Source organism: Peromyscus californicus, unplaced genomic scaffold, assembly GCF_007827085.1.
Source record: "Peromyscus californicus insignis strain IS unplaced genomic scaffold, ASM782708v3 Scaffold_13__1_contigs__length_99412109, whole genome shotgun sequence".
Classification (NCBI taxonomy): Eukaryota; Metazoa; Chordata; class Mammalia; order Rodentia; family Cricetidae; genus Peromyscus; species Peromyscus californicus.
The window spans coordinates 38,854,562-39,142,919 of record NW_026294424.1 but is presented as its reverse complement, the minus strand read 5'-3'; the positions used below and the strand labels follow the sequence as shown (position 1 = coordinate 39,142,919).

Here is a 288,358-nt window from a genome sequence, read left to right as displayed (position 1 = left end):
ATTTTTAATGAATCATTTGCATGTGGAATCTGGGAAAACAAACTTGTCTGCTTCTCATCAACCTCAGGCTAATGACAGAAGAAATAGAAGTTTCCCAGCGTGAAGTCTTTGACAAGGATGCTGTAGGTAGCAAGAAAGCACAGCCTGGGCTTGACAGCTTGTGACCAGTCTTCAAATACTCTGACAAATCTTTATTGAACCAATCTGGAAACTGACATGCAAACATTATAATCAGTTATTGTACTTTGCTACCTGTTCATTCACATGTATTCTTCACTGAATGTGTTTGCTCTGGTCTTTAGTTTAGAGAGGTAAAAATGATGTATATTGTCAATCTAAGACTAAACAGACACATTGTGAACAAAATATTTTAGGGTGTTATTGATTTTCCAAACTATATTTGCTTTGCCTTTTTTTTTGTTGGCAAGAGTAAATAGATTTTACTATATCTCTGTTGGAAAAATAACAACTAGTCTTGACAGAAATTCATTAGCAACATGTGAACACTTCTCTAGAAGCTCTTCAGTTGCTGGCGAATTTCTGTCAAGCCAAAAGAAAGTCGAGATAATGCGGACGCCTTCCACATTACAAGACAAGACTTGTCATTATTCTGATTTCATGCCAAGCCATGTTCTGGGTAGCACTGTCTGATCTAATGGAACAAAGTGAAGCTAGGGAGGGAAATCAGAACAGAGAAGCCCAGAGGGCTGGCTGAGCCTCATTAAACAGTTTTTTCCCAGTTTTCTTGATCTTGAGATAAAAAGCCTAGCAAGGATTCTGGAAATTAGCAGTTTTCATCATGTTCAAGGCTATTGCAGTTTCCCACGCAGAACCACCCGAGTTGAGCATCCTATGAGGAGGATGGCTGTCATTGCTGTGCACTTCATGTAGCTCTCCTGATCCTCAGCTATCTGGTGGGAGTGTGAGTCGGAGCTGAGTGCTTTGGTCCCTTGATGATGCACAGGAGAGGGCCCTTTGATTGAATACAGTGTGCTACCCACATCTTTCTCTTTTGTGGAGTTTGCAATTATAGATCCCCCTTCTGTCCTACAAGCCACCGCTGAAAGAATCTCCCTAAAACTACTTATTTTCTGGTCAACAATTTGTTGTATTCATGGGCTGACAGTTATCAAAATCTTCCAACAAGGAAGACTCAAGAAATCGTCTTGCCTGACTCTTTCATTAGATTAAAAATTAACCCCTAGAGAAATGAAGTGACTTGTACAAAACTACATGGCAGGATCTTTTCATCAGCCTCAAAGTCAACCAGCCTCCATGTCATCCTCAAGGACAGCTCCACTCAGAGTCCTCAGTGCCCTTATTATGGAGTGAAGATGGATTGTTTCTCACTGTAAGAGTGTGGCTGAATGGGTTCTGGGCTCACTATTGTTTCATCCTAAGAGACTACCATATCCCTTACCAATAGCCCAAGAAAGATCAAAATTCCAAAGTAGAAGCACAATTTCTCCTGAATGCATATCACTTTTACACCACTGGGAAGTCAAAAGACCCAAAAGTTGAGCCATTTTAAGCTGGGACCACCAGTAGAGCATTGACCTGTCCCACATAGGACTACATTAGCCTGAATTCCTCTTAATGGTTGTCTTTTGGGTAGTGGTGGAAATGTGGAGTGATTGCCTGCATGGGAGATAGAGAGGTTGCCCTCTTTCTTTTCAAGCTTGGAGGCATTCCCTACTTTCTTATAGGCTCCCAGACTCGTGTGGAGACAAGAAAAACATAGCAACCAGGTAAAAACAAACAAGGAAAGGATTATGAAATGTACTGTGTCTGTACCCTCACTGCCTGTGGTGGTTTAAATGAGAAACGTCCTCCATAGGCTCATGCATTTAATTACTTTGTCCCCAGCTGGTAGCATTTTGGGGGAAGGTTATGACAGGTTATGGAATCTTTAAGAAATGGAGCTTTTAGTAGAGGAAGTATGTCACTGGGAATGGACTTTGAGATTTTATAGCCTGGCTTTATTTCCTATTCTCTCTTTTGTTCCTTGTGTGCATTTAAAATGCAGTCTCCCTACCTTTTAGCTTCAGGGCCAGCTTTACATTCCCACTTCTGTGCCTTCCTTGCCATGATGGACTTTATCCCTCTGGAACAGTAAGTCAAATAAATCCTGGGCTCCCCTGTGTTGCTTTTGGCCATAGTGTTTTTGTCCTAACAACAGCATGAAATTTGAACACTGTCGCATTCCAATGTTCTGGTCACCAGGGTTTTCCTGGGTTGACCATGAGGAGAACTTAATAGTGAGATGACGTGAAATAACACTGGGAGTAACAAAATAACCATTTCATCACCCACATTGTCAGTAGTCTGTTGTGGAATATTAATTTAACTATGTAAAGATGTGTTTTATTTGTTTATGCTTCATTTGTTTAACGATGTAAAGATGTGTTGCTGCTTTACCTTGCCTGATTAAGGCACCTGATTGGTCTAATAAAAAACTGAATGGCCAATAGCTAGGCAGTAGAGGGATAAGTGGAGTTGGTAGGCAGAGAGAATAAGGAGGAGGAATCTAGGCTCAGGTGGAGAAGAGAGAACAAGGGAGAAAGAGAAGGAGATGCATGGGGCCAACCAGCAGTCAGCCAGACACATAATAGGGCATACAGAATGAAAGAAAGGTAAAATGCCCCAAGGTAAAACGTAGATGAAGAGAAACAGGTTAAATTACATTATAAAAGTTAGTGGGATGAGCCTAAATTAAGACTAAGCATTCATAATTAATAATGAGTCTCCATGTTATGATTTGGGGGCTGGTGGTCTGAGAAAACCTGCTACAGCAGCCCCATATGAGTTTGTTCATTGACCTATCTGTATATTCACCATTATTATGTTGTGTGCCAGGAAGGCTTCAGAAATCAGTAATGACTTTAGCAATGCTGTAGTCACTGTTCACTAAGAATCTGTTTGTGGCCAGCATTCCACTAATTATTTTCATTTCATCATACCATTGATGCTCTCAATGGCTGTGTGGCTGGGCTCCTGATGAGTACCATTTCATAGCTGAATAGCTGGGGCAAGGTCATTGCCCACATCTAGTAAAAAGGAGTAGGCAGGATTTCACGTCAGATAGCCCAAGTCGAGACCTTGTTTTTGGCTACTTTCCCGGCTCATAAGGAGATCACAATCTAGGGAAAGGTACAGACATGTTGACACACAATTTCCATGTAACCATTCCTAATGCAGACATTCAGCACTGACTGAATAACTATTATGAAAGGGGTAGAAAGTGTGCTAGACTTCAATGCTAGAAAATCCAAGGAGACAGCAAGAATTTAGAGTCCTAGGGACCACAGGCCAGCCACCCATGGGGCTCCATGAACAGCTCTTCATTTGCTTCTACATTTGAGTCACTACCAACTTGACTCACGGCTGCTTGATGCCAAGAATATGGTCTATACATGACTGGATCCATAGCCCTAGTACTGTGGCTGCATGTGGGAAACACCCAGAATCTTATGGATAAAATGTAGGCAGAGTGTAAAACACTCCAGATGTATCATACAATTCCCTTCCCAGGATGCTGTTTCTGAGGAAGCAGCTCTGATGCTGCAGTCTAGGGAAATGGAATGTGGATGCTGATATTTCACTTGTAGAGTGCTTGATGCTTGTCCACACGAGGGCCCTGGCTTCTGTAGCCCCTCTTGATTCTAGAATCTAACACAACTTAGGCCTTATTCTTTTGGAGTGTGCACATTTGTGTATATGTATCTGTGAGCATGTATGTGAAGGCCAGAGGTCAATGTCAGGTGTCTCTTTTTCCACCTTATTTTTTGAGACAGGCTCTTGTGTTTGGCTAGATTGACTGGTAGCAAGCTCCAGGAATCCTCCCCAGCACTGGAATTGTAGGTATTTGCCACCATTCTTGGATTTTTACCTGGTGCTAGGGATTCGACATCATGTCTTTATGTTTGTGTAGCAAACACTTTATAGACTGACCCATCACTCCAGAACCTCATCAATAACAACATCGATTTCTAGAATGATAAAATATCAAAACTGCACAAAGGTGAGCCTCGAACTGTGCAAAATCCCAGCTTTGTTCCTTCCTGGGTTTTTGTATAAATCACACAACTTCACACAACTTCAGTTTCCTCATCTCTAAGATGATAGCAGTAATCTATGTCCTTGGGTCTTGGTAAGAATGAGATGGTGGAATTTGATGATGGGTTATGTTTTGGTGCCTGTTTGGTTGGGTCATAATGCCCACATGTAGTCAAACACTATCTTGGATGGTGAGAGTACGTGTTTTTGTGGCTAACATTTTACATGTAAACCGATACACTTAGATTAAAGCAGACTGCCCAGATTCCTACCATCTATCTCTCCTCTACATTTCACATGAATCCTCCTGTGACTTTTGTCCCTTTCCATTTTCACCCACAATGCAACCCACACAGCCATCTGATGCTCCTCTGACACAGTCCTTTGACCTTAGATTAATTCATTGTCACTCACTAGGAACCGAAGGGCTAGACAAAGGCTAATGTTTGACAGAATCCACTCACTGATAAAAACAAACAACAAAACCTGTCCATTGGTTCAGGAATATTTGCTGAGAGTCTGATTGAGACCAAATACTTGTCTAGATATTAAGATCTCATGACAAATGGGCAGTCCCTCCCTCATGGGCCTTATCTGCTGTTTGGTGTGTAGTTTAATTAATTATTTTACTAATTCATTCAATAAATGCTTACTGGACACTTAGTACATTACATGCTAGGGCTTTTGTACGTATTAGAAGTATAGCATAGAATAAAACAAACAGAAACCCCTGTCTTCTTAGAACTCACATTCTAATTAGAGGAGACAGAAAATAACCAAGGACTCACATAAATAGTGTACCACATAGTCCCAAGTGCAATGGGAAGCATCATGTAGACTAAGAGTTTTAGAGTGTATAGCTGGACCTACTGGGTTTGAAGTCAGGTTACACCCTGTGCTAGCTCTAAAATCCCCATTAAACTACAATTTTTCTGTACCATCATGGCCTTACCTGCAAAATGCTGATAGTCACGGCAATTTTTGTTAGAACTAAGTAAGTTATTTAAGAAGTACTTAGGATAGTACCCAGTTGGTCATTAGTAGATGCATACTCAATAAATAACAGCTTTTCAAAAAAAAATTAAAGAAACCATCATCTTAAGATATCCCCAGTTGAAACGTGATGTTGTGAAATGGGCGAGCTTCTTGGATCTAAAGAAATGAGGTAAGATTTACCTTTCTAACATGTTCTCATGCCAAATCCCCATATGTATGGATCATCTACTCAGCTGCAATTGTCCTCTCCTCTTCCAGGTCTTCACCTTAGATGCTTTTGTTGGAAAGTAATTATTAGTTTTAAGAAATGAAATACAGAGCATGGGGAAAAAATTGGCCAACTGCCCTTCCATGCCAATCCCAATTATTTTCAGCAAACCAGTGTGGTGATGTATTGTGTCTCCCCAATATACTGTGCCCCCCAATAAAATTTATCTGAGGATCAGAGGAAAAAGCCAACCACTATATTAGACATAGAAGTCAGGCAATGGTAGCACATGCCTTTAATCCTATCATTCAGGAGGCAGGGATCTGTCTGTATCTCTGTGAGTTCAAGGCCACACTGGGAACAGAGCCATGTGTGGTGGCACACACCTTAAATACCAACACTAGTTAACCATAGAGGTCTGGAGGTCTGTACAGGCAGACAGTAAGTGACAGAGCTGGGCAGGAAGAGGAAGTGATATAGTTGGACAGAGAGAGCAAATGATACAGCATAACAGAAAGGCATATAGGTGTGGGTAGGCAGGAAGTAGCTCTCTTGGGAAGCTGCAGAGTTGGTGAGGTTAAGGTTAGCTGTGGCTTTTCCTATTCCCCTGATCTCTCAGGTGTCAACCCAGATATCTAGCTCCATATTTTTTATGTAATAAGACCATTTAGCAATTTGTCTACAGACCAGGAAAAAGGCTCCCAGGTCACGAATCTTCTACGACTCACTTGAACCCAGGTCATTGCCTTGATGACTCAGAAAATAGAAAAAAAAAACTCAATTTCCTTCATCAGGTTGAGACTTGGCCTGGCCTCTCCCGACTTTCTTGAAAATCAAGTGACACCTGTGTTGTAATCCGAAAGCATGGTTTTCTGAGAATGACTGAGCATCAGTAGCCTGTCTCATAAATCTCGCTGATATGATACTGCATACATTAAAAATTCAACCATATACCACAGCCTCACAATCAAGCACAAGTTTCATTCACATGCATAACCAGATGCCAGGCTTCAAGTTGGACAACACCTTAAACTAGCAAGGCTAGTTTCTTTGGTCAAATAAGAAAAAGGAGACTTTGGATTACACATATCTGATGGGGAGGGACTCCTACCTCTCTGAGTGGTGGACCAGAGCCCATCTTGGAAGCACGGCCTTTCTTGGTACCAGAAAGTCAATAGTAGATGTGAATTTTAGCACAAGCTCTCCTTCCACCCCAGGCACAGTTCCCACATGTGACCCTCACAGCAGCCCCGGGAGAGAGTGGCTACCTTCTCCTTGAGAAACAAGGTGACATACCCAGATTCCCACAGCTAGCTAATAGGAAATTTACACCAAGCTCTGCCTTCAAGTTAGGTAATTAACTGATCCACCTGACCAAAAGTACTCCCTAAATATGGGATTATCAGTGCTAAAATACAGCAGTTCTGAGAAAATTGGGACAAATGGGTGACCCTGTGCTTAGTACAGTATTTTCTGTTGAATAGCTCAAGTTGAGGGCTTACAGGGGCTGCTACTATAAAATAGCCAGACCATTCTCTCACTGCCAGTGATTTGGGGCAGGTAGAATCCTCAGAAACCCAGCTACCTACCACACCACTACAGGGCTGTCCTCTGATTTCAGGGTCCAGAATGGCTTTCTAAGAATCACATCTGTAGTCCAAGTAACAAGAAAGAGGGGAAAGGAAGACAGAGAACCAAAGAATAATTCTGTCTTGTCTCTTGAAGAAGCTTCTTGAAAGTTTCCTAGGACACTTCTACTAACACCATTCACTAAAACCCATGTGAATTTACCCAGCCATAGAAGAGGCTAAATGGCTTTGTTTTGAACTAGAAAAGCATGCCATTATTTTAGACAGAGGTGAGAATAGGTGTTGCAAAATAGTTAAGTTAACAGGCCCATGACTGCCATTGAATCTCCACTATTCAGTAAATATACATAAATGCCCATTAGCATCATCATTATTACTATCCAGGTACATGCACTTGGCTCATAGAGGGACTAACAGGGAACTGCATATGAAAGGCCTTGGTTGAATCCTTAGAACAGAGATAGATAGATGGATGGATAGATAGATAGATAGATATGAGTGATAGATATGATAGATTAATAGATAGATAGATGATAGATAAATAGGTAGATAGATGATAGATTAATAGATAGATAGATAGATAGATAGATAGATAGATAGATAGATAGATAGATAGAATAGAGATATCACCAGGAATGACTTCCCCAGGAGGACTTTGTTCTGAGTGTTCTTGCTCTTAGTCCTTGTGCTTATGAGGCAAGGTATGTCCCACAAAGCATTCTCATAAAGGAGTCATCCAGGCATTTTAGACTATCTGAAGGATCAATAAAATTGTGCTGTTGCTATAGATTGGGGTATATACTCTTTGGAATGATATTTTTGGAGTAGAAATATCTGTGACTTTTATGGCTTAAAATAGCCTATCTTTTTAATTGAATAGGAAATAAGATGATTCTGGGCCTTTTAACATGAGAGAGACATCAATGGTTTTCGATATTAGCCAATGATTATGAGTTGTTATGTTTCTTACCCTGTCTTTATTAGCTTTTATTTGGATCCCAGAAACCCTTCAAAGCAGGCATTGTACAATTTTATGGCGAGTGAAGAAGCTTTTGGCCTGTGTGGTAGAAGCATCCACAAACGGAGCACTGCTGCACTCCACAAGGTCCTCTGCTGCCCTCTAACGCCTCTCTTCTCACTCTCACCCTTATTTTCCCCAGCACATGACAGAACAAGCTCTTGAAAACAATGACCGTCAAAGCCGGGCTTTTCCAACTCTTAAGGCCTGCAGTGTGCACCACGTTCTGATTAACAATATCCAAGAGCAGGGAAGCTAAGTACACTGGCCAACGTCACACTCGTACAGGTCAAATGGAATCCAAACCTGGTCTTACTTGAGCAAGGAATTGTACTGCCAGACAGGAGTGTGTCAGGCAGAGAGCACTGTGTGCTGAGGGATCACAGCACTGAAGGAGTGAGATGATAGGTCAAGGAAGAATAAAATGTGACCCGAGCGTGAGCTGCAAAGACCAGGAGGGCCACAGGCTTCTCTCGGCTGTCACCACTGGTCTTTTTGATGTGCAAGATTGAAGGGATTTCTCATTCTATGAAGGAGAGCCAACTTGGCCTTCAATGTTGTCAGAGTGGTCAGCCACAGTCAGGAGAGCAGGGACCGGATTGGAAATGCCAAGGCAGGCTGCTGAACTCATCATCTTAAGAAATGAAAACAACAGATCTCAAATTCTCAGCTATGGGACCGGAGGTTCTGTCTTTGTCTTTGTCAAAGGACGAGGGATTTGGAAGGGGTCTCACCTGAGATGGAGCCAACTCTGAAAGAAGACATTCTCAGAAGATCGCGGGATGTTTCTCCCTTGGGTGGGAAAGTATTAACCATTGAGGGTGATTCAAAGCCAGTGAAAGATTGTAGTTGGTCCTTCTGGTAAACAAGAGAGCTAATCACTCTTTTTCACTAACATCCCACCCTTCAAGGTCCTAAGGAGTCAAGGTTTCAGCTTCCAATCCCAGCTTGCTTATCAAGGGATTTTCTTAAGAACAAACACAAGCACCAATACCCTTCTAAAAACCAGAACTGATAGTTTCCACAAGTGTTAAGCAGGTTCATAGAAATTTTACACATTTCTTCCTAGAGGACGCTTAACATAATGCAACAGGTACATGTCTACTTTCCTTCCTGTGACTGTGATAAAATACTGTGACTAAAAATGACAGAGGCCAAAAAGGTTATTTTAACCTGTAACTTCAGGTTACAGTTCATCTCTGAGGGAAGTCAAGGCAGGAGCTCAAGGCAGGAACTTGAGGGCATGCTTGCTTGCTATTCCAAGTAGCATTATCTTCAACCAAGAAACTCACTTCACAGGCAAAGTGTGGCAGGAGCTACAGGGGGACACTGCTTGCTCGTTCATAGGTTTATGCTAAGTTAGCTTTTTATATAGCTCAGGACCATCTGCACAGGGAATGGTGCTGCCCACAGTGGGGTAGGCTCTCCTACACCAATTATTGATCAAGACAATGCCCGCAGATATACCCACAGGCCATTCTGATCTAGGGAGCTCCTTGACTAAGGCTCTCTTCTCTCTCATACGGCTATAGGCTGTGTCAAGTTTACAGCTGAAGCAGACCATGACAGTGGGTATTACTGTGACTCCCATTTCAAAGGGAGAATTAGAGCTTGTTCTAAGAAGTAATTCATAGCAAGTGTTTACATCAGACGGATCTAGGCAATAAATTTGAGACTGATCCAGCAATCAAGTATCAGGACCATGCATTACCTGCCATCCACCTCTGTTAATTCTATTCCTAGACATAGCTATTACTGTGTCCTATCACTAAAGGATAGCCCAGTGTCTAGAAAGCAAGCAAACAGTATTTTACCTCAACCTTGGATAGTGGAGCAACTGGGGATGTTATTTTTGCCGGGGTGACTCCCAAATCTGTTCCTTGCCCTCCTGGAGAACCCATAAAATCCAAATAGCATTTAGAATCTTTTATACACCCAAAGTTGCATTCTGCTACTGCAATGGAGGTCTCTGATGGCTATGCTGTATGGAGTGCCTAGTGCAATAATTGATATTTTCTCTTCTTTGTTGGTCTGTTCTTTGCATCAAGTTTTTAAGTGTTGTCTCACACTTGTGTCATTTTAGCAAGAACTACACATTTTGTTATGTCATTATATGACATCCTTAGAGGATTATAGGTGAATTTTCTTCGTAGAGAACAGATCTGCCATTGCAAGATTCTCAAAACCATGACTTAAAAAAAAACTGAAACAAAGACACAGATTTTGTTTATGAACAAATCCATTGTACATCATGGGCATTAGGGGTTTAAAGTTACAACTTTCTGGGTAGCTGGTTCTTGTGTGACAAAGAGGATGAAAGGGAGGAGTGAGAAGAGGAATGCCTTAGGGGAAGAAAAGAAGAAGCTATGGCAAGGAAAGGAGAAGAGAAAGCAGAAGAAAGAAAAGAGACTTCGGGGGAGAAGGCATCTTAGGAAGTGGAGACCTGGCATCAGACCCTGTGCATGGGTGACCAGGCCAGACATCCCTAGGCCTCACAGTTGCTTTAGCTGGGCCTGCTCTGGAGGAAGAAATTGCAGCTTGAGGAGTGGTCCTTAGGAGGACATTATGGCTTGGCACATATATAGAAATGGTGGCCCAGGTTGGATCCTGTTTTTTTCACAATCTGCACCACACATGGCTCCCTGTGGCCTCTGCAGAGGGGTGAGAGTGAGGACCCACTCAGCACAGACTTCCAGAACAAGGTCTGTACCTCTTTTTTTTTTTTATTTTTGACCTCAGAAACCTTGGCCTGCTCGTCCACCGTTGTGGCTATCACATCCTCTTCTGGAGTCTTTGGAGTAACAAGCATGCCCACCAGAGGCAGCCTAGTTAGTTCTACATCAGGAGAAGTTTGGGAAAGACTAACAGAAGGCTGAAAATAACTCATCCAGTTTTTCTGGTGTCTTCTGGAGCCACCTTGATATATTTGAGGCCTGGATGAGTGCCTGTGGGCTTGTGCTTTTTCCTGTTTGGGGGCCTGGATTTGATGGTAGGGCCTGCCTTCATATAGGTTCTTGTTCACGAGGGACTAGGAAGCCAGGAATCTTGATCTGGGTACCTGCAAACTCAGGGAGTAAACGGTGCACAGAGCTGGGCACTGTTTTCCTTGCACACAGGACACATTCAAGACAGCTTCCACTGGGCAGTGGTCAGAGCTCATCACTCCAGGGAGCAGGAAGGCAGTTTGGAAAGTGTCTATGATCTCCTAGTACATAGTCAAATAGGGTACCATAGTTGAGACAGCGGGCACCAGTGATCACTGACCAGAAGGTGAAGGCCCTCTCCTGTTTGGGACAGAAATCATGGCACCTATTCATAAAAGGTACTCAGCCTAGTACTCCAGGTCATTGAGCAAGCTATCCATCCACTCACACCCCGGGTCTTCTTCGAAGTACTCTAGACTGCCAGCATTGCAGTGGTCAATAGGATGGTGGGCTGTATTTAGGTCCCCCAGGATTATCACATGACAGCCAGATAGAAAAGCATCTTAAAGGTCAGCTGCTCAAGCTTCCCAGGATCTGCATGTGGGCAGTATTCGTTGATCAAGCTCAAGGGTTTCTCCTTCCTTTCCCTTGTGCAGATCTTGTGCTGTGTAAGGAAAGCCAGGCCCTCACTATCCAGAGCCTGTAGTTGCTCTTGGGTGAACCCCGTCATGTTTCCATAGCAACCAACATCCTGGTTCAGGGTGACAAGCAGGCCACTCAGGCTTTCTTCAGCAGCCACTGGAGTAGCACGATCCTTACAGAAAGTGGCTACACCAGAACAGTCACTCCAGCTGTGGCTGAAGCTGCAATGGGAGTTATAGCCCTCAACAACAGCCAGGGGTTCCGAGTGCATTTCTGGTCACTTTGGTCCCCTGGAGACAGACAATATCAGCATCCAGCTCTTCCAAAATGTGTCGCAAGGCCTTTGGACAATTACTGGGTACCTGGCATCCCAGACCTTGTAGGGGCCTCCAGTTCTCGTTGATATTCCAGCTTACCACGCTCAACATTTTGATTAACTATACTGTTTCACAAAGAATGTATAGGCATAGGCAAACTGTTGGCCAGAAGTTAACTAGCTCCCTCCTTCCTCCTGCGTTTACTCAGGCGCTCAGGCATTCTCATGCCCCCAAACCACTGGACTGCTCGCAGGGGCTTCAAGTTCAGTTCTCTTTGGTGAGAGATGAACTTTGGTGAAAACAGAAAGGGTGGTGCAGATCCCAAAGAGGAAGGAAAGCTGGGTTGTATATGCTTGTAACCCCAGCATTCAGGACACTGAGGCAGGGGTTTGCAGTGAATTCAAGACCTACCTGAGCTACATAGCAAGACTCTGTCCAAAAACCAGGGCAGAGTGCATGGTGAGAGGAACATCTGTGATGGTCCTTTCCTTCTGGATGCACAAGAACTCCTGAGTTCCTGATTCCCTTTCTCCTCTGTTCAAAAGTCCCCTTGATGCATCAGGTTAGTTACAGCTGGTTTTCCCAAGACTATTACTAAAAAGCAAAACAGTGTTCTTCCTAACACTTAACAGTCAATCAAGTGGAGTCTTCCCAAGACACACAAGTTATAAACATGGGAATTTGTTTTCAAAAGACACAAGCCACTGAAGATATAACTCAGACAAAGCTAAGTAAAAATACGTATTTTGCCCAAATATTTGGTAGTTTCGCTTGTCAGCTGAGAACACTGATTGACATAATTTAGTGTGCATTGCCAGACACACACACACACACACACACACACACACACACACACACACACACACACACACACACCCTTTCAAGCACTCAGCCTACCATTTCAGAACTCTCTTTGACACGATGCTTCAGATACTGTAAAGTCACAAGTCATCACAGTAGCAAAAGGGTGAGTCTAAGGAAATTAGAAGAGACATTAGATCTCAGGTTATTTCTACAGCCCTTGGCCAACTATCATGGAAGACACAGTAGGAGAGGTGGGAGAAGTTTGTAAAGCAAAGTGGAGTGTGGAGAGAGGGTATAGAAGGTCTATGAGCACACAGTAATCCAGCAGTCACATAAAAAAGAGGAATATGTACAACCTTTTGTATATGTAGGCCATCAAGTCCTTAGGGCTGGAGATAGCAGCAAGGTCAATGGTATAGATGCTCAAAGAACTACAGAGAGAATGGATTCAGGGTAGCGTGTTATGGTGATAAAAGGTGGTGGTGGGGGGTAAAAAAGAACACCCTAGCTCCTAAGCCACCTCTGAGCATCATGAGGACCCTCCTCAGCATCATCTGAAAACACTATGATTTGCCTCCTCTGAGATCTCTCCTGGCTTAAAACTTGACCTCAGACGAGTCTCCACGGGCTTGCCTTCCAAGTTGATTTCTATTCTATCCACTCCATCTCGGGAGGGGATGTGAAGGCCCTGTAGTTTCTGACACAAGCAGCCACTTCCAAGTATGTTCGTGAGCAAGGACATTAGTAAATCCCGACTCCAGTAACCAACCTTCACAGTAAGGAAGGCAGAGTCTTCTGTAAAATCCCCAGGTTGCAGGCTGGACTGGCAGGGATCTGGTTCTGAGGACATTCAGTAGTGGGAGCTACTTGAAAGCTGGGACCAATCCGAATCCCAGTTAGAACTGGTTTGTCAGGCCAAGACTAAATTCCCAAGAAGCATGAATAAGTGGTCCAGTTGTCAGTGAGGAATTCCTGTGCTGCCTACCTGTGGCTATAGCCTCAGGAGCTCTTAAAAAAAAAAAAACTGGATCTTCAACCAGTGGAAGACTAAGAGAAACATCTGTGATGCATAGTCTTGGTTGTGAAATTGGCTACATCTGGAATTAGCTAAAACCTAAAGGACTGGGCACATCTTTAAGGGATTTTTTTTTCTTAATTAAAGCATTTGAAGTAGGAAGACCCAGTTCTAATACAGATCTTTGAGGTGGGAAGATCCTTTAATCTGGGCCACTCCTGCTGGCAGCCTAAACAGAGGACATAGAAAAAGGAAGCTTGCTCTCTCCTTGCCTGCTTGCTCTTGCTCTCACTAGCAAGACCATTCCTTCCAGTGAAGGAGCCTGCTTTTTCAGGATTCCAGCATATACTGAAGATGAGCTGAGACATCCAGGCTCATGGACTGAACAACTACTAGATTCTTGGACCATCTGTTGATAGACAGTAATTGTTGGAGCAGCTGGACCACACAACCTGTAAGCCAAGCCATTCTAATAAATCCCGTGTGTGTGTGTGTATGTGTGTGTGTGTGTGTGTGTGTGTGTGTGTGTGTGTGTGTGTGTGTATGTGTGTGTGTGTGTGTGGGTGTGTGGTGTGTATGGGATTTATTAGAATGCAGATATCCTGACTAATGCAACCCAAATTGTCAAGGCTTTGTGACATGTTGCCAGTTTTTATCACACAGTCTAACACCATCTGTGTGTGTGTGTGTGTGTGTGTGTGTGTGTGTGTGTGTGTGTGTGTGTGTGTTTTGCAGGTTCATATGTACTCATGCATGAAGAGGCTACAGAACAAACTCAGCTGTCATTCCTTAGATACCTTCCACCTTGATTTTTGAGAGCATCTTTGTTTGGGACTTGGGCAGTACCTGGCTCCAACATTTATGCTATTTTCAATAAACTAAGCAAATTCTTTGAAAGTATATCAATTTAGTTTTATTAATATCTACTAAACACACTTATTAAAAAACAACTAAAACTTCTCTGGATGTTGAGAAGTAAATAACAGGTTTCTAAATAACAATGGAATAGAGAACTATTTTAAACTGAACAGTAACCAGTGGAGACATACAGAACTTCAGTGCTGCAGCAAAAGCAGGCCTCAGAGGAAAAGTCATAGCCCTAAAATACATGTGTAAGAAAAGAAAACAGGCTGAAGTATCAGTGACATAAGCATCTGTCTCAGAAAGTTGAATGAAGATCTTCAAGAAAGCTAGAAGAAATAAGAAATTTCTATATATCTAAAAATAAAGAAAAAAAGCTCAAATAAATAAAATAAATGAGGAATAAAGATTGGAGCTTTGTAAAACAACAACAACAATTAGTAATCCCAAAGCAAGACTGATCTAAGAGAAAAGTACAGAAAAAAAATTGTCAGTATCAGCAACAAATATGGCTTAACTCAAAATTTAACTCAATATTTTCTGGTTTTGTTTTGTTTTTTGAGACAAGGTTTCTCTGTGTAACAGCCCTGGTTGCCCTGGAACTCACTCTGTAGACCAGTCTGTCCTGGAACTCAGAGATCTGCCTGCCTCTGCCTCCAGAGTGCTGGGATTGCAGGTGTATGCTACCACTGCCTGGCTCATTAACTAAATATTTCCACAAAAATATTTTACTACCTATAAAGGGCACCAAGTATGAGGAGGAAGAGAAATAGGGTGCAATTAATTAGTTTTGAAACCACCCATAAAAATCAGATTTCAGATTCTTTGCATTCAATTTAATACAACATTTGCTGGACAATAACACAGGCTACTATCAATTTGACAGTAAAGGCCTAGAAAAGAAAAAAATACCATACGCTGTGGACTTGGACAGAACTGAGTCAACTCCAGCTCTAACCATGATCCCAGCTCTAACCATGATCCTAAGAATATGACTTTAGGAAAATGTATAGCCTCTCTGGAAGCTCGATTTTCTCATATTAAAAAAGGAAAACAATAGCCAAACTTACTAGGGACGTGTTGGAAGGGTGACAGGTTGAAGCACCAAGCAAGTTCAAGTTCCCACAGACTTGACCCATGATCTCAGGTTTACTTTTTGAATATTTGTAGGGAAAATGCAAAACCATCAAAAAATAAGATCATTCATTTTGAAAAGCTTGACATTTCATTTCCTTTGTCCATTCTAACAGGGAAGGTTTGACCCGCAATTTTTCAATAAAAACAATGTTATCAGCTGTGCTGAGGATGTAGCTCAATGGTGTACAGGCTTCTCTACCATGTGTAAAAGTTCTCAGGTTTGATTCTCAGTTTCATTAAGAGAAAAAAAGAGAAGTTAGTAATATATAAACAATATAAAAGCACCACATGAGAAAGTTAAAATGAAATAACAATATAAAGTTGAACTCTGCTTCGGTGGAGTAATTTTTTTCTTGAGTATTGGTAGTATGCAGTACAAACTAAGCTGGTCATGCAATGTTGCTATCATTGGTTGGGAAGTCCTTCCATCTCTGGTGTTGACATTGTAGTAGAGACCTCTCCCTGACAGCTTCGGCTTTGCATCAGTGTGGTTTCTGAGTTTTTCATCTTGATGTATGCTATGGGAGTGTCTAAGATCCAAATTATTCAGATATTAGAACTACACAATGGATGCTCCGGATTCTTCACACACTGAACAAACCTGACAGGCCTGTAGGAGAGAAGCAAGAAAGGAAATCAAGGGACAGGATGAGGACTGGCGAGATGGATCATAGGGTAAAGGGACTCACTGCCATGCCCAATGACCTGAGAGTTTGGTCTCAGAATTCATGTGGTAGAAGAAAGCACTGATTCCTACAAGTTGTCCTCAGAGGCCCGCATGAAAGCTATGGTATGTGCATGCATGTGCAGATGCTTATTCATACAGTAAATAAACAAACAATAAATATAAATGTAACAAAAAATGTAACAAAAATTTAAGAGGGAAGAGACAGAATGATGCACCTATGTTCCAACTCGTCAATGAAAGAAGACCCTCCTTGGCAACCAAAGGAAGATGGACCACTGAGCATCCACTCACATGCCTCTCCTCAGCAACAACACTGAGAAATGCCTAAGTCAGGAGTCAGTGACTTGACAGTCTGCCCCAATTTATTTGCAGTTCACTTGTAAGACCATAAAAATAAATACCAAGGAGGGCGTGTGATGGAAATGTATGGAGGTGAAAAAACGAGCATGTGACAGCTGATGATCATGAGACAGCAGATGTGGCCACTGAGACCAGGCCCACACACAGTTCCTGAGGATTCTGCTTTCCTCAGTCAGGAAGCTTCCTGATGACTTTTTGGTGAAGGCATGAGACAGCACAGAACTCAGGGACCATCCTTAGGAGGTTTGGATGCCACTGTCAGAGGACCATGCTTCCTCTACACATAGCATGCTCAGGTATCTAACTGGTAAGTTAAAAAGACTGTCATTTCATAAATGTAAGCTAACAAAACCACAGAGTCTGTGCTCTGCATCCTGCTCCTAGTCGGCCGGTACTTTTTCCCGTACAAAGTATCTTTGAATGACTTAGCCTAGTCAGCGGTCTACAGACTTTCTTTATAGTTAATCTTTTCCTTTCTTCTGTTTTTTGCATTTAACTTCTGCAGCATGTTAATGGTTTTTTTTTTTTTCTTGGCAGTTTCCAAAGAACAGCCAGCTGATTGATGGGAAATTCAAGTCATCTGGGAAATGAGCCATCCATCTTTTAAATCTGTCCTTCTGCCTTTGAGATATGGTGGGTGATGTGAAGAGACACAAAATATTCCATCTCTTCAGCTTGTATATACTTCAGGAAGTCTTTTCTCTATGCTTTAGTCTTAGCTGAAGCTATTCCTCACAAGAAAAGCTCCCCAAGTGCTTCTTGGTGAAGGTAGATGTCCCTGCCTGTATCATTGGCCACAACCAGTTACAAACAACGAGGGGGCCCCCAGTTTTGGAGTTAGAGGTGACTTTAAAGATATATAACTGCCCATAGGTTAATGGAAAATTTTTGTTAAGAATTTACATTGGTTTGGGTCTTAATCTAGAAAAGATAAATCTTTGTAGACTGCAATGTGGAAATTTACCAAATAATAGGCATTTACATTTGAATCTAACTAACTAAGGAGATTTCACATGAAAATTTATAGTCATTCACAGACTTTTAAAACTTGGGAGAAAAGTCTTGGTTGGCAAGATATGTTTCTGATCCCCTGAAGCCCAGCAGTAAAGTAAGAAGTGCATCCCCTGAGAGTCATTCAGCTTCTGGGGCGGAGTCACTGCTCAGGGATGGCAGGAAAGGAGGACGAGGATGAATGGGCAGGCAGCCAGATTTAAGCCATTGACTAGGGAAACAAGCTAGTTTTGGTGGCAGGGCATAATGCATCATACATCACACACCACCAAGGCCTGGGAGGGATCCCTGGAGCCCTCTCAGTTCACACAGCTGTTTTGTTCACAAGAAATCAATTACCTGTAGTTATCCTGGCAGGCAAAAGTGATATTCCTTTGGTGCACAATCAACTTCAGATCATTTATGGAGGAGCCTGAGCATGAGTTACTAGGGAAGAAAGAAAATATTCAAATAATGAGATCTTTCAAATTCTCTCTGAGTGTCTTGCTTTCTCTGCATAACTGCTCCTGGGAACAGCATTGAAGAGAGGTGACTCACAAGTCCACCTCTGGGGCTCTCAGGTCAGCAGGAGTGAAGGTATGAAGCAGTCACTGTCCTTTGTGGAGACAGAATTAAAAGACTATGAGGAGGGCTAAGTGCAGAGCAAGCCCCATTCACTTGCTAAGCCTGTCTGTTGCCAGCATGTTCTTGTGATCTTGGATTTCTTCGCAGGCTGATTCATATCCTATCACTCTGCTACAAAGTAGACACATACCTGGAATCTGCTTCGATGTTATGCATCACCCAGGCCTGTAGTTTATGTACCTTTTTTGGGTCCAAATTAAAGACTTCCACACTTCCAAAGGTGCTAAAACAGAAGAGATAAATAACATCACTGACTCCAAGCCAAAGTGCAGGGCATCCATACCTCCTGTCACAATCCAGCCAGTGGGACACCACTGAGTAGAACCTACCTTGACTCCCACCTTTCTTCATTCAACATGACTCTTGGTTACCAGATTTTCAAGATTTGTTTTTCAAGACAAGGTTTCTCTGTGTTACAGCTCTGGCTGTCCTGGAACTTGCTTTAAGACCAGTGTGGTCTCGAACTCACTGAGCTCCACCTGCTTTTGCTTCCTGTGCTGGGATCAAAGGCTTGAACCACCACTGTCCAGCCTAAGATAAGATTTTTAACTATTCTTTGGTAATGATTAATATATCTAAGATACTTGATGTTCAAAGAGTAGCATTGCCAGAGAGCTGGTTACAACCATAGAATCTCTGCTCACTAACACTATTCTAGATTCTTCCTTGTTAGTGTGAATAGCTACCTCTCCTGTGGCAGGGACTTAGCTCTCTGCTATCAGATGACAAGATTCTGAGTGCCCATAGGAAAAGAGGGTCAGAGGAAGACAAAAGAGTTAATACTGCTTTGTTTGTTTGCTTCAATATTAAAACAGAAGAGAGGAACAATTAATAGTGGGTACCTACAGTGCCCAGAGAAAATTAATATGTGTTTCTATTTTCAGAAGTATTTTTGTTAGAGAAAAATTAGAGAACAAAGGCCATGGACGTGATGGAAATTAAGATGAGAAGGAGGCCAGAGATGGGAGGCTTGAGTGTGGACCAATTCAGTCCTGAGGACAAAATGAGAAAATAATAGCTGATGTGCACTGGGGGAGTTTTCATTACGCATGGAGCTCAGCACTGTTCACAGTATATCTCCGTTTATCGCTACAGCATCCTCATCATATCATTTATGTATACAGGGACTCCCAGAGGCTAGGTGCCCGTATGTGTAATGACCTCTGCTGTCTACCCTGTTAAGCCACTACAGTGCTTTGTGACAATGCTGCCAACAGAGGGTGATGGCCCAGGATACTTCTCCTGCTGAAGTGGGATTCTCATTCTTCACAGGGGAGAGAGAAGTGAGCCATTATTCCTGAATAGAGAGGATGCAGACAGGGAAAAGTGGGGAGGCAGGCCAGAGAGTATGGGTGAAATAGGAGGAGAGAATTCAAGGGGAAAGAAAGCTGCAAAAATTATGTGAGACCTCAAAAAGTCAAGAGTGATGGCTGGAAACCATGTAGTGGCTCTTAAGAACATTGGAGGATTTTAGACAAAGGAGAAACCAGACCAAACATTGACCCAGAATAAAAATATCTTCACAGAATACAAACGGTTTGCCCTTTTTAAGCTGAGCTCTTTAGTACATGAAAGAAGACACATCCTTTCGAGGAATGCCAGGTCCAACAGACTATGGTAACTGCAATTAACTAACCCTTGCAAACAGGATACAAAGAAAGGAAAGAAGTACCTGTTTTTGTAAAATGGTTCACTGAGGGACCCGTTGAGCATCACTTGGACCACACCACAGGCAGCTTCTGCAAACTTAAAAAGAAGTCCATCATTATTCTCCAGCAATTCCATTCAAAAGAGTACTTAGTACTAGCGAGAGAGGGAGAGGATAGGCTCTACACCTTCAGCACAGGAATGGTCAATCTATCCAATGGTCTAAGCCATTGGAAGTATGCGCTTTGCATGAGCTCTTGACACAGCCATGTCTGTCTGTAAATGATGCAGAAGTTGAAAGTCTAGAGTGGGAAACAGAGTATCTCTAGAGGAAGGAAAGGAAGGCACTCATCTGGTGTCATGTGTTGTAGAGGCTACATCTTATTTAGCAGAAGCAAGGTGGACAATTTAGGGGTAAGGGAAATGCAATACTGTGGAAAGAGAAACTTAGGTAAGAGACAGGGACCTTGAGGCTCTAAAAAGGCACAAAGAAAAAGGGGGATTGCGTGAAGAACTCGCTCTGTAGACCAGGCTGGCCTCGGACTCACAGAGAGAGTTTTATTTCTTCATGCAACCAATTTTCATCTGGAAAATTTGCTAAGAACTGGAGTAAACAATGTGAACAGAGTACTGTCCAGCTTCCTCTGGAGACAGACCCAGACTTCTGGCACTTAGGTCTCCTTCCGTGACATCTGTGCATAGTACCCAATTCATACATTGTAATGATAGGTTGAACAGCTTTAGCCATCGGTATGAAGATATCTGTGAGAAATGAGAGCTTGGCTTCCCAGGTTCTTCTGGAGTCTTCAGTGATTTCTATCTAGTACATGGCAGAGGGTAAGTTTTGCTCAGTAAAATTCCAAGGAAGGAAAAGCTGGCAGGACAAAGGAAGATATCCTGTACTAAAGATTAGGAAAGAACAAAAAAAGGGCCATATAGGAGACAAAGTCCATGTTCCAAAGAGTAGGTGGGACTCCACCATGTGAAGAAGCTGTGACTGGAAGGGGCCCTGGGCTTAGGAGAGCAGTGGTGTTAGTGGGGGAAACTGTAGTGGATGTTGAAAAGTCAGTTCACAGAAGGCCGTGTACTTTGTTAAGGAAATTGGACTTTAGTCTACAGGTGACCTCTACACCACTGGAAGATTTTGGAGCTGAATTATGAAGTCCAGTGATGCCTGTCTAGCTATGGAGAGAGATGGACAGACCCCTGATCCTTATGAATAATCATTCATGACTCAAAAGAGCGCTGGACCCCACAAGGTAGAATTTTCATGAGTCCCCTGACACAGGTAAACATTGGCTCAGTTGAGGGCTCAAGGTCACATGACTTAGCAGTAAGAAGATCTGGAGATTCAAACCTGTAAGAACAATCCTTACTGTCAAAGATAGGGACTAGTCTGTTTGCCTTCCTCCATGAGAGTCTGGCAAGGACCAAGGTTTGGGTATCACAGTGTCTCAGAAGGCAGGGTGCCTTCGGTCACCCTCATCATTGAACTCTTAGTACGAAGGACTGAGATGGGAGTACAAGAAAGCACTTAGTATATATAAAATGTGACCTGCTGTAGAAGGTTTTGGAGATAGTGTGTCTGTAAAACATATCCCAGAGTGATAACATAACTGAAAAGCATTCTCTGAAAAAGCAAGCAAACAAAAATATGCAGTGTCTCTGAGTTTTCAAAACTTGTAGTAAGTACTCAACAAATATTTGTTGAATGGATAGGTTCTGTTACTTAACAAGATAATAGTATTTTATTTAAATGCGGCAGCAACATTCTAGAACACATATATGTTGATCTCCATTTGATGGAGACAAAAATGAGGAATCTATGGTCAGAATGTCTAAGAAAATTGCCTATTAAAATGTGTCCCCTAAGAATTAGGCCATCTGAATCAACTGAGCAAGGTTCGAATGAATTCACAGAGACTCGAGCAGCAAGCACAGAGACTGCATGAGCCTACACCAGGTCCTCTGGGTATTACTAGAGCTTTCAGATTAGTATTTTTTAATATGGGATTCTAATTACATGAATGAATGAGTCTTTGATTCTTGCACCTGCTCTTGGGGCTCTTTTCTTTCTGTTGGTTGCCTTGTCCAGCCTCAATGTAATAGTTTTCACTTTATCTTTTGTATTTTATTTTGTCATGTTGGTTATCTCTTAGAAACCTGTTCTTTTTGAATAAGAGACAGAAAGAGAATGGATATAGAGGCAGGTGGGGGAGGTGGGGAGGAACTGGGAGGAGTAGAGGCATGGTAAACTATAATCAGGATATACTGAATGAGAAAAGAATCTGTTTTCAATAAAATGAAAAAAAACCTACTTACTACTAAAAAAAAAAAAAAAAAGTGTCCCTTCACTTCCATGCTAATCCTCTGTCTCCCTACACCACTCCACTCCTAAGCCCCCTTGACGTAGCAATTTAGTTGATACAGGGAGGTGAAGAAGAGCACAACTGCATTCATGCAAGTGTTCTACCACTGATCTTATTCCTGACTCTTAACCTGCCATTTAAAAGACATAAGCAGTTTGCTTCTTCCTATTCTCATGTGGTCTTCATTTACCATATTCCTTGTTCTCCCTCTCTGTTGTTGATCCAGCTGGGATCTCCCACTCCCCCAAGAGAGGCCCACAGAAATCCACAAAGATACCCCCACAACAGACTGCTGGCAATGGTCGAGATACAACCTGAACTGACCTACTCTGGTGATGGGATGGCCAAACACCCTAATTGTCGTGCTAGAAACCCCATCCAACTACTGAGGGATCTGGATGCAGAGATCCATGGCTAGGCCCCCGGTGGATCTCTGGGAGTCCAATTAGCGAGAATGAGGAGGGTTTATATGAGCGAGAATTGTTGAGACCAAGGTTGGATAAAGCACAGGGACAAATAGCCAAACAAATGGAAACACATGAACTATGAACCAATGGCTGAGGGGCCCCCAAATGGATCAGGCCCTCTGAATGGGTGAGACAGTTGATTGGCTTGATCTGTTTGGGAGGCATCCAGGCAGTGGGACCGGGCCCTGTGCTCATTGCATGAGTTGGCTGTTTGAAACCTGGGACCTATGCAGGATCGCTTGGCTCGGCCTTGGAGGAGGGGACTGGACCTACCTGGACTGAGTCTACCAGGTTGTTCTCAGTCCTCGGGGAAGGCTTTGCCCTGGAGGAGGTGGAAATGGGGGGTGGGCTGGGGGGGAGGTGAGGGGGGCCGGAGGGGGGAGAACAAGGGAATCCGTGGCTGATATGTAGAACTGAATTGTATTGCAAAATAAAAATAAAAAATTTCAAAAAAAGACATAAGCAGTAAGCAGACAGTGTGAAGTCAAGACTAATGCTCTAAAATTAGGCTGACCTACACTAGGACCTCAGTTCAGCTACTTACCAGTCAATGACCTCGGATTAGTCTCTTTAAAGAAAATTTTATTAGGGAGTTTTTTCACAACGAGTTTTGAGCATATTCACCACTTGCCCAGCTCCTCCCAGATCTACCCACAACCACCACCCAACTTTGTGTCCTCTTTTCTTTTCCTACCCATCAAGTCCTACTTCTATTGGCTAGATATTCATGAATGTTTGGCCTGCCCCCAGAGCATGGTTGATCTACCTATGGCAACACTCTTAAAGAAAACTGACTCCTCCCAGCAGCTATCAGTCAGCAGGAGTTGCCCTGCTAGTGAGGGCACTTTGTGTCCACCTCCCCTCTCCATGCTGAGAGTTGTCCTTAGGTTGGTACAGGTCATGTACATGTTGTTACAACTGCTGGGAGTTCATATGTGCAATTCTCCTGTTGTGTGCAGAGGACACGGTTTCTTGGTATTCATTCACTGCCTCCAGCTTTTACAGTCTTTCTTCCCCTTCTTCTGCAATTAGTCTCTTAAGCTAAGAATATTAGTGTCTCCACCTCTAGTGTGAAAATTTGTTCAATTCTTATACTATCTATTTGGAGAGAGAAATGGGAATGACATAGAGACATGGGACTTGTTGACTGTGAAATTTGTATGCTTCTATGGTTTGGATGTGTGTTCTTCCACTCTCAGCCCCTAAGTCCTAAGTTGGAAACTGGGTTGGTAAGAGCATAAGGGCTCTACCCTCATGAATGACATCAGTACTCTTGTGAAGGGGCTCAGGGAAATTCTCTGGGCATCTTTTGTCTTCTGACATGTGGGGACACAGCAATGAGTTGGCATCCAAGAAACACAGAACAGCCCTCTTTAGACATCAAATCTGCTACCACCCTGACCTGCTGGCACTTAACCCAACTGAGGTCCTTTCTAAATTGCACAACCTTAGCTTTTGGTTAGAGCAGGGCAAATGGACTAAGGCACGTGTATTGACAAATTTGTCTCCATCTTCCACACCTCCTCAGATGTGCACTTCATTTGAATACATAATCAATACTTTGGGGCTTTTTTCTTTTCCTTTCACTGGTTTTTCTTCATTGCGTTCATTCTTTTCCCACTGTGGTCTACTTACAAAGGAATTTTTCTTGCAGAGACACACTAATAGGGAAAAGTAAATAATGCCTGTGCAACTTCAAGTGAAGTTAGACACAGATGTGAGGTGAGCAAGCTAGTGTTTCTCCACCCAGATTCGAGATCTGGAATCCATGAGTAGCTCCCATGTTTGCTTGCTCCTCTATCTTGCCACCTCCAAAGTGGCCATGGTATTCATGATATTCCATACGGTTGTTGTGAGGATAGAGTTCTTAACTCCTGCAAAGGGTTGGGCACATATTAAGTGGTCTACAAATGCAGATTATTCAAACTGTTCCAGAAATCGAATCAATACCTGGGAGTCAGGATTAAGCTAAACCTAGCTTCCTGATAGACACAACCAATGAATGTTATTCACTCATTGGGTATAGGGATTCTTTCTATGAGCTTGCAAAGACTCTGTGGGTGTTCTGAAGTCATGTGCGAAAATCTTCTAGTGTGTATCTCTGAGCTTTTGTTCTCAGCAAAGATTTCCACACTTTCATACCACAAAAAGGGTCAAAATTAACCAACTAGTGACCAGACAGCATCTTCAGCCAAAACTCTAGAATTTAACTGCTTGGAACTTACCTTTTGCGAAACCACTTTCCAGAACACTGAAACAGGGTTGTTGGGGCAGTTTTCACTCCAATGTGGGCAAGAGTCATAGTTCATGTCTAAAACATAGAGTTTATAGGAAACAGTTAAGTAGAAAATGCATTGTACCTTTGGGCCCATTCTTGGCTGTCCAATTACAATGGAACTGTTTTCCAATGACATCTGCGCCAAGGCAGAGGGTGGAGAATGGACACATCTCAACCCAATTTAACTAAGTGTCCCTGAATTCCTTCCAACTCCTTGCCTTCCCCTCCAGATCCCAGACAGGAACAGTGTGATAGGTTTTGACTCATCATTCTGGGAAATGGCAACAGAAGTTTGCCCCAAAGAGACCAGCCCCCATCACTCCCCTGGAGTCCAGGAACACTTAGAGAGAAGGCCAGGCCTTTTCGGTAAGAAGACTCATTCACCAGACACTTCTCTGGTTCCCAGATATTCTCTCCTGGAGAGTTTCCTTCTCAACCTCCAGAAGTTTGGGGGCTCAGGTGGTCTCAGGCTTTCTACAGCCAACCCCATGAAAACAGGCTCAGCCCCTAATGTGGTACAAAGCATAGAGTGTGGATCCATGGATTCTATGACGCTGTTCTCAAGGCCATCTGCCTTAGTATATAAACATTTACTGAGGGTTAGGCTCTGGAAATAGAGGGTTGAATCAGGTGGGAGCCTGGCCTCACATAACATGTGATGTATGGAAGTCAAATAACCAGAGAAAGAGTAACTTGTGTTGTGCAATACCACCAGAAAAAGTTCAGGTTGAATTTTGCTTTGGACAAGAATCACAGTCTTCAGACAGACTCTAAAGAGAAGGGCACCTTATGCAGATGGCATGTGCAAAAGCCAAGAGCTGTGATGAGCTTTGATCGGAGAAAGGAAATGATGGAAGACGAGGCACCTGAAATACAGAGGCCATGCCAAACCAAGGAATTTAGACTATTAGCCTAGAGGTAAAAAGAGATTGTTAGGTTTTAAAAGGAAATAGAGACAGTCACATTTTCACTGTAAGAAAAACTCTGTCGTGTCAGATGGAGACTGACCTAAAGGGGTAAAGAGTCATCAGAATAACATTACAGCTTTCCCAGCAAGAGAGGGTGTTAGTGTGTTAGACTCAGACAGTGCAAGTGGAGATGAAGAACAGATGGGTTACTAGGCAAATAGATTGATCGGCTATGAAGGGAAAAGAAAGAGAGATCACCAATAAACAATGGGGATGACACCTTAAGATGCCCATGTTAAATATCTCAACTATAATAATCAGTTCACCGTGCCTATTTATAACCAAACATTACATTGTCCACCTTAAGTATATATAATTTCAGTTTCAAAATATTTTTAAAAAGTGGCCCAGAGTTATGTTCAAGAATACACAATGCAGAATGAAATAGTACTTAAAGGTCGAGGGGGTCATTCCTTGCAAAAAGAGAGGAAGAGAAAGAGGAAGTGAAGAGGGAAGAGGGAGTGGATGAAAGGGAGAGTGGGAGGGGCGGGGAAAGGGGAAAGCAGGAAGGAGGTAGAGAGGGTAAGTGAGGGAGAAACTAGATTTGGGGCTTACCTCAACAGCATTATAAAATAGTACTGTGGTTTGATACAGTCTGCCTCACCAACATTCACATTAAGCTTAACTCTCTATTGCAATGTGTTGAGTTGATGGGACCTCTAAGAGGAGTTGGAATCATGAGGGAATCTACCCTCCTGAATAGATTAATGACTTTCTTGGGACATTGGATTATTTTCCTCTAGACTGTGTTAGATCTCATAGGATTGGATTGGCTACCACAAAAATGAGCAATAAATAAATTTGGCTTTCTTGGCTCTCTCTTGCTTCCTCTCTTATGGGGTCAATCACTTCCTCCACATGTATACTTCTCACCCCTCAGAGGCCAAGGACAACCCTAAGCTCTCAAGCTGGTATTTCAAGAGAATAGGGATTGCTGTTTTCTAAGAGCCTGACTTGTCATTTAGGGCACCGATGGCATTAGGGTGCCCATTGACCTTTCAAAGTTCCTTGCTCACCTCAAGGATCCATTCCCATGCATCCCGAGTCATCCCAGGTGGTCCAGATCCTTACCAGAAGTGGTGGGGTCTCCACACCACCAGAGATCATCAGCAATGTAACCCAGCAGCGTGTCCTCCAGGGTGAACATCTTTCCCTCGACCCTGGTATACTGATGGGCCAGATGTTTGGATTTGCTCCAAAAGAGAGTCTGAGAAAGAATAAACAGACAATTAATTAGGTCCAAAAATAAATCCAAGGACTGGGATGTGGCTCAACAGTGGAATGAGTGGCTCAACAGTGGAATGAGCTAACATTCGTGAAGCTCTGGGATCCATCCCCAGAACTTCAATCAATCAATAAGTCAATCAATCAATCAATTGATCAATCGACCTTTTATAAATAAAAAAAGCAGAAACTATCAGAGTAAATCACACACACTAAATATTCAGAGAAGTCAGTTTGGTTATTGTCTACCATTGACCTCCTCTGTTCAGGGCACTGTACTTAGTACTCCTCAGGGAGGAGTCACAACAATGTCCAGTTCACTGAAAACAGGATGAGAGGTGATAACTGTGAATGGGTTGGAGGGCCTCACTTAGTTTCAGACATGTGAAATTTTGCTTTAAATACAGACTTTGAAAGAGTTGTACCTCACGACAGACCTTTTCTAGTATATACAAAGGACTGAAAACCAGGCTTCTCTGACCCCAGGGCTTGTTCCTTTTACATTTCACCTGGCTACTTTAAAGCCTTTTATACTTAAGCAATTTCTTTTCACCAAGCCTGAGCTTCCCTGGTGGTGAAATAAAGACTCTGATCCCTGGTTTGACTACCCCATAGAATGGTTCTAAAAAACTAAGAAGGAGAGGGCCAGGAGAGTAAAAACCAAAAATCACTCGTCAAATATAAATCAGCCTTGTGTTACCATTTATATGTCTATGATTATCAGAAGCCAGGGGAATGTCCCATAATTATATAAGTCTGGGTTACTTCTCTTCATGTGGGATGGGGTTGATGCTAGATTCTTGTCTCTGTGTCCCATCTCTCACTGATCTTCCTTCCCCAGATATCCTAAACCCTGATGGTATCCTAGTTCTCAAAAACCCGTCTTCTACCAATACTACCCCACCAACCATATCAAATGATGCCTAATGCCAACGTTTCCTCTCTCCCTGCATCCTAACTTTGGGCCTGGGACCTCTTCCCTTTGGTTCTGATTCTCAATTCTGAAAGTTATAACTTGTTACCTTGTTACAAGGTATGGTTTGAGTGACCAACTTAACCAGTGGTTCATAGTCTTCTCTTGTGATGTTGCATGGATTCTTGGAAACAAATGCTCCTTTGAATGTACTCAATATCTTCTTGCAGTCCTGATCACTATAAAAGGAAACACAGAAAACAGATTTTTAAAATATTTTGGAGAGAAGACTCATCAGTGAAGAGCACTTGCTGCCTGGGATTGGTTTCTAGCACCCATATGGTGGCTCACAACTGTGTGTTCAGTTCCAGAGGACCTGACATCTTCATCTGGCCTCCATGGCCACTGCACATGTATAGTGCATGAACATACATACAGGCAAAACAATGACACACATAAGATAAAAATAAACCTTAAAAATATTTTTGGAGCATAGATAACAGCAACAAATGCTCTTTATCTGGGCATCATATACTCAGGGTCAGCCAGTCCTCTACATCATTCTATCAGATGTGCAGCACATTCCTCTGAGATGCAAACTAGTCTCCGTGCTGAGACTCCGTGAGGTTAAAGTGACCCAAGTGCTGGATAAAATTAAGGAGAAAATAGGAAGAAAACTAGTTTTTTTTCTCATCCTACACCTTATATAAAAGCACTTAAGTTTTCTTAGCGCCTTTAAAAAAGACAAGATTTCAAAACACCTAATAGAGAGGGCTAAATGTTCTAAACACAGAGAAGTCACGAATGCCTGAGGTGATAGGCATGCCAATAACTCTAATCTGGTCATTATATAGTAATGTGTACATGGACCAAAATGCTGTGTTGTGCCAATAAATATGCCCAATTGCTACGTGTCAATTAAAACTTTAAATAAGTAGGGCAATTGCAGTTGGACTTGTTAACGTAGGGCAGGGTTCCACAGTCTGTGCATTCATAGCTTCCCTTGCTCCCCCGCCCCAGCAATTCTGACCCTGGTTATGTTTGAAAATCAGTGGATACAAATGAAAATGTGAAAGGTTAAATAGCATTTCTTTCCAAAGTCTAGACAGAGTAGTTTAAGTTCATCAGCACCTGCCTTTGAAAACTATGCCAGGATCCCATTAGCGATCTCTCTTTCCATACCTTTTACATACACAAAAATAAAAAGTTATGAGGCCATGTACTTTAGTGTCAATCAAAATTTATGGGGTACTATCACAGGCAATTTAGAAAGTAGACGTTTGGCGGCGACTTTGCTTTCAGTAGGGTTTATGCCTTATTTCCAGTAATTAATGCAGTGGCCTTCTCAAGAACTTTCTGTTCTGAATTCCAAATGCTGTAAAGCTCCTCTGCTTTTTCCCTTGGTAGCGTCTGCAGGACTGGAGGCAAAATAAGATGGGAGACTGAGGAAAAGTAAGATCAGAGACTGAGGAAGAGAAAGGTGGGAGACTGAGAGTGTTTTCCACTTGGAAAAAGGCCTGGTGGAAAGAAGTTATCCAGCACTGAGAACCTGCCACATATCAGGCTTTTTCATCAGCAAGCCCTTATTTACTCACCAAAACTCACAATGCTACCAAATTATTTTTATGCTTCTCTTAGGTCTTTTATTCCAGTTCAAATCACAGTAAAGATTCAAGAAACCCCAGGTTAAAACTTGAGGAGAGTTCTTTGTTCGGGAGGGGAGACTGGAGCAATACTGTTGAACCTGACTTGGAAGAGTTGACTCCACTTGGAAGAGTTTGTAATTCGAAGAGAAAAACAAAGGCATCATCTGCCATACATCATAAATACTGTTTTTAAAGTCTTCTTTATCCTTTTTTCATTCACAGCAAAATAAAGATAATGTTAGGATTAAAGTTTTAGGGGCAAACTCCTACACTAACACACTTTAAAAGTGTCTTTTCTTTTCACCAACTAAAACTTTTTGTTGTTGTTTTTCTATCTTTTTTAAAAAGAAAGGTGAGTTTGCCCAGAGGTGTTACTGGCTGCCACCTTTATCATTCAAGCTGAATATGACCCCAAAGTGCTCCTGTCCACCATTTTAATCTTGCAAACATATGGTTCACAATCTTTACCTAAATATGCCCCCACAATGTGTACACCACTTTTTTTCTTTTTGAACTTGCTGTTTGCAGTGAACCTTTCTCCAACCTTATTTCTCAGCTATGCTTGTCTGTCGTTTGCACTCACCAAGATGCAAACTTCCACTTTTCTTATAGTAACAACATTTCTGAGTAGCAGGAACTACACGCATATAACCCCACGACAGTAGTGGCACTGGGTAGTTTCAATTTGGTTTTGAGATGTTGGAATTAAACTCTCAGCATCACACATGCTAGGTGAGTGATCTACCACTGAGATTCACCTTCCAGCCCATCTTGACTATTTTTAAATGTACAGATAAATACAGTTATGCTGTTTTGTAACCCATTCGCATTAACACCCTGGCCTTCCTCTATCCAGCCCCTGGCTGCCACAATTCTTTCTGTTTCAATTTGACAATACTGAGTATCTCATGAAAGTGGAATCTTTATGGTTGACTTTACTTAGCATTATGTTCTAAGGATAGTCATGCTGTGTTTTATCTTAATTAGGGTTACTATTGCTGCAATGAAACACCATAACCAAAGCAGCTTATAAAAGAAAGCTTTTAACTGGAGACTTGCTTAGAGTTTCAGAGGGTGAGTCCATAACCATCATGGCGGGGAGCATGGTGGCAGGCGGGCAGGCATGGTATTGGAGCAGTAGATGAGAACTTACATCCTAATCTGCAAGCAGCAGGCAGAGAGAACAAGACTGGGTCTGGCATTGGGCTTTGGAAACCCTAAAGCTCACGCCTCCAGTAAGACCACACCTCCTAATCATTCCTAAACAGTCCAACTGGGAACCAAACATTCAAACATATGAGCCTATAGGGGCCATTCACATTTAAAACACCACATAGTGTGTATTAAATCTTCTCCCTTTTGAAGGCGGAACAATATCCCATTGTGCAATTATAGCAACATCATTTTTTCTGTTCATCAGTCAGTGGACATGTAGGTTGTTTCTTCTATACATTCTTTTATTCCATATTTTTCTGGGAGGCTGCCATAAGTCCTACAATGTGTCCCAGCTGCTATCAAGATAAACATTTCTGTCCATGGGGCACTTGAACATAGACAAGAATAACACAACCCAGTATTGGAGCAAATACACTTGGTCCTGACCTGAATGCTAGCTCCCACCACAGGGTCTTTGGTTCCGAAATCTATTATCTTTTCACATTCATTATCGGATTAAGGACCACAGAATCAGCTAATACTGAGCATAGGTGTCCATCTCTCATCCTGAAGCCCACTGATGTGAACTCTGAGGTGAAGGAGGCCTGTAAACCTTTTACAATGAACTTTTCCCTCCAACTTTAAAATAATTCCCTATTAAGTCACACACAAACCACAGATAGACTCCAGGGCCAGACTTTGCCAACAAGGTCAAGGAGATGGATAATGAAAAATCTCACTGGGTGGTGGTGGCGGCATCGGCGCACCCCTTCAATCCCAGCACTCGGGAGGCAGAGGCAGGTGGATCTCTGTGAGTTCGAGGCCAGCCTGGGCTACAGAGTGAGTTCTAGGACAGGCTCCAAAGCTACACAGAGAAATCCTGTCTCGAAAAACAAAACAAAACAAAACAAAAAAACAACAACAAAAAAACGAATCTCAGACAAAACAAAGAAAAGATGGCCCACTCTGCTAAGTCCCCTGAGTTCCCCCTTTTTTTTTCTGCATAAGGTACATGCTTTTTAAACTGGAATAGAAGGTAAGAGTATATGGTTTTTCATGTTACCGGAAGAAAATGGCTCCGTTTCATTCCCCTAGAGCTCTTCATTTTGTGTGACTTTTCTAAAAGCCATACCTTACAGGTTCTGAATATATTTTCTGGAAATGATGCTAGACGTGTAATATATTCAAGGGCGTCCTGCTAAGGTCCTAACGAAATAAGGTTCTGTTCTGGTTGCTATGGTCAGTCTGTCTACCCAAGGTCCAGATGACAAGGAAACTGAGTAAGTTCCCTGGTTTCAGACGGAGTCACTGGTGGCAGGCTGGGTCTTAGCTCCTCCTCCCCAGGACAGGAAAGGCATAGGTTGTTTGTGGAGGTGTTGGTGAGAAACAAACAGCTCTGCCCTCAGAGAAGCTGAACAGTGTGACCTCATACCTAAACCGCATCTTAACCTTTCTTCAATTCACTACGAGCAATTCCACAGAACACCAACGTCAGATAAAGCAACGGTAGATTATAATTTGAATACAGACAAAAAGGAAATCACAGACACAAGGAAATGATGGTAGAACCATCTTTGCATGTAGCTGATAGAAGTGATGGCTGCATCGTAACCTGTACCAACCTCAGCTTTATGCTTCCAGCCTGGTGTAGAGAATTTATTAAGATTTCATATCAGAGAATTAGGCCCATCCTGTTGGCTCCTGGATACTGTACAGGTAAAGCCAGCCTCCTTGAATCTTCCCTTAAACTCTTAAGAATGAGCCAGATCCCCCAAGTTTCCTAGAAACCACGCCTGCCCCCACAACCTTTGTTGGGAGTGTTTCCCTTCTTACAGAGAGCAACACCATTATAGGATGCTCCCAGTGGTCCTGGGTAAAGGTCTAGACAGTAATGAACAATCTTGGGGCACTGGAGAATCTAAAGGTCTATGACAACGGGAACGCATTCACGAGTACGTCAACTGAACAGAAGTTTCATAAGGAGTCTCTATCGGCCTTTTGACTTGCGGGAACAAAGGTTTTTCTGGCAGAGGAGACTCTTGGTCTGAGGGAAGTTTTTTTCTTCCCTTCCAAAATGGAGTCTTGGAGGCTTGGCATAGAGTAAGTTAGCCCACATGTCAAGGTCAGTGGTGTGCACTCCTCTTTTCTACCCCCCTGCTCCTAACTTTACTACTCCCATAACCATAGACCACTGATTACAGTTTACCCCTCATGTCTCCCCTTTCTGCTAAGTTCCTCAGAGTTGGTTGGTTCCTAGTGGCCAAAGGTGGAAAGCAGCAATAGAGGCAAAGAGGGGCAATCGTGACCATGCCATTACGCTCCCTCTGAGCTAGATGCTGCACAAGATGCCAATGACTTGTGCTTACATCAAAATCTCACACCAGCCACTGAGAGGGGATTCTAGTCTCATAGAAGTAAAGAGACCAGAGCTCAGAGCGGCTTAGCCCCTGTCCAAGGTCAATTAGCCAGGTCCAAAACTGCCTTATAGGCCATATCTTGCTCTTTTTCATAGACAATGCTGCCTCCCATAGGAAAATCAAAACTATGCAGCTACTTTCCAAATAAAGTGGTTCCTAGAAGAAAAGAAAGTTATGATCCCTTGAAGAGTTGTGTCTCTAGATCACAGGAGACATTCAAGATTAGAACTGGGCAGTCATTTCTGGATGCTAGAATACCATGAGTCGGGAAAGAAAAGGTAAATCTTATCCTGATGGAGGGACACACACACACACACACACACACACACACACACACACACACACACACTCACACACACACACACACACACTCACACACACACACACACTCACACACACACACACTCACACTCACACACACACTCACACACACACACACACACACTCACACACACACACACACACTCACACACTCACACACACTCACACACACACACTCACACACACACACACTCACACACACACACACACTCACACACACACACACTCACACACACACACACACACACTCACACACACACACTCACACACACACACTCACACACACACTCACACACACACACACTCACACACACACACACACACACACACACACACACACATATATATATATATATATATATATATATATATATATATATATATATATATATTTGACTGTTAAACCTGGTTTTTATACGGACAGCCTGCACTGTATCAGAACTCTTTTATCACCGTTCTAAATTCGTACCACTCCCATAATAACCACATTTCCACCTTCATAATGTGCCACTCCTGTGGGAGGCTTTGACACCCTAAACCCCCGTTCCTTCGACACGTTTAGCTCTCGAGGAGTAGGGATGCACAGTCTATGAATTCAGTTATCTGGTCCACCAGGTCATGCTGTCTCTGCTCAAAGAGAAACTGCAGGCTCTCTTGAATTGGAGGCCACTTCAGCCTCCTATTTAGAGGAAAGACTGCCACCTTGTGGGCGAAGTGAGTGACTGGTGAGACACACGGAAGCGATGCGTTCCTAAACAGGGTCTTAAGGAAAAAGCCCACAGAATCAGCTAACCAGGGCTCATAGCGGCTCACAGAGACTGGAGCAGCAACCAGGGAGCCTGCATGGGTCTGACCTAGGTCCTCTGTGCATGTGTTATGATTGTGTAGCTTAGTTTTCTTGTGGGACTCCTAACAGTGGGAGGAGGAGCTGTCTCCGTTCCTTTTGCCTGCTTTGGGGATCCTTTTCCTCCTACTGGGTAGCCTCATCCAGCCTTAAAATGAAGGGATTTGCCTGGTCTTATCATAACTTGATATGTCGGTTTGGTTGATATCCCTGGGAGGCCTGTCCTTTTCTGGAGGGAAAAGAGGAGTGGATGGGGGGAGGGAAGGTGTGTGTGTAGGGGAGGATTAGGAGGAGAGGAGGGAAGGGAAACTGGTCAGGATGTAATACATGGGAGAATTTAAAAAAAAAATGGCTAAATCACAAAGCTGGAAAACACTTAGTTAAAATCTGCCATGTGCTCAGTGCAGAGGGTAAACCCAAGAACAAGATAAAAACTATGAAAGTTATAGAACATGCTAGAAAGCTACAAGTTCTGTGTGAACATGGGGGGAAATGACTAGGATGAGAGTGGGGGGTGGGGGGGACAAGCGGTGTTCAACATCCCATAAGGTGGGGACATTAGATGGCACGGAGCAAAGCATTGAAGGAAGACAGAACCTGAGAGCACTAACATCCAAGTAATAATGTTCTGGACAGAAGGTCCTGGTACCTGATGTGTATGACGAAAGACGCCTTTTGGTTGGAGCAAAGCAAGCAAGGAGGAGCTGCTGGAAACAAGGAAGAAGTAAATTTGACCTTCAACCGTGGACTTCTATGTATGGTAGAGTTGCGGGCAACGGTGGACTTTGTGAACAGGAAGTAGAAGGCATCACTTAAGTTAGAAAGAATTCTCAGTTTTCTTTGCTGGCTGTAGTCTGGAAGGAAGTGGGGACAGAGGGAGGTAGATCAGTACTGCTGACAGGAGCTGACTTTGCACCATCGTGGGGAAAGGGAAGATATTGGTCAAGGTGAGAAAAAGTAGCTGGCGTGGTGATGCATACTTTTAGTCCCAGCACTCGAGAGACAGAGATAGGAAGATCTCTGAGTTCAAGGCCTGCCTGGTCTACAGAGCAAGTTCCAGGACAGCCAGAGCTAACACAAACGGGGAAAATAGAGGAAAAGAAAAAATAAGGTAGGAAAAAAGGATATATTCCAAGTTCACTGTGGATTTCTGTAACACAAATTTCAAAACAGTCTTAAAAAACAAACAAAAAACAAGAACAACAACAAAAAAAACCCAGAGCCAGATGAAAGCTGAAAGATCAAAGAAACAGAACAAGCCACAGCTAACCTCACCTTACCAACTCCTCAGCCTCCAGAGTGAGACTTCCTGTTTATTCACACCTTATATATCTTTCTGTGCCCTGCCATCTTATTTCCTTCCTAGTGCTGGGATTAAAAGCATGTGTGCATCTCAAATACTTGGTAGCAAAGGCACGAGATCTCAAGTGCTGGGATTAAAGGCATGTGCCACCACACCTGGCTTTGTTTCCAGTGTGATCTTGAACTTACAGAGATCCAGACAGATCTCTGCCTCCCAAGTGATAGGATTAAGAGTGTGCGCTACCATTGTCTTGCCTCTATGTCTAATCTAGTGGCTGGCTCTGTCCTTTGATCCCCAGGTAAGTTTATTAGGGTAAACAATATATTGAGCTACACAATATATCACCACAGATTTCTAGTGGACTGCGTATATGGTGTTGAACAAATTATCGAGTCAGTAACTAGAAGACTTGTGGCTGAAGTACTAGAACGATGGAGTGGCCATCAACTGGAAGAGAGTTTCCAGAAGAAGTGGCCTTGGCTACAGGTTCAATTTGGGATAGTTGGAGCTTGACATGCCCATAAGACATCCAAAGGAAGTCACAGAACACAGAAATGGGCATGTAACAAGGACAAAGAAGAGACAATGATGGACTCAGTAGAAGGACTGAGTTTTGAGGCATGCCAACATGAAGACACTGGCAGGGGAAACATGGATGACATCAAAAAGCAAAATGAAGGTTGTGTGTGGAAGGGAGTCGAGCTCTGACCTGCTCCCACCTTTCAAAGGGTTCTTGGGTGGAGGAGAAAGGAATGAGGAAATGAGAGAAAGATGGAAAGAGACAATAAGAAAGACAGAGACACAGGATAGCTTCTGCAGGGCCCTGGGTCAATACCCAGTCACCCCAGGCATTTATTCAAAAGGGTTTTTTGTACAAATGCCAAGGGATGGAACAAAAGATCTCCCCCTATCAAGATCAAAGCACAACGTCCACCCAAGTGTAGATCTTCAAAACACCTGGTAAACACACCTATGACCAAATCTTCCCATTATGCAGCCCTTCTGAGTAAAGCAAGCCCAGATTCTCTGACCCTGAGTAAGGTCTCATTAGATAGTCTCTGTGGGCCACCACAGTTGTGACACATGCTAAGTGAACACAATCTGTCAGCACGAAGGAAGTGCTCCACAGTGACAGGTCCTCCCGATATCAAAAGAAGAAGACTGAGACAAGACCATTGCAAGTATTGGAAAGGAAGCTCTACCAAGAACTGCATCATTTCTACATGTAATGGCAGGGGTGGAGAGGATCTGGTTCTTCCATTTATGTCAAATACTGTATCTTGAGAACTTATTTGGGAGAGCACTACTTTCACTTAAATATCATATACATATGTCATGAAGAAAGCAACAGGTCCAAACCCATCTTCCATGTTCTCATATTCCTTGCCCATTTCAAAGCTTAGCATGTTTTCTCTTAGGATAATAAGTAAGTTTCCTTACCAGTCACTGGTAGGAATGAAGCCTCAAAAAGCTTTAGGCTTAGCAATTCTACGACAGTCATTCATAACATCTTCAAATTCCTGTATTCTCTAAAACCTATTTATCATTTTCTCTTATAAGTTCCCAATGTCTTCCGGCTAGAGGTGGTGCATGCCTTTAATCCCAGCATTCCAGAGGCAGAGACAGGTGGATATCTGTGAGTTCAAGGCCAGCCTGGTCTACAGAGTGAGTTCCAGGACAGCCAGGGTTACACAGACAAACAACAAACAAACAAACAACAACAACAATTTCCCAGTCTCACAAATTTATACTTACACTGTACTGCCTCGACCTCCCAAGTGTTGGAATTACACCATATCAAGTTTTATGGAGTACTCAAGACAGAACCCAGGGCTTAGTGCATATTAGATAAGCATGCTACTAAGAGAGCTGCATCCCCAGCCCATAGTCTTGTTCTTTCTATGATAGTATCTTAGGAACTAACCCTTGCAGAGATGGCCACAGTCTCTTCTATGAGCAGTATCCCAATGAGTTTGTCACCTTCCACTGGGCCCTGCCTCCTAAAAGCTTTCCCATCTCTTACATCACCACAATGAGGGCTAAGCTTTGAGCCCAAGTGCCTGGACGATATACTCAAACCTTCTCTATTCCCTTTAAAACATTATCCTTTAAAACTATATCCAGACCTTTAAAACTATCACCAGCACCATTCAAAATAGTTTAGCGGTTTCTCAAAAAGTTAAACAGTCATCTGCCATTTGGCCCAGCTCTTTATTTTTGGATATTGCCACCCCCAGAAGAAACTATATGCCCATACATTAATTTATACACTAATATCCAGAACACCTTCATTTATTATATTCAAAATGTGAATATAAGCCAAATGTCCATCATCCAAGAAGTTGATAAACAAATTGTGATATATACATACAGTTGACTTAGTAATAAAAAAGAACCAATCTTTAAAATAAAGTATGTGTATGTACATGTGCAAGCATGGTATATGTATGTGTAAAGTATATACACATGTGTGCAGACACATGCACTTTTATGGACACTCACAGAGGCTCAAAGAGGACAAGGTGTCTTGTTCTGTGACTCTCCACTTTATTCCCTAGAGACAGGGTCTCTCACTGAACTGGAGCCAGGCTTATGGCCAGAAAACCTCATTGACCTCTGTCTCCACTCCCCAAAGCTCTGGGTTATAGACCCTAGTGAAGCCACATCTAGCTTCTCACACACGTACTGGGATCTGAACTGAAATGGGCCATGGAAGTGGCATTATCAACCCTGGGTTAAGTGAAATATTAATATGTAGCATTCGTATAACTGATTACACACCTGAAGGTGAGGATGAAATTATTTTCCTAATTTCACAATACGCAAAGACAAATTCCAGATAGCTAAAGGACTTAACTGTGAAAAGTAATAGATTAACAAGTTTAAACCCATGTGACTCTTTATAATGTCACGTAAAAATCCATTCTTAAGTAAGATACAAAGGCACAGCCATAAAAAAATATAATTGCGATGACATTTAGATTTTCAGGATGGAGGGGAACACAAATAAAGTCAAGAATGGAGCCACTGATGGGGAGAATATGTTTGTCATCCATATAAGTGACAAGGGATTAGGATGTTGAATGTAGAAAGATGGGCAAAGCAGAAGAAGTTGGGACAGCCAATGAACGCATGAAAGATGATCAGTTGGCCTAATTGATCGGGGAAATGAAACCAAAACTCCGTGTCACAATTCAAAAGAAAGCTCAGAGTGATCATGCAAAGAGACTTGATTCTGCAAGTTTGAAAATAGATGTCAATGTTTTGTCCCCATGTGATGGGGCGAACACAGTTGGCCCTAACCAAACAGATTTCCTTCACCCTTCTTCTCTGGATAGCATGTCTCCAATGAAGATTCCAAAACGTCAAATACTTTTCAAACCTCCTTACACCTTGGGCTTACACCTTCTTACACCATGCAGGCCACGTCTAGCCAATAAAATTTAAGGAGACATCAGAAGCGTGAAGGAGAGATTCTGGGAAAAACATTGTTGTATGATGAGAAGAGGCCTGAAATGAAGTCCTGTCTCCCTGATCTTCGTTCCCTAGATGTGCTTATGTGAGGACACAATGGCTAGAAACCCTGCAGCCATTCTTTGACAAGAAGTTTGAGGATAAAAGACATCTCAGGAGATGAAAGACTAGAAAGAAAGAGCCTGACTCTTACTGACCCTGGGGTCACCTCTCTTCTGAGTATCTCATTATATATAGATCATACATCTCTCAGGTAAAGCCTGTTTTGAGTCTCTGTTGCATGAAACCCAAAGCCATTTAATTGGTATACCCTGTGTCATGAGTTGAACTGTGTCCCCACAAAGATGTTGAAATCTTTACCCTAGTCTTTCTGAATGTATCCTTACTTGGAAATAAGATCTTTGTAGAACACACACACACACACACACACACACACAACCTTTGGGGTGTGTGTGTGTGTGTGTGTGTGTGTGTGTGTGTGTATTTATGAGTCACTGAGGCATATGACTGGGCTGATATAAAAAGGAAGAAATTGGGGCTAGGGAAATGGCTCAGTGGGTAAAGTGTATGCTATGCAAGCATGAAAACCTGAGTATTCATGTAAAAGCTAGGCACAGCTACATATGTGGAGCAGAGACAAGGACCCCCAGCCCTCAGTGGCCAGGCAGTCTAACAAAGATCCCAGGCTCAGTTAGAGAACTTATCTCACAAAATAAAATGGAGAGCAATAGAGAAAGATACCCAGTGTTGTTCTCTGGCCTATTACACACACACACACACACACACACACACACACACACACACACACACACACACACACACGAAAAGTTAGATGTAAAAATAGACATAGACAGAGAGAATACAATATGAAGACCCCCCAGGGAACCCCTCCCACCCAGCCAAGGATGTCTAAAGATCCCAGGAGCTGGGAGAAGGGCATGGGACAGAGTCCCTCACAGTCCTGCAGGAGCCACCCCTGCCGAGATCTCCTCTTTTGACTTCCAGCCTCCAGACTGTCAAATAGTCCATTTCTGTTGTTGAAGCCACACATATAATAAGTACCTTGTTATAGCAGCTCTAGAAAATCAAAAAGCCAGTGAAAGAAACCATGGCACATTCAGTGACTCATATTTGTGCATAGATAAATGCCATTAAAATTGTAAAATACCCTTCCCTGGGAAAAAAACAGTTAATTCCACAGAAGGAAAGTGTGCAATAAACACAAATTAAGAGCAGCCTGGAGATGATGTTTTCTGTTACCATACTGGTGTTCAGCAAGCTGGGGACACCTGTCAGTCAGGGTGTGAGGAAATGGAAACACTTCCTGTGTCAAGAAGAGAAGTGCCCCATGAAGAGAAACTGGGCATTGTTTTCTTCAAAATAAAAAATGACATATGTCTTAACTTAAATAATTTACTCCTAGGATTCTATCTTAAACATACACACACACACACACACACACACACACACACACACACACACACACACACACACGGACTTTATCCTAGCATTGCTTAGGAATTAGTGCAAATATTAAAACCCTGAAAATGTCCTTGTATGTAAATCTAGCGCACAGTAAATTGATCAAGTGTGGCTCTACTAAGTGTAGAAGTGAGAAGCAGCTGTGCTCATTGTCAAGCACACTGTTAAGTGTGGAGGAAGAGGGAAGTGAGACACACAGAGAAAACCTGTTGAAGAGTATATGCTGCCTTGTGCTAGGTAAGTTTCTAGAAAGCCATGTGAGGAAACAAATGGCAGGATTAGTCTCTGAAAAAAGGGAGAAAGAAATTGAGCAAGATATTTTTGTAATTATTCATCTGTATCTAACTACTTTGAAAACTATGACACAGTCTGGCAAATTTTCCTATTGTGTTCTTGATAAAAAAAAGAGAAGTTCCTAATATTTCATGGACATCCCAATGTGTTTAAAATATTCATGATTTAACTTCTTTTGCTTTAAGACAGTGACAGAACGTACAGGTTGAGGTGCACGCAATGGGGAATGAATCATTTAGTGTACTGAGAATGATGAAAAGCTAACTTGGTAAATGAGAAACATTCAGTTCTTGGCTGAATTGATCTGCTTGGACCCTGAAATTGCACAATGCCTTTGAAAAAAAAAAAGGTTATAGCAAGAAAGTAGGTCCCAAACTACAATTGACTGTCCTTACCTGTGTTTCAGCATCCTTTTGTGGCTTTAAATTTCTATCAGTTGTGTGTGTTTTCTGCCTCTGTCCTTGAAGGACTCCCAAGGAGATTTCATCACTGCCAACTTAGATGCCTCAACAGATAATTCAACTTGTAATAAACTCTTACCTTCAGGAACCAAAATGACCAACTTTACTATGAACTTCACCCTATTTAACCTATGAATACAGAAATGACTTCATAATATTTTATTGTTAGTCATAATAAGAGGAGGGAAGGAAAGGGGAGAGAGGAAGAAGGAGGAGGAAGAGAAGATGAAAGGAGGGAGGGAGGGAGAGAGGGAGGAAGAGAGAGAGAGAGAGAGAGAGAGAGAGAGAGAGAGAGAGAGAGAGAGAGAGAGAGAGAGAAAGAGAAAGAGCAGAGAGCAGTTGAACAGTGTCAGGGAGAATCTGGGTGGTAGCCATAGGAGTGTATCCCTTGAGCATACCTTGGATGAAGTTCTTTCTTCAAACTAAATTAGCCTAATCGTTTCTAAAGATTCCAGGATCAATTATTGTGCTGGTTAGTTTTTGTCAACTTGACACAAGCTATACATACCTGGGAGGAAGGAAGCTTAACTGAGGAATTGCCTCCATTAGATTGGGCCTGTGGGAACATCTATGGGAGGTTTTCTCAACTGTTGATTGATGGGAAAGGGCCCAGATCACTGGGGGCAGTCCCACCCTGGGCTAATGGGCCTGGGCTGCATAAGAAAGAGAGCAGAGCAAGCCAGAGCACAGAGCTCCTCAATGGCTCTGCTTCAGTTCCTGCCTTGATGTCCCTTGTGAGTTCCTGCCTCCCGCAGTAATGGACTGTGACCTGGAAGAGCAAATATTCCCTTCTTCTCATTAAGTTGTTTTTGGTCCTGGTGTTTGTCATAGGAACAGAACTCAAACTAAGACAGTAATATATGTTAGAGTCAGACTTCTCCCAAGTGTGTATAGCCCGTCTGACACATTCTGGCGAGAAGAAAACACCACAACAATTAAAAACAATTTTCATTACAAAATATTTTAACTGCATTGTTTAAACTGCTTAACATGGGAGCAATCTGTTTAATCAGGCATAGGTTGCTTTTGTCCTTCACTTTAAACTTGTACTTTTAAATGGTGGGGCTACCGACTATTTAGGATTCTAACTGGGGGTTAATAGGTTTCACGTTCTTCATCTTGTATTTTAAATTTCTAAGCAAGGGAATGCTTCATTTTCATTGTTTGAAAAACATCAGTCATTGAAAGGAATAAAAATAGTCTCTCGCTTGGTTGACTCCATATTTCTCCCCTTTCTGGCCCTTCATAACACATGTGCACAGGAAACCGATTCTTCATCTTTCACTTTGTTTCCTGTTTTGTTTTTTTCTCAGCATCTTAAATCTATTCTTACCACCTACCCCTCCTTTGAGAAAACTGATCTTTTCAATATCTTGATCTGATCAATTTCCAAGTAGTTTCTCAAAGAACAAGAATCATAGTTGATCAATTATGGAGTTATTTTGGCAGAAAATTATGTCCTACTCCACAGTGATTCGGTGAAATAAATCCTTTCCTCTCCAAGTTGCTGTGGATCATGATAAACAGAAAGCAAAGTAGGGCAGTCATATATGGACTCCCCACCTTCCCCCATGTGGATATACCTTGTCTGACACTTTCTCTGTAAAAGAAGTGGTCTTCACCTCAGCTCCCAGACACCTCTGGAGCACAGGCAAGAATTTCTGTGCCCACCCACTTAGATGTGTATTTACCCTTTTTGTAAATATGTTTATGCTTTGTATTTTTAATTAAATAATTCCATTAAATTGTATGTAAGTAAATTAGGTAAGTGACAAATAAAAACTACACTTCCTATGAAAATTAAGGGGTTGTTTTGGTAAATAATGACCGTGTGTGAGTCTATTTTAAAAAATGCTGCACTTGATATTGAAATGCCAGGTGTAATGACCGTTGGACATTACGGATTTCTGGAGGCATTCTGCACTTAGATGATTTCTTAGCCCACTTAAAAGGCTCTGCCTCTCCAATAGCTCCCCCAGTTTCTTCTATTTTGCTTACCAGCTGTTACCTATTTTTGTTCTTCCCAGAAAAATACAGATGAAAGATGACTATGATTTGGATAGATAGTGATAGATGTGGTGGGAAGTGGATGTGCATTTGGGACAGGGGACAGACAAGACTCATACCTGGGTTGTCCTCACACTCACCATATAACCCAGGCTAATCTTAAACAGTGGTCCTTGGCTTCTTAATGATGGGATGAACATATGCACCCACACCAGCCTGGATATATTTTCATAGTAGAACTCATTTCATCAAGTATATGATTGTATATGAAATGTGGAGGGGGAAAAAAAAGAAAGAAGTGATGCCAAGATTTTGTTAGCCGAGTGACTGGAAAATAAGTTGCTATTTCAAATACGGGAAGAATAGAGTGAAACGTATTGAGAAAGGCACCCGACATTTGGATTTGTAAAAATGAGTTTTGTAACCCCCACTGCCATTCAATAGGAAGTTGGGTTGTGTCAGTCTTGGGGCTGTAAGGTTTTGGGTGAAGCTATGAATTTGGAAGCCAATAGTGTGTTGAGAGATGAAGGGAAGAAAATGTTTCACAAGGAGGGTGTGAAGTCAACTCTTTCTAGTGATTCTGATTGGTCAAGAGAGACAAAGACAGGAAACTAACAGCAGGTTGATGAGTGTGATAGAATTGGTTTAAGGTGAATAGATGTGATGCTAAAAAGGACTAAAGAAAAATTAACTCAAGAGCCTCTGGATGACCTTCTTGGTTCCATTCTTGTCTTGCTACTATCAGTTCTTAGTGAGACAGCCAGCATGAGCTTTTCCTTAATCAAGCAGTGACATTCCAGTACGTAGTACTTTCAATACACATCACTGTGGCATGAATCTTGACTGTGAAGGTCAAGAAAGGACCTTGAAGATATCTTATGTCACTTAAAATATAGTGTGCTAACAATAACAATGTCATAAGCATAAAATAAATATGAAACAATTACATATCACATATCCAGAGATAAAGCGACCACGTAATTATATTGTTACTAGGAGAAAGGTTTTCAGTATAAGAGAAATGAAACACAAACATAAAATTATGAATATTAAAGCCTTATGCTTTTGTTCTGGATTGAATCTATAAATGTGAACTCATAACGTTTATGTCTCTCCTTTAAAAGACTATGTCTTCTAGTGGCCAGAGGGATGATTCAGCTGTTAAAGAGCATGTACTGCTCTTCCAAAGGACTTGAGCTTGATTCCCAGCACCCACGTCGGGCAGCTCAAAACTGCCTGTAACTCCTTCAGGGGATCCAACACTCTTTTCTGGCTTCCAAGAACATTGAATTCACATGCACAAACACACACACATAAACACATAATCTCAAAAACTAAAATATTAAAAATACTATCCTCTAGAACCATCCACTAAAGTCGAGAAAAAAATCATGCCATACTATAGTGAGTAGCCCTGAAACACTCTCTAAATTTTGTTTCTATCAACAGTGGGCAGGGTTCTTCAGAATAGTAGACAATCCCATCTCTAGGGCAGGACAGTTACAAGATACGCCCGGAACACTGAGCACTGAGACTTAGTCTTGCCCTGAGAGTGTGCTCTCCTGCCTTGTGTATCAGCGGTCCAGACTCTATGGCCCTGGGAGTCCAGGCCTTCAACAGGTAGCCAACCTGATCCTCTGGATTTTGGTCCCAGATTTTTAAGTGTCATGTTATTGGCTACTCTGGCTCTGAGGCCTCGGACTTGGGATTGAGCCATGCTGCTGGTATCCTTTGGTCACCAGCCTGCAGAGGTCTGCTGTGAGACTTCCCAGTCATCATAATTACACAAGCCACTTCTACTAGCAAATTCCCCCCTTGTCTACCCGTCCACATCTTTTCACTGGCTCTGTTTCTATGAAGAGCCCTGACTAATACGTTTTTCCTGATTGGTAAAGGAGGAAGAGCTAAGCACTATCAGCCTTTCTTTTATGAACTCTCTTTTAGGACAACCAGTAGAGAAACCCCTCTCCTTAGAAGAAATAAAGTAAATACACAGCAAAGGACTCTTCCAGTTAGAAGACAGTGATTTACTAACCCCCGTGGAACTGATCAATCTTGGCCATGATATCAGATGCCACCAAACTAATGCAATGAAAAGTCACTGTGGAACCTGAGAACAGATGGCCCAGGCATACTGCACCCAGCTCTGATAACCTTCAAACTGTGGGACGATGTGACATCATGGGCCTTTTGATGGGATGTGGCAATGAAAGCTACCTCTGTGAGATATTCCTGCTCCGTCCCCAAGTCTAACTGACTCGAACCTGGCTGTCAGTTTCTAGACAGCACTGCTTCTCGAAGAGCATGTTAAACAGCACCACAGAGCCCAGTGAGGTGATGCAGCAGATCGAAGCACGAGCTGCACATGCCTGACAACCTGAGTGTGCTCCATGGAACCCTCCATAAAGATGGAAGGAGAAAACTGACCTCCGCCCACGCTCCATGACACATGTGTACCCATGCATATGTGCACTCGCACACATCATGCACATACATTCAGCAATAATAAATCAAAGCATAAAAATAAACCAATAACACCACAAGAATGTAACTATCCAAACCCAGAGGGTGGAAAATCCTAAGCCAAATGGCCGTTCTGTACCATATACTAACTGATATCTGTAAATGGAGAGAAAATGGTAATAAGTCAAAGAAAACTTACTGTACTCTGTACAGTGTAAAACATGACTCTGCATTAGAACACGTCCAAGTTATATTGTGTCTTTAAGAAAATCCTGGAAGATTAAACACAGGCTGGACATTACTAAAATGTCACCTTGCAGGGCAGCTGCCCTTTTCCTCCCATAATTGAAAGTGTAAACCCTCTTCTACACTCTTTACAGCTCTTCCCACCACTTGCCTACAGTGTACATGTTCTTGTTTTGTTTCATGCCTACCTCTGCCTGAGAGACTATAAGTTATGGAAACTAAAAGAATCCTGTGTGTTTTGTTCACTGTTAGAAACCAGAAGGATCTGCAAGAGTTCAGAAACGCAGCTGGCCCTCGGTACATGTGGCTGCCACTCTTGTGAACGGAAACCACTGCAGATTGAAAATATTCAGAATAAGTTACCTCTATACCAAACACATATACATTTTCCCTCTTGACATCATTCCCTGGACTACATGACATAATAACAATTAATGTAGCATTTGTGTTGTATTAAGTTTTTAAGAAACCCAGAGAAGACATAAAATATGAGTGACAAAGTGAAGATTATATGCAAATATCTCAGCATTTATAGAAGATTTTTTAGCACGCAGATTTTGGTAGCCTTCTGAGAGTCCTGGGAATCCTAAGACCAGCTCCCCATAGGTACAGAGGAATGACAGTATTCATGAATAAATGTTACAAAATACTCAAAACTTAGAAGGAAGACCAAATTAAGCCTAAAGGATAGACAGCATTTGTTTGCAATGTCATATTGTAGTGTTGCCATAGTTAGAATATGGTCTGTGTCTGTACTCCGAAGGGTTTCCATGCTGGGAGCTTGGCCCACCATGTGGCAGTGTTGAGATTGTGGGACCTTTAAGAGATGGGTCCTCACAGAAAATGTTTAAGTCATGGGTAATCACTCTCAGAATAAACTAATCCTCTTCTGAAGGTAGGAGTTAGTTCCTGTGAGGATCTGGTGTTCCCTCTCTAGTCTCTGGCTTCCTGTGTGACTGAGAGATATCTTCTACAATTATCATCACCATGATGCCGCCTGCCATGCTGTGATGTAGCCAGAAAGTCCTCATCCGAGCCCAAGAGCTGCAGCACCATGTTCTTAGACTTCTGAAATTGTGAGCTGAACTTTTCTCTCCTTCATCTATTTCCAGACATCCTATACTTCATTATACTAGTAGCAACAAACTAAGACAGGTACTGTTGGAAAGATTTACTCAAAAGACAATTACCTCGTGAAACATGGTTTTCTTTCCTTTCATATGAAGTTATAGCTCCAACCTTTTAAGTTAGAGGGCAGTCTGTCATCCTTGACTGTTAGAGATACAAATAATTTCTGTGCAATAAGATAATCATGGAGTTTCTGCTTCATACTGCCTTCTAGAATATTAGCTAGTTTTATGTCTGCCCTATCTTATCTATGTCCAATATTCATTTTAAGTACTAGTGGATACAAAGTGCCTCAAAATATTCTTTGAAGTGAATTTATCAATTTATTGACTTCATCACAAATGAAGATTTAAAGCCAGATCTCTCTGGCTCCAAGTTCTGTTCTAGTTACATTTCACCTGGTCACTTTCAAGGCAGTCACAAATGAATAAATGAATCTCTAATGTGTGCAGATCTCTTTGCTATGAAAGTCACACTCTTGTAGAAACTTACACTTTGAAAAACGGTTCCAGATTGTGAGAAGGTGGGCCGTCTGCTGTTGAATCTTGTGGTTGTTCTAGACTTTTCTCTGATTAATCAGTTTTCTAGCGCTGTAATGAAATGCCTGACACACTCTTACATAAAAAAGAACGGGTTTATTTTGGTTCAGTGGCCTGGCACTTTTGTCCAAGATCAGGAAGTCTTTACCCTGTGTTTGTACCAATTTTTCACTTTCATCAAGACTTAAACAAAATGCTGAGTCTATCAAAGTGCAAACCATAAGAGAAGTAAAATTCTAGAAAACCCAGAAAATTTGAAAAAGCAGAAGCGAAGGATAATTTTAAAAAATTGTAACCTGAAAACAAAGGGATCAGAAAAGCCAGCCAACATGAGAAAGATATGAATCAGAAGAACAGAGGAGAATACTCTCTGGCTGTTTTATCATTGACGTTTGGGTCCAGCCATCTTGATATTGACATAAGTGAATTCAATTTGAAAGGCTTTGACAAAGAGACCAGAATATGATGGACACCATATGAGGTAAGTAGGGGTCGTAAGGTGAATTAGAACCCCACCTCTTTGGCTCTCAGTATCCTCTGTGGCTGTGATGAAGGGCTTTTTCATATGCATGCTGTTTATAACCCTGTACCCTTGCCTGGACCTCCAGTCTCTGCAGCTGTCATCAGAGGCTGACATCCCCAAAATCTATGGGGGAAGCTGATCTTCACCAAGATGGGAGAATCGTGGGATTTAAGTCATATCAACCAGGTCTCTCTCTAGAGACCATCTAGTTCTGTGTGCTGGATCTCCACTCCACCCTCAGGTTCTCTCCTACTTTGCATGTACTCTGAGCACTGACTGTCACATGAACACTTAACACTCTCCCACAGTGCCAAGAGCTATGGTCAGTGATGACAGCCTGTGCACATTCTGGTGACATGTGTCTCTCAGCATGTCTAGGGCCATCTTAGTCAGAAGATAGCTTCTAAGTGTAGCCTTCAAGATAGGGACACTAACGGTGATTCTTCAAGCATGCTCTACATCTGATGCCCCTGGATCAACTTAGAGAGTTGAGTTTCATCTTCAAAGCCAAGCTTTGATACTCATCTTCCCCTGGGGCAGGGAGTGTAGCGCATCCATAGAGTGTGTGCTTAGCACACCCAGAGTCCAGGTTCAAACCCCATGTATATAAGTTACTTTTCTTGTCACTGAGAACAAATAACTGATGTATTTCTTGATTTCCTTTTGAAAACACTTGACAAAAGCCACTTTAAAAGGGAAGACTTTCTTGTGGCTCACACTTTGAGGGCATAATCTATCATGGTAGCAGAAGAGAGAGGCTGGTCACATTGCTTCCACGGTCAGAAAGCATAGTGAGATTAATGTGGGTACTTATCTGGCTTTCTCCTCTTTATCCTGTCCCCAGTCAAACCATTTGGAATGATACTAACCACATTTACTTTGGATCTCCCTACTTCAGTGAAGCCAATCTGAAAACTCCCTCCCAGGGATGCCCAGAGATTTGTCTCCTAGCTGATTCGGTACCCACTCCACCATGGCAGGGAAGGCATGGAGGCAGGAGAGTAGCTTAACCTTTGACTCTGACCAACAAGTAGAGAAAGGGGAAGGGTAAACCAGTACATGGCTGATATTTTACCTCCCTCCCTGATTTTTGTCCAGCCCAGAATCCCAGCCCCTCCCCCACCTACATGTTTAGGATGAGTCTTCCCTCTTGGTTAAAGCTCTCTGGAAATTCTTTTTTTTTTTTTTTGTTTTTGTTTTTTGTTTTTGTTTTTTGTTTTGTTTTTTCGAGACAGGGTTTCTCTGTGTAGCTTTGCGCCTTTCCTGGAACTCACTTGGTAGTCCAGGCTGGCCTTGAACTCACAGAGATCCTCCTGGCTCTGCCTCCCGAGTGCTGGGATTAAAGGCGTGCGCCACCACCGCCCGGCTCTCGGAAATTCTTAAAAAAACAAACAAAGAAAAGAAAAGAAAACATCTAAAGGTACATCTTACTAATGCTATAAATAGAACTTAACCCAATCAAGTTGATAGTGGATGTTAACCCTTTTATCCAGCACAGAGAAACTGGTAGATGAGTTTTGTGAGGATAAGAAAATTTTTACAAAGAATAGAAGGGAAATAAGCAGGTAAGAAAGATAAAAATCAGAAAAGCTGCAGTGTTGAAGAGATGACTCCACTGGTAAAGTACTGGCTTGCAAGCATAAGGACCTGAGTTCTATCTCCACAATACCTGTTAAAACTTCTATCTCCACAATGCCTGTTAAAACCCAATGTGGTGGAGGCAGAGACAGGCAGATGCCTGAGGCTCACTGGCCAGGTAATCAAGGTTATTTAGCAAGCTTGTGGTGGTTTGTATGAGAATAGCTCCCATAGAATCATATGTTTCAATACTTGGTCCCCAGTTGGTGGAGCTCTTTGGGAAGGACTAGGAGGAGTGGCCTTGTTGGAGGAGGTGTGTCACTGGGAGCAGGCTTTGAGGTTACAGAAAACTCACTCCATTACCAGTGTGTCTGTTTCGCTCCACCTCATGGTTGTGTCTCCAGATGTGAGCTCTCAGCTACTGCTCCAGCATAATGCCTGCCTTCATGCTGTCATGCTCCACAACATGATGGGTTATGGATTCTAACCCTCTAAACCTGTGAGCCCTGTGATAGCTTAAATGAAAATGGGCCCCCTGTGCTCCAGATGATGAACTCTTGGGAAAGGATTAGGAAGTGTGGCCTTATTGTAGAACCTGTGTCACTAAGAGTGGGCTTTAAGAGTGAGATGCACCTTTAGATGGGTTTCAAAATCCCATGCCAGCCCCTCACCCCCACCCCCCCCCAACCCCCGGCAATGCCACCTATGGTTCAGGATATTAAGCTCTCAGGGGCTACTCCAGTACCATGCCTGAACACTTCCCAGTAAGATGATCATGGACTAAACCTCTGAAATTATAAGCAAGCCCTTAATTAATTACCTCCATTTACAAGAGTTGCCTTGCCCACGGCATCTCTTTGACACAATAGAACAGCAACAAAGACAAGCCCCAAATTAAATGCTTTCTTTCCTAAGTTGTCTTGGTTATAGCAATTGCACCATTGCCTCCCTCTTCCACAAAATCATACAACCTATATAGAAGCTGTCTGCCCCCTCCCCCATCCCAGTCTATATAACCCAAACACAAATTGATAGATTTGAGTGTGGTGATATCAGGGAGGTATATTTATTATGGCTTTGTTTATACTACTTGTGATATACTGATTTACATGCCATTTATGTGATTCAACTCAATATTTAGTGCTTATTATATTTCAAGGATTAATCTGAGAGCTCAAAATATATCACTGGATGATAATTCCTAAACTCAACAGGGTAACATTGCAGGAGGCACATGGTAGATTATTTTTCATTATGAATGTAGTTATAGAAGGTTGTAAAGGGCAGTAAAAGAAGTAACAGAGCAATCACAACAAAAGGCTAATAGTAACAGAAACAAGGATGCTCCCATGCAAAATGTGAAGAGCTGAGGGTACCCACCAAATGTGTTATCCCCCACATTGAGAAGTAGAGTTTCTTTCTCCTGCCCTCAAGTCTGAGTTGGCCTTGGCTTTGTGGCATGTGGAAGTGAAGCAATACTAGTTACGAGCCTAAAGATTTAGGAGGACCCAGCAGACTGTACTGCTAGAATGTGTAAACCCTTCAGAGACCCTGATCTAATAGAGAAGGACCATGTGGAGAGGACCATGCAGAGACAACAAAAAGAGAAAGAGAGGCATCTCTGCTGAGCCAAGTTGTCAGTCATGAAAGCAAGGCATCTTGAATGATGGCTTGAGTGATGGCAGACCCAGATGACATCAAGTGAAGCAGGCCCCTAGATTATCCCTGTCCACTCACAGAAGCATAAAATTTAAATGATCCCTGATGTAAGTCATTGGATTGGGAAATGGTGGTTTATTATAGAGACATAGAAAAAATGGCACCTGGCAATAAGATTCTTAATAAAAATAAAAGATCTTGAAACAAGATTTTTGGAAGTGCCATTGCCATACACGGCACACAGATATGTGCTCAAACATATCTGCCTGCTGCTGGGAAGGTGTTCTATTAAATGAAAGTAACATTAAAACATGGACCTGGTAGAAAGGACATCACCCACCATAATTGTGAGTGGGTCACATCTTATCAGGCCTTAAGAAAAAGACTAAGGTTCCAGGAGATAAGGGAATCCTGCCAGACTTCCTTCAGATTAAAGCTATAGCATCAGCAATTCTAGAGCTTCCAACCTGTTGTCCTAGATGGCAGATATTTTAGATTGGCAGCCTCCACAATTACATGGACCAATTCCACCCCTCCTCACCATTTCCATTTCTCTGGAGACCCAATGACATCAGTACTGACACAGGGAGAGACTGTTCATGTTGACCTGATGGACACATGGGAAGTGGTTATTGGAGGCTGGCAGAAAGGTATCACCTTGCAGAAGTGATACAAGATGTTGTAACCCTGTCAACCACAAAAGTAAAGATGCATAACACCCCTCAGGAACCTAAGGCTGTCACAGAAGCCTTAGTTAGAGTAGAACGCTGACAGTCCAATCATTTTTTTTTTGTCCTTTTTAGTTGTACAAGAGAAAGTGCAGACACAGAGAAGGAAGAATTCTTGATTCTTAGTGCAGAATTGAGAGCAAATCCTTCAAATTTGCTATGCTTGAAAATAAAACTGTCATTCTGTATTTCTTGACAAGGGTATCAAAATAAGAAACAACCCCAAGATAATAATGAAACTCAGGACATTGTCAGTAAAATGTGTCTGCAGAACAGAGGTCTCAGTGACGTGGCTGTGGGACACTTTGTGTATGTGTGTGTAAATATTATCTAGAAACATAAAGAACCCCCCAAACATATATGTAAGTAACTCAACAGAAAGGGTGAAGATCTGAACAAAGTTGAAATGGACAAAGACCAGACAAGAACTAAGGCTTGCTGGCAAACAGGGAAACTTAGATGCTGTTTTTCTATTCTTCTCATAATTAAAAAGAGTTTAAGACATTCAATAATGGTCAGATTGTAAGTGGACCCTGTAGACTGATGTGGGAGTGTGAAATAATAAAGCTATTTCAGAAAGGATTTGGAAACATCTGGAATTCAAAAATCATTAAAACTGAAAATAGGTACTGTGGTAGTTTGAATGAAAATAATCCCCACAGGCTCTTAGGGACTTGCACTATTAGGAGGTGCGGCCTTGTTGGAGTAGGTATGGCCTTGTTGGAGGAAGTGTCACTGGAGGTGGGCTTTGAGGTTTCAGAAGCTCAAGCTAGGCCAACTATCTCTCTGTCTCTTCCTATTGTCTACCAATCCTGATGTAGAACTCTCGGCTCCTTCTCAAGCACTATGTCTGCCTGTGTGCCACCATACTTCCCACCATGATGATAATGGACTAAACCTCTGAACTATAAGCCAGCCCCAGTTAACATTTTTTCCTTTATAAGAGTTGCTGTGGTCATGGCATCTCTTCACAGCAATAGAAACCCTAACTAAGACAGGAACAATATCCCATTTTACCCAAGAATTCCATCCCTGGGTGTCTGTCATACAGAACACTCCAGTATAAACATGAAGGTGTTCACTGCAGAAGGAAAGTGGCACAGGAATCGGATCTCGGGCACTCCTGTGCCATTAGTAGCCACACCACTGCCTGGAATACAGTAGGGGCTCAAATGCATTTATTGAATGAATGAATGGGATTGAAAAATTACAAAATGGCCAGCAAGGTGGCTCACTAAATAAAGGTGATTGCTGCCAAGCCTGAAGACCTGAGTTTGATTTCCAGAACCTGTGTAACAGGAAACAGAATTCAAACAAGTTATTCTCCAACAGCCATCCAGGTCCTGTGGCACATGCTCCCCAAATGTAGTAAAGATAAATAATTAAAAATTGGGAGTTAAACTTTTGTCAACTGGAAATGGTTACGTCTACCATATAAAGAATGAGGTGGATTTGCATGTACCAATTTAATGACCACCACGGCCAACTGTTAGTTAACAAGATAACTCAATAAATTAAAAACAATGTTGCTGTGGGATGTTCTGTATGGCAAATGTGTTGCTGATTAGTCAATAAATAAAACACTGATTGGCCATTGGCTAGGCAGGAAGTGTAGGTGGGACAAGGAGGAGAATAAAGCTGGGAAATGGAAGGCTGAGAGAGAGACACTGCCAGCCGCCATGATGACAAACAGCATGTGAAGATGCCGGTAAGCCACGAGCCACATGGCAAGGTATAGATTTATGGAAATGGATTAATTTAAGCTGTAAGAACAGTTAGCAAGAAGCCTGCCATGGCCATACAGTTTGTAACCAATATATGTCTCTGTGTTTACTTTGTCGGGTTTGAGCGGCTGTGGGACTGGCAGGTGAGAGAGATTTGTCCTGACTGTGGGCCAGGCAGGAAAACTCAAGCTACACAATGTAACCTTCAGAACTGGAGGACTGAATTATGGGAATTACGAATTATAATTGAACTGAGTCTACATTTACACAACAGTAACATTTTGGGCATTTACCATGGCAAAATTATCCCTCTTAGTCCTCTTCATTTCTCCAGGTGCTGGGTGCTGTCATTAATGTCCCCATTTTACATGGAGAAAACACACCACCGCACAGATACATTGAGGAGCTGGTCCAAGGTCATACTGCAACAGAGCCAAGACTCAAGCTCAAATGATCTGGCTTCAGAGTCCACATTCTCAGACCATGGAGGATAAGGTGCCATGTGGTCACGTTAAACTTGTTGACTCATTATGCTTATAATTGTTTCTTTTCTGTTTCAAAGGTCTCTCCCTATACATGACCTATAAACTTCACAGCTACTCTTCCTACAAAACATGCATAGGCAGTTAGTTTAGTGGCTTGGGAGTTCAATCCATACAACCACATGTAGACAGTTTACTTTCGGACTCAGTTTGCTTATCTGTAAAGTGCAGATTCCAGTCGTAACTCCCTGTGTGTGATTGTCTTCTGTCCCGTTCTATTTTGTTCCACTCATTCATTTACTGCGATGCTGGGGATGAACCCAGGGCACTGTGTAAACTAGGCAGGAGCCCTTCAGTGAGCTGCACCTCAGCTTGTGGGGTTGCTAAAGGACTACACAATTGGTTTTTTAAAACTTTTTGTTGTTTGGTTGTTTGTTTGAGACAGGATTTCTCTGTGTAGTTTTGGCTGTCCTGGAACTCACTCTATAGACCAGCCTGGCCTCAAACTTAGAGATCCATCTGTCTCTGCCTCCCGAGTGCTGGAATTAAAGGCATGCACCACCTCTGCCTGGCACAATTGGTTATTTTTAAGTGCCTGGCACACAATAAGTACCTATCACTAATCTATTCATATAAAATGTGTGTGTGTGTGTGTGTGTGTGTGTGCGCGCGCACACGCGCGCGCATGTGTGTGTATGTGTTGTGTGATGTCTGAAAAGATGACCTCACAAAATTAACAGGTTAGGCCAATAAGGTAGACCAGTCTTCAGGGATGCTTGCTTTTAAACCCAGTGACCTGAATTTGATTCCCATAATCTACATTGTGAGGGAGAGACCTGATCTCATGACCTTCACATGTATACAGTGAAATATGCATGTGCATATGCACACATGTGGGTGCACACACACACAAAATGAAATAAATATGTCCAATTTTCAATCAATCCTGTTATAAATTTTTAGATTGATTGTGATTTGACAAACACAAATAATTAAATACTTGCTGAATGCTTATACATACACATGAGCAGATAGGTTGAACAGGTGCTTGTCAGAATTGACCCTCCACAGGGTTAATACTAAGTACACATCATGCCAATTCCACACATACAGTTCGCTAAGCGCAGTGAATTACTCAAAATGATTGAACAACCAAGATCATTTAAAAATTTGTAAACAAAATACTTATCTGGACCCTGAGACTCTTCCTACATGAACATTTTCAAATAAGACCAGGACTCAAACCACTGAGCATCTGGGAAGCTTGAGCATCTGGGAAGCTTGAGCATCTGGGAAGCTTGTGCATCCGAAGACAGAATGTGAAACTGGGCATCTGGGCATGCCTCCCCAGGCTGTTGTGCTTTCTGTTTGAGTTCAGATGCCAGTTCTACACTAAGACACCTTGAGGGGATAGAAACAAGTCCTCGTTCCCTTAGCTGCATGCAGTAGGTGGAAGTAGGTATGAGGGCTGATTTCTATGAGCTGATGAAGGCACTGTTCCCAAAGGTCTGCACAGGTTCACCAAGCGGATTCAGCTTATCTGGTGAGTACTATTTCAGTTTTTATAGTCTGTCTTGCTTTGTTTTATTAAAGATCAGGTGTGAAAAGAATCAGGATGCTGTTTGGGCTGGATTTTGTGGTGTGTGTTTTAATTAATTAATGTGTTTATTTTAAGGCTGGTTTCCCTTTGCAACTCAAGCCTGTCCTGGAATTTACAATGTAGCTGTGCAGCCCAGACTAACCTCAAACTCATAGCAATTCTCCTGTACCAGTCCCCTTAGCGCTGGAGTTACACGCATGAACTACCACTTTAGGGTGCTGTTTTATAAAGACAAAGAAAACTCCAGGCAGACATCTGTCCTTTCTGACTCCCTCAACCCCCCCACAGCATGCTCAGTAAGCCACTTAGTCAAGAGTCGCCTGTGAGCATAACTTTCTGGGCATGGACGGTGGCAGATCGAAACCACAAGTCAAATGACACTGTGAAGTCCCTGAGCCTGCCAGTCATAGTCTGTCCCTGCAGCGCAGCTGTGGCCAAGGGTGACCCCAAGGGCCCAGCTCAAGACCCGCTGTGGGAGGCGAACAGCTTTGTGGAGCTCTGCACAGATCAGCGCCCCCATTGCAAGGAAATGCAACCCCCGAGTTGGTGGTGGAGGCGGTGTTCTGGTAACTTGCTCAGGGGACTTAGGGCTCATTCCTATTGGGATTCCTATTGGGCACTGCCCCTTGGTTCCCAGCTGACCCGCAACACAAGATTCTTTGTTTGGGACAGTCTGGATACTCCCCCGCGTGAGCTCCAGCTGGGTCACAGCCTGCCTCCCCGGTGTCCAGCCGTGCACCGTGCCCAGTGTGTGCCTCAAATGCCAACTCACCTCATCTCAGGCCGGAGAATTTGAGTGTAGATGAGACACCGTCCCAGGAAGATCTCAGGAAAGTGCTTCGTGGTAGGCTTCCCTTTCCACACCAGGGGTGCGCGCGGCCACAGAAGTATGCTCGCAGTCACTACGGAGATCAGAACCACCAGACTCACTCCGAGACAGATCTGAGCTGTCCTAGAGAGGCGGCAGCAGGGTCTGTCCCCAGACACCTGGCTAAATTCATAGTTGGCCATGGGGCTCCTGGAGACCGCCGCCGGCTGGGCAAGAAGAGAGCACAGCGCTGGCTGGGTCGGAGCCCGCCCCTCCTCCTTTCTTTCACTTGCCCTTTATATGCTTCCTTTCCCAGCCTTTACCCCTGCTTCAAAGTTCCACAGCGTAACTGAACCAATAAGGCTTTAAGGATGTCAACAGACACTCCAGCTGCTTCCTTCCAGACTCCGGAGCCTCCTTCTCCAGGAGAAGCCGGCACCTTAGCCTCTTCAGGTGCACAAACAGCTTGGGCATACTCCTGGGCAGCACCTTCTGTCACTGGTACATTTGACACTTTGACTGCAAGTGCTCCCTGGAGGGTAAAGTCTGCCCAACTCTCTCTCTCTCTCTCTCTGTCTCTCTCTCTGTCTCTCTCTCTGTCTCTCTCTCTCTCTGTCTCTCTCTGTCTCTCTCTCTCTCTGTCTCTGTCTGTGTGTCTCTCTGTCTCTCTGTCTCCCCCCCCCCCACCCCCGTTCCTCCCTCTCTCCCTCCCCCTGCTCTCTCTCTGTTTACCCAATGGCTAGCAATGAATGCCCTACCTCTACTTGGGAGCTTTTGTAAAATCCTGCCCCAAGATCTTTAAAGTGGCAGTTTCAGTCTGCTCCTCCTCTCTGGAGGTCTCAGTTCAAACCCAGCCCTGGCTGTTAAAGTGCTGTCTAGTTAACTGGCTTCTCTGAGTTAGACTGACTTGAAGCAGACTCACATTCACTCCAGCAGGGTTTGCTATGATTAGATGGGTTGCTATCTCCTAGGTGTTTACATAATCCCTAAGACATGATAAGTGATTACTGAATAAATGTAAGTTATTACTGCTTCCTCTAGGAGGCTGCTGAAGAGATGGGATTTCATACTTGATGTTTGCAACATGTCTCATATGCACTAATACTTCACCCCAAGTGGGAACCCCAAAATACAGTGGCTTTTCCTGCCCCCCCTTCCCAAGAGGACATCTATTACTTAAGCAGAGTCTTGCAACATAATGGATTACACAGGATTTCCGTGGGACAGTCATTTTCCAGGCAGAGGACATATTAGCTGCAAAAAACTGAGGCCAGAAAGCCCCTTGTCCTGTTTTTAGGTGCAGAAAGGCAGCCATCATAGCTAGACTAGAGAATGGATAAGGGATAGTTTTGAAGGTAGCAGGAGAGCAGCTCTGTAAAACAGGAGGATTTTTTTTTAAGTGCATTTCATATTTTAAAATTTTTGCTGCCGTTTTGCTTATTCATTTGGTGTGCATCTGTGCGTGTGTGTGTGTGTGTGTGTGTGTGTGTGTGTGTGTGTGTGTAAGTGGAGGTCAAAGGACAACTTTGAGGAGTCCTTTCTTTCCCTATACCATGTGTGTCCAAGAGGTTGAACTTGGGTCATTAGACCTGACAGCTGCAGAGGACTGTATAGGTTGGGCCATCTCACCAGCCCACCTTTCAGTTTTAAACCATTCAAGGTCAGTGAGTCACCTGATGTGCCAAGAGAAAGGCTCAGTCTGGCTTTGGAGAACAAAGATGGAAACATAGGGACCAGGCATCATGACTTTACCTGCAGAGTAGTAACAGAATGGCAAACTTAAAAATGATCAGACCGTGGAAATGGTTCCAAAGTAGAAGCAATAGGATTTGCCATGTGTTTTGCAAGAACGGGAGGAGTCAATGATACCACCAGTCCTTTTTGGTCTGAGAAGGGATCAAAGGATGGGACCCTATCGCTGGGTATAGAAATATGAAGGCTGGAATGAAGTAGCTTCAGTTTGGGAGAAAAAGTGTAAGTGGAGAACTCTGTTCAGATGGAGTTAAGTTTGAGATCCCCAACAGGAGACACTGAGTTGGGTACAAGTCCAGAGTGATGACAAGGGACCAGTGTTGTAGACCTGGTACATGAGGCTTCTTCAGCTGAGCTTCAGCACAGGCTTGTAAAGAGGATCACAAGGTCACAGAGAGACTGTGTAACAGACAGCAGGCAGAAGTTTCAGAGTCTTGTAGGACATGCTTGAAGCAGAAGCCAGAAAAGTGCAGGAATCCCATCAAAGGGAGCTTGGAAGGGTGACTCCTGAACAAGAGAGAAGAGAAGCTCAGTAGTTCTTCTTGACAAAGCAGAACAGTGTGTGTGTGTGTGTGTGTGTGTGTGTGTGTGTGTGTGTGTGTGTGTGTTGTGTTGTGTGGTGTGTCCAGGCTCATATGTGGGGTGCCCACACAGGTCAAAATAGGGCATCGGGTCCCCCAGAGTTGAAGCTGTAAATGCTTGGATGCTGCCTGATGTAGATGCTAGGAGCCAACTCCAGTCTTCTGCAAGAGCAGCAAACCCTCAAAAGCTGACCCTTCTTCCCATCCTCAAGAGGGAGCATTCTCAGAGAATGGGAAGGGCACAACCCAGCACAGCAGGTCCAAGAGAGTGTGAATGTGGTATCAGTAAGTTAGAGTGCAGTTGCATTCAAAAGGAGAGTTGTTTTGTTTGTTTAACGTCAAAGGGAACAGAGAAATAAAGACCTAAGTGGACCTGCTGCTGGGCATGATTTGGACATGTAAAATCCTCTACAGGTTCTTGATTTCGAACTCTTGGTACTCAGGCCGGGGTGCTATTTTGGAAAGTTGTATACATTTAGGAGGAGGGACTGCGATGAAGGAATTGAGTCACTGGATATGGGTCTTTAGTACTGTGTTATCCCTGGCAACTTCCTGTCCAGTTCTGTGCCTCCTGGTTGGTTATGAAGTGAGCCACTCTCCTAAGCCGCATAATGTTCTACCCAAAAGCATGAGGCCAGGAGATCATGAATTGAACCCTGTAAAACTTAAGCCAAAATGAATTTTTCCTCTTTTCAGTTATTCTGCTGGTTAGTTTCTCACAATGAGAAAGTAAGTAACCCTGGGATACAGGAAAGAGCATCCTGTTCCAAGATTAGACTCTTGCAGCACTTTTGAAGGCTCATCAGCTGACTCACTAGTCCAGTAACACTTGACAAATGCAGGAGAGGGGGAGAGGAATCCGAGGCATGGTGGGGGTGTGGGCAGGAGCTCTGGCCCTCACAAAAAAAGAGGTGGAGAATATGGCTGAGGGGGGTGAGACTTCAGAGGATTTGATGATAATGACAGAAGGACGTTCTCTCCTAATTGTTTCTTCCACATGAAGTAAAAAGAAAGCTCTTGTGGGCACAGTAGAGTACTGGTAGAGACTAACCAGGCTGGGGAGTGGACCAGTTCTCAGGGCGTCAGTACATGCTAAAAGTTCAAAGAAAGGCCAGTTAGTGAACTAGTGTTTGTTTGTCCAACCACACCCACTGCTCAGACAAAAACCGGAAAAAGGACAGTAGCCGCTGGGTCAGTCATCTGCTAGAAATGCCATAACAAGGACCATGTACTGGATGGCTAAGCAAAAGAAATTCATCTCTTACAATTCTGGAAGCTGGAAGTTCAAGGTCAAGGTGTCCGATGGTTGGTTCCTTCTTCGACCTCTCCACTTGGCTTTTAGACTGTCCCTTCTTCTGTGTCTGTGTTAGCTGAGGAGGTCTCTCTGTAACAGCCTGTGACCTAATTTCCAGTTTGTATGAAAACACCAGGTGATGGGTTTGAGCCCTCCCTCAATGATCTCATTTTAATTACTTCTATACAGGTAATGGAGCTGTCTCCACAGAGACACTGGGGTTAGGGCTTAGAGCTAAGAATTGTGGGAGTCATTACGAAACCCTGCAGTCCCTCACACTGAGTACACACTGAGAGCAGAAAGGTTGAGCAAGGATAGGACTTTAATGGTGAGCCATGGCTTCTAAGTCCTACAGAAGCTGAAGTAAGAGCAAAAGGAAGATGAGAAACAGTGAGAATGTGAGAATGTACAAGATGTCACTGCCACGATTCTGATGGGACTGCTGGAATGTCTAAGCTTGTGTGACTTCGTAGGTCAAACTCAACATTAAGTTCCTCCTCCAACCTGCATTCTTCCTGGTCTTCTTTATTTAAGTAATAAGCATCAATATCCTGGACACACAACTGCTCAAGCTGAGAACTTCCCTCTCCCTCACCACACAAAACCCCGGGGGGTGGGGGGGAGGGTTGGTCCCTGTTGTCTGCAAATGAGTCACGAAATATGATGCTCTTCCTCTCCTCTCCAACTCAATCCCCTCTCTTTTTCACCTCAGAGTGGCTTTCAACTCTTTTCCCAAATCCAGCCTGCCCGTCTCCATGCATTCTATGCACCACAGCTGGGGAGGTGGTCCAGATGCCATTTTTTTACAATATAATTTTCCCAATGTAACTGTCTTTCACACTTCCCAGCTTGCTCCAGACACTTCCTACAGCATGTGGGCCCCTCTCATCTCATCCCTCTTCCACAGTCAACTTGGTCCCCATCCTCCATGGCCCTCCAGTGCTTTTGGTCTTCTCTGTCCCCAGGCAGCCCAAGCTCTCCTCTGCCTTTGACCTTCACAGGTGCCCTATGCTGCTGAGCATTCAGGTCTCAGTCTCCGTACACACTCTCCAGGAAACCGTCCCAAACAGAGGCAGGTGTATTAGATTAGATTGGTGGTTGCTGTGACAAGAACAAGAATAGGAAGGCTGGTGTGAGCTTATTGAAAGCCTTGCCCACCATGGCAGAGACAATATGGAGGTAGCATGAGGCAGCTGGTCCTCTTGCATCTTCAGTCAGGAAGCGTAGAGCAAAGAGAGCTAGCACTCAGTTCACATTCTTTTCATTTAGACTGGGATCCCAACCCATAGCATGACGCTATACTTATTTAGGGTGGATCTTGCTACCCCAATTAGAAAATCTCCAATCTAGAAAATCCCCCACAAACATGCCCAGTGGTTTGTCTCCTAGATGATTTTAGAGTCAAAATTAACCATTACAGTAGGTCTCCAAGTTGTGCACTCTCCTAGATGAATAACACAGATGCCAGCAGATCTCCTGAAACAAGACAGATCTCAGAGGCTTAGAAATAAACTACCCAGCCACCAAACACAACTTTGGAGTTTCTTCTAGGCTTCTTTCCCACTAGATCAGGCGGTTGCTAAGGGTGTGGTCAGTAACAATTGATTTTTTTTTCCTCTTTGTATCCTGGAATTCAGCTTGAAGTCCTGAGGTGCTTGTGAAACAAATGAATGCCTGACTCCCTCAGTCTACTCCAAGTATCCATTTTTTTTGCCCCTGAGAACTGGAGTTATTCCCACATGCCAGATCTAAACTACAGATGTGAAAGTGGCACATGAAATGCTGGTCTTGCTTGTAAAACAAAATGAGACCCCCCTCCAACCACAACCATCCCTTTACAAAGATTATTGCTAATTTTTTCAAAGACATGTTTATTTTTTTATTTATGTGTGTGTGTGTGTGTGTGTGTGTGTGTGAGAGAGAGAGAGAGAGAGAGAGAGAGAGAGAGAGAGAGAGAGAGAGAGAGAGAGAGAGACTATTTGTGTTTATGGAGCCTGTGGAGGTCAGAGAGGGCATCAGATTTCCTGGAGCTGGAGTTATAAGATGACTGTGAGCCATCCAAAGTGGGGTCTGGTGTGTGAACTCAGATTCTCTCAAGCACTCTTAACCACAGAGCTATCTCTCTTGCACTAAGGATTGTTTTTGACAATAAATATGATACATGCACATGGAGCAAAATGATAGATGTAGAAAATTATTTTTTCCTTCCTTAGCCTCTTCTTGTTAATGAACAAATAAGACATATATATATATATATATATATATATATATATACACACATACATAAACATATACATGGGCATCCACACATATATAGACAGATCTTCATTATGTCACAAAAGCATAGTATGTTCTCTTTGTTGCTTGGATTTCTTCCCATGCTGCTTACATTGGCAGCGTTCAATAAGTTGACTGCTGAACCAAAATCTTTTCAATGGTCTCTGATATTCCAGTACACCACAGTTTGCTTAACTAGACCTATACTCATGGGCACTTAGGTGATCTACATCTCTGTTACTACATTAAACATTACAAGTATACATCCTTGTGTTAAAATATTTTTCTATATCCAAGTGTATACATTCTCCAGATCATAGACTTTGTGGGTCAAAGGGCATGAAATATAAATATAATTTTGGAAGATATTGCCAGCCAAAAAGATTGTACCAAATGACATGCACGCTGTGTCTAGAATGTGGGTTTCCCGACATTCACATGAGTAAAACTGTTATTTTCAATGTCTTCCTTTCTTGTAATTAATCTTCAATGATTTGAGCAAACGTTGGCTTTTAGTTCCTCTTTCTGTTAATATAACAAACATGGGAGAGAATGAACCCAGAAAGGAGCCTGTAACCCTTGACTTCTGCTAATTCACTTGGTTTGTGAGCACTCTCAGTTTGCATTTTGTCTTTCTGAAAGATGGCCACAGTGTCTGACACTGATACAACATACTTAGAGAAGAAAAATACATCTGCACAAAAACTGTCCATCTCTTCCACCCATAGCATACTGCTGTAATATGACTGGGGCTTGGTTCCCTTCATCTTTTCATCTTTTCAACATGTCCCCATGTTGCGTCTAATCAAATTGAAGTGGGGGTTGATGGGAGAGAATCTACACACCTAAAATGGACACAGTCTTGTTGTGATGGACTTATTTGGACATAGTTAACACACTGAGACTCAAAGCATAGCGTATTACAGTATTCATTCATTCATTTATTGGACAAATATTGAGGACTCACCACATGCAAAGCACTATGTTAGGTGCTTAGAGCCCAGAAAAGGAGCTTTGATCACTGTGTCACACAGTGAAAAACACAGACGTTGTGGTCAGGTAGGAGGGCTCGGCCTTTCCAGCCGATTATAAATCTGTTCTGAAGCACAGATGCCTCTTTTGTATTATGAGATTAATCCTGGGACTCCGTAGAATTCCTTCCCTAGGTACCACCTCCAACATGAATTCAAAGAGTAAGCTCGGATGCTGCAGCAGCTGGGTGGTTGGCACGAGGGACGCCCGTAAGTCCCAGCAGCTTTAAGAGAAGCTTAGAAAAGACAAGCTACTCCCTTAGGCTGTGGATAGCAAGCAAAGCTCGTAGAAGAGGAGGACAGGTGTCTAAACACAGCCTCAAGCAATGGAGTGGATCCGAGGATGCCTTAGGGATGGGCAGAGGAGTTACTCATGCAGGCCATACACAATACTCATCAACATTTTGATATCTCTCTCTTTAGCATTTTTTTAAATTATGAAGCCAGAGGACCATGAAGTCTGCTGTTAAATTGTGTCCCCTAGAAATGACAGCAAAGCAAATAATACTCATGATACTGAAACAATATGACTGCCTAAACAAGACCTGAACAACAACAGCATCGATAGACGTGATAAAATGGAAGGAGGAAATCTCATGGGGCTCTATCTCCAGACAAAGAACTACAGGCAGCTAAGGACTGTCAAAAGAGGGAGAGTTAATTTTCCCCAGGGAGGAACTCCCTACCTGGCTATACAATACAAAGCAGTCAGCCCAAAATCATATGCATGCAAACAACACTAAATAAACTCAGCATGTTGTACTTACATATTTTGTGTGTGTGTGTGTAAAACAATAATAATAATAATAATAATAATAATAATAATAATAATAATAATAATGAAGCTGTGAGTTTGGGAAGGAGTGCGGGGTGGTGGGAGGAGTTGGAGGGAGGAAAGGGAGGATATGATGTAATTATATTTTAATTAAAAAAGGGATTGGGGATTTAGCTCAATGGTAGAGTGCTTGACTAGCAAGCACAAGGCCCTGGGTTCCGTCCTCAGCTCCGGAAAATTAAATAAAAATAAATAAATAAATAAAATTTTTAAAAATAATAAAAATAAAAAGTGAAAGTAGTTATGATACGTTCTTTAACTATACATATTTCTGAATGTGTGTGCTGCACATATAGTCCCTACCGGGCATGTTTCCCCTCTGAAACAGAAGAACCCAGGTTCACTCTTCAGTAGCTCCTTGAACATGAGTGCCCTGTACAGTCTCTGCACCTCCCAGGCTGGCTGTAAAAACATGCACATGAGGAGCAGATACACCTCCTGGGTTAAGTTTCCAGAAATGGGTGGCGCCTCTCGTCGGTCCTCTCACTGGCAGGTTCCTCTAGGACAGGGCCGTTGCTTGCCTTAGTTCACAAACCATCACAAGAACACTGCTTTCCCCAGTACCAAGACAGTGCCCAGCATGTGACTGCCACCCGGGCAATACCTGTGGGAGGAAGTCCTCTCTCACTGCCTAGCTCACAGCACTGGGCTGAGCGTTAGTCCACAAATCCAAGTTCTTCCTCAGTTCTCTGGCTGTAGTCCATCTAATGACAAACACCTGCTGCTGTTCATCTGCTGAAAGTAGAGCAGAGGGATGGAGAAGAAGACGGAGATGCTACAACCAGCTGCGTAATTATCTTTTTCTCCTTCATCAATGATTGCCAGCATCTTAGAGTGTTGAACACCTTGCGAACAATAAAGCCAATGTAGAGACATTTTATGAATGGTGGGTCATAGGGAAGACACCAGAGACCTGGAGTGGACAAGCTGACCGTGCCCTTGAAGAGGATTTGTGGTCCAAAGTGGACGCTTCTGAGGACATTCTTGGGTTGGGGCTCCTGGCAGCTGTGAGGAGCTTTGTGACCTAGGAAAGCTCAGGGCTGATGGTTTGGCTTGGTAGGAATCTGTCTCTTCAGCATGTTTTGTACATGTTTGTGAATCAGGAGGACCATGAAGAGACAGACGCTGAGCTTCACAAACAACAGGAAAGCCTCGTTACTGACCCTATCAGGTCACAACCTTGGCCTTTATTTCTAGCAGACTCAAGAGGACAGCCAATGTTTCTCCTCCCACATCCTGGAACTGAGCAAGGTCCAATCTCCCAGGCACTTTTTTTTTCTAGATTTTCAATGAAACAAGGGTAAACAGGACTTGACACAATGCCTCAAAATATTTCCAGTTCACTGGGCCTCCTGTTCTTCCTTGTAGGATGCCTGTTTATTTGATGTGAGTAGAGCTCAGAGTGCATGAAAGCCAATGTAGCCACTTCCTGGGCAAGCACTAACCTCAGCCTACGTAATTCAGTGACATTTCAGCTCCCTTCTCTCCACATCCTCTCCCTAGGCCCTTGCTCTCCTGAACCTTCAGATGACCCCTTAGATGCACTGCCTGTCTTGACAAGTTGTATGATTTTCCCTTATGGGCAGCAAGATCTTGTCATGTGTTCTCATGCTTACCCTATACTCCCTGGATTCTTGAAAAGATGAACTTGTTCTATGTATTTGGGTGTTTTGCCTGCACATATGTGTTTGTAGTGCCTGGGGAGACCAGAGAGCAGTGTCAGATGCCCTGGAACTGGAGTTACAGACAGCTGTGAGCTACCATGTGGGTGCTGAGACACTGAACCCCAGGCCTCTAGAAGAGTGAGTACTTTTAGCTCCCGAGCCATCTCTCCAACACCCATCCTGGATTTCTGGAAGTTTCCCCTCCTCCACAAGTCTGTGGATGGACACCAAAGCAGTTATTGTTTCAATTACGTCCCTAGGGACTAGACAGTCACAGGTATCTAGCAGGCACTACAAAACCATTAACAAATATACTTCATTGCAACGTTATTTCCCCTTTCTGTTTACTTACTCACCCTATTATTCATTAGCTATTTATTGAGTGTTTACTCTATCATATGAGCTGTTTTAAGTAACAGGTATCCAGAAACCAAAAATATTTAGTCTGTAGTCTAATAGAGGCAGTCATGTCATCGACACATTCAAAAGTAAGCCATACATAACACAGGTGAGGCAGTGAAGAGGGTCAGAAGACCAGCTGAACAGGGGATGGAATATGGAATTGAAAGATTGGGCCTAGAGGACTGAGGAAGGTTTCACAGGGAAGGTAGTATTGGGTAATGATCTGGAGAAGGTGAGGTAGTCACGTAGCACAGACATACAGAGCAGGCAAAAGGTCAGAAGTCAGAAGAAAGCCGGGCGTGCTGAAGGAGCAGCAAGGGGCAACTAGAGGACCCTGGTGCCAGGATCCAGGGAAGAAGAGTGGGAACCAAGAACAGGGATGCCACTGCCTGTGTGTTGGCGGTGAGTGGCAAGCAGACACGTATACAGAGGAGTGGCACCTACTGACTTAGAGTTTATTAGAATCCTTACTGAAAAGCAACAGAAATAGAACCAGAAGCAGAAGCAACTAGATCATTTAAGAGTCTGTGGTGTCTGGATCTCGACAAGAGACGATGGTGTCTAGAACTGGGTTAGCTTTAGCAGATTTGATTAAATTCTGGGTGTGACTACAAAGACTGGCTGCTGGAATAGACAGTAGTGTCAAAGGCAACCATGATTGGGGCTTGAGCAGCTGGGAGGATAGAGATGATGTGAGCAGCTGGGATGATAAAGATGTCGTTTGCTGAGCTGAGAAAGACTGAAAAAGGAAAATCTATTTGGTGACCAAGTTTAGGAAGCCCATGACTTCCACAAGTAAAAATGTTGAGAACACAAACACTTATGCTTGTGGATCTGAGTGAGGTCATGAAAGAAAGACTGACTCACCAGTAGCTGGTCTAGCTGGAGAACTGGGATTTAAACCCATGGTATGGACACAGAGTGCCTGCTCCTCTACACTATGCCACCTTGTGGCTGAGCACAGTGAAGTCTCACACACACATGCACACACCTGGAGCTTCGTTCTAACAACTAAAATCCTAGCATTACCTTTCAGCCCATTTCTGCATCTATCATTTGGTCAATGGCTAGAGTGTGATGGATATGTTAAATAAGAGCAAATCTTATAGCCTGCCCTTGGAAGTGGAGCCCCAAGTGGATTGTGGGAAAGGGAATATTCCCTGGAGGAAAATCAGGTTATGGACACTAGAAAAGGGTGTTCTGATGCTGAATATCATAAAGAGCAGACTCATCAATGTCAAATGTAGGCCCCTCATGGCACATGCGCTAAGTTTACACATTAGCCATTCTGTACACGCACACACAACCCACTTTGAACACCAATGTGTGCCAATGTTTTTCTCAACAGATTCTCTTATAAGATGTTTACTTCATTTCTGGGGATATTTATGCTTTCCATTCTTACATTCACCACCAAAGGTTGAAGGTCAAATATCTTAGCTAGAGAATTCTGGAATAGCTGAGGAGCAATGAATGCACTCTCAGCCTAGTATCATTTCGAAGCAAATTCAAAACAAAACAAAACAAAAATGAAATAAACATCATGAGAAAGTCCCAAATGGAACCCATTTGAAGACTTTGACCCTAAATATAAGTCACTGGTGTTTAAACTCTCATTTCAACCATGAACTTCCTTTTAAGGCAGGTTTTTATATTCACAGCAAAAATGAGCAGCAAATAGGATTCTTACACATTCCTTTATCCTTCCACCCATGGCCCCACCCATGTGAGCTCCACCCATGCCCCCCATTTCTCCCACCCATGTGAGCTTGACCCATGCAAGCCCCTGCTAGACTAATTAATATTCATTATCACTTTATCTGAAATTAGAATTATCTAAGAAACATACCTCTGGATATGTTAATGAGCTGTCATGCATACGTTATAATCACCCCAAGTCTACTGTTTATACTCAGGCTCCGTCCTGTCACCCTACATTCTATGGGTTTGCTGCCCTCTCTAATCTCAGGGAACCATTGTTTTTCTTGATAATTTTCTCTTTTCTGTAATATTACAGTTCAGGTTGTACAATAGGTTGCCTTTTTAAATTTTTTATTTGATTTCCCTCATGTGTATGAATATTTTGCCTACATGTATGTCTGTGGGCCGCTTAGATGCTTAATACTCGTGGAGGCCAGAAGAGGGGTGTAGCTAGAGTTTTCCTGCCTGGCCCACAGTCAGGACAAATCTCTCTCACCCTCCAGTCCCACAGCCACTCAGACCCAACCAAGTAAACACAGAGACTTATATTGCTTACAAACTGTATGGCCGTGGCAGGCTTCTTGCTAACTGTTCTTACAGCTTAAATTAATCCATTTCTATTAATCTATACCTTGCCACGTGGCTTGTGACTTACCGGTACTTTACATCTTCCTTGTCCTGATGGTGGCTGGCAGTGTCTCTCTGACTCAGCCTTCCACTTCCCAGCTTTATTCTCCTCCTTGTCCCGCCTACACTTCCTGCCTAGCCAATGGCCAATCAGTGTAAGAGAAGCTATGCCCAAATTCCCAAATTATATGTAATTTTACTTTGTTAAGGTTAAAACCTTCCTTTTTTTTAAAAAAAAAAGGGGGAAGTGCTGTGGGATGTTCTGTATGGCAAATGTGTTGCTGATTGGTCAATAAATAAAACACTGATTGGCCATTGGCTAGGCAGGAAGTATAGGCAGGACAAGGAGGAGAATAAAACTGGGAAGTGGAAGGCTGAGTCAGAGAGACACTGCCAGCCGCCATGATGAGAAACAGCATATGAAGATGCCGGTAAGCCACGAGCCACGTGGCAAGGTATAGATTTGTGGAAATGGATTAATTTAAGCTGTAAGAACAGTTAGCAAGAAGCCTGCCACGGCCATACAGTTTGTAAGCAATATAAGTCTCTGTGTTTACTTGGTTGGGTCTGAGTGGCTGTGGGACTGGTGGGTGAGAGAGATTTGTCCTGACTGTGGGCCAGGCAGGAAAACTCTAGCTACAGAGGGGGTCAGATTCCCTTGGTACTGGAGTTACAGTGAGTTGTGAGCCACCATGTGGGTTGCTGGGACTCCAGCCCAGCCCCCAGGAAGAGCAGCTAGTACTCTTTAACTACTGAGCCATCTCTCCAGCCCCAGCAGGCTGCCTTTATAGATAGGTTTCAGAGCTATGCGTTTAAGGCTCCCTTTTGTCTTATCCCATCCCACCTTTGACTTTTTATGACTGAAGAATGCATTTCTTTCTGGCATTGTTTGGATATACCACAGCTTATTTTTCCATCATCTATGGTAGGATATCTTGGTTATTTTTTTTCTCCTGAGACTAAAATTTTATCAACATAATAAATTATAAAATCCTGCTTATTTTTATTAAGTAGTCAGTAATCAAAGTAAAACTTAAACTTGTATTTTAAAAAGATACACCTTCTTAAGCAAGGACAGGCTCTGCAGATAATTTTCTTCAAGTTGTAATAACAACTTTGGGTTCATACATAACTGGAAAAATAATAATATGAAGGAAAATTTATGTAACTTCACTCAGAAATAAATAATAGTAATATTAATATTTTGGTGTAAAATGTAATTTCTGGAAATTGAGGCCCTAGCATTCTAAGTTAATATTATAAATGTTGTACTTTCTCTCTAGATGTCCCTCATAAGTAGAACTTTTCATTGTGAATGATCCTGTGTGGTTATTTATCTAATCATCATCTTGTTTTCAAATATTCCCAGTCTTTTGCTGTGCTATAGTTACATCCTAAATATAACTTCCAGCAACTAACCCCTTATAGTTTTCTTGCAGTAATTTTCTGGAATTTTAATAAAAATGCTATTTTGTTGTTAGAAGAAAGGGGACAAAACTTAGAAGGAATTAGGAAGTTTAAAATGTTCAAACTTTTACTTATTAAAAAATCATGCAGAAAAGAAGACATAGCTTGATTTAAGGTACGTTAATTACAAGAGCATAAGGACTTAGGATATGACTCAGTGTTAGCGCACTTGCCTGCAAAGCCTGAGGGTCCAAATTTGACCCCCAGCACTGAACAAAGAAACAGTTAAGAATCTAAAAGTCAGGGAATGTTGAGGATATAGTGATATTGGTAGAGTGCCTGACCACCATGCAAAAAGCCCTGGGTTTGATTCTTAGTACCACATAAAACAGGATATGGTGGTGCACACCTGTAACCTCAGCACTCAGCAGGCAGAGACAGGAAGACCAGGAGTTCAAGGTCATCCTCAACTACATAGTAAGTTTAAGGCTACCTTGTACCACGTAAGAACTTGTCTCAAAATATGAAAAATAAAACCCACAGAAACATTATTGCTGCTGTTTTCAAATTTTTGTTTATTGCAAATGCTTTAATTTTCAGGTATTCCATATAGCAATGTAATGCACCTCTTTTCCAAAATAATGGGAAATAACACCCATGATCCCTGCAGCATTAGTCACAATTGTCAAGAAGCACAATTGAGGTGAACATCAGTGAATGAAGGACTAGAGAAATTGAGGTGCATGTATACAATGGAACATTATTCAGCTGCAAAAAAAGGAAATACTGCTGTTTTTACCAGCACGAAATAATGTAGAGGACATTATGCAAGTGAGATATGACAGGCAAATACTTTATGATCTCACTTACTTGGAGAATCTGAAAATCATTGAAGTCAAAGAGGTAGAGAGTGGGATAGGGGCTATCAGGAGCTGGGGGATGGGGGAGTTGGGAAATGTTGGTCAAAAGGAGCCGACTTTGACTTATGATATGAATGTGTGTTCAACATGGGTGCTGGTAGGCTCACTGATGATTTCATTTTGATAATCACTCACAGTGTGTGCTGAGTCAGCACTTCGCACACCTCAAGTATATCCAGTCTTTGTCTACTAAGTATTTTGTAATAAAATACATTTTTAAAAATAGATAGACAATGCTGAGGCTATAGCTCAGTGATGGCAGCTTGTCTTGTATGCAAAGCCTTGGGTCTAATCCCTACAACCACAAGAAAAAGGGGAAATACACAACATTACACAAAACAGAGTAAAAACCACCATAATTGAAGGACCTTGAGACAATCACATTCATGCTTATTTTTCTAAGTGTGTGTGTGTGTGTGTGTGTGTGTGTGTGTGTGTGTGTATGTGTGTGTGTGTGTGTGTGAAGAGAGAAGCTTACATACAGATATACACATGTTAGAGTTAAATTCTTTTTTTTTTTTTTTTTTTTTTTTTTTGGTTTTTTGAGACAGGGTTTCTCTGTGTAGCTTTGCGCCTCTCCTGGAACTCACTTGGTAGTCCAGGCTGGCCTCGAACTCACAGAGATCCGCCTGGCTCTGTAGAGTTAAATTCTTGTCCTGGATATATAGCCTAGTGATAGAGCACTTGCTTAGCATTTACAAAGTGCTGGTTCAAATTCCCAGTACCATGCATGTGTGCACCCACCCACATACATGCAAGCACAGACACATTATTAGAACTTCCTGAAGGAGTAAGCTTTTGTCTTCTTTCAAAGACAGGGGATCTTGTTCAGTTAAAGTCCTGATGATAATAATAATAATAATAATAATAATAATAATAATAATAATAATAATAATAAAACAATTTGAGATGGCCTAAGTGTAATTACAAAGGTTGGAAGGCAGAGAAGAGAGATGTGGAGAGTTAATAAGTTAGTAAATTATGGGCTGAGAACAAAATAACCTTCATATTCTTGAATGTATGTTAAAACTTTACTTCAAATCCCATCATGAGCCCCTAAGCACCATGACTGCTCACAACTCAACTAATCCAGAAGCAGCAAATGATTCTAGGGGATTGTCCTCCCTTCCTGACCTTCTTGGACCCCATGCTCACGTCACATAATCCCACAACCTTTATCTGTGCCAGTGTAGGTTCAAAACCACTAGCTAAGCCTGAATCCCTCATATCTCCTCTCTTAAAAGTTGATCATAACTCTGGTCCATTGGACGCTTGTCAGCTGCCCTCATCCTTATTCCGGAAGTTGTATAATCATGTCCCTGTACCCGCTCTTTTTATTGCAGATATCCCACGACCTCAAGAGCTTCAATTTAATCATCACAACCAGTGGAACTGGTTGGTGTTTAACCTTGAGCCCAGAGTAACGCACAGAAGATGATGATGGTAAGCTAGCTTCCCTTCACACCATGGGTTCATTGGCTGAACTATAAGTGAAATGGACAAAAACAGATTAACAAGTCCCAGAAAAATATGTAACTTGAATAAAGAGCAGATGGTTAAAGTTTATGTAACACATACTCATTACAGAAAGAGATGGGGGCTTGAGGCTCCTGGGGAAGTGGCAGTTACCCAAGGCATGTTAGGAGAGAGGAGGAAGTATGCCCTGATTGCCTGCCTTGCAAATAAGTCTCCCAGAAAGAAAGGTTGATCTGGACATTGCCCTCTACTTGACACAGAGTTTACCCTTGTACATTTCCTTTACAGATATCTGTCTTCACAAAAGGCAAGCTTGTCAGAACTACTACTATATCTGCAGTTTCTCACAATAACCAGCCCCAAATATGCAAACTATACTTGGGGTATTATATTTTGGTCTCCTATGATCATATTTAAGGGTGATGGGTCCTGAGCATGAGTAACTGAGCACTGTGGAGAAAAAGAATTGGCGGACCACTGCGCACAGAAAAGCTTGGTCTTTGTTGTATTAAGAAACTACCTTCTGTGGGGCAGGGTGCTGATTTATAAAAATAATCCGGTGGATTTACAAAGTGCACACAAGAGCACACACAGACTTGCATAAAAATGGACTTAGTCAGCTTGAGTGGTATGTGGCCACCAACAGTGACTGAAGCAGATGCACAGTCCTCAACAGTGACTGAACTCACCACTTAGTTTTTCTCTTTGGGATTGCTTGCTCACAGTAAAGTTGTCCAGTTTATTGATAGCCAACAGAGGGTTCCAACAAAGAACCGCTCTTGTTTTTACAGCTGGGTGACTCCTGACATAAATATTGTGAGAAATTTCCGTGTCAGCACAGAGCAACTTCTAAGATACATTAACAAGAAGAAATAAAAGGTACAGAGGTTTGTGCCAAATTCCTTCTTCTCTATGTAGGAAAAGATGAAGAGCAAAAGGTGTGTTCATATCTGCTTATATTTTCACAAAGAAACCCCAGATAGGCCGTGTGAATCTTTAAACAAGTGGTAACCAGGGTACATATCAGAAGAGGTAATGAAAGTGAGGCTCCAGGCTGGCTGTGGCTTCCCCAACTCATGTTGAAAGTTACTTGCCATTTAAAGAATATGAGGTGAGACTTTTAGGGTGCGGTGATGTCATGGGAGTCAGTAGAGGTTGTTACTGTGGGAGTTAGTTACAGTCCAGTGTACTCCTGATAAAAGAGAAAGAAAGAGAGATCTTGACTCCTCTTCTGCTGCATATACTGATTTGTCCCTTCTGCTACGTCCTGACATAGCAGAAGTCGCCACCAGAAGCTGATACTGTGTTCTCGACTTTCCCAGCCACCAGAGACATGAGCCACATAATTTATTATTCTTTTGGTATGCTAGTTTTTTTTTTTTTTTTTACTTTTTTTATTTGTGACTGAGTCTCAATCTGTAGCACAGGCTATTTTGGAACTTGCTAGGTAGCCAAAATTAACTTGTAACTTACAGCAATCCTCCTGCCTCAGCCATTTGAGTGATGAGATTACAAGCATGGTATTCTTCTACAGTCACAGACAAGGAACTGAGATAGATGAAATGTGTTTTTACAATGGTTTTTGTCTTTTGACTGTATGTGCATTTTAGCTTTCCAAAAATAACATTGAAGATCACCAGATGTAATCTAAGCAAATCTATTTGTTTATACCATACAATAACAACGGGCTATTGAAAACCAGCTTTCGCTTCCTGTCACTTGGCAAGCTTGTAAACACCCACTGTTGAGAGTTCAGAGACCTGCAGCAGAGTAGATTCTCTCTGGATCGCGTGTGATCTCTTCCTGATATTCACAACACAGTGACAGCTGCTGCCTTCCTCTCGGGATTCCAGCTTTTGCTGCCACCCCAGAGCACAGCAGAAAAGAGGCCCAGTCCAGAGCACAGCAGAGAAGAGGTGATGCAGACACCTCTTCCAAGGCTGTTTGACTTCCCAAACAGGGCCACCAACTGTGGAGCAAGTGTCCGAATACCTGAGCTATGGGGGACGTCTCTCATCTAAACCACCATAATTATCAGTCCGTGTAATTGGAAGTGACACTCAACCAAAGCACCAATATGGTTAATGATTTTGAAGTTCAAGAGGATTTTCTGCTGTTACATGTCTTACAAGTCATGTTACACACACATTATGGCATTGGAACAAATCTGGCAGGTCTGGATGCAAATTTTTGTGCCCCTAGAACCGATGGCTTGAAACAAGTTCTCTAAGAACACTCGACTTCATGCAAACTGCTTGCTAAGACTGAATGTAAAATCTGAAGTGTACAATTAGGCAATGACATTTGTTATTTGCTCAGGCACTATAATTTGCAGTAGAAAGCCCAAACCTCTGTGCTCTGTGATCTGTATGTATTCCAAAAGGCCCCTTTATGCGCTCTTTGTCTGTACCTTAAATTACCAAGTCTGGTGTATTTTTGAACCCACCTTCCTTGTTAATAATCGGTTCGTGGGAAACCTCCTGTGAAGAGTCTGTTTTTGTGTGTGTGTGTCTACCTCATCTGTGCTCTGGAGTCAGATGAGCAGTCTGGTGGCTGGTCTTCTGACCATCTCTCTCACGCTCTTCCTGTCTCAGGAGCAGCAACTGTCAGGTGTGGGCTCCATTGTCATAGAACTCTGCAGCAGAAATAGGTTCAGCTGCCTTGTGATAAAGGTACCATGGACTGCTCTGGCTTCCTGCTCTGAGTGACTCACTCCTCCATTATCTCCCCCAGGGGACTTACTGTCTGTCATAAGGTTTGTTTCTGAAAACATACAACTGACCACAATTTCATCTTACTTAAGGACTAAAGGGGATTTCCTGAGGATCGGGCGTGGGGGAAGGGCATCCCCAAGCCTAGAGACACTGCTCCCTGACTTGCCCCAGTGATGGCAGCCTAGCTGAGGGTGCTGACAGGAAGCATAATTTCCTGTGTGTTGGCTGGGGGTAAAGCAGCAGCAGCAGGGAGCCCTTGCACCTCCACTGAACTCTGCTTACTTTCCTCATGTAGGAAATGGGACCCAGTCGACTAAGCTCCTCATTCCCTTAGGCTGCAGGTCAGCAACCACTTTCTGGACAGGAAATGAGTAATTTCAGTGTCGATGGCTTCCCAGTTTCTGTGCGTCTCATCCACACTGCAGAAAGCATTATTAAATGATGCAAAAGGAAGGAATGTGTCCACATTCCAATCAAACTGTGTTCAGGGACTCTTAAAGACCATAGACTGGTGTTCTTTATACACTTTTTTCAATCATTTCAAGATGTAAAACCCATTTACAGGCTAAAAGGATGCCTCACTGAGTAAAGGTGCTTGTCACCAAGCCTGGTGACCTTAGTTTAATCCCTAAAACCCACATGGTAGAAAAAGAGAATAGACTCCCAAACATTGTCCTCAGACCTCCACAAGCATGTGACATGCACAAACACACACACACACACACACACACACACACACACACACACACACATACACACACACACACACGCGCGTGCAAGCGCGCAATTAATTAATTAAAAATGTAATTTTAAAATAATGAAAGGAAATTGACCTCATAGCCTCCAGGCAAACAAAAGCAAGTAATGAGTAGATTCTGATCGTTGTGGTTGTGTTAGTTACTTTTTTATTGCCATGACAAAGCACCATGACCAAGGCAGCTTAGAAAAGAAAGCATTTAATTTGGGGCTCATGGTTCCAGATAGTTAGAGTCCATTGCCATGATGGTGGGGACCATGGCAGCAGGCAGGCAGGCATGGCACTAAAGCAGTAGCTGAGAATTTACAAAAGATCCACAGGCCTGAAGCAGAGAAAGAGAGACAGAGACATAAACAGAGACAGAGACAGAGAGATACAGACAGAGAGAAAGACAGAGAGAGACAGCCTGAGCCTGCCTGGCATGGTCCTTTGAAACTCCAAAGTTCACCCCCAGTGAACCTTCTCCAACAAGACCACACCTCCTAATCCTTCCCAAAACAGTTCCACCAACCGCAAATGAAGCATTCAGACATATGAGCCTATGGAGGCCATTCTTATTCAAACCACCACATGGGCCATTGACTTATACACTCCACTGTTGATTATGTTTTTTCACTCAACATGGCATTATAAGCTGCTTTGCAGCTTGGGGGATCCCAGCACCTATCACAGTGATTTTTCATGAGGATGTTCAAGGATGTAAACAGGATATTTCAGTAGCTTGCCCCTGGTTAAGGGCCTTGACTCTCTTCTTTTCACCAGCCACCTCTATTAAGAAGAGCACCTATTCTATTAGAATTCTAAGGATCAAGATCTCCTTTAGACCTGGACAAGGGTATCATATCATAAGTATAATGTCATCCCTGGCCTAGCCACTTCAACTAGGAATAGGCCCTAGTGCAAAGTTAAAAATACCTAGCTATTAAATAATTGTGATAGCTTCCTATCGCTATAGTGAAATACTTGGAATAATTAGCTTTTGGAAAGAAAAGGTTTCTTTGGGAAGGCATCATCTATGAGTGATTGGTCTTATGGTTTTGTGCCTGCGGCAAGGCAGGGCACCGTGGAGTACACTGCAGAACAAAGCTGGTCACCTCATTTGTGTTCAGGAAGCAAAAGAGAATAGGGAAAAGGCTGGAGTCCCACAGTCACACTCAAGACCAGTCCCCCTATAACTTAAAGGCCTCCCACTCGGCCTCACTGCTTAAAAATGTCTACAATATTCTAAACATGTCACCCTGAGGTCCAAGCTCTTACCACAGGGGCCTTTTAGGGGGACATTCAGAATCCAAACTGCAACACTAAGAACTGAATTCTAGTCTATGATTTTATTAGTCTACAGCAACTTTATTAGGCAATTCCATTGGAGAAGGGATGACTGGCAGGCCAAATTCAGTGTCATGTCCCTGGATATAATACTACCATAACACTACATAACCCTCCCAAAATTTCTAATCAAAACAGGCAGTAAATTTGGTCTGAGTAAATCTGTTAATGTAAAAATGTTCCATACAAACTCAGCATCTGAGCACACAAAACTTTGCATACATTAGTGTCCCATACACCCTGTTCATTCTGCTCTGTCCTCTGGCTACGTACACCTCTCGAGTCTCCATCACTTTTTTGCAATGCTTTTCTCCCATGATGCTAGTCTGAGCTGAGCCTTCCACTCTGAATCCTGATGCTCCCTGGGCCATCTTCATTACTTACATAAAAAGATGTTAATTGCTAGGTTAACTACCCATTAGTGGATGTTAGCCCCACCTCCCTCCACCTGCTTCCTGCTCATTCTGCTCCTGAATTACATTTGTAACAGCAATTGTAAAAAAAAAAAATAGTGTTCCCTCAGTTACAATTTTTTGTGAATTTGTATTTCACAAAACCCAAACAAGCTTAATGTGCTTTTAAAGCTTGTAAGTGTGAGATTAGTCTTAAATTGTTAAGTTTTAAAACACCATCTAGGTAGGACTAATGTGCTGCATTTTCTAAAATGTGCAAAATCATGCAGGTTAAGTTGGAAGAAGCCAAAGTAAGCCACCCTGCTTTGGTATGGGGAAATCACACACACTGGATCAGCTTTTCAACATACATTTCCCCAAAATAAATGAGCAATTCTCCTGGAGAATTTGGGTAATTTTAGCAGCTGCCACATGACAAAATTTCTCAAGGACAGAATCACATAATCATGAATAAATATCCATTAGAAAAATGATGCATTTTGAATCTTTGAGGAAAAAACCAAACAAACTACAAAATACCAAGAATTTAGCAATACCTATTTCTTACTACTGGGATAGCTTCTCATTTGTTTTACCAAGAAAACAGCTTCAAGTCACTGAGATTGTGTTGGAATTAGCACAGTTCAAACTCTACAACCTGCCTTGCTGGTTATTAATATGGCTCTCCAGAGTCCTCACCAGGTCTTGAAAAGCAGTTTCCCAGTCTCAACAATTGTTCCTCACTGGCCGTCTTTCAGTCTGCCCCTTCCTTGGTGCCAAAAGTCCCCTGAGAAGGGAAAGTCTGAGATCTAGCTTTCAAAGCAAGCCTATTTACCGAGTTCCAGCAACTGCAAAGTCTTCAACCAAGACTCATTCTCCTGGGCTCTGCTTTCTGCCTTGAAGAATTTTGAATAGCCTCCATCAGTGGAGCCAGTTCAGCTTGCCTTGGAGTGAAACGTGACTACTTTCCAAAGTGATGCTTGGTCCATTCACATCCATTCCACACCCTCTGCAAATCTTGACATTAATGGGAATTGAGAAAGGGGCCACTTTAGCACAGGCACGATCCTACACTTCACTGTGGAAATACTCATCATTTTATTTGTTTGCTACGGCAGCTACAACAATATATGGTGTTGAGGGAAGACTGTATTTGTTAGTGAAGTGTCACTAGGACAGAATGCTGTAGGCAATCAGCTTACATCGGAGAAAAGGTTTCAGGGATTTCCATCCACGGTTTGTCTGGACCATCTCTTCGGAACCAGTGATGAACACTCTGATGAAAGCACACGGTAGAAGAGACTTCTCATCTCATGGTAGCTAGGAAGCAAAAAGAGAAAAGAGGTCAAGATCTCAGAATATCCCCTCAAGGACACAGCCCATCTCTCTCCACTAGGCTGTACTCCTTGAAGGCTCCACCACGTCTCAGTGGTGCCAATAGACTGAGGACCAAGCCTGCAGTACATGGGTCAGACGATGGTAGGAAGGCATGCAATTGAGTACCCTTCTACCAGAACCTCTGAGGGCTTCCCTGAGAACTGAAGGCATTTTCACATTCTCAGCAGCTTCACCATCACAGCCCCACAGTTTCCTCATTAGGTCCTTGGGGTCTCTTGCTATCAAGTCTGTTGTGTTTGAGGGAAGACTGTCAAGTGTAGGGAGGCCAGGAAGGGAACCTGGTGGCCAGAGCAGGAACAAAACAAGAACTCAGTTCTAGCAGGTGTCCACCAGTCTCCCTCTTATGCTCTGGGGACTTCCAGAAGCATTTCTCCTTGGGTGGAATGCTTGTCACACATTCACTCATTCAGCATCTCTGCATCATACATCCACTGTGTGTCAGGGTGTTGCTGATGCTGAGTCACGTCCATTAACAAAGATGGTTCCTTCCTACTGAGGCTTGCTGCCCTCTGCCTTGGGAGGGAAAGCAGAGGCCATGGGAGGTGTCCTTGACCAAGCAAGTAATAGGCTCTTTGAGATGCTGTTATGTTGCTCTGTAAAATAGCATCATAATTGCAAAATGTTCACAGGGTTAAGAAAGAAGTTAAGTGGATCATATGTGAAGACGCTTCACCCATACACACTCAAAGTAGCAGCTCACTTGTGTGCTGTTCTGGCAGGTGGTGTCTAGACAACTATAAAGCAATTAGATCTGTAGCAATAAAACCAACCACCAACACTTGTACAGTACTGAAGACGTGCCTCATACTTTTCTGGGTCGACTATACACATTGTCTGGTCATGAGTTCTTACAATCCTTACTTAAAACAAGAGGGACAAAACTGCCTGATGTAAGATGGGGAGGAAGGGGTTAAATAGTAGGAGGTAACCAAGGAGACTGCAGCTTTGTGTCTCCTGACACTCCAATGCTCTTTTGTGGTTAAACAACCTTGAAGCTGAACTAGGTTCTGTATCAGAGGCTGATGCCCAAGCACTTCCCAATTGCAACACAGAACATCTGCATCCTCAGAGAGCCTCTGGCTTCTTTATAATAACATTTACATTGTGGTTTTGAGCCCCTCCCTTGTGGGCTTTTCCAAAGGATCATGGGAAGAATTTCTCCAGTAGCCATATCCAGTCTATCCCTTACTTGAGAGGTGGTAGGGAAGGGAGGAGGCCACCTTACCCTATAAATACACCACTCACCTCATAAGTAATTCTAAGACTTCCTAAAAATCCACAATGCCCAGCCCAATGTGTTAAATGCTTCAGACCCTGCCTCCCACTCTCTTTGAGTGTCAGCTCTGTTTTGTCTTAGCTGAATCGCTGGACTGACTTCATTGTTGTGAGGACTGAGGTGAAGCCCTTACCTGCTAACAGAGGGACAGCAAGCTGTGTCAAGAATGGGGAACTGAAAGAAGGCAAGTGGGGGTGAATGCCCTCCCAGGCACACAGCTAGAAAGGTGGTTTAAGAGCATAGGAGGATGATCCTGAACACTAGACTTAAGAGTATTGTAACACAAATTTTAAAAGGTCTTACTAATTAAAAAAAAACAGAGCCAGATATTGGGGTGAAAACTGAGAGATCAGAGAAATAGGACAAGCCTCAGCCAATCTCACCTCACCAACTCCTTAGCCTCCAGAGAGCAAGCGTTCCTGTTTCCTCAGACTGAAAGCCTCTGAATCTTCACCCAGTAGGGTCTTAGCTGAACTGCTTAAAAGCTCTAGTTCCTGGTCCTCAGCCTCAAGAGAGGAAGTTCCTGTTTCCTCACGCCTTATATACCTTTCTGCTTCCTGCCATCACTTCCTGGGATTAAAGGCATGTGTCTTTCCCAAGCAAAGACATGAGATCTCAAGTTCTGGGATTAAAGGTGTGTGCCACCACTGTCTGGCTCTGTTTCCAGTGTGGAAACTCACAGAGATCCAGACGGATCTCTGCTTCCCAAGTGATAGGATTAAAGACGTGTGTCACCACTGTCTGGTCTCTATGTTTAATCTAGTGCCTGTTCTGTTCTCTGACCCCCAGATAAGTTTATTAGAGTGTATAATATATCAACTACAGAGTATGAACTTTTGGCCAGCTGGTGGTGGCATTCCAGCACTCAGAAGGCAGATCTCTGTGAGTTCGAGGCCATCCTGGTCTACAAAGAGAGTTCCAGGACAGCCAGGGCTGTTAATACAGAGAAAGCCTGTCTTGAAAACAAACAAACAAACAACAACAACAAGAACCCCTAAAACCAAGATCAAAGCAAAAAGTATGGACTTCTGGCTGGCATGTAGCTCAGTAGTAGAGTTGTAGGTTATCTAAGGGCCAGAAACTGAGTCTGTGCTAGGCTGTCATCATGATGTCAGTGCTACAGACATTTAAAATTGTAAGCACATATGAACACACACAGGGAGAACTGACACATTGCATAGGTTAACAGATAATATTTGTTTGTTGTCTTTTTCCCAATTTCTCTATATTGGAATTTTTTTCAAGTGGGCAGTGAACTTCATGTTCAGAAAAAGAGAAACACCACTTTTAGTTTTAGAAAAAGAAAAGTCTTTTCTTTTCCACAGAATCCCAAAGGGCAGCTTCTAATTAAGTCGCAGGTTAGTGTGCTGAGGGTGACTGTGGAAGGCCCCTGTAACCCGGGCAACCTGAAGGATCGAGCACTGTGTTCTCCAAGCCAGCCTAAGACACCCCTTGGACGCTACAATCAGCCTGAGGAGCTGGTTGGTCCCAAGGTAAATTGAGCCCTTTCCTCCTCTTTTGTCTGAGGCTTTAGGTGATACCGAGCTGGGCATGGCTTTCTTAAGAAGCATTTTACAATAAGCAGTGGTGACTGCATGTATCACATGAACCTTCTACCATGAGGTTTTTGTTCCTCTACACTGCCTCACTTCTCACTATCTGTTTTCTTCACCCTCCTGAATTTGACCATGTCCCCCACTTCTATCTGGGCTGTGACTCATCAGTCCCAGAGTGCCCGAGAATAGAAGGAGGGATCCATGGGCCTCCCAGGTGCCTGGGTGTGTGTGTTGGGTATAAAAGCTGGAAGGCATGCTGCATATAACTCAACAAATGCTGGCTATAGTCATGATGATTGTGATGAGGATGAAAGTGGCTGTAGAGGTACCCATCTTTTGACTACTACAACACAACTCAGGGAGCTACTTCATAAAGAAACAAAGTTTATTTGGGCTCAAAGCATTGGGGGTGTCAGGTCCTAGCATCGTGATACAAATTCTACTGAGGGTCTCCGAGTTTGCATCCTATCATGGAGGGAACATGTGTGCATCTATATATCTATGTGCTCTGTCTTAGTTACTTTTCAATTGCTGTGACAAAATACCACGACCAAGGTAACTTATAGAAGAAACAGTTTTGAGGGAGCTTACAGTTTTAGAAGGTGAGTCTATGATCATCACGGTAGGGAGCTCAGCAGCAGGCAGGCAGGCATGGCCTTGGAGCAGTAGTTGAGAACTTACAGCCTTACACAAGTAGGAGGCAGAGAGAGCTAATTGGGAATGGCAGTAGCATGGGCTTTTAAAACCTCAAAGCCCACGCCCAGTGACACACCTCCTCCAAAAAGTCCACACCTCCTAATCCTTCCCAAACAGTTCCAACAACTGATGACTGAGTATTCAAACATATGAACCTATGGAGGTCATTCTCATCAGAGCACCACATGGTCTTTCTCTTTTCCCTTAGAGAGCCACCCATGTTTAGCCATCAATGACCTAACCTACTTCCCAAAGACCATAACTCTGAACACAATAGTTGGATTAATTTCTCTTCTTTTAATATACTAACATAAAACTTTGAGTATTAAATTCCTACATGAGTCCCCAGAGAAAACCACAGGGGTAGCAATAATCAAGCAGCCTGTTGTCTCCTGACATTGGAGGAAAAACCCCTGATTGAGCCTTATGGAGCAAATTTGTGTGTGGATTCCAAAGGGACAGAGTTAGGTAGAGAATGAAGAGAGTCAGGAGTCAGAGAAGGAAGGCTGAGGAAGCTAGAAAGTGATTATATAATTTACAAACATACGGCGGGTGATGGTGGTGTACGCCTTTAATCCCAGCACTCGGGAGGCAGAGGCAGGCGGATCTTTGTGAGTTCGAGGCCACCCTGGTCTACAGAGCAAGATCCAGAAAAGGCACAAAGCTACACAGAGAAACCCTGTCTCGAAAAACCAAAAAAAAAAAAAAAAATTTACACACATACATACACACACACACACACACACACACACACACACACACACACACACACACAGTGAGGAAGGGAGGGAGGAAAAGAGATGGGGAGGGAGGAAGTTAGAGAGATTAGGGAAGAAGGGAGATAGAGAGATGAGGGAGGGAAGGGGGAGAGGAAGAGGGAGGGGGAGGGGGGAGAAGTTGAAGTCTGAGCTGACCCTCCATAGTCCACAGTCATGAGGCTGAATTGTGACTCTCTGCTGAATGCAGTGATGTTAAAGTACGTGGAGTCCCAGGTTTACAAAGAATGTTTGCTCAAGAGGCCACAAGAATTAAACATTGGCCCTGTCTGTGGGTCTCACCCGGATCAAGTGACCTCAGCGAGAAAGGACTTCAGGCATTCAGGGCTGCAGGGTGGGGCATGGAACCTCAGAACTGACTGCCTGGGCAGTTCTCTGGGTCTGCAGGGATTGCTAGGTCTTCCAAGACAGTCTGGGGAGCTCCTGATGCTCTACATGCTACCCTACCTCCACACACCTCCACCCACCCCACCCACTTACCCCACCCCCACATCAGCATCAGGGAACTCTCAGGCCTGCTTGTTACAGGTAGAGAACAGAAGTATCTGCAACAATATTTTTTTAGGTTGCTTTTTTTTGTCTTCTGGAAATAATATTTTAGACAAAATTTCTTATTATAAAAGTAATATATTATAAAAAATTTGAAAAGATATTAAGAAGCCAAAGGTCAAAAATAGAATCACTGTGAGGTTACTATCCAGAGATAACTGCACTGCCCTTTGGATTATTTTCTTTTATTCATTTCCAGTGTATGCATGTTGTACAAACACACGTCCATGACAGGATTTATTACATTCCTATTATATTTCATAACATTTGCATCATATTATGAGTAGTTTTATATCCCACCTCTCACACTCATTAACATTTTCTTATGTGACTAAATGTTCTCTGGAGACAGAGATTTTAAATTTACATCCGGTGAGATTTGCCTCTTCTGATACACAGCTTTAAGATCTTTGAGAAGTCCAGGCTCACATAAGACTGTCCTTGAACCTTGGTCCTTCTCACTGCTCCTTTAATTTAGCCTCACCCACTTCCTCATACACCCGTCCCAGCCGCCCTGGAATCCACTGCATTCCTCTTCTTCCCCATAGCTTTGTCTTTTTCAGAATTCTGTATCTTTACCTTTCAGTGTGCAGCCTTTTGGTCTGGCTTCTTTCGCTTAGCACAATGCCATGTGTATGATTACATACATCGATACTAGTTACTTTGGATCATTGAGCAATATTCCCCAGTACAGATGCACCACAGGTTATTTAACTGTTTATCAGTCAGGTGATGCACATGACTTTTACTTGCTAAATAAATATTCCATCCTATGGATATACAAAACCTCATGCAGCTGGTCTCAACAGTTCCGTGTGTGTGTGTGTGTGTGTGTGTGTGTGTGTGTGTGTGTGTGTGTGTGTATGTGTGTATTTGACATTTTAGGTTGTTCCCTTGTCATAAGTAGTCATTAAAAAGACATCGTTATATATACATCTTTGCATTATATATATACTGTACAGGTATCTGAAGCTCTTAACAAGCATGTATTGTGTCTTTTGGAACAGAAACATACAGAAAATAGAAAATACAGATATTTCCAAAAATATATTTAATTATATGAGATTCTATAACACTCCAGGTCACAGTGGTTTGTGTTATTATCAAAATAAAAGATAATAACTTTAATTCTGTGGTAGCAAATTTTGCCTGGTAAGCAAGACTGGCTAAATGTCTTATTTCTTGAATCATGAGCATAAGTATAGTAGGATTACTGTCTGGTTACATTGTTTTCCTAGAAGAAAGTATCTTTAGACACAGGGCTCCCTTGGTCTATACAGAACAGGGTGGACTGGTCAAGGCTGATGCAAGGCTGGCTTCTGTTAGACCCGCACGGCGATTTTCAAATCACATTTGAGAAGTTGAAGTCAAAGCCACTAAGAGAGAAATGACAAGGCTGGCATCCCCTGTCGTATAAAAAGATGGGCTCTCCCTCTGCAGAGATGCTGAGGCTCTGGAAAGAAAAAGGGAAACAGAGATAATGTCAGTGTGTGACATCTGCTTTCAAAATCATGTATGCACACTACAGAAGTGTTTAGATAGAACAGAAAGTTCATAAGGCCTAAAGTAAAAATTATTCATTTCCCTACTCCCAGAGAATTACAGCTAATAGTTCAAGTTGTCCTTTCAAGGAAGCACAGGCACGCGTGGGCGCAGGCGCGCGCACGCGCGCGCACACACACACACACACACACACACATTTACACACACGAACACACCTCTTTGTGTAAATACACACAATGCAATTTGCCTCCTTTGCCTGACCCCACCCCTTGGACATAGTTCATGCTGGTTCACACAGAGTCAATTCATTTTTCCTTGTGTATGAGTTCTTGTGGTACGAATGTTTCAGAGTGTTAGCCAAGTTCCTTACTGGTGAATAGTGTATCATCAGAGTTTAACTGATTGAGAAAAACTTGTTCTGACTTTAAACTACCCAGCAGAGACCTGGCCAAATCCCATTTAAACTAAAGAAAGTCTGATCTTGAAATTACTGAATTATTTTCAAACAATTAAAACATGAACTTTTAAAGTTATAAAACTATCTTATCTTGGTTCAGAAACAATACTACTGCTCTGGTCTAGTGGCCAGATTCTTACCCACAGACTTCCTTAGGAGGCTGAGTCCCTTTTTCTTATTAGCCAATGGCTCGCCCTGCTGGACATTTATACGGCTGCATTTCTGATTCAGTCCAGGTCCATACTTGAATCATGTAAAATTGGTCCATCCCCACTTTTTTTGCCTTAAAATAATTAACTAATATCTGGATACATTTAATTTATTTTCAACAAAATGAAATAGCACAGAGAAAAATGCAAGAAATTATGAGGCTCTCCCCTCATCTTTTTGCAATTCTTACTTTTTTATCTAGAAGTTATGATTTGGAGTTCATCTTCTCAGACCCATTTCTGCTGTCTGCCCCATTACCATCCACAAATTAAACACACAGCTTGTTTCTCTTTGCACTATATTTCTGAGTCTATATTAGAGGTGTTGGTTTGGCATATTTTGGAGTTAAAGATAGTCACCAATGTGGGTGCTAGGAATCAAACTCAGGTCCTCTGGAACAACAGCCAGTACTCTTAACCCCTGAGCCATCTCTCTAGCCCTAAAATTTATTTTCTTAAAAAGGTATAGAAACATCTCCAAGACATACTATTAAATGAAAAAAGCAAATCCCAGAATCGTATCTGTAGTATCACTTACTATAACTAATACAAGAGATCTATGTCTGTGTTGTGTGTGTGTGCGTGCATGAATGTATATGTCCATGCAGATGTATGGATGCACACATGTGCCATGACAGGAATGTCATAATCTACAAGGACACACGAGAATATAGAAACAGTGGTCTACCTACTTTGAGTAAGGAAACTGACTAGCATAGGAGTAAAGAAAAACAGGGTTCACTTCTGTGACCTTTTTATAATTGCAAATTTTGTTTCAAGCATGTATATTAACTTAAAAATAAACTAGGATTAAGAAGGAAAAGTCCCAAGGTCCCCTTGCAGCTCCACTTCTAGAATGTCTGCTGAAGTGTTGCTAGGCCCAGCATGGTGTTGGGCAGCCTGGAGAGAGCTGGCACAGCTTGCAGATGTCTGTGGAACTTGCACTGACCTAGCTCAGAGACTTGGAGGTGGAGGGGGCTGCAGTACAGAAACAACCTACTGTGCAGTGGACAATTTAGGAGATGCATGGAGAATCACACTGCAGTTCACCTGGGTGCTGCTGATTCCAGCCAATTACTTACGAGTTCATGACACAGTCCGGGTGAGTGGTGTGGTCCACACACATTAAGAACTTCACCGGTCTACAGGAGGAAAACAGTGTTTAAGAGATTACCCAGAAAACTTGCACCCGTTAAACATTTACGACGTGCCTGAAAAGTGCTGGAAACACAGCATGCATCTCGGAAGATCCCATAAGCCACTCCTTTATAAACAATATCAGGTAGGTTGGGAGTGGTTGCCCATGCCTTTAATCCCAGCACTAGGGAGGGAGGCAGAGGCAGGCAGGTCTCTGTGAGTTTGAGGCCAGCCTGGTCTACAAAGGGAGTTCCAGGAAAGCCAGGGCTGCACAGTGAGACCCTGTCTCAACACCCTCCACACAAGAGCTAGCACTTATCAAGCACTTATGTAGCAGCAATGTTGATTGTGTTTTATTCAGATCTCGTCATTTAACCCGACAACCATCAATGGAGTTGGTCCTATTTTCAACTGCAATCTGCTGCCGCTAAAGCTGACCACAATGGTTTTCCCATGCCCTCATAACATGGGAAACATGATGAGTTAGAGAGCTAACCTTGAACCTTTAGGCTCATCTAGACCCATTCTGCCTGCACATCCTACTTTATTAGGAACACCTTTTGGATGTGTACTTTGGACGGAAGGTTGGACTTAAAACACGAGTGGTGATGGCCATGCTCCGGTTTCAGCAAAGAATGCTCAACTGTCTAGTACAATCGAGGCAGAAAATATGAAGCTCCAGGGCAACCAGGAGGGAAGGAAAACGGCAATGGAAACAGGAGCAGGTGACAGTGACACACGGGATATGAATGACAAGGCTACGACAACACCTCTATGATCATACAACTGGAAAGAATTGAGAGACGTGGGGGAGGTACACCGTCACTCGGCACATGCTCTGTGGTCCCTGCTTAGACTCACCTGCGCTGCGGTGAAGTCTACTGTACATACACACATTTTATTAGTAGTGGTTTTTGGGGTATTGCCTCACTACGTTGCCTAGGCTGGTCTTGAACTCCTGGGCTCTAGTCATCCTCCCACCTTGGCCTCATGAGTGCCTGGGACAACAGATGCCATCTGTCCATACATATTTACAAAAAATAAATGTAGCTGTTATTGTCTTTTACCAAAGACAGGCTTTGGATTTCACCAAATACAATCTAACATGGTTTTAACAGAAACCAACCAGGAGGAGAGAGTCTATGGAGAAATAACGCTCCGCCAGCATCACCAAGGACCCTGATGTGAACTCTGGCTGACACAGGACTAAAAGTGATGGCACTGAATTTTGAGGGTTAGGAGACCCTTCCCTACATTTGTGTTGGCCCTTGTTTGCCTAGGCTTTGCAGTTTTCTTTGCTACCCACGAGCCATAGAAAAGCCTTAACACAGAACAGCAGCCAGTAGAAGCTGAGTGAGGCTTGGAGTCCAAGAACCAGCAGCAAAGTGAACTGGGGATCCCAGGAGAGGGGAGGGACCCAGGCTGGGACCCAGGACAGCTGTGATGGGGAGGAGGCTTCTGGGTCTGACCTGACTGATACAGCACGGCCTGGTGACTGAAGAAAGAGCCTTTCTAGAGAGTTCTTGGGCCAGAGAAAAGTGGTGGTAACTCTGAAATCTGTAACCACAACTGTCCCTATCATTAAACTGTAATACAGTAAGAATTGTCTATTTAGATGTATTTCTAATACCAATGTTTTGACTCAGGAAGGGACATTAATAGAGGTGCTTGGGGATACATGCTTCAAGGCTACACAAAGATGGGCTCAAAAATCAACTTTGATCTTGAGTATTGACCTTGGGCCAGTTATTTAACCCCTGTGACTCATCTCAGTAGCTTCTGTACTGTGATCTAAAGATGTGGGAACCACAGCCCTTGGTCTCCAGTCATCACACATCAACCAAGGCCGGAGGGAGAAAGTGGACATAGATATATGATAAATTTCTGCTTTTAGTATCCTCCAGCTGTCCTTGAAATGGACTCAGGAAGGTTCCCCCTGCCCACACATCCATAAGCAATTCAGAAGTCACCATCATGGCCTTTGGAGTGGACACCTGCGAAATCAACCCTTTGAATCGCTCTAACCCGTCAAAGTGGTTATACACAGCGCCACCTACGGGTAGTCATCGATACAACTGTGCTGGAACCCCAGGGCCTCCAGTCTGTCTTCCAGGATTTTCACACTGCCTTCGCCACAGGATTCCCTAAAACACAGATGGATGTATCTTTTAAAACAAACAGATTAAAGAAGGAGGAAAACGTAGTAGACTCTGTTTCAGTGTCAACCAAAGATCTTTCAGCCACTCTCGGATGTTCTCTCAAGCAGAACACGGGAAAAGTTCTGGTTCAGGAGCTGTGACTCCTGGGTACCTACACAGTCAAGCAGAGAGAGATGAGGCCGCAGGGTTTGGCAATATTCTCCTCCATGCAGCATCAAGGCTCTGAAGAACAGAGACCAGCTCTCCTCTGAAGCTCCTGCACGGTCTTGAAACAGGGTGTAGCCTCATCGCCAAGCTTCGGGACCAAATGGGCTAACTTTTTTATCTGGCACTATTTAAGCTACAGGGTAGAACTGTTTGCAAAACCAGGAGCCAAGCAAGTGGGGGCGTTATCTTAGGCTGCTCGGCAGTGGCGTTCATTCATGAAAAAGATGAGTTCCACCCTTGCTTGTATGTAAACTCAGATAGCTTCTGAGAAGCTGTAGTTCTTCAAAGTCCTGGTCCTCACTGGTTAGCCAGCACCTAGTTGCAGAAGTGGTTGCTTTATGGAGAGCACTGGGTGGATTTTGAAAACCCTGGTGAAGGTATCAAGCCTTCAAGAGAGAAGAAAAAAGAAACTGGCTTTGACCCTCACAGATGTGTCAGAAGCTGGTTTATCAAAGCTCCCATGCCACTCATAAAGATCAGCATGGTTTCGGCTGGGAGTGCACTGGCATTCCCAATCATCATCATTCTCTACCAGCCACATTAGAAGCAGAAGGCTGGCGGGTCCCTAAAGCTAAGTGCAAAAGGGCCCTGGCCAGGTCATATCCAAGCAAAGCAAGACCTCACAGCTATATACCACCTCAAGCCCCATAACTTACACTTTGGGTCCCCCGACATCATGCATGACCCAGATCTCAATTCTTGTGATTTTATCCTTTTGTAAGTATGGGATTTCAAAATCTGCAAAAAACCTGGGAGACAGGAAGGACATTTATTTTTATTTTTTTGTTCTTCCGTGGTGTTGAACCAGTACATGCTAGGCAAACTCTCTGATGTCAAGCCCCGTCTCCAGCCTAGGAGAACGTTTCCCATCTTAACACAGTATGATAACTGTCCATTTGGTCTGTTAATTTGTTTAGACATAAAATTTTTTAAACATTTCTAGGAAAGTCAGATGTGGTGGCGCACACCTTTAAACCCAGCACTCGGGAAGTAGAGGCAAGTGGGTCTCTTTGAGTCTAAGCCCAGTCTGGTCTACATAGTGAATTCCAGGACAGCCAGGGCTATTCAGACAGACCCTGTCCCACCCCACTCCACCCCCCAAACATGTTTCTGGGGCTTTTTTTACATTTGGTGTACATGCACATGTTTGTGTGTGTAAGGGAGCACATGCATGTGTGTACATACCTACATAAGCCAGAGGACAAAATTAGGTGCAGTCCAGTCTCTCACTGGCCTGGAACTGGCCCAGGAGGCTAGGCTGGCTGAAATAGTGACCCCAGAGATCCACTTGTCTCTGCCGCCCCAGCACATGGATTACAAATGTGCCAACACTCGCAGATTTTTCCCTTCGGTTCTGGGACTCAGACAGAGGTCCTTATGTGTGCAAGGCAAGCACTCCCACTGACCTATATCCCTCCAGCTGCTCTTCTCACTTTCTACATTTGGTTACTTGCTCGTGTGTTTGTAGCTCTTAACGGTTTAACTGTATAGACACGGCTCTAATGACCACATCACTCAACTGTGTTACTTTACCTGACTTTACAAAAGCAAGCTTTAAAGTGGGACTGGGATGATTCTCCAGCTTTTATTTTGGTATCATCTATGGTGCCCTTGGTATTTCAGTTCTTACCCTTTCACGGGATAGGCTCCTTTGGGCTCTGAGCCATTCAGCATGACATTGATCACCCCAGAACTGTCTTTTGAATACTGCAAGAAGAAACAGTTTTTTGAGAAAATGAAGCCACATTCTATTTTTTTATGTTTTAAAAGGATCTTTGTTTTGTTTTTTTTATTGACAGTTTTCAATGGGGGAAATTTGGCATTTCACATGGCTAGTAGAGATGCAAATTGGTTTATTCGGAGAAGCAAATCACCTTTAAAGTCCCTGACTCCTAGACTCAGTAATTCCATGTTAGGTACCTTAGCCTAAGGATGTGATTTGGAATGCATGACATCATGTCAGCTAGAATAAACTAGGCTGAGCTGACATGACAAACAGCCTCGACCTTGCAGTGGCTTCTCACAAAGATTCACTCTATGCTCCCACTGAACACTCACCAGAGGCTCTTGGTGGTTTGGCAATTGGTGTTCTCCCTATGAGGAAGCCTCCACACCTGCGAAGTTGTTAACTGCCAGGAAGGGAGAAGGGCCAGTGACGTCACTCTCACTCACCTCTCATTGGCCCATGTCAGTCACATGTAAAGAACTGCATGAAGCACTACAAACCACAGGTGCAGAAAATAAGCCAGCTGTCTTTGGTGACCAACCCCAAGTCCCACCACAAGCGCTGCACACAAGCGTGTGCAGCGTGGCATGGCTTGCAAGATGAAAACATGCTCACCAGCTTGGAACTGCAAGGGACTGGTGTACAGTTCCCACTACATACCAACACAACACTGAAGTCTAATTATTAATGTGCTGCTGGTAAGAATCTGCAGAGGCTACACAGTATCATAGGGAGTGCTTACACTCAAAGCAAAGCGCACGATTAGATGAGCGGAAGATGCACGTTGCCACAATATAATTGAGCGAGGCTCAGGGTATATGTAGCTCAGACATGCTGGCAAGCAATAGGCCTCGAGTTCAGTTTCTGGTATCATTAAATAAACAAATAAAAAGTGGGTATGTAGGTAGTCTCATTCTCAGAGCTCTAGTTCAGAACACATAATTTCCCTCTTAAAATGACTGTTTTAGAATAAAGGGTAGGTGGTGGTGAATTATGGGTCACTGAGCCTCACAGGACAGGTTTACTCACTAATAAGATGACACCTGATGCCTGGTGCTCCGAAGCAGAGACGTGTTTTGTGCTATTTGTCTCCAGCTGCTTCCAAAGGGCACTGACAGTAGGAGTTAAGTTTTCAAATGCTGACATCTGACAACCTCTGTGTTAAAAAGGTAGCATTGGGGCAGCAGGAACATCATTGGTGATTTCACTTGTCTTCCTGTACCTTGCCCCTCTCTATCACCAGCAGTGATGGCATTGACCGTGGGAAAGAATTGAAACGTTCGTGGGTATACACGCAATGAAGCTGCAGAAAGTTGTGGCTAAAAATTCGGTCTCTGAAGCTGGAAAGCCTGCTTTCAAGTCCTGGTTCACCTGCTTACTACAATTTTAAACTCAGAAAAGTCCTTTGACCTCTTTGCAATTCATTTTCCAAGTCTGAACAAACAGCTACCTCAGAGGATTGAAGGCTGTCAAGACGGAATGTTTAAAATCATAACAACAGTTAGCCTGGGGATGCAGCTCATGGTAGGACCTTCACTTGACATGTGCAAAGCCCTAAGCTTGATCCGCAGCACCACAAATAATAATACTAACAACAATATTGACTGACTACTTATAAGGTTCCAGCCCTGTCATTACTGGACTGGATTAGCTTTGCTCCTGCTTCAACCACCTAGTGTATTCTAAGGGCTTAAAAATTGGAGGTGCTGATACTAGTTTCCAATAACAAAACCCAGATGGAGCACATACCTTAAAGTGAGGGAGATTCACAGTGGCATGTACTACAATTCTTTCTTTCTTTTTGCTTTCTTTCTTCCTTCCTTCCTTCTTTTCTTTCTTTTTTCTTTCTTCCTTTCTTTTTTCTTTCTTTCTTCCTTCCTTCCTTCCTTTCTGTGTTTTGTTTGTTTGTTTGTTTGTTTTTGTTTTTTGAGACAGGGTTTCTTTGTGTAGCCTTGACTGTCGTAGAATGAGCTGTGTAGACCAGGCTGCCTTGAGCTCACAGAGATCTGCTTGCCTCTGCCTGTACCTAGCTCAAATGTAGTTTTAGTACCTGTTTACAGGTCTCTCTCTCTCTTTTTGTGATTTATTTATTTTTATTTTATGTGCCTTGGTGTTTTGCCTGCATGTATGTATGAGGGTGTCAGGTTGACTAAAGCTGGAGTTACAGACAGTTGTGAACTACCATTGTGGTTGCTGGGACTTGAACTTGGGTCCTCTAGGAAAGCCGCCAATGCTCTTAACTGCTGAGCCATCTCTCCAGCCCATTACAGTTCTTTTACAGAGAGTGTTGATATGACACCTCTATAGAGGTGCTAAGCCCTCCGCTCTCCAATAAGAACTTTGGCAGCTCCTGGAGCCTGTATTTCAGATGAAGCCCTGGGAAAGTAGAAACAAACACTGGCTTGGAGGAGGCCCTTTGCTTAGCCCTGGTGGAAGGGTTGATCAAAGTCCTTCACCCAATCAGTGGACCCATTGAACACCTGGAGAGCAAAGTAGACGATGGGAGGCAGAGACACATGACTTCTGAAAGGGGAGGACTGGAAGTATCCTGTCCTTTACTTGCTTCTTGATCAGCATGATTGACAGTTAATCATCAGCACTTAGCTATAGACTTAACCCTCCTTATTTCTAATCTTTATTCCAATGCTTAAGGCAGGGAAAGTAAGCTATAAATGACATTGTTTTATAGCTACTGACAGCATCATCAACTCTGTGGCAATATCCTCTGAGATACAGACATGCCTTAGGAACATTTCTGTGGCGGCAGCTTATTAGTAACCTACCGACTCTTCTCCCGTTAATGATACTCTGTGGACATTTCTAATACCCATATCCGAGTCTCCGGTGTCCCAGGCTCTTCTGTAGAGATTACTCCTATTTTACACAGCACTAGGAAGTTGCAGTGCTTTGAATCACCACACATAATCACGGTGAGACAGAAATACTGATAATGCACTATCCCCATGTATATATAGCTAACATTTGCGAAGCGTTTTTCTCTGCACCAGTCACTGCATTATTATTTTATCTCCTTATACCCTCACAACTTTGTGGAGCAAAGGAAATGAGGCAGAGAAATCATTAAAGTGGAGAGGAGGACTCACAGAAATTAGGTAACAGCCTAGGGTCCAGTCCATAGATTCCACACATGCTCAACACGCACTCACCCATCCCAGGATTACCTGCATGGATGCTCTTTTCCAATAGGAGTCCACAGCATTGTTTTCACAGTCTTCTGATGTGGGACAAGACTGGTAATCAAGTCCTGGGAAAAAAGTATACAAATGCCTTTCATATCGGAAACGCATTCATTTAAAGTATTTGCTAATTCCATATTTGGTGTGAGTTCTGAACAATGTGCATAGTGCGTTTACCTTCTTCAAGCCTCAGTTTCCCCTCTGGAAAATAAAGAGATGAAGGCAGAGTCCTGCTGGATTGGAATCATAGGCTCCAAGGTCTGATTGTGAGATTACAGGGCTTACTGGATATACATCCCTAAGCCACTCCCTTAATCATGCCATGCCTCAGTTTCCACGCTTGCCAAATTAGGAATAATGATAGGATCATAGAGGATAATGTGTGGATTCTAGAATTAATGTGTCTAAAAGACCTGCAAGAGCCTGCAGCAAAGGTAAGTACACTCTGCCCATTATTGTTATTATCCACTACTATAGATGCTACCTACTTCAGAGGATTTGGAAAGGACGAAATGAGATGAACATAGATGAAAATATCCAGCATCCAAGGTCAATTCGCAGGTAGAGGAACTGTTACTTTGTGGTGACATGTGCAAAAGTCTTACCAGAGGCATTTTCCTGTCGACACCAACTCAGAAAATCTCCAACCTTGCCATACAGAACGTCACACAGGGGCGTGAGGCGACGGGTGTTCTCTGCAAAGCTGGCAACGAGTAGGTAGTTATTCTCCCAGAACAGCGACTGATGAGAAACAGCCAAGAGTTAAAATGTGAGAGAAAATGAAAGCACATTGCGGTCGTCATCAAGACAAGTCAGCAGCCACTCCGCGTGGAATCGGGATCCACTGCAAGCCTACTGCTTTCCTTGCTGCTACTGCACGGTTGAAGTGTGTCGCCTCTCTCCTCCCTGTCTTGCAAACACACTGCGTAGACCAATGGTTCCTAACCTTCCTAATGCTGTGGCCCTTTAATACAGTTCCTCCTGTTGTGGTGACCCCCAACCACAAAATTCTTTTCATTGCTACTTTGTAACTGTAATTTTGCTACTGTTATGAATCGTAATGTAAATATGTTTTGGAGATAGAAGTTCGTTAAAGGGGTTGCCACCCATAGCTTGAGAACCACCGACATAGACAATAATGACATATATTCCCAGTGGTATAAAACACATGAACCACTGTCAAGAGCCTTGCATTACAAATGATTAAGGGGCCAGGGCTGCAAGCCTAGCTCTGTCCCATGCTGGATGTATGATTTTGACCAGGGCATTTCATCTTCCTGTGCCTTGGTTTGGAAAATAGGAGCAGAAGCCTTTGGCCTTGTGCTGTAGCTGTGATTAGGATGGTATGCAATCGTGTACTGCCCTTCCTAGAGTGCACGGTGATTCAAAACACCGCATTCTTTACAGCACACTTGGTACCTTCCGGGGTAAATAGTGTCTTCATACAGCACAGGTGACAATATTCCCGGTGACTATCTCATCTGGTCCTCAGTAGTCCAGTCTCTTTGTAGACTGGAAAGGCTATAAGATCTTTTTTTTTTTTTTTTTTTTTTTGGCGTCCCTAACCCTTAATAAAACACCGGGAACACAGAAGGATTCCAGTAAGTTATTTATTGAGTTCATCAACTAGCTCACTAAACTTCTGAGAGATGTATAATTTTAAATATGCATCTGCTTTTTACCAACAAAGAAGCAGAAAAAAAATGCAGCATTAACTTAAAAATTACATTTTTGGTCATCATATCTGAGGTAGGTATCCTCACCTTGTCTCTCGGAATGGCATGCCTGGAGAGGTTAATGAAGAGGTCATAGTCTGAGGGAAGCACAGAGCAGGGGTCCTTGTCTAGCACCACCTTGAAGGCTTCCCAGATGGCTGTGCAGTTTTTGTTCCTGTGCAGAAGTGCCAGTCAGGACTGGGGAGATGCTTCAGAAGGCGAGGCTCTTGTGGTGTAAGCATGAGGACCTGAGTTCAACACCCACCCCCATCCATGTGGCTGCCTGTGCCTCAAACCCCAGCATTGCATGAGGAGGAAACCAGAGGGTGATGGGACTGGTTGGCTGCCAGGCTAGCTCTAGTTTTCAGACTAGAAGATGATAGAGCCAGAAATTATAGAGCAGGACACCCAGTGTCCCCCTTTGGCCTCTGTGTGGGCACAAGCACATCACACACACACACACACACACACACACACACACACACACACACACCCCACACACAGTGCAAGTTATAAAAAGAAAACCCAAAATGCACTGCGATGCACTGTGAAACGCTTCCACTGTGAGGAAAAGCAGAGTTGTTCTCCCATCTAAGTAACATGCTTTTCCCCAGGTTCACCACATAAGCAGAAAAGGCCACAGACAGAAGCACAACTAGAAGGTGACAATTCCTTTCCTTTTCTTTTTTGTTTTGTTTTGTGTTTTTGTTTGTTTATTTGTTTGTTTGGTTGATTGGTTGGTTGTTTTTGTGTTTTTGAGACAGGGTTTCTGTGTATAGCCCTGGCTATCCTGGAACTCACTCTGTAGACCAGTCTGGCCTTGAACTCAGAGACCCACCTGCCTCTGCATCCCAAGTGCTGAGATTAAAGGCAGAAGGTGACAATTTTAATGTCAATAAACTCTGGTTTTCAGATGTTGTGAGTTTGTGTGTGTGTGTGTGTGTGTGTGTGTGTGTGTGTGTGTGTGTGTATGATCAAGGGCCACATCTCTTGCTTTTGTCTATTCATTTAGACACAAGAGTGGGGCCCATTGTTCAGGTCCATTAGAGGGCAGGTCTCTGCACCCCTGAGGCCAGGTCAGGAGGCAAGACTTGGGACGACAGGGTGGATGGCAGGTGCTGGGAGTGGCTTCTTCTGCTGAGGCAGAAAGTCCTCCAGGGCCAGTTTTCACTCCTGAGGTGCAAGCCACCTCGTTTCAAAATCACTTCCTATGCAATGGTCACTTTTTCTTCCTCTTGGTAAGTGGTGACTAGCTCGACTCCTTATGTTATTCTCTCTCTCTCTCTCTCTCTCTCTCTCTCTCTCTCTCTCTCTCTCTCTCTCTCTCTCTCTCTCTCTCTCTTCTCCTTCTCCCTCCCTCTCTCTCACTCCCTCCCTCCTTCTCTCTCTCTCCTCCCCTCTCTGATTGAAATGTATAACAATTAAGTACAACTGGCACAAGAAAGGGACAGTATAACAACACAAAAAGCGGGTCCAAAGGAGGAAAAAATTTCAGTAGGAAGCACAATATGCGCAAGACAGAGGAAACCAGAGTGCTCTAGACACTCATCCTAATGCCGCCCGGCTCCCTCTCCGTCCCCTCTCTTCTTCTGTTCAGACAGACACTAAACTTGGAGCATCGTCTGGCAAAAGACACCTTGAGAGGGACCCTGAAGGAGATGGGAGTTTGAAGGACGTAAGGATTTCAGCCATAAGGAGGAAAAAACTTAAGTCCTCTAGAGCAGAGGACCTGAAATTGCCAAAGGGCGCGCACTTCAGCAGTTGCTGCTAGAGACCTCTGCAGGCTGCAGGCTAGCGAGGCAGTCACTCAAATTCACCTCTAGACTGGTATTTGCGGCTCCCACCCGCACCTCTCTCACCTCTACAACCGCAGGACAACCTCATCCGCAGTCGCCTCCTGGACCTGGAGATCCCCTGCACTTTGGCCCCTGGCCCTGAGAATCGCTTACCTATCCCTGCATGGAGACCCGTTAGTCCCTCTGCCTGACTTTCCAAAGTCCCCCCTCTCTCTCCCTTTTCACTTTCTGGCTTAGCGCTTACCCGGGATGAAGGCTCAGCAGCGTGGTGTACTCCGCGCAGCGGCCCAGGAAGATGCTTTGCAAATGCGGAGTGGTGCCCTCCCCGCTCCACCGCGCTGCGGCAGCTCTCGCCCCCAGCAGCAGCGGCAGCAGCAGGGACAGCCACAGCCACAGAGACAACGCGCATCCCTGGGCGGCCATCGAGGAGACTTTGAGTCTTCCAACCAAGGACCTCCTGGACTCCTCCCACTTTTTTTCTTTCTCTCCGGCCCCGGAGGCGGTTCCCCTTAGCTGAGCGCTAGCAGGAAACTCATCCTAACCCATGGCAGGCCCCCTTCCATCCCCTTTCCTCTTCTGTTCCGACAGACACTAACCATGGGGCATCGTCTGGTAAAAGGCACCTCAAGGAGGGGCCCCCAAGGAGATAGGAGTTTGAAGGACGTGAAGGTTACATACAGAAGAGGAAAAAAAACTTTTTTGGTTCAAATTGCAACACCCTTGACAGATGTCCTCTTTCCCAAGAGCCAAATATGGGTGAAATTTGTTTGTTTTCAGGACACACACACACACACACACACACACACACACACACACACACACACAACTAGAAATCACCCATCTGTTACTACGTAAGCACCAAGCAAGCTTAAGCTAAGTTCCCCTTCACACCTTCACACCGTTCTTCCTTTCTGAGTTTATAATTGTCTTCGGTTTCCAGATGAATAGACTTGGGAAAGTTAATTAATTTCTCCAACGTCTCAATCTCACTCCTAGGTAACCCTAAAGATGATCTAGAACGCGGGAGTGAGGAGAATCCCATGTGGAATAATGCCAAGTCCTCAGACCTTACCTCAAAAACAGCTGTGAACTCAGACTGCTGGTACAGTCTTGATACACACGAGAGGGGTGTGTGTGTGTGTGTGTGTGTGTGTGTGTGTGTGTGTGACTTTATTTGAATCCCTTTTTGTTGTAACCTGTCTAGCTTTTTCTTAAGTAGAAGGTCACAGTCCAGTGATAGGTATTTTCAGTTTTTCCAGCATCCATCCTCTCCATCCGGTTTGCTTCCACATTTCTAAACAGGTGTGTATCCATTATCTCAAGGTGGTTTTGTTTTGGTTGTTATCTCCTGGCTTTCTACTATGGAAAAGTAGATTGTATCTCCTCCCTCCCTCTTCATCCCTCCCCCGCTCCATTCTTTTTTACCCTTCATCCTCCCAACAGGGTGTTAACACAGCTATAAACCTGTCATACTGCATTGTTATGAACTTGTGAACATTATTCATGGCTGATGTATAGCATTTTATTTCCTTAGTAGCAAGAGGTAGTAAATGACTTCTCCTGGACTCGTTTTCCCCACCTCGGCTTGGTATTCTAGGCTTCAAGGTACACTTAAGGTCACAGGCCACACTCTGTAAGCCATGTAAATGTTCTTATTCCAAACCACCAGTCAGCAGCCGTCCCTGGGAATATCCAGCTTCCTGCTCCAGGATGAGCATGTTGCTTTTGGCTGTGTGCCTGTCATCCATCCCTGCTAGTCTTTCTTCTCTGCTGCGTCATGTCTCTCATTTCTAGATCTCTTCATGAAGCAAAATTCCTAATGGCTTCTTGAGAACATACTAGGCAGTCTCTGGGATTTTTGCATATCAGAAAAATCACTATTTTACACATCTGATTGAGACGTGAGTATGTAGAATTTTAAATTGGAAATAATTTCCCTTCAAAGTTTAAAAACCATTTTCTTTTTGTTTATATACCACATCCTGATCCAGTAGTTTGGGTTTTTTTTTTTAATCATGTGGAGTATGAATTTTCAGAGGTGAATTTGGGGAACGGTTTTTATTCAGTATCTTGGTAACCAGTGGTGGGGCCATTCACTGTTTTGCTTATTATTTAGTTATTCACTTAGTTATTTGTTATTAATTTACGGTACTAGTGGAATTGAACCTTAGGCATCACTTACGCTAGGCAAGTGCTCCAACCCTGAGCTATATTTCTAGCCTTCTTTTGACACAGTATCCCTAAGTTACCGCCACCAGCCTTAAAAGCACTGTGTAGCCTGGGTAGGTCCCAAACTAGCTCTGCAGATGCACACAGGGCTTTCCAGGGTTGGAAAGGAAGGAAACTGATACTTCCCCAGAGCAACCAGAAATAAAGGGCTCTCAGATCTTTAGCAGAGTAAGACTCACTCTGGACTTCAGACATCCAAAGGGGAAGGTGTGTGTATGTGTATTTGTGTATGTGTGCACATGCATGTGTCCCACTAAATTAATAAATATGCCACCAATGGAGATTACATACAGATTTTGGCACCACAAACTTTCTATCCCCTTTCCCTTCAGAACAAAACCAAGGCTATCACACTTGATAGTTTCAATCAGACCATGAAGAGGCCCTCTCCAACTGAAATGACATTGGAGAACAATTCAGTCAGTCGAAAATATTTTTCTAGCCCCAAACTGTCTTCACAAATCCTGAAAATATTTGAGTAACTGTTATATAGCCAGGAAGGCTTTTCGAGAACATGAGAGAAAAAGAAGGCTTAATTTGCCTTCAATGGTTAATAAAAATTTGGATATCAAAGAGGAAGGCTCAACAAGAAGCGAAGAGCATGAAAAACTCTATAACATCTTATCATATGATATAATCTAAGTTATCATAAACTGTAGAAGTACAGATATCAAAAGTACTTCTAGGGAGGGCCCAAAATAAACCGAGGAACATATTTTTGTACACTGGAAGCACTGGAAGACAGGAGGTTCTTGTTATATAGTGACAGAAAACTGAGATGGATTTTTTTTTACAATTATATAGGGAACACTTTGTATTTAACAAATTTATATAGTAACTCTAGATTTCCAAGTCAAACACTGAAGGTATGGTTTCTTGTTGCTTTAATAAAGTATAGAATGAAAAAAAAAACTATAAAAACAGAATCAGGAGTAGCAATTTGGGGGGTTTTTAAGCCTGTCCAGACTGTGAAAGATGCTGAGGTTGAGGTCCACCATAGGGAACACATACTTTGGGTAGCAAAAAGAAGACAGTTGTGTGGCTGGGCATTCTTATTTGGAAAAATATATTTAAAACTTTTTAAACTGTGATAAGACATACATAAAATTTATCTTCTAGCCATTTTTTAAGTATGAGCATCATTATCTTAGTGCTTGGTAAGAGTGATGGTTTGAATAGGTATGGCCCCCATTGACTCATGTGTCTGATGCTTGGCCCACACACTATTACGAGGTGTGGTCTTCTTGGAGTAGATGTGTCCTTGTTGCAGGAAGTGCATCATTGTGGAGGTGGGCTTTGAGGTCTCATTTATTCTCAAGCCATGCCTAGTGTGTCAGTTCATTTCCTGTTGTCTGTGGATCAAGGTATGGAACTCTCAGCTCCTTCTCCAGCACCATAGCTGCCTACACACTGCCATTCCTGACATGATGATGATGGACTAAACCTCTAAAACTGTAAGCCAACCCCAATTCAATGTTTTCCTTTATAAGAGTTGCTGTGGTCATGGGATCTCTTCATAGCAATAGAAATCCTAACTAAGGCAGGAAAAAAAAAACTGACCCACAGGACCACACTGTACTGCCAGGCCTGGGTAGGTAGACACCCACTGGCTCACCTGGTGTTGCTGAGCCTGGGTGGGTGGAAGATACCCATGGGCCCACCTGGCACTGCAAGGCCCAGAGAGGCAGAGGACACCTGAGATGCCCCCATCTACAGCCATGTTGTATGGGCCGGGCATGAGAGACACTGGAGAGGCCCCCACCCACAGCCACGTGGCACAGGCAGGGCAGAAGACACCAGAGATATCCCTGCCTATAGCCATGCAGCGCTGGCCGGGTGTGAGAGACACTGGAGAGGCCCTGCCTGCAGCCATGCAGCACAGGCGGAGTGGGCACCACTTCGATGAGCAAGTTCATGGTGGAGAAAGGGAAACGGAATGGCATGGGCACTAGGAAGATAAGCAGAACTGACGTTGCGAGGGTGGTGAGGAACAGCCCAATGTGTGCAGCTTATGCTGCCACCTAAGGCCACAGAGATGCCCTGGCCCGTACTACCACCAAGAATCTTTTCTGGGTCTGTGATCCTGCAGTAGCAGCAGCAGCAGTCTGGGTCCTCGTCTGTGGCCCATGCTACCACCAAAGGCCATTGGGCTGTCCCTGGTCTGGGCTACCTACCACCTGGCTGATGTCTGAGAGCTGTGCAGAGCCGGCCCCACCCCTTACCAGCTGGCACTGGGGAGAGCTGACTCCAAACCCTGCCTGGTCAGTGTGGGAGAGCTGGTCCCATTCCTCACCTGGGCAAGCAGAAGAGCTGTCCCTGGCGGCATGGGTGTAGAATCAAAGCTGCTGGATTTCCATGACACAGGGCAACAGCAGGATATCTGAGAGGAGTCCAAGAATCCAGTATTGATAGTGTAGCAGAAGCCAGAGACCTTGAACCAGACCAATGACTCATTGCAATGACCTTTGCAAGTAAAGTTTTTTGGGCAAAAGGGCAGACTGAGTGACACACTTTGACACCGTGACACACTGCAGCTTCCATGGAGAGATGTTGTTTTTCTTTCTTCCTTTTTTTAGTTTTCTTTTTTTTATTTGTCATTTTTATTTTTTTTTTCCTTTGGCAGGGTGGGAAGCCAGCTCCCACTTTTCCCCAGGGTACTCTTGAGGAGAGCGGGATAAGACATATTTAGAAAGATAATGTGGAGAAGACAGACAGAAACACAGGATAGTTTTGGGAGGACCTGGACCAATATCCATCAGCCTTTTCTGTCTCTTCAAAAGGGCTTTTTATAGGAATGCCAAGGGCTGGGCAAAAGATCTCCCCCTAGCACAGCCAAGTGCAGACCCTTCCAAATATCTGGTAACCATGCCCATGGTCAAGCCATCCCCTAATACAGCCCTGCTAGGTAAAGCAAGCTCAGATCTCACTAGGAAACCTCTGTGGGCCCCCACAAGAAAGCTCTATGGAAGGAGCTCTCTTTGTAGTGGAGTGAATCATTGTGAGTCACAAAGCATTCAAGACTAAGAAACACTAAGTAGGACTGAAGAAACAGAGAAAAAGAAATGGTTTTAAAAATAGACCTGGGGGCGGGGGAGGAAGGCAGTGGGCTACCAAAATTCTACAGTCAGGAAACAGACTATTAAGATCATTCCAGGACAGACATGAGCTACCCTTCATAAAAACAGATGCCTTTGAATGAAGCCACAGGCAGAGAGGGCACAGACAAGAACGACAGGTTATTCCTAGGCTTTGAGCCTTATCTGGGTAGACTTTGGACATGGCTGTCTGGCCACTCTGCTCTGCCTTTTGTTTTCTTCCTTTGTGGGGCAGAGTCCATGGACATCGCCCTACTCCAGCTTCATTCATTCCGGAGCACAGAACTTGCTGTCTGGCTTCACAAGTGCACAGATACTCTGGTGATGGGATGGCCAAACACCCTAATTGTCGTGCTAGAAACCCCATCCATCCACTGAGGGAACTGGGTGCAGAGAGCCACGGCCAGGCCCCAGGTGGAGCTCCGAGAGTCTAATTAACGAGAAAGAGGAGGGTTTATATGAGCAAGAATTGTTGAGACCAAGGTTGGATAAAGCACAGGGACAAATAGCCAAACGAATGGAAACACATGAACTATGAACCAATGGCTGAGGGGCCCTCAACTGGATCAGGCCCTCTGAATGGGTGAGACAGTTGATTGGCTTGATCTGTTTGGGAGGCATCCAGGCAGTGGGACCGGGTCCTGTGCTCATTGCATGAGTTGGCTGTTTAAAACCTGGGGCCTATGCAGGATCGCTTGGCTCGGCCTGGGAGGAGGGGACTGGACCTGCCTGGACTGAGTCTACCAGGTTGTTCTCAGTCCTGGGGGGGGGGGTCTTTGCCCTAGAGGAGGTGGGAATGGGGAGTGGGCTGGGGGTAAGGGGAAAGGGGCAGGAGCGGGGAGAACAAGGGAATCCATGGCTGATATGTAGAATTGAATTGTATTGCAAAACAAAAATAAAAAAAAAACTTGCTGTCTGACTTCACAAGTGCACAGATAACCTTGGCCCAGAACACAGTACGGTCAGGGCTACACCCATTTGTAATTTAGGCAGTACAGATACGAGATTTGGGACTTGAATTGATACTAAAATAAGTTCAGAACTGTGGGGGACATTAGGATGGGTGAAGGTATTTATCATGTGGGATGAAAGCCAGAGGATTAACTACAAACAAGCCGAAATGCCTCTCAAAGATGTCTAAACTCATATTCTGGAGACCTGTGACTGTCGCCTTACATGGTAGTAGATTTTGCAGAAGTGATATATATAAATATAATATATATCAAATATATTTGATATATTATATATATAATATATATATCAAAGAGCCAAACCCCTCAGCATCTGAAATATGACTTATGGCTCTCACCAAAACAGCAGCTACAATGGCTCTGTGTTGGACCCCATGTTTCAAATCCCTCCACGTGACACAATGCAGGCCAGGTGCTACCTTTGCTTCAGTGGCTTATACCACAGAGGAACCCCACCTTTTAATATACTGAGTTTTATCTCTAGACAGGTCACTCATTATTCCTGGGACATAAGAAAACAATTCTTACCAAATATCTACAGGCAGGTGGGGTTGGGCAGCAAGCTTTTATCTTTTTGTATTTGTGGTATAATCTGAGTGTGTGTGTGTGTGTGTGTGTGTGTGTGTGTGTGTATGTGTCCGTTATCCTTTACTTTTAAGAGAATACAAGGTCTGCAAAATCCAACATTGCAATAAGGCCAGGTATGGGAGAAATGTAAAGTTAAAATTCACTTGAGGAAGACATACTATGTAATACAATTTGCCTAATCAGTAACATCATGAGGATATAACACCAGGCATTGCCATTCTGGATGTGTACATTGGTTATTGGGTATAATCAGATGGTTATTCTATTTTTTTGTTCTGGTAATGTAAACCAAACCCAGGGCCTTGGGCATGCTAGAGCTACACTGAGCCTGGGGTTATATTTTTAAAAGAAGTCCAGAATTTACACACATTTACTTTGTAAACATGACTGTAAAGTACAGCCGTTAGGAAGCACTGGTTCATCTGTTCTGTGTCAGAGGCATGTTGAACACCCACTTACTTTTGTACCCCAAATATTTCCAAGAAAGCTTCTGGCCTTTAATTTCAACTTCATGTAATTTTTATTATTGTTGTCCAATCAACATAAAATCAGTTGATTTTACTAATATTGAAATTTGACAAAAATTAAACCAGAAAAGTTATCACACTTTCTTAATAGCAATATAACAAGAATGGCAACATAATAACATTTAACATTATGAAATGATACAAAAGGTGGGTAAGATCTCAGGTAATTCGATGAATGTATCTGCTCACAAGCTCATTCCAGTCTAGAACACAGGAAAGTTGCATGACTCATGTGTTTGTGGTATCATTTGTTCTATTTCTCTCCTTTGGTCTTAACTGGGTTAAGACTGAAAACCCCACTTCACCCAGGCTAGCTGTTATGAATGGTAGCAACAGCAGGAGCCTCTTCCTACTTGGCAAAGGAAAGTGTGTTAATGCATAGAGCCCACGAACTTAAGGTCTAGTAATTGTTCTTCAGAGAATATGAAGAAGTTGTAGTAAGTCACTTTCTCCTTCAAGCTTAACTCAATTCTTGTTTTCTGGGTTTAAAAATAAATGGTTCTTACAAACAATGCTGATATGAACATAGCTGAGCAAGTGCCCTTGTGGTATGATTGAGCATTCCTTGGGTATATACCCAAGAGTGGTATAGCTGGATCTTGGGGGAGATGGATTCCCAATTTTCTGAGAAAACGCTGTATTGATTTCCAAAGTGGTTGTACAAGCTTGCATTCCCACCAGCAGTGGAGGAGAGTTCCCCTAGCTCTACATCCTCTCCAGCATAAGGTGCCTTCAGTGTTTTTGATCTTAGCCATTCTGACAGGCATAAGGTGGTATCTCAGAGTTGTTTTGATTTGCATTTCCCTGATAATTAGGGATGTTGAGCAATTCCTTAAATGTCTTTCAGCCATTTGAGTTTCCTCTGTTGAGAATTCTCTGTTTAGTTCTATAGCCCATTTTCTTAATAGCCAGAACCTGGAAACAACCTAGATGTCCTTCAACTGAAGAATGGATAAATAAAATGTGGTACATATACACAATGGAATACTACTCAATAGAGAAAAACAATGACATCATGAGGTTTGCAGGCAAATGGATGGATCTAGGAAAAATCATCCTGAGTGAGGTAATCCAGACTCAGAAAGACAAACATGGTATGTACTCACTCATAGGAGGATACTAGATGTGGAACAAGGATGACTGGACTGCTACTCACAACACCAGGGAGGCTACCTGAAAAACAGGACCCCAAGAAAGACATGGGGATCACCCAATGACAGAGAAATGGATGAGATCTACATGAGCAGCCTGGGTGTGAGTGGGGGTAATGAAGGGCGAGGGTCGAGGGAAAGAGAGCTTGGGAGAGCAGGAGATCCCAGCTGGATCAAGAACAGAGAGGGAGAACAAGGAATAGGAGACCATGGTAAATGAAGACCACATGAGAATAGGAAGAAGCAAAGTGCTAGAGAGGCCCACAGAAATCCACAAAGATGCCCCCACAACAGACTGCTGGCAATGGTCTAGAGACAGCCTGAACTGACCTACTCTGGTGATGGGATGGCCAAACACCCTAACTGTCGTGCTAGAAACCCCATCCAATGAATGAGGGAAATGGATGCAGAGATCCACGGCCAGGCCCCAGGTGGAGCTCCGGGAGTCCAATTGGCGAGAAAGAGGAGGGTTTATATGAGCAAGAATTGTTGAGACCAAGGTTGGATAAAGCACAGGGACAAATAGCCAAACGAATGGAAACACATGAACTATGAACCAATGGCTGAGGGGCCCCCAACTGGATCAGGCCCTCTGAATGGGTGAGACAGTTGATTGGCTTGATCTGTTTGGGAGGCATCCAGGCAGTGGGACCGGTTCCTGTGCTCAGGGCATGAGTTGGCTGTTTGAAACCTGGGGCCTATGCAGGGTCGCTTGGCTCGGCCTGGGAGGAGGGGACTGGACCTGCCTGGACTGAGTCTACCAGGTTGATCTCAATCCTCAGGGGTCTTTGCCCTGGAGGAGATGGGAATGGAGGGTGGGCTGGGGGGAAGGGGATGGGGGCAGGAGTGGGGAGAACAAGGGAATCCATGGCTGATATATAGAATTAAATTATATTGTAAAATAAAATAAAATAATAAAACAAAAAAAATAAATGGTTCTTTTATGAAACTTATTTCTTATCCCTAAGCACTGAAATTTCTTTTCTGGAAAGAAATGGTTAAAAGTTTCAACCAGAGAAGAGATATGTAGCACTATTTTTTACTTTATTGCTTTCAAAGTCTTTTTATTAACAGTATCCTCTTCAATATATATATGTATGTATGTATGTATGTAAGTTGGATACACGGTAACTAGGATTCACTTCTAATCCTTGCTTGGTACAGTAACAATTCTGCAGTATTTAACTCAGTTCACTAAGAAATGCAAAAAATGGCAGCATAATATGCCAACTTTGTTACACAAACATCATCTTCAAAACGATTTCCTGAAGCCAGGCGGTGGTGGCACACGCCTTTAATCCCAGCACTCGGTAGGCAGAGGCAGGCGGATCTCTGTGAGTTTGAGGCCAGCCTGAGTTACAGAGTGAGTTCCAGGAAAGGCACAAAGCTACACAGAGAAACCATGTCTCGAAAAACAAAGACAACAACAACAACAACAAAAAACCTATTTCCTAAGTGAGATTTTTTTTCAGTGAGAAAAATGTGACTCTCATTTCTGCATTCATAAGCTCTGCTTAGTATTTTCCCTTGGGAAAACCAACAAACTGTGCTAGATAGAGTAGGTGGATATGAGTCATTCCAATTTCTGAACTAAATGTTTCAAGAAATCAGCAATTCAGTGAGCTTCCTCTAATAAGGTAAACAGTTTTCACTGCTTCCATGAATACCTGTGCAATTTCTCTGGATACAAAAGCTTCCCAGTGGATGACACAATAGGTCCACACTGAACTGATACTGCCATTTCTAGCATTTTGTTACTTAACCTGCTATGTTCTCGGTGAGGCTTGCTGTCCCGTCACTTGTAATTTTGAGGTTAACTTCTATTGACTAACTATATGCTTTTCTAGTTCTTTAAAAGTATCTACAGACTGAGTTGTGAGGCTAAATTTAAAAAGCACAAAAATCCTTTGTAAAGTCCTCTTGTCACACATATCTGATATAAACTTAAGAAGTGTGCAGTTTGTCTTATTGGTATTTGTATCGAGCTGGATTGCAAAATCTATCCTGGATTGTAATTGAATAATAAACACTGTTTCTAAATATTCTGCAATAGTACAAATTTGTAGAGTTTTCTGCTTATCTACTGACTCATCAGCAGAAATTGTCCACACCAGAGCCAAACATGCTGGAAGAATTCCTCCAGCATGTGTGAGATACACAGCCAGTGTGTTGACAGCAAGGCCTTCTCACTCCCAGAGGGAGGGCAACTGGGTTGATAGCTTTGTGTCCTTTCTTTGAAAACATTTGAGAGGCTCACCACTAAGTTCAGCATTCTAAGTTTCTGGATACCTCCTAGTTTGGAAAGTTTTAAGCTTTCATTTGCAAGAATATTATTACAAACAATGCATGGAGGTCTTTCATTTTCAAAGGGTTCTGCACATTCGATAAAGACCCACTTCAAGTAATCTTCATTATAACCTTTTATGCTCCCATTTTTTTTTCTGGAATGTGGCTCAATTGAAATTGAAGCTAGAAAATTAAAATCATTATTCTTCTCCATTATTGTCAGCATTCATACTCACAGATCCAGAAGTTGAACTTAAGTGTGTGTATGTATTCCTTTTCCTTTTAATAAAGAAATGACTCATTTTAAAAGTAATTCTTTCATTTTAACTGAAATGTCATAGTTGCCACTAATAAAAACAAATAAACAGCTTAAATAACAATTCCAAACATGCTCTTAAGGTTTGCAGCTGAATCTGTTGGGTATCTTAGACTTTACCTCTACTTGCAAGTCATGGTGATGGAAAATGAGAGTTCACAACATTACTTTTGCTTTCATGAATACTAAATGACATCCATAGGCAAGCTGCTGAAAACAATTTCTTAGCCAGTGTAGTCATCGTCTCTCATTCTTTTCTATTGCATTAAAATTGACCCCAATAATCCTGGGCATGTGCAAAATTCAGGCAGAGGATTTATGCAAAACATTCTGGTACTTGGTGTTTTATTTTGTTTTTGAAAAGTTCATCATATGGCCAACAATTGATTTAAAGACTCAAGAATAGGTTAAAGACATACTGTGATATAAAAAGACATAAACACTGATACAATGACATTTTGTGATGTCTGCTAATTGAGTGTCCATTTGATGAAGAGAGATTTACAGATCTGCTGGACATTGCATATTTGCTTAGGAACTTTTTGAAGTGGTTGGAATGCATCTTAGATTTTCATTGCTGATGCCTTCAGATGGGAGAGTTTTAAGATTGTTTGTTACAGTTGGATCTAGTGAGAATACAGTGAGGTTTTCCATGGTCAGGTCAATTATCTGGTTGAAGGTGGTGATATATTTTCACAGAACTTTCTTGAGTGCATGCTTGACCTGTGTAAGACCACAGACATGACAGGAAAGAATCACAACACAAAGTAATACTATGGCCAGCCTTGTTCTGACCAGTATATTCCTTTTGCATGTAATACTTTGTCTTCTTCCAGGCACATCTCATTATGTTGCCCAGGTTGGCCTCAAACTGGTGAGCCTCCTGCCTCAACTTACTGAGTGACTTGGATTCCACCAGGTGTGCACCACTATCCCTGGCCTTTTCTTGCTTTCTCGACAATTTGAAATCCTTTTCATGGTTTACAACCTAGCTCAAATGCTATAGAATTCAACAAATAAGTACTTAAGGTGTGGAGCACTACAGACACAAAACAAAATTAATATTTTCATGTCAATAGACATATGCTCAGCTGTTAGTGTGAACTAGAGCTAAGTGACTAATCTTTAAAATAATGCTACGTAAACAGAATAGCTGTACAGAGAATAAAAATTCCTGACTAAAATTATGCAAAAAACCACACACAGGATATATAACTTAAGAATTAAAGCATAAAGGTGTGTGGAAAGTAATGACTATGGTAAGAGGTTCATGAGCAAAATAATGGGACCAGGTGGAAATGACAACTAACTTCAGTTGTTTATATAACATTGTTTCTCCCGTTCGGTGAGTACACATACTTTTGTTTCTGTCTTTTTTCTAAAATGGTCTTACAATGTCTTAAGGCATTCGTAAGACTTGGTGCCTTCCTAAAAGCAATGAGTATCTGTCATACAACCACTAACTTAAAACTGCCCTCCATCACTTGCATTCCCCTCTGTCTTCCTATGTTGTCGTTATACACGAAACCTTAAAGATAATAACTTCCAGGTACCAGCTGCAGGTGTATTAGAATGTAACCATCTTCTCAAGAGATTCCTGACTGGTTGCCTCTTGACTTCCAGGGACCCAGCTAGGACTGCAAAGAACTTCAGCCTCATTAAATGAGCCGATCTGTGTATATGTCCCTTGGGACACCGACTGCTGCCTCATTCTCACAGCAGAATTTAATCCATCCCTGAGCAAAACCAGAAGGTCACTCTTTCTGGTCTAACTTCCTGCCTTTCTTCTTCCTTCACACCCCCAGCTGCGGACCTCACATTTAACCGAAGTCGCTGCAATTTAACAGGCCCTGCCTCATCCAGAAACGCCACCTTTGGGGCAAACCGGGACTGACCCTCTGGGCATGTGCGATTCCCAGCGGCGGGCAAGGATCTCATTCTCTAAGGATCCAGAGGCTCTGGCAATGTTATCGCGGTATTTCCTCCTGTCGCGGGAGTTTTTTGACAGAGCTTTCAAGATCTGAGTCTGAGGAGACTGCGGGAAACTGGAATACGAGGTGGTCGCTGCTTGTGGCTGCGGCTGAGCAGCAGCTGCCTGTGAAGAAGGCACCCAGGCTGGTGGTGGCTCTTGACTGGACCCTGCTCCGCTTCCGGGCCCAGCTGCCAGCCAGGTGATAAATCCCAGAGTAACCTACAGTCCTTGTGCAAACATCGTGGAGATTTTTTTGATATCTGAAATCCGGTTTATCTTGTTAACTTATTTAGAATACTATAGCGTTTTTAATAATCACAGTAGACTTGTGTGCTCTTTTAGGTTAAGTCGACCATTGATTTTTAAAATAAACTATAAATATATTAACTAAACATACATATTTATTTTTCCCCGTAATGATTTTAATAAAACACATTTCTTAATCACGAATAAGTAAGTGCAAATAATGCATCTCTGTCACAACCCATATTATTTCTGGTTGACTTATTTGTAGGCTTTTACTACTGTTTAAAAGGTAGAGGGATAGATTCTGATCCTTCTGCCAGGGGGACCTGCCTCTACTGAACATACCAGGCTTTGCTGACTCCCATAGGAGGCCTTATCTTTTCGGAAGAGGGGATGGAGGATGGGTTGGGGGGAGAGAGCTGGTGGGGGGAGCAGGAGGAGGGAAGAGAGGGGGATCAGTGGTTGGTATGTAAAATGAATAAAAAATTTCTTAATAAAGAAAAAAAAAGGTAGAGGGGCTAGGGAGATGGCTCAGCCATGAAGAGCATGTATTGATCTTGCAGAAGAGCTGAGTTGGGTTCCCAGCATGACCATCAGATGGCTCACAACCACCTGTAACTTCAATTCTTAGGGATCCACTAACATTCTCTTCTGGCCTCCAGGCATACACACACACACACACACACACACACACACACACACACACACACACACACTCTTTTAAAAATGGGGGGAAAAAGTTGGGCACAGAAGTTTGAATCTCAACTCACACTTCATATGAGCTTTGGAGCATTTCTTTCTCTTGAGCTGCTAATTTCATAATTTGAGAGGTTCACTGCACAGAAGTCTAAAAGCTTCTAATGTTCTAAAATAAGTTAGGTTACTATGGTTGACAGTATTTGCATACTTCGCAATATCTCATAGAGAAGACTTCAAACATTCTCAACACAACAAAATAGTAAATGTTTACTGTAAGGGACACCAGTTAACCCCAATCTATTAGGCATTGCACATTGTATACACATGTTGAAATAGTACATGGTACTCTACAAATACATACCCACTGTGTGTCAATTAAAAGTTAAAATGCTCTTTGATTTTTAAAACCATGTGTTGATTAGCACATATTTATTTTACATGTCTCAAACTATATAAAAAGAAATTCACTGAGAAGACTCAACCTCCTCTAGTCCACTTTTGTCTTAATTATTTTTTATTGACTTTACAAAACACTGTGACCAAGGCAACATAGAAGAAAGAGTTTATTTTGGGACTTGCTTATAGTTTCCAAGGATAAGCCCATGATCTGATATCATGGTGGGGAGCATGGCAGCAGGCTGGCATGGTGTTGGAGCAGTAACTTTGAGTTTACATCTAATCCAAAAGCACTAGTCAGAGGGTGGGGGGCGGCTAAATCAGAATGGCATGGGCTTTTGAAACCTCAAAGCCCATCTTGGGTGACATGTCTCCTCTCACAAGGCCACACCCCCTAGTCCTTCCCAAATAGTTTTGCCAACTAAACATATGAGCCTATTGGGGCATTCTCATTCAAACCACTACACCATCCAATACTATTCCTGATAGTCTTCTACAGGTAACCATTTTCAATTAATGTCTTGTTTTTTTTTTTTCCATTCTTCTTCCATTCTTATGTAGACACAAGCAAAAGAGAATATATATTATTTTTGTTTATTTTGTTGAGATGGTCTCATGAACTAGAACTCCCTATGAAACTAAGAATAATCTTGAACTCTCGATCCTACTGTCTCTAAAAATTATTTTTATCAATTATTATTATCACAATTTTATTATTTTAACTTAGTTTTTTTTCTTATGTGTTTGAATGTTTTGATTGCATGTATCTTTGTATACCATGTGTGAACAATGTCTGTGGAGGCCAGAAGAAGGCTTTAAATCCCCTGGGACTGGAGTAAAGATGACTGTGAATCATGTGGGTGCCAGAAATCAAACCTGGGTCCACTGGAAGAGAAGCCAGTGCTCTTAACTTCAGAGCCATCTCTCCAGCCCCAGAATGAGCATTCTTATTTCACTCCATCTGTCCTTCAGTATTCCTGTATTATTCACCCCTTTTTATAGACTTAGTGTATTATAGATATTCCTCTTTACTGGTATTTAATTAAGCTTACACATCCCCCCCCCCCCCGTCACATAATCCATTTTGTCAATACAATCAAAGCCCTATATGGGCATTTGTATCATTTCTAGTCTGTGAATATTAGAAACCATACTTTGTTGAATGCATTATTTCTTAAATAAATTTCTTAAATTATTTCTTAAATGTGAGTATAGCTGCCTAACTCTTAGAACTGCTGGATCCAAGAAGAGATGTATTTGTAAATGTGATAATTTTGACACTTGCCCTTCACAGGGAAGAGGTACAAATGAGAACAAAGAATACTACCATGAAAATGTCAAAATGAAACTTGTTTCTTTGTATACTAATAATCAACTAGAGAGATGGTTCAACAGTTGAGAGCACTTTCAACTCTTGCAGAGGACTGGAGTTGGGTTCCTAGTACTCATGTGGGATGGCTCACAATCATCCAGCAGCTCATAATCACCTGTAGCTCCAGCTCCAGGGCACCTGACACCCTTTTCTGACCTCCAACAGCACCTGCACAGGTGCACATAATCAAACACAGTCGCACACATACAGACATAAAGAATCCTTTAAAAGATCAGTGAACAGTTTTCCTTAACAGAGTATAGTCCTTTCTACACATTCATCAGCAGAGAATGGGAGGTATTGTTGGCCTTTTTTTTTTTTTGTTTTTGAGGGTTTGCCTGACTCTAAGTTTGGGGGCTACTCTTATTCTCCCTCTAAAAGATTTGATGATGTAATATAATGACAAAATTTGAGGAAGTGCTATACATAAAATAACAGTTTTAGTGTAAAGGATACAACTTTGGGGACACCAAATGGAAAAGACACAGGGCAAGCTATAGGAGTCTGGGTACAACACTTTCATGCCTTCTTTGTGTGCGCTTCTCTCCCGACACATCTGTGTCTTCAAACTGGACAGTCATTGAGTGTGATTGCTTGAAAGGTTTTGCATGAGCTTTTCCTAGGTACCTATGTTCAACTGTCCCAAGGCTCTCTCCTACTCTTAGAGATAGAAGGATGGGTTGAAGAATCCAACTCCATATACTTAGTTGATTATTCTACGGACTAGTCTATAGCCTGGAGCTACATATGATTCCTCTATAGTCCATCTCTCATGTGTCACCTCTCTAGTGTAAATTCAGAGATGATTGAAAGAGTGAATTATGAAAGGATTAATATCAGGAAATGCCAAGGATTTAAATGGTTCTGCACTAGGAACCCAGCACAAAGATCAAGTACCTTTTATCATCATCATCATCATCATCATCATCATCATCATTGTGTTACATAAATGGATAATAAAATGAGAGCATGTACCTAACCTCCAAGTTAAGAAACAGAGATATGGTAGTAGCTCATACTTGTAATGCCAGCATTTGAGAGGCTGAGGCAGTAAGATTTCCATGAATTAGTGGCCAGCCTGGGCTGCCATGTGTGATTAAGTTAAGAACCAGAATGTTAAGGTAGCTTTTTAAGTCTCCTGTGATCCTTTCATACTGTACTCCTTTTAACTAGAAGAAACCACTAACACAGATTTTGTGTTATCTATTAATATTTCTTGTTTTTTAATTAATGTCTCTTATTCTTTTAGATATTAAAAATTTTGTAGCAAGTAACAATGTTTACTTATATCTAATTCAAATTTGTGTGTCATGTGTAAACAACATAATGTTCTTTACAACTGATCTTTCTACATATGTCTAGCAAAGTGTTATGTAACTTGTTCTCAAAAGCTGGATTATGAAATCTTACAGCTTGGAAGTGTTGCTTCTAAATGTTCTGCAATGGTTAAAAAAATAAATAATTAAGATTATACTGAGGCTGCAGATCAGTGGTAGAATGGTTTCCTGGCATGTGCAATGCCCTGGATTTGAGTCCCAGCACATACTTTAAAAAGAAGAAAAAGTGAATGAGCTGGGTTGTTTGTTACTCTGCCTAACTTTTGGTTAATTAGCTGAGATATCAAGGTATACATACATCTACAAACATGTAAGGGAACACGTGAGCTGCTTTCTGTCCAATGGTGGGTCTTCAATGAAAATAGGATTGTATTGACAACAGTGGTAGACTAACTAAGAAGTTAGGTGGGACTCTTTTCTTTTTACTTTTTTTCTTTTTTTTTTTTGGTTTTTTGAGACAGGGTTTCTCTGTGTAGCTTTGTACCTTTCCTGAATCTCGCTCTGTAGACCAGGCTGGCCTCGAACTCACAAAGATCTGCCTGCCTCTGCCTCCCAAGTGCTGGGATTAAAGGCGTGCACCACCACCGCCCGGCATAGGTGGGACTCTCGAAGATTACTTCTCGAGTTCTTAATATTCTCCCTTTCCTCATCAGTGCTAGAGATTCTGGAGGCCCTGGCACTCATTGCACACATGCTCTAACAGTAAGCTACAACCCTCAGTTCCTGAATAGCTTTCTAATTTTTAATATTTTAACCTTTCTCTCAAGAATACCATTGACACACTTGAACTCACAGATTAAATTATCTCCATTATAGTATTTTACTTCTTCTCTCTCTCTTTCTCTCTCTGTTTTTGTTTGTTTGTTTTTGTTTTGTTTCCCCAAGACAGGGTTTCTCTGTGTAGCCCTGGCTGTCCTGGAACTCACTCTGTAGACCAGGCTGGCCTCAAACTCACAGAGATCCACCTGCCTCTGCCTCCCGAGTGCTGGGATTAAAAGTGTGTGCCTCTGCCACCCCATATTTTACCTCTTTTTAAGAATATGCTTTGAAGTCATAATTTGCTACTTAAAATAAACTTTTAAAAGTAATGTGCTGTGGGATGGTCTGTATGTCAAATTACTCTGATTGGTCAATAAATAAATCACTGATTGGCCAGTGGCTAGGCAGGAAGTATAGGCGGGATAAGGAGGAGAATAAGGCTGGGAAGTGGAAGGCTGAGAGAGAGACACTGTCAGCTGCCATGATGAGAAACAGCATGTGAAGATGCCGGTAAGCCACGAGCCATGTGGCAAGGTATAGATTAATGGAAATGGATTAATTTAAGCTATAAGAACAGTTAGCAAGAAGCCTGCCACGGCCAAACAGTTTGTAAGCAATATAAGTCTCTGTGTTTACTTGGTTGGGTCTACGCGTCTGTGGGACTGGCAGGTGAGAGAGATTTGTCCTGACTGTGGGCCAGGCAGGAAAACTCTAGCTACAATAATGTCTTGATTTATTCTTTGAGAATTTCATAGGTTTTTAATCATAGTTTCCCTTCCCCCAACTCCTCCCAGATCCTCCCCTACTTCCCTAGCTACCCAAGTTCATGTTCTTTCTCTCTCCTGAAAAAAAAGAAGAAAACAAAGCAAGACTGTGGAGTCCAATTTATGTTGACCATCACTCCTAAGCACGGGGCTGCCCTAGAGTGTGTTTGATATAGTCAATGTCACTCTACTGAAGGACAGTGATTTTCCCTGTCCTGGCAGCTACCAATTGCAAATCGCTTCTTGACTAGAGGTGGGACTTCATGCCTACTTTTCCTCCTCCACACTGGGACTTTGGCTGGCCTGAGCTTGAGCAGGTTTTGTGTATACTATGACAACATTTTTCTTTTTACTTAAAAAATTATATATGGGGCGGCATACACATGTGAGAGTGCATGTGTGAAGGACAGCCTCTGAGATTTGACTCTTTCCTTCCACCCTGTGGGTTCAAGAGTCAAACTGAGGTTGGTAGGCAGCAAGTGCCTCTGATTTCTGAGTCATCCCTCTGGCTCCAACATTTTTCTTTATGTGGTCACTTACTTTATGTGGGAGTCTGTAGGAGTCCAGCTCCAACCTCCAGGCAGTAAGGAATAATGTAATACAATAATCTATCATTGTTCAATACTCAGCAACTGATCACCTGTGTTTCCTAAATGCTAACCTAATAAGGGAAACAAGTGCCTTAAATAAACTACCTCTAATAAGGCTTGTCTCAGATAAAAATTAAGCAGAGTACTAAGGCCAGATCTACCTCAGGTAAATATCACATGTCTCTATCTGGGCAGGCCAGATCTACCGCAGACAAATGCCAACTCCAAAATAAAATAATAATGATTTTTTCTCTCTAAGCTTTTTCTATGTCAACAGTATCTTGTCAAACAGAAGGCTCCCAGCCACAGCACAGAAGGTTCCCAGCCACAGCACAGATGGACAGCTGCAGAACGAGGGGACGGCAGAACGTCATTCCAGGACCTGCCCACCATCATCCCAGGACTTCACAAGATACCCTCTCATCCCCTCCCCCCAAGAGCCAACCAACGCCCACTATTCAGCTGGAAGCAGTCTTTGAGAGAAACGTCGCCCCCATACCCAGTCAACCACAATTCTTTTTCTTTTTTAAAAAAGAAAGAGTCAGGGATGAAGGGTTTACAACACGCCCCCACGGTCGGGTGTGTTTGCATATGCCTGGCGGACACTTCCGCCTAGCCAGTTCCAGGTCAGGATAGCCATTTCCGGGTCAGGGCATCTCACGTGACCAGGATCCGTGACGTTCCATTGGCTACATAGACGCGCAACGTGGCCATGTGATTTACGTGCTTGCGTGTAGTAGTGACATTGATCTGTCCACACCCAGCCTTTAAAATCCAGCGCCATGTTCCCAGTTCCTTCTTCTTCTCCACACATGTGCTTCCCTCAAGCCTGTTCACTCTCTGTCCCTTTATCTTTAATAAAACTCTTATTAGCGGATTCTGTCGTGTTTCGTGACATTTCCGTGCAGGGTAAGAACACAGCGCAACTGAATAACTAACACCTATGACCCCTTGCTGTGTCATCCAGAAACTGGAGAATTAATGGGGTTTGCTGGCTGCCAGCCTAACTTGAGGTGAGAGACCCAGTATCAGGGGAATGTGGTGGAGATGTCCTCCCCTGGCCTCTGCATGTACAACTGCCCACATCCACACACACAGCATATATATCATACACCCCCCCACACACATTTAATTAATAATAAAAAAGAAAGTAAGGTCTGGTTACAGTTTACATTAGTTTGATTAAACATTATAAAGGTTTAATATACCTTGAATACATTATGTAGTATATGTACAGTATGATATACTGGACCGTCATAAATGATACCTTTTCTGTCGTGAGACTCTGGTCAGCAGCAATGAACTTCCTTCAGATATTGTTGCAGCTAATTGAGTTACACTAACTACAAATGTAATTGTACAGCTGTTAGCGCTTCCATTAAAGTCGTTATATTGACATACAGGAACTCCACTGAGAAGACAACCATCAAAATAGCCTGTCAACTCCCACTTTATTTAACATATCCTCTTCATTAATTATTTCTCATAGTGGCTGCAGGTGGCTATGGTATTTGTCAGAATGGAGTCTTTGCTAAAACCTCAAGTAAATTGTTCTGTTGAGTTCTGTTACAAAGAATTGTGGGTTTATCATCCAGTAAGAACACTTACAGCATAAGCATGGAGACCTGAACTCAAACCACTAGCATTCACAGAAAAAATCCAGAGTGCCTGTCACCTCGGTGCTTTGGAGGGCAGATATAGGGGCATTGCTGGGGCTTACTGGCTACCCAACTAGACCCTGGTTGAAAGACCCCATCTCAAGTGGATAAAGTGGAGATAGAGCAGGACACCAATAATGTCCACCTCGGTTCTCAATGTGCATGGGGAATCACTGCTTCCAATCCATATTTAGCGTGTGACTGGAGGTTTTGGAATATAGCATCTTAAATGGTTTAACTTGATGTTTAAATCCTTTATGGATCTTACGACAAATAGGAGGGCACTGTGGCTAGTGTGTAAGTCACAAAGGCAGTGATCTATCTAGTATGATCTTCTGTTTTAATAACTGCTAAATGCTGCCTGTATGAGGTGTCAGGTACCATGCTAGTCATGTCACATGTTTTCTCTGGATTACCATGAAGTCTAAAAGACCATGTGTAGTGAAAGAGTAGTAATAGAATCCAAGGACTATGGCTTTTATCCAAGGGCGTTTGTACCACCTCGTGATTCCAGGCAGTAAGAGTGGGATGAAAGTTTAAGGTTATGTATTAGGTACAATTTTTAAAAGTACCAACATGGTTTATAATTTCATTAAGCTTGCAAATATTCAACAACTGATTTATTTTCCATTACTTTCTTGACATTTCATACCTATATACATTTATGGAGTATAATTAAGACTTTTCATGGACATACACAATATAGAATGATTAAATCAGTTAATACAATTATAACTCACTTCCCTATATTTCTTACAGTGAGCCATTTGAAATTTACTCTTACTTATTTTGAAATACAGTATTGCTGACCATAGTCACAATTCTTTGCAACATCTGATCTGTTCTTCATTCTGTCTGAAACTCTGCCTATTGGTCAACAGCTTCCCATCTTCTTCCCCCGGCCAGCCTTTGTACTTCCAGTTAAGTGTTTTTAGAACCTATATGTAAGTATGCTCATGCATTATTTACATTTCTGTGTTTGTCTTAAAATAATTTCTTTCTAAATGAAGCTTACTTAATAACAACAGATTAAAATATTGCCACTATTTGAAGTCATAATCTAGTAAGAAGTGGGTGATTTTTATCCATTCATACTTTATTCCCCAATAAACTGTAGTTTTATCGAAGAACAGCACAATATAAATAGCAGCAACAACCATCATAAACACAACACTTGTAGCTTTGAAATTGAAACAGTCAAACCAACTGAAAAGATTTCTACTACATGAGCAAGTTGGGGAAAAAAACAACAACAAAAACCATTGCTGGGAAAATGAGGCAATTCTGTGCATCAAACCACAAGGAGAGTGAATCAGCTTCCTCTTGCTTCATTTCAGAGGAGTGTGTGTCATGTGGTCTTGAACAGTTCACTTACTTGTGACCTAGATTCTTTCAGAGGGTTCTAGAACATAAATGTGGGTAGACTGAGCTCACATTCTGGTTTCCCCCCCTAATTTGCTTAAATTGCAGGGTTCCTGTGCAGTTTTTGAGTTGTGTCCTTCCCTCACATAAGCATTAGTTCTACTCCAATGGTGTAATTTTTTTTTATTACTTGTTAAAAGACATTCATGGGGTATTTGATACACACAGAACTCTGGTAGGCAATGGAAGTGGGTGCGGGGGAGTGAGACAATTACATACCCTAAACATTAACTATGGGTACTTGGGGATTCAAATAATTTTAGATATATTTGGTAGAGCTGTAGATGACCTCATGAAGTTTTGCCAAACCTTTTAGCTAAGGTACTAATTATTCTGAGGCAGATTATGAGGAGAAATTATCTGAGTCAGTAATAAGGCTATTGCTAGAGTGGAGGAGAAAGTGATTATGGTGATATATTAGCTACTTGTACATCACTGTTACCAAAAAACTAACAGAATATCTTGGGTTCATAGCATCACAGGTGTATCTGTCTGTCATAGTGAAAGATGGTGGCAGGGGTGAGTGGTAGAGCTGTTTGTGTCTTGGTAGACCAGGAAGCAGAGACTGTGGCCAGAACCAGGGTTGTTTTCAATCCTTGAAAGGCCCACTTTTAGTGGCCTTCTTCTCACACATGGGCCCTACCTCCTAAAGACTCCACATGAGTCCAAACCTGGGGGATGAACATTCAAAACACAAGGCTGTGGAGACACTTGATTCAAACCATAACAGTTTAGCCCAGTCCCATAAAGGCTTCTGGCCATCTCAAACTGCAAAATGGCATTAGCACAACCTTAAAACTATCATAGTTTTAACCAATGACATTGTTCAAGGTCTGAAGTCTAAAGTATCTGCTAAAATTTATACCAATCACTTAGCTGTGTACTCTTGTTTAAAAAAAAAAAAGAAGTAGTAGTTATACGCTTCCAATATTCAGTGGCACAGGGTAATAATTCCCATTCTAAAAGGGAGGGGGTCAGAGGATATCTAGGAAAGATTGGACCAAAGGATGATCAGAATATATTGTATGAAAAAGAAGCCAGGCGGTGGTGGCACATGCCTTTAATCCCAGCACTCGGGAGGCAGAGCCAGGCGGATCTCTGTGAGTTCGAGGCCAGCCTGGGCTACCAAGTGAGTCCTAGGAAAGGCGCAAAGCTACACAGAGAAACCCTGTCTCAAAAAAAGCAAAAATAAATAAATAAATAAATAAATAGATAGATAGATAGATAGATAGATAGATAGATAGATAGATAAATGAAAAAGAACTATTTTCAGTTTTGAAAAGAGGCAAAAAATTTTTTAAATTCTATTTAAATATAAAATCTAAATATTAAAAATATAACTGTTAAATCACACCTGCTCATTTGTTTTCTAAAGTTTCAAGAATATATCCCCAAATACAAGAGAAACTGTTCTTACCCTCAGGTTATGTTTACAAAGATCTTTGTTATAGCCAATCCTATAACAGTGAATTAAAACAAAACCAGACGGCTAAACAACAGATTGTATAGCTCCATCATTTTAGCTCTGCCCCCATATCTCTGACCTGCTGCGCATGATGCCTGTCACTTGGGCTGGCTCCACTCAGGACCTTCAGCTTTCCTCTGGAGACATCTCTTGATCCTGGCATCTCCACTTCTTGGGCTCTCCATTGCAATTTAGCTTCATAAACAACCTGTTCAGCGCCTCCATTCAGGAAAGCTCACCCCATTTTCCATTGTCTGGCCCTGGAATCTTGGTGCAAGCTGCCTTGACCCCATAGCTGTTGCATTATGCAGGCCTGCAAAATCAGCACCACAAGGATGATGCTGAATTATGCTAGCATCCTGGACCCAAGGTGTAGACATCTATGAGTACCTGCATGTCTGACCTGGGAAGACACTTCCTGAGACAGCTTTTCCTTGCAGTGTGCTTCTGTGGCTTTCTTTCCAGGCAGTTTTTCACATACATTTGTATTTCCACATCTTGGAATCCTTAAAGTGTGGTCTGGTCCTCGGGGCATTCCCCCTGCTGCCCTAGTGCAGTGTTTGTTTGTAGGCTACTTTTCAATGGCTCTAATCTCTTTTAGTTTATAGATGTTTTGTCTGCAGATGTTAAAGCACCTGTGCTCCTTTCTCCAACAAAACTGCACATTTTAAAAATCTGTCCCCTCGGCCTTTTGCTCCAATTCTCACAGAAATACTGTACAAAAGCAAGACGCGGGCTGGAGAGATGACTCAGTGGTTAAGAGCACCAACTGCTCTTCCAGAGGTCCTGAGTTCAATTCCCAGCAACTACATGGTGGCTCACAACCACTTGTAATGAGATCTGGTGCCCTCTTCTGGCCTGCAGGGACACATGCAGGCAGAATACTGAATACATAATAAATAAATAAATCTTTAAAAAAAAGAAAAAAAGCAAGACGCAATAACCACGACACAGTCTGAATGTTATTCTATCTTGAAATTTCCTCCACCAACAATATTCTACTACTTTTGATTTTGGCCTCTCTCAAATCTTTGGGGAACTAACAGAATGTAGTCAGATTCTTCTCTAGAGTGTACCATGAATAGGCTATAGTCCAGTTCCAAATAAGTCCATACTCCCATCTGTCTTAGGGTTTTTATTGCTGTGAGGAGACACCATGACCACAGCAACTCTTATAAAGGAAAACATTTAATTGAGGTGGCTCACTTATAGCTTCTGAGATTCTGTCCATTATCATCATGGTGGGGAGCATGGCGGCGTGCAAGCAGATGTGTTGTTGGAGACATAGCTCAGAGTCCTGTAGGCAACGGGAAGTTGACTGAGACACTAGGTAGTATCCTGGGTATAGGAAACCTCAAAGCCCACCCCCATAGTGATATACTTCCTCCAACAAGGCCATACCCACTCTAACAAAACCACACCTCCTAATAGTGCCACTCCCTATGAAATTATGAGGGCCAATTACACTCAAACCACCACACCATCTGAACCTAATGAGCAGCCTTTACTGCCCACATCCCTATTGGTATTCTGGTCTTCTGAGTTCTCACCAGGATGGCTCATTAAACAAAACTCACAGCATATTAGGACTTCTCTAGCCTAAACATTCAAGTTCTCCCACATTCCTCACACAGATTAATTCCAAAGTCTTAAGAACCACATGGTAAGGTTTTGTCACAGAAATGAGCCCACCATTCTGGTATCTTTTTTTTTTTTTTCCTGATTGGGTTAAATTTGCATTACTATGATCAGAATACCTAACAGAGACAACTTAAGGCAAGACTTTATTTTTGTTTATATTTTCAGATGGATTTCAGTCCATTAGGGTGGAGAAGGCATGACTGACAGGAATAATTCTGTCCATGGTGGAACTCTTCACATGAGAGTAGGCCAGATTTCATAGAGGTAAGAAGTCTCTAGTGGCTGCTGCTCTTCTCTGATCTTTCAGCTTTCACCCTCCATATCTGACTCTGGGTTTTTATTGTTGAGTCTAATTAGGATTGCGCTTGAGTACCCTGAAATTTTAGAACACTTAAAGTATTTCAATACCCAAAGAACTACAGGGTTCTAAGTGACTGCAACTGCAAACTATGTCACTAAACATGTAGGCTAAAGCAATCCTCCACTGGGACTCTTAACAATATGTTCACAAAAGAGTAAGCCATTCTTTCCTACCTTGTTACCTAAGCCCACAATGACTGCATGAGAATGCAGGACTCAGAAGAATGGGGAAGACACATTGGCTTACTTTTCATGTAGGGCATCACCATAACCATAGTGGTGATACATCTATGACTGAGTATGTGGAAAGTGTCCATGAGGTCACAGATGCCTGTTGGTAAGGTGGGAAACTCTGTAAAGGCTTGTTTAGTTACAGTCTTTGGCAAGTTATGTGACCTCCTTTATTCTTTCCATCTGTAAATCCCATATGATAATTATCAACACTTCAGTACTTATTCCGTGAGTAGAAATGATTTCATGCTCCCAAAGTCCTTAGAAAACTGCCTTGTAATCAGGTTTATTTACTATCCTTATTTCATTTAGGGCAAATACATGAACAACAATATAAGTCGGTGAGCCCCTCTCTCCTTAAAAACCAGGCTTGGTGGTGCATGCTTAATCTTAGCATTTCAGAGGTAGAGAAAGGAGGACCAGAACTATATTCTGCCTCCAAAACCAATCAGTGCCAGGCGCCGGTGGCATACACCTTTAATCCCAGTACTCAGGAGGCAGAAGCAGGTGGATCTCTGTGACTTCCAGGTCAGCCTGGTCTACAGAGCGAGTTCCAGGACAGGCTCCAAAAGCTACACAGAGAAACCTTGTCTTGAAAAAAAAAAAAAAAAGTTGGGTGGTGGTGGTTCATGCCTTTAATCCCAGCACTCGGGAGGCAGATCTCTGTGAGTTTGAGGCCAGCCTGTTCTACAGAGCTAGTTCCAGGAAAGGCGCAAAGCTACACAAAGAAACTTTGTCTCAAAAAACCAAACCAACCAACCAAACAAAACCAGAAAACAAACAAACAAAAACAAAACAAAAAAAACCCAACCAGCTAAACAAACAAACCAACCCCCACCCCCCCCAAATAAGCAGAAGTCAACAAGAAGATGGTGTCATAATGGAGGTCAAGCCCAGCATAGGCAACCTAGCAGACCTCACTAAATCTTAAAAAGTCAATAAGATGGGATATGGAAACACAGAAGACCTAGCAAAGTCAGAGGACAGAAAAATGGTGAGTCACATTGTGTTTGTTGAGTAATAACAGAAGTGAACACTTATTTTGTTTTGAAAGCACTTAACAAAATTAAGTGCCGGGTACTGGTCAGTTAGCAACACAATATTTGTGGACTGACAATATTAGCAATGCCCTTGTTTCAGGAGGTAAAGTGTTCTGATTTACTCTGCTGGTGGTGAGACAGTGAACCAGCTCGAATTTGAACACAGACAATTGGAGTCCAAGGTAATGTGCTAAGCTACCACTATAGTTCAATCCGAATGTGCCTCCTGGCTCTTACAATTTTAATACTGGAGTCTAACAAGAGAGGGTATCCTACTTCATATAGCTTTACGTGTGCTGTCATCAAGATACCTATTGTGAGGGCTAATCTTTAAGGTCAACTTGGATTAAGAAGCACAGTAGAACATTAGTAAAGCACCCATCTAGGTATGTGTTGATAGGGGTTTTTCTGGAGAAGATTGACCAATGAGGTAAAACCTCCCTTGAATGGGGGGGAGCACAGCCTGTATGCTGGGTCTTTAGATGGAAGAAGGAAAAAAGGAAGCTCACTAACCCAGGTATTCTCTGCTTCCTAGTTGCCATGATGTGAGCCATACCCTCCCTGCCATGATGGACCAAAGCCTCTGAAACAAGGAAGCAAGAATGACTCTTTCCTCCCTTAATTTATTTCTCTCAGAATTTGTCACAGTGACTGACTAATTTGTGACTGTTTTGGGGTGGCCGCTATGCTAGGAATTATAATCACAGATTTCCTGAAGTATGTGGAAGCTAATGTTCAGAGAGGTTTAGAAACATGCCCGCAGTTGTATATGCAGCAGAGGAGGATTGAACACAGGTCTCTTTAGTCTTTTCTATTTCTACACTGATCTTGTAAATTTAGCGTATTATATATTTAGCCCTCCTTCCCTGTAGACTCCACATTCACGGATTCATTCAACAATGAACTGCAAGTATTTATGTCTCTCTGTGTATATGTGTCTGCCTGTGTCTACTGTTGTGGGGGTGAGATCCTTTCTGCACTGAACAGTACAGACTCCTTTTTCCTCATTATTTCCCAAACAAGTGTGGTGGACTGAATAATGTCTCCTGTAGTTTCAGGTGTTCGGGCCCTTGGTCCCCAGCTGCGGTGCAGCTTTGGGAATAGTACAGCCTTGCTGGAGGAAGGACATCACGAGGGGTGGGCTCTGAGAGTTTATATAGCCTCGTCCCTTCCAGCTCACTCTTCCGGCTTCACGTTTGTGTTGAAGTCATCTCTCCACTTCCTGTTCCGTTGCCATGCCTGCCACTTGCTGTCATGCCTTCTGCCATGACGTCTCAGCTCTCTGGAATGTAAGCCAGAATAAACTCCTTCTACAAGTTTCTTCCCTAAGTCATGGTGTTTTGTCACAGCAGCAGAAAAGAAATATTAATCGGATGATTTAAGGATACAGGAGAATGTGTGGAAGTATAAATTCAAACATGACAACATTTTATACAGGAGCTTGAATATCTGGAGAGTTTGGTATCCTTGAGTCGGGTGAGAGAAGCTGTTCTGGAACCAATCACTGTACTTATGGTATCCGTATTCAGTATGCTTTACAGCTACTTACCAGGTTTGAAAAGTTTTAATTATGGAAGCATCATCAGTAACTGGAATGGTGTTTCTCAAACTTTAGTTACAAAGCAACATTATAGAATCCTGGGACTTGCTCAAAATGCATTAACTCACCTGGATGAGACTCAGATGCCACATCCTTTAAGGCTCTTAAGGTTCTGATGTAGGCTCTGATGTGGTTCATACTTTGAGGCTCAGTCTGAAGGATGCTAGGTCAATATTCTTGGCCTGTACGCTTTCTGGGTAAAGTTGTACTACAGTGGCATTTTCAGGGCCGTAGAGTTTATCACATCTCAGTTCTTATCAGCTATCATTACTTTAGCTGAGGGCAAGCACGTGGATAAGAACTTTGAACAGCATGTACTCTGCCTCCTGCTACGTCAAGCATTATTTTCTGCTATGGTCCCTTTCCACTGATGACCAGGTAGCTCAGCAAGTATACATGGTCAGATCTGTTTTTAGTGAGAAGTGAACATGTAATAATTATGATATGGGAGAGCATTGACTAAACCCTACTGCCCATCTCAATTTAGGTTCCCTCCTCTGTTGACAGAACCCGCTTTAAATGCATAAGATAACATTCTGCTAGTGTATGGCCAATCTTTCAACAGCTGTGTCTCTCACCAGTGCATAATGCACCCTTCACTTTGGAGAGGAATAAAATACAAATATGCTATGGGTAAAGGAAGGACTATTATTTCTTAGGGGAAGGGAAAGCATGATCAAAATGTATTATATGAAAAATATGAAATAATAATAATAATAATAATAATAATAATAATAATAAAAGAATTGGCCTGAAGTCTATTTTGTCATATGTTAGAATAGCAACACATGCCTCTGGAATTTTATTTATGTAATTTTTTTTATCGGGGGTCATTAGTATGGGCTTTATAAATTTTGGAGGAGATGATTGTCTTTTTTTTTTTTCATGTTACTGTGTCTTTACACTAGAATCTGCCCATCTGAGGTTAGATCATTAGCTAAGACTTGTCGGTTTTGTTCTTTTAATTCAGGTTGCCTATTGGTGAAATTATTAAGGCCACTCCACGTAGTTAAAAGGGAGGTTTATTTTGTGGGGTAACTTACAAGTGAAGGGATAGTTTACAGGGTCTGGGAAAGGTGTAGTGCAGTCCGGCAGTGTTCTCTGGAGAACTCTGCTTCGTTTACCTCCAGTGTCCAGGATCCAGGAACGAAGAGAGCCCGCGCATCCGGATCTCGGGTCTTCAGGGCCCTCTCTTGGCCCCTCCTTGTAGGCGTGACAGTTACCGAAGCCTCAATGGGGGTTGGAACTTCCAGATCAAAGCTGGAATGGCTACCCACTACAACCTCTTTTCTTTTGGTGGATTAATTTTCAGGGCTCAAGAGAGACTGGGTTGTAATATAGTTGTGATGATATTTCAGCCCCTTAGACTGGAGTTCCAGGCATCTGGCTTTATCTTCATTCTGCCCCTATGGGATGAGTACTGTCTGCAGCAACCATCACAACCCAGTAGTTAACCCACTCTGATAATAGAGTAGCAGGGGACTTCAAAGCAAACTCTTGGTAGGTACTGATTAGTTGGGGAGTAAAGGGACCCTAATGATACTGTATATAGTAATATGTTAATATAAATGCAAAGGAAAAGCGAAGAAGAAGAGGTAAACAATCACCGTGAGACCAGTGATGAGTATTAGGTTATATGGGAAGCAGAGGACAGGGACATACATACGGGTGGAAATAATTGAGGCAAAGGAAGAATAGTGTGGCTATGTGGCATTTTGGTTAATAGTAGACTGTTGAGGAAGTCAGCCTCTGGGCTTTGGGAGATGTAACAGTAAGAAGAATGAGTATGGGAAAGAAAGAGAAAGGAAGAAAATGGAAAAAGAAAAAGAGAGGAAAAGAGAAAAATAAGAAAATGAAAGAGAGCAAGTTGGAGACAGAGACAGAGAAAGGGTGGGGGTGCTCACGAGAACAAGTGTGTGAAACAGCAGAAGGGGCAAACAGTAGGGGACATGCTGTCTTGCTTCAGTGCCCTCCTTCACCGTATAGATAAGAACAGCTATAGGGAGTGGGGAGAGCTGGAGACACTGGAATAAGGCGGGTAAGGATAGCTCTAGCGGTAGAGCTGCTTCACAGTTGAGAGCAGTGTTGCTCTTCCAGAGGCCTCAGGTTTGATTCCATCATCCAGACGGTGCTTCACAGCCTTCCAGATGACCTCTTCTGACCTCCATGGGCACTAGGCATGCATACAGTACACACACACACACACACACACACACACACACACACACACACACAAAAAAAAAAAAAAACCACTCACACATAAAGTAAAATGAATATAAAACTTTTTAATAAAGAATAGCTATAGTGGGGAAGGAGAGCTGGGTGGAAATATAAGATTATTGGTCTGAATGTTGATTTCCTCTCCTTGGCTGATCCACAGCTTTGCTTTCTTGGTCCAGATCCAGGCTGTGCTCCTGCTGCATTTAAACAGTCCCATTCTTCTCTTGTGGGCTCCCAGATCCAGTCAGCCATGTTTTCTTGACTGTTCTATGGCATGTTGACAGCTGAGGCTATCAACTGTCCAGACTCAGTTACTGTGTCCCCACAGAGTTGGAAGCAGCTGGTGGCTATAGGGTACCCCAATCAGTGTTCAGATTTTTGTTTACCTCCCACGGCTTTGCCTTTCCCTGTTGGGGTTCTGATGGTGCCCTTGGAAGCAGTCACTGGGAGCCCCTTCTGTGAAATCCCTTAGGCCCTGCTTTTGTAGAGTTCTTGGTCAGAGTCCTTTAGCCCAGTTTGCCTGGAGGAAAATGCCCCTATGGCAGAGAAACAAGTCAGATCCTGTTGTAGATAAAGTTTGTGGCCAGATAGAAGAAAGCGTTGTTTGAGATGTTGAGCAAGTTAATTCCAGGTCTGAAGAAGCAGCTGATGGAGTGATAAAATATTCCTGCTCCCCTTTTTTTCTAAACTGTAATCAGCTACTCCATCTGATGTGGCTTCTATTCCACTCTCTTGCCCTGAAGTTCTTATTTTATTTTATTTTTTGTTTATTAATATTTACAGGCATGGATGTTTATGCACCATGTGCTTATTTAGTGCCCATGGAGGCCAGAAGAGGGCACTGGGTCCCCAGAACTAGAGTTACAGACTATTCTGAGCTGCTCTGTGGGTGCTGGGAACCAAACCTGGATTCTCTGCAAAAGTAGCGAGTGCTCTTTACCCCTGAACCATCTCCTCTGCTCCAGTGAGGGTATTGTTTGTTTTGCTTTTTAAAATAAAACCGCATGGAGCTGGGGAGATGGATGGCTCAGAATACAGAGCCCGATGGCCGGAGTTCTACCCAGAGACTCACTTGGTGGAAGGGGAGAACAGACTCTCCTAAGTTGTCCTCTGACTACCCCACGAGCTCTTTGGTATTGTTAAACCAGGACACAGAAGGAGAATGACCAAATCTACAACCGTCTGGTTACAGCAAGCTTTAGTTTAGAGGTACACCCGGGACTGGCCTGCCGGCTGTCTCACCCTAAGTCTGGATTTGAGAGATCAGCCCCTTACTGGCCTTTTGGGGTCCCTTTTATGAGGAAAAGCTAAAGGTTAATAGAAAACAGTGGTAAGTGTGTTTACAGGGTCGAGATAACTGGCTGTTAGAAAAAATACAATGAAAGGTAATAAAAGCAAAAATATGCATCATGTGGAAGGGGAGCATACATTATGGGGCAGATGGTCAAGGTATAGATGAAGGTCTTGAAAACATATTTTTATAAGGCAAAGGGCAATCATACATCATGGGGTCATGAGTTTGGTGCTAGTTGTAAAACATGTTTAGTAGACGGAAACTTATTCTTAACGAGAAATAGAAACCGATTCTTAGAAGGTATGGGGACTTAACAACAATGTGGCTCCTGTTCTGATTTCACAGTATGTGTGTGGTGTGCCCCCACAATAAATGAGTCAGTGTAATAAATAAAACAATAACAAAAATACTTTTATAAGAATTCAAGGGCTAAGAGTACAGTGCATGCTTAGCATGCACAAGTCACTGAATTTTACACCCAGCCCCTAAAAGAAAAAAAAATCAATCACAAACATATCAGCTTTACTATAATCTTGCTTACAAGGAAAATGGTCAAAGTAATTCAAAAGAGTCCCCTTGGTATGGACATTTTAGGACAATGAATGTACTAGTCAATTACCCTGGTCACACTAAGAAATAATTGATTGTAGGTAATATAAGCATTGACCGATCTATCTGCTTGTTGATGATGACTGACTTCCTAGAACAGGTTAGTATTTACCCAACACGGTTATTTTTCCACATGCTCTGGATTAGCTGGTATTAATTTTAGTGCCCCCTTGCCACTCAGCAGCATCCCAGACCAAGGCTGCAGTTGAGAAAAGTGAGTCCTTAGAATGGGACTGTCTAGGCAGTGGCTGGGGCAAGATAAGAATCAAGCCAGTGTTTCATGGATTCATGGCTGTTTCAGAACAGTGATGAGTCCGTCCACAGGACTCTTAGGCTTTTTGCCCACGTGATTCTTAGCCTTGTAAATTTTCAGTTACTTTATATAATTATATTTTTTGAACTCTGGTTTGACGTGTGTGTGTGTGTGTGTGTGTGTGTGTGTGTGTGTGTGTGTGTGTGTGTGTGTGTGTGTGTGTGTATCCGTCCCCACTTCAGTCAGAGCTAGTGAGGGAGGAAATAGACTGGTATTTCCGTAAACATTTTCCCCTCTTTGGATGGGGTTAGGCAATTACCTGCCAGATTTCATCATTACAGTGACTAAATCCAACAATTTACAGGAAGCTTATCTATCGCTCTTTCATTCTGGCTGCTTGTGATACTTCTTACTACAAGGTAAAATAGCTGGGTTGAGCTGGCTCTGAAACCAGTCACCTTCCCTCAGGCCAACACATCCTGCAAAACAGTCCACAACAGATGCTTTGACTGGAAGTCCAAGCTGGTATTGAGTTGTTGACATTTATTAAGAAAAGGAGAGGATGTTTCTCCTTTGCTTTATAGCTAATATCCACTTGTGAGTGAGTAAATAACATGTTGACCCAGAGAAGCTAAGTAACAAAGAGGGCCGGGGGGGGGGGGGGGAGGGGGTTTGCAAGAATCTCATTGTGAAGGGGAAATATAATGGATATTGCCAGTAGACTTGGGTGGGTCTGGGAGGGGGAATGGGGATGGGAACAGCAGGGATCAGGTGGGGTGAGGATGGAGGGAGAGAGTACGGGGAGAGACAACTGGAATCTAGGGGCATCTCTGGGATGAGCTGGAAACCTAGAGCAATGGAAACTCCTAGCAATATATGAGGGTGACCCTAGCAAAGAAAGACTCACAGCAATCTATAAGGACAACCCTAGCTAAGACTCCTAGCAGTGGGGAATACGGAGTCTGAACAAGCCATCCCCTGTAACCAGGCAAGACTTCCAATATACCAGCCCAGCCACAAACCCTTTGACCTACAATTTGTCCTGCCTACAAGATATGCTGGGGTAAAGTAGGTGTAGAAATTGTGGGAGTGACCAACTAATGACAGACCCATACCCTGAGAGGATGCTCACCCCTGAGGGCCAGAACCCAGAGGCAGGATACCCCAGAGATCTAGGATAGAGCCAAACATGAATGGGGAGAAAAATCAATGAAATGACTTCTAGTGATATTCTGCTATACTTATAGATTGATGCCTAGGTCAACTGTCATCAGAGGCTTCACACAGCAACTGATGGAAACAGATGCAGAGACCCACACCCAAACATTATGCAGATCTCTGGGAATCCTGTGGAAGGGAGGGGTAAGGATTGTAGAATCAGTGGTGTCAAGGGCCCCACAAGAAAACCAAAGAACTAACTAACCTGGGCTCATAGGAGCTCACTATGACTGAACCAACAACCAGGGAGCCTGCATGGAACTGACCTAGGCCCTCTGCACATATGATACAGTTGTGCAACTTGGTCTTCATGTGAGACTCCTAACAGTGAGAGCAGGGGCTATCTATGACTGTGTTGCCTGCTTTTAGGATCCACTCCTCTTACCAGACTGCTTCATTCAACCTTAATAGGAGAGGAGGTGCCTAGTCTCACTGCAACTTGATATACCACGGCTGGCTGATATCCATGGGAGGCCCTGAACAAGTCAGGGAGGGGGGTATGGGGTACAGACTACTAGTAGTCAGCAAGCAAACAACAACAACCAACAAAAGAACCAACCAACAACAAAAAGCCTAACAGAGATGACACACAGATATGTTTAGGAAAGGGAAGGATCTTTTCTGGAGTGTTTGCGAGGAAACATGGGCCTCTCTACACATCATATCTCTAGATTTGAAGCCAAACAAACCATGGTTTATTGTCTAAGCTTTCTCAACAAAAGGAGATCTAAAAGGCAGGCCTGGTTGTGCATGCTTGTAATCCCAGTGCTTAGGAAACTGAGGCAGGAAGATTGCCACAAGTTCCAGGTCAGCGTGGGCTATACAGCCAGACTCTGTCCTAAGAAAGAGAAAAACAGGAGGTGAGCAAGGTGTCCTAAGGATTAATGGACCATCCACATTTGGATGCTTGAGTAACTTATTGTATGGTTTGCTCCTTTCTGGAAACCAGAGCAAGGCTTTGTTGTGCTTACTCCATTATTAGTAGGACTTATGCTCTTAAGTGCCAACAACAGTCAACTTTGGTTCCAGTTCAGAGGTTAATAGCACATATTATTAAGTATGCAATATGTTGATATAAACTAATGACAGAAATTATCTGAGCATAAGGTTACAAATATATGCATAAGGCATGAATTTAGACCCTAATATTGTCCACTCACTAATTCTGATATCGGACAAGCCAATGACTGTCTTTGAACATCATCTTCCCTTTCTATTTAGAGGGGAAAATATAACCATTGACATGAAATTACATATGATCACATGGAAAACAACATAAATGCCCGAGGCATGCATTGCTGTATTGCAATTACTGTTTTTAGTTCTATGCATTTTTTTCTTTCCTGTATTCTGTCCCCTGCTCTGATTTTCCTCATCTTTAAAAGTTTTTAAAAATTTTTTTAAATTATTTATCCACATGTGTGTGGATGCACATGCCATGGCATACTTGTGGAGGAGATCAAAAAACAGCTTTCAGGAGGCAAGTTTTTCCTCCCACCATGGGACCCAGCAGTCAAATACAGGTCATCAGGTTTGATAGCAAGCACCCTTACCTGCTGAGCCATCTCACTGGCTCTTCTTCCTCTTTTTATTTCTATCAAATCTGACCTTTTTTCTATTTCCTCTCTTTTTGAATTTCTTATTTTATGCCTTTGAATATGTCCAACTATTTCTCTGAATATCAGTGAGCTTATGGTGATATTTTATTTGTGCTGAAATGTGATTTTATTTGTATGTTAATAAATAAAGTTGCCTGGGGGTCAGAGCTAATAGCAAGCCATTTAGCAGAAGTCTGGCAGTGGTAGCACACGCCCTTAATCCCAATCACATGACAGGCAGAATCCCTGTGTGTTCAAGGGCACAGTCAGTTTGGAGACACACACCTTTAATCTCAATACCAACCATAGAGACCTGGAGGTCTGCATAGACAGGCAATGACAAGGAGGTCATGTGGTTGGGTTTACAACCAATGAGAAGGCAGAACAGAAAGTTAATAAAAAGATAGACACACAGGAAGTAGGTCTCTTTCTTAGGGGAAGGATGACAGCGACAGCAAGGGGTAAGAAGGAGGTCTTAACTCTTGGCTGCTGCTCAATCTCTGGGCTTTTAACTTTGCATTTGACTCTGTGTTTCTTATTTAATAAGACTGTTCAGAATTACATCTACATGAGCTACCTCTAGGGAACAGGATTCCACATCTTCAGAAAAGGGCACACTATGCAGTACCTATATTCCAATCTGATGAGCTATCCTTCATATGAGAAGGGAACCATGTGCTGCAGACACGCTCCATCTGTCAGCTCTCTATTGCTGTAACCATGGTGGCAGTGGGTGGTAAAACTACTCAACACATGGCAGGGACTTGAAAGAAGAAGCCAGAGTTCCTGTGTCCCCTCTAAGATTATGCTCCCCAATGACTGGAGGAACCCTACTAGGGTCTACCTCTGATGGGGATGTCATTCTATGTGCTGTGAATATATGTTGCTCTGATTGGTTGATAAATAAAGCTGTTTGGCCAATGGTGAGGCAGAATAAGGTTAGGCAGGACATTCTAACTGGAGAGATAGGAAAGAAGAAAAGAGAGCAGAGGAGATGGTGCTAGCCACTGCCAGGAGAAGCAAGATATAAAGATACCAGTAAGCCAAGAGCCATGTGGCAAAGTATAGAATTATAGAAATGGGTTAATTTAAGATGTAAGAGCTAGCTAGCAAAAAGCCTGCCATGGCCATAGTTTAAAAATAATATAAGCCTGCTGTAGGATGTTCTGTATGGCAAATGTGTTGCTGATTAGTCAATAAATAAAACACTGATTGGCCATTGGCTGGGCAGGAAGTGTAGGCAGGACAAGGAGGAGAATAAAGCTGGGAAGTGGAAGGCTGAGTCAGAGAGATACTGCCAGCCACCATGATGAGAAACAGCATGTGAAGATGCCGGTAAGCCACGAGCCATGTGGCAAGGTATAGATTAATGGAAATGGATTAATTTAAGCTGTCAGAACAGTTAGCAAGAAGCCTGCCACGGCCATACAATTTGTAACCAATATAAGTCTCTGTGTTTACTTGGTCAGGTCTGAGTGGCTGTGGGACTGACAGGTGAGAGAGATTTGCCCTGACTGTGGGCCAGGCAGGAAAACTCTAGCTACAAATGGCGCCCAACATGGGGCAAGAGTTTCCACCTAAAAACTGATAAAAAAAGATTCTAAAACGGAGCTAAAAACAGCTTCCTAATTGTCTCTCTCAAATGAGCAGCAGCTGCCGGTTTGAGCTACTGGTGGGTTCCTGGCGTGCGCACTCGACCTGCCACCTTATGGCGAGAATGAGGCCTCTGCAAGTGGCACATTAAGCTGCATGGTGGATTTAGACTTTGCTAGTACAAAACAAAAAAAAGAGGTTTCTGGGCTACACGCTGCTTGGCTAAAAGCATAGACCCACAATAGCTCCCAGAGCTGGCGGTAAACCACCGCCATGTTGGGAAGCTGAGGTGGGCGGAGCCAGCAGCCACAGCTGCTGCAGTTTAAAGCAATAGATTCACAATAAGACAGATTCAGATGTAATAGTTTAAAATGTGTGTAAAATATACATAGGCTTAAAAGAGACAAAAAAGGTGATATATACAGTTATAGAAACAAATACATAGTTTTAAAAAATAAAGTCTTTAAAGAGACAGTAAAATTAATATAAAAAATAAGCCACGTGAAGATGAATATTACACAGAGAATCTGGATTATGTTGTCTTTGGGATTTTTAACTGCCGAAAAACATTTGATTGTAAAAGCTGTTGAGTTATGCCAAAATGTATATTTTAAAGGTACCTTGACTTCAAAATTTGGATATAAGGATATGTTGCTTTGGAAAGGAGACTCTGCTTTTGTTCCCACAGAAAGCCAGAGGCTATGGATTAAGATACATCAGGTTTGACCAGCCAAGACCCCCTGAAAGGTCTCTGATGACACCATGGCCCAGATGATCCAACATCCAAAACCGTTTCAAGGTGACTGGCTCAGATGATACACCCTCACGGACTACTCCATAATCCTAAAATTTTCTTTGTGTCCCCATAAGATACAGCGCCCCCCTCCAACAAGAAGTAGTAAGAGAAGCTACGCCCAAATTCCCAAATTTTATGTAATTTTACTTTGTTAAGGTTAAAACCTTCCTTTTTGAAAAAAAAAGGGGGGGGGAGTGCTGTGGGATGTTCTGTATGGCAAATGTGTTGCTGATTAGTCAATAAATAAAACACTGATTGGCCATTGGCTGGGCAGGAAGTGTAGGCAGGACAAGGAGGAGAATAAAGCTGGGAAGTGGAAGGCTGAGTCAGAGAGATACTGCCAGCCACCATGATGAGAAACAGCATGTGAAGATGCCGGTAAGCCACGAGCCATGTGGCAAGGTATAGATTAATGGAAATGGATTAATTTAAGCTGTCAGAACAGTTAGCAAGAAGCCTGCCACGGCCATACAGTTTGTAACCAATATAAGTCTTTGTGTTTATTTGGTTGGGTATGAATGGCTGTGGGACTGGCGGGTGTCAGAGATTTGTCCTGACTGTGGGCCAGGCAGGAAAACTCTAGCTACATAAGCCTCTGTGTGTTTACTTGGGTCTAAGCAGTTGCAGGACCAGGTGGGACACAGGAATTTTATAAGTGGCTGTGGGACCTTGGTGCCAGGCGAGCACAGGAAAACTTCTGACTACATACCTCTTAAAGTTTCTACAACTTCTCCAAAGCACTATGAATTGGGGACCGTTAACACATGGTCTCTGAAGGATACTTAGGTAAATCACAGCAAATGCAATTTGAAAAAACTTGAAATTCTGAAAACAGACACCAAGATCAATGGTGCACACAAAAGAGACCCCAGTTAGGAAAATGTCCAAGGTGAAACATGCCCCCAACCTTCTGACAGTCATATGGATTTTAAAGACACTAGCAAGACATGGAGGGAGTCTGACATACAGAATGGAGGAGAGGTAAAAAGACAAGTGGCAGACCATAGATTAATATAAATGGGTTAATTTAAGTTATAAAAATTAGTTAGAAACAAGTATAAGCTAAGGTCAAGCTTTCATAATTAATACAAGGCTCCATGTCATTAATTTTGGGACTGGTGGCCCTAAAGAAAGTCTGACAAGAAAGAGCAACTACAAGAAAAAAACTTAAGTGAGGAAGGGTTTGGCTTACTTTTTGAGAGCAGAGTCTATCATGGTAGGAAAGGCACAGCACGGGAGCACTCAAAGCTGTTCCACAGACCAGTAAGACAAGTCAGCACAGGAAGTGAGGTCCAACACCCATAGATTCACTTCCTCTGGCTAGGCTTCATGTACACTTAACAGAGAAAAGGCTATTTGTGGACAGTTGGTGGTGGCCATGAGAGGCTCCAAAAGAAAACAAACCTGTTGTCACCTTGATCCTGGACTTCTGGCCTCCAGAACTGTGGGAAAATAAATTTCTGTTGTTCAAGTCATCCATGATGTGGCATTATGTTATGTCAATCCTAGTAAACAAATACATACAGCAACATGTCTTTACTTGTATAGTAAGAATCAGAGGGGAAATAATGTTAGTTCATTAAAGCAAAGAAAGTAAACACTTGGGGGAGGCCCCCTCTCTTTCTCAATGTAATGTGTGAGATATGACCTGTCCAGATGGATTTAAGCTGGTTTCTGGAGCTCACTGACCTGTCCAGATAGATTCTCTAGCGCAGAGAAATTTTGAACATATTAAGAAGCAGTCATGAGAAAATTAAAGTCTTGGGCTGGTGACCATTGTAGTGTTTAGTACTCTGCTTATATTGGTTAGTGTTAATGAGAGAGAGAGAGAGAGAGAGAGAGAGAGAGAGAGAGAGAGAGAGAGAGAGAGAGAGAGAGAGAGAGAGAGAGAGAGAGAGAAGAGGGGAGAGAGAGAGAGAGAGAAATTAGAACATGTTTTTAATTTTTACCTGAGATAAGCTTTATCAGAGACAGATTATTTCAAGGCACCTGTTTCCTTTACTAGTTTAGCATCCAGGAGACATAGGTGATCAATTTTTGAGAGCATTTAACAATAATAGATTGTTATATTAAAGTCTGTTTTTGCAGAGCCCAGACCCTTTTTGGTCTGGGGGTGTAATACCTTTTGATTGTTACTGTTCCTTTTCCTTACCACCTAGATATATCTGATGATCCTTGGACTCCAGCTCTACGGTGATTCTGTAACAATTAGCTGAGTAGTTAATTAGATGAGGGAACCGGGTAGAGAAAAGCTTGTGGGGTGAGACCTCATTCTTCTGGAATTGGTGACAAGGCAGTGGATCCTGATGTCCTCTGGAACTTGAGAGAGAGCAGGGTCCTGTCTGTGTCACTGTGCATGAGAAGTACTGCTGACTGGTCTGGAGTGAGGCACATGGAGGGAGCAAATGAACTGAAAGCTCCTACCTTAGCTGGAAAATCTCTCCCCATTAAGTAACCCTGAAAGTACAATTAAGTTTGGTGAGGTGGGTAAGGCTGTCCCCCTACCCTGACAATAGGGAAACGAGAAGGAGAGGTAGTATCCCAAAGCTCCCTCAGGACTGAGTAAGTGGCTCAGTGTCCAACAGGAAGAAATGGATCTCCCCATGCTGTATCCTGGGTTCCCTATGAGCTGGTGGCCAAGCCTAGGAGGTCTGCTGGAGGTCTTTGTTTGATGTCCCCATGCCACGAGGTGCACAGAGGGCAGTCAGCTGACCAGTTATCTCTCTAGGTGGTACTTTGAACAAGGCTCAATTGATGGCCTGGCAGGGCACGCACTAGCTCTTGTGGCCTTCTAAAACAGGGACCTGGAAGCCCTTATGCAGCTGCTGCTTGGATAGCGTGTGCCAACATTTGGCAATTCTGTTCATGGGCTTTCTCATTTCTCCCATGGTACACCTTAAATGCCACAGCTGAAACTTCTGCCTGTGGGGTTAGGAGCCTTGCTGTCGAAGAGCTGTGGGAGACAAGGACAGATTTTATTCTGTATCTTGAATTAAGTTTTTTGTTTTTTGTTTTGTTTTGTTTTGTTTTTTTTGGATAGTTTGATGGTTTGAGGACAGCTTTAGGAAGACCTGCCAGGAGCAGGTTGTAAACTGAAGTGAGGCACATGGCTAGATCTCTGGCTAGAGACGTAAGACCCCTTACTTAGCTATTGAACTGCACATGTGCAGTCACATAGCTTGAGTGGCATAATCCTAACAGCCTTGGTGGGTTTGAGCGCCTAACAGCCTTGGTGGGTTTGAGCGGAGGAAACATGCCATGCTGCTGGCAGACAAAGGGGCATGGTGGATAGTTACACCATGCAGACATGGCATCCATATGGAAGGGTTTATTGCGGGGAAGGGAGAAGGGAAGGAGAAAGGAACAGAGAGAGAGAGAGAGAGAGAGAGAGAGAGAGAGAGAGAGAGAGAGAGAGAGAGAGAGAGAGAGAGAGGAGGTGCACACCTCGTGGGAATAGAGAAAAAGATAAGGGGGTTCTCTTAAGGGGGACTTTGCATAAGATGATGTTAGGACACTGGGAGGGTCCTAACATTTATGATTTGCTTCATAATGGCAACCCTGTGTTTTTCAGTGCTTATTTTCAAAATCAACCCTCTGTTGGGGAAAGTACTGTCACATATTCAAGTAAGCTAAGTTATATGCTTTAGACTTGACCGATTCTGACTAGGAATTCTTCTTCAAGCCTTTAAAAATACAGCTGGAAATGTTCAGAAAAGGCCTTGTGTCCGTATCTTTTCAGTTTTCTAGAGAACAAGCTGATACCCTGCTCACTGAATGTTTGTTTGTTTCTCCTAAGAATGAGAGTGAGGGTGAGAGAAAGTTACCAGTCTAATGAGGTATTCTGTCAAGTGGGTTTTCATGGCTCTGTTCACATGTATTATCAGGCCTCTTTGTGGTGGTAAGTGGACAGAAGAGATCACAGAGGGATTACTACACTGCCAGCCTGGACTTTAGTAACAGTTCCCATCTGCTGTGGCTGTAACTTACAACGACAGCATAACACTAATCAGTCTTGTCTCTTAAGCCAAAGTTCAACATGAATTAACCATATCTATACCCATATGATTATTATCATTCGTCAGCCCATGGGGATAACAACAGCTTCCTTGAAGAGAAAAATGACCCATGGGATAACAACAGCTTCCTTGAAGAGGAAAATGACCCATAGGCCTCATTTTTTAATCACTTATTTTGTTTGTTTTAGTCCCTGAAATAAATTCCTTGAAATTGTCAAAGTACAGAGTAACTGTTATTTTCCTTAGCGGACTACAAACCTTCTAATCTGGGTTAGAGTGTAACTCAGTTTGTAGGTGGCTTTTTTTGTTGTTATATACCTATCCAGTGTGTTTTGTTCTAGGGATGTGCTAGCAATCAGGGACACAAATATGTGAATGACACACACAATCTGGTGTATTCATAGTTAAAATAGAAAAATCCCAAGAATGCTAGGTGATTCCCTCATTCATTCTTTATTCTGATAGACCCTGTTCTAACTGTTGAGGATAATCTCATCTCGCTCTATATAACTGGTACACTTGAAGTCTGTATTCCAAGATAGCCAGAGTGAAAGATCAGGATGAAATAAATAAGGGGTAAGCAAATGTCCTTTGAGAATTATTAAAAACATAGTGGCAAAGCTTTACTGAACAGCAGAGAAAAGAAAAGGAAAACAGGCTGAGACGGTAACTGAGGGAGGGAAAGGAGAAATCTGACAAGAACTTTTCAGTTCAGTAAGCCTCCCCCCCCGCCCTCCAGTTCTTCAGCCACTTTTTTCCAACTACCACAGCACACAGGAGTGAACTTCCTGTCAGACCTAGATTCATGTGGCCAGAATTTTCACTTACTGATGTGTGAAACCTTGGGCAACGTCTTTATTTCCTACCTCATAGTTGTTTTCTCTAACACTGTTTACAGACATTATTTATGTTGAGCCAGATACTCCTATCAGCACTTCAAATATATGTATTTAATTCTCCTTAAAATGTTATGAAGAATGTATCCCCCCCACCCCCCCCCCCCCCCACCACCACCACACACATTTTACGGAAGAGAATATAGAGGTTGGAACACAGAAGTCCTGGAACTTTCCTAAGTTTTACAACTAGGGTTTGGTGAAACTGAACCTAATTTTCATCTCCGGAGTCGTGTTTTCCTGCTCACCTTGCATGTTAACATCAAATGTTAAGATCAGAACTACACAGATGCGCTCCAGGGTTCTTTCTCACCTCCTTCTAACCCACTTTTGAACGTTTAATTACTTTTACCCGTTGCCATGAATCTGTGGTAGGAGATAAAAAGGTGAATATGGCTAGTCTTCTGCTTACTGTCCCGAAGTTTATGGCTATTAACACCTTCTTCCCCGGGGTCTCAGCCTTGCCCTCCTCTCTCCATCAGTCCTAAAGCCACAGATGAGAGCTGCTTCCATCAGGTGGGAAAAGTCTACTGGAGGGCTTAGACGAAGCCAGGTGAAGTGTAGGGGCGAGACCTCGTGGCCTTTGTCTGAGCAGTGCCCTCATTTAAGGCCTTCTTCCTGTGTCTGAGCCTCTTCGGCTTAAAATGGCGGGATTTGTGCTAAGGCTCTTTCCCCATTAGACCGCCATGATGGCTCGCCCTTCCCCCACCAGGCTCATGGGGCCGCTCTGGGGCTGGGGTTCCGGGGCTGAGGTGTCTGTCCTCCCTCCGGCCTCTCCAGTTCCCCACGCGCCGTGGCGTGAGGAGACGTTGCCGTGTCCCCAGCACTCAGTCACAGCGCGCGGAGGGAGGCCAGGCTAGCAAGGCCCAGGGCGAGCAGCCCCGGGCTAGCCAACCCCGAGGCTCTCACAGTCCCCCGGGGCCGGGAACGCCTAGGCTCGACCCGACCACGGAGGTCGGCTGCCCCCGCCTTAGGGCACGGAGGGGGGCCCTTGAGGACCCCCGCCCTCAGACAGTGCGCTCTGAGGAGACGATGGAACGCTCAGGCCTCCCCACAGCACAGGGTGAGGACCAGGAACGAGCCTGCGGCCGGGCGGTGGGAGCCCGACGCCTCGGCGCGGGCCGGTCACGTGGGCGGCAGCCCCGCATGGCGGCGGCCCGCGCGCCCCCCGCGCCACGGCCCCCGCGGAGCTGCCCGGGCGCGCGCGCCGACGGGGCGGGCGCATGCGCAGGGGGGCGCGCCGCCTCTGTCCCGCGGCGAGGGTGTCTATGGAGAGGCGGCGGCCGCGGCTGCTGAGGCGGACGCTGAGGCAGCGGCGATGGCGCCCTTCCCCGATGAAGTGGACGTCTTCACCGCCCCGCACTGGCGGATGAAGCAGCTGGTGGGGCGCTACTGCGACAAGGTAACGGGAGCGCGGGGCGGAGGGCGGCGCGGAGGAACGGGCGGGTTCCGGGGACGGCCTGGCCTGCGAGCCTCCCGCAAACCCCCCCCCCCCCCCCCCCCCGCGTTGGCGCCGTGCGAGCAGCCGCCTGCGTCCCCGTTCCCCCCGGCGCGGCTCCCGCACCTTCCCGCCCGGGGGCCCTGGGAAACCCGGGCCGGCCGCGGCCTGGGACGTGCCCTCGGGGCGCGCGGCGCCTGCCCAGCGTCCTGCTGGCGGGTCTGGCCTGTGCGGGGGTGAGGGGCGCTCCCGGTTCCCCGGAGCCTCCGCCGCTGGCCCTTCAGGGTTGTGGGGACCCGGGGTCGGCCTCCCGCGGGGGCTCCGGGTCCGGGTCCGCAGGCCGCTTCTGCGGTGGGCTGGCCACCGCAGTACTGCCCGCACGGCCCCTCCGGGCTCTTGGAGTCGCTTTGCAAACACTGCATCCTCCGCCTGGACCTGTGACTTGCTTCCTGGCCCCACGGGCAGCCGCTTCCAGCCTCCCTGGAGCGGGCTTGTTTGCCCTTCCAGCTTTGCACTGGTTTGCTTCCGTGTGCAAGCCCGGTGCAGGGACTTGGAGGAAGCCTTGCACTCCACGTTTCTGCTTATCTTTTCCTCTCCCAGCTTTTTTATTTTCCTGAATATGTATTCCCTGTAGATTTTGTTCCAGGACAGCTAGCTAGCTGTTCCTCTGTTGGGACTTTTCAACTGGAATCAGAAGAGAGGGGCTCTTAGGAAAAGTTGGTTTGCTGTAGAACGCGTTTTGGACTTTTTCATTGATGTAGCCTAAGTTGAAGTACTGTTGTGGAGATGAGTTAAGGGCCTTTTTCTAATGATTCCTAAAATTCTCAATTGTCAGTTTATGTTTGGAAGGTCATCGATGTGTAAACTCTGGCAGTCGTGTTTTGTAAAAATGAATCAAATAAATAGCTGTTAAGTAATTATTTCTTAAACATAGAATTACGTTGAGTTTTCAGAAATTACATAGAATTTATACAACTATTTGCAGCAAACAAGAGTTGTCTTACAACCCAGAGAGGTGCTTGGAAAGAACCCAGTGTATTCATTGGTAGGTCACAGGAAGACTAGCAGTATGAAGTTTCAGATTTTAGCATTCCTGCCCCACAACCATTTCTCTCCCTCCATTTTGAGAAAAGAAAAACAAAACAAAAAACCAAACCTAGTCAGAGGTCATGTGTACTTTTAAACACCAGGATTGTTTAGGATCATGGTTCTCCACTTAGTTGCTTCTTAATGAACAACAAAGCTCTTTAAAATCTTGGTGCCTGGACCCCCATTCGTATTGGAATCTGCACGTAGAACCCAGATATCAAGTGTAATTTAGAGCTCTCAGGTGAGAGGGGATACAGCGAGGGCGATTATCTTTTACCCAGGAGAAGCTTAATGATTGGCTAAGCCTTGAGCCGAAGAGTATAATCTTGCATTTTTCAGTTAGTGGTTTTCTTTTGATAATCTCCACCTTTTGGGTTTTCTTTTCCCTCCCACTATCCTTTAATTTCAGGCAAGGAAAAAAAGTTTTATTTTGTTTTGTTTTTTCCATTTTCTTAAAAAGCAAAAGGGGAATTTAATGAGGACTGATTGAATCCAAGACTTTTCTCTGGTTTGTTTTGTCGAGAGATAGTCCAGAGACCAGATAAGGGAAAATTTTATCAAATTGTACATTTTCCTAGGAGCTTTCTAGTATTTAAGATGTTTCAGATTGCCAAAGGATTATGACCTTCCCAAAAAATCAAAATTTGTAATGTACTACCCAGGCTCTTTTAAAAAAATTACTCTTTTGTTTTGATACTGTTTTGGGGACAGTTTTCTTCCCTAGTCTAGGCTGGCCTTGAGAACTCACTACGTTGCAGAGACTGGCCTTGAACTCCTGATCTTCCTGCTTCCCACCTTCCAGGTTCAAGATTTACAGGCATTTGTCACCCAACGGGGAACAGTCATTATTTTTGTGTCTCTTTTTGGTGTTTGAGAACATTTGAGCAAATTTTGAAAATGCAGTTGACTTAAATAATGAGTCAAATGAGATTCTTTTCCAGTAGTGAAATGTTCCCTATTATATAACCAGTTTAATAAAGCGTTTTTAAGTTGGTATGGCTTTAGTCAAAATTGCCACTGAGTTATTCCCAGCATTGTAAAAAAGTCACTAATTCTGAATTAATTGCATGTAGTTTAATGAGCTTATCACTTATATTCATCAAGAATACTGAAGGTTTCAGTTTTCTTAACTGTGACCAGGGTAAGTTAGTGAAGGAGAAAGAACCGCATGGGGATTTTCATCATTTCTTCTTGTTGCCAGTGGTCAGCGGAAGGGTCTCTGGATGTCTTTTGTGAGCAAAAGTGGGAAAATAACTGGTTTGTGATGGTAGAACAGTCTTAAAGAATGAAGGGTTGTTTTGATTACTTTGTCATTTCAAGGTGTGTTGTCGTCATCTTTCTTTTGGTTGTGTAGATCAAGGGTATCTGATCCAACCAACCTCCAGGAAAACTGCAAAATGAGAACTAGGCTTTGGTTGAAACTAAAATGCTACAAAGTGTGTTATTTCACTGTATTCTAAATATTGATTAAGAATGTCCGGAAACCATGGAGATTTCAGTTTTATTCCCAGTATTGAACTTGTAAAACACAGTATATTCAAAAAGTGATTTCTTTAGGAGTATCAAATCAGTTTTTCTATGTTTTGAGTAATTTACTTAGAGCAAATTATTAAGTTGTTACAGATTACATTAAATATTTCTGTATAATAGTTTAATATGTTGCCTGTGGATTTTCTCGTATAAAAAAAGTCACCCAGACAAAATATAAGCTTGGAGGAGGGGAAGTGGATGCAAAATCCCTAACCTAGAAGCCATTTGCAACTGATACCTGATTTTCTCTAATGGATTGTCACTGGGTATATCTACTACACTCTCTTTGCCCAGGGTAGTTGGCAACCACAAAACAGACTATAGTGTGTGTGTGTGTGTGTGTGTGTGTGTGTGTGTGTGTGTGTGTGTATGTGCAGTTTTTGTTTTGTCTTGGTATTTTTGTCTTAACTGGTTTTGTTAATTTGGTTTTGAAAATGTAGTATGGAAAGGTTTCTTTATCTTTGCTATGCAGACAGCAGGCCTTTGGCGTAAGTAAAACTATTGTTTGTTTCTGTATTATACCTGGGGATTTGTAGGCCTGGATTGCTTGGGTGAGGCCTTATGTAAGCTAGTGATAGATCCATAACCACCCAAGTCAGTATTAAGACTCCCAACTTAATTTTCTTCATTTAAAGCTACAGTAGTTTTTGATTTGTTTTGTAACAGTCTTCTGAGAGTCTTGTTTCATAATTCACTGACCTCCCAAATTGGGATGTGTAGTTAAAATTTGCACCAAATGGTAGATAATCCTTTTCCTGCTTTCTTCCCAATTTTCAGCATTCCCTTCACTCCTCAGGACTTAATTCCATTAATTCTTTTCTGTTGTCATTGTGAGATGTGATTGCTGTTCTTAGGAGTTCACAGTTTCGTACACACTATCATCTATGATAATACAGAAGTCCAAGAGGAGTGCAGTGGGAGCAAAAGGAAGTCCATGGTCAAGTCCACAGTGAACACGAGGAGTCGTCTCTGAAGTGGTTTCTATAGAGATCTCCAGATGTATACATAAACAGGTTATAGAAGAGTTGAAGTGAGGGGCTTGAGAGATGGCATAGCAATTAAGGGCACAAGTTGCTCTTCCAAAGGACCCAGGTTCTATTCCAGCACCAATATGGCAGGTCACAACAGCCTGTAACTCCAGTTCTAGGGAATCTGATGCTCCCTTCTATCCTTCATGGGCATCAGATAGGCATGTGTGCATAGACATACACGCAGGCAACACATCCCCGCCCCCTGAAAAAATTAAGTGGTGAAAGCAGTTAGAGGGTGCTTAAGTTTTTCAAATAAGGATATTAAGAAGTGTCATATACTTTTATCATTTATAAAAAGGGGTATTTTATAAAACTAAGAAGAAGTAAACACAGAGTTGAATAGATTACTTTCAGAAACTTGAATGTAGCTTTATGGTCAGTTGGTTTTTTTTTAATAAAAATGTACTGGCATTTGGACAGCTGACTTAGTGAACATAATACTGAATTTTGAGCTGAGAGGAAGGAAAGGGAGTTTAATGGATTCTTACTACATACTGACATTATTTCTTTAATCCTTACAAGAGCTTTGTAAGACAAGTGTTATCCCTCATTTAAAAGTGAGGAAATAGTCTTAGTGGTTAAATAACTTACCTAGCTCACTCAGCAATTAGTAGAGCCTAAATTTTAATCCTAGAAATTTTTTTCTCCCTCAGAAAGCCGTGATTTTTAGCCTTCCTCACTTGTTGGTTATTACTGTTTTTATGCAAAACAGTTTATTTATAGGTCATTTTTTCCATCTATAAATTTGGCTAGGGCATACAAAAGCTTCTTCATTGAGTGTGTATCTACACTACAAGTCAGTTATCCATTTTCATGTGAAAAATACCAGGTTATTGTTTTACTGTTTGTTGATTGTGTGTGTCTTGTTATATGTAGGTTCTTTGTTAAATGTGTATATTATTGTGTAGGCTACTAGTGAGCCTTCATTCTATCATAGAGCATTGTTTTTCACAGTATATCTTATGACTCATTGTAAATCAACATTGTGCATGAGAAATATCATTGAAAAAGGAAAGTGGAAATGTAAATGCATGTTAATGTACAGAGGGAGATAGTTTTTCCTGAGTTATCTTTGAAGTGTTTGTTCTCTGGATTTCACTACATTGTTTCACCATATTTTATATAGTGAGGGATTGACAAGATCATTTGTAGTAAACAGTATTAGGGAAACACTTTGCTGGAGCAGCATTTCTCAGCTAAAGCACTGTTGACATTTGGGCTACAGAATTTGTTGTGGGGGCTGTCCTCTGCATTGTAAAATGTTTCAGCCACATTCTTGGCTCATACCCACCCTATGTCACTAGCACTTCTCCATTGGTGACAAACTAAACTGTTCCTAGACCTTCCCTTTTATCTCCTGGGGGACAGTGTTCTTTACAGTGAGACCTTTTTTTATGGAGCAGTTATTCTGACCAGTTACTGTCTTGTATCCAAAAAGATAGCTTTCTGTGTGGGATAGACATTTTATCTATGACATATGTTAGTTACAGAAGCTAAATCTCCATTGTTGCATAGTTATGTGATTTAGGGCAAATTTTTTAATACAAATGAAGCTATTTTCTTCACCTGTTGTATAAATATTTTTTCTCTCCAGAAAGCACTTTTCAGATCTTAATATTTTTTCCAGCTTTAAAATGTAGTTGACAAAATTATATATATTCAAGATATACAGTGGTATGGTATACATTTACATTGTTTAATAATTACCCACATCTAATTGATTAACCCATCCATTAACATAGTTATAATTTGTGTATAGATAGAAGAAAACACACTTCAGATGTACTCTGTTAGTAACTTTCAAATACAGGCTAGCTTGTTAACTGTAACGACTTTCTTAACTCATGAATGTATTGTATACTTTTTGGACATTAAAACTTAATGGCTATTAATGCTTTTTAAGAATTATTTTTTCATCTTGGGGTTAAGAACAAACCTATAGCTTTTTGCTTGTTAGGATGGCTTTCTATTACTAAGGCATGTCCCTATGCTCTTATACTAAGACTTTTTAAGCACCCGTAACACTCCCACCCCTGATTGAAGCAAAATTACCCATGGTATTATTTGCAGATATTAGCCACTAATGAAGCTTGTTGTAATCTGGTATGTTTCTGAACATTCTTAAAATCTAAAGTGTGAATTGCTTCAAGTCTGTTGTACATAATTGTTTTTAATATGAAAAGGAGCTAAGCATTATTTTTACATTGAAAACCTTTTTTTGTGACATGTGAAAATTGTATGAAACTTTAAACTTCAGTGTCCTTAAATACAAAATTTTATAGAAATAAATTAAGTCATCTGCTTACATGTCATCTGTGATTCCTCTTTGGGCTGTAGCAGCTGAGTTGAGTATTTGGTGTAGGCCTCTAGTCTGGGAAAATTTAAATATTTACTGTCTGGCTCTACAGAAATGTTGACAACCCTGTTCTAGATGATTGACTCATGTATTATGGTTAACTATTTGTTGTCTTCTCTTCAGTAGAGTGTCAACCCCATGACAGCAGAGATCTTTATTTTGTTCCCTGTGTGTTCCCACGTACCAAGACAGTATCTAGCCCATCATAGCTGTTCACCAGTTATTGGAATAGAGCAAGAAGTATCTGAATTTATAAAAATGAATATGTAAACGATGGCAACCCTGTGAAGTATAAGCATTTTGTTCCCAATTAGCACAAAGTAGAAACAAAGACACTGAGAGACTAAAGTTCCCTAACTAAATAAATGATAGAGCTGGGTCTCTTAGAGAATCAGAATCTATGGATCTCTGTGATTCTTATGATAATACTTACTGCCTTTTAAAGAAGATACCTAGTCACTTCTGTTCTGTGTCGATTGGCTTTACTTCAGTCTTAATGCCGCCTTTTTCAGTGTTCTTCCATCACAGTTCTTACTGTGAAAGGCTGGTAAGACAGCTTAGAGTGTATTCCTCTTTAAGAAGACAGAACCACACTTTGGAAAGAAGCCTAACAAGTTTGGTGTTAGTAACATTTTCCCTCTAATTTATCTACTTGTTGTATTTAACCTAATTGTTTCCCATTTAAAATGAATTTTGTAATTAGAATTGAACAGTAGAAGTTAGATTTAACATAGATAATGAGATATTTGAATATTACTTTGAATTTATTTGTGTATTTATTTAGGCAGGGTCTTGGTACATAGCCCTGACTATCCTGGAACTCAGTATATAGACCAGTGTCTTAAGTTAGGGTTTCTATTGCTGTGAAGAGACACTATGACCATGGCAACTCTTACAAAAGAAAACATTTAATTGGGGTGGCTTACAGTTCAGAGGTTTAGTCTGTTATCATCATGGTGAGACATGGCAGCATCCAGGTAGACATGGTACTGGAGAATGAGCTGAGAGTTTTACATCCTGATCCATAGACAACAGGAAGTGAACTGGCACACTGGGCATAGCTTGAGCATGTATGAGACCTCAAAGCCTACTTCAACAGTAACACACTTTCTCTAACAAGGCTACACCTGCTTCAACAAGGTCACACCTCCTAATAGTGCCACTCCCTATGAGCCAAGCATTCAAACATATGAGTCTCTGGGGGCCATATCTATAGAAACCACCACAACCAGGCTGGCCTTGAACTCACAGAGATCCACTTACCTCTGCCTCTTAAATTTTGGGAGTAAAGGCCTGTCCCACCATGCTCAGCTTACTTTGAATTTTGAAACAAATTTCTTGATGTGTGTGTTTTAGTATTAGAATTTAATTTTTCTATTAAGTGTGAAAGCTTGGAATTACACTGGAATGGGAATTTTTCTCCAATTGAATGCTAGAATTTAAAAAATGATGGCATACTTAAGGTGTTACATATTTATGTCAGTTTTCTTAAAAATATACTTCTCTTGTGGTTGTGGTGGCTCATGCCTTTAGTTCCATCCAGCTCTTGGGGTGCAGAAGGCAGGTAGGTCTCTGTGAGTTCAAGACCAGCCTGGTTTACATAGTGAGTTCCAGGCTAACCAGGGACCTTGTCTCAAAAAAAAAAAAAAAAAAAAAAATGTGTGTGTGTGTATGTGTGTGTGTGTGTGTGTCCATATGTACAGTTTTCTTAAATTATCTAGTAATATTCTATCTAATAGCTCTATATTTTATACTTACTTCCTAAACAGATCAGTTTCCTCTTGATACTAAAACTTACAGTGAAGTATTTTCCCAGTTTTAAATTGTAGTAGTATAATAACATGAAAAACATTTTGAACAAAGAAAAGGAAGCCACATTATCCTAAGCTTATTCTTCTAATGTAGGTGTTTTCGGTATGATTTATGATACAGATAGAGTAATTGAAAATTAGACTTGGAGGGAACTGGGTCTGATCATTTTTATTTGGGTAAACTATGTGACTTTTTTTTCCTTTCTCACCAGGTATTTGAGAATGCCAGCCAACATCTTCTTAGTGTAGGGGACTCTAAAATTATACATCTATGAATTTTTTTTTAATGAATTTCCTTTATTTGTACTATGACATAATTGATGTAAAGGAACTATCTTGCTATATAAAAAAATTTAGGTATACATTTGAATGTTTATTGTTACATTGTCTTATGTTTACATCTATTTACTATGTCTTTTTAAATTTTTATTCAGCTTTCTAAAACGAACTTTTCCAACAACAATGACTTCCGTGCTCTTCTCCAGTCTTTATATGCTACTTTCAAGGAGTTTAAAATGCATGAGCAAATTGAAAATGAATACATTATTGGTTTACTTCAGCAACGCAGTCAGACCATCTATAATGTCCATTCTGACAATAAACTCTCTGAGATGCTTAGTCTCTTTGAAAAGGGGCTGAAGAATGTTAAGGTGAGTTGAAAATTCATATGTAACTATTAGAAATAGTGCCAACCTGTCATTGTAATTTTTATTAGCAACTTTAGGAAATGGTATTATTTTAAAGATATTTCATTTATTCATGATGCCTAGGAAGGCTGTTCATCAAGAATGGTTGCAGTGGAGGCTTGTAGTAAGGCAGAGAGATAAAGGTCAACTCTGGATGCAAGAAAAACCAGGAGTTAAGAGCTAAGTCACAAGAGCTAGTAGATGGAAAATTACTGAGAGAAAAGATTAGGACCAGGAGAATTCTTGTTGCATTAACTCTTTAGGATTTTTGCTGAAGATAGGCCAGGGTATTAAATCGTAGAGGCTGAGGGGGTAGTGAGGGATTTGTTTAGATACTGCCATAGTCACATACTGAAAGTAGATGATGATTGTTAAACTGACTCAGTAGGATTCTTCCCAAAATTGAACTGAGAGGCTAAGGACAGAGTCTAAGGTCCCATTTAATTGGAAATGGGTTCAGAGGATCTGGCTCAGGTATGGTGACAGTCTTTGGAAATTGGCTCTTTATTAATGCGTAGTAAAGTCTTCTTTTTGGTGAACACTGACCACCAAATTTTAAAGTGTTGTAAATTGAAATTTTAATTACCGTGAAATTGTTACAAACATTTGCCAAATTCTTAAAAAAAAAAAGCTATCAATGTGGGTACTGATGACTAAAGGTATAATTTTTATTTAGGGTAACACTTCAGTTCCATACATTTTATTTAATATTAAAGATGGGGCCAGATATGGAGGCATATATCTTTAATCCAGTACTCTGGAGGCAGAAGAAAGTGTGTATTTATGAGTTCAAGGCCAGTCAGGGCTACATAGACCTTTTCTCAAACAAAATAAAATTGAGGGTGGAAGATGTAATTCAGTGGTAGAGTTTCTTGCCTAGCATGAGCAAGGCCTTGTCTCCAGTCTGTAACAGTGGGAAAAATGGAATGGTAGCTATAGTGTTTATTGGATTTTATTTTTCCTTATTGTAGGAAGCAGAATGGTTAAAGACAATGATTTCAGTTGTATGGCACATGTCTGAAATTCTAGTAGTCAGGAGAATGAGGCAGGAGAGTCACTAGTTCAAGACCAGCCTAGGGTACATAGTGAGATTTTTATCTCAAAAACAAAGTAATATTGAACAAGAAAATGAAATGCATTTGTGAGTATAGTTTAGGATAAGGATGTATGTACATTTTCTTAATAATATTTGTCTTAAAAAATATTTGAAAGTTAAACTTTGTTTAACCTTTTCAGTTCAGTGAAGCATAGGAGTAACTTCTAACTCCATCAAGCCACCTTATACCCTTTACTTAGATACTTTGCTTTAGAAAGGTGATTCAGTAAGAGGGAGGATTGATTTTGAAGGACTGAGAACACTCAAACTGAAGACCATTATTAAGAAATTCTACCAGTAGTCTCTGGAAGAAGGAACACTTGGTAGATATCCAGAGGGGAGGTGGTTGATTAGTAGAGGAAAGCATACTGGATAGTAGCAGAAGGGAGATTTACTTTTCTATTGAGTACTCCTTGTACTCTTGGTGTTTTAGATCATATTCATGTATTATGTAGTCAGTGTTTCTGAACCAAAGTAGTGGTGGTTAAAAAAAAAGGTGAAGGGACATGCTTGATAATGATGTAGGATGTAGCTGAAAGTTTTCCTGTATCCTGCCTGGCCCGTGGTCAGGACAAATCTCTCTCACCATCAGTCCCACAGCAGCTCAGACCCAAATAAACACACACAGGCTAATATTATTTTTAAACTATGGCCATGGCAAGCTTCTTATTATCTAGTTCTTACATCTTAAATTAACCCATTTCTGTAAATACGTACTTTGCCATGTGGCTCGTGGCTTACCAGTGTCTTTACATTTTGCTTCTTCTGGCAGTGGCAGCGTCTCCCCTGCTCTATCTTCTTCCTTCCTCTCTCTCTCTCTTTAGAATGTCCCGCCTAACCTTATTCTGCCTCACCATTGGCCGAACAGCTTTATTTATCAACCAATCAGAGCAACACATTTTCACAGCATACAGTATGACATCACCTATCAGTAGGATATAAGACCAATGGAATACCGTAATTATATAAAGTGGTAGAGGAAAAGAGAAAGAGGAGTGAGAATGGACTTTGTATGTGCAAGAAGGCTAGGGATTAAGGCTTATTCTGAACTATTTACGTAATATAAGTGTGTATTTATTAATAGGAAGAGAAGGCATTGATGAATTTGAAGAGCACAAAGAAAGAACTAGTGTGAAAAAGAAATTTTATAATTATTAGGATACAAGTGTAATTGGAAGCCATACATCTGGATAATGCTTAAAGGATGTGTAAAATCTCAGCAGAATTCAACATTGAACTGAATATTGGAAAGTATTTGAATACATTACCTAAACGAAAAAGCTGGCCACAATAGCAATGAAATAGTACTTGTCTTAGTTACTTTTTATTGCTGTAATAAAACACCATGACCAAGACAACTTATCAAAGGGTTTATTTGGAGCTTATATTTCCAGAGGGATGAGTCCATAAACATCCCGATGTGCCTGGTGTGTGTGTGTGTGTGTGTGTGTGTGTGTGTGTGTGAGTGAGTGAGTGAGTGTTAGCAGGTAGGTGTAGTGATGGGAACTAGAGGCTGAGAGCTGAGTATTCAGTTCTTAAATCACAAATAGGAAGCAGGAAGTAGAGAGACTGAGCTTGAAATTAACTGGAAATGATGAGAATTTTTATCCCTCAAATTCTGCCCTTTTAGCAAGGCCACACTTCCTAGGTCTCCCCAAACAGTGCCACTAATTAGGGACCAAAATTCCAATCCCAAAGCCTTTGGGGGAACATTCTCATTCAAATCACCACAGTATCAGCATATTTTTTAATATTTCATCATTTTATCAGTTTCCCATAGTTTTACATTGAGGAGAGAGAAAAGATGGATAAGTTGCAGGGAGATGTGGTTTTAATTCATAAGTGGAAGAAATGTTTGACTATTGAGAGGTATCTAGAATTAGAATGATTTACTTTAAAATGTGAGTTTCTTGCCTTTAGAAATGTTGATAGTAATATATGTTGCCTGTTAGGATAACATAAAATATATTATAAAAACTTTTTATAGTATATTTTAAAATATACTTGCTATATTTTAATAAAATTAATTTATTAGATTAGAGTTACTAAGGAATTTAAAGCTTATTATTTTAAGGGCTGTGAGTGGGAGGTGGTGCCAAGGCTGAGGGTACAGTATCAGACATGTTAGCAAGTGCTCTGGCACTGAGCTGCAGCCTAGCTCTAAGGACATCTTTATGCTAAAAGAAAACTAAGTTGACTTCCTGGGATCAGGCAAACCCTTACATATATTTGAGAGTGTCTTACTGTGTTGCCCTGACTGGTCTGGAACTTGCTGTGATATCAGGCTGGTCTCAAACTTAGAAATCTCTTTGCTGCTGCCTTCTGAGTGCTGGTATTAATGATACATGTCTCCACTTCCTGCTAAATGTGTATTATTTTTTGTTTTTATAGAATGAGTATGAACAGTTAAATTATGCAAAACAGCTGAAAGAGAGATTGGAGGCTTTTACAAGAGATTTTCTTCCTCACATGAAAGAAGAAGAAGAGGTAAGCAGAGTTTTTCTTTGTTGTGATTTATAGTCATAATTTAACAGAAAATATAATTTTGCCTTAGGTTCTTTAAAATAATGCATAAAAAGAAAATGTTCTGTTGATGGAGTTAATCCTCTGTTTCTTTTTGGGAACAGGAATGGAATCCAGTGAGATTTTATTTTTTTAGAAAGGTGGCTACTTTGATTGAATGGATGACTTTAATTACTTAAGAAATATGTATTTTTATGTATGATGGCACTGTGATACATGTTCATAATTGTCACTAATTTTTGAGAGCCTTTAGAAAATTCTGTAAATCTTTAAATATCTTATGTATGCTAGGTTGAAAGAGTTTTTAGAATTTTTTTCATGAGTAGACTTGAGTAATTAAATGGTTGTTTTAAATTTATCACTGTTGTGCCTCATGTACATGAAATATAGCATATCAGTAAATACATGGCAAACAGTTTTTCTTCTTTCAGTAATATTAGTATCCAGCATAAGATGCAGAGAAACTATCCTATGAGGACTGGATACTATTGCTTTCTTTCTTTCTTTTTGTTTTTTTGAGATTTATTTTTATTTTACATGTATGAGTGTTTCATCTCTATGTTTGCATGAGCACTGTGTGCCAAAAGATGACATCAGATTCCCTGGACTGAAGTTACAGATGATTTTGAGTCACCATATGGGTGCTGGAAGCCAAACCCAGGTCCTTGGCAAGAGCAGCAAGTTGTCTTAACTAACTAGCCATCTCTCTAGCCCTAGTTTGAAAAACAAAACATTTATTGTGCATTTGGGAATTGTTTCCCTTCCACCATGGGTTCTGGGAATTGAACTCAGGTCATCAGTCTTGGTAGCAAATACTGTTACCCACTAAGCCAACTTTTTGGCTTCTGGATACTTTTTTTTTAGCTGTAAATCATATATTGTGATTTGCAATTATGGTTTCACCTTATAATCGGCTTGATAATAAAAAGAAATGCAAACTATTTTCTAAACTCTTCCCAGAATGGGAAGCATTGATTTGGTGATCTTTCATTGGTACTTGATGGTATCTCATCAGCTTTTATATTGTAATATGTATCCAATGCTTAAATCAAGGTTAAGCATTTTTTTTTCTTTTTATTGAAAATAAGTTTTTCTTTTTCTCTCACATAATATATTCTGGCTATGGTTTCCCCTTTCTCCCTACCTCCCCTCCCGTGTAGATCCCCACCCCCTTTCTGTCTCAGAAAACAAACAGGCTTCTATGGGATAATAATATAATATAAAGCAAAATCTTAACGCCTCAGAATTGCACAAACCAAACAAAAGGAAGGAAAAGAGAAGGCAAAATCAGAGACCCATTCGTTTGCACACTCAGGAATGCCATAAAAACACCAAACTGGAAGCTATAATATGTATGTAAAGGATCCTGTAGGGTAAGAAGAGAAGAAAAAATTTTATATATATATATATATATAATATTATATATTATACAACTATATCCTGTTCTGTAGGCAGACACACACACACACACACACACACACACACACACACACACACACACACACACAGCCTGGCATGGCCTTTTGAAACCCTGAATCACATCTTCAGTGATGCCCTTCCTTCAACAAGACCACACCTCTTAATCCTTCTTAAAGAGTGCCATTCCCTAATGACTAAGCATTCAAATATGTGAGCCTGTGGGGACCATTCATTCAAACCACCACAGGCAGGTATTGGGCTAAATATCTAACAATAAATAACAAAATGATTGACTGTTTAACAAGCTTGGTACAGGAAAACCTTGTTCTTTAAAATTGTATAGAGGCCTGCAAAATCATAGAAAAAGATCCTTTTTTAATATTCTTTAAAAAATTTAGTTTAGTGATAATAACTATAATTTTTATCTCTTTGAAATATATGTTCATAATACTGAACTTGAGCCATTAGTAAAGGGTTTTGAGTAAATTGAAAATCTTTCCCTACAAATTCTTTTAAATTTAGGTTTTTCAGCCCATGTTAATGGAATATTTTACCTATGAAGAGCTTAAAGATATCAAAAAGAAAGTGATTGCACAGCACTGCTCTCAGAAGGACACTGCAGAACTCCTTAGAGGTCTCAGCCTATGGAATCAAGCTGAAGAGCGACAGAAATTTTTCAAATATTCTGTGGATGAAAAATCAGATACAGGTAAGATTCATCTATTTTGACAGAACAATTTGTTAGTGTAGTGCTATTGACATTTTGTTATAAATTATAGATTTTATTTAAGAAGCAGTTGAAGTCAGGTTTATTTTATAGTCAGTTTAAGCCATTTATTTTTACTTAAAAATATAATTGAGGACAGTAGTTTATATTGTAGAATTTAGTGTTTATAGTCTTTCATCTTGTAGGCTTGGGTTTCATGTAGTATAGTGATTCTCGAGTATAGTGATTCTTGAGTGAATTTGTAGGTATAAAATAAGTACTATTTTTGACCAATGAAAATTCAGGACTGCTATGTTCAGAGTAATAATATAGTATCAGACAGCTTTCTGAGCTCTCTTGATCATACTGACAGGTTTAAATTTTTTCCCTTTCTTTCTATTGTATGTATATGGGTGTTTTGCCTGTTGTATGTCTATATCTCATGTGCATTCAGTGCTTGCATAGGCTAGAAGAGGGCATCAGATTCCCTGGGACTGGAGTTATAGTTGGTTGTGCACTACCATGTGGCTCCTTTGAATGGAAACTAGATCCTCTGGTTCTTAACCTCTGGTTCATCTCTCTCCAGCTTTACATTGGCCATCTTTTATTTTTGTGTATTTTCATCAGTTTTCAAAGTCAGTTAACTTAAAAGCATTGTCCTTGACTTAGGATTCAGTGTAGAATTTTTGGACTTTATAATGGCATGAAAATGATTTGTATACTTCAGTTTTGCATTTTGATCATTTTTCAGCCAGGTTTATGTGCAGTATAAAACTTGGTAAATGTCTAAATACTCGGCAGCAGTGAGCCATGGTTCCTAGTCAACCGTATCCATTCCAGGGATCAACCATGTCGTTCATGTTGTTCATGGAAAACAGTTGATACTCTACAGCTCAACAGCTGTGGTGGTTGCTAAGTTTTGATACACTTTTGTTCCTGGACAAATTTAACTTATGATGGATTTATTGGGGATATAACTTCATTTTGAGTTAAGGAAAGGAACATTTATAATTTTATTTTCATCTTCTGATGTTTATCATTCTCTCAGTATATCTCCAGTAATGTTCAGGATAATGAGTATGAGAGAGAAACAAAGCTTTTCTGTGTAGTTACTTTAAGAATTCATACAAGAAATGCAAATAAAATAGATGCTTACCTTTTTTAATAGACTTTCCTTATTTTTATTTTTATTTATCTCAATAGCTTTGCTTTTTAAAACATTAAAAATATAGTTGGTTCCAGGTGTGGTTGTGCACACCATTAATCCCAGCACTCCGGAGGCACAGAAACAGACAGGTCTCTGAGTTTGAGGCCAGCCTAGTCTACATAGCAAATTCCAGGCCAGCCTGGGCTACATAGACAAAAGGTAAACAAACAGAAGAACCCAAATAGTTGGCATCCTTAGTCTAGCAGAAATTCTTCTGCTTCTAGATATGTAATGACAGTATTAGTCCTGTAAAATTTTTTGAAATTGGTATTTTTCCAATACTAAAGTAGTCAGATTCATGTTTAAACAAAAATAATTTTATAAGTTGAAGCTATGATTAAACCCATAAAGCTTATGAGCTTTACTCTTGAAATACAGCTTGTGTCCTGGATACCACACCAAAGCCTGTTATGTCTTGTTTAATTGTTACTATAAGATGGAGTTTAAAAGCATCACACACATTTAATTTTCCCTCTCCTTCAAAGCAAATTATAACAGCATTATGTTTAAAATATTTGGCACTTCAAAAGTGGCAGTTTAAAGTAGTTTGATCATAGTGTTTGTGTAAGTGTTCTTTGTGAAGAACCAGATATACAAGATTCTCAAATTCTTTATAGTACTTTGGAGACAACTCATTCTTTTTTTCATTTTTCTTTGGAAAAATGCTACCACATTACAGGATCATAGGAAGTTGTTTACCTAGTGACTTTCTACAATACTTAATAACAAAAGATTTCTTACCAGTGCACCAGGGACATTTATGCTTATTGAACTGGCACATAGTTTAAATAGGTTAAGGCATTTGTATATTAAAAAAATCAGATTTCATAGACCTTTTACATGGAATGTCAAAATCAAAGAGGGAACACTAGGAAGGAACTAACAGGAGCCTTAATGCATGAATAGCAAATATGAGCGTGTATGTCATTAACAATGCCTTGTAGATCTAATAATCTGCCTGAGTATATGCTTGCTGATTTAAAGCAGTATAACCTGTTTGGTTCCTTTTTCAAATGATGCTGTTTATACTACAAAGTGAATATTGTTTTTTCTATGACGCCTTTGTAAGAGGAAGTCAATTCTGTGTTCATTATTGTAGCTCCCACTGATGAAGTATGATCTGGGCCATGATAGTTTAACCCTACGGGTTCTTAACAAGTTCAACATCCCCATGTTACCTCTAATACGTGTTATTTCCTTTTCACATGTTGCAAGCAGGAAGGAATTAACTTCAGGCACTGGCTTTTCCTTGTGTGATTATAATTTCTTACTGCATTGCTCACGTAGCCTTAATGTTAAAGATTTTCTTTTTTATTTCAGAAGCGGAAGTGTCAGAACACTCCACAGGTATAACCCATCTTCCTCCTGAGGTAATGCTGTCCATTTTCAGTTATCTTAATCCTCAAGAATTGTGTCGATGCAGTCAAGTCAGTACTAAGTGGTCTCAGCTGGCAAAAACAGGATCTTTATGGAAACATCTTTACCCTGTTCATTGGGCCAGAGGTAGGTAAATGGGACTTTCATTTTGTTTAAAAAATATTTCAGTCTGTCTTTCTAGACAGATACTCACAGCCATTAATCTGTAATGCCAGGGAAGGGAAACTTTGAGGGTTTGGTCAAAAAACAAATTTTATAGTTGAAGTGGTTTTAGTATGTATTTTAGAAGAGCTAGCAATGGTGAAGTGTTTGTGAGTAAACTATATACTTGCTACTGTTTCCTTTAGAATAACTAGGAAAAAATATGTCAGACAGAGTGTAAAAAACACTGGTAAAACGTTGATAATTGTTTATGATAAAAAATGGGTACACAGATTTATTATATATCTTCGTATATGTGACTATGGTTAGAATTTTTCAATAGTAAAAGTTTAAAGTAAATGTAATTGATTTTTAGAACTGTTAAATAATTGGATTATTTAAGTATTTTAAACATAGACTCAGTTCTATAAAATATGAAGGTAAGATACATACAGTTCTTGTTTGGTCATGGCTTTAAGTAACCAACTCTGGTTTTGTCTTTAACATAGCTTTTTACAATGGTGGCTAATGTATTGTTCTTTAAACTACATTAATTTCATTGGGCTAAGTTACTTTCACATCTGAAGGTTTAGAGAAACTTCTCATGTGCACGTAAAAGAGTCATGAATATTTACAGCTATCGTGTACTACATTGTTTTGTTGCTGAATTAAAATAGTGTCTTAAGTATCCGTCTAAAATTCTTATAAGTTATATACTTTCCCCTTATAGGACATTTTGCAATGGAAATACATATTTCTTAACAAAATTTTGACTTTTAAATTATGAGTCTTATTTAAAAACAGTTTATTTGATAAAAAGTCAGATTCTTACTATATAGCCCGCCTGGCTGGCCTGGAGCTCAGAGAGATCCACCTGTCTCTTCCTTTGCCAGCACTATGTTTTGAAAAGTGTCTTAATCTATTGGCTAAACTGACCTCATAATCTGTATCCTTCTGCATCACACTCCTTAGTGCTGGAGTTAAGAGGCACCTCCTGAGGAAGTTTTAAAATAAGATGTTCTTAGATATTTAGTGTTTTTGGAGTGATCAGAATTATTATTTTTGTATGGATTAATTTTTTCATATTGCTTGTCAGATGGTGAAATTTGAGTAAAAAAAATCAAATAACGCATATGAATAAGTCAGCTTTTTCTTGTTCAGCTGTTTTTAATAAAGAATTAAGACAGATCCAAATGATGGTGTGAATACCATCAAAGGTGATAATGCTGTGTTGATTTCATGAAGATACTGCATCTTAAATATGCTACTTCACTTTTTTTCGGTTTTTAACATATTTAGACCAAACCTTTGGTTAAAAATTCTTTTTGTTTATAATATTTTTGTCCCTGTCAGGGATATTTACAGTCTGGACACATCTTTGCTTGTCCTAGTTCTGGTTATTATACCATCATCTAGTGCAGTGGTTCTTAATCTGTGGGACTTAGCCCTTTGTGGGTCTCATCAGATATTTACATTATGATTCATAACAGTAGCAAAATTATAGTTATGAAGTAGCAATGAAAATAATTTTATGGTTGGGGATCATGACAACATGAGGAACTATATTAAAGGGCTGAAGCATTTAGGAAGGTTGAGAACCAACTTGTCTACTGGGTAGAGGCCTAGATTGCTGCTAAGCACCTTGTAATCCATAGGTTAGCAACTTAAGTCAAAGAATTATCCAGCCTTAGACGTCAGTGGTGTCTAGGTTGAGAAACCCTATGTAATCTTAAGAATTTAATAAATTAATGTTATTGTCTCTATCTTCATGAACATGTAATACGTGTACTGTAATTGTAGTATCTATACATTTATTGTTTCACTTTACCTCAGTGTGCCCGTGTGCCCCTTGACTTCTGTTCCTACCTACTTGTGCACTGCTGGCCTGTCACTACAGAATACTTCGTTAGTTGTCATCAGAATGAGGCTATTACTGTATCCAAAGTGAAGTTACTGTAGGAAAGAAAAGATAGGTCATTTCCAGTCTTTTTTTTTTTTTTAAATTGCACCTAGAGATACTGATAATTATTTTTTTAGAAACTGAGTTACGATCATTAAGCTTATTTTTTATGAAGGGTATCATTGAAAACTTTTCCAAGAGAACAGATACATGGCAAGTGTACAGCAAACTATGTAAGCTTTTGAAGTTCTTTTTCTTTAGTTTTAGAGAAAGGTTACTCTGGGAAATACTGTTGGTTAGTAATTACTACTATTAATTGAACTCATGTAGTCATAATTATTTTTGTATGTTTTAAATTGAATCCTTTGCTTATATATGTGTAGTTTTAAAAAATATTTCTAAAAGTAGCCATTGCCTGAAGTTCAGATGTGAATAGGATATTCTTTCTTATAATAACCTTATATCTAATTTGATTTTGTTCCTCTTGTTTATTCATTGTATAGGTGACTGGTATAGTGGTCCTGCCACTGAACTTGATACTGAGCCTGATGAGGAATGGGTGAGAAGTAGGAAAGATGAAAGTCGTGCTTTTCAGGAATGGGATGAAGATGCCGATATAGATGAATCTGGTATTTCATGCTTGGAATGAAAATTATTACATGATGTTTAAATAATTGACATTCTAGTTCATAATTATTAGGTCTCAAAAAATTCAGGTATTTTATGTTTTCTAAAGACTTTTAAAAAGCCTACTTCTCTGAAGAATTTGAAGGAACAACAAGTAAATTTAGAATTTCTTGTTAGAAGTATTTTTTAAAATAGAGTGGTTTCTCTTATGTTTTTATATTAAAATAGCAAAGTCAGAAAATGATGGCTGTTTTTATGTAGGAATAAACTATCTTCATTATAGTGCTTCACAGCTTACAATATATGATTTAGGATTTCGGTTAATCAGTTCATCAGCATTTATTGAGTCATCTGTGGTTGAGGGGAGACAGGATGGTGTTTCGTCTGTTTGTAAAGTCATATAATTTGCCTCAAGGTTATTGTAGAGTTAAGAAATAATATGTATGAGAGACTGGGTTGGTATAGCTTAGGGTAGAGCACTTGCATAACATTGTAAAGCCCTGGGTTTAGTCTCCAGCTCTACAGAAAAATCATTTGTGAAGATTGTGTTGCACAGTTTTGGGGTCCCCCCCATTAAGTACTGTAAGAGGGAGAGTTTGAGAGTAGATAAAAATTGATCCCTACTGTTAAATAAATAGAAGTAAGGGAGAATTTAGAATACATAGTTCTTCCTTCAAGGTACAAATGAAAATCCTGTAATAGAGATGCATAGATGATGCTTGGGAATATAGAGGAGGAAGGCAGATTCTGTCTTAGATACTATTTTACATAGTATTTTCTAAAAGATCATAAAATGGTGAAAAATTTATAAATGAGAAATTTTAAGAAGTTTCTGTTTACAAAGCTAAAATAAGTAAGCTGGTTTGGTTGATGATCTTTGTTGAAAATAAGAACAACAGTGATTTTACTTTGGCAGCTACTGTGTTTCAGATATTCATGAGTTGAAGAGGGCACATTTTGGTATAGTTTCAGGAGTTTGAAAATTTGTTTAATAAGGAAGAGATCTGTTTTCATTAGCTTCAGTCATATGCTTACCTGTGGCAGGCAGTAGAATGTGTATTTTAGATTTTATAGTAAACAAAGCACACCTAGGTAGGGAGGGCCATGGGGGAAAAGAATGAATTAGGAATAAAAGTGTGGTAGAATAAACAAGGTTTGCTGAAGTGATTTTTTTAGTGATAGTGTCCAAGTAAAGGACATTTAATACCAAGTTAAGGTATTTATAAAATACTTGAAAAAATATTTAGTTGTTACTCTTTTCACATAGATTCCTTTTAGCTACTATATTCTATTTTATTTTAAATAAATCTTTAATATATTAAGGTGCTTTGTGCTTAGATAATTCAGGTTAGGAGTTTACGTAAGTAACTAAAGATAGGATCCTGAAAGGTGATAGAGATTTTAGGTCCATTTATAGTTTGCTTTTCTTTTTATAAAATTGGAGTTGTAGAAATTTTTGTTTTCCTTAATATTGGGGCTTAAACTCAGGCCTTCACCCATCCTGTGAAAACATTGTTAAACTAAAGCTGTAGTTTGCTTGTTTGTTGTTAGAGAGGTATAACTTGTTATAAACATTCAAGCTCTATAGGAATTGCTAAATCAAGTGCAAAAGGCCATGCTCATGTTTAACTTCTTATGAGTGAAAGTGTCTTCTTTTGCTTGAAGATTCATGATGATAAGGTTAATGGAGTTGTTTCACATCTCTTCTAGCTCTGTATCCTTTTAATTAGGTAGAATAACTGATGCTACCTTTAAGAATCTATAGATCATTTATTACTTTGTAACAAATGGTAGTCTCTTGAAGAATTTTTACAGTTCTTTGACTATTCAGAATTCTCTTCAGAACTTTTTCTTGTCTGAAAGTGAAATTGCTTGTAAAAGGGAGTTTGAAGGCAGCATAGAGTATTTCCTATCTAGTATTTGATGCATCCTTTGGGTGGCCTACTTACAATGGTGTATCTAGTTCTTAGATGTTTGAATTCATTTTACAGAAGAGTCTGCAGAGGAATCGATTGCTATCAGCATTGCACAAATGGAAAAACGTTTACTCCATGGCTTAATTCATAATGTTCTGCCATATGTTGGTACCTCTGTAAAAACTTTAGTGTTAGCATACAGCTCTGCAGTCTCCAGCAAAATGGTATGTACAAATGAATACTAGCTTGAGTATTAAGAAAAATAGCAGTGAGACAACTTTGGTTTGCTTATTGATGTTTATTTAAGAGGGAAAGAACAGAGTGTCTTCCCATGGGTAGGTGTACACTGCTTGCTTTCATATAATTTCATTTCTTAGAGTATTCTTTGTAGCTTAGGAATCATAGCCTGTGCTATAGATGATGGAACTGAAATTAGGCAGGTAATCATTTATTTGGATTTATAGATGTAAAATGGTGAGTCTTAGTTCTATATAGTTTATTATAACATGTAAGGCATGGCAAGATGGACAAGTGAGATGAAACCAGTTTTATAAAAGTTAAAGACTTCATACATAAAATCCTTGGGTAGTCCTTAAAAATGCAGACTTTTCTGGGTCTAATTTCTAAGACTCTTTAAGAAGATTACTAGAAATTTGAGCTCAGGGACTAGAAATTTGAGCTCAGGGACTGGAGAGGTAAATGTCTTGTTTAGTAAAGTGCCTTTTGTGCAAGCACAAGGACCTGAGTCTAGATCCCCAGCATGTACAGATATGTGTATAATGGCATGTGTCTGTAACCACAGTGCTGGGGGGCCAGGGGAAATGGTGCAGAGACAGCAGATTCCTGGTGCTCATTGGCAGCTGCACTAGCAGAACCTGTGGCCTTAGAGTTCAGGGAGAGATGATGGAGGAAGACACTGGGGATTAACTTCTGGCCTCCACGTACACCACACAAACCAAAAAGGAATTTGAGCATAGAGTATGTCTATTTTAATGTGTTCTTTGAGGGAAGTTTTTTTTCTTCAGTATGCATATAGACTTAGGAAAAACCATGGGTTATATTTAGTATTGTCTGTTGCTTATCTAACTAAAGCTCTATATGTCCTCATGGTGACTTTTCTTTTCTTTCTTAGGTTAGGCAGATTTTAGAGCTTTGTCCTAACCTGGAACATCTGGATCTTACCCAGACTGATATTTCTGATTCTGCATTTGACAGGTTATTTATTTTTAAATATCTAAATATAATAAATTTTGACTATGAAATCAGTAAAAATATTCCCTATTTTCTTGTTTGTATAATCACTGTTTACTCATACTATTTTATATTCCTACTAAATTCCTGCCATGTATAGCTGTAACTTGATAGGACACTCACAAGTTTTTGCCTCTTGTTCACATATGGCAGCTGATCCAGAACATTGGTACTGCCATCTGTATGTCATGCCTAAGCTTATGAACCTTGCTTTGTAACTGTCTAGATAAATATTACCCGTTTTCAAGGTTTTATTTCAGTTTTTGAGTACCTTTTGTCAAAGCTCCCTTTTAATTAATGGTTTTTCTAGTTTAGTACCAGTTTGTTCAAGCCATATTCTTTGCAAATGATTCTTTCTTGGAGACTACTAGTTTTCTTTTTGCTTTAGCTTCCTGTTTCTTCCAATTCTGAAATATCTTATTTCAGAGGAAGAGAGAGATTGATTCTTCTACCCATTTCTACAGTTTGTTTCTTCTATGTCTTCATTATGCAGTAGTTACTTTTTTTTCAAGTGTATGCTGCCTTTCCTCTACTGCTTGCTTTTAGAACAGGAAACTTAAGTCTCTTCCATTCATGTCTTTCTCTCATCCTATCCTCTACTCGGTTAGCAATGATACTTGTTTTTTAATTACTTGCCTTAGTATCTTTTTTGTATTCCTAGCACTAAAAATATTCCCTGATGATAGAAATTCCAGAAATGTTTAAGTGATGATTTTGTATTTAAAATAATTCTAAGGCTTCTGTGTGTGTGTGTGTGTGTGTGTGTGTGTGTGTGTGTAGTTTAATGCTTTTGAGGAATTTAACAGTCTTGCTCCCTCTTGTAGTTGGTCTTGGCTTGGTTGCTGCCAGAATCTTCGGCATCTTGATCTGTCTGGATGTGAAAAAATCACAGATATGGCTCTAGAGAAGATTTCTAGAGCTCTTGGAGTTCTGACATCTCATCACAGTGGCTTTTTGAAAAGTGCAGGCAAGGCTACTTCAACTCCATGGACAAATAAAGACATTACCATGCAATCCCCCAAGCAATATGCCTGTTTGCACAATTTAACTGACAAAGGAGTTGGTGAAGAAATAGACAATGAGCACACTTGGACTAAACCTGTGTCTTCTGAAAGTTTCACTTCTCCTTACGTGTGGATGCTAGATGCTGAAGATTTGGCTGATATTGAAGATGCTGTAGAATGGAGGCACAGAAATGTTGAAAGTCTCTGTGTAATGGAAACAGCCTCCAACTTCGGTTGTTCCTCATCTGGTTGTTACAGTAAGGACTTTGTGGGATTAAGGACTAGTGTCTGTTGGCAGCAGCATTGTGCTTCTCCAGCCTTTGCATATTGTGGCCATTCATTCTGTTGCACAGGGACAGCTCTAAGGACTATGTCTACACTCCCAGCGACTTCTGCAATGTGTAGAAAAGCATTAAGGACTACATTGCCCAGGGGAAAAGACTTAATTTATTTTGGGAGTGAAAAGTCTGACCAAGAGACTGGACGAGTACTTTTGTTTCTCAGTCTATCTGGATGTTATCAGATCACAGACCATGGTCTCAGGTGAGTGATCAGTTCCAGTTGTTAAGAAATGGGCATATTCTTATTCTCAGATGGAATATTATATTTTAATCTCAGTTTTTTACTTGATTTATTTAAGCAAGTGACTTATTTGTTAAAAGTGTGGGAGCAATAGTGTTTCTGATCCAACATGAAGTTTCATTTTAGTTCAAATACATTGTGAAATATAGAAGAATATACATTTAGAAGTTTAATTGCTTAGTAATTGACCATATTACATTTTTGTAATACATTTTGGTGGGTAGATGTATAAGTTATCGTTTCAAGGACATTACAGAAGTAAATTTTATATTGAGGACTTTGGAAAGTATGTCTGTTAGAGTTTGGTGTGATTTTTATAGCTGTGAAGTGCCAGTGACCCAAATTGCTGTTGATCTGTATCCGCTTGTTGCTGTTGTTGAGACAATCTCGGTAAGTAGCCTTGACTGGTCTGCTGCTTGCCTTGTGGACCAGTCTGGCTTTGAACTCACAGAGATCCACCCAGCTCTGCCTCCTAGGTGCTGAGATTAAAGACAGCACTTGCTGCTATTTTGAGCTAAGGTCTCACTCTCTCCCAGGCTGCCCTCATACTTGCTGCAATCCTATTCCCAGCACCTACATGGGAGTTTATGAGAGTTTGAAACCCTCTCTACCTCTAGTTTTAGGTGACCTAGTACAGTGCTCTCTTTTGTCCTCTGCAGGTACCAGGTATCGACTTGGTGCAGACATACATGCAGGCACACCACATCCAATTTTGGCACTGCTGGAGATCAAACCTAGAGCTTTGTGTATGCTAGGCAAGAACATTAGCAGCTTAGTAACATCCCTGCCCTATAAGTACAATCTTTAGCATAGTATACTAATTGCCTCTATCTTCTTCCCCCACTTTTTTCAGTGGAGAGAAAAGAGGGGGTAAAGTGTTCAGTATCTCTGAGTGACTGAGCGGCAGATCTCCTCAGCAGCCAGGTCTTCCATATGCTGTGGGACCCACTTAGAGCTGTTAGGTTATGAATATTCTTTTTCTTTTTGGGTTAATTTTTAATTATGTGTATATATATACATGTTTCTGCATTTGCACGTATGTGGAGGTGTCTGCTGAGGTCTGAGGCAGTGGATCCTCTGAACCTAGAGTTATGGTTGGTTATGCACTGGCTGATATGGGTGCTGGGAACAGAACTTGGGGCCACTGGAAGGACAGTAAGTCAGTCCTCTTAATCTCTGAGTCATCTCTCCAGCCACAGTTTTATAATGTTAGAGGCAGTAAATACAGAAACATACACCTACATACATAATTCAAAATAAGCTGAAATAGAGCCAAATACGTTAGTATTTCATGTATTTTTGATGCTACTGTAAATGGAATTGCTTTCTTAATTTCCTTTTTAGATTGTTCATTGCTAGTATATAGAAAATAATTTGGTTTTGAGATGAGTTTCCCTTAAAACTCTCTTCCAGCTTCCCAACTTCTGGGATAGGTATATGCCCCCATAATGGGCAAATGTTTAAAACTGGAATTGATTTTTGTGTGTTGTTTTGTTTACTCCTCTATTTTGTTGAACTTGTTATTGTTAACTGTGTTTTGTATGTGATTTTTTTTTCCTTTTCCCTATATTAATGAGATAACCCAGGACTATGCACATGTCAGACAAGCGCTCTTCAGTTGCGCTATACTCCTAAGTTAGTGTGTGGATTCTTTAAGGCTTTCTACATAAATGTCATTTATAAACAGATCATTTTGATTATAACTTTCCTGTTTGGATGCCTTTGCTTCATTTTGTTTACCCAGTTGATCTGACTAAATTTACAGTGTTAACATAAGTAGAAATGACAGTACTATTTCAGTGATTGTAGCTGTGTAGTAAGTTTAGAAATAGAGATTTGTCTTACAACTTGTGTTATTTAAAATTGTTTGGCTCTCTGAAATCTCCTGATAACAAATATGAATATTAAAGGTAGCTGCATCCCTGAAAAGCCCACCCACCATGAGTCACAAAAGCTGCACCTAGAGCTCCCTGTCAGGCACCTCTACAGAAGAATTTTCTCATCCTCCACAATTAGTTCCTGCTTGTGTGATGTGAGGAAAGGGCCTTGTGAATCATGAACTGAATCTTTAAGTGTGGTGAACTTCCTGAGCCAGTAAGTTTTGTGAGTTGACTGAGTCTTCTGAGCTTCTGGCTCTAAGAGAGGCTATTTCCATTTAGGAAAAATAGTATACAACACCCCTTCCTAGAACTCTCTGATTCCGCCTATACCCACACCCTTGATGCTCTCTGAGTTTTGGAGGGGCTGATGAAGAAATCTGATTATTTTCCTCCATTTATGGCTGAGTGTTCATTATACCACCTGCTACAGCAGCAGCTATCACTTAATCTCAGCAGCTTGACAAATTCTGAGTCTCTGAAAACTGATTAAAAAAGTTGTCCTCCATGACTGAGTTTGACAGCCACAGTAATCTGTGGGCACAAATGCAAATGTTTAATAGAATGTAGTTTGTAGGCACATGACATTTATTTAAACAAAACTGTAGTAGTGGCATCCCTGGCTGACAAAGTATAGAGAGGTAGCTCATTTTAGGTACTGTGACTTTTAAGAGTGTCTTTCTCTCTATGTGTAAGGTGCCTTTCTTCAAACTGTTTTGTCTTTTTTTTTTTTTTCTTTTTTTTGTGGAGGCATGTAGGTGGGAGAATGTCTTACTTAGGGTTTTATTGCTGTGAAGAGACACTATGACCACAGCAACTCTTATAAAGGAAAACATTTAATTGGGGCTGGCTTACAGTTGAGAGGTTTAGTCTATTATCATGGCAGGACATGGTGACATGCAGGTCGACGTGGTGGAGAAGGAACTGAGAGTTCTGCATCTTGATCTGCAGTCAACAGGAGACTGTGTGCCACAGGTCAAGCTACATTGGGTGTTAGCTTGAGTATATGAGACATCAAAGCCCATCCCCACAGTGACACACTTCCTCCAACAAGGCCATACCTCCTAGTAGTGACACTCCCTGTGGGCCAAGCATTCAAACACATGACTCCATGGGGGCCACTCCTAATTCAAACTACAACAGGGAGTAAGGGATTGATTTCTACCCAGAATCCCAGGTAGTCCAGGCTGACTTCAGATTTACTATGTATCCAGATTTACTATGTATCCCAAACTGGCTTTGAATTCCCAGTGATCCCGACTTTTCTCTCTCAAGTGCTTGGATTATAGACCTATGCCACCATTCCCATCTCATTCAAACTCTATTGTTTTACACTATTCTTCCAGATGCTTTTTAAAATCTGTTAAGACACTCAGTGTAGCACCACATAGTGAAATTCTTTCACAGAGGCTGTTAGCATCTCTGATGGCCCACTGCCATTCATTCTAAGTAAGTGCCATTTGGTCATAGAATGCAGCAGCTAAAAGTAAGTTCACATATAGCGAGAAAATATTCCATTGTGTGTGAGTTGTTTAATCAGAAATAAAATACTGAGTACTAGAGCATGGATATATGAGGTATTACTTTATTTAAGCTGTGGGGTATCTACATTCTTCATGAGTCACCCTGCTTCCTCCTGGAGTGCTGCTGTAGGGATGCTGGGTATCTTGCCACCTCCCGTGGGGTTGGCAGGGCAAGCTTATGTTGCTTGCTGTGGCTCAGGATAGGATAAGGGGGAGCAGAGTTGTGCACTTGCATCCCAGGCTTGCCACTCGAGCCTGATTTGGGCTAATACAGGCCCCAGGAGAGTAACATACCCATTGCCTCTCAATGGGCCATACTTGGCTGCTCAAAGGCCCTGAGTTGAGTGAATAATCTTGACCTTCAGTATACTTCATGTAGGGGAGAAATTACAAAGCTTACTATAGGGAGGATAACTGTCCCTAAAACAGCATAATCTTCATTCATACCACTTTGTCATTTATTCCTTCTTTCACCCCTTTGATGAGCCACTATTCACGCACCAAAACCTTCCAGAGACCTGCTGCATAGCATTTGACTTTGACATGTCAGACTAGAAAGAGATGCCATATTCAGAGTGTAGGTTCTGAGAGCAGCTATTCTGAGCTAGGATTGCAGAAACCTGTGTGATGCTTCAGTCTTGGAAGGGGGTCAATCTCTGAGGCAGACTTGGCCAAAAAACTGGTGTCTAGGGCTGGAGAGATGGCTCAGTGATTAAGAGCACTTGCTGCTTTTGTGTTCAATGTCCAAACCTACTCACGTGCCTCTGTAACTTCAGTTCCAGAGGATGTGATGCCCTCTTCTGGCCTCCAAAGGCAAACCACCCATACATATAAAATAAAATTAAACAATAAAACCAAAACTAATGTCAGTGACTCCGAGGCACCTGTCAGCACCGTAGGCCCAGGGACCTAGGTTCTAGTTTCCACAGGAGACAGTGTGCCATCTCAATCTGGGAATAGTAATATGAATGCTTAACATGACCAAGGCACCATTTTCTCTGGAGACAGGGTACTACTTTGCCCAAGGTATAGGGCATAATCATGGTGACAAGGGCATCCTTCAGAATTCAGAATCATGGGCCACCAGCCGGGGTGACTCTAATCACAAAGCCTTAGGGATAGAAGGATGCCATCAATACTTCCCTCTGGAGCAGGGCATGTTCCAGCAGTTGTTTTTGGTTCCAAAACGATATAATGTAGTTGCTGCTTGAATAGGAGATGGGACACAGTATTGGCTCTCTCTGTGGCATATCATAGCTGTGTGGTCCCTAGTTAGCTCTGTCAGCTCTGTTTAATACTTATTAGAACTTTAAGTGTTCTGGGTGGCGATGAAGTTGCTGGAGGTCCTTACTTTCCCTTTACCTACAATAAGAAATTCATCCTGGTTGCTGGTTGTGGATTTGGCTGTGGAGATGAGATATTCTCTTTCATTCTGTATGAAGCTGCTCTGAGCTCTGAAGTGTGCAGAGTTTCTGGCATACTGGTCCTTTTCTTTGTGTTGGTTTCATCCAAGTGTAGTTTTTATTGGTTTTCTTGCTGTCTTTTGGGGAGGGACTAATGGTTATGGGGCATTTAGTTGGCTATCTTGCTGATATCTCAAAACTCTTAAAGTTGCTGTTTACTAGTTCTACCATCTCAATCATTTATTGCTGTGTTTCTACTGACATGCATTTCTTCCTCCCAGATTGTTTTAATATTTAACAGGTTTTTGTTGGGTACTAAATAATTTGAATTATATATTGTTGAATTTGGGACTTTGTTTTATTCTTCAGTAATTATTCCCTTTTAATCACTATTGTTTGTATCAGTTCTATAACTTGCACATTTTTCTGTGGCTTTTTCTTCTCTTTGTGTGCTTTATTAATTGTTTAAGTGCACCTTTCCCTGGTTGAAGGCAGAATTTGTTTATTATTTGTCTTTTTTGTTATTTCAGCTTGCTTCTGGTGTACTTAGGTATTTGTGACAAGACAAAGATAAGGGAGATCTTTCTAGAATACGTTTTCTTGTTGTTTGTTACTATACCTCTTAGTCTTTCATTGATTTATACTACCTTTGGTTAAAGCCAGTTTTATAGCCTTTGCTTTTAACCTTTGTAATTTTGATATCTCTAATTTTTACTACTCTCATTCTTTCCCCTAAAGATACACACACACACACACACACACACACACACACACACACACACACACACACAGAGCCATTCATGTATATACACACTCCACTTTACCCCTAAATAGCTGTTTTCTCATTTTTTTTTTTTATGGTACTGTCTTCTTTTGTCTTTATTAATCGAATTTTCTCTTTGTAACATAGACTACAGTCTAAATTCTGCTTATTATTTCTCTAATAGCATATGCCATTATGCCATTATGTGAAACCTTTTTTGACCTCTCAAAACCTTTCTGTGTTTTTCCAGAAGAGTATTCTTCATGTGGTATTATAATTGCTTGTTTGTATTCATAGTTGTTTTCCCACTAAGGGCCAGTAAAGCCAGTGACTATACAGATTGTTGATTTAGGCATACTTTTAATAGAAACATTTTACATTTCATTCCGTTTGTTTTGCATTCAGACACCATTTGAGCTCTTTTAGACTACTCTTTGAAAGGTACATTTTTTTTTATTGTGAATTGCTAAAGTTCCTAGACTTTATGAATTAGTGAATTTTAAGTATTTTCTTCCTTTAAAGACCTTTCTTGGACCAGTTAATCCCAGCACTTAGGAGGCTTGGGCAAAAGAATTTTGAATTCCAGACCATCCTTGGCTCTGTGAGTTCAAGGTCAGCTTAGACTATATAGTGAGACCCTGTCTAAAAAAAATTCCCTCATTCCTGTCAAACCACATAGATTCTGAGCTACTACCATTGTTAACCTGATGTCTATAGAGATGGCAAAACGGTGGGAAAAATTCTTTAAAATTAGAATGTAAGATAAAATAGATTTAAAACATGCCCTTTCCAATCCTTACCATTCAGTGTCCTCCCTGAGTATCAATATTCCCATAGTCCTGGCTAGATGTGGTGGCATATGCCTGCAATCCCAGCTCTTAGGAAGTAGTAGATGGAGAACTGCTGTTCATTGACAGTCTGTTTTGCATAGTGACTTCTAGGCTAATCAGTACTTTCTGGAAAGAATGTCTCAGAAAACAACAAAAATTTATAGTTCTTTCTCATTTCCATAATAGTGTACTTACTTCTGACATTGGTTCCTAATTTATTAAGCTGCATTAATTTTAAAAGTAAATTTGGTATATTAGTTTCTTAATTTATCTCTTCTGTTTCCAGTTATCCCATTTTTTCATGTTTTAATTATTTAATTATTGCATAGAAATTTGACATTCTCAATTTTATTCTTGATATATTTTAATCCCTGTTGTGGTTTTATATTTGAATGTGATGTTAGGTTTTCTTTTTTTTTTTTTTTTTTTTTGGTTTTTCAAGACAGGGTTTCTCTGTGTAGCCTTGCGCCTTTCCTGGAACTCACTTGGTAGTCCAGGCTGGCCTCGAACTCACAGAGATCCACCTGCCTCTGCCTCCCGAGTGCTGGGATTAAAGGTGTGCGCCACCACCGCCCGGCAGGTTTTCTTTTTAAACACTGAAGTGAATTTACATACTATTAAATTTACCATCACTAACCCCCTTTTAATATATCTCCATCATCCCCCAAATAAAAGCCCATACTTACTACTAGTTACTCCAGTTCTTCCTTGTCCTCAGTTTGCTGGCAGCCAGTTCATCTACCAAGCATCTCTGTGGGTTTACCTATTGTTAAATGGCAGTATTTAATGTTTGCTTTTTTCTACATATTGTAATATGTTTAAAGGTCATGCAGATCATAACATGTCTATACTTCATAGCTGTATAACATTTAATTATATGGATATACCGAATTTTGTTTATCCATTCATCAGAAAGCATTTGGGGTGTTTTTGCTATTTCTCTGATGTGACTAATGCCACTGTGGACATTTATATGCTAGTTTTGGTGTAAACATGTTTTCAGTTCTCTTGTATGTGTAGGAATTATTAGGTTGTTGGGGGCACAGAGGTCCTCGTACTCACAGAGAAGCACTAAGAGAACCAGGAATGTTAATCATACAGGGGTGTCTCCTCAATGGAGGGATAAAAATCAAATACCTGCATTCCATCCAAAAAACTCAGAGTGGATTTTGTTAATGACCTGGTGACCTTTCTGCTATCTGTGGAGGCAGACCTCATCCAAATTGCCCAGAATGATTATCTGAGACTCTCCTGTCCCTAGACCATTACCCATCCTTAGGGGAGATGTCATAGGTACTTTATGGCCTGCTGTTCTCTATGCTATCAATCAGAGACCACACTAGATTCTAGGTCTTTTAGCTTCAGACACCACCCTCATGGTCACATGTACTTTGTAAAAGAGTTTCTATGTAGTCACACTTTAAGCTTTATTGTGCACCTGAAATTGGACTGATAGTTGCCTGGAAACCTTTTCCCAAATTATACTGTGTTTTAAATATGCTGACAATGAACTAACTCCCTGGCTTTAGACTCCTTGAAGCGATGGACAATGTCAATCTGCACTGGATTTTCATTATTAGCTCTTCAGTGGTTTGGTCCACTTCCCTGTCTGACACCTGCAGGAAGGACCCCCCTCACTAGGTTATGTGAGGAACTCCAGAACTAGCAATTAGGTTTTAGACTTCAGGAATTTTCTTGATAATTTTTACTCTCTTAGACAGTGTGGTGGGAGAATGAACAGTACATCTCTAGGTCTCAGTGTTTCTTCATGTGAGAATTGAGTTACTATAATGTTCTTATAAAGAAAGATGTGTATGCTTATTTACTGGAGTTTTTAGGAAAAATTTAGAAGAGTTTTTTGAGTCAGATATATTTCTGCCTAAGGGTGGGTCAGTTATCGGTGTTTTATAAAAATTTTTAATTGAGAGATCTGTAAAATGTTGATCTAGTAGGCCATTGCAATATTAAAATTTTCAAAGGTTAGTATTTCCTGACTGTCACATTATTTCTCTTGCAGGGTTTTGACTCTGGGAGGAGGGCTGCCTTACTTGGAGCACCTTAATCTCTCTGGCTGTCTTACTGTAACTGGTGCGGGGCTGCAGGATTTGGTCTCAGCATGTCCTTCCCTAAATGATGAATACTTTTACTACTGTGACAACATTAACGGTAATGCCTTTTAACAGAGAGATACTTTGAAGAATGCATTTACAATTTTTTTTGGCAGTTCTAATAATTTTTATGGTTTTTATTTGCTTTCTAGATTCCCAGTTGCACAAATTGTTTTGCTTTCAGGTTTACTCCTTTAAATTTAATAAAATGATTTGGTTCTCTAAGGTTATAAAATCAAAATACTACACATTTTTACTTATTTCTTTCTTATCCATTCTAACAGACTTTTTGGCATGTAAGAGTTTAAATCATTTTAAAATGACAAGTTGTTATAGAAATACTAAGATTATTTTAAGATTTTGGGACTTCTGCTGTAGTATTCTAGCACTCACCATTAACAATTTAAGAGTGTTGATTTTCTAGACACACTGATTTCTTAGGAATGACAGGCTCATTTTTCTCACAGCACTGCTTTATCCAGTGTGGTAGATAGACAAAGGAAGACTTTGGTAATAGGAACAAGCCCTGTGTCTTGTTTCATATTAATCTCCCTCAAGACTGAGGAGAGTAGATTATGCAGTATTGAGAAAAGACTGAGATGCCTTAGGCATGACCAAAATTCCTATACTCTTTTAGAAGTTGATTCCTGATCTCTGAACCAATTTGAAAATCATGAAGAAGGAGTTGGGGATGTAGCTGTTTGAAAGAGTGCATGCTTAGCATGCATGAAACTCTGGGTTTGAGCCTCAGCACCACATAAAACCAAGAGTGGTGGCTTGTGCTTGTAATTAATGCCAGCACTCAGGAGGTAGTGTCAGGAATTCGAGGACATCCCTGCTTCAAGTCCAGCTTGGGTTATGTGAGACCCCATCTTAAAAAACCCTCCTCTCTCTCCCTCTCCCTCTCCCTCTCCCTCTCTCTCTCTCTCTCACACACACACACACACACACACACACACACACACAGTTAAACATGCCTCCACCCCCTTTTAAAAGTCTATTGGTTAGAACATGCATTTTCAAATTATATTTGTTGTTCTTTAGGCATTTGATCATGTTTGGTAGAAACTGAATTGTTCAGAAGCATAATAAAGCTGCTCCTCAGTTATTAATAAACAAAACAAATCATCCTGTATTCATAACTAGAAACAAATTTAAACAGCTCCATTCTATTATATACCTATCTTACACTGCATACTGTTGTTTTTGAGAGCCCAGTTATTCTAAAATGAGAGGGAAGATCAGAGTTTATTTCAGGGAGAACAATTGACAGGAGCCAGGGAAACTAAAGAGAAGAAAAACATTTTAGCATGCGGAGAAGTTAGAAAATTTCCTGTTGCTTGGGATTTAGATTTCTCTTAAAATAAATGAGACTAGAGATCTCAGCTCTTTTATTTCTGGAAGAGCTGACATGTTCTTAACAAAAGCAACTTGGTAGTATCTTTGCTTTCTCTTGCTGGCAGTGAAAAAAAAAAATGAATGTTTTTTTGGGGGGGGGGCGGGGGAAGGGGTTGTACCTACCTGTACAAAGGAAAACAAAAGGATGTTCATGAATGGAAGTTTTTGTTTGTCATTAAAAATAAAGCCATAGGGGACTGGACAGATGACTTAGTGGTTATGTGGATGACTCATTGTTCTTATAGAGTACCAGAGTTTGGTTCCCAACAGACACATTGGGTGGCTCACAACTGCCTGTAGCTCCAGGGGATCCAACAGTCTATCTGGCTTCTGTGGCCAATGCACTCATATGAACATATACCCATACACAGACATGTAATCTGAAAGAATAAAAATAAATACAGCTTTTAAAAAGAAAGTTTGCCAAGGCTTACAGGATGCATTTTAAGACAAATTAATATATAATTTTAAAATAAAATATTTTATTTGAATGTTTAAGACAAATTAATATATAATTTTTAAATAAAATATTTTATTTGAATGTTACATTTGAATTGCCTATATAATTTCAGTATAGGTTGTATTTGGAAATATCTCATAACCTAATTTGTTTTGCTTAGTGGATATAGATACTTTGGTGGGAAGTATTGAATTTTAATTCAATTTTATTATCTGCCTACTTATTTTGTACTTAAGTGTTTTTAAACTTCTTGAAAAATATTTAGGTGAAAAAGTTAAGTGCTTAAATCTTTTGTACTTTCTCAATATTATTTTTATCTTAATCTGTTTTGAATATATACTGTTGGCATTCCAAAGGAGCTATTTAGTCCTTTGTTAAAAGTAATTTTTATTTCTAATTTTCAGTAGAAAATTTTAATTGAGAGATCTGATTTTTTTTTTTAAAAAGTTTTGAAAGGTATTTACAGTACTTGAAATAATACTAAATTTCCTTTCTTAACTTGAGAGAGCATAATTTGGAAGAAATGGAAATCCTTTAAAGTTTACAGAGTGACTTCTCATATGCTTTCTAGGATTCTTGGTAGTTGCTCTTAAAGCAATAATTTGAGTCAGTCTTTTTTGTAAAAGAACATATGGACAACTTAAAAGCTGCTAAAATTGTACCCAGATGTAAAAGGTAACACCATTGGCATAGTACAGGAAATACTTGGTGAAGGTTTAGGAGCCCTCATTTTTATTTTGGAAAGTAGGTACGATCTAGTACATGATTCAGAGTAATGAGAAAGCATACATATTTGAAAGGAACATTTAATTTAAAACGTACTTTGTTAAAGAAAATCTACGTAATTACTACATTATTAGCTATGAGAATTTAATGCTGATAAATGTTATTCGTAGACTAGGTAAAATAGTGAATGAAAAGGAAGAATGGCCTGCATCCTAAGCACTGGCAGACATTGGGGAAGGTGTTAGCCATCAGCTATTCCATTTCTACTTTGAGCAAGATACTGTACTAAGCTCTGATGCCAAACACACACTCTGATTTTCTGAATGATTCTCCATGATTTTTAAATTGTTATTTGACTTGGATATTCAAGGTGTCTTAGCCATAATATTTACACAAGTGTTTATCATTAAAGTAGTTGTTCTATGGCCTAGTTTTTACCTCTGAAGAACATTTGAACAATGTTAGTAAACTTTCTTGTGCTGCTTTGCGTTTCAGTTTGCATAATTTAGCAGTTAAGATAGATTAGCTCATAGTTCTGGAGGTGACAGTCTCAGATGATTTGCTCTCTTATGTTTCTAATTTAAGTTAAAAAGGAATTAAAGGTAAGTGAAGGTAAGTGAAGACATACAGCATGAGTAATATATAGTACTTAAAACTGAGGAAAAACATCATTTTTATAAGCAGAATTATCTACCTTTGTAGTTCTTTTCATCTAAATATAAAATACATAGTATTCTTTGCTTTAACAATTAGGAGATTTCACCTTTTAATTTTCTATATTCTTACTATAATTTAGCCTGATATATTAACTGTTTGGCTAAGTCAGATATTTAAAGGGAAGTATTTGAATTGTTAGTCTACTAGGAGAATAGTATCTTTGACCACTTGTACTGTTGAGGCCCCCTTCACTATTTTCCCTTAAAAACCAGTTGAGTACTGTTTCTAGCTTTGATTGTTTTTTTCCCCCAGGTCTTTTAATAATACTGAATTTTATATGGAATTTCCTACAGAATTCAGTATAATATTTCTTCTTTACCTTTCTGTCACAAAAAATAAAAGCTACTTGGGAAACTAGGGCATAAAGATTTCTTGAACCTAGAAGTTTACAGCCGGCATGGAAGATAGAAGGAAGGCCTTGGGTCTTAAAACAGAGAAACCAAAAAACTGTGTGTGTGTGTGTGTGTGTGTGTGTGTGTGTGTGTGTGTGTGTGTGTGTGTGTTGTATGAATAAAGAAATGTATATGGTCTTTTATTTGGGAAATTAAAAAATTTCATTCTTCCGCAGTTGCTGAGACTAGAATTATGTACCAATAAATGATAGATAGGTATAGTTTATTAAGATTCAGCAGTCTGAGCATTAATTAGTTTGTCAGGGAATGGGTAAAAAGACATCAGATGTGTGGTGGCAAAGCAGTACTGTGTAAGGGTGAAGCAAGCTAAGCAGTGTGTGGTTGAGGATTGACTTGTGTATAGGAAAACTGGAAGTACGTTACAAGGAAAAACTTGGTCAAAGATTGACAGTGGGAAGAATTTCTAAACTTAGGATTTTTTACCAGGGCATTTCTAACAATTATAAATCTGTACTAAATCCTTTTGATTTTAGCTTTGTGTCCTATTTTAAGGAAAAATAAGAAAAATGCTGTTTTATAGGTTTTTTAAAAATAAATTTTAAATATTTAGCATATAACCTAATTAAAAATGGAAGATTTAATTCTTATTAAATAAAAATGGGCCTATAGTGCTCCAGTTTTACAGGCTACTTTTTAAACCTATAAACAAGTGTAATCAGTTTCAATTATACTGAAATTTGAGGACAATCTTTTTTAATTTACCCTATTTTCCAAATTATATGTCATGTCCATTTCCCCTATTAGAAGCTAATTCCAGGCCTGTCAGTCTTAAATATGTAAACATAAGTGAAATTATAATTGATTGCAATTCTACACATAAATGTGAAATTCAGTGTTTTTCTTAAAGATAATTTGCCATTTACGTAATATATGAACATTATATCTCAGTGACTTTATCCTAAGAAATTCTTTATTTTCTTTGATATGTGCTGTCTTGGGAATAAAAGGAAATGCTTACCTTCTGGTGATACATGTATTCTATGTTTAGTTGCACCTATCCTGATTTCTGTCTTATAGGGGTGTTAGCATAGTCACCTTCTTTTGCAATGTACTGCTGCTCTTAAAAAGTAGAATGATGTAAATGAACACTGTATTTCTGAGTTAAGCTGGAGGTCACAGTGCGATGTTAAGTTCATTAGATACATTCTATATTGAAGTTCTGTTTTGTGTCTTTTTGTTTTGGCCTTTATTATCATAATTGCAAACTTTGGCTTTCCCAGTGAAAGCAGAAAGAACTGCTCCTTAATTCAGTCTGCCAGCTACACTGAGTCTTTGAAATGCTAAAAACAACCCTTCTACATTTGTTTTTTCTTATGAAAACCATTTTATTCAGAACACTCTCTAACTTTTGTGAGATTTGTTACTTTTCTGATTTTTAGCTATGTTCCTGTATAGATCTAGATCTTTTATCTAGTGTCTGGGTCGCATAGGGCAGCTGGGGTAAAATCCCACTTATTCCACCAGTGTTTTATTAGTGTTTGTAAGTGAATCACCATTTTATATTCTAGATGTTTAATAATCACTCAGTTTGCATTCAGTTTTGGGAAGTAATTTCATTTAAAGCTACCATTTGTTTTCATTCAGAGATCTACAAATGCTCAGAGTATGTTACATATATTGATTGCATCTCTGTATAGTGTATTGTTTTAGACTTTGAATATGACATTTATTCTAATTGTTTGTGCTGCATTATTGAGTTGACACAGTTCAGATGGAGTTTTATGCTTTGTGTTAATTATGTTTCTAGGAAGGATGCTCAAAGAGTTTGTTTTTATATTATCTAGCAATTTTGTTTCTATGGATTGTCTCCTTTTCTTCTTGGGTTGTAAGAATCTTGGGGAATTTGTATTCCATCTTCCATGGAGGACATTTTAGATGAAATCAGACTATTATTGGCAATTTGTGTCTGAAGTTTTAATGCTTTTACTGTAAGGTTTTACTTGTGTGATGTCAATGAACTGCTAGTAAAACACAGTTTTAGATTAGTTGGCAGAACTGTTTTGCATGAACTCCATGAAGTTCCTCCTTTCACATGTTTTTTACTTTCATACAGGTCCTCATGCTGATACTGCCAGTGGATGCCAGAATTTGCAGTGTGGTTTTCGAGCCTGCTGCCGCTCTGGCGAATGACCCTTGACTTCTGACCTTTGTCTACTTCATTTAGCTGAGCAGGCTTCCTTTCATGCACTTTACTTACAGCACATTTCTTGTGTTAACAACCCCTTTTTGGGTGTGTCTTGTTTTGGCCCCATTTCTTACAGTCTCAGAAATTTAATTTAGCAGTGAACTGTACAATGTTGTTTTTCTTGCAAAATATATTTTTGTTTTAGAAAGGGATTAGGATTTTTTATTAGGGTGAGAACAGTCTTACTGGTTTCTTTGAAATGAAATGCTTTAAAGAATATCACTAATGCCATGGTATTTAAAGTATTTTTAGATTCTTATGCATTTTAGTCAGTGGAGGTTATTGGTTCTCTATGTGGAAGCACTGTACCAAGTTTTGCAGATCCTTTCTGATACACTTTGTGAAGTTTTATTTTCAAGACTGAACATTTTAGAAATGAATCTCTTTTTTCCCCTAACATTTTCTTTATTTTAACAATTCTCGGGCCAATTCAAACACATCTAGAAATGAGATTCTTTAAGATTGTAGAATAAATTGGGCTCTCGGTGTTTGCTCAGTGAGCTAGCAAAAGTACCTATTTGTATTTGCTTAGACACCTGGTTCCACTACTGTCCCTAAGCTGTCGAATTTGGGAGGGATTTTTAAAAATTCCACAATTGTTTGAAGAAATGTATAAATAAAAATCTACTTTGAGAACTTTACCAAGCAATATCTTGTGTTGTGATTTTATTTTAAATCTGAATTCAGGTTTACTAAATGTTTTGTCTTTTGAGCCTTCATGAAATTATGACTCTGACACATTAGCAGTTTTAGATACAATTGAGTTAAATTTTCTTTTTGAAATTAATTGTAATTGCATGCCATGATGAAGAAAATAGTGCCCTGCCTCTTCATTTCCTTCCTTCTCCTCTTAAGTGCAAAGAAAGCTGTGGAAGGAAGTAATCCTGCAATCAGCTTCTTTGTGGTAAGTATTTCCTGCCTGTTTAGAAAGAAGCAGAGCTGGGGAGACTGACTGTGTCCAAAAGTGAAGCATGCGTTAACTAATTGAAACATAGTCGGGAATTCTGGAACACTTTACAGTTCAACTGACATTTGAATTAAACACTGGCATATCTACTGGCATTCCCTTTGAAGAATCACCCTGTTGTCAGGAGTTTTCATTTTGATTCATTATCATTTGAAAACAAAACTCTACAGATTTGGTATAGGGCTGAGCACATGTACAAGCAGCTAACTTGAACATTTTGAGTTTGTTACCTCTGTGAGGAAGTCATCAAGTCTTGTGGACACAACAGTTAGCTTCCTCCTGTAAGTATGTGCAGGAGGAAAAAAACAACATCTCATTCTCTATGAGAATATGAAAAGAAATTGAGTATAGAGTCAAGTCTAAAGTTTGACTGTTTTGTAAGATGTACTGTAGTTGTTGTGTTTTTATTTCTCAAATCGTTAAAAAAGCTTATTTGTGAAGTTGATAGCAGGTACCATTTTGAGAAAAAAGCCTGAAAATTTCCCAGGAATGATTCTCGAGCAAATGTGTACTTCATTTTCTCAGTATTAACTTGAAATTGCACAGAACAATGGCTTTGAATCATCATAAGAGGACTCATAACCTCAGGTAATCAGAAAACAGTATAGTTTGTAGGGAGGTTTTTTTCCCCCTGTGGTCTTATGAGGGAAAATGGCTAAGTGTTTAAGAACCTGGCTTAGAGACTATCTTTATTAAATTAATTTTGAACAGCTGGTTTTCTGAAGTTGTAAGGAAAGGAAGTTTTTTTAATGTACACGTTTTGGTTTTCATTCTTAATATAAGGGGATAGTTTAACATGACACTGTATAATTGGTTCCAATTTTTTTGGGACTTTATGAGTGTTTTCTTCTGAGAATAAAATGTAGCAGTTGTGTGTACATTGCATCACATACTTGATAAACTTTAGGTGTTAAATGTAAGGCTATTGTTGTGCTTTAGATGTGCTAGCCTTTGTAAGCTTCACATAGTGCAATGGAATGGTAATATGGTCATTCTCAGTGTAATTATGGGGAAAGTAAATAACTTGCCTGTGATAACCCAGCTAGTAAGTGGCACAACTAGGATTCATATAAAGTTCATCTTCTTAACTATGGTGTTACTGTGTCTCTTTGTTATTATTTTGTAACTGTTAAGGGCCAGTCAGGCAACTGTCCCTAAAGAGCTGATGAGAGTAGCAGAGTGGAGACAGACATAATTGCAATGTAACTTGGTAGAAGAACGCCTCAGCTAAAGCAAAGGTGAAAGTTGATAGTCTCTTCTGTCTTTGAAAATGAGAGCTCCATCAGTGCTCTGTTGGAAGTCATTCTTTCACATGGTTCATTCGGCATTAGGAAATGTTCTTGGTTGTCAAAACTTGGTTGAGGAGAACTCAACTGGAGCATCCAGTGGGCAGAGGCCAGATAGACTGTTACACGATGGACTTACACATCTTAAAATTTTTTTTATTAGATTTCTTTTTTGTGTGTTTTGCCTACATGCATGTAATGTATATGCACCCTGTTTGCATATTGTGTCTTTAGAAGTCAGAAAAGGGCACTGGAGTTAAGGATGATTATGAACTGTCATATGAATGCTGGGAATCAAACCTGGAGCAACAAGTGCCCTTAACTGCTGAGCAGTGTCTCCAACCCCTGCTGTCAAACATCTTATAACACATAGGGCAGCGTTTCACAAAGAGTAAATTGAGAAGTCCTGCTTTAGGTATTTCTGTTTGGCATACATCTTTCCATATCAGTACACATATTTACATATTAATCCCCACCCCGTGTGTGTATTCAATGGTATACGCCCCTGAGTGTGTGATTGTGGGGTTATACTAAAACCCAGTAAAGCCACCTTAGAGGCTCAGCCTTCGTGACCTAATTACCTCTCCAAAACTCTTCTCTTTAAATACTGGGGATGATGGTTTCAGTGTGAGTTGCTAGGGGCAAGGGTATGAGGTAGGACATGGATTTTCAATCTGTAGCCATACCTTAGTTTTTTCTTTTTAAAATCCCTTTTGATATTTAAATACAGTCCTTCCCCCACCCCAGCACTATATTGTTTTGGTGGTTGTGCATGTGTTTAAGTGCTTGCCTTTGTTTTGTAACATACCATTCATTTTATGAGCTAGCCCAACATTTATAAAATCGGATGCTGCAGAGTTGTTCCTTGTCCTGTAGACATGTTGTAAAGAGTTAACTTACTGGGTCTTAGAGCTACAGTTGCCTTTCTGCTGGACAGACAGAAGTGAAGAGCACCAAAGGCAAAGCAAGTGCAGAAGTCTGGAGACTAGTGCTCATAGACACTCAGTTGTGCTTGAGTCCAAGTGTCATGATGAGACAGACTAATCAAAGTTTTATGGGGCAGTGATGTCACCCGCCTTTAATCCCAGCACTTGGGAGGCAGAGGTAGGAAGATCTCTTGAGTTTAAGGCCAGCCTGGTCTACTGAGCGAGTTCCAGGACATCCAGGACTACACAGTTTAAAAGCTCTTGTCTTGAAAAACCAAAAGGGGGGGGGGGGCACACACACACACAGCTTTACACAGTTTGAAAATAGATAATTTTATTTCATTACTTCAAAATATTTTCTTTTGATTGCATTATAATTTAAAATGTATATACTAATAGTCTTTAGGTGATATAAAAAACACATAGAAAAATTACCTGTTACGTACAAGGGAAGCGACATAGATCCAAACAGACAAAACGTTCTTGGGGTAAGGGTGGATATATACAGCTAGAGCAAATTCAACATTAGGGACATCAATGTTATGTACTCCAGTGCTGTACACCGCTTCAATGAGAGGCTTCACTTCAGAATAAGGCATGTGAAGGGGAAAGCCAGAGAACTGAGGAGAAAACGTAGTTGTACTTGTTAGTAAATCTTAAAGAAAAATACATTTTCCTTATGTAAATTACATAATTCTTAAGATTGATCCTTAAGACATGAGATTGTTTCTCTGTTTACTATATGTTAACATAAAAATGAAAGGTTTGGAAGGTTTAATATTTTGTTTTAGTTACTGGCGTATTAATGCATCACTAGTCATTCACTGTTCCCATCTCTTGATAAACACGTGGCCCATGGAATTCCACAGACCCAAGTAAAGCTAATCTATGCATTCTACCCCAAACACAACAATTAGTTTACAGGTTGGGTATGTGATCACTGTGAGTATCTGAAACTTGGTATGGACAGTGACACACAGATGCCCTCACTTGCTTTGGCCAGAGTGTGCAGATGTGTCTCTTGGACTTGTTCTAGCATTTGTTTCTATGAGTAAAGCCTGCCTGAGGATGTCACCACATGGAGGACGTCAAGGTGGCAAGACTTGCAGAGAATGGAACAGTTTTCGACTGCTAAAACTGATGAATTGAAGACATTGTAATAAGATAGTTATTCTTCATTGGACTCAGTGACTCATCCATTTTTGGCTTCCCTACTGTTTATCTTACTGCACTAATTATACTGGGTAATTATTACCCAGCTGTAGGATATGACATATAGGACAAACCACCAACAGGTAGTAGACAGAATATATAGTTCATTGGTGGGAACTTTTACTGAAAAATCAATTATGAAACCATGCTCATAAAACTTAACCAAAAGTGTTTATTTTCACCTTTATGTACAGTTGAGTTTAATGTTTTAGCCTGGTGTTTTTATTTACTACTTAGGATACATGTCAGAAAGTATTGTTTTTCATAGGATCTTATTGATAAGATAATTACTGAGTTTTAAAACATTTCATCATATTTCTTTTTTGGTGTATGGTACCTTACATATATGCTTCTTGTGTAGGTAGTTTGATCCTCCCAAATAACTCCTGGGTAACTTCTAGTTTGGGGATGAGGAAACACCACTGGCCATTTTACCACACTTGTGCTTACCCTGTAGTCTCCCAACTGCTTCAGCAGTTCTGCCCTATGATCGTCTTCTATATCTTCTCCTTGACTTCTTTCCAGCAGAGGCAAGAAGTGCCGCAGGGTGGAGGTACAGTGCCGGTTCCATCGAGTCAGATGGCGTGGCCTCCAGTCCATGATTTTTTCTTTTAGTATCTTTTCAATCCTGTTCATAAAAAAAATACACATCTGTTTATTTATTTATTTATTTTTGCTATTTAACTTTTCCCGTGTTCAAAATTAACTTGTTTGCAGCATGGGGTTCTGGTTAACACTTGAATGAATTTTTGGTGGTGGTGTTTTCCCAAACAGATTAGCAGCTATGTAAGGTCAAGTGCCTAAGTGATCCTTGTTCTTGAAGATTATATGCATTGCAACAGGGAATAGATGCAGACAGGATAAACGGGAATACAGTGCCTCTGATGACACAGGCCTAGCCAAATCGAATACATCCAGTTAGACATTTTTTTAATTCAAAAATTTATTTTTCTATTCATTGGTAATATGATAAACAGATAAATTATACCCAGGCATAAGGTTTTTATTATGTTGGGAATCTGAAATATTTATAAAACAATGCCTTATATTGATTTTTGTAATTGAGTGAGTCATTCACAATAGTTTTTTTTTTTTTAAGTTACCTTAAAATTGCCTTTTAAAATGACAGCTATGATTGCATTGGGTTCATAGGCTATGAGGCATGAACAAAAAGTGAAAGAAAACTGCCATTTGTTAAGCTTATTTACTAGGCACAGTGCTAACTATCTTTTATAAATTTTGATTGATTCTCAACAATAATGCTTTGATGTAGGGGATATTCCAATTTTACAGAAGAGGACACGTGGTGCCGAAGTTAAACACTGCTGATTCCAAAGCCTCTTGCCTGTCTTAAGTACAGGTTGGAGAGAGCCTCACAGCTCCTCCTTGCTAAGGAGCTATGGGTCCACTTTTGGACTGAGTAAATTATGGATGGATTGTCAAATACTTCAAAAATGAAGATATAAGTGAATGTAGTAAATAGTGTGTTGAAGCCATTAGCTGAGACTCAGGATTGTTGATTGGTTTCTGTAGACCTGTGGTTCTCAACCTATGAGTCACGACCCCTTGGGGGCATGTCTTAATGACACTTTCTCAAAAGTTACCTAAGACTGTTGGAAAACAGATATTTACATTACTATTTAGAACAATAGCAAAATTACAGTTACAGTGTGGCAGTAAAAATAATTTTATGGTTGGGGGTCACCATAACATGAAGAACTGTATTAAAGGGTCCCAGCATTAGGAAGGTTGGGAAACACTGCTCTAGATGGAGATCCCATACAAAGGCTTTATGAGGAAATTGGTGTTCCTCGCAATAATGTCTTAAAGGGTTACATTTGATCTTGTATAATTTGACAAATTGTTCTTCACACAAAGTGACTCAATGGGAATGAAGCACAGGTTTTGAAATCAGAATGGTCTGTCTGCTGTCAGAAGCTCAGTTAACATTTAAGAAGTGTGTGGGCCACTCTGAACCTCAGTTCTCACATTTGTGAAACGGAGAGTAGGTTCAGTTATACAGCATTGGAATTACAAAGACACACAGGCTTTAACCAGCCTTCTCTATGGGTTAGGTTCACAAGCTAGATGAAGTTCTACAAGCCACTAATTGGACAAAAAAGGCATATTTAAGCCGAGGATTATCGTGTACCAACAAGATCCATAATTACAGGATGTTAAGTTTCAACGAGTTAGTCTTTGGAGAACTACATGTTACTAATGTTCACTACTGTATTTTCACCTACAACATGCTTATGCTGACACCTCATTTGAGTCATGGGATTTATACATCATATCTGTACTTGGTATCTGCATACGTAAGTCTTACAACTCTGATCATTTCATATATATTGATCCAAGCTGAGAGTTTAAAGTTTGTTGTTATGCTTCTAGGGATGGATTGCCTATGGATTTGTGGGTATTTTGTTACCTGTCTTGTAGCTCAGCAGCAGCTGCTTTGTCTGTGCGTTGATAAATTAGCTCTTCAGGCTATAAAAGAGAAAGTTCAGTCAGCACCTACTGTATCTGTAGTTATTGTATCTATCCCTATTTTTCTTTTTAAGTAATGAAATTTGAGACTGAGTAAGAAAACACAGCCTAAGAGATGCCAAGGAAAGTCGATCCAAGGGTAAGGGAAGTGCCACAATTACAGTGCTTTGTCAGTCCTTCTCAGTTTCATTTCCCTTAGCCCTTGCCACACAAGTAACCATGACCTGGAGTTCTCTTCAGATCCTTTGTTCAGCTAGTATTGAGGACTTAACTGTTGCTAAGCACCTTCATAAGTGATGGGCATAGAAATATGGCCATAAACAAAACCTGTGTTGTGTTTACAGTGTAGTAAGTGAAGATAAGTGACCTAATACATTGTGTTTATTATTTTACTACACATCTGTGTATTCCTAGGCAGTCTGCACTGTTTTGCCTATTTTCCAAATTTGAATTTTATGAACAGGCAACTTTCTTTTTCTGCCTTTATATTAGGGATAATAAAAACACACTTTCTCCGGGCGGTGGTGGCGCACACCTTTAATCCCAGCACTTGGGAGGCAGAGGCGGGTGGATCTCTGTGAGTTTGAGGCCAGCCTGGGCTACCGAGTGAGTTCCAGGAAAGGCACAAAGCTACACAGAGAAACCTTGTCTTCAAAACCCACAAAAAAACAAAAAACAAAAAACCACACTTTCACAGTGCTAAGTTTAACAAAGCAATCATTTGACTGCTACAAAGTATTACATCATGTAGTATAATTTGTCTCTTACTATTCCAGTTCTTAAGCTATCTCAGATTGTATTCCTGTGAAAAATCGCATATGTACCACCTTCTGACAGGTAAGAATTCCCGAAAGGCAATGTAAAGCTGGTTTGAAAGGTTTGTGCCATGACAAAAGGGTACTTTATATCACAAATCCAGCTGTTTTCTTATAAGTGTGTGTGTGTGTATGTCCAAACATTTTAACAAAGAATGTTCATGCTTACAAATTAGACTCTACTTGTCAGACTCTGAAGCTAATTTTATGAGCCTTCAGTGGGTTGGACCTGTAGTTTGATTTCATCCTTAACAGTTAGGATCAATTTAGCTATATTTTGTAATTCTGTTTAAGACATGGACTTCCTATATAAAAACTTTCAAATATGTCTAAAATGTGAATACCCGTTTTTCATATATATGAATGTATGCTGCTTCATGTTAATTTGTCTCAAATTAGAAAACTAATGTTTTAAATCTTACATATATTTAGTATACTAAACTAAGAGTAGAATTGAGGGCCAAGGGATAGGTAGTTTTTTCATGTAAAGATTTCATATGACTTTATCCACATATGGCTGTTAATAGAATTATACCTGAACACTGGAAAGGCCAGGATATGGAAGGCTTCGTGAAAAAAAAGATTTCCAAAGTTTGGGCTTTGTGACATCAAAATTTATCCTTAGTGGCGAATCATGGTGTTGAATATTAAACCAAATCTAAAAAAAAGTACATTAGGATATATGTTAGCAGATGTGTATGTATGATACAGGGAGAGGCAGTAAAGGAAGTACATTAGGATATATGTTAGCAGATGTGTACACAGATGTGTATGTATGATACAGGGAGAGAAAGTGAAGGAAGCCAAGATTCACACAGGCTACGTTTTTTTTTCTTTAAAAATTTAAAAATTTTTTAGGTTTTATATGAATTTTACAGTCAGTGATATCAGTTCTCAGTTGTTTTAATCTCTCTCTCTGTCTCTGTCTCTCTCTCACACATACACACACTAACTTTTTTTTTTTTAAATAAGGGAAATCCAATCTTCTCAGGTGACAAATTTGCTTTGACAGAAGGGACTAGGCATTGTAAGCTCTGTTGTGGAAAGCTAACAAGTTAGAGCCAGGACAGAAACTGGATCCTCTGAGTCTAAAAAATTTCTGTGCTGCTTCTGAAGGTCTGATGACTAATTAAACCAAAAGTTTAATTTAAGATTAGTTAAAGTGGACAGTTCTCCCAATCCTGCTAACTTACTTACATTTATATAAATGCTCATTTAAGTATTTGTATTTATACGTTCTTTACCTATATATAAAATATATACATAAATTGGTCAACTTAAAAAACCAAACATATTTAAGAGGAAATGGTAATACTCACATTATCAGGACCAATTAAACAGCCCACACTTTTCAAGGGGCAGAATGTATCAAATTGTCCATAACAATGTCCACTGCAGGGATTCCATATTAAATAATAATTTTTCTCCAAAGTTAGCACATAGGCAGTTGGACCCTGAAAAGAAATAGCCATTAAAATATTTTCCAATTAGAGCTGGAGAGATGGCTCAGTGGTTAGGAGCACTGGCTGTTCTTCCAGAGGACCCAGGTTCAAATTCCAGCACCACATGGCAGTTTACAACTGTCTGTAACTCCAGTTCCAGGGGAACTAACAACTTCACACTAATGAACATAAAATAAAGTTAAATAAATTATTAAAAAAAATATTTTCCAATTAATTATAAAATAATGTCAATAGTAGTTTACAGAATTCTTTTAAAAAAATGGCATGTGTTTTATGTGTGTGCATGGGTGGCTGCCTGAGGAGTTAGAGGAGGGCAACAGATCTCTCAGGCTGTATTCATAGGGTATGAGTTGCCCAAAAAGGGTGCTGAGAACTGAACTTGGGTTCTCTGTGAGAGCAGTATGTATTCTTAACTGCTGATCCATCTCTCCCATCCCAGAAACAAGTCTTCATTTCAGCTGGACCTTTGCTTTCTAAATTTCATGGCTAATGGATTTTAAAATGGGAATAGGTTTTTTACAAAAACCTTGGATTTGGTACTAGTAGAGTGCAGTAATCAAACATGGTACTTTCCTTACCAGTCAGTATATCTTAAGGCTTGCTGAAGAACTCTTGCTTGTGGGCCTCTTTACAGAGCCAGTAAAGTTGCCATTTGAGTGCTGTGGGATGGTCTGTATGTCAAATGTGTTGCTGATTGGTCAATGAATAAATCACTGATTGGTCAGTGGCCAGGCAGGAAGTATAGGCGGGACTAACAGAGAGGAGAATTGAGAGAACAGGAAGCTGCTGGGTGAGGGAGACACTGCCAGCCGCCGTCAGGACAAGGAAGATGTAAAGCACAGGTAAGCCACAAGCCACGTGGCAAGGTATAGATTAATAGAAATGGATTAATTTAAGCTATAAGAACAATTAGCAAGAAGCCTGCCACGGCTATATAAGGCTCTGTGTTTACTTGGTCGGGTCTGAGAGGCTGTGGGACTGGCGGGTGAGAGAGATTTGTCCTGACTGTGGGCCAGGCAGGAAAACATTAGCAACATTTGAGTATCTAGAAGGCTGGTTATGCCAAAGTACTTTTTCAGTTCCTATTAAAGTAACTTACCTTTGGTACACAGTCTATAGTTACATGAACACGTAGATTTGGAAGGATACACATGCCTTCCTACTGGGAATAGTCATATATTATAGATTTTTTTATTCAATGAATATTCATTTATTGCTGATGTGTTGTGAATATCACTCTGTATAAATAAAATGCTGACTGGCCAGTAGACAGGAAGGAAGTATAGGTGGGACAAGCAGAGAAGAGAATTCTGGGAAGTGGAAGGCTGAGGCGGAGAGACGCTGCTAGCCACCGCCATGAGAAGATGTTAAGATACCAGTAAGCCATGAGCCACGTGGCAACTTATACATTAATAGAAATGGGTTGATTTAAGATATAAAAACAGCAAGAAGCCTGCCACGGCCATACAGTTTATAAGTAATATAAGTCTCTGTGTGTTTACTTAGTTGGGTCTGAGCGGCTGCAGGACTGGCGGGTGAGAGAAATTTGTCCTGACCGTGGACCAGGCAGGACTGGAGAAAACTCCAGCTACACTGATGCATAATTTGATGCTCACAAATAGCCTTGGAGTTATGATTTGCTTCAGGTCACAGAACCTTGAGCTCAGGCCCATGAATTGCTTGCCTTGTCTTTTCCTTGTACCAGGTGGTAGGTAACTAATGGTATATAATTCCCAAGGACTCCTAGAGCTTCATGGCTTCTTTCAAACACCACTTTAGATCAGCTGCTTACTATCCACACACACTATTTAACCTTGCCCCAGAATTACCTATTGTGCTTCAAACTTGTTAGTATTTTTCTGTGGGGTAGGAAATACTCTGAAAGTCACCAAGTCTTTAAACTAGTAACTTGTTGACAATAACAGCAAAACGGAGCTGCCAACATATCTTTTTACTGTGTTTCATTTCATCTGGTGTCCCCCCACTGCCTCCCAGATTAATAGCAGTAAAAGAAATAGTGTAAACGGAGAGAATTCCCTTCACCCCTTAGCATAATATTACCAAAGGAGTAAGATTGTGGAGAACATTGATGAAGTAGAATGCATAATAAAAGAACAGCTAAATAGGGGCTGTAGGTGGTAAAATGTTCAGGTTTGCCAAAATTAAAGTGAAGTGTAGGGCCCTGTATGCAGTTAAGCCACTCCATGTGGTATCCATCATGGTTCTCTCTGCCTGTTGTGGTGTCTCTGCCATGTCATAGCAATTAGAAGGACTGTCATGAAAATTAGCCCTGCCCATGAATAACCACACTCTTTTGTTAATAGCACCTTATGTGGCCGTACCTCAGGAATCGCATTGCCCATCACCAGCCATGCCTTCTTACCCAGGGACAGAAAGTAATTGCATAGCAATACTGCATGCTCTTCTTCATCTCCTGCCAGGAGATCAAGAAATTGCTGACGGCAAAAAGAAAAAAGAAAAAAACAAACACGTTATATTGACTGTTTTATTCTAGATTGACCATGCATGCAGGATTTCATTTGCTTTGCAGTTCAGGCTAGTCTGGCACTTGCTATATAGCCCAGGCTGGCCCTGAATGGGCAATATCTAACCTCAGCCTTCTTGTCCCCAGGACTGGGATTAAAGGCATGCATGCCTCATCAAATTAGCTTCTCATGCAAAATTTAATGTCTTAGTTAAGATGAGTGTCTTAAAGTATCAGACATTTTTGTCGCTATGCTGACGATTCTTTAATGGACATCATGTTTTCTTTAGCATTGATGCTGATGGCATGAATATCTAGAATCAATATGATTGCAGTGCGTAGAAACAGTAAATTTCCACTTTAATGTGTATTTGATAGTTCACTAGGGCTAAACATTTTCTAAGTGCATTACATGAACTGACTGACTTATCCCAGAGCGGCTGCTCTCCTATCAGCCTTGCAGATGCTGAAGTACAGAGGCAAAGATCAGGTGGTAACACCTACGAGGTGGCAACCTAGTCCAGCTCTGCTGATATGCAATTTTCTTCTTTGTATATTTTCATGTATCTTCTTGAGAAAGAGACCCCTTGTGGCTCTAACAGCTTTACCTCTAAAAATGCTGAGATTTATGTTGCCAACATGCATTTGGGAGAAAAAAAGGGTAAGTACAACTGATTTTTTTTCAATTTAGGACCTTCCATCCAAGAAAGTTGTGTATGTGAAATTTTATGGAGACATCAGACAACCTGAAATCCAGAAGCACATGAAATATCTGTGGTAATAAAGGTTGGCTCTGCTTCATACCACCCATGATCCCTGACTTAGTGCAAAGAATGTTTGGCATGGCATACCTTAGGAAGTTCACAAATTAAGAAATATACAATTTCTTACTGTAGAATGAGATTTAGACATTTTCTAAACAAAGCTGTGATATTATTAATGTAATATTAGGATAGTTCCTCATCAACACAGGTGAAATGTTATTTCCATTCTCTGTGTGAATAATTCTTCGAAACAATACTTTTTGTTGCGTGTGTGGGGGGTGTTGCTGAGGATCTAACCTATGTCCTTGCACCTGCTAGGCAAACATTTACCACTGAATTGTATCCCCAGCTCTTATTTTCTTTAACTTTTGAAGTTTGATAAAACTGAACCAGGAATAAACTATTTCAGAATTTAGCTCAAACTGCTAACAGATGGCCAAGTAGATTTTTGCGATGACTAATGAATGATGCAATCTAAGATTATGCAAGCCATCTAGCTGATGTGCAGTTAAGGCAGTAAAGCAGCCAGGAAGAAGAACTCACATCGGATGTGCTCCATAGGTCACAGATACCAGCAAAGGAAACAGTATCCGGCAAAAAAGGGATCAAGGACACGTATCGAGCTACCAGTTCCTGTATAAAGAAAATGAACTTTTAATATAACTTCCAATAAGAAAGAAGGCTGCATCCCCATTTAATTTCCTAAAAGAAGCTTCATATATGTGTAGAGGATGAAACTAATGTTCACAAAGTGTTTACTAAATGCATTCATATCTTAATCCTCTCCTGGAGCCATGAAGAAGGTTATCTTATGAAGAAATTAGCACTAGTGTCCCTTTGAAATGTCCTTATTTCACACACTTCTTTTCTCATTTGCATTTCCTTGTTTTTTTTTGAGGTGGGCATGCAAGACTTTCAGAATCATCTTGTACTGTACTTTTCTTAGCCTAGTCCTGAAAGCAGCCATTCATTCTGTCTGCATCCCAGTTGTGGATAAGCATGTGAGCTCTCAGCCATTCCTCACCAGGCCTTTACTCTCCCATTGTGTATTCTAACCCTCTGAAACAGTAACCCCGAGACTCTTTTCTAAGTTTTCTTGGTCATGTTTTGTCACAGCAATAGAAAAGTAACTAAGACAGAAGTTGCTATTAGGGATTGGGCTATTGCTCTTATAGATAGAACCATGTGAGGTATTTTTGGATAGATGTGGAAAACTTTGAACTAGAAAAGTAGTTGAACACTGTAAGCAGAGCTTAAGGGGTCATCCTGCTAGGAGCTTGGAAGAAAAATGGTAGTGTGCTGAGAGTTAAGTCAACTGTGGAGTCCCAACTCAAGAGGCTTCAGAAGAGAACAATATTAGCAACCAGGTTAGATACCCGGTTTTTGTGGTATTTTGGCAAAGCATGGCCTATTTGCTGTTTCCCCATGCCTTAAGTGCTTTCTCCCTTAGCCTTGTGCTTCATCAAAACCCAACTCTAGTCATCATGAGTGACCAGATAACCTGAGAGCAAACACTTTCAGTGTCTTTGCTTTGTTTTCTCTCAGTTCTATCTTAGCCACAACTTTAAAAAATATTGGAATATTTTATTTGTCCATTCTAAACAGTCTTACTGGGAGAAGTTTATGTACATTTACAATTCTAGGAAGAACAAAAATAGCTATTATGAGCACTGAGGATGCAGTTCAGTGGTAGAACACTTCTCTAGCATTCCAGAGGCCTGAGATCAATCTCTACCCACAACTCACAAAGGCCTATTTGGCTTCCTATAGAAACTAATTGTATATAGTGAATTTTATATCTACAAAAGTCATATATGTATATATATATAATACACACACACATATATGACTATATTAAAACTTAGAAGTTGGGTGGTGGTGGTGCTCGCCTTTAATCCCAGCACTCGGGAGGCAGAGGCAGGTGGATCTCTGTGAGTTCAAGGCCAGCCTGGGCTACAGAGTGAGTTCCAGGACAGGCTCCAAAGCTACACAGAGAAACCTTGTCTTGAAAAACAAAAACAAAAACAAACAAAAAAACAACTTAGAAACAATTACTCCCTTTACTAGCCATATCCTCAGAACAGTTATGGTTTATAGTATTCACTTAAAACTGGCTTAATATATATATGGCTTATAGTTTTATACAATTTTATGGTGGGTATGGAGTTTTGAAGCCTGTGGCTGGTACATGTATATTTAATGTCTCAATGAGAGTGCATGTTAGGATGGGCTAAATATTGAAAATACATGTGGTTCAATTTGAAGTCAGTGATGCTTATAGAATTAAGCAGAATATTGAGTAGTTATTTTGCTATAGCAGAAATTGCATGCCTAACACTTATTGAGAATATATAACTAAAATATGTTTATGTATGATTTTGAAAGTTTCATATGTTAATTTTTTAGCACCTAGTATAAAGCCAAGGGTATAGTAAACACTCAATTATTTATAGAAAGGATGAACAAAGGATTATCATCATCTCTAGTACTTTCAGATTTCCCTAAAGACAGATATCCTCGTGGCAATAAGATAGTTTGAATCATTACTTTCATGCTTGATGATCTCTGTGGACTTAGTAGCTTAAGCATCATGAAGTATGGTAACCTGGCAGTACACTGATATTTAAAACGTTTTTTAAACGTCACTGATTGTCTGTGGCACACTCACCGCAGTTGCCTGTGGGTCGTTGGGGTAGACACTGAGGAGCTCCTGAGGAGGGTTTAAAGGCTTGAGAAATCGAGTAATGAACACAGTTTTCCCGCTCATGTCGATGACTGTTGTGAAGCACTGACGCCGTGGGAACCTTAGGGCACATTCTGCTTGAAACTTCTCTGTTGCCTGAAGTAACTTCTCATCTTCCTGGCTATCAAACTTCAAAAAGAAATACTTCATGGGGTGTATATCATTACAGGAAACCAAACAGAAAACATTCGGATTTCACAGGCACCATGAGCTGAATGTGTGGTTTGGAAGGCATGATTAAATGACTTCTTTATAAAGTCATTTTTTTGGTATCTTTGCAGCTTTATTTAATTGTGTTGATAATTTAAGAATTAAAATTATCATTAAGTATATAAGACAGAAAGAAAGTAGTGAATAGGCAAGCCATATGAAAACTATTAGATTAATAAAAAACTATACAAATTAAATGATGAAATACTAATCTGAGTGATGAGCACAAGCAATAGAGTTTTATGTGTGTTTTGATTTAGTCTTTTAAGGGGAAGAGAGCTGGAAATATCCACATCTCAAATGTGGACTGTGTCACAGATTTCTAGCCTAGGGTAGAACTGTCAAGTCAGAAACTAGTGTAATTTTAGAAAAGTGGAAAATTATGGAGCAACGAGGGTATGAAAAAACTATTGAATTCTTTCTTACACCTTTAAATTTATTTATTGAATTTTTCATTTACTCATTCATGTCGCCATTTGAAAAAATTTCCCAAGAGTCTAAAAGATTCCAGACATTCTCGATTAAGAAAATCTCCTCAAGGAATTTCTAGTCTAGAGAGGAACATGGATAAGCAGCCACACAGTTAAAGTATTTGAGCAGATTCTACAGAGTGCTATGGAGAGACCTAAGAGGATGTGGGAGAAGCATCTGCAGGCACAGTCTAGAACAAGAGCTGAGTCAGCACAACTGTTGGCCTTTCAGGGTGGCATGTGTGGCAGAAAACGTCTCAGCTGCTTAGACTCAGATGCTCTATGTATCTTGAAGGCAGGACCTGTGTTTGACCTTTTCCTTCCTATATCTTGTTGCTCAAATCTTAAATAGATCTTTTAATAAAAAACCCGGAGCCAGATATTGGGGTAAATGCTGAAAGATCAGAGAGACAAAGGAACAAGCCACTGCCACATCTCACCTCACCAACTCCACGGATCCTCTGATTGCAATCCTCTGAATCCTCACCTGAAAGGCTCCAGCCGAAAAGCTTTTAGTTCCTGTCTCCTCACATCTTATATACCTTTCTTCACCCAGCTATATTATTTCCCTCTTAGTGCTTGGATTAAAGGCATGTGTGCCCCCCAAGTACTGGAAACATAGGCATGAAATCCCAAGTACTGGGATTAAAGGTGTGTGCTACCACTGCCTGGCTCTGTTTCTTTCCTAGACTGAGTCAATCTCATGTAGTCCAGGGTGGATTTGAACTCATAGAGATCCAGATGGATATCTGCCTCCTGAGTGCTAGGATTAAAGCTGTGTGCCACCACTTCCTGACATCTATGTTTAAGCTAGTGGCTTGTTCTGCTCTCCGATCTTCAGGCAAATTTTTATTAGGGTACACAATATATCACTACAAAACCTGGCACCTAATACGTACATGCTGGCATCTAATCATTATCAAGTCACTAATATGCATTTAAGACACTAGCACTTGAAGGAGAAGCATGCTGTCTGTGATCTGAGAAGTGCCATGGGAAGGCCAAATATTACAGGAATTTGCATTGTTTCTCCTGAAGCAATTTGGATGGATCAGGTTTATCGAAAATGCAATTTAGAAGATTCTTAAGTGGTTCAGTCCTTTGACCTGTCAGCTAATGAAACATTTTCAGAAAACAGAATGAGTTCATCCTGCCTTTGAATGGTCAGTTGACCTCAACTGACTAGAAATAACTGTTAGAAAGAAATATCTGCATTGCCTCTCTAAGAAACAGTCATGGAAAGTGAAGCTGAGCTCCCAGCATGCAGGAGACATTTAAAGTCAATGAAGTCACTTGCTGACAAATATAATGGCAAAGGGGCCAAAGGCATTCTTTTGTTTTTTTCTATACTAGTGGTTGCACCCAGGGCCTCACACACGCTACACACATGGCTGGACATTTTCTGCGACTCTACAGGCATCTACAGTTCATTGCCAAGGGATTACACATACACTGGGACCCAGCACCTGTTCCCTGGAGGCAGTGGACAAAAGCAGCTAGTAAAAACATAGCTATCAATCTATGGATTATAAAACAAGACACTCAGTACCTTCTTAACCATGCCACTCATCTACCACAGGCAACAGAAAAGAAATGACAGGAAAACAGCATTAACAACCTGTTTTAAAGACTTTTTAACCTAAACATTGTAAAGTTAGGGATGTTAAAGTTCAGGGTTGCTACTGTTCAAAGGGAAGGGCCATTTCTCATAATTGAATGCATCAGATACACGTAAAAGTTGTAGTTAGTGGAAGACCATTTCCAAGCTGTGGTCCTGGTGTTTCAGGTTGAGAGCCTCTCTTTCTTGAACAATGTGTAGGGGAATCATGTGGGGCTTTCTACCATTGCATTTGTAGGATATCGGGAGCCTGTCAATCAACTTGTCTGCCATGTCAGAGGTCAATGGAAAATGCATACAGCCATAAAGGGGCAGTGAAATGTCACCAAAGGCAGCAACAAGTTGCCAGGTTAACTTTGAAGTCACAATACTGCCCTTAGTCTGAGAGCATTTGTGTGTGGACATGCTTGTTGTTTTTCTCCTGAGCTTGCACCTAGAGATAGACATTCAGAAGATTTCCCTTTCTGAAAATGATCTGACATGAATCTGTGCTGTTTTCTTGACAACTTTGGCTTTAGCAATGAAGCTTAGGACCTGAGATTACTTCTTAAGTACATTTGAGCTTCCATTAATCCTTCCTTTCCTGAGTAGGCATTGCTGATGGGCTATACACGTAGTATTTTTCTCTGCTAAACAAGCTGAAAAACTCAGAAGCGGGCTCAAGTTTCCATCCCCATTTCAGACTTAATGACAACTGGAAACCCAGGGGTCCATATGATAAGTTACATAACACAATAACTTGAAAGTTAAGTTTATATATGCATGTAAGCATGGTAGACTTTGTTGTTGTTTTGAGACAGGTTCTCACTTACGTAGATCAGTCTGGTCTCAAACTCACGGAGATCCACTTGCCTCTGCCTCTACCTCCCTCTCCTGGAATTAAAAGTGTGCACCACCATACCTGCTACATCATAAACTGTTTTCTACAGCTATTTAAGATGCATATTTTTTCTCATAAAGTGCCTTGTAATCTCTGAAGGTCATCTGAGTATGACTGTGACCTGACTGAATGCATAGTACAGCTGGGAGCTGAAGTCAAAGATGGAAAGGTTTCCTTAGCATGTGTGCCAGTAAATGGCAACTAGCAATCTGATTTTCTAATTGTCATACTCCATTTTATTCATGTGGAACACATTGTTCTAAAAGCAGAACATGTTTATATTTGTCTTGCTTTCCTAAAAGTTTGTGTTGATGATTGCCTTAACTACGAGGTTGTGAAGGGTAAATGCACATGTCTGTCCATTGCCACCTTAGGTCCTAGTTGAAAGCATAATGAATGGATATTAAAGGAGGAGAACTTCTGTTTATACAGTCCAAAGTTTATAAATCCATAGCCTAGCAAGCATGTCTTAGGCTTCAGCATCCACGGTGGCTTTCCAGATTGTACCCCATTACCTTTTCTCGAATTGGTTCTCCAGGAACCAGTTGAGGCTCAATGGTAATAAACAGGGTGATGTAAGAGCCTTCACTCAGGCTTCGGGCAGAATCAAAGGCTCGTTCCATAATAATGTTTCGCTCCTTACTATATCCCAGAAGAACTGGAGGGATGTCTATTTTAAATGTGCCATCAATCTGTGAAGAAAATATGACGTGGTAAGCACTGTGATGATTTTGTAACAAGTTCAAAGGGAAGGGCCATTTCTCATAATTGAATGCATCAGATACACGTTAAGCTTGGTCAGGTTAGAATCCCTAAGTTCTCAGCAGGAAGGGCTCTCTGCTTCCCTGACTTTCCTTTGTTTGCTAGAGCATGCACTGGTCATGAATGTTTCCTGGGTTCAGATCTTGTCTTAAACTCCCAGTACTTCAGCTGCCTCATTTGTAAGAAGAAAAAAAATAACAGGACCTGATTTGCAGGACTGTGGTGAGCAGGGAATGAGCTAAAAGATGTAAGGGACTAAGAACAATATCCAGTATGTGGTGCATGCTCATTGGCTGGCAGCCTTCCCCTTTTCTGATTTCCCAGCATTCCTTCTCTGTCTTTCAGAATCTTACCAGTGTTTCAAGGCTTAGGTCTAGTGTCATCTCAGAACTGCTTTGCTCTCTGTATATCCTCATATAGAGCTTGTTCCTTTCATTAATGTTTGAGCATAGTCTGCTTGACTTTAGTAGTGTGTATTTGCCATAGTCTAGATATTTGCTCTGCAAAAAGGGACTATTACCTCCTCTTGTGTCATCTTTCTCTGCTTTATAGCTGTGGTTTTTGTTTTGTTTTGTTTTTGAGACAGGGTTTCTCTGTGTAACAGCCCCAGTTGTCTTGGAACTCACTTTGTAGACCAGGCTGTCCTTGAACTCACAGAGATCCACCTGCTTCTGCCTCCCAAGTGCTGGGATTAAAGGTGTGCATCACCATTGCCCAGCTATAACTGTGTTTTTTAAAGGTAGTACACACATAGCAGACATGCCTCCAGAGGTCATGAGTTCCTGCGGGGTGAGCTGTAAGAGAATGGGTGCTGCTGCCACAAAGCAAAGGAGCTCTACACATAATGATTTCTAAATAACCTCCAAACCTGAGATTCAACAACCGTCAAACATTACAGACAGCTTTACTTGTAAGATAGTATGCTCTTATTTTTCTTTTAAAATCTACTAAATGGGGGAATATAATTCTCATGGTAAGCATATCACTAGACTGTCCCTTTGTCATAGGGAAGATTGCAATTCCAGTTTATGCTTGACAGCCAACCTAAGGCTCTTAGAATAGAGGTTTGGTTTGAGTCTTTTGCTGGAAACCCTGTGGTCTAGGCAGCATCTGCTCTGTGTAGCTATCACAGTAGCACATAGTTGCCTATCAGCATGGAGTTAATGGTGGGATACTGAAGAGATTCCAGAGTCTTCAGCTGCCTCAGTAGAGTTACAAAGTTAGAAAAGAACTGTCAACCTCATGGATCTATTAAGCTGAACTGTTATGTTTGCAAAAGGGTGTCTTTGTCAAGCATGCCTGTGTTAATGATTTTTCATGTTTTTTTTTTTTTTTTTTTTTTTTTGGTTTTTTTTTTTTTTTTGGTTTTTCGAGACAGGGTTTCTCTGTGTAGCTTTGCGCCTTTCCTGGATCTCGCGCTGTAGCCCAGGCTGGCCTCGAACTCACAGAGATCCGCCTGCCTCTGCCTCCCAAGTGCTGGGATTAAAGGCGTGCGCCACCACCGCCCGGCATGATTTTTCATGTTTTAAATAGTGCACACTTTGAGAAATATTGATAGAATGTACTTGATAAATTGGGCTGTCAACTGCCCTGTTTCCTTCAAGTTACTTTCAGGCGTCCATCCACTCCACTTTCATCATTTTGACAACTTTCACTTTGTCCCATAGTCTTTCCTTCTGTTTAAATGTTTTAAAGTTCTTAGATTCAAGTAGTCATACATTAGCTATTAACTCAAAAGAACAGGAGTTATGAATATATCATTAAGTAATGGAAGATCAATGACTTGATGTAGTGATTTTTATTTTTTCAAGCGCTGTGCACATACATTTTCACAGGTTTCAGAATTTAATAGGAAGAATGGATAGAGATGTTTCCTAGTTACATGTAATTCTGACTTTTGTTACTTACCCTTGCTTGGAAATAGATAGTACTAAATGGGATTTTCACACATCCTAACCAGTGTCTCTCAATACGGGTATGGATTCCACTTCCTCTTTCACGGTCATCCTAAAGAAAGCAGGAGAAGTAATAATTATTTAAGAACTTCAGGCATTTACATTTGTGTCTCTCTCTGTCTCTCTGTCTCTGTCACTCTGTGTGTTTGTGTGCGTGTATGTGCATGTGAATGGGTATGTGTAGCAGGCTTTCTTTTGGGCCACCAACCAGCTGCCAAATCATGACACAGAAACTTATTATTAGTTATGAATGCTCGGCCTTATCTTATACTTGTCCCACTAGCTCTTATAACTTAATTTAACCTGTTTCTCTTCATCTACATTTTGCCTTGGTTTTTTTTTTTATCTTCTTTCATTCCGTATTTCCTATTCTGTGTCTGGCTGGCTGGTGGCTGGCTGGCCCCAAGTGTCTCCCTCTCTTTCTCCCTTGTTCTCTCTTCTCTCCTTTAAGCCTAGTTTCCTCCTACTTATTCTCTCTGCCACCTCTCTCTCTACTGCCTAGCTATTGGCCATTCAGCTTTTTATTAGAGCAATCAGGTGCCTTAGGCAGGCAAAACAATACATCTTTACATAATTAAATGCAGCATAAACAAATGTAACACATCTTTGTCTAGTTAAAGTAATATTCCACAACAGGTATGTATGGGTGTTCTTGACTGTGCTATGCATATGAATACCAGAAATCGATGCCAGTATGCTTTCCCTTTTTTCCCCTCTTTTTCTGCCAGTATGTTTTCCATACTTGCTTCTCTACCTTATTCTTTGAGTTTGGGTCACTCATTGAATAGGAGCTTCCTGTTTCGACTAGACTAGTTAGACAGCAAACCCCAGGATTCTCTACCCTCAAGCAGGTGCATACCATCCCACTTGGCTTTTACGTGTGTGCTAGGACTCCAAACTTGCATCCTCATGCTTGCACAGTGGGCATTCTACCTACTGAATCTTTCTCCAAGGCCCCCATGTAATTAATTCGCAGGTAAGAAAGCAGCAAGATTTTAGCTGAAAGCATGTGGGTTAGGTTCAGACATTTAAGTTTGCCACCCTAGGAAAGTCAACTTCTCTGAACATAAGTTTTCTCATTGTTAGCCAGAGATATAATAACTTGCTTCATAGAATCACTCTGGAATTGAATAAGACAGCGTGTCTAAAGCAGTCAGCACAACCCTGGAACAGGAAATACTCCGCTGCAAGTAGAATCGCCATTCTTCTTCCTTGTCCTTTCCCCACTTTCCCCTGTGCTTGGGGCGTAAACGATGGTAGAAGATAGGAAAATGAACGCAGAGTTCTGATGACTCCCTTAAAACTGACAACTTACCTCCAGGATATCATACAGCACTTCATCGAAAATGTTAATGTACACGTCATCCTTCACTGACTGTAAGCTGGCTGTGCTGTAGTCCCCATTCGGGGCCCTGTGAGAGAGCACATGAACAGAGACCGTGAAAACAGGCCAAACAGGTACTATGAATGCTCAGTGTCAGTGCTTGAAAAATACCGAGCAGGAGCACGTGCAGTCCTTTTATCCCAAGGATCTCTTTTTTTTTTTTTTTTTTTTTTTTTTTCGAGACAGGGTTTCTCTGTGTAGCTTTGCGCCTTTCCTGGATCTTGCGCTGTAGACCAGGCTGGCCTCGAACTCACAGAGATCCGCCTGGCTCTGCCTCCCGAGTGCTGGGATTAAAGGCGTGCGCCACCACTGCCCGGCCAAGGATCTCTTAACAAGGATATAGGATACACATTTTCCTTTTTATTTATTTATTTATTTATTTATTTATTTATTTATTTATTTATTTATTTATTTATTTATTTTTTCTTTTTCTTTTTTTTTTTTTACTTGTGTTGGTGTTTTGTCTACAAGTATGTCTGTGTGAGGGTGTTGGATCTCCTGGAACTGGATTTACAGACAGTTGTGAGCTGTCATGTGGGTGCTGGAAACTGAGCCAGGGTCCTCTGGAAGAGCAGCCAATAAGAGCTGCTTAACCTCTGAGCCATCTCTTTAGCCCCTAGAATATACATTTTTATTACACACTCCAATGGGACTGGTTCTGAACTTTGGGTTCTGCAGATCCAAACACTCTATTGGTTTATGCTGGTAGATACTATATTCCCCAAACTCTTGAGAGAAACTGGCCTGTCAGGGCCTGAGTTAGCTCTGGGGATGGCTACAACATCTCCAGCCAACACCAGAGGTATGGCCTTTCTAAGCACCTTGGTTCCAAAGGTGCTCCATCCAGAGGGCCCACCTCCGGTCATGAACTTCCTGCTAGACTATGGCTGGAGGAATGACAGGTGCATCTCCTCACTTTCTCACATGGAAGTCAAACAACACAAGGGTGAGAATCCTTTCCTAGACCAGGCCCATGACCATTACCACGCCCATGTAAACATGTCCCTCTACAGCCAGGCCAGAGACTGGGGTATCACACGGTTGAAAATCTTCATCTGCTTTTCAGTTTCTGATCTTTTGCCTGTGTTACGTATAATAGTGGTGACTGTGTCCTCTTTTGACCTAATTACTTCTAATTTCTACCCTAATTTGTTTTTCATCCTAAGGACCTCTCGCACAAGGACAGAGAATACATGTCACACCTACCGCCTAAGCCTTTAAGCTATCTCCCCTCTTAAGGGTTTTAATTTCTTCTTCACGAAAGTAGAGGGTTAATTTAGGTCATCTCAGGTCCTAAACTAATAAAAGCCTTTGGCCTATAGGAAGTCAGAACTGGAGGAAAGTAGACCGTTCCAATAGCGACCATGATTTCACTCTTTTTGTTTTGTTTTTCTTGAGACAGCTACTTACTGTGTAGCTCTGGCTGGCCTGGAACTTGCTATGTAGACCAGGCTGGCCTCGAACCCACAGAGATCTACCTGCCTCTGCCTCCTGAGTGCTGGGGTTAAAAGCGTGTGCCACCACACCGGCAACCTCACTCACAGAGCAGAGCCAGCTGTGGGCATTGAGAAGCAGGTTCTGGCTCCATTCCTTCAGCCAGGGTGCTTTCTTTGGCTTGAGCCCTTCCAGTGTCGTACAGAGGAGTGTTCCATTTACCTGAATGGAAGTTCAAGTTCTTCGTTCCAGCTGGGATTTGGTCCTTCAGCTGTAGTGGTGTGGCAGATTGTTCTTTGGAAAGAGACTTCTACGAAAGGACGGACTAAGACCTGAAAGTCAAGAGCAAACCCCAAGTGTGTAATGATTAGTTATTCTGTTCTTGACAAAGGATCTATGCTTATCACATACGTCACTATTTTCTATCTTAGGCAAAGGAGAGCATGCTTATTAAATAGTATTTTTCAGAAGAAAATGAAACAGGAAGTCTGTCCAGGAGTTTATAGGTAATCTTTCCTTTCTTTCTTTTTTCCTTTTGGTGAAAAGTAAAAAAGAGAGATTTCTTCAAGGTCACATGGGGAAGAGGGACAGAGAGATCCAGTGACCACCTCTCAGTCCGTCTTTGGGATCTTGAGGTAAGGGTGGGTTTAAATAGAAAAGAAGATACAGGTGCAGCTAAGCTGCACTGGCCAAGGCTGGTCTGCTGCCACTGCTGCCTGAGCCCCAGAGCTCTCCTTGCAGAGCAAGGGTGACTGTAAGTTGTAAATCTCCAGGAGACAAGTTTCTCCTCTGATGTCCCCAGTGCTCCAGCCATTTCTTGCGGGAGGCTGGTGTCTCATTCACACCAAGCTGGGTTTAAACTCACTATGGAGCTGAGGATGATGTTGAACTTTGTTTTTAAATATATATACGTCTCCCCCATCTTTAATCCCCCCACCTGGTAAAACCTGTATTTGCAGAAAGTCACCCCCTCTGCTGCATCCTGGAATCTGATGGCCTGGGGCTGAGCCCCTTCCCCTTTCCTTCATTTCTATTGTTATTCTTTTAAAACTAGTCAGTCTTTAAAGACTGGGAGTGGGGGAAAGCCATAGTCACCACCTGTGTTAGAATAAAAACCAGATGGACTTCCTGCCTCAGTGTGTTCCCTAGCCTCTTGGCTTCTGGTGCACTTATTTTGCAAAAGAAATTGCCTTTCTAGACTATTTTCAGTTTGTATGTTTGTTTGTGCTATACACACCAAGATTATTCTTTGTTCCTAACATTTTGAGGCAGGGTCTCACCGTGTAACTCTGGCCGGCCTTGAACTCTTTATGTAGACCAGGGTGGCCTTGAAACAAAAACCACTTGTCTCTGTCACCAGAGTGCTAGGATTAAAGGCATATGCCTGCATATTTATTTTTATTTTATGTGTACGAGTATTTGTCTGAACCAAATGTATGCCTGGTGCCCCCAGAGGCCGGCCAGAAGAGGGCATCACATCCTCTGGAACTGGGGTTACAGACAGTTGTGAGTTGCCAGGAGGGGAATAGAACCTAGGACCTCTGTAGGAGCAGCCAAGTATGCTTAACTACTGAGCTGTCTTTCTAGCCCCTGACCTTGAACTTCTGATCCTCTTGTTTCCACCTTCCAAGTGCAAGGACTATAGTTTATACAATGCCAAGGATCTAACCCAGGGCCTTGTGAATGCTAGACAAACACTAAACCAACTGAACTATAGACAAGGCCCTTAAAGGCAACTCTTAAAGACGTACAGAACAGGATTCAAAGCAGAAACCCAGCCTTGTTCTCTCACCTGGCCAAGGGGGTAATCTGTGCTGTGCACTGGACTGTGTGTGCTGGGGGAAGCAGTTTGCTTTTCACTGAAAGTCCTCGAAGATCTCGAAGGCTGCTGAAACTTGCTAGGAGGGAAAAGGGATGAAAGGGGTAAATGACAAAGTCTGTCTACTGGGATGGTTCCTTTGAAGATGTGAGGTGCTGGTAGCTCTCATAGTGGCCATTGTCTCTAAGCTTGTTGACATCCAGAAGACTTTGAGTATGCGCTGCTCCATCCTGGGGCACCTTAGGATTTCCAAGGCCTCCCCCAACTTCTCTTCCCAAGCCTGCATGTATCTCTGGGAGCAGAGGAAAGGGTATATTGTCCTCTCCTTCACTCTCACAGGTGCCTGAGTCATGGTGAACCCCAGACCCTCTCTGCAGCTCCTTATGGCTCCCTTTCACTGTATCAATAGATGTTCTGTAACAGGATGAAGAATTAGTAAAGAAAAAGGGCAGGTGCTGAAGAGATTCCAGGGGGTAAGAGCTCTTGCCACACAAGCATGGGAATGAGATGTGGATCTCAGCACCCATATAAAAAGCTGGGCATGACTGTTCATGCACTTGTAACTCCAGCACTGTGGGAAGGAGAGACAGGAGGGAAGCTGAGAGCTAGCTGGCCACCAGCCTAGCTCAGAGGATTAAGGTAGACAGTGATAGAGCAGGACACCGGACATCCTCTTCTGGCCTCTGAACACAAGCATAAAGGTGCATGCACCCATATACACATGTGTTCATATAGCATGCATTCAAATGTACACACAAAATAGGAAAAGAGAACTAGGGCAAAATAATGGGGTGAGAGGACAGAGTGATGGAGAAAGGAAGAACCTAGAGAGGAAAGAAGATGCCACAAGCTATCTTGGCACTCTGGAATCTGATAGTGCTGGATGACCTGGGCCAGGCTACATATGCCATCTCTGTTTGTTTTCCACCTGGTAAGATAGAGATAGTAATAATAGTAAGGGTTAAATGAAATGACGCATGTGAATGTGCAACCATGGTACATGGAGAAGGGACAAGTTCAACTTTCTTCCATTACAGCAACAAGGGTACCCACAACAAAGAATTTCAATTCTTTATCCTTCTATCTCTATAAGAAACTCAAACTGGACACCACTATAGCCATGTTCTCTCCATTTCCCCCAATATGCTGAACCACCATAGTCATAACTCATTTTCCTGAACAGGTAACAGAGGCCAACCATGGACAGACACTTCTTATGTTACAGGCCTGTTTCTTGGACCCTGCCTCTTTGCTGCAGCTCACCAGACCTTCGGTTATCAGCAGCTGACCCCAGTGAGCACCCAGCTTCTCTCCTAAGAAGGTGATGCATAGTTGGTGGATGCATAGTACTTCCATCACATGAGAAAAATGAAGCACACTCAGAGGGAGGCAAGTAGGAGAGACAAGGAGGACTCAGGAAAGCCATCTGGGTCCCCACAGTTTATCACATGGCTTGCCTGTGCCACTTGTCCTTGGGTTCCATAGGATGTTCCCCATACCCTCATCGTTGAGCCTAAGTTAACTGTTATTTCTGAACAATGGGGGTGGGGCTTCAGCAGGAATGGTCAAGTCCCACTGCATTAAAACTTAAAGGAGGACCAGGTTGTCTGGCATTCTGCACGTTCTATTCCAAGGCTGTTCTAGGGCGCTCACCTCACTGTGGGCTTCCTCACAGGAATGTCATAAGCCCGGATAATGTTCACCAGCAGCTTTATGTCTCCATCAGACAGGTTTTGGGCTGTCACTTTCTTCCGGCCTTTTCTCCGTGGCCTCAGTGGCCGCTTTTGTTCTGCCAGCTTGAAAAGGCTTAGGCCCAAGATGCTAATGATTACAGAACAGGATTAGGACTCGGTGGACAAGAAAGGTCTAGAAAATCATCACATGGCCTCCTTAACTCTGCTTCAAGTCTCTCAGAGACCCCTGGACACTCTCCTTTGAAGGAGGGTGAAAAGATTCTAAAAATTCTACAAAGCCAGGTGGGAGTAGGGAGAGATTCCCACTGCATGCTTTATTATTATTTTTTCCAGCTGCCACTCATTAGTGGAAGTCAAGTCAGGCCTGCCCATCCCCCCTTCTCTTTTGCATCTCCTGCCTCGTTCTCTGCCTTGTTCACCACCTCCTGAAGCATGCCTTGTGCTCTCCACCCTTCACCCTCCCTCAGGCTAGTCTTGCCACCTTCCCCAGAGAGCTAGCTGCATCTGCTGGGAGGAGCCCTGCCTCTGAGCCCTGAGAGTGGTATTAGCCAGCTCCATTCACCTGACAGTGCACATGGCCTTCTCGTGAAGTTTCTGGATATTGCCTCTTGCTCTCTGAGGCTATCCAGGCTTGAGTGTGAATCCTGGCTCCACTCTTTGCCTTGTGACAAACTATTTCACCTCTGTGAGTCTGTTCCCTCACGTGTACAGTGAGGGCACTAGCATCTTGAAGTGGTTGAGAGGGTTAGTAAGGAAGGAAGGGTGCAGAGCACCCTGGCACTTGTCTTGCATTTACTGGATTTCCTAAATGAGTAAGTGCTGGGATGGCAGTGACCAGCATTTGAGGGATTGTGCAGGAGGTGAAGAAAATTGAAAGCTGATGGGAGGAAATGAAGCCTCTCTGCCCTTCACTGAGAGACTGTGATATACACGCTGCCTACAGACAGAAGCAGCAATCAGTGACTCATGGGAGGAACTAAAGGGGAAAACAGACCTGACCATGTGCCTAGAAGCTGATTTGTGACAGTGCTTTTCGCCACAGGACACAGCCAGCCACCGGAGGCTGTATCCGGATTCTTTGCCTTTCTGCTAAGTAATGACCTGGCCCAGCAGATTCTTGTCTGAGCCTTCTTTACAAGTGACACGCACTGGTTGAGGATGAAGGAAGGCCCTGCAGCTGCTGTCTAAGCACTACTGGTGTGACTCATAAGGAATGCCAAGGGGATTCCAGAAGTGGCTCAGATCGGTATCTAGTGTCTTAGACAGAATAGGTACCATATATAAATGTCTTCCGTATTAGTCAGAGGGGTGCTAGAAACCTTACATAAGAAAGTTCTAGTCTTTACAACTGTAACATTTACCATACTGTCCAGATAAAGAAACCAAAGACTCTGATAGATGCCTTGATTGCTGAAGGCTGCTTAGTGTAGGAAGAGAATTGGGTTTAAACTCAGGCCATGTTCTAGTCATCTAGCCCAAAGATGGGGGCCTGAGAGCTTTGCCAGGCACCCTGACATGACACATCCCCTGCCTTGCCAATGCTTTCTCCCCACATCATGACTGCTCTCATGAGACTTTGATGCCTCCTTAGCAACCAGCCTAGGAGCGTATTATCAACTGAGACTATCAGAAATGGAAGCATTTTAATTTAAAGCCAAGAACAAACTAAAATTAAAAAAAAAAGAATGAACATACCCCGAGCCTTCAGAACTTAATGCAGAAAGTAAAGCAGAAAAAAAAGAAAGAAAAGAAAGAAAAAAAAAACAGCATGAACATCATCATCTGTGCTAACTATAACTTTATGTCTGAAAATATTCAATGAAAAGCTACAACAAAGAGAGAGGTTTGGCAGCTAGCTATTCATGTGGTCACCGTTCCCTTTGGTACATGGATGGGGTTGCAAGGGGCCACCACGGATAGTACCATGTCTTCTTTCTTAGCTTGACAGGGAAGAGGAAGTGCGTGCAGAGGAAATAAACTTTGCAGATTTATTTTATTTTTAATTGTGTGTAATGTGTGTCTGTGTGGGGGTATGTACTTGTTCCCATGGAGACCAGAAGAGATATCCTGAAACTGGCCTTACAGGAGGTTAGGAAGAGCCCAATGTGGATGAAGGGAACCTAACTTAGGTCCCCTAGGAGAGCATTAAGTGCTCCAAACTTCTGAGTCATCTCTTCAACCCCTAGAAATAACCTTTACATAAGGCCGGATGCTTGACCACTGAGAAGGTCGTGAAGTGAATGCCCTTCCCCCACAAGACCACCCTTATAGGAAGTTATCTTTTCACTTCTGTGTACCCACACCTGACTGAGACTATCTGAAGATTAGTCCAACAGGGAATCAAACAAGTAAGCCAGTGCCCAACTTCCATGTAAATATCCATTTTTTCCATGTGGCCCTCAGCAAACACACACCTCAGCTCTGTGGTAGAAGTAAGCCAGTGCCCAACTTCCATGTAAATATCCATTTTTTCCATGTGGCCCTCAGCAAACACACACCTCAGCTCTGTGGTAGAACCAGGCTGCCCCCTGTGATCCTGGAACCTCAGAGGGTGTGGTCTCAGCCATCTTCACTGTGTGAGATGGATGGGGAAGCCTGGTATCAGGAGACTAGAAAAGCAGGGAGGTTGTGTAGGAGGGGATGCTGTCAGAGTTAGTTTAACTGCAACGGGAAATACAAGGGCTACTGAGGGGGATTTGGCAGTAGAGAAAGACAGGATGGGCTCTACTGGGAATTGATGGAGCGGCTCTAGGATGCTCTGCCCTGATGTAAATCCCTCAACTAACATGGTCATTACTGGGTCATGACAGTACTGACCAAATCTTACATACATCTTCCATGTAAAGGAATAAGATAGAACACAGGCAGCTATAGCTTCGTCTGATTATTTTTACCTGATATTGGGGACTTCTTCTTCTACTACCAAGTCAGTAAGAAGGAAATGGTGTTTTGCAGTTAGGAAACGATTTACCACTGATTCTCTAACCTGAGAAAAGAAATCAGCGTTACTTAGGGTGGTTATGTTATTTAAACACCATTGACTCTATTTCTTTGAATGACTTGATGTCACACAGTCCTCCCTCTAACAGCCCACTCCCACCCATTTTCTATCGCCATAAACTCTCTAGTTTCCCCTCACAAGACTGTAAACTCTGGAAGGGCGGAGTTTGAGAAATTGGCTTTTGTTTGTTTTCATCTTGTTCACTATTATATTTTTTAGGACAATGAATAGTTTCTAAAATGTAAGATAGCAATATTTTGTTGAATGAATACAGTAACAATAAATAGAAAACAATAGGACCAGTCTTGAGGCATGTACAATTGAGAACAGATTCTTACGGCTTTCTCTTACTCAGAATGGTTCACCAGGAGTTCCAGGGGTACAATTGGTTAGCACATGTTACTTACCCAGAATAATTCACCTTCTAATTTAAATAAGGAACACCTTAATTACCATCAGTTAGGCATTATTTTTTGTACATAAGTCATAGAGTAGATTATCTAGATAGGAAGAATGCATTGTAGTTACAATAGCATTTCTTATAGATCATTTTTAAAAGATGGTTAAAAGGAAAACAAGAAAAGGATACACAAAAGACTGCTTTAGCTAGTTTTAAATTTTCTAGCGTGTAAGGGCAGTTCAGATGTGGATTAAAAAGTCTTGCTTTTCTTACACTGCTTATTGTAAAGCAGTGCAACATAGATGCAATCAGGAAAAACCAGGGCTCAAAAATGGAGTCCCTTGTAATCATGCCCTGTTTATAACAGTCTGCAGTATACACCATGGCATAGATTCGTGGTTTTATATATTTAAGAGGTAAACATAGTTGTCAATCAGTTATTTATATATGTGAGCAAATAAGCCGGAGAGACTATGTGGCTTGTATAAGATGCCACAGGCATTTATAAAGGCAGAGACACTTCCATCCTAAAATCCTGGCTCTCTCCCCTGTGAAGATGGTTTTAAGTGATTTTTTTTTTCTTACTTGCTGAAGGTACTTGGCCACTGTGGCCCTGTGGGTGTCCAGGTGGTCCTTGGTTTCAATTACATTTCTGTCTCGTAATCGTTTCTCGTAGTCCTAAAATTAAAAGGATATCATAATGTCATGATTTTTAAAGTGTTCTCTGATGTTTTTCTCGGGGTTGGGGAATTATTTACCACATGTGGCTTAAGTCATAAATCATGGTCTAAATGTTCCTTCCACCTTCCTCCTGACCTCTGGTGCGGATGCAGTATGCAGGATTCCGAGTCTGTTGGTTGGGATGCCTGTACACTATTAAGTTAAAGTGTTCACACAGGAACGAACAGACACCATGGGAGAAGCAGAGGAAGTCGTTATAATTCAGGGTGCTCAAAAGCTAACCACGTAACCTGGTCCATCCCTCCTCACATTTTGACTTGTCAGTGTTAAGTGAAGCAATTATAAAAATAGTGAGCAGCTTTTGTGAAAATCATACTGTTATCACATGGCATCTGGCTACAGCTGACTAGGGTCAGCTATTTGGAGGGTAGTAATAGATTCTTTTGGCTTCCATCTACTCAGGCTTATCCTTTAACACAGATAAAAAGTGTGATATCCCTCGGGATTACCACATTCGACTTGGTATGCCATTCCCCATCATAGCTGAATGCCCAGCAGTGCCTTTTAAGCTAGACCCAGTGACTCAGAGATGTTCTCAAGATTTTTGGACCTAAGAGAGGAGGGCACCTCTGTCTCCATTGCCTAAAGCCCACAGATACATACTTGGATGATACTAGTGATCATGTGGTCAACTGGAGAAGCCTAGCTGCTAATGAGAAGGAAGCCACTATTCCAGAAGCCCAGACCCAATAGATGAGTGCCTGAGCATCCAGGAGGACTTGAGGCATAGATGCATCCCACTATCCTCATAATTTTATTTTTAATCCTAAAAATTATGTTTTTAGATTTATTTAATTTTATGTGTGTATTTTGTTTGCATGTATGTACATATGGCCACCATGTGTGCAGTGTTCATGTAGTTCAGAAGAAGATATCAGATCCCCTGAGACGGGAGTTATGCATGTGGACTGCTGGGAACTGAACTCAGGTCCTCTGCAAGGACATGAGGTCTTAACCACCGACCTCTCTCTCCATCCTTATTCTCAGACTTTTAGGGGATTCCATTGTCTAGTCAACTGCAGCTGATGGCTGAGGAGGTTCAATAGGGGGTTCAGACAAATTCCGGGAAGTACCAAATAACTAAAAATAGTTCCTGCATGAAAAATCACACTAGTTTCCAGAATCTCTCCACTGACCTCTTCACACACAGATGTGTCTGTCTTTTGCTGGCTTGCTCCAACAACACATTCCATTCTCCATAATCCCTCAAGGGCCACCAGGTCCCACCTGCCTCTGCGATCTGTCCTCTGCCCAGCCTTTGATCCTCTTCTGCCCGTAGATGTTGTTTCTGGTCTCGGGCTTCCTTCTTGCCCTGGCTGTTCAAACCCTCCCCGTCTTGTTTCCCTGTGCTTTGCCACTGTGTCCTCGAGTGTGCTTAGCATAGACTTACCCTACCCAAGTGGAGCTGAATCCTTGACTAAGGCAGGCATAATTAGTAATATTAGCTCAGAAGATAGTTTTCAACCTCCCAATTCTAACTGTGCTGAAGTAGAGGATCCAGAATTGCTGAGAACAGTGACAAGGTGCATATCCAGCAGTGTGCTCAATGCCACAGCAGACAGTTCACTAAACTCTTTGGACAATTTCTTCTTGATTTCGAGACAAAGTTTCTCTGTGTAACAGCTCTAGCTGTCCTGGATCTCACTCTGTAGACCAGGCTGACCTCGAACTCACAGAGATCGCCTGCTTCTGCCTCCCAAGTGCTAGGGTTACAGGCATGCAACACCACAACCCACCTTTTTTGGACAGTTTCTTACCTGGAATACCTTTTCCATAATTTCTCGGTCATATACTGGAATTTGTTTATAATTCCTGAATTCTGGCACCTCTTGGCTTCTAAGACGGAGGAGCCGGAACCGTTTGGATCTATTTAATTCCTCTTCTGAGACGAAGTTGAATTCCTGCTGCAGCTGCTCCAGTCGGAAGAAGTCGGGGACATAGGATTCTCCACTGGTAGCAACCTCCAAGAACAAGAAAACACACAGTTCCAGTTAGCGGCAGAGGCTTTCCAAAGACACTGGCACTGACTGAGCTCCAGGAATGCTGAACAGTTTGTGACCAACAAAATTGAAAGGTAAGTCACATTAAAACAAGGGTGGCAAGCAGATGCTACTGTATATGCTTAGTGGATTTTATTTTTTTACATCACCATAAATCATTTTTTCCAAAAAATAAAATAGAAGTTAATTTCACTTTTGGTATCTGTGCTTCCCTGTTATGAAAACATGCAAAGTAAAAATGGAGAGCTTCGTGTCAGGTTGCGGGGCCTTGGTCAGGTGCCTACTGGGAATAAGATTACTCAGTGTGTATCCAATGTGCGTGACTTTTAAATTCCCATGTGCAGATGTGTAGATCAAGGCTCCTTGTCAGCTGGCTTCATTCAGTCCCCAGGGTCATCATGGTCTCCTGTCTCAACAGCATTTCATGGCCTTGGTCATTGAGAGTGAGCCAGAGATGGACATGGGCCAGCCAGCTTCGAGGGCCCAGGAAGGACAGCTCCTGGACACCACAGAGAAGCTGGCAGAGTGGCAACGTTCCCCTCAGGCACTGCTAGCCTCTAGGCTTGGTGCTTTGCCAGCTGTGACCTCCTGCTAGGAAGAGCTAGGAAATGAGCAGACACTTTCTGGGGCCATAGGATGGCAAAGGGGACCCTGCTTATGCTAGGGAAACCCTTGGCCCAAAAGAGGGCCCAACTGGAAGGAAACCCCCATGCTTTGTTTTTTCCATGGAAAAACTAATGGGTAAAAAAATTAAAGGATGTGATAGTTAAGTATATCTATTGCTGATTTCAGGATAGTAATTAAGACATGACGTGAAAATGTTCTGTGAACTATGCTGCACTTGAGGTGGCATAGGCTCTTCTTTCTGATGGGACTATTCTCTGTACTAAGCAGCATCATGTCAGAAGGAACCACTGTAAGGAACAAAGACTGAATAAAATGATTTATCTTGAAACTGGGATGAAAATGAAAGTTTCACAACACTGATAATTATCTATCTGATAAGCCATGATGATGAGCATGTATTATTGTACTGTCACCCTGTAAGACACCCACTTGTTTTTTTTGTTTTGTTTTGTTTTCAAGACAAGGTTTCTCTGTGTAGTTTTGGTGTCTGTCCTGGATCTCACTCTGTAGACCAGACTGGCCTCAAACTCACAGAGATCCGCCTGGCTCTGCCTCTCAAGTGCTGGGTTTAAAGGCGTGCGCCACCACTGCCTGGTGATACCTACTTGTTTACAGTAGTTTTAAGACAGTCAAACCCATTGTATTTGATTCCAAGAAAGATGAGTTGGGTGTGTTCAGGATCACATGCTTGCAGACAAATTTCATAAAATACTCCATCAGTACTGAAAGCGTAAGAAGAGGATCATGTGCTCTGGGATCTGGTTATTATCAGTGTAGTTGTGAGCAAACAGCTCTGAGTCTAAAGTTAGTTTTTTCTCTGTGTAGTGGAGAAATAGAACCTTTCTTTAAGGGCCTCTCAGAGGCTTCGGAAACAGAAACAAAACAAGCTAATTATATTTATTGTATGTGGGTTGTGTGCCCATCTAAGAGTTTGTGTACATTGGCTTATATCCTCCTCATCTACTGTGAGGGCAGCGTAGGGCTTAGAGCATTGATGCTCAACTGTGTCTCACAGCCAGAGAAGTGGCAGAACTGAGATTTAAAACTGTGATTGGCAGTTCTTGCATTCTTCAATAGCTGCACAGAAAACTGTAAAAAAAAAAAGCATGCCAAGGGCAGGGTATTATATCATCTCAGAATTTAGAAACTATTTAGGTATCTCTGGCCATGTTACCGAGATCAGCTGCATCAAAGGGCCATTGTTGGGGTCATTGGGGTCAAGCTTGGACTCCGCTGCCCACTTGGCCAACTTCTTCATGTCTGTCAGCCCTGATGTGCCAATGGATGAGATGGCATCTGCCCTCTTCAGAGCACTGGAAAAACAGCACAAACACAAACAGGAAGAGCAATCAGGAGCTTGACCAGCAGAGTCAGCACTGCCTGCAGAAGCCATTACCTTCTACAAGAGGAAACTTACTACGGAGACTCTAGCCACTTCCTTTTCTTGATTATTAAATATGTTACAGGGCAATAAAGAACTAGGAATGGAAGGAGTGCCAATGTGAGCCAATGCCACAACTCTGAATGCAGCGAAGAGCTGTTCACTTCACATCCTAGCCCCTGTGGTCCAGGGAACCCTGATTGCCTCACCTCCAGTCCACGTGGACAGTAGCTCTGGACACAGAACTCAAAGGAGATTCATGCTCAGCATGGCTGAGGTGGGGATTTATCACACTTTACTTGTTCATTCCCTGCCTTACTTCTGGAGTGGCCAAAGCTTTAGCTTAGGGGAATATCCTCAGCACCAAATTCCAGTGTCAAGATCAGAAAAGGCCTAGCTGCAGGGCACAACCAGGTCTCCATCAGAAGTGATTCTTGACTTGGCACAGAGCTGCATTTACTTATGGCAGGTTGGTATGGGGGATACGTAGGACATGAAGGGGACAATCCAAAACTCATTCTGACTTCCCATATGTTGCAGTCATTTGGAAAAGTGTCTTCTCTATGATGGAGATACATCATTTTCCTCACACGTGTGTGTGTGTGTGTGTGTGTGTGTGTGTGTGTGTGTGTGTCTGCGTGCGCGTGTGCACGCACATATATACCCTGTCTGTGGATGATGGAGGACAAGCTTCAAGAGTCCATTCTCTTCTTCTGCCAATTGGATTCCAGAGATTAAACTATTGTCAGGCTTGGCAGCAAACACCTTTACCCACTGAATCATCTTCCTGGTTTTAAATGGCCTTTTACTTCAGAGATGAGGCAACCATGGCCCGAATGGTGAGGTGGCTGACTGATGATGTATCTATAGGGAGATGGCAGAGGGAGCCTCTGATAGAGGTTTCCAGGCTGCAGACTGCCTGGACCAACAGCACGTCACGGGGGGAAGATCTAGCAGGAGAGTAGGAAATCCAGCAAGCTCTGCTAGTCACTATCAAATAACCTTTAGTGAGACAGAAATATATAACCATATGCTGCACACCTCACTGTTCATGAGGTGAGAAAAGAATACAAAAAGTCTCTGAGACAATTAAATAAAATGGTTTTTTTTTCAGTGTATCTGATACCAATGGCCATCCTATATATGTCAGGTGATCAGTATTCTAAATTTTATCTTAAAAAATGTAAAAGTACAATAAAAATACAGACTGCTAGAAATAAAAAGAAAGGACGTGACGTCCCAAGCTTCCCTACTCTGTGTTATAATAACAATGCTGACACTGGTCACCAGTTCATTCTAGTCACATTACCTTCGAAATCCAATGTTCTGCTGTGACAGTGGAGGAATTAAAGGAATCCCATTTTCTCCAATAGCCCACGCCACACTGTGGGACACTTTCCCTGAGGTCAGAAGAGTCAGTTGATTGCTGCCATCAGCTTCAAAGGAGAAGGGCACTCCTAAGGGAACATCAAGGTCAACAGGATGGTGTTTAGAAAGGAGACAACCCAGACCTGCTAAGAGTGCTGTTGACAGAGAGATGGAACTTGGGCGAGAGGTGGTGGGATCTAGTACACAATCTGAGCCCACACCACTAGACTTTTTCAGATGAAGCCACCCAGAATCAGGCTCTCTAGCAGCCGATAGTAGAGTTTCCACGGTGTGCTATCCTTAAGACCATCGGTGTGCACTCTCCTGGTTCTGCCATTTTACAGCTGTGAGAACTCTGAAAAATTACTTAGCTTCTCTGAACCATAGCTCTTTTACATATAAGGGAAATAATAGCATTCTTCTAAGAAGTATTTCAAAAGCAGGTATTTGTTCATTTATTTTAGACATTTACGGCGAGTTCCTACTTCGTTTCAGGCTGAACTTAGCAGTAAAGAAACAAATTTAAGTGAATCAAAAGAAATGAGCTGGTATGAGCTTTTTTTTTTTTTTTAAATGAGCCCCGTTTCTTATGATATTTATGTTTGAGTGTGGATAATGAAGCTAGTGAATGAGATAAATGCTTAGCATGCTGGCGAGCAGTAAGCACCAAGGAAGAAGATAACAGGGGTGATACAAAGAAAGTGCATGCTGTAGGGAGCAGGAGTGTGGACTCTTTCAAGTTGTGGCCAAGGAAGCCTAATTAGAAACACTTTCTGGGGGCTGGAGAGATGGCTCAGCAGTTAAGAGCACCAGCTGCTCTTCCAGACGTCCTGAGTTCAATCCCCAGTAACCACATGGTGGCTTACAACCATCTATGGTAGGATCTGATGCCCTCTTCTGGCATGCAGGTATACATGCAAGAGCACTAATACATAAAGAAATATAAATAAAATTTAAAAAAAAGAAAGAAAGAAACACTTTCTGGCCAGGCATACAGGGCAGGTTGGATCACTGAGTTCTGGGCCAGACTGATTTACACAGTAAGTTCCAGGATACCTAGTGCTATGTAGAGAGACCCTGTCTCAAACAAACAAACGAACAAACAAACAAAAGAAATACTTTCTGCATAATGTCTCTGAAGAAAGAAAGTGAGGCATTAGAGACTTCTGGAGACTTGGCAAGCAACAGGCAAACTAAAAGTTAAACTGTGTGGCTGCACTATATATATATACACAGCTTCACTGTGTTGACTCCACAAGTTGGAAATGAATGATAAAATCTGTCTATACAGTTACGTTTAATTAACTAAAGGAAATAAAAGTTTTTAAAGCACTATGGTATCTTTACCGTCTGGAATTACAGTTCCTGTTGTTAACATAAGGCAATTGCGCTGCCCTGTGTGGTGCCACCCTTATCTTACACATGGAAGGAGATACCACTGGGTGTATTTTATGAGTGAGGAAGATGGTATTTAGACAGGATACGTGGATCCTGAGGTCATGTCGCTTGTCACTATCCCACCTGTAACTAAGCCCGAATCTCCAGACGTTTAGAACTGGAGCCTCAAAGAACTCTCGAGTTGAAATTTCAGATATGAACTAAAGATTAGGAAGTAACCAGACAAACGAGGGAGTAAGCCACCATGAATAAAAAACAGCAGAATTAGGTCAATAAGTTTGGAGATCGGTTACTAGAATGATCAGAGAATATTTTGGGAAAAAAATTAGGTGGAGGAACAGGGTCTCCATATGAAGCCCTGCCTGTCCTGAAATTTGCTGTGTAGACCAGGCTGATCTAGAATTCACAGAGCTCTGTCTGCCTCTGCCTCCTGAGCAGTGGGATGAAAGGCGTGTGCTAAAATACTGAACATATTTAGAATTTTTAATGTGTCTACATAAAGTAAATGGGAATGAATAGGTGAATGAAAAAAGAAATGATTGAGAATCCAATGAAAGTAACAAGCAATCAGAACTGACCAGGATGATTAGAAAATAACTAAGTAATTTTTAGGGCTGAAAGATACAATAAGTGGAAAGCAAAAATGGTGGTGAATTTCGATGATTAGATACAACCGAAGAGTGAATTGATTACTTTGGAGAACTCTAGCAGTGAACGAAAAAGATAATCCTGTAGGTTAAAAAGAAGAAACATGACGGAGGGGGCCAGAAGGTCCATCACACATCGTGTTAGAATTTAGAATTGAGAATGTTAATGAATGATCTCCAGATAAGGATTAAAGTTGGTACCTTTAGACTTACACATCTATATAACTGTGGTATATCTTTTTATGCGCAATGCTTCATTTTCATTTCAAATTATTTCTTTACAAAAGACTATTACACGTGGGATTAAGGCGTCAAAGATCATATTAAATCCATACTACAAAATCCTTTATAGTAGTGCAGTCATACATGTTTCCATAGAAAAGTGACTTGGCAAAGAATTATGTATCTTATGAGCATGTGTTAAGGACTGAAAAGAACGACCATGTGGGTCCTGGAGATTAGGCTCACAGTCCCTCAGGCTTGGCACAAAGTGCCTTTGCCTGCGGAGCCATCTTGCTGGCCCCTTTTCTGCCTCCCACCCCCTTTTTGAGACAGGGTCTTATTCTGTACTTCAAACTTTGGCAATCCTCCTGCCCTAGCCTCCTGAGTGCTAGGGTCACAGCTGTGAGCCACTATCCTTGGCTTCTTTTGAATTTTTGATACCAATTTTATAATTAATTGTTGATAATTTATAAGCCTCTGTGAAGTGAAAGGAGATATATTCAAATCTGACAGTGAAAACCATGAGCTGCTGAGAACGATCAGCTTTGCTTACCACTTCCAACTCCCTCGTGGTCTAGAGTCACATGCTGGCTACTGCTGAACTCCACCTCTTCAATGGGGGCCCTTCCCGTGACAAGGGTGGTCTCGGGGATAGGCAGGAAGACTTCAGCCAGCAAGGTGGTACCACTGTGACCAACAGTTTCATAGACCTGGAACCCAGAGAAGAGACTCAGCCAGTAGCAGAGCCAATGGAATGTGCTCTCAGGTATCTGTCTACATTCTTCGTGTTTGTGCTGCTCTGCCCCAGCCTTGAATTGTGTCATTATGGTGCCAGGGGGACCATCTTATACTCACTCCTTTTATGACCAAGCAGTTGACAGCCTGATTCTGAGTTACTCTAATTTCCTGGGATAGGGCATTGTGATAATTAATATTATCAACATAATTAATATTATCAACATTGTCTAGAAGACAGTAACAAAGCATGCCCAGATCCCACCAGATGGTCATATTGAAATATTTCTTCAGAAAATCAACTGCAGAGCTCTCTGGTCCCAGCAGTTACCTTACCAGCCTTTTCAAACAGTGAGTGTGGTGACCTATCTGTTTTCACTGACTTTATGAAGAGACATTGGATATCTAAGGGGCCTGTAGATGATTTAAAACCGTCTTATAACTTCAGTGACCACAAAATTCTTGGGGCGGGGATTATAGTTAATGGATGTACCTGAAGCATTAAGCTCTCTGGCCAGTTGAATATTTGCAAATTGAAAATCTGTCCAAAGTGAACTCGGAAATCTGCCCCTAGTGGCCGGCTGACAGTCCTGGACACCTCCTTGCTGTTGAAGACCACCTTTAAGTACACAGAGCGCCTCCTGACGTCTTCCCTTCTTGAGACCTCCGCCCTGCAAAATGAGGCCATTCACAGCTGTGGTTAGTGTTAGCTTACTAAGGATCACCACGGATTCATTAAGTGGATACTGAACACGACAAGGGACACGGTGGCAACTCTGTTGGTCATGTCAGTCCCTGTTGGACCTAAACAGTGACAGGTCTTGAGGAGCTTGCTACAATCGAATGTTGTGATGTGGAGCTAATGGGGAAGCCATTGACAGGTACTGAAAAGGGCATGGGGGGCGGGGATGACAGAGCAAGAATCCAATCCCTGTTATACTACACCTTCCTCGATTTTCTTAAATGAGACTATGTTCGCATATAAAAAAAATCTTAATTACCACACTCCCTGTTCAATGGAATTAATTCAGGATGGAGAGATGGCTCAGTGGGCAAGAGTGTGCCCTGCTCTTCCAGGGACCTGAGTTTGGTGGCCAACACCCACCTTGGTCAGGCAGCTCATAATGCCTGTAACCCCAGCTCTAGGGGGTCCCATCGGATGCCTTCTGACCTCCACAGCACCCACACACATGTGGCATACACACACAGACACATAAACAGCAACAAGGAGTTAAACTATAAGGACCAGTAATGACCTGTGTTTAAGCTAATAGGTTTTACAAAGAAAATTGAGTAGCATATTTTAGCACTTAGGTGAGGTCACTTTCTCTAAGATCTGAGCTTTTCCGTAATGTTTTCACAGAGAAGGTCTTACTTTTAAAGATCTTTTGAATCACAAAACAGTGTATTGTGGCACTTGGAGAGAGCTGAAGCACAATAGCCCTTTAGCCAGGAAGGTTGAAAGCAGATCAGACTCTTCAAGCATAGCCTTTAATCGTACTGTGTATATTTGCAGAGACACTACCAAAAACTGCTAGTCAACAGCAATTACAGCCCATTGACAAAAGTAAAAAGTTAAATATTAAGATAAAAAACAGATACAGGTTTTGGAGGTGGTAGAATATCAATGAAATGCTATTGTGTCTAAATATGTAAAACATAACTGTTATTTTAACTGTGTTTTTTTTTTTTGGAGACAGGGTTCATGTAGTTGGCCTCAAATCCCTGATCCTTCTGTTTATTTCCCAGGTCCTGGGATTTCAGGCATGAACCACTGTGCCCAACCATTTTAACTGTTTTTAAATCCCCATTTTAGCGCCATTAAATACACTCCTGTGCAATGGCCAGTGCTACACACTTCCAGAATGTTTCATTATCCCTACTGGAAATTCTCTTGTCATCATGAAATCAGTTTTAATGAGTATCAGTTTTAATGTTTTCGGTCTCCACAGTTTGGACATATCCAGACCTGGAACCAAGAAATGAAGAAACACCTCAGTGCTCGTGCTAGCCGGAGGGTGCACGGGTACAGACAGCCACTACAGAGAGCAGGCATCTGCTTGCATTGGTGTCCTTCTCCCACGAGTGCTCCTGAGTGACAAGTGGGGTGCACAGGTGGGAGAACCCTAGGGAATCTCCAAAGTAAGCATCCATTGTAGCAGGAATCTTAAATGGTCCTATTCATAAGAACAAACCTGGAGCCAGGTATTGGGGTGAATGTTGGAAGATCAGAGAACCAGAACAAGCCACAGCTTCCTCACCTCGCCAATTCCTCAGTTGATCCTGTCAGACTGGAAGCCTCTGAGTCCTCATATCTGAATGGATCTCAGCTGAATTGCTGCTAGAAGCCTAAAAGCTTAACCAGCCATATGCTGCTGGTTTCTAGTCTTCACGCCTTATATATCTTTCTGTTTTTGCCATCACTCCCTGGGATTAAAGGCTCACTTCTTGGGATTAAAGGCGTGTGTGCCACCATTTTCTAGCCTCTGTATCTAGTGGCTGTCTGTTCTCTGACCCCAGATAAATTTATTAGGGTGCACAATATTTTGGGGAACACAATACCACCACAATACATAAGCAGTTTCACATGTTTACCCTCATGCCTGTGTGTGGCGGCACGAGTCCTCTGTTCAGACGGTATAGTGTGATCAGATACATACCTCACCGTATGCTGATGTGTGTGCATGGGTACATGTGAGTATGCTCCAGTGTCATCAGTGGTCAGAACATGTGCTTACCTGGGACATTCCAATATCATGTATGGTCAGAACATGTGCTTACCTGGGACACTGGTCATTGGGGGTCACATTCCCTGCCAGACTCAACTCTGGGACCAGCATGGGCTCCCCTGGCTTCCTCCTGCTGCGGGCTACTCGCTCCCGCACCTGCTGTTCTATAACAGCTGGGTCAGTGAGCTCTGGGGGGACGGGCTTCGTGAGCTCCTCCTCTGGAAAGGGCTCCTCGACCCCCTCCTCCTCCTCCTCGGGGTGCTCTTCTGCTGTTCCCTTCTTTTTCTTCTTTTTGGCCCTCTGTTGGGTAAGAGGTGTCCTGGCTTCCAAATGATCTCCAGGACTGTCCTTCAGGAGTGTGGTACTCAGAACAGGGACCCCAGGGCACCCCACCCCAGCCCATCTCCACCAGCACTTCCCTGTGCCTTAGCTCTCTCACCAAGTGGAGACAAGCCCAGAACACCTCCCACCCCAGGGCTTCTGAAATGAGGCAACATCTGTAGAACATTCAGCAGGGACATCAACACCCTCCATTCGAGGTGGTCACACATGGAAAAGACACATTTAGCATGTACATTACTGATTATAAACAGCACTATCAATATAGCGTCAGCGCAGAGCACTGGCTTGGGGTGGGTTTTTGAATAAATATATTAACCAATCAATCCCTTTTGCCCCCCAGCAAGGGAGTAAGAGAGAGACAGAGAAGAGCCAGCAGGAGACCCCCATGTGGCCTGCTGGTCTAGCTTCCCTCCTCCTGTTTCAGGGGTTCACCCTCTCAGGCCCTCCCTAAGCAGCCCTACTCCAGGAGGAATGATGTTGTGCAAACCTGGGCCTTCCTCCAGGCCTTCCACTGCTGATGCGATGTTCTGTACTCTTCCATCTTCTTTGTGTATTCTTCTGTGTGCTCTTCCAGCAATTCATGGATCTCAGCTTGAATCTCTGCTTCATATGCATCTTCATCTACTTTCTGGTCAACTTTTTCCCTTAAATGAATTTATAAATTACAAATGAGTAAAGGAGATATAAATAAGGCATCTAAGACCATTAAAAATTGACCAAACCTCAAGCATCTCACAAAAAGGGCATACATATGGCTAATTCATAAAAAGGCCCACCCTTATAAGCAGTTAGGGAAACAGAAATTATACCAACAGATGTTTGACCCTAACCTGGTGACAGGAACACGGGTGTAGGCATTAAGCAGCATTACCCTTCAGAATGTCAAGTGGAGAAATGTGTCTCCTAGGACTCAACAATTTCCCTTCCAGGGACACTTCTGGAAACCTAGGTGCATACACACTAAAAGGAAGTCTGAAAGTTTATACAGTGAAGTTTTGTGTGGTGTGTGTGTGTGTGTGTGTGTGTGTGTGTGTGTGTGTGTGTGTGTGTGTGATGCGTACACATCTGGAAGCCAGAGATTGATGTTTTGTGTCTTCCACTATTGTTCTCTGCCTTATCTGTTGAGACAGCCTCTCTTCCTGAACTTGGTTCTCATCAGTTGGCTAGACTGGCTGGCCAGGGACTTCTGGGATCCATTTGTCCCCCCATCCCCACTCTCATGCCTAGAATTCCAAACTTGTGCACGAATGCCTGGCTTTTGTCATGAGTTCTTGGATCTGAACTCAGGTCTTAATGTTTATCTGCAAACATTCTCTCAGGTAAGCCTCAGCTCCTGTAGTAGGGTTTTATAAAACAATAAAACACTGTCAATCGCAGAAATACACAAAACACAAAGAAGTAACTGTATTTATACATTGGTTCTGTAAAAGTGAAAGACAAGCAATATTAAAGTGTATGTTCTTAGGGGTTATGTACAGAGCCAGGAAAATGACAATCACAGAAACTCAGACAGCTGTTACTGCTGCTGGAGAGAGGCTGGGGACTGTCAGGTGCCTGAGATGCTCTTTCTCAGCTCAGGAAGCAGTTATGAGGCTGCTGCTGCTGTTTGCTGGTAGTTTTTAAACTGTATCTATGCACTACACATCTTCCCTGATACAGCCCGTTAACCTGATATTTGGGAAGTCTTACTTTCTCAAGACAAGCTTCAGGGGTGTGTTCGTAAATCTCTGGAACTCTCGTAGTGACTTCATCTCTTTCCAAACCTTTATGATGGTCTTAAGCAGTGTTCGATCTTTCTCTTGTTCAGCATCACGCAGTTTTCGAGTTTGCCTGTGAAATGTAATAAGTAATGTGTTTGTATCAGTTGTGTTAGCTTATAAAACGTTAGTAATACTTCATGATTGCACATTGAAGTAGACAGCTGCAAGATCCAACCCTCCTGTCCACACGGGGCTACAAAACTGCAGCCCAGCTCCATGCTTAACATCAACTCTCTCCAGCTCTGCCACCGTTTGTAAGTAAATTTGGGATTCTTCAGTTCTCTAATTCACTCCTATGGCAATTTTTTTTTTCCTGCTAAGCGTTTTTAGTATTTCTGAGAAACTGTTTTGTTGGGAGCTGAGAAAGGAAGTATAAAAGGAAGGCAATGGGATGAGATCTGTTTTTTGGAAGTTCGCCTATTTAATCTCTCTAGCTGAATCTGAATTTGATAAACTAAATTATCTTTTAAAATTCTTTTTCAAACTAGGCTTCCTCCAACTGACAGCTGCCTTTGTAGTGATGAAAGGAAGGGACTAGCAGGAGTAGCTGTCATAGATTAAGAATGCTGGCATCCCACTTGGCAGCCAAGCACTGAGGTCCCTCTGTGTCAACACACATCAAGAGTTCTGCACAGAGATGATGCAATGCTGTTGCCTGCTTTGGGGGATTTTAGTGCTAATGAGATGAGAAGTGCTTTTGGTTTCAACTGAAGAGGCTGAAAATGCCTTTCTCTTCATGTCAGTTATCTAGCTTGTTTTGGAATCATCTAATACATTTTTTTAAGCCCTCTTCACAAATGGTAGCCCAATTCAGACCCCCCAATTCACTCTAATACACCATGAATCAGCTAGTGGATTAATTTTGAATAGGGGCCATGTGCCAGTCCAGAGGAGACAGACACGTCCAGAAAAGAGGTAGTGTCTCTGTGCTCAGGTAGTTTGCAGTTTAGCTTAGAAAATGGACATACAGGTGAGTGATGACATGTTGGTAACATGGGGTCTGCCTAGGAGAACATTCTGAGGTAGCCAAAAGGGCCAAACACTGTAGAAATGAGCATCTCCTGGCTATGGGAAGGTCAGGGAATGATGGTTCTCCTCAGAATGACTTGGGCTGTAGAGACAGTGCAGAGAAGTAAGGCAGTCTAGCTGCCTCGTTGTTCAGCAGGTGGTGGTGGAAAGGGGGTTGGCAAGGCATGGTAGCTACTGTTGGGAAGCCAAGACTCAGGGAACTCTGATGTCCTTAGAAAGCAGGAGAGTGACAGTCTGCTGTGAATTCTGGCTTTGGCATCTAATAGCCAGCCCTGGACAAGCTACGTCACTTTCCCACGCTCACCTGTAAAATAGGAGTGCTAACGGAACTCACTTTGCAGGCTAGCTGGAAAGATAAGTTCACACATATGGTGTGTGTGGCCCCTAGCCTGGCCACCATCCCACAGAGGACTGTCATGGTTAAAGGGCTGATCTTCCTTTATCCCATTATCTGCTACTCCCCTTGCCTTATTTTTTAAAAACTGAAATATCAAATTAGTTTACTGAGTTACGTAACACCTTCAGATTTTTTTCCTACTTCCTTGGGCAGTTCCCAACAAAATAATTTCTCAGAAAAATCCCGGAAACTTTTCTCAACAACAAAAACAATTGCCATATGAGTTAAAAAGGCAAAGAATCCCAGAAGAACATTTAGTTAGAAATGGTGGCAGAGCTGTGGCGGAGGAAGAGAGAAGGGTGATTGTTGAGTAGGGTACTGGGTAGAATGTCGGTGAGCAGGGTCTGCAGCGTGGACAGGGTACCCAGGTCTAAGAAGCTTGCAGAGCCACTGACTTCTCTGTGAGTCCACAGGAGAGGATGCCTTTTAGGAGAGAACGCAGGTTTTAAAGGGCTAAGACAACACCACCTGAGGCACTTTGCAGTTTCATTAGCTAGGCAGAGAAGGCAGAATGGACCAGGGATAGTAAGGGCAACTATATCATCATAGAAGAGATTTCTAAATAGGCAATGCATGTGGGGCTGAGTGTCAATGTCCATGAGCTGAAAGAGCTGTAGAGGTCTCGGGGGCTGGTGGCAGCAAAATCTGCCTCAGAGGCAGGGTGAGTGAGTCAGGGGCAGAGTAACGAGTGGAGATGGTATGGATGTGAGTGTTTTCCAGAAGTTTGGCCATAGATGGAATTATGATACAGAGGGTTAGCCGGATGGCACCTGTAGCCCTTGAATTCTTATTTGTCAAGAGGGAGCACATCTAGTGTGAAGCCCCGGTAGAGAGTTGAAATCTCTCCCTGCAACACATGGCATCTGTGATCTCTGCCTTAGCAACACATAGCATCCATGATCCCTGCCTTAGCAACACATGGCATCCGTGATCCCTGCCTTAGCAGCACATGACATCAGGGGATCAGCAACAGAGTCACAATGCTGCTTTAAAAAGTCAAGTGTGGGGGGAAAAAGTCAAATGGAAAAATGCTTCAGATGGTACTGTCCCAGGTCAAGTGTACCAACCCAGGGCTCAGCAGACGTCGGCTTGGGAAGCCACAGGGGAGTTGGGGGATGATAAGCTGATTTCAGAGGTTAAGGAAAGGGCCCACTCAATAAGCTATCCTAGAATAGGCCATGTATACAAGTTTAGTTTCTCTTAGTAAAAACTCAAAGACGGCGTGAAGCCCTCCTTTTACTGCATCATATATGCTGATGCTCAGAAGTTTTCATCTCTGATGGCTGCGAGTAACTGGAGTAGGCTGTGTCTGTGACTCTGCCTCACATTCAAGTCAGCTGCTTTTCAGAGTTATCTACAGTTCTAGGGAAAAGTGTGATTGTTTCTCTTCTCTCTGTCTCTCTCCTAAACTTTCCCCCCTACCTCTCTCTGCATGTCACTGTTTCCTTCCTAATCTTTCTCTCCTTCCTCTTTCTCTGTCTCTCTCAAGCACATCGCTGTTTTCATACTCCCTCTATGCTAAAACTAAAATCATCCTCACGTAGAAGCTGTGATGTTTTAAATATAAGAAATAATTTTAGAAGACCGAATATGCCTGTAACTCTGGCATTTGAGAGGCTGAGGCAGGAGGACTGCCACAGCTTTGAGGCCAGGTTTGTCTATATAACGATGAACACCAAACATAACTATAATAATAATAATACTTTCCATTTTAAGCATACTTTTCATTCTTTTCCAGTATATAAACTGCACTAATTCCCACTTTGCGAGAAGAATTTCCAATTCATGCCTAGATTGGAAAAAGAAAAACACACATTGAAACTCCATGATTTATTGTTTTCTGTTGTTAAGAATTTGTTCTGTAGAAATACCCACACACTAACACACAGATTTAGGGATTTTAATTATCGCACAATTTAAATATTATCTCAGCAACGCCTGTCACCGGAGACTTCATACTCTATAGTAAATCTGTTGTAATAAATGGTGGCCTTTGAACGACAGAGATTGAGATATGCAGTGCAAGGAAAAGGACCAAGATACAGGGCACATAGAAAAAGTGGGTGACGGAATAGAATATGCAAGGATTCTCCCAAACCATAAAACACGTGCGCACAGTCACCCATGTGTAAACACTCACAGTACACGGAACCATCAAGAAACTGCTCACCAGGATTTTCCCTGAGGGGGTAGGAATTTCATATTCTATGTTTCCTTATTTAGGATCAATGATGGGGCTTTAAGTTTTAAATTTTAAATTTATGAATAACTCAAAGAAATAGAAAAGTATAGATACTGAACATGATGCTGCCCACTGACATTGCCTCTAAGTTACTCAGGAGTTTTTTTTCAATGAAATGTAATAATTACAACTGAAGACCCACCCCTGCCACTTCCAACCCTAAATCCCTTCCCGCCCTCCCAGAATAAGGGAGGGTGTGTACCTGTTCTGTTTGCAGTGTTACCCATGACAAATGAGTATTGTTCATGTGTTCTTACTGCTTTGTGGGCTATATCGTACAGGAAACAGCCCATGAGGCTTATCATTCAACGCTGCTTTCCAGATTCACCCATGTGGGAGCATGCTATCAGGCTCATCCATCTTAAACTGTGGAACAGATGTCTGCCTCTGCACAGATGTGATCCTGGTAGCATTGGTTATTTCTAAGTCTCACTTTTATGAATGATGCTGCACACATCCTGGCATGTGTCTCTCTGTGAAAAGGCATGTGGCTCTCGAGAGTACACACCCCTGAAACTCTGGATTCCAGCTGGTGGGCACCTTTTTGTGCTAGACCAATTTTTAAAATTATTATCATTCCATAACTTCAAATATATACACTTTTTATTCTTGCACCTTTTACCTCCCTATCTCCCCTGTCCACCCTGTACCCTCCCCACAAATCATGTTCGTGGCCCCCAGGATCAACCAGGGCCGTCCGTGTGACTGTGGGATTGGAGCTGTCTGTTGGAGCCTGGTGGCCTCATCTGTGGGTACACAACCAAAGACAGTGATGCCCTCCTCTCCCAGAATCTGTATATAGCCAACAGTTCAGAGGTAAAGGGAGGTAGGGCCTCTGAGCCCCTTCCTCTTCCTTGACTGACTGCTAATCTTTCTTCACGACTGAGTTGCTATTGTTAGACTTCAAATTCTGCATTCATATGTTAGATTATTAGTATCATTGTTTCATTTGGCAGAAATTCACATGAATTGAGTGCATTTTAAAAAGTCTGGAAATATGAACTGAAAATACACGTCTAATAGGGAACAAGGGGAGTCCTTGAAAACTTTACTCACCGAATTTCAGATTTATATTCATTGATGGTTTTCTGGGTTGTGTCAAGAGACTGATGAGCTTTCTCTGGGTTAAGTCCTGTCTGAACCGCTTTTCTTAGCGCTTGAAGCTTAACAAAATAGGGGTAGAAGTTTTGTGTTAGAAACTCTGTAATCCTGAGTGGAATGGTGAGATCACTTCTGTGGAGGCTCAAGGCTCCAGCCATCTCCAGACTTTCACCACAGCCACCAAAACCAACACTGACAAAGAATTGATGCCTCTGTTTTTATCAATCTGGAAGTCTATGGAACAGTGTTTATCCATCTTTGCTCTGGGACCCAGATAATCAGAATGCTCATTAGAAATATAAATTTTACTGAGTGTCTCAGAAACACTTTTACTTTCAATGATAATCTTTCTGGGTTCTTAACACACAATAGTAGTCTTTTGATATGAAGAAATCACAAAGCCGGAGGAGGTATTATAGGGGAGCCTCTTAAGCAGACAGTTGGTTTTTAAGGTTGGGCAGGATTCTAAAATTATCTGAAGCCACAATTGCCAGTAGAAGTCCCATAGGGCAGTATCAGACTAAAAATGAATCCCAAGGGTAGCCATTCCTCTGCACTAGCTGAAGTGGTTGGCCTGCGTTTGAGTGCTACAGCTGTGGGAAAAATCTGCATAAACATGAGAATTTCTCTAAGGACAGCAACAGTCTCAAGGCACCAACAGTCTCAGGATCCAAGATCACTTCATCAGGTAGTAACTGTGAACCACATGGTGTGCACTGCTCCTCATGGGTGTCATCATGTCCTCTTTAAGGCAAATGTGTGCTGCAGAATTGACGCTCCCTAACTGCATACTGTCTATGCTCTCCTGTAAGCCCAATTTTTCAACTTGATGAGCTCTAGAATCATGTGTCGGCATCTAGGCATATGTGTGAGGGGTTCTCTTGACCGAGTTAGTTTGGAAGGGAAGACCCACCTACTGTGGGCAGCACCATGCCTTAGGCAGAGATCCTGGACTAGCCACAATGTAGAAAGAGCTGAGCACTAGCCAGTATGCATTTGTTACTCTCTGTTCTGGATAGTGGGGGTGATCAGTTGCCTCAGGCTCCTGCTACCCTAACTTCCTCACCATGATGGACTGTATCTTGAACTGTGAGCCAAATTAACCCTTTCTTCTTCAAGTCACTTTTGTCTGGGCATTTTATCACAGCAACAGGAAGAAGTAAGACATCCTCCTTTTTCCTCAAGGTGGGACAGTGTCATTCTCCTGGACAGAGAACACGTGAAATAGGGACAGAAAAATTTGATTTTAGAAGCGTCCTCACTAGATTAATCAGAACAAGCTGACCCATTGACGACAAGCATGGAAAACACAAGTACCTTATCTGTGAGAAATTTCGTCTTGTTTCTTTGCTGCCTTGCAAGGTACTGGTCATACAACTGGGCCAGCTTGGATGCCAAAACGTGCTCTCGGCTAAAACAGGGATGGTGAGAGAAGATTAACCCTGAAATATCGATGTCCAGTTGGAAATTCCCTGGAGGGTCTCCAGATCCAATCATATGCTGTCTACTGTGAACGTATTTCACCGCCTGTCAAAGAGATCAGACTGTGAGTTCAAAGCACAGTGCACTCCTGTCCTCCAAGGAAAGGCCGTCAGATGCAAACTACCATGGATCTTTTGCATGTGGACTTCCCTGTTTCTTGAAGTCTTGGGTTCTGCAGCTGATGACCTTGAAAAGATATTCTAACTCAAGAAGTGTAGGGTCCATTGCAAATCAATCACTATTTGGACCACAGATGCCCCCTCTCTTGTAACTGAGATTTTAAGATTTGTAGCATGTGGAATAACAAAGGAAGAGGGGTGGGAGAGCCGAGTCCAGTGTGCAGAAAACAGTAATGGAATTCCTTGATATATAGTGCATCAGATAAGACTGCTTTCCTTCTAGAACCCTTCTAAGGAATTTCTCACCAGTCACCACTGATTATTGAAGCTGATGAACATCACCTGTGCTTACACTCTCTCCTGGATAGTGATAGACTGCCACCAGGGCATGCTACTTTAAGAAAGAGTACCCAATGCTTTCTGCAGAGGTGAGCTCTGAATTCTTCATTGTTGCTGAATCAATGAGATGATACAGATGAGGAACTTGGGAGCATGTCTGGCAACCCACAAAATGCCAGTTAAATCTCCCCCAGCTTCTTGTATCTACAGGTGAAGGTATAGAGCCCCAGAGACATTGTGGTTTCCAGAAATTCTTAGAGCAAGTCCAGTGAAGTTAGCATGCTGTTATCAACACGGCAGTCCTTTGTGTGGCACAACTCGTATACATACCACAGCAGAAAATATGCGGAAGGCAAGGGGTGAGGTTTCCTCTCTAGTAGGAAGAGAGGTGGCATCTTTGAGATTCAGTTCTACCAAGTGTCTGGAAGCTTTCCATACTTGATTAAATTGAACCTGAACTCAAGGCAGGGATCATCAGCAGTTATTAGAACATAGGCTAATGTAGATTTGGGAAAGAAAGTGTGTTTTGAAAGGTACTAAGGAGTTAATCTATTTCTATTCAAGATTATGATATTCTAAGACACATAATCACTTTTATAAGGATGTTTACAAATAAAAAGTCTGATGAAAGAAGGAGCGGAACTAAGTGGGAGGAAGAAGGGGCCTTCTGGAGTGAGATAAGACGGTGTAATAGGGACAAATATAAGACTGTAATGGGGATAAATATGAACACAGTACATTGCATGCATGTTTGAAATTGTCAAGAATAAATAAGTTTGTAGTGCTTCTCTTTAAGGATACACTGAATGCCATTTTAAAGGAGAATCTGGATGTTTTAGTAATTAAATATAGGACATACTATATTAAGTCTCATAAGAAGCCACAAATCTTAAACATACACCAATAGCCTGCTGATGTAGGAAAAAAGTATAGAATTGACTGGGTAAAATGAAATCAACTATATATTATTTTTTTGAATTCCAGTACCAAGAAGCAAGAATTTTACCAGCAAATGAAGGCTCATATGAGCATGTTTCACCAGAAATACAAATATAGGAAATTATGTTGACAACTAATAAATGCAAAACCAGAGGCTCCACTGAACAAATGAGACGTTTCTATGCTCACAACACACAGCATACAGACACATAGAATACAGACACACAGCACACACAACATACAGCACACATATAGCAAACATGCATATATGCAACACATACACACCACACAAACACATACACACACACACACACACACACACACACACACACACACATGCACACACACACATATGAGATGGAGTACACACACAGAGAAGCAGCACACACAGTGTAGAGTTTCCTTTTCTCTTCTTAGCTGTAGAATAACATTACAACCATGGCTCTCTAATGCCAGAATCCCCTCTTCTGTACATTCCCCCTTCTGCACAAGCCTCATCTTGTCAGGTAATGCCTTTCTTTCCCTCGAAATCAGCTGCTACTTGACATTGGACTTCACTGAATTGCAGAAACCCATCAGTCTTTGTTGGATAAAGAGGACAGTGCATGCAAAGTGCTGCAAGGCTCCACATGATTGACAAATGCCAACTAAACATTTCTCCTCATCATCCATTTCTACAGATGAAGATACAGAGTCCCAGAGACACAAAGCAATTTGCCCAAGATCCCAAAGCAAGTTCAGGGTAGAGCTGGGCTAGATTCCAATGCTTCTGGCCTGAATCTGGCATCCCTACCTGAGACATGCAACGGAATTAAGTGGAGAGAGTACTGATTACATTCCACACAGGTAATACAGGATGGGGCATCAATTCTGCCTTGAGGTTTTACAACCTTCATTTAGCCTCATAACTTGCAAATAAAGCATTTATGACACAACGATTTCGTAATTTTCCAGTTAACGTAAATAGCTTCTAAAGCTCCTTCCTGCAAAAGAATTGAGCAACTGGTCTTAGAACAACACCTACGACTTCAGTCAGTGTCTGCTGCATTAACCGTCTACTAATCTGGAAAAATGCATGGAACTGAGACGTGGCAATCAAATTCACATAGTCTTATGACCACTCAGAAAATCTGCCTTAATTAATTTCACTGTAGTAAGACACATATAACTAAATGTCAATCACAGATGTGATGGGAGTTCCTTCCCTCTCTGGCTGCTAGTTCTGTCTCACTGCTTCCTTTCCATGGGAGTTTCCAGAGTTACAGCTGCTCAGGGTGTGGTTCTCAGGTTCCAGCCTGTATTCTTGGGATGAGTAGGAACCTGTGGTAGAGTGTTGTTATGGACTTGCAATGTTGCCCGGGGCACCTTTTACCATGCATTCCTTTCCCAACTTGGGATGAGCTCATGTTCCAGTAACTTTTACTGGTCTCTCTACCTTAAGCTCAGCCATTCACTAACCCTCACTGTATTTGGGAGAAAGAATCCTGGATCTTGTCTTCTTCCATCTGCCTGTATTTCTTATACTCTGTGAACTATCATGAAAGAAATAGCAACAATTTCCCCTAAGGAGAGAGTATTTTCAGAGTGTATTTCGAGTTGTGAAGTTGACACAATTCTTCATTTGAAAAGTAAAAAGCAAGGCTCTAAAAGGAGGTGTTAGTGGGTGATCTGCTGGTGTTCTCAGCAGAAGCTAAAAAGGAAATTAAAATTATATATATATTACATTGACAGGATTAAAAAATTAAGTTTCTACATGGTCCTGAGGAAATAATAATAATGCTCAAGTACAGAGCCTCAGACAGATCCCACATCTTCTCTTCCAGGTCTTTCTGGAGACCATTCTCATTTTCAAGGACCATGCCATGCTGCCTGGACTATGAGCTGGGTGGGTATATGATTCCTTTACAACGCACTGACATTTGTCCTTAGTGTTGATAGAGTAAGATGTGTAGAAAGTATTACCCCCTTTCTCTGGATCTGTCAGTCCATTAAGGGTCATTCCCTCCACCCTACCCCGGCACATGGAGAACCCTGCCCTGCCTTACAAAAGGCAAGAACCAGAGGCAGAGACTCTCCTGCCCTGTCTTACAAAAGGCAAGAACCAAGGGGCAGAGACTCTCCTGGCACCCGGCCAAAATCCCAGTCTTTGGCTCAGCTTCCTAAACTGCCTCATTCAGTTTTATAATTTAGCCTCAGTTTTGGGACCCGTCAAAGCCCCCTTACACTAGTTTCTGCCATTTGCAACCAATGCAGAACTTCTGTGAAAAGCTGGGAAGAACAGCAGGCAGAGAACGTGCTAATTTCATCAAGTGTAACTAGCAAGGAGAATGGACAAATTCCCCAAACTGGCATACTTCTGATAGAACAGGCAGCCCCCACCCAACACAGTACCTGTAGCCCCTGGCTCCTTTTCTGTCTCCTCACATGTGACACAAAGGCTAAGGACAAGTTTGAATGTTGCTACCTTTGGAGTCCCAAAACTTAGTACAGCACAGCACGTATTAGACTTTCAGTTAAAGACAGAACACCACAGAAAGGAAAGGGGAAGGAAGGAACGGGGCTGCTGTGGTTGCTCTTTAGTAACTCCAGCCCAGAGCTTCTCAACCTTCCCTGATGTTGTGACCCTTTAATACAGTTCCTCATGTTGTGCTGACCCCCAACTATAAAGTTGTTTTTGTTGCTACTTCATAACTGTAATTTTTCTACTGTTATGAATCATAATGTAAATATCTGTGTTTTCCGGTGGTCTTGGGGGACCCCTGTGAAAGAGTCCTTTGGCTCCCAAGGGGGTTGCAACCCACAGGTTGGGAACCACTGCTCTAGCCCACTTTGCTACCATAATCAGGGAAACTGCATTTTCTGTTATGTTTTGTCCTATTTGGTATTTTTAATTTTTTGACTTGATCTTCCTTAAAATGTGTTAAATTGCATAGTTTACTTGAAGTTTAACCATTTTTCTTCACATATCTGTTTGCATTTCTTTATCATTAATGTCTTCATCTCAATTCAGAAGCTGCAGATTATTTTACTTTTAATCAACTAGACATTTTCCTTTGTAATGAAAGTGAATGTTCATCATAGCAGTGCTAAATAATAACTACCTTCTAAATGACACTCCCAAATTGCCCTTTGGGTGCACATACATCCATCATTGGAATTGCTAGTCTAGTGTTTCAGTGTGTCTCACTAACAGGAGCATGGCTTTGCGGGGGATGGCTCACTTCTGTCTGGCTGAGTGAGCATCAGAGTTGGGTCCTCTCGGGGTGATACATCAAGAGTCCTTTAAGAGCCCGAGGACTTGCTGACTCCTGACCCAGCAGCGGGACTCCACTTTCATCATCTGATAAGGAAACTAAGGCGGGCCCCCCAAAAAGCTCTTTTGCACGAGAGACAGCTGAGTCCCAGAGTGAGGAGAAAGAAAGACATTTCTGAATATACTTGCACACAGCATTTTGTTGTTGGTTGAAGCTGGGTCTCTCTGTGTAGCCGCGGCTGTCCTGGAACTAGCTTTGTAGACCAGGTTGGCCTTGGACTCACAGAGATCCACCTGCCTCTACCTCCCAAGTGCTGGGATTAAAGGCATGCCACTACACCTGGCTCTTTCTCTTCTTAAGTGGATTATTTCAGATATTTTGTTACAGTAAAGTTGACTAACACATTCACTGTGTGTATCTCACATTTTCTGTCTCTGTTCATCCATATGATAGTCAGTCAGATTAGTTCCGTGTTTTAGGTTACTATCAACAGTTCTTCAGCAGTTGTGGTGAGAGGGAAATGGGAGGATCTTAGACAGAGGATACATATGGACAGCAAGAGTCAGTTTCAAGGAATCTGTTGATGGTGCTTTGGTGGTGGCCTACTGTATTCTTGAAAAAGGTAAGAAAAGTACCTGTTACATTCTGACAGCACCAAAAAGTCACTATGAGGTAATAGCCTAGTAATGTCCGATTCTACCATTCTACAACGTATATATTTTGCAAATGTCATGCCGGACATGAGAAAAACATGTTATTTGTTGTCCTGGTTAGTTTTGACTGTCAATTTGACAAAACCTAGTGTCACCTGAGTGGAAAGCCACCATTGAGGGATGACAGCCTAGGTCATACCCATGGGTATGTCTGTTGGGGACTGTGTTGATAGTTAATTGGTATAGGGTGGGTGGTGCCACTCCCTGGGGCGGAAGTGGTCCTGGGCTATAAAAGGAAGTTAGCTGAGGAAGATCCTACGAGGCATCAAGTTCCATGGTATCTGCTGAATTCCCTTGGCTGTGAGGGAGTCCCTGGGTCAGAGGAAATGTTGTGTGCAACAGCAAAAAGGCCTGCCTTCAGGGAAGCTTCTGCTTGAGTTCCTGCCCTGACCATCCTCAGTGATGGACAAGGACTTGGAAATCTGCACCAAATAAATCCTTTCCTCCCCATCTTGCTTTTGGGAAGAGTATTCGTCACAGCAACAGATGGAAACTAGAATATCTGCCAATTTAAATTTATATTAGAAGGGAGTATTGTCTTTCTCTAGCCACACCCCCACAGGGTGCTTCCCAAGGGAAGGGGGAGATTGGGTCTGACTGGAGAGTCTGTTGGAACCTAGATCCTGGGTACAAGTCTGTGCTGGGCAAGGGGAGGCGGGACCTCTGCCTGTGAGGTCTTGGCTGTCTCCAGGAGATGGGTGTAATCCCTTTGGCACTCCATAAGGTAAAATAACCAGTTTTAGCAGCTCAGTTTATGTCTCCAGGCAGAAGGTCATTCACCTGAGATGAAATAGGACCATCTGGTCTCATGTCCTAGTGGCATTCCCTCGGCCGTTTTACCCCTGGTGCACTGACAAGCTGACCCTTTAACTCCAGTGCATGTCCACATTAGCTTAGAACTGCTAAGGAACACAGGTCAGACTCACTGGCTCCCAAAGAGCCTTTCCCTTTCACTATTAACGACCCCAGTTTTATAATTTTAACCCACTATTTAGTGCTTCATGCTTAGATGGCTGCCTGGATGAAGAGACAGGCTGATGAGTTACAAGACATATGTTTCATGCTGTCTTGATTACTAATTATATCATGCATCTTTGTCTTGTGATAAGTGAGTAGACAATAAATCCCTTCTGTCTGAGACCTATGTGTAAACCTACTTCCAGGATCACACTTCTACACAAAGCAGCATTCATTAACACCTACCTATTAAAAACTATTTTACAAAAATTTTAAGTGCAAAAAGAGGCAACATTCACAAGGACCTGGGGTCTCAGTATTATCATTCCTACTTTCCAATGAAGGAGATGCCCGGAGAGCAAAGGAACTGCCCAGAGCTGTACCTCAGGCAGTCCACGTCTGCTCACACACTCTGAGAGGGGACTGAGTCTTCTCTGCTCATTGCTTCACTTTATAGAATGGTCTCCACATTCCCATTCTGTTTTATTCGATCAGTATGGAGACATCACAAACTTAAAATGATGGCTGGGGTTTGTCCCTCAGAGTTTGGAATTCTTCAAGCTTGATCCCTGGGGTTTTGTTGATTGTTGACATGATAGAAATCTAACAGGTGGCAGATGGTAGCTTGATCGTGGTGGCACTGTCCTCAGAAGGGATTAGTGCTGGTCACATGGAGTGGACCAGTTTTCAAGAGATGAACTGCTATGAAACAGGTCCTGCCATTTTGGTTTGTCTCTGTGGCTTCCACTATTACCACATAAGCTTTCCTACACATGTTCCCATCACTGGGACTACCCTGAGGCTTACAGCAGAACTGAGTAGTTGGTGGTACCATGCTCTTTGACCCCTAGGACTGTGAGATGAGTAAACATCTTTCCTTAATAACATTCTAGGCTTCAGATATTTTGTCACAGTAGCACATATTATCTCATTTAGTCTGCATAGAATTTCTAGGAGATAGGCACTATTGCTAATCCTACTTTATAGGCAAAGAATCCAGGCACAGAAAGAGATTGAAGATCAAGTTCACCCAATGAGTGGTAAACCAAGGACCCAAACCAGGCAGTTTGGTAGACAGCTTCAGATAGGAGAGTAAAGGAGTTTGTGCAAGCAGAAAAAAACCTCCTTTAGATCATAAGAAGGGAGAAGGAAGAAACAGTCTTTCAGTACAGGTAACTAGTAAAGAGAAAGGAAGGGGCAAAAGAAATGGAAAGATAAGAGCAGCTACCTTGAATTACACAAATGTTGATACTGACAGCCCTTCCTAGCCAGGACACTCACACCTGTGTGAGTTGGGATCAAGTGGGCAGACTTAGACTCACTCATACAATTGCTACTCGGGTTTCCAGTGTGAGGTGATGACTTATTTAAAAAGGATCTAAGTAGAAAGTTATGAACTCAATTCCAGCTGTTCTGTAAGCAGGGGAACTTCAATTTTACACATTAGCAAGGGATTAAAGCGAAGAGGGCATGTGTACCTTCTTGTACAAAGTCTCCAGCTCGGCCTTGGTGCTTTGCTCCTGTGTGGACAGGGATGGCCTTGAGGGAAAGGGCTTGATGGGGCTGGGCAGTGCCAGGATCCTGCCATCATCTCCAAACCACTTCCTCCCCTGTGGGTCAAGCAGAGAGAAGGACATATTCCTTTATGTTTGGGCAGAAAATATGTCATGAAACATTTGCATACAGTTTCTGTTTTGGTTATGTTATTTCGTGTGTCACTTGGACCCTAAAAGAACTTTAAAAGTTTCTGTATCCATGAAATTGATTCTTCACTAACACCCCCACTATTAACGACAAGTAAATGGGCCAGGCATTGTGGTACACATCCTTAACCCCAGCACTTGGGAGGCAGAGACAGGCAGTTCTCTGAGTTTGAGGCCAGCCTGGTCTGTAGAGGGAGTTTCAGGACAGCCAGGACAACACAGAGAAACCCTGTCTCAAAAAACCAAGAGGGAAAAAACAACAACAACAACAAATGAATGAATGATTAACAAGAATCTTATGTTCTCCTTGTTAAAGATTTAAGGGGAAAAACCCAGAACTGAGATCATTCTTTATGTTGACAATTAAAATTTTTTGGGGGGCTGGGCAGCGGTGGTACACACCTTTAATCCCAGCACACTTGAGGCAGAGCCAGGCAGAACCCCATGAGTTTGAGGCCAGCCTGGTTTACAGAGCGAGATCCAGGACAGGCACCAAAACTACACGGAGCGACCCTGTCTCAACCCCCCCCCCCTCAAAAAAATTTTTCTTTTGGGGGGGGGGAACTGGGAAAATGTTGGCACCTACTCTGCAGGAGATTTGTTCTGAGCAGTTGAGAGGTGGTATTGTTTGGGGGGTCTTAGAATGTACTGAGAGACAAAGACAAAAAAAAAAAAAAGAACCAATTTCTCTTGACAAACTCTATAGAGGAAGAGTCCAGCCCATGGTGCCAGGTGCCAGGCTCCTTGGGGAGTGAGATCCCCACTCACAGGCTCCTGAATCAGCAGTCTGTTCTCCATGATGTTCTCATTGGTACGTGCCACCTCTGGTCTTTCCCCAATATAGAGACCTTCATCTTCCAGGAATCTGGGCTGCACATTCTCAGGAAGCTTTTTATAGGTCGGCACTAGGGAGTTCACAAACAAATACAGCAGACATGAGTGCCAGCTTCAACCTACGAACTGCCATTTGGAGAATGTTTAAAGCGTTGGAGATTTCGTTTATGAAAAAAAAAACCCACACTTTCCAAATTAATTTCTAGAAGCAGAACCAAGGAAAAGATGAATATGTTAATTTGCAGTATCATATAGACTTGTGTACTTAAGACACAGCCCCTAAATGATTCAGGACCGAGCTCAGCAGTTCTGAGAAGACCATGATATTCAGAGCGAAGGGCCGGGGGATGGAGTTTGAGTTACTGCTTTTTAGCCTAGTGAATTCTAGACCAGGCACTTGGAGCGCTCTTCTTTTGTACAAGAACTAATAGTTTTTCCTTCACTGGATCCCTGGGAGGATTAGATGATGTCAAGTACAAGGGAATACTTTGCAAACTAAAAGCTCACTACCTGGGAATGCAGTCAGTGTAGAGATTGGGGCTGACATGTGGAAGGACTTGGGGATGATGCCCAGCACTGAAGACAAAAAGTCTCTCTCAGTGAAGTGATAGTGACCTAGATCGTCTGTGCACTCTGTTTTTCTGTTTCATTCATAAAAAAGTAGATCTTCGCTGAGAACCTCCTAGTGACAGATGCTCATGGGACTAAGGGCTTCAGGCCAGACTGATGCAGTGTGGAGTCACTTAGGTGGCAGTGGAGGTGACAGGCAGTGACAGAGGCAAGGTCTACAGGATGCTACTAGACAGTATATCTGATGAAGAGACATATGGTTGATAGGAACTTAGGGAGGGAAGGGATGAACTCAAGATACAAGAAGGAGTCTGCTCAGTTGCAGACATCTTGCCACCTAGTGTTAAGAGGGGGATGTGCTCTGCAGGAGGGTGCATCATGCCAGGGTGGGACGTGTGTAGTCCTTCACATGAACTGCACAGTGGTTCCGTCAGAGATGTTCTGCCCACAATTGTATGAGATTACAATGGAGCTCACAGCTTTCCAGTACAAGCGTCCCAGTACTTAACCTAGAGTCCCTACAGTATCAGCATGATGACCAGCTATGCTGATCTTCTCTTAGGAGCCATGGGATATACAACACAACCCAGATGGATATGAGGCTATACCACCTGGATTTGCATAAGTACACAGTGTGACATTCACACAACCATAAATTCGCCTAATGACCTTTCACAGAAAATGCATCCCTACCCTTCAGCCAGATATCACAGTACTGAAGGCTGTGCATATTGGGAAACAAACATGCTCTCGGAATGCCATGGTGTATCGAGAGGGGGCACAGGGTAGCAGGGAAGAGCAAGGGGAACTGTTCAGATCACAGGGAGGAGCTTGGGGCTCTGTGCTGGGGAGGGACTCCGGCAGAGTTTAGATTCTGTCAAGGCCGTGGGGCCTGCTGCAACAGAGTGGCATAGAGAAGACAGAAGAAAAGGCAAAATAGGATGGCTGTGGGGCCAGGATGAAACCTAAGAGTTATGTTTACAGGGCTCATAATTATCTCACTCTGAATGACAGTAAGTACCAGATGATGCTGTCTTGCCTGTGTGTGGCCATCAGACAATGTATTTCCTATATAGTCCAACCCTCAAAACCAGAAACACCCATTTCTAGGAAACTCTCCTCTGGTCCTCCAAAAACATGGGGCAAGCTTATTTATCATTCTTCATTCATACTAAAACAGCGGGTCAGCACTAATCTGATAGCATCTGAAAGTTTTCATTAAAATAGTTTTGCTTGCTCATCCAACATATGTATCCTTATTTGTCATGAATATACTACTGTCCCAGCAAAAGTAAATTAGGAAAGGTGCTTTTCAGCCGGGCGGTGGTGGCGTACGCCTTTAATACCAGCACTCGGGAGGCAGAGGCAGGTGGATCTCTGTGAGTTCGAGGCCAGCCTGGTCTCCAAAGCGAGTTCCAGGAAAGGCGCAAAGCTACACAGAGAAACCCTGTCTCGAAAAACCAAAAAAAAAAAAAAAAGAAAGGTGCTTTTCCTGCACTCCTAGGGTAATCACATGCTCCTTCAAAAACTACTGTTGTCTACAATAGCAACAGCAATTGGGCAGAGGCATTTGCCTCTTGGTCATTGCACTGGCCATTCACCCATATTATCTTCTCAGTGATGTCCCAAGTCATCTTTTATGCAATTTTGATTTCTTCCTTTCTTCAGCCAAGGCACCAAGGGAAGTGGCTCCTGGTTGAAGTCTGTTCTCCCACTCCTGCTTGGCCACAGAGCAAGTATATGTGTGTGTGCTCAGGTGAGTGTGAATATGTGTGCATTAAGTTTTTGAGATGGGATGGGATCTCTCACGGAACCTAGAGCTCACCTGGCCAGCCAGCTCCTGGGATCCCGCTGTCTTCACTTCCCCGCACTGGGATTACAGGTGGGTGCTACTGTGCCTGCCTTTTTTCATGGATGACAGAATCCAAACCCAGGTTGTCTAGCTTGCAGGCTACTGAGACATCTCCCTAGCCCCCAAAGATGGTTGTTAATCAGTAAATCATATTCAAACCTAGAATCAGCTCTGGAAAGAGTGGTCTTTATATGCCAGGCATATTTCATCTGCAGGAAATGAAAGTGTCCAAGCTGAGCATGGAAAGAAAGAGTGAGCACCTGTCAGGCGACTAGGCGTGAAGAGGATTTCCTTTTCCTTCTGTAGCCGAACGTGGGCACTTTCGTACTCTGCGGCTCTGACTGACACAAAGTCATGGGCTGCGGGATCTAAGCCCAACAGGAAGTCCTCGGCATCTTTACCATCAAGCAGCTCTTCCTCTTCCTACACAACATTGAAAAGTAACAAGAAAAAGTTACACCAAGATCCTTGGCAGACTTGGGAAAACAATTACTAATACTAAACCCATGAAACTTAACACATCTTAGGACAAAATTATATTTTCCAGGTAAATGGGTAAAGCATGAGGACCGAGTTCAAGTCCCCAGAGCACACATAAAAGCTAGATGTGTAATGAGAGCATCTGTAAGTGCAGTACTCCCACAGGGAGATGGGATGCAGGGACAGAAGCCCGGAGGTTCACTGGCCAGCTAGCCTGCCACACACAGTGGACAAACAACACTGATTCTGTCTCAAGCAAGGCGGAAGGTGATGAGAAACACCTAAATACCTCTGGCCTACACACGAGGACTGTGGCACATCCCTACCCACATTTACACACACATACACACACACACACACACACACACACACTGTTCACACACACTGTACACACACACACACACACACACACACACACACACACACACACACACTGTATTTCCCTTTTGCTTCTTTTCAGATGAAGGTGACCTTTCATATTTCACAGGTGGGTTTTCATCGGTGGCTTTTTGCTATTCCACCTACCTGGAAAACTGTACCTCAGAAGTGGTAACCCAAACAACAGTAATCCTAAAATCAAACAGGGCTCCCAACCTTTGAAGATGCTTATTCGAGAACATTTGCTTAAAGAACCTGGGCTCAGAGTTACCAAGTATAATTTATACCCAGGGGTGGTATTTGGCACAAAAACTTAACTTTCTTGTCAGGCTGTGGGAGAGAGGCAGGTCTGTCTCATTTGCTTTCTGGATCCAAGCACTCTGAGTATGAAATGCAGAGTAACCACTGTGCAGTCTCGCAAGAAAACCCTCAAACCAAGCTTCTTCATTTCTTCCCTCACAAGAGAAGATGGACAGATTTAATGAAGGCCCTTGCTACCCAATGTGTGGGCTGTGTCAAAGGCTATAGAAAGTCAAGCGAGGTCAATTCTCATCGCATAGTGGTCTTCCTGCTTCCAACCAAGACATGGGTGAGCTGTCCTATGGGGTGCTGCAGGCTCCTCCCCAGCCCCTTTCCTCCCTCATCTGTTTTCCGAGGCTCCCCCTGCACACCATCACTGTATCAGATACCATTTTCTTTGCTCTCTCTTGTGTGCATGCTTCTTCTCCTTCTTGGTCCTCTTGATGGGCTCTGCCTCCACCTTTTACTTGTGTTTTTCCCTCTGATTCCTCTGGTTCAGGATCAAAGTTGAAAGTGAAGAAATTATAGGCCTCTTCTGCAGAGGGGAAGCCAGGAGGGGGCTGCAGAGAAACAGACAGCAAGCAGCTTAGGTGGGAAAACTGAATGAACCCCACACAATCAACTGACAGCTGGCTTGATGCTAACACAGCTCATGGAGGCCTGTTGACTATATTCTCTTTGCTGAAGGTTAACTGAATTACAGGTCACAAATTTTAACAAGATCACCAGGCAGTTGTTGAGTATTTAAAATAAGTAATTTCTAATTACTTTTTAAAATATTATTTTATATGGATGAGTGTTTTGCCTGTATATATGTGCACTATGTGCATGCAGTGCCCACAGAGGCCAGAAGAGGGCATCAGATTGCCTAGGATTGAAGTAACAAGATTGTGAATGGCCACGTGGGCATTGGAAACTGAACCTGGGTCTTCTAAAAGAGCAGTCAATGTTCTTAGTAGCTGAGCCATCTTTCCCCTGCTCTACTTTAAAAAAAAATGAGTAACTACAACCCAGCAAGCATGAAAATACAGTATTTACAAAAGTAAGCATTTCAGGAAAGATTATTAAAGCGTCAAACAGTATATTCATTGTTCTATGGATCAATGTAGAGATAATTTTGTTTAATAATGAGAGGTTATTATAATAACCTATAATAACGTAGGTTCTCTTCATCTTTTTAACGAACGACAGTTATTGTTTTGGTTACCCTCATTCCTTCTCCATCATGAAAGCTGGGAAACAACCTCTCATCATTCCCTGCCTTCCTTGTACCCCTCCTCCCTCCCCACAATGGGGCACTATTGTAATCTTGCCTCTAGGACTTTAAAAGTAGAAATCCACCCCCCATCTGCAGGCAGCATGGCAGCAGGGGTCAGCTGTGTAGATATGCATCTGTGATTAGGTATTTTTGAGAAACAGAAAGAAACATGATTTTTAAAGACAGAATTTCTAACCTGGGGTTTCGACTTGATTTTTTGTGCAGAACCACGGAGTTTAAATCTTGAATGACTCTGGGAGTCATCTCCTTGTTGAGTCCCTCCTACCTCTTCACTTGGCTTTGTAAAGAGGAAAAAAAATGACACATTAAAGCAAAAGAAATCCAGAAATTAAGGTTATTCTAAGTTTTCTAAAATGAGGGTTAGCCTTTGTCCTGGTTTAACTGTCAACTTGACAGAAACTATAATCAATCATCTGGGAAGAGAGTCTTAATGATTTAGAGAGTCTAGGTCAGATGGGCGCCTGGACATGTCTGTGTGCATGTGTTGGGGCGTGGGGTGTTTTGATTGTTGATTATGTAGGAGGGCAAAGTCCACTGTGGGTGGCACCATCCCCTAGGCAGGGAGTCTTGAACTATATATGAAAGCTAGCTGAGTATAAACAGCAAACAAGCAACCAAGGAGCTATACATTTATTCTTTGTTTTTCATTGTGGATATGATGTTCGAAGCTCCTGCCTTCACTTCTTCACAATGATGGATTATGATTTAGAATTATGAGCTAAATAAGCCTTTGTGCCCTGAAATTGCTTTTTGTCAGAGATTTTATCACAGCCACAGAAATGAAACCAGAGTGGTCCTCTAACAGCTCATCTTCTGGTCTTTGAACATCTTGTCATTCTATAGAGTGCTGTGGCCACAGGCTTCAGATATAGCTGTTGGTGGGGAGGTTGAATGTTTTCTTACTTCCCCCTGCTCTGTTAAGACTAAACAACAACAGCAACAAAAACTTTAGACCCCCAAATGAAAAGGCTTGTTTCATTCTGTAAATCTACAAATCATTCATTTCACAGAAGATCATTTGTAGTCTACAAAGAAAGACATGAGTATAAGTCCAGCATAGCACCCAGGGCTCGAGGGCCATCTTTCTCACTGAGCCCCAGGTCCCGTTATCATCCTGGGACCAGGGTTGTTTCAGATTTGGGCTATTTTTCAGGTTTTGTAATATTTGTATCTCTCTGGCTGAGGCCTGTAAGAACAGCTCATATTCAGAGAACATATACCAATGGGGGCTAATGATGTAAGGTATTGGTAGAGTACTTGTCCGGCGTGTGAAAGACCCTGGATCCAGTTCAGGAAGAAAACTAAGAAACGTCCCACCTGAGAGGACCTACTATGTATCTGTTACTGACCAAAAATACTGTTAACCCATGCTAATTCAGTCCATAAGCAATATCAAGAACTCGTTTGTAGTTTTGTCCCGCTGTGAAGAAGTGGAAAGTAGGACCAGACAGTAGAGGAACCTCACATCAAAGCAGAAAGAAACCACGTCTCACCTCTGTGCCAAATTCAGTCTCTGTTTCCCTCTCACTGGGACTGCGCAGGCGCCGGGGCCTCGGGGTAGGGACATCCCGCAGCAATGCGCTTTCTGCCTTGGACTAAAAAACCAAATAGGAAAGTATTATTATATATAATCAATTATCGGAGAATCTTAGCTGCCATCTCAATAAAGAAAAGTCAGTAAAACAATTACGTGCCGTCCCTCTGTAGGGATCAGAGCAAGGAAAATGGTTTAGCAGAATGACCCGCCATTCTCCAGTGCAATTTTCATCTGTGCCAATGCGAAGTATGTTAACGTTTAGGACCTGAAGGACAGACTGACTGGCTCTCAGCTCCACACAGTCTGGAGCATACAAAGCAGGCAACATAAACCACCGAAAACTACAATCAGCCCTGAAGGAAACATTCACTCTGCCTCTCTTACCCTGGCAGCCTGAAGCTTCTCCCTCATGCGTTCCCTCATGGAGAATTCTGCAAAGCCTGTTCTGGATGCTGAAGGGATGGGAGGTAAGCCTTAAACATAAACAAACAAACAAAGTAAAGTAAAGTTACTTGTAAACACTTTTTTTTCCTCAGGGGTAAATTAAATATAAGAAGGGATATAACTTTGCTCGACAGATCTGCACATAAGCAAACAGGCCACAGTGCTGAAGCCACTTTGACGGTGGAAGTATATGCATTGGCTTCTTGGAGACTGACGTGGAGAACTCTGCCCTGCTAGGGACTGTCACTCTGGTTTAACAAAGACTAGAATGAGTGGCACCTGACTGTTACAGGCACACAAATACTTGCCGACTTAGTCAGCACTGGACTCCAACATGTCACTTTTTGGGTGAATGGGTAGCTGATTTGAGGTCTCAGGGTTTAATGCCCTCTTCACGCACAGCAACCTTTCCCTAAAGACCTAGCCATAGCACCTGGCTGTGTCTCTGAGATAATGTACATATCACAGATATTACTGAGTACAGAGGAAAACCACTTGAACCAGTGCACAACTATCATGTGTTGGGTATAGTACTGTGTATGGAATGAGTTATATAAGTCTTCACAGCATCCTCACTGAATTATCACCAGATGATAACTCCAAGCTCACGTGTTATCAAAACTGGGTGTCATTGTTGATGAAGACAGTGAGGTCACCTGTGACAAATGACTGGCTTCCCTGACCACATACTTAGAAAACAAAATGCTTAAGATTTGGTCTCAGTTCTGTTCTTTGATACCCAATACCATCCTGAGAGAGATATAGGAAATATGATGGTGTTTGATGGGTAGAATGTTAAGCTCATTGGAATGGGAACCTGGAGCAGGTAAGTTTGAGGATTTAGGGGTGAAGTGATGGGGAGCTTTAATGTCCTGCTAAGGAGTCTTGACTCTGCTTCCTGTAGAAGTCTTGAAGCAGGTGGAGGGAGCAGAGTTGCTGTCAGTAGTGTTTTCAGAAGCTGCACCAGCCAGGATGTCCTGGTGATACCATAAGGAGAGAAGGTCAGTGGAGCGAGGGGAGGGAGGGGAGGAGGAGGGGAGGAGGAGGGGGAGGGGGAGGGGGAGGGGGAGGGGGAGGGAGAGGGAGAGGGAGAGAGAGAGAGAGAGAGAGAGAGAGAGAGAGAGAGAGAGAGAGAGAGAGAGAGAGAGAGAAGCCAGGTCTCGAACTTTTAAATACAGTGAGTCACAGCCAAACCTAGTGAGGCAAAACCTGAGCAAGTCCAAGTAGTATGTGCTTCAACTACACTCAGGAGGACTCTGGTCTAGAGAATAAAGGAGAAGGAGAGGATGCTAAGAGTAGACTGAGGCATCAAGTTTGTGATGCTACCGAGAGAGAAACAGGTGAGGAGGGGAGACAGGCTGGCAGCTTCCAGGGGGAAGCTTGGCATGCAGTGGGCATAAATATCTGAGCCACTTATCCAGGGAAAGAGAAAAACAGAAAGTGTCTAGCGTTGCATTAAGAATGTATAAAGACAGAAATGGGGTACAGGGAGTACAGATGATAAGAAAGAGTACAGAGGTCTGGAAGCCATCTGGGAACACAAGGCTGATGTTGCTCTAGGCTAAGGGGTTTACTAGGAAGCAATTCTTCCTGCCACACTGGTATAGTGACAGTGACTATATTTCAGTCCTAGATTCCTCTCATTATCTGTAAGTTCATTCATGCCATCTAACAATCCTCTGCACGTGAGGACATGGAAACTTGTTCTTGCCCATTTTTCTTTGCTGCAGCAGTGAGCTGTTTTCTGAATGTCCTCTTCCCATAAATGTAATCACAGCCTCCCCTCAAGCTGACGAGTCCATTCTCTTCCCAGGGCAGCACAAGCCCAGCCAGTGTGAGACTGCATAGAAGGTTACTAATGAAACAGAATAACTGGCAATCAGTTGGGTGGAGGGATGTCTTAGGAGACCTGTTTAGTATTTACAGCTGTTTAAAGTAACTGTTTTCCATATTGTACTACAACACCTATTAAAGTACTTAACCCCTAGGTCAAAGGGAGTGAATTAGCACCATGGCTTTCCTTGGGTACCATGGTAGTAATGGTAACACAACATATCTCAAAGAAACAGTCATGGCAATCACCAGCTTTCACTCAAATAATGGTGACATTTATTTTGCTTAAAGTACCTTTTGAAAAAAATTATTTATTTGACATCCCTACCTCAGCCTCCTCCTACCTCCTCTCCATCCCGCCTCAATCCACCCCTCCTCCGTATTCGCTCAGAAAGGAGCAGGCCTTCCCTTGGCATCAGCAAAGCATGGCATATCAAGGTGCCATAAGACCAAGCTCCTTCCCCTATATTCAGGCTGGGCAAGACAACCCAGCATGAGGAATAGGTTCCCAAGAACCAACCAAAGCACCAGGGGCAGCCCTGCCTGCTCCCACTGCCAGGAGTTCCATAAAGCTATACAACTCTAACGTAAGTGCAGAGGGCTTAGGTTGGTCCCAGGCAGGCTCCCTGGTTTTTGGTTCAGACTCTGTGAGTTCCCATGAGCCAGGCTAGCTTTATGTGGGTTTTCTTGCGATGTCCCTAACCCCCTGGCTCCTATAATTCCTACCCCTGCTTCTCAGCAGGACTTTCTGAGCTCAGCCCAATGTTTGGCCTTGGGTCTCTGAATCTGCCTCCACCAGTCACTGGATGAAGGCTCTCTGCTGATAACCTGGGTAGTCACCAATCTGATCACAGGGGATCAACAATTCAGGCTATGCATACACTACTGCCAGGAGTCTTAGCTGGGTCATCTTTGTAGACTCGTAGAAGTTTTCCTTGCATCAGGCTTCTACCCGACTCTGTAAAGCTCCCCTTTCCAGTCATCTCTCTCAGCACTCTCCCCCAACCTGATCCCTCAAGTTCTCATGCCCATCCTCAGTCCAACCAGGAGATCTCCTCTAGCTCCCCTTTTCTGGGAGATCCAAGCATCCTCACCTTGGGAACTCCTTGTTACCTAAAAATATGGAATGCTTCACAAGTTGAAGTACCTTTTAAAGTGTAATGCCCCCCATAGCTATGTGTATATACGCTCTTTTGACTAATGGGTCATTACCATTGACCAGATACAAAAGCATCTGCCAAGGGTCTTCTCATCACATTGTTCACATTTTAGCTGGGGAGATGACATGCCACCAAGCAGAATTAGGAAATCTTAAAAACCTCTAAATGTCTTTCCCAGCATAAATTTAAATATATATATATATATATACACATCTATGTATATGTATATATACACATCTATGTATATATGTATATATACACATATATGTATATATACACATATATGTATATATGTCTTAAAGATTAGCAATTGCTAAAGATTAAAGAAGGAGGGATGAAATCAGAGAAGCATAGATTTTTAGGGCATTGAAACTATGTTTTGTGATTCCTTTGATTAGCATACTCATCTTTTGTCCAGACACTCCACGGTAACCCAGCCTCACTCCTTCAGGCAGCTCCCCTGACTCTAACATCAGAAATTTTGTTTCCTGTGTCTATCTCTCTGGGTCTTGATGACTTTGAAAATGCATGTCTAAAATAAATCATCTATTTCATTGACTCAAATTTCACTGTATTTTCTTTTCTACTAGTACTGAGAAATTGGTTCCAAAGTGGTACTTTAATCAGAGAAACTAGTAAGAATGAATGGAAAACAAAAAATAGATGTTTGTGAGAAATGACTTCACATTTGATTGTTCCTCTGTTAAAAGATGGTGCGAGGTGGACTCGTGAGGGATGTGCATGCTTTGAAACTAGATGCTTATTTGATTTGCAACTGGTGTTCATTCAGTGAAATTCTTTCTTATGTGGAATGTCAGGACCATATGTATCTTAGATGAGCAAGTTAGAAGCCAGAAGTTTTACTGCATAGACATGTGCATGGGAGAGGCCATGTGGTCATAGATATGGGTCTCTCTGTCTCTGAATGTTGTCTGACCTTGGCAATACTGGGAGACCTGTACAAATGTTATAGAGAGGTGACAGAAGGTTGCAGTCAAGGCGAGGCCCTATGGTGAAAGTGCTGATGGGTAGTCCAGACCTATGTGAGGTTTGGGAAGGAAAGAGTCATGGTAAGAATCACGCATTTCCATCTAGGTGGACAGACCCAGGGGACGGATGTGGAACACAGTCTGCTCCGAGTGGTAAGTGAGTATGCACACCTATGCTAGAACAAGGCCGGAATACAGAGCAGAATCTATCAACAACAAGAACAATCTAATAGGAAATGTGTTATTTTTGGAAGTAAGGAGAGGACTCTGTTATGTGGTAATATTGTGTTCCCCTATATATGTGCACCCTAATAAACTTATCTGGGGTCAGAGAACAGAACAGCCACTAGATATAGAGGCCAGAAAATGGTAGTACACATGCCTTTAATCCTAGCATTCTGAAGGCAGAGATCTGTCTGGATCTCTGTGAGTTCAAAGCCACACTGGAAACAGCCAGGTATGGTGACACACGCCTTTAATCCCAGGAAGTGATGGCAGGAAGCAGAAAGGTATATAAGGCGTGAAAACCAGGAACTAGAGCCTGGTTAAGCTTTTAGGCTTTTAGCAGCAGTTCAGCTGAGATCCATTCGGACGAGGACACAGAGGTTTCCAGTTTGAGGAAATGAGATCAGCTGAGGAATTGGCAAGGTGAGGCTAGGCGTGGCTTGTGTTCTGTCTCTCTGATCTTCCAGCATCCACCCCAATACCTGGCTCTGGGTTTGTTTTCATTAATAAGACCTTTTAAGAGTCATGCTACACTGTTACTCTTTCCGGAAAAAGATCAGGAACAGCTGGCTTACAGTCCCAAGAAGATTCTAACTGGCTCTGTGCCCCTTTTTAGGAGTTCCCCATGGGCTGTCAACAACTGCTGCTAGGTTTATAGAATGTGGTTGAATTATTAAGTCTAAAGATAACCCCAGGTTAAGTCTGTGGGTCTACAGCAATACAACAGGCAGCAAGTACCACACAGGTCAGCATATGAGAGCTGGAACCTGCTTCCATCACTTCTCGATGTTAACGCTCCCTAGACCTTGATCTACTAAACAATGCCTGAGGACAGGATTACTTAGAAAATTAAATAATGCAGCATATGTAAAGGCCTTAGCATGGTGCCTGCTATATCATTGCCCAGCTCAGAACAGTCTTAGATTCTTAGCATTTTCAGACATATCTGATACATCTGTTCCTCTATACACTCATGGCTCTTCTGTCCTGAGTAAAAGCTTCAAATAAACCAAAAGTTCCATAGCTTTCTCAGCATTATCCATGAATGTGAAACTTCATTTCAGGGCTGGAGAGAACACAAAATTGGAGGTTTCACCCATCAAGTATAGTAAATAATGTTTGTTAAGTAGTTATGAAGAATAGCCTCACAATTCAGTTAAGGAACATTAGCTTTAGGTCTAGTTAACAAGCCTTTCCCATGGGCTCAGAATGCAAACATACAACTTCTCCATAACATTTAAAAAAGGGGACAGGAGGAGTCATACAAAGAGGGTCCAACACATGAAAAGCAACTGATATAGTACACCACAGAATAAGGACCAAAACCACATGATCATCCCAACCAACACAGAAAAAGATGATTGGCAACATTTAATACTTCTTTAGTATAAAAAGTTCATAACCTAGAAAGTGAAGGAACAACTTCAACCATATTCAATTTTCAAATTTTTTTTCCCTCTAAGATCAGAACCAAAGAAAGATAATGGCTTTTGCTATTTCAACATAATACTGGGACTCTTAAACAAAGCAAGCAGGCAAGAAAAAGAAATAAAAAGTCACCCAGATTGGGATGTTAAAAGTCAAATGATCTCTATTTAATGATTACATAATTTGGTATAAAGAAATTCTCATGATGCCACAAAAGACTTGTTAGAGTCACTCACAAATTCAGCAGAAGTTGCAGGATAAAAAACCAACACACAAAAATCAGTTGCATTTGCATATATCAACAACAAACAACTCAAAATGAAATTAAGGAAACAATTCTACTTAGAGTAGCATCAAAAACTAAGTAATACAGTTAGGAGGAAGTCAATGAAGGAAGCAAAGGGCTCACACACCCAAAAACCAAAATTCTGAAAGAAATTAAAGATGCAAAAAATAAATGGAAGGACTGTATGCTTGTGGATTTAAAGACCCAGTGTTGTTAAAATGTCAATACTACCCAAACCATCTCTAGATTGACCACAATTCTTGTGAAAACCACAATGATTTTTGTTTTGCAAAATAGAAATGTCTATCCTAGAGTGCTTAAGGAATATCAGAGGACTGTGAATGGCTAAAGCAGTTTTGAAAGGCTTCACATTTTCTAATTCCAAAACTCATTCCAAAGTTAACATCATCAAAACTGCATGGTAGTAGCATAAAGACAGAAATATAAACCCATGGAGCAGAATAGAGAACCCAGCAATAAATACATGACTAAATGGTCAGATGATCCTCAACAGATATGCCAAGACCATTCCTTAGGAAAGTACTGTATTCAACATATGGAGTTAGGAAAACTCATGTCCAAAGACAAAAGAAAGATACTGGGAGCTGACAGGTTCAGCAGGTAAAGGCACCTACCACCAAGCCTGATAGAACCTGAGTTCTATCCCTGGGACCTAGAGTGGAGGGAGAGAACTGATTCACACAAGTTGTCCTTTGATCTCCCTATGTGTGCCAAAGCACAAAATGCACCCCCCAAAAATGTAAATAATTAAATTAATTAATAAATAAAAGGTGAAATTGGATCTCTACCCAATAAACAAAACTTAACTCAAAATGGATAAGGGAAAAGCTTTATGACATTGAATTGAGCCACAACTTCTTGGAGAATGACACTAAAAATACAGGTGTTGCGGGCTGGAGAGATGGCTCAGTGGTTAAGAGCACTGGCTGCTCTTCCAGAGGTCCTCAGTTCAATTCCCAATGCCACATGGTAGCTCACAACCATCTATGATGGGACCTGATACTCTCATCTGACATAAAAAGATAGAGAACTCGCATACATAAAATAAATAAAATCTCTTTAAAAAATTCAGGTGTCAACAGCAAAACAATAAGAGGAGCTACATCAAACTTTGAAAACTTCTGTGCATAGAAGGATGACACAATCAATGGAGTGGACACAGTGCAGAGTCTGCCATGAAGGGGATTCTGTCCTAGCAGAGCCGTCTTTTCCCAGCATCCCTCAGGAGCATGCTCAGGAGGTGAGGTGTGTACTGTATGTATTGTGGAGGGGAGAAAGGGCTGCTCTAGATGGAAGGTTGAGGAAGCCTTCTCCAGTCCCAGCCCCTCTCTCCAACCACCAGATTCCTACGTCTGTAAATCCATGTCCACCCGGGTACCCAAGAAGCGGCTCACACTCTCCATCATTATTCCTGGTTACTGGTCCTCACACAAGTCCTTCCTGCTGCCCGTTTCCTCTGAAAATGGCAGCCCCACTTGCCCTCTTGCTAAGTCAAAGCCACGGAGTGACCAACCACCCTTGTGCAACTCTATCTGGTAATAAGCGAACCCCGTGTTGCAGTCAGTGAGCAAAATATGCTTCTGAATTTTAAGTCACACAATCTGTGATATTTAGTTAGGGCCGCCCAAACTGACAAAGGCATGTAGAAAAAAGAACAGCTGTTTGGGGGTCAGTCTTAGTCTGTTTTTCTGGGATTCCTGGCAGCTCTAACTGCATGTTGCTTCCATGCTGTTGGAGCCACACTTTTCTTCGGGTTGGACTTAGGTCAGCTGCTTCCAAGGGCCTCTGATGTCTAATGGTTACTCCACTCCTCAGCTCTGCCACAGTGCACGAGCATAAAGACTGTGCACTTTCTTTTCTTTTTTTTTTTTTTTTTCCCGAGACAGGGTTTCTCTGCGTAGCTTTGCGCCTTTCCTGGAACTCGCTTTGGAGACCAGGCTGGCCTTGAACTCACAGAGATCCGCCTGCCTCTGCCTCCCGAGTGCTGGGATTAAAGGCGTGCACCACCACGCCCGGCTGACTGTGCACTTTCTTATCTAATCCACTTTGCCGGAAAGGTTTCCAGTGAAGGGCAGTGGTTTTCCCCACAGTGGGCTCACAATGTGAAATGCTCACTGTATGGACAAGGACAAATGTTGTAAAGTCCAAGGACTGGCCAAGGCTCTTTAAAAAAAAATCATATTTACATATGTGTGTGCACATCTATGTGTCTGAGTGCAGGTATGAGCTTGCCTCAGTGAAGCCATCACAAACCACAGGTGTCCATCCTCACCTTCTACCTTGTTTGAAACAGGGTATCTTTGTTGTTTGCACACCTGTGTGCCAGGCTAGCTGAGCCGTGAGCTTTGAGGGATTCTCCTGTCTCCTCCTCTCACAGGAGGTATTAACATAGGAGTGTTGGGATTACAGATATGTGCTCCTATGCTTGGCTTTTACATGGGTTCTGGGGATTCGAACTCGAGGTTTCACACTTGCATGGCTAAGTGCTTTTCCCACTGAGCCACCTCCCCAGCCTCCTTGCCACGGTTCCCGGAAGTAGAAAGTTAGTGTGCAGCGGATGAGTGTAAGTGTTGTGAAGGGTGAGTGGTCTCAAAAACTCCCCTCCGTTCTTCAGTGTGATGCGTGTTCTGCTCTGCTCACACGTGTGTCTCCTCTCTGTCACTCTCCTTTAAATTCTGACATACTGGATTGTCTGTGCTATTCCTACTTCCGTTACTACTGTCTACCTTTCCTGGATATAGTGAAGCCCCCTGTGTGTCTTATCTTCTAGTCTGATGCTACCCTAGAAACTGAGTCACAAAGGTGTGGCAAAGTGAGTGGAGCCCCCTAAAAGAGAGGCTTCCCAAGCTCAGCCTCTGAGAATTACTACATTCCCTTTCGCTTTTTCCTATTCAGGCAGCCTTACCCCTGGTCATACATAGAAACAATACCCCTGATCAAGCCCCATATTGCTCAACACTGGGTTTGTGGTTGGCAGTTAATAACTACCAGCTGAATCAAGCAAGATACTCACTCCGGGGTCCCCGCCGGGCTGTCAAGCTCAGGAGGTTGGTCTCAGGCTCTTCCTCCACCATCTCCTGCTGGCCACCATCTTGGAATTTGCTTGACACCATTTCCTCAGGGGGAGTGGCGGGTGGCTGTGAATAGATGAGAGGTTTCTGAGATGCCTGAACCTCAACTAGTTCAGCCCCTTTTTTAAAGATGTGGTGGGGTCACTGTAGAAGGGCTGTGCCTTAGTACTTTGCATGCTGTGCATGGTGACCCTGTTGCTCAGGTCACTGAAGTCAGCCTGAGTGCTTGCTAGGAGGCTTCCCATCATAGCGGTCAAGGCATCCCGAAATAAAACTATTTTCACATTTGCTAGGGAGAAAAAGCTTAAAGCTATGCAGGGGATCACAAAAGAATACTTTATCTCCAACCCCAAATAGACAGGAAAGGCCTGTTCAAGTGTCACTGGCTAATGTGGGCTGATACTGTTTCCACACTGGATGCCCCTGAGATGAGACTGTGGTATCTTCCTCAAAGTCTTAAGGAAGCAGGGTGAGTAAGGATGCCTCTGTGCCAGGCAGACTAAAGCTCACAGCCAGCTCAGCCTGCCTAGGAGCCCTGGGCAAGCATATCCCTACTTTCTCTGTAAAAGCATTGTTATGCACTGGGAATCGCAGCTCTGCCCTATCTCTAAACTCGTGGCTATGCACAGGGAACTGCAGCACAGAGATCCTGATGGAAATAGATCACTCAGCAGGATGGGGGCATCTGAATAAAACCGTGGCTGGGATCAAGGCTCTAGAGCAGATTAAGTGAACACAAGGATGCCTGTGAAGTCGGGCTTTGGAAACTCAGCCACCGAGAATTGCTACATTGCCTGTGGCTTTCCCTTTCGGTCCAAAGATGCCAGGCAGCTCCATCTTTGGTCACTCTCTGCTCACTAAGTGATTCTAAAGTACTTTTTATCTGATACCACACGGTCCATTCCCCCCCCCCCCCCCCCCCCGCCCCCAGGCTGCAGAACAACACATAGGCTGAAATGCTAAGAGCTTCAGGACACTCTGAGGCTGTGGATATCCCTAGTCTAGAGTGGGCAGAGTGGTTGGCAACTGTGCTCTGGCAGCTCCTCAGTCCCCTGCGCCTTCCCCTGTGGCTGGATTCAGCCTGTAGGGAAGGTAGAAGGTGCTTGTCTTGCCCGCTTTCCCTCATGGAAACAGGCAGAGTTCCCAGGAGCCGGCAGGAAGGTTGGTCCCTGACTCTTTCAGTCCCCTCTCCACCTCCCAGGTCTACTCTCCCTCTCCCGGCAGTCTCATCATGTGACTGCTAGCTCAAAATGGCGCTCCCCTTTCCCTCCCTCCCAGGCTGGCATAACAATTAATCCAGGCAAGCCTCTTGTCTATAACTATCCCTTTCTTCTCCAGGACAGCAGCTCCTTATTAAGGGAATTGGATTACCTTGCAGGGATGCTTCCAGCGGAGGAGGGAAACTCCTGCAGAGAGGTGGGGGAGAAATGGCTGCAGGCTGGGGAGACAGGAGTTAACTGTGAATTTGGGACTTGGGGTAGGAGAAAGCGGGAGTCTCTTAAGATTTGTGATCCTGTACTGCCATCTACTGCCTCTTATAGTCTATGACCATCAGTGGCAGCGCTCAAATCAGGGGCTTTCCTCCTTCCTAGAGTCTGAAGAGACAGGATAACACATACAAAAACAAAACAAAGAAACGAAAACAAACAAACAGACAAAAACTCTTAATATGGGCCATAGCCTTATTTGGAGTGCCATCTCTCTCTATACGCCTCACCAGCATCTCACACATTACACCATCCACCTACATCCCTGCCTCATTGTTTCCAGGAGTAAGTCAAGAGATGCTACTCTTGGGAGGGATGTTATCTGCGTTGGCATTCTAGTTAAGTTTCTATTTCTGTGACCAAGAACAACTTGAGGAAAAAAGAGTTTGAACCCAGAGGCCATGGAGGAACACTGTTTACTGGATTGCTACCAAGGTTATGCTCATCTGCTTCTTTGTATACAGCCCAGGCCTACCTACCTAGGGATGACACTGGCCACAGTGGGCCGGACCATTCTACATCAATTATTAATCAAGAAAATGCCCCCACAGACATCCCACAGGCCAATTCCTTGGTTGAGCTTCCCTCCTCCCTCGAGTGTCAAGCTGACAATGAAGATTACCTTCACAGAGGGATCTGTGTGGCTTCCCAGAGGTGCAGGCAGGCTTCCCATCAGTGATATGTATCAATAATATTCTGCACGGGCAGACACAGTTTCTCATCATTTCTTACCTTTTTCTTTCTATGTTGTCTTTGGACCTTTGGATTCTTCTTCTGTCTTCCCACCTCTGCATCCACATCCTCTCCAGTAAACTCCTTTGTCAAAACACAAAGAAAAGAAGATAGTCTTCAGGTATTAAGTTTCTCCCTGTGCTCAGTTATTCTCTACCACCTGCTACCACAGCATTGAGCAAAGGGACAGTTAACAAAATCTAAGTGGCCTTCCACCAGCCACTATTCTCAAAATAGGCAGGCTCTGGAGAACTTTCACTCTAACTGAGACATTGTAAGTGAAATGGGGTTAAAGCTCCCATTGGTATTGTTGCAAATGTTCATTCATGCTTTCAACATTTATTGAGCACTTACTGCGTACCAAGTCCTAGGGCAATAGTGTACATACAATGTGGTCCCCACTCTCATTCTAAGAAAGGTGACAATGAAGTGAAACTTCCAAGACAGATGGAGAGGCGGGGACAGACAGCGAACTCATGTTTGAGGTTTCATTTGCTGCTTCTCAGGCTGATAGCCAGGTAAGGAAGAAAGGAAACAATACTATAAGTCAAATCAGCAGAGTTTCAACTTGCAGGGAATTTTAGCAGATCTTTTTGGAAAGGGAAAAATGTAAACATCACATTCTTTTTTCGTATTATGCATTGTATATTTTATACCTAAGCTCAAATCTCTGAGGTGCTCCAACTTAAACATTTCCTAGTAATGCACTTTTATAAATGTTGGCATCAGAACTTCTGAGTGAACAAGAAACTGCAAAGTGGCTGGATGTGTAGTAAACACCCGAGATCCCTGCATTCGGGAGCTGAGGCAGGAAGACCAGGACAGCCTGGGCTATACAGAAAGCTAGAGGCCAGCCTGAGTTACAAAGTGAGGCAATCTCAACAATAGATGAAGAGACAAACAGAAACATCAAGGTTCTTATTGCCTCACCAAATCCACTGAAGCAGAATTGGAAAGCAGAGCCTGGATGTTAGTGATGTAAAGTTTCATAGCAACAGGATGCAGATGACTGGTCCACGCCACTATTATTCCCCTTTCTCCTTGGTTATTGGGGTCAGAGAAGATGCAGAGGTTAGTTCCAGGGGACAGAGCCAAGATCCTAGCCAGAGAATGGGCTTGGCTCGGGCTTTTGGTTTTGTGATGAGCTCTGTCTATCTGGAGTTCTGAGTAGAGGCCTCATCCTCACTCCTCTCCCCAGACCTGCTAGTGAAGGACCGCTCTGAGTTCAGAGATTCCCTGAGGGGATGATAATGTCCAGGTGGGCAGGCATGGCTCAAAGTCTAATTCTTAGTTTTCTTTGGTTTTGAACAAACCATTGAGAAATCTAGGTCATCTTTTGTTTTCTAGTAGTATCCTAATCCTCAGTCACTGGGAAAGTATCCACTAGGAGTTATGGGAATGCTCGAAGCTACAGGGATTTTGTCACTGCTACATCACCTCAGACTGTTAAATGAATGAACAACAGACAGAGGTGTGTGTGTCTCACAAGCACGCGACAATTTGCTTAATCTGTGTGATGTTATTAAGGGTGCCCTCAGGGGGCTGGAGGGATGGCTCCATGGTTAGAAGCACTGGCTGTGCTTACAGGGGACCCAGGTTCAATACCCAGCACCCACATTGTGCTCACAGCTGTCTGTAACTCCAGTACCAGGGGATCTGCCCTCACACAGACATGCATGCAGGCAAAACACCAATGCACATAAAATAAAAAATAAATTAAAACAAAAAGTGCCTGCAGGCTTTGTTTTCTGTTTTCGAAACCCCACAAGCCTTAATTCAAGGGGAGTCAGGGCTTGGGGAGATCTGGGCACTGCTAAGGGGGCAGCAGTTTCCACTGCAGGTGGCTTTCCTTGTCTGGTCTGAGTTTTTGTTCAATAGGAGTCAGAAATGGCAAGGCTGTAGGGACAGGGTTTCATTCATAACCTCCATTAGTCAGAAGTGGTTAGATTTATTAGAATTGGTGTTCGCTGAGCTGGGCCCAGTAGCCTACTGTGAGAACTGCTGTGTGCTGGACTCATGAAAAAAAGTGACAAAAGAAGTTCCAGAACATCTAGGTGGAGGTGAGACCCCAGGCTATGCAAGGTTGCACAGCCTCATCATCTGTCTCCTTCCCCAACAAAGGCACATAGAGAGAGAACACTCGGAGTGGGTGTTCTGGCATATGTTTAATTAAACTAAGTTTGGCCCAAGGATGCCTCTGTACTTGGCAGATGTAACAAATGATAATTTAGTATGCAAATGAACTAAAATCTAGCTGGGGGTGTATTTTTTTTTAACAAATAGTTCTGTCTTGGAGAATGTGAGTGGCTGTTCCTTGTCAATCACAGGCCAGCAAAATGATTGGACATGTTCAAGCAAGGCAACCCCGAGTCGCAGTCAAGCAAGCTTTTCTAGGACCTCACTTCTGATGAAGGCTATGCAACCCTTCAGGCACCCTGAGGTCTCACCTCTACCTGAACCCTCTAGAACTTCTGTCACCATTTCATGGGTTCAGTAACTGTGCAGAACTCCCCACACCTCTTCTGGTTCTCAGAACGTCTCATTCTGCTGAATTTCATTTGTCTGAAGTATCACTTTTTAACACGTGCAATAAGTACTGATTGCCAGACTGAACTTCCTTACCCACAGAGGGTTCCAAGGGGAAGTCAAGCAGTGACTTACCTCTGAAATTATTTTTACTTTTTCTTCCTTGGGATTCATCTTGGCTGTGATGGTTTCCAGACTGAGAAAGGACAAGGAAGAGGTCAGGCATAGTGAAATCATCAATGTTTCTTGCTGCTGGTGCAGGCACACTGAAGCTTATCCACATGATTGAGCTGTCCACCACAAGTATTGCAGACCCCAGGAATGGGGGAAGTAAGAGAAGGAGGGATGCCAGTTCTCTGCCCCCTACACCCTGGGGGGCAGTCGGACCTTGGCTGGAAGTCAGCTGCAAAGGACCATTTCTGGCTTTCCTCTCTTCTTGCCCTCTAAGTCTCAATTTTTAATCTCCTTCTCATTTCAAGGAGCAGAGAGACGAGACTGGAGAGGGCACCAAATCCCCTCACCTCCTGCAACCCCCCTGGGTCCCAGCACTCCTTTGCTTCCACTTGCTCCTGTTCTGTGGTCTCCACTTTCACCTCCCCCAGCCCTTGGCTGTCAGTGGGTCCCATTACTTCCCTTCCCAGGACTAGGATCTTGTAATCTCCCACCCCAACCCTGCTGCTTGGACAGTCATTTCTTCCTTCTCTGCAGGCTTATTCCTGAAAAATAACCTGTCTTACACAAAAATGCCTTCTCTCCATTTCACCCTCTCTTTGTAGCATTGCTCTATTTTTTAGCCTTTTTAGTAACACCCCAGAAACACTCGCTCTTTTCTTAATCTTTATTATTTTGGGTACATTTGGGGTGTCTAATACACCTTGTGCCGGCGCTTGCTGGGGTCTGTTAATGAGTCCTGCCTTGCTGTGTCTGATGATCAGTTCTCTTCCTCAAGTACTGAATGCTGGAGCGCTCTGAGCTTTGGCTCTTCTCGTTCTCGCTGCCCTGGCTGTCTTATCTTAATTCTTGGCCTGATATACCGTATATACATGGATCTTCCCCACATCAACACCCTGAGTCTAGACACTTCCTCAGAAGGCTAGAATCCAGTTTGTGACTGTGTCATGGTCATCTCCCTTGGCCCTAAATGAAACTGTTGGCCTTTGCTCATGAGCCTGTGCTGTGGCCTTCCCATTGTACAAAACAAACCCATTCTACCCAGAATGGAACCCAGGCAGCCATCCTTAGCTGTTTTCACTCTCCTATGATATAGCATCCCTGTCATAACTTTATATGTCAACTTGACTAGATCAAGGATACTTAAAAATCTGGGACCCAGCTCCCAAATAAATACATGGAGACTTATTCTTATGAATGACTGGCCTTAGCTTGGCTTGTTTCTAGCTAGATTTTCTAACTTAAATTATCCGGTTTCTCTTTAACTATATTTTGCCTCTGCGCTTTTTACCTTTCTTTATTCTATATATCTTTCTTTCCTTCTTACTCCAAGGCTGGCTGTGTGGATGGGTGGCTGGCCTCTAGAGTCCTCTTCTCTTCCTTTTCTCAACCCTCACTCTTCAAGCCTAGATTTCTCTTCCCATTTATTCTCTCTGTCTGGCAGCCATGCCTATCCCTCTCCTTCCTAGCTATTGACTGTTCAGGTCTTTATTAGACAAATCAAGTATTTTAGACAGGCAAAGTAACACAGCTTTACAGAATTAAACAAACGCAACATAAAATAATGCAACACATCTTTGCATCATTAAACAAATATTCCACAGCATAGACGAATGTAACACATCTTAAACTAATATTCTATGACAGTTCTGTGTGTCTGGGAGCATATTTCCAAAGTTACATTGGTGTTTGAATCTGAATGGACCAGGTGAGAAGAACCACTTCCAAATTGAGGGGCACCATCTAATTATCCAAGACCCAAAAAGAACAAATACAAAAGGAGAATTAGCCTATCCCTCAACTCCTAAGAGCCAGGATGCTTCCATCTTCTGACATCTAGACCCTCTGGCTTTAAGGTACTAGGACTCACACCAGCCTCCAATGCCCTCCCCACACCCTCATCTCAGGCTTTTGGCCTTAAACTTGGAGTGACACCATTGGCTTCTCTGGGACAGGGGCTATCAGACTTGGACTGTCCTATACTATCAACATGCAAGGTCCCCAGCCTGCAGACGGCTCACTGTGGACTTCACAGTCTCCAGAGTCAGGGGAGACAATTCCCCAGTAGACCTCTACTCCTGGGAAACCCTGACTAATTCAGCATCCCATTTCCCAGAAATCTGCCAGCCTTCTAGTAGTGTTCAGGGACTATACCCCTAAGACCTCTGCTACTAACACTGTGGTCAAGTCAAGCCCCGTCATCACTCTCCTGTCTCTCCTGCAGACTGCCCTGGGAACCTCCTGATTCTTTTGCTCTCCACACTGCTCATCTCCAGTGGTCTCAACATGGAAGCCAGATTGAATGGTTGGAAATTAAGTAGGATCATGGCATTCCACCACCTACAGTCCTCCAATGACTTTTCTTTGCCTGATAAGTGAAATCCAAAATCCTGTCAAAGCCTGACAGTTCCCTTGGCTGGTTTTGCACTTGGGCCTTCTTGCCTCAGGGTCTTTGCACGAGCTGTTTCCTCTACCTAGGACTTTCTTTCAGAAGCTAGCTACACTATTAGACACAGACAGACAGACAGTCTCTCTCTCTCTCTCTCTCTCTCTCTCTCTCTCTCTCTCTCTCTCACACACACACACACACACACACACACACACACACATACACACACACACACACACACACACACACACACACACACACACCACAGTTCCTTTGGGTCTTTGGTAACAGTTCACTTTCAGGGGGGTCTTTCCGAAGAGTTCTTTATACAATAACTTTCCCACTGTGTTATGAACCCACCAAGAACTTTGTTGAGTACCTTACAATGACTTCTTTTTCTATAATACTTACCACCAATCTGCTTTCGTAATTGTACATCAGGGTCTGCCCATCACTGATAGAATAGAGTCTCAAGAGAGCAGGAACTGCACTTGGTGTGATGTTATCCCCACAGCCTCTGCACACGCCACTCAGTAGACAGTGCATATGTATTGTCAAAGGAACGGCTCAATTGCTACTTGGATCCATTTTCCTGGGCACATTCTGGAGTCCTTCAAAGCTTCGCTAGGATGTTGTGAAGATAAAATGAGAGAAGATGAGGAGAAATATTAGGCACAGGGCTGACAAATCTTAAGCCTTTCTTGATCCCTTGGCCAGCAAATCTTAGCTGCACTGGGCCAGGTAAGCAGCTCACCCCAGGTGTTCAAGGTGTTTTGACCCTCCCAGGGAATTAGTGCGGTAATGAAGCACAAACGATCTGCAAGTCGGTTGTCTTCCATACAGACCCCTCAGAAAGCTCAAGTGGAAGGGAAAAGATGAAAAAAGCAGACCCAGTGATAAAGGGGTGGGGAGCATTGGAGGGGGGCAGGAAACATACAAGGAGGGCCTCAGCTGGTGATGGGTCTGACAGACACCCCCAGTCCTTAGGAACTGGAAATAAAGAATGTGAAGCGTTTTAGTAAGCAGAAAACAGACTCTCCATAAATTAAGAAAAAAATCATATACAGAAGAAAGAAGTAGAAGTGGAAAATGACAAATGTAATGGACTTGTTTTCTCTCTCCCCATTCTTTCCTGATCATTACCTTCAAATGAGTTTTGAAGGAAATCAAATGACACCAAAATTTATCTTTCTTATGAACACTGCTGCTCAGAAAAGATGAATAAACACGACTCAGCTTTAATAAGCCCCTGTCATCAGCATTTGCCTTGGCCACTTGTTAATACATTCTATGACAATATCAAAATAAGAGCCCTGGTTTGTGGAACTAGAGCTTTGCAGTCTCTACACATACATTCTGCTCATTCCCACAGTTCTCAGTAGTACACATATCAACTAAGACTCAAGGAAACTAATATTTGAAAGGTTATGTGATGTGCTCAAAGTCACAGTTTTCAAATCTCACGTTCACAGTCTGACCTTGGCACTTGGTGGTTCCAAGTTCTCTCCAGTCTCAGGCACCACACTCTTTGAACTAAGTCTTGCTGAACAAGGTAACCATCACTATTGTATATTAGTTCCTTATTGTGAAAATACTTACAATGCAAAGCCACAAATACTGTAGCAGTGAGGAAGGGCATAGACATCCCTAGGCCAATAATCTGTTTTACACAGTTCAGAAAACCAGCACATTTTTAAAGGAAAGTACCCACACTGTTATCTGACCGCATTCTCTAAAATCAGCCAATCAGAGTCACAACCAGGACCCCATGATGACCCTACAGGATGCAGAGGACTGAGAGAAAGAGGCATCTCCCAATCATAGCTGCTCCCAAAGGATAGTGTATTAATTATCACAAAGAAATTATGGTTTTAAAGAGTGAGGGCTTTGTGGAAAAAAAATAGGATAGACCTGGGTTCAAATTTTCCTCTTCTCACCAGCTTGTGTGATCTTGGAGTAATATTGCCAGTTCTGTAACATCACAGTCGTACTTCTTGTCTCAAGCAGTGATGGTTTATTATGGGCTCCATACTAAAAAAAAACATTGTAATAAAATGCCTGTCGCAGATCAGGCTCCCTGTATTGGTAGGCTTTATGGTTTTATTATTAAAAATGTTGCCAGAGTTAGGGTCAAAACCTGAGCCTTGGTAACCCTAATAAGATAGGCTTGTCCATCAGTCCTGCAGTAGGCTAACTAAAGATCCGAGAAAGGGGATTTATTCAATCTGCATTAGGAAATGGAACAAAGGGGTCCAGTGACCCCGAAGTCCATCTTCCAGGGTCCTGACATGAAGTTCAGGTTTGAATAGAAGGTACCAAGAGACATACATAACTAAGCAGTCTTGGTCGAGGTGTGGTCCTGCCCATCACTGACACATCCTTGTCTCTGCCCCAGTGTCTTCTGCAAGGTGACTGCCAAGCTGTCAGAACTGGCTTTCTTGGAGACAAATCCTCCCTAAGGTTGGTACCAGAACCCAGGCCTTTTTCTTCGGGCAGCATGAGACACTGAGGCAATCCAATTCTTAGAGTCCATTGTCTTAATAGTCTGAGAGCTGAAAAGAGAGGCACACATGTCTCTTTGAAGCAGTGGATCTCAGCCTTCCTAATGCTGTGGCCCTCTAATATAGTTCCTCAGGTTGTGTTGTGATGACTCCCAACCATGAAATCATTTTCGTGGCCACTTCATAACTGTAATTTCGTTAGTTACAAGTCGTAATGTAAATATCTGTGTTTTCCAATGGTCTTTGGCAACCCCTGTGAAAGGGTCATTTGACTCTCAAAAGGGGTCGTGACCCACAGGTTGAGAACCAATGCTCTAGAACGTCTTTTTTTAAACCAGAATGGTCATAAGAAGAGGTCATGATTGAGAGGGAAAGTGGGAGGAAGGGCTAGAGAGGGGCAAAAGAGCTTGGGGGACAGAGGAGAATCATAAGAAAAGTCTTTGGGTATTAAAGCCCCACTCCCCTTACTTTCTAAGCCGTGGTGTCAATAATCAAGTCTCCTTCTTCCAGCCAGGCTTTTCTTTGTCTATCCAAAGTGTTTCTGGAACCTCCTGCCCTCCTACCCATGCTCACTTTCTCTCTTCAGAGACAAGGGGCTTTTCTCACCCCTCCCATTAAAAGCTGGGGCGTCGCAGGAGCTGTCACATGCCTTCTTTTATGATTAACTACGTGACAACAAATGATTCCAGCCACAGCTTCTAGAGCACAAGGTTAGTGACATGGCTGTGTGCAGTCATTTAATCAGATGGATATGACACCGTTTGCTGCAGCGTGCAGGTCTGTACACAGGCTGTGCTCCATGGGATTGGCCCAACCAGCAGTATGGGAGTTCTGGAAGTTCCTCCCTGGAACCATCCTGCTGTTCATCAAGCTCTAGACCTTTTTACAAATCTCTTTTGGCACTAGCTCACAGTGCTCTCATTATCTGTTCACATATCTGCTTCCCCAGTAAACTCCCAGCATTGGACCTGGTCTAAGTCGTCTTTGTATAATTTACAGTTGTATTCATCATCTGCTGCATTATTGATGCTCTATAAAAACTCAATGAATGACTCTGTACATGAACTCTAGGTCTGTAAATGAACTCTAGGTCAAATATCTGTATCTAGATCGATCTATGTATATCTATGTATGTGTGTATGTATACATATATACACACATCTCCTCTCTCCATATACAGTCCTCCCTTCTCTCTGTATATCATACTGGCATTACACTTATTTGCAGAAACATTTATAGAAAATGCAATAGCAGGCATGTATTTCCCATTAGATTTTATTAGCTTTCATAGCACCTCTTTGCAAAGAAGAAAGCAATCACTTTAACTGACAGCCTGGTAGATTTTCCTTGGAGCTAGGCAGCCCTCAGCCCTGTGGTTCAGAGCTCTTTGTCTAATATCAAGAAAAATGAAGTTTGCAACACTGAGTACTCCTCATCCCCACCCCTGGAACAGTTTAAACTAAAGGCCTGAAAGCCACATGCAGTCAGTGTTTAGCAGCACTGGCCAGAGAGGACGGCACTAGCTGGCATTTCCCCTGCAAGCCTGACACCAGACAGCGGCTGAAATCAAAGCTGTTCCTGCAGCGCCCCTACTTACTTTCCATTCAGAAAGCAAAACTACAAGAGTCCCTAAAGTTACAAGGCATTCCATCCGCTCTCATGGCACCCAGGGAGGGGCTGACCTCCAAGCCGGAACTGAAAGGAGATGAAAGCAGGACACAGGGACTGCAGCCCCGCTTCCGCTGAAAACTGATTTACCTTAATCCACTCTACAAAACGCACTTTGCAGGTTCCAACTTTCTGGGATTGGAGGGATGTGATGAGAGACCAGTTGGGTCAAGCCAGGGAATCTTTTAAACATGAGCGAAGGGGTGCGCTGGGGATAAGGGAGGCTGCTCCCTGTGAAGCTGCAGCCACGTCTCAGGACAAAAACACCAGCTTAGCAACCGGTTCCCAAGGAAGGTCACTAGGCGGCTTTTTTTTCCTTTTAAAGTGACAGTTTTCTTTTAAGTCTCGGAATATGTGTTTGTTGGGCAAGCAGAGGAAAATAACCTGCTGAACAGAGACAAAGGAAAAGCCACTGGGAAGCTGGGCAGAGAGGAAGCAGGCTCCCAGCATGGTGCCCTGACTCATGTCACTGGGTTGCATGGCATTTGGGGTACAGGACAGAAAGTGTTCACAAGCAGAATGATTTAGAATCATGGCGGTCCATGCTGCGTGGAGGAGGTGTCTAAGCTAGCAGCAGTGACGTCTCTGTGGAGGGGCCTCAGGGCTCCAGCATGTGTTAAGTCAGGATGTCTGCTGGCTGTGCAGGGAAGCTTGGATGCACACGCCTAACCTCTGCTGGTTCTCTGAATCCTCACTACATACGACCGGTGGGGATACAAATATAATGTCTCAAAAACAAAAAAAGCAAAGGAAATGGGAGAAAAGGCAAAGTAGACAGAAGGCCAATGAGCCGACAAAGGGTCTCCACAGATCAAGGAATGCCACAGAGCAAGGCCTCCTAACCTCAGTCAGATGTTGTTCCTCAGAAGCCTGCCATTTTGTTTCTTAGACCAGGTCTAAGAAACCTGGAAACCTTCTCACTGGAAGCTGGCCTTTGGTGATTAGGCTAGGCTGTCTGGCCAGCCAGCTCCAGCTACCTGCTAGTCTTAGCTCCCCCAGCGCTGACAGAACAAACATGGGCTACCATATTGAGCATCAATTACCTTCAAAGTCAGGTCCTTATGCTCAACTGACAAGCCCCTTTACCAATGGAACTATCCCCCGTGCCTACTTTCTGTGTTCCTGGACCTCTCACCTTCACCTCTTGGGCCTTAGATAGACAGCTCTCCGAGGCTAGCTAAGTGCTACGGACAGCAAATGGCTCCTCGGAGATGTACACATTCTCCGTTGATACATGCCAACTGACCTCAAGCTGGCATCGCCAACTACCTCTTTATCAAACTCATCCACCAAGCAACGTCTCCCTCCCTAAGTCACTCTGGAGTCGGGTGACTAGGGAGCACCTCTGTGATCCAGAACACACTGAAATAATTCCAGTTATCTGATTCTAAACCCACCCTCGTACTCACCCTGCCCCAGCCTTCCTTCCAGGGGAAAAAGGTCCCAGGAAAGAGTCTCTGTGGAACCTGGAGCTCACTGATTGCCTAGACTGCTAGCCAATGAGCTTCAGGGATCTGCCTGTCTTTGCCTTCCCAGTTCTGAGATTATAAATGCCTCCAGCCACTTGGATTTTTATGTGGGTGCTGGGGACCTGAAGTCAGGTATTCATTCAGGGCAGCATTTGTATGGATTGAGTCATTTTCCCACCCAAGAAACAAACTTATATCCATTATGATATTCTGCTGTACAATTATAAGACATGTTTCTTGCTCTGAGGGGTCTGTGTAAATAACCTTTCTACACGACAGCCATGTCTATGTCTGCATGTCTCACCATACCAGTGAATGCAGTGTTCACTTTTTAACAGATGTATATGCAGTGTACACATGACTCAGCATGTTTGTGTGGTGTGTGTGATCGGGAGCAGGTAGGTATGGGACTGAGGAAATGACATACCCCTCCCATGTTATATTGATATCTTCAATCCCAGTACCACAGAATCTGACATTATTTAGAGATAGGGTCCTTATGGAGTGTGTTGGCTAGTTTTACATCAACATGACACCAGCTAGTGTCTTCAGAGAGGATGAAACTTCAATTGAGAAAATGCCTCTATAAGATCAGGCTGTAGGCAAGCATGTAGGACATTTTCTTAATTATTGATTGACAGGGGAGGGCACAGCCTGTTGTGGGTGATGCTAATCCCTGGGCTGGTGGTCCTGGGTTCTATAAGAAAGCAGTCAGAGCAAGCCATGAAGAGCAAGCCAGTAGGCAGCACTCCTTCACGGCCTCTGCATTAGCTCCTGCCTCCAGGTTCCTGCCTTGTTTGAGTTCCTGTCCTGACTTCCTTTGATGATGAACAGTGATAAGGAAGTATAGGCTGAATAAACCTTTTCCTCCCCAAGTTGCTTTGGTCATGATGTTTCATCACAGCAATAGTAATCTTCACTAAGACACAAAGGTAAAGGAGTTCAAATGGGGTCATTAGGGTGGAACTTAATTCATGACAAATGTGTCCCCATAAAAGGAAATACAGAGCTAGACATGTGTAGCAGGAAGTGAATGAGAAAACACAAGGTGCTCACCCTCGGGCTGCCAAAAGCTACTCCATCAGCATAGAACAGATTCTCCTTCTGCTATCAGAAGGAACTAACCCAGTCAGTACCTGATTTGGGACCTGTCTATAGAACTATGAGACAAGGAGTTGCCTGCCATATCAAGCCACCTGGTACGTGACAGTTTGTTAAGCAGCCCCAGCAGATGCCAAGGAACTGGAAAGGGAGGAGGTGGGGGCAAAGCTGCAGGAAGACTTGGACATTTATGTGCTAAGGGTCTGAATAAATTGGAAAATGCATTTGATTCCTTCAAAGATAATGCCACTTGAAGCCCTGTGCTTCTGAAAACTTTTCAGGATAGTGGTTCTCAACTTGTGGGTGGAGACCCCTTTGGGGGTTGAGAGACCTTTCACAGGGACTGCATACCAGATATCCTGCATATTGGATATTTATATCACAATTCATAACAGTATCAAAATTACAGTTATAAAGTAGCAATGAAAATAATTTTATGGTTGGGGGTCACCACAACAAGAGGAACTGTATTAAAGGGTCACAGCGTTAGGAAGGTCAAGAACCACTGCCTTAGGAGATTAGAACTCTTTGTTGAAATAAACATTAAGAAACTATAGGGCTGGGGATGTAGCTCAGTTGGGGGAGTGTCTGCCGATCATGCACAAAATCCATTTTCAACCCTCAGCCCTGCATATGTCCTAGCTTTGTTTCTAGTTTCTGTGATAAAATACCCTGACAAAAACAGCTTAGGGGAGAGTATATTCACCTCACAATTCCAGGTTACAACCTATCATTTCAGGGAAACCAAGGACACAGGAACTTAAAACAGCGGGTCACATCACATCTACAGTCAAAGGCAGAGAGACATGAATGCATGCATGCTCAGTTGCTTGCTTATGCTCAGCTTGATTGATTTTTTTCACTCATTAACACTTAAGGAACACCAGCCTAGGGAATGATACTGCCCACAGTGGACCGGGTCTTCCCACATCAGTGAATTCAATTGAGGCAATCCCCCACAGACATGCCCACAGACCAAACTTAACTAAACAGTTCCTCACTGAGACTCACTTCTCAAGTAATTCTAGGTTGTGTCAAGTTGACAATTAAAGCCAACCATCACAGAATAAAACCAGGCATGGTGGCACTCAGGATGTTTGAGTCCAGCCTGATCTGCAGGAGACACTGAGACTTTTCTGCTTTCTTCTCTTTGCTTTCCCAGCTGCATTGTGGCCTTATTTAGATCAGTATAGGCTCAGACATGCTTTCCTCACCTGGGCATGGGCAACACAATTTCCTCTTCAGATAGTGGTGTCGTTTGCACGCAGGCCTTTGAACTTTACAATACTGATGTTTGCAGCTCATTTATTCCCATGAGCGATGAATGCATCACAGTGGAAAACATCTTACTAAGATGGGGCACAAGTTGAAAGCCGAAGCTCACCCTGGGGTCATAAATTTTGTTAAACTGTGTTCTTCAGCTTTGAGTTTATGTTTTTCCAATTTACTGAAGTTTATAGTTCTTCCCCTGAAATATAGCACATATGCCAGCAAGTTGGAACCTCTTGTTTCTACAGTCAATGGAGAGAAGCACTTACTGACGCAGATCTATCGGCTGTGTGGCCTGTTTTTATTGTGTAGATAGCAAAGCATTTAATTTTCCTTCCGCAGCGCTGCGATTCTCAACCTGTTTTGAATTACAAGGCTTTCCAGTCATTTGCTTCATTTTACAGCATTCTCCCTTCCCCAGAGAACTGTCAGAACCACTGAGAATAAAAACCCTGTAGATTTGTTCCTTTTAGACACTCAGGCTGTGACTTGAAATAAGGGGAGAAACTGCTGCTCATGTGTGAGTGCTAGATTTAAGGTTTTTCTAGTTGAAAAGGTTAATTTCCTACAGTTTTATAAACATTCTCCTCAGCTATTTCCTTTATGTACATCTCATTGGCACTGGCTCAGTGCATGGATCCGAACACAACTTTCATTTTTCCCACCGGTAGCTTGAAGACGTGCTTGCCCTTTCTGCAGGACACCCAGTATCTTCTTGAAGGTCCTTTGCACCTTGAGTTGTCTGTACATCTGGAAGGGCTTATTTGCTTCAAAGGATAACCCTTTGCTAAAGGCCAGTGAAGAAAAGCAATGTCTGGCTGGCCGCTGCTGGGAATGGCTGTAGACATCTCATGGTGTCTAGGCATTTTTATCCTTAGCTGCACCAATGGGCCTGACATTTCAGATGCTGCAAATTTGAAATCCTATAGTTATGCTTTTTGATTTTGCTTTACTCTTTTTTTTGCAATATGCATGTGTGTATGCATTTTTGCATATGTATAAGCACATATGTGGGTGGGTGTGGATGCACGTGTGTGCATGTACACATGGAGGTCTGAGGTTGATGTCTGGATGCATCCTCCATTGTTCATCCTCCTTATTCATTGAGGCAGGGGCACTTAGTTAAACCCAGAACTTGCTGATATGGCTTATTCTGCTAGCCAGCTTGCTCTGGCGATCCCTTGTTTCTGCCTTCTGAGGCTAAAATCACAGGCAGGCCTGGCCTTTGCATGAATTTATAGGATTCTAGATGCACTGCTGAGCCATGCCCCCAACACTCATCCCTATACTCTTTTAGCTTATGATAGTGCATGTTAGCCAGTGTGGATGTGCCACTTGACAAAGCCTGGGGACATCTTTGGTTGTAATAGTCTGGAGGTAGGTATGCTAATGGCATCCTGTGAATAGAACCCAGGGTTGCTGCTAAGCATCCTACAGTGGATAGGATAGCCCCTTGCGTGCAGTCCCAACCCTGAAACCAATTATCTGACCCCACATGTCAGTAGCACTGGCAGAGAACTTTTTTCCGAGTGTGGCTTACCCCAGCACGACCTCTTTTGCTTCCAGCGTCGGGAGTGGTTAGAACTCAGTTCCAGGCTGCAGTACCCACATCACCTCAGTTCTTATGAGTCCCTGGGTCACAACATCCTTTTTCTCATGTCACAATGCTTCCTATGGTGTCAAGCATCTGTTTGGCTGATCTCTCTCAGTCTGGGCCATCCAAGGTAGTCACTGAGGTCCTGATGATGCCCATCAGCACAGAGGCCAGTCCCTGAGTCCATCTGTTTCCTTGGGAGGTTCTTGATGTCCTTTATATACTTACTCAGTGTATGGCAAGGACTACAAGCAATACTTGGAAATTTGGGGAGCTTTAGTTAGGTCACAGACAGTTCTGTGATGTCTCAATTTCCCCAAGTTTCTGGGCATCCAATATAGTCAAGACAGTTGCTTGAAGGAATCTTTATTAAAACAAGATCATCTCCAAAGACACTTGCTGGGATTAGTAGACAGAAGAATAGCTGAGAGGCTCTCTTGATTTAAAAAATGTGTCATACTTTTAGGAGCATTCTGATCCATTTATTATTTTCTCATATTCTGCGATGCCATAAAATGTATTGTATTTTTCCCAGGGTACCAGTGCTAAAATGTTCAAGAATCAGGCCATTTGCTAGAGCTGGTTTAAGAAGGAAATCTTACTGATTCTAGAACTTTGCTGTTACAATCACAGATCCTTGTGAGGCAAAGTTATGGCAGACTTCCATACTTTGGGCCCTCTACCAACCCAGGATATAGGGTAAGTACACAGAAGAGTCCATACTTCTTGATTTCTGTTAAGCTAGGAAGTTAGGTCTAACCCCCTTAGGTGGAGAAATACATGTAAAATACATGAGAGATGCACATGTGCCTCTGACCTCAGTTCCTGATGATACTTTTGGAAATCATGGCAGATTTTGAGGAACTGTCTGGCAGACAGATAACTGGACTAAAGGCATCTGTAAATTGATATCTGCTTGTGTTCTTGTTATTTGAGAGATAGACATTTGGACAGAAGGTAAAGTGTTATCTAATTTTCTCTATGTACCAGCATGCTTTTTTGGATTTGGATTCCAAGGGGGAATATCCTTGAGAGGGTTCCACTGAGGAGGAGCAAAATATAGGCCCAGCCATATGCTATTCATCCAGGAGTAGACAGGCATGGAGCCCTAGAGGACTTCTGCCAACCTCGTGTGGGTAGATAGGGCTAGTGGACATCTAGCTTCGTAATATCTAGCTGTAAGCCAGTGCCTCTCTGTGCTATAATTCCTCCTTTTTATTTCTGTGACATCAAAATCTTCCCAGCATCATCTCATCTGTGAGGTGGGAGAATTACAGAAAGAGTTTGAACCACGGCAAAAGGTAAAAGGGTAATTTTAGGCATCAGTGATAATGTGTCTGAAGATTGCTGAAATCCTCATGGGCAAGTTGATTCTTGAAATAATATACGTTACGTGTGGTGGCGGTGGCATGAGACTTCGTCCTTGTTTATAGAGTCTCTCTTCACTGATAACTTGGGTTATTTTAGCATGGCGTCCCAAGTTCACTCACACATTCTGCAAGATGCTGATACAGCCACACTGTCGAAGCGCTCTCCTAATCAAGTCTTCTCTAATGTTGAGAAAGAGTTACAGTGTAACCCAGGCTTCCTTCTCTATCCTTCTTGTCCTCACCACTCATTATACTTGCCCATCCTTTATCTTTCCACTGGGCTTTCATTACTCAGGGACTTTCCTAGCATTGAACACTCTGTGAAAATGCAGAAGGTCGAGGAAACAAACCGATTCATGATTTTAAAAAAAAAAAAACTTCATTAGGTTCTTATTTGAGAAGAAAAACCTGTGACTGAGAGTCTGAAAAATAATGTGTACTTAGGTCAGGTATGTTGACCTGGTGAGATATAAAGGTTATTACTAGTGGGAGGAGGGTCCCTGAGACAAGTGTGGGGTCTTTACCAGATGGTAGCATTTGAGAGAAGACTGATCTGCTCACTGTAAGACTAGGATTTTCCATTTGCTAACTGAATCAGAAAGCAAACAGTTTTTGGGTTTGAATTCATGTGTACTTTTGAGTGAAAGTTTATCTGTGCACCTGTCAATTCTCCCAGCTGACATTTATTTAGTCCTTGGCCTGTGGCCGATGCAAGTAATAGTATTGGAGATTTAAAGGCGACTCTGATAAAACGTGTACCCTCCATTGTTTACCATCTAGTAGATGCTGATGTCTTTCCCCATTTTTATCTGACCATGTTTTGTGGCAAATCACTCCTGAAACTGTGATATTGTCACTTTTTTTTTTTTTTTTTTTTTTGGTTTTTCGAGACAGGGTTTCTCTGTGTAGCTTTGCGCCTTTCCTGGTACTCGCTTTGGAGACCAGTCACTTTTAATTATTTCTTAATTGGGGTGTTTCGGAAAAGTAGCTTTTAGATGTGGGTACCAGTCAGTGGGAGGGAAGCCAGAAGACCTTGATTCCAGTCTCATATGAGAGACTGTCTGTTAGCACCCCTCCCGCAGTATGGAGTTGGCAGAGAAAGACAGCTCCAGAGCTCTGAAATCTGTTCTCACCCCAGGCCTCGAGAAAAAGCGATCTGCAGTCATGTCGTTACCCTTATTGGCCACTAGAGGTCAGCACGTTAAAAAGTAAACTGGTCACATTCCACTCTATTCCCCTTAAAGTGAAAGCAAAATAACCATATTTAAAAATTCTATTTGGGTTGTGGAGAAAAATTCCCAAAGAAAGAGGGTTATCTTAAAAAAAAATTCTTTTGAGTGCTCTGAATGTTTACTTGAACACCAGAAGAGAATACCAGATCTGATTATAGATGGTTGTAAATCACCATGTTGTTGCTGAGGATTGAACTCAGGACCTCTGGGAGAGCAGCCAGTGCTCTTAACTGCTGAGCCATCTCTCCAGGCTGGAACAGGGCTATCTTTGACATGTTGGAGTCTTAGACTTGACAGCCTTCTGCTCCTTTCGCTGGCCAAGTACTCTCCACGTGAGAGCCGAACAGAAGGTATAGTCCTTGCTTCTGGGGGACAGGTGCTCTCTTTAAAGACCTAGATGCATTTACATCTGAGTGACAGAGTGGACAGGAATTGAAAATGACTCCCGGAGAACCAATTTCTAACACATACTTCTCTAGCCCATCACTGAGAGTCAAAGGGATAGATAACTAGTGTTCAGATGAGCTCTTTCCTCATAGATGCAGTGCACCCCCCCATCATTCCCTCCACCTCTGCACCTGCGATTCTACCACTTAAAAGAATAAAAAATTCAGGGTGCTTGAGAGACGGCTTAGTGGTTGAGAGTGCCTGATGCTCTTCCAGAGGACCAGAATTCGGTTCCCAGCTTCCATATCGGGATAGTCACAACTGTTTGTAACTCCAGATCCAAGGGAGTAACTCCAGCAGCAACCTCTGTGGGCACCTTCACACACACGGAATACACACACACACACACACACACACACACACACACACACACACACACACACACACTAAATAATAATAATAAAAGCAAACCTTTATAAAGTCCTAAGAAGTTCCATTCCAAGTCCTGACTCCAAGTCGCCAGTGACTTCTCTCTACCTTTCCACGGCTCCTTCCAGTGGAGACAGTAGGAGTCCTTTCTGCCGTTGTTGAGAGGGCAAGAGTCCAGCATCACTTGGCTTTGGGCCATTGTTCAGAATGAGCTATGGGTAAAGAGTCATCTGCAGGGGTGGTGTGTCTTGGGTGCTATGAGTGTGACCTGGGGTGAAGCAGACCTTTGTCCTCTCTGAGGCTAGATGAGGGCAAATGAGATCTAGACCTAGAGGCAACTGCTAAGAAGTTTCTTTTAAAAATCGCTTAATATTTCACACCGGTTTCATACATATACGTGTGCAGAGCCCCAGAGCTGCACAGGCACATCTCAGCCAGCAGTTCTTCAGCATTGCAGCCTGCATTGTTTGGGGGAAGTTAATACTGTGTGTGTGTGTGTGTGTGTGTGTGTGTGTGTGTGTGTGTGTGTGTGTGCATGCGCGCGCATGCGCATGTGTGTGCTAGCCCATCCCCACTGACTGCTCTTTGGGATAAGCATCAGCCATCACTGGCACTCCTAATACTAGTGGCATTTCCTAGACACCCCCTCTCCCCAAATAAACTGCTTATACTCTGATCCTTGCCTCTGGCTCTGGGTTTAGGAGAAATTAGTGAAAATGGTCACTTTAACATACATCAACACATTTGGTCCTTGGAAGGATTAATTATGAAAATTTGAGCCTACAACTGTGATATCTGTCCAGTGAGTTCACACACAGAAAGACAGTCACATCCTGTTTACCACTAGTTAAAGAACTTGAGTATCTTATCCAAAAGTCACATGATGATGGGTGAAATTTCAATTGTGTTTCTATCCAGTTTCTCTTACGGCTTTCTGATCCAGCTAACTTTGGCAGCTTGAAAACTCTTCTGGGACTGGGGACATAGCTTAGTGGGTAAGCTATTTATAGTCACAAGAACCAGAGTTGAATCCCTAGAACCTGTTTAAAGCCCCATGTGACATTGCATGCCTGTAACCCCAGTGCTAGGGGATGGAGCGTCAGGGACAGGTGGGTCCCAGAGACTCGCTGGCCAGGCAGCCAGCTTAGCCATAAAGGAGAGGTCTAGGTTCAGTGAGAGACTCTATTTCAAAACGCAAGACGGAGAGAAATTGAGGAAGAAACCCTGTGTCCAGTCACAGGCTCCACCCACATGCTAGCTCATTACACATAGTTTCTTCTACGTGAAGTTAGGTCTTCTTAATAGATAGTATATGCTTTGAACTCCTGCAGGGTTCCTATATTCCCATTGTGTCTTTGCAGATGAGATCTAGGAGAAGAGAGTGGTTAGATTAGGCAAAGAATAATACTGGACGCCCAGGAAAAGAATTGAAGTGTAACTTAAGCTAAATGATTACTGTTGGGTGATCTGAAATCCACATGAGTTTCCTGAGTTTTATCTGGGAGTCTTAAGGGGAGTCTGTGGCATAAATCTTAACAGGTCTTATTAATAAAAACAAACCTGGAGCCAGGTATTGGGGTGAACGCTGGAAGATCAGTGAAGCAGAACAAGCCACAGCTTCCTCACCTCGCCAGTTCCTCAGCTGATCCTGTTTTCTCAGACTGGAAGCCTCTGAGTCCTCATTCAAATGGATCTCAGCTGAACTGCTGCTCAAAAGCCTAAAAGCTTAACAGGGCCCTAGTTCCTGTTCCTCATGCCTTAATATACCTTACTGCCATCTCTTCCTGGGATTAAAGGCGTGTGCCACCCTGCCTGGTTGTTTTCAGTGTGGCTTTGAACTCACAGAGATCCAGATGGATCTCTGCCTTCAGAATGCTAGGATTAAAGGTGTGTGTGCCACCATTTTCTGGCCTCTATATCTAGTGGCTGTTCTGTTCTCTGACCCCAGATAAGTTTATTAGGGTGCACACTATATTGGGGAACACAATATCACCACAGGAGACAGAAGGGCAATGACTTCTTGTGCGTTTGTCTTGATGTACAGATGCATATTCCCCTGGGTCCTGACCACCTCACAGGCCAACTATCTAATTATTTGGCAGTAGTCTGACCCTTGGAATGCCTGGGTAGCTATACCTCTGGTTTTGAACACAGTACAACCTGGATATTTTCTAGAAAGCCTTTGCAACCCCCTCTCATTGTCCCAGAGTGATTTCATTATTAACAGACGAGGTGCTGTGAGGCTGGGTGGGGCTAGATCTGACAGCCTCGACTTGTGTAGTTCAGCCCAGGGAGCACCCCACAAAGAGTCTTGGGAAAGACTTTGGTAATGTTCAATCAGCTACAATCTCCCTCCCTCCTAGAGTTTATGGTTTTCTGCCCCCACAGCTCTCAGATCATTTCCTGGGATTCTGATGAGATTGGGCAGGCTTTTATTTTCAGAAATCTTGCCATCCCCACGATGGCAATGGAGCGCAGCCACAGACTCTTTCTTCCTGCTGTGGCTCGTAAACCCTTTGCCAGCTGACAAACGCATTGGTTCTGAGTTCTGAGTGACTTCATGCTATGGCTAACCCACTGGGTTTATGGTTCCGGACCAATAAAAAAACAGAATAAAATGATGCCAACTCAAGGCTAATTTTCTTTTCCGTTCAAGTTAGAGTGGGATAATTAAAAAAAAAATACTTACAAACTCAAGCTATTTTGCCTTGTTTTTTTCCTTGAAGAATCCTCTAGGGGTAGAAATCCAGATATGTCACTAGGAAATTTTAAGGTGATGTCATTTCACACTTTAACTCACAGTTTTAAGGAGTTTGTTTTCATTTGTGCTCTTAGAGCATTTCCCCTGCAATTCTTTGGAAGTAAAACAGCTTGCAATTACCTTCCACTCTGACGGTTTATGTAAAAGTATCACATAAAAAAAAATGAAATAGCTTTATTATAATAAATTGAAAATAAAGGTCAGAAGGTAGAAATACAGCTTTTTAATTACTTATTTTTTATTCAGCTTTCTCTATACACACGCACAAGTTTATTTTAACATGGGATTATTACTGAATATATCACCCAGTAACCATTGTTTTGTTAACATTTCATGATCATCTGAAGTGCCAATGTATTTCCATCCTCCCTTTTCATGCCTGTTCTCCATTGGAGGAATCACAGTCCACCTAACACATATTCTATTATCAGACAAACAGGCTATTTCTCAAATTTTCATTTTACAGGTTTGGCTGTTATAAGACTTTGTAATTAAACCTTTGCAAATATTATTAATTGCTTTCTTGGAGTAAGTTCTTAGAAACAGGAGACTTTGCAATTTGTGTGTTTCAGACTAAAATAATCTGTCTGTAGTAAGACTAAATTGGGGTGAGGGCAGAGTTTTCTTATTGTTGCTTGGATGGTTTCAGGGTGGGAATTCTTCTACTGGAGGCTGTTATGAGAGAACTGATGCCCAATAGTGTGAATATGTCTATACAAATGCCACTTAGGAGTAGGTTACAGGCAAAAAAAGGTGGGTACTGAGCAGTCTCCATCACCATGCCAACATTGGGGAGAACTGGTTTTTTGGTTTTTCAAGACAGGATTTCTCTGTGTAGTTTGGTGCCTGTCCTGGATCTCGCTCTGTAGACCAGGCTGGCCTTGAACTCACAGAGATCTGCCTGGCTCAGCCTCCCAAGTGCTGTGATTAAAGGCATGTGCCACCACTGCCCAGCTGAGAACTAGTTCTTAACTGGGGACAGTTTCTTTCCATGCAGGGACATTTGGCAATGCATGAAGTGTGTTGATTACTATGATCAAGGAGACATTCTCCCATCTCTATGGGCAGAGGCTGGGGCTGTTGCTAGATGTCCTATGCTGTGCAGAATATCCCCTCACAACATGGATGATCTGTCTGAAAGCCATCAGTGCCAAGGTTGAGAAACTCCAACACAGGGAAAAGAAAAGTGTGAGCATGTCTCTTGGGAACCACAGCGTGGCAGTGGAGATTTCCTAAGTGTTTTCTTCCCTAAAGACACTTCACTTACATAATACATTTGATGTGTCTTGGACATGATCATCAAATGTCATCAGGGTGAATCTCTGTCGAGAGTGTGTTCCTGTTTGTCCCTGGCTTCTGTCAGGGTTAAATCTGAGAAGAACATACAGGTGTATGCTTACTATAGATGAGGCTATCTTGTGAGAGAATTCAGACTATGTGTGTTTTTACAACTATAATGATATAACGATGCTAAATTATTTTTCTAGATTTTCCTTGTCAGAGCTAGATGACAACTCTAAGGGTCTGCACTGGGCCTTTGGGGCCAACCTTTGTCCTTTGCACAGAAGAAAAAAAAGAGAGACAGTTGATTGCTTCCCCTCAGAGTTTTCAGAGCAATGAAATGTTTTAGTCATGAATGAGCCAGTCCCAAAGGTGACAGATCTGCCTTCCAGCCGAGCAGAGGATATTGGAGTTTACTATGGTCAAAAACCAGGAGTGAGGATGAGTGGTTCCCCCCAGCATCATGATATGTCTGTGAAACTGCAGTAAAGCAGAGCCCCTGGGAGGTGGAAGTGGCGAGCATGGGGCTGGTGACAGCACCTGAGCATGCAGGCCTATGGTCAGGAGTTAGAACCCCAGTCACTAAGGTGTGGCAGAGGGCACATTGCTGAGCCTTGGATTTCCTGTCTCTGATGGATGGGGAAGGCTGTACAGTTCATGTGAGCTGGAAAGCTATTTTTCTGGGATTCAGAATCCCTGAATGCTCCGTCTACTGCAGTGATCCTCAACCTTCCTAATGCTGCCATTCTTTAATACAGTTCCTCAAGTTGTGGGGACCCCCCCACCCCCAACCATACAATTGTTTTCGTTGCCACCTCATAACTGTAATTTTGCTACTGCTATGAGCCATCATGTAAATATCTGTCAGGATATCTGACATGGCACACCTGTGAAAAGGTCGCTTGACCTCCAGATTGAGAACCTCTGTTCTACTCTTTGCTGCTGCTGTGACTTTGAAAGGGGACTTCCAGAGGGGATACTGGCAAAGTCTCCTGTCTCCACAAGAACTGTAACTCCATATGCCCATACAAATTTCTGGTCAGTAGAGCTGACTTGCTTTTGGGACTTGAGTGCTGCTGCTTACATGTTGTGGGACCCTTGAGCAATGGCAGAAGGGGTGTCTGCTTGCTGCCTTTCTGGGTGGACTGTGTTCACTGCACGGCATATTAGGAACACTGGAGTGCGAGGTGGTCTAAGAAGGAAGCCTTGTCCTGGTTTCTGTCCATTCACTCCCGCTCTCCGGACTTCTCTGCCCATTTCCTGCCCCTCTCAGTTGCATAGTGTTAAGGAAGCTCATTTCTGTGGACCATGTCACTCAGGGTCCTTCGTCCTCTGGAGTTGTTGGATTTGACCAATGAGAGACAGGGAGCAGAAGACTAGTTGGAAAGAATCTTACTTCCAGCTTCTATGTGGTTCTGGTACACCTCTTGTGACATGGTCCCTCTTCCAAATACTCAATGCTTTGTCTGCTCTGCTCAGTGACACCTTTGCCTCTCAGTCCCCTCCAGGCATCTGACGAGGCTGAAACTTCAAGGTTGTTACCTGATTTTTGGTACTCTGTCTGCACCTCTGAAGACAATTCTCTCATTCAAGTCTCCATAGAGAAATTCTTTAGACTGAGCCCTGCTACTTCCTGCTTGGTCTCCAAATAGCATGTGCTCAGATTTCAGAGACGTTGGTATGTGGCCTCAGGAGATGTTGATCTCGTGCATTCTCAAGCACCAGCCGCCTAACATGTCCGTACCATCTTTCCTCTTTTAATGAGGAATGCGGGTGTGGTATGGTATTGAATTCTCTCTGGAAGTTAGAACATATCCTGTCGCTAACATGACTTCTCTCTCTCTCTCTCTCTCAAAAAAAAAAAAAAAAAAAAAAAAAAAAGGGAATCTGGCCAGCTAGCATGGTAGTTCCTGACCTAGGCTGGCTTTTCAGTGGTGGGTTATGTTCTCCAAGAATAAACTGGATTTACTGGCCCTCGTGATTCTATAAAGAGATTGATGTTTTTATAACATAATTCTGTATTGATTCTTTAGGAATCACCTCCCAGTCCTTCCATATCCTCTTCTTACCCTTGCAGCATCCCCCCAAAAGAACCACCAAATCAATTAAAAACATGACAAAAAAAAAAACCCCTCATCTTGCTCCTCTTCATTTGTCCCAGTGGCACTGGGAGCTATGGTGTGTCACACAGTATACCTTCTGTCCAACCAGCCCCACCCACAAAATGTTCATTGCTGTGAGTTGTTGGTCTGGTCAAGGCCTCTGGCACACCATCATCACTGGACCCTCAATGAAACTCCTCTCAGATATCCTCCTGCTGCCCTGAGTCATGGGGATCCGCCATTATTGTTCCATAGGGCCAGTCCCTTCACGTTCTCCAGCAGGTCATAGATGAGGTAGATGTTAGGATGGGCTAACCCAAGGCCCAGGATGTGGGTCTGGGTGATAGCCAAGCCAAGTCTGGGCCACTGGGACCACACCCCTCAGATGAGGGGCAGAGTCAGCTCTCCTAGGCCCATACCATCTGGGCCAGCTCTCCCACACCTGTGGTGAAGGGTGAGGGCAGATCTCTCTTGCGGGGGCAGGGCCAGCTCTCCTGCCACAGCCCAAGGAGGAGTAAGGCCAGCTCTAGAGCCAGTGAGGGTTGGGGCTGGCTCAGCATAGCTCTCAGATTTCAACACTCGTGGTTGCTATGACCCCTTATGGTAACATGGGCCTTGGACGTCATCACAGACCCCAGCTGTAGCAGGAACACAGACCCAGACATGGCCCTCAGCAGCAGCTTGGGCCTAGACATCACCATGGCCCTGGTGGCAGCAAGGCCCTCAGAAACCATCATGGCCTCAAGTGACTATCCAGACCCCAGGCATCCGCATAGCTCTTGATGGACATTAGCTCAGACCCTGACTACTGCTGGGCCATGGACCCAGCCATATTCCTAGGCAGCAGAGGGGGCCCAGATGACACCATGGCCCTGTGTGGCAGTGCAGGCCACCCAGATCGGCATGACCCCAGCAGCAGCATGGCCCTCAGACACCAACATGGCCACAGCATGTGGCCCTCAGACACCAACATGGCCACAGCATGTGGCCCTCAGACACCAACATGGCCACAGCATGTGGCCCTCAGACACCAACATGGCCACAGGATGAGGCCTAGACCCTGGGCATCTGTGTGGCCTTTGATGGCACCAAGGTCTATGGACATCAATATAGACACTGGCTGTGGTAGGACCAGGGACCTACACATGGTCCTCATGAGCAGCCTGGGCTCAGATGTTACCATGGCTCCAGGTTGCAGTACAGGCCACTCAGATCAACATGACTCCAGTGGCAGCATGGCCCTTGGACACCAACACGGCCCAGGTGGTGGCCTAGACCCTGGGTATCCCCATGGCCTTGGAGGCAACATGGGTCGTGGATGTCAACACAGACCCAGACTACAGTAGGACCATGGACCCAGACTTGGCCCTAGGCAGCAGCCCAGGCCCAGATGTCACCCTGAGCCTGGGTGAAAGCAATTGATCTTAAAGGATGCCTCCCTAACACTCTCTCTTTTTAAAAAAATCTGTGTTTAAGAGACTTGTTGAATCTTCCAAGTAACTTGAGGTAAAAAAGTCAGATCTTGGTGGGGGGAGGGTGTTGCAGTGGGGAGATTTATTGAGAATAAGATTATTTCATTTAAAGTATCAGTGGAGGCCAGGACTATGACAGACAGTAGAACTGAGTCATCACAGACTCCAGGTCAGACTGTGTGGAGTGTCCAGTCAATTCTAAGTGTTCCAGAGAGAAGAGACATTCTAGTGACACACATATTGTGCATCACATAGACAAAAGGGGGTTTGACTGTGTATGGAAACAGCTGATTGCTGATTCACCAAGAATTCGTCTTTTCGACTCAGCACCTTTATTTTCCATTGAGAAACGGTCTTGTTCCCAACCTGGGCACAGGAATTTTAAGTGAGACTCCTTCCAGCTCCAGGGGTGGATGGGATGCAGTCATGACAGACGGGAACTGTGCATCCCTTTGGCTAATTACTGGTTGAGAGATAGGCTCAGGACCAATTGTAGTCAGATGGCTATCACAGCTGAGCCTTCTGCCAGAATCCCTCACGGGATTGCAAATTCAAACTGGGTCCCCAGCCCTACCACACAAGAAACAGGCAAATCACAAAGCAATGCTAACATCAGCTGTTGGTGGCCATCTTTGTTACAAAAGAAAAGCCTGCCAAAGTTGAAGCTAGTACTGAAGAGAATCCTTGAGGTGGGAGAAATACAATTTTGGGGGCCAATGCCTGTGTAACCAGATCTGTTCCAGAATTTCTCTTTGTCTGGTTCTGTATTTCTTGAGTTAGTGTATGTTGGATTCTAGCAGCTGCAGTCCAAAGCTCTGGATTAATTCACAGGGTGATTGTCGGGTTTTTGGTTCTGATGCCGCTCTCTTTCCCTCTCTCCTCTTCCCCCCACTTCTCCTTCTCCTTTTCTCTCTCTCCATGTGTGAAGACTGCACTAAAGAAGAACTTTTCATTGATTAATTTAGCACTGTTTCCTTGAGCACATACTATGGCAGGTAGAATTCTGAGACATAAAGATTGTAGCTGAAGTTTTCCTAGTCCTGTCCGGCCCGTGGTCAGGACAAATCTCTCTTACCTACCAGTCCCGCAGCCACTTGGACCTAAGCAAACACACAGAGACTTATATTACTTATAAACTGTATGGCTGTGGTAGGCTTCTTGTTATCTAGTTCTTATATCTTAAATTAACCCATTTCTATAAATCTATAATTTGCCACGTGGCTTGTGGCTTACCAGCATCTTACATCATGTTCCTTATGGCGGTGGCTGGCAGCATCTCTCTCTGCCTCAGCCTTCCACTTCCCAGAATTCTCCTCTCTCCTTGTCTGCTTATACTTCCTGCCTGGCTCCTGGCCAATCAGCACTTTATTTATCAATCAGTCATCCACAGCAAAAGATGGATAGGAATACTTCTATATCTGATAGACAAACAAAAACATGTGTGAACAGTGTAGCCTGCCACTATTGGGAAACCAGTGTGGAGTCAGCATTCCACAGTGGTGATTAGGAAGATGGACTGTGCTCCTAATCCATGTCAGACTGCCTGGGCCTACTGTGCACTCATGATTTACTTCATACATTTCTGATTCTCTCTGTCCCCCTGTTTTTCCATTTGTAAAATAAGGGCATAATTGCTATCACGATTGTCTTTGTTCAATGGGGCTTCTATAACAAATACCCCCAACTGAGTATCTGTGAATGTCTCAGATTTATTTCTTATACTTGGGAAGGATGGGATGTCCAAGGTCAGTTGCTGGCAGATTCAATGTCTGCTGAGGGCTCCTGACAGTCTAGAATGAGCAAGTATATAAAGTAGAAATATGACTTGATACATATTCATTATAAGGTAGTCCTTACCAAGAAGGATAGGAATGAAACTTGAGTTGTTTTTAGAAACAAACCAATCTTCTCCTTCTTTACAAAAATATCCACAGATTTAGAAAAATGATGCCCGAGAACTTTTTAAGGACTGAAAGACACAAGCATTTCCTGAAAGGTTTTTATTTTTTTGGTATCATTTTAATGTGAAACCTGCTTTTCATTTCCCACAGCAGCTGTCTAACCCTCATCATCACCCTGCTGATAATTTAAAAATAAATTCATCTTGGGCATAAGACCAATGAAGGAAACTATTTTAAAAATCTACTGGAAATAGATTTTGTAATGAAGAATCATTTAAAAGATAATGTTGAAAAAGAATGCCTTTGTTAGGATGGGACTCTGCTCAACTGGAAGAATGCTTGTTGGGTGTGCACAAAGCCCTGGGTTTGATCACCAGAACCACATACCCTGGGCCTGGTGGTGCACGCCTGTCATCGCAACACTTGGGAGGTAGCTGATCGAATGTTCAATCTTGTGGGGCAAGACCGCCTGCATAGTTTCTCCATTTCAATTTCTCCAGCAAATTCATCTGCTTTCAAGTGGGCTGTATTTTATTGCCTATTTCTGTTGGCTGTTTTGTATACTATGTTGCCTGGGATTCTAGCAGTGGCTGTTATCTATAGACAGGTGACTGTTTCAAACCAACCTTTCCCTCTTTCTTGTCTATTCTTGGTGCTGTTGGCCCCCGGGCCTATGAATTGGTTCAGGAGAGCAAGAAGGAGACAGAGTTCAGCAGGCAGAGTACAGTGGACTCAAGGTAGGGGTTGAACATGGACTTCATATCCACAGGCTGTGTGATCATTCTAAGTGTCACCTTTGATGAAGGCAGTGGCCCGCTTTGAGACCCATCCCCATAAGTATAGTACCGTCCCTCCTGGGGCTGACCCACTGATTCCTCTCTCCGGTCTCAGTTCTCATCTTCATCCACAGTATTAGATGTCTGTGTTGCTCTTTCCCTACCTGGCCACTCCACGTCCTTTCGTCATTTAAGATCTGGTGGGTAGAAATTTCTTTGGCCCTCTTCTGTCACTTCA

The 288,358-nt window shown here is 42.2% G+C and overlaps 4 protein-coding genes, 1 long non-coding RNA gene and 1 pseudogene across 13 annotated transcripts in view; 2 read left to right on the top strand and 4 right to left on the bottom strand.

The window, feature by feature from the left end:
* The window catches only part of Cd38 (CD38 molecule), a 67,615-nt gene extending 10,009 nt beyond the window's left edge, over nt 1-57,606 (bottom strand). The window contains exons 1-8 of one of the 2 annotated variants that reach the window (XM_052734856.1): nt 56,963-57,603; nt 28,226-28,355; nt 27,051-27,186; nt 24,959-25,044; nt 19,923-19,996; nt 18,381-18,473; nt 17,966-18,052; nt 14,457-16,177 (exon numbers count right to left, since the gene is read on the bottom strand). In XM_052734856.1, the coding sequence (XP_052590816.1) occupies nt 16,114-16,177; nt 17,966-18,052; nt 18,381-18,473; nt 19,923-19,996; nt 24,959-25,044; nt 27,051-27,186; nt 28,226-28,355; nt 56,963-57,201 (909 nt within the window). In that variant the 5' untranslated portion in view covers nt 57,202-57,603 and the 3' untranslated portion in view covers nt 14,457-16,113. Of the gene's footprint in view, nt 1-14,456; nt 16,178-17,965; nt 18,053-18,380; nt 18,474-19,922; nt 19,997-24,958; nt 25,045-27,050; nt 27,187-28,225; nt 28,356-56,962 lie in introns of those variants that run through there. The other variant, XM_052734857.1, reaches the window with a different exon arrangement.
* Nucleotides 411-14,083, bottom strand: LOC128108384 (DNA-(apurinic or apyrimidinic site) endonuclease 2-like; annotated as a pseudogene).
* LOC128108386 (uncharacterized) lies at nt 55,933-75,341 on the top strand. The gene is made up of 3 exons (XR_008217455.1): nt 55,933-56,133; nt 72,833-72,932; nt 73,254-75,341. It is a non-coding gene; the product is annotated as an uncharacterized LOC128108386 (long non-coding RNA).
* Nucleotides 75,342-84,604: 9,263 nt separating this feature from the next.
* On the bottom strand, nt 84,605-99,068 carry Bst1 (bone marrow stromal cell antigen 1). 3 transcript variants are annotated; one of them, XM_052734853.1, is made up of 9 exons: nt 98,756-99,047; nt 96,764-96,890; nt 95,606-95,741; nt 94,986-95,068; nt 91,708-91,784; nt 90,734-90,826; nt 89,769-89,855; nt 87,657-87,716; nt 84,605-85,858 (listed from the first exon to the last, which is right to left on the bottom strand). In XM_052734853.1, exons 1-9 carry the CDS (start codon nt 98,932-98,934, stop codon nt 85,753-85,755), a joined length of 948 nt encoding a protein of 315 aa, XP_052590813.1. In that variant the 5' UTR covers nt 98,935-99,047; the 3' UTR covers nt 84,605-85,752. The 3 variants fall into 3 exon arrangements, with proteins under 3 accessions (XP_052590813.1, XP_052590815.1, XP_052590814.1); XM_052734855.1 differs by lacking the exon at nt 96,764-96,890 and having other exon boundaries at nt 98,756-99,068; XM_052734854.1 differs by lacking the exon at nt 90,734-90,826 and having other exon boundaries at nt 98,756-99,053.
* Nucleotides 99,069-142,940: 43,872 nt separating this feature from the next.
* Nucleotides 142,941-182,453, top strand: Fbxl5 (F-box and leucine rich repeat protein 5). The gene is made up of 11 exons (XM_052734852.1): nt 142,941-143,121; nt 151,409-151,624; nt 155,148-155,243; nt 157,221-157,407; nt 159,932-160,114; nt 162,533-162,658; nt 164,648-164,796; nt 165,705-165,787; nt 166,648-167,370; nt 175,823-175,971; nt 181,681-182,453. The coding sequence occupies exons 1-11, from the start codon at nt 143,038-143,040 to the stop codon at nt 181,755-181,757; spliced, it is 2,073 nt and encodes a 690-aa protein (XP_052590812.1). The 5' UTR covers nt 142,941-143,037; the 3' UTR covers nt 181,758-182,453.
* A 2,852-nt stretch (nt 182,454-185,305) lies between these two features.
* Nucleotides 185,306-269,230, bottom strand: Cc2d2a (coiled-coil and C2 domain containing 2A). 6 transcript variants are annotated; one of them, XM_052734848.1, is made up of 40 exons: nt 269,067-269,230; nt 266,719-266,838; nt 265,219-265,431; nt 262,383-262,443; nt 259,722-259,805; nt 257,445-257,568; nt 248,430-248,518; nt 248,002-248,103; nt 246,684-246,785; nt 245,619-245,789; nt 244,332-244,494; nt 241,584-241,720; nt 240,591-240,722; nt 232,627-232,836; nt 231,265-231,371; nt 226,470-226,610; nt 225,268-225,424; nt 224,491-224,738; nt 222,203-222,380; nt 221,528-221,684; nt 218,649-218,796; nt 217,133-217,271; nt 215,089-215,292; nt 213,176-213,268; nt 212,084-212,175; nt 210,885-210,899; nt 209,149-209,316; nt 207,469-207,574; nt 205,899-206,008; nt 204,174-204,270; nt 202,812-202,910; nt 200,657-200,833; nt 196,889-197,092; nt 194,764-194,853; nt 193,314-193,427; nt 190,828-190,962; nt 190,044-190,166; nt 188,635-188,693; nt 186,654-186,831; nt 185,306-185,611 (listed from the first exon to the last, which is right to left on the bottom strand). In XM_052734848.1, exons 4-40 carry the CDS (start codon nt 262,419-262,421, stop codon nt 185,423-185,425), a joined length of 4,881 nt encoding a protein of 1,626 aa, XP_052590808.1. In that variant the 5' UTR covers nt 262,422-262,443; nt 265,219-265,431; nt 266,719-266,838; nt 269,067-269,230; the 3' UTR covers nt 185,306-185,422. The 6 variants fall into 6 exon arrangements, with proteins under 6 accessions (XP_052590808.1, XP_052590807.1, XP_052590806.1 ...); XM_052734847.1 differs by having other exon boundaries at nt 266,745-266,838; XM_052734846.1 differs by lacking the exon at nt 266,719-266,838.
* Nucleotides 269,231-288,358: the final 19,128 nt, after the last annotated feature.

What these genes read in the sequence shown, in the direction of transcription:
- Cc2d2a (XM_052734848.1), bottom strand. Translation starts at nt 262,421, where the DNA reads ATGAATCCCAAGGAAGAAAAAGTAAAAATAATTTCAGAG. An exon ending in GTTTAATTGGTCCTGATAAT is followed by an intron (nt 190,167 to 190,827) that starts GTGAGTATTACC and finishes ACTTTTTTTTAG; the next exon opens with ATTTGGTTTAATATTCAACA. An exon ending in AGCAGTTGGGAGACTACAGG is followed by an intron (nt 185,612 to 186,653) that starts GTAAGCACAAGT and finishes TTTTCTCCTCAG; the next exon opens with TTCTCTGGCTTTCCCCTTCA.
- Bst1 (XM_052734853.1), bottom strand. Translation starts at nt 98,934, where the DNA reads ATGGCCGCCCAGGGATGCGCGTTGTCTCTGTGGCTGTGGCTGTCCCTG. An exon ending in TCGACAGGAAAATGCCTCTG is followed by an intron (nt 95,069 to 95,605) that starts GTAAGACTTTTG and finishes CTTTTTTCCCAG; the next exon opens with GACTTGATTACCAGTCTTGT. An exon ending in AGTTGTATCGATGACTACCC is followed by an intron (nt 87,717 to 89,768) that starts GTAGGTGGCGCT and finishes TTCCTCCTGTAG; the next exon opens with ACCGGTGAAGTTCTTAATGT.
- Fbxl5 (XM_052734852.1), top strand. Translation starts at nt 143,038, where the DNA reads ATGGCGCCCTTCCCCGATGAAGTGGACGTCTTCACCGCCCCGCACTGG. An exon ending in CCCTGTTCATTGGGCCAGAG is followed by an intron (nt 160,115 to 162,532) that starts GTAGGTAAATGG and finishes TTCATTGTATAG; the next exon opens with GTGACTGGTATAGTGGTCCT. An exon ending in TGCCGATATAGATGAATCTG is followed by an intron (nt 162,659 to 164,647) that starts GTATTTCATGCT and finishes TTCATTTTACAG; the next exon opens with AAGAGTCTGCAGAGGAATCG.